Source organism: Sciurus carolinensis, chromosome 17 (genome assembly GCF_902686445.1).
Source record: "Sciurus carolinensis chromosome 17, mSciCar1.2, whole genome shotgun sequence".
Lineage (NCBI taxonomy): Eukaryota > Metazoa > Chordata > Mammalia > Rodentia > Sciuridae > Sciurus > Sciurus carolinensis.
In genome coordinates, this window is record NC_062229.1 from 57,025,904 (window position 1) to 57,311,959 (window position 286,056).

The 286,056-nt window shown below is 43.8% G+C and overlaps 8 protein-coding genes and 1 pseudogene across 32 annotated transcripts in view; 5 read left to right on the forward strand and 4 right to left on the reverse strand.

The window, feature by feature from the left end:
- Positions 1-9,090: 9,090 nt before the first annotated feature.
- Abhd6 (abhydrolase domain containing 6, acylglycerol lipase) lies at positions 9,091-53,958 on the forward strand. 2 transcript variants are annotated; one of them, XM_047532643.1, is made up of 10 exons: positions 9,091-9,191; positions 20,515-20,579; positions 29,066-29,218; positions 38,023-38,179; positions 39,771-39,884; positions 41,326-41,458; positions 43,751-43,908; positions 46,219-46,273; positions 46,799-46,899; positions 52,691-53,956. In XM_047532643.1, exons 3-10 carry the CDS (start codon positions 29,100-29,102, stop codon positions 52,865-52,867), a joined length of 1,014 nt encoding a protein of 337 aa, XP_047388599.1. In that variant the 5' UTR covers positions 9,091-9,191; positions 20,515-20,579; positions 29,066-29,099; the 3' UTR covers positions 52,868-53,956. The 2 variants fall into 2 exon arrangements, with proteins under 2 accessions (XP_047388599.1, XP_047388600.1); XM_047532644.1 differs by lacking the exons at positions 9,091-9,191; positions 20,515-20,579 and having other exon boundaries at positions 29,082-29,218; positions 38,023-38,207; positions 52,691-53,958.
- Positions 53,959-62,823: 8,865 nt separating this feature from the next.
- Rpp14 (ribonuclease P/MRP subunit p14) lies at positions 62,824-70,442 on the forward strand. Of its 2 annotated transcripts, none has more exons than XM_047531943.1 (6): positions 62,824-62,997; positions 65,373-65,470; positions 65,566-65,650; positions 68,914-68,990; positions 69,623-69,701; positions 70,308-70,442. In XM_047531943.1, exons 2-6 carry the CDS (start codon positions 65,394-65,396, stop codon positions 70,362-70,364), a joined length of 375 nt encoding a protein of 124 aa, XP_047387899.1. In that variant the 5' UTR covers positions 62,824-62,997; positions 65,373-65,393; the 3' UTR covers positions 70,365-70,442. The 2 variants fall into 2 exon arrangements, with proteins under 2 accessions (XP_047387899.1, XP_047387900.1); XM_047531944.1 differs by lacking the exon at positions 62,824-62,997 and adding an exon at positions 63,113-63,481.
- Positions 70,443-70,470: 28 nt separating this feature from the next.
- Positions 70,471-73,333, forward strand: Htd2 (hydroxyacyl-thioester dehydratase type 2). The gene is given in 4 exon segments (XM_053743315.1): positions 70,471-70,657; positions 70,660-70,908; positions 70,911-70,934; positions 70,937-73,333. Coding segments are annotated over 4 exon segments (519 nt in total). The 3' UTR covers positions 70,996-73,333.
- Positions 73,334-79,165: 5,832 nt separating this feature from the next.
- On the forward strand, positions 79,166-153,856 carry Pxk (PX domain containing serine/threonine kinase like). Of its 16 annotated transcripts, none has more exons than XM_047532663.1 (19): positions 79,166-79,371; positions 107,883-107,933; positions 110,192-110,239; positions 117,387-117,573; positions 124,155-124,232; positions 125,105-125,178; positions 125,984-126,058; positions 129,250-129,354; positions 129,873-129,974; positions 131,608-131,769; positions 132,171-132,288; positions 133,458-133,536; positions 135,932-135,980; positions 138,620-138,697; positions 139,538-139,624; positions 140,042-140,111; positions 143,140-143,202; positions 151,131-151,164; positions 152,586-152,772. In XM_047532663.1, exons 1-19 carry the CDS (start codon positions 79,279-79,281, stop codon positions 152,770-152,772), a joined length of 1,740 nt encoding a protein of 579 aa, XP_047388619.1. In that variant the 5' UTR covers positions 79,166-79,278. The 16 variants fall into 16 exon arrangements, with proteins under 16 accessions (XP_047388619.1, XP_047388620.1, XP_047388609.1 ...); XM_047532664.1 differs by having other exon boundaries at positions 143,143-143,202; XM_047532654.1 differs by lacking the exon at positions 151,131-151,164 and adding an exon at positions 148,349-148,381 and having other exon boundaries at positions 79,167-79,371; positions 152,586-152,710.
- A 1,082-nt stretch (positions 153,857-154,938) lies between these two features.
- Pdhb (pyruvate dehydrogenase E1 subunit beta) lies at positions 154,939-160,626 on the reverse strand. The gene is made up of 10 exons (XM_047532666.1): positions 160,524-160,626; positions 160,380-160,433; positions 158,832-158,939; positions 158,685-158,747; positions 158,546-158,581; positions 158,136-158,421; positions 157,112-157,222; positions 156,562-156,653; positions 155,770-155,911; positions 154,939-155,475 (listed from the first exon to the last, which is right to left on the reverse strand). The coding sequence occupies exons 1-10, from the start codon at positions 160,563-160,565 to the stop codon at positions 155,330-155,332; spliced, it is 1,080 nt and encodes a 359-aa protein (XP_047388622.1). The 5' UTR covers positions 160,566-160,626; the 3' UTR covers positions 154,939-155,329.
- A 32,596-nt stretch (positions 160,627-193,222) lies between these two features.
- On the forward strand, positions 193,223-209,805 carry Kctd6 (potassium channel tetramerization domain containing 6). Of its 4 annotated transcripts, none has more exons than XM_047531631.1 (3): positions 193,223-193,335; positions 207,267-207,336; positions 209,072-209,805. In XM_047531631.1, exons 2-3 carry the CDS (start codon positions 207,310-207,312, stop codon positions 209,756-209,758), a joined length of 714 nt encoding a protein of 237 aa, XP_047387587.1. In that variant the 5' UTR covers positions 193,223-193,335; positions 207,267-207,309; the 3' UTR covers positions 209,759-209,805. The 4 variants fall into 4 exon arrangements, with proteins under 4 accessions (XP_047387587.1, XP_047387584.1, XP_047387585.1 ...); XM_047531628.1 differs by lacking the exon at positions 193,223-193,335 and adding an exon at positions 199,558-199,692; XM_047531629.1 differs by lacking the exon at positions 193,223-193,335 and adding an exon at positions 199,759-201,922.
- Positions 209,806-212,486: 2,681 nt separating this feature from the next.
- Positions 212,487-240,600, reverse strand: Acox2 (acyl-CoA oxidase 2). Of its 2 annotated transcripts, none has more exons than XM_047532498.1 (14): positions 240,394-240,600; positions 239,490-239,652; positions 239,129-239,280; positions 238,650-238,757; positions 236,980-237,099; positions 236,540-236,655; positions 235,729-235,901; positions 233,341-233,503; positions 231,602-231,792; positions 229,337-229,516; positions 227,539-227,644; positions 223,101-223,318; positions 216,371-216,503; positions 212,487-212,861 (listed from the first exon to the last, which is right to left on the reverse strand). In XM_047532498.1, exons 1-14 carry the CDS (start codon positions 240,518-240,520, stop codon positions 212,799-212,801), a joined length of 2,013 nt encoding a protein of 670 aa, XP_047388454.1. In that variant the 5' UTR covers positions 240,521-240,600; the 3' UTR covers positions 212,487-212,798. The 2 variants fall into 2 exon arrangements, with proteins under 2 accessions (XP_047388454.1, XP_047388453.1); XM_047532497.1 differs by having other exon boundaries at positions 240,361-240,600.
- An 18,146-nt stretch (positions 240,601-258,746) lies between these two features.
- On the reverse strand, positions 258,747-260,603 carry LOC124968282 (40S ribosomal protein S6-like; annotated as a pseudogene).
- A 6,669-nt stretch (positions 260,604-267,272) lies between these two features.
- Positions 267,273-286,056, reverse strand: part of Fam107a (family with sequence similarity 107 member A) — a 23,606-nt gene continuing 4,822 nt past the window's right edge. Inside the window, exons 1-4 of one of the 4 annotated variants that reach the window (XM_047531426.1) lie at positions 279,133-279,290; positions 273,160-273,334; positions 270,939-271,095; positions 267,274-270,487 (exon numbers count right to left, since the gene is read on the reverse strand). In XM_047531426.1, coding sequence (XP_047387382.1) covers positions 270,380-270,487; positions 270,939-271,095; positions 273,160-273,329 — 435 coding nt within the window. In that variant the 5' untranslated portion in view covers positions 273,330-273,334; positions 279,133-279,290 and the 3' untranslated portion in view covers positions 267,274-270,379. Of the gene's footprint in view, positions 270,488-270,938; positions 271,096-273,159; positions 273,335-279,020; positions 279,291-286,056 lie in introns of those variants that run through there. The other 3 variants (XM_047531425.1, XM_047531424.1, XM_047531423.1) reach the window with 3 other exon arrangements.

Below are 286,056 nucleotides of genomic sequence, written 5' to 3' on the forward strand. Positions count from 1 at the left end.
CCTTATCTTCTTAGATAACCCCAGTTGAAATTTTGATTACTACTGTCCTGTTTCTGATGTCATTGGAAGCATTATAACTTTTCATTTTATTTCCCTTATAATTGTTCAGAATATTTATTTTAAGTTGTTGGTAGATGCCTTTTATCTGGTTTAGGGAGTTCTATTTTTAGTTTGCTCTGAGTTATTATCATGTGGTTTGTTGAATTTTATCAAAAATTATTTTTGCCAACTATTGAGATGGTCTTATCATTCTTTAATATATTAATGTGATTACTATAGGAATATGTATTTTCTAATGTTAAACTATACCAGCAGTCCTGGGATAAACCCAACTTATGCTTATGATGTAGCATTCTTTTTATATTTTGCTAGAATCTATTTACTAATATTTAAGGATTTTTTTCCCAATTTTATTTTATTTTTTAATTTTTAAAATTTGTTCTAATTAGTTATACATGACAGTAGAATGCATTTTGACACATCATGCAGAATGGGAGTATAACTTCTCATTCTTCTGGTTGTATAAGATGTAAAGTTACACAGGTCATATAATCATATTAACTTAGAAGTTTTACTTCTGGGTTTTTGAGTGATCTTGGTCTGGTCTTGTTTTGATATCGAGTTTGTACAGACATCATGGAGTGAGTTGGGATATGTTCCCTCTTTTTCCATTTTCCAGAAGAGCAATGAGAGCAGAATGACTGATTCCTTGAAAGTTTAGTGCAACTTGCTTCTAGGATCATTTGGGCTTGATATTTTTTCCTTTGGTTCAAACTTTCATCAATTTTCTTGATGATTCTAGAATGCATATTTTCTCCAGTTTAAAACGTTATTTTGCTGGGGAATTGAACTTTTTATCATTAGGTAGTGATCCTCTCCATCTTTAATTTTTTTTTAACCTGTGTTATCTAAAATTAATACATCTACACTGACTTTCTTGTAAGTACTTCATGCTAACCGACTGTGCCTCTGGAACTCCTATGCTGGCTTTCTTTGGTGCGGTGCCTGTTCAGTGCATCATCTCCCCACTCCTCTCCTTTCAACCTGTTCAAATGCCTGTGTTTCAGGAGTGCCTCTTGGAATGATCCCATTAAGAAGAAATGCAATGAAAGCCCAGTGGGACTTGGTAAGTAGAGTGCATCTAAGCACAATTGTCAGTACACAATAATAACAATGACAACGTTAATATAAAATGTGTGGGGTTGGAAGAAGGATGAAATAAAATACCAGACCACAATAAATTAGCAAGGAGGGATTGGAGTTAGCATTCCAATGCCTTTGCAGTTTTGTGGGAAGGGAATGAAGATAACTTTGGCCTTGTTACATATGGGTGGTCAAATGTTCCTGCTTTGGGGCCTTGTGTAGTGAGCTCAAGCAATATCAGTTCTGCTGTGTCTGGCATCTTTCAATAAGCTCATATGTGGCTAATCATGATCTATGAGAATCCTGGGTTCTTCCTTACAGAGCATCCTTCTTTGTACATGCTTGGCTTCAAGGAAGCTATTTTTAAAAATCAAAAAAAAATTTTTTTATTTATTTTGGTACCAGGGATTGGACTCAGTAGCACTAAACCACTGAGCCACATCCCCCACCTTTTTTTTGTATTTTATTTAGAGACAGGATCTCACTGAGTTGCTTAGGGCCTCAATAAATTGCTGAGGTTGGCTTTGGACTCACGATCCTCCTGCCTCAGCCTCCCAAGCTGCTGGGATTAGTGGCTTACCCACTAGTCTCAGGCTTACCCACCTGAGACCACCATAGCTCATTTGTGAGTCTTGGCTAAATATGGGGCTCTCAGGTTCACCTCCTCCAAGTTACAGTTAGCCAAGGTTTAGTCTCTCACGACACTGTTAATAAGTACGATGTCTCAGGACAGCCCTGCATTTCACATTTGTTGCTCACTGGGCCCCATTTTAATTTTGACATGCTTTCAGTCCAATAACACATGGCAAAACCTGTTCTATCCAGGATAGAGGTGTTTTGAAAAGAGTTCATCTGGTCCACCACATGCTGAGATGCAATTTGAATTTTAAAAGCTTAAAGGTGAGACTGTTAAATGCTACCAGAAGGTTTTTAGCATATTCCAAATGTCTGGAACACTTTTGAACTCTAGGATTTTTGGGTTTCTTTTTGTTTGTTTGTTTTTTGTTTTTTGGTGCCAGGGATTGAAGCCAGGGACATTCAACCACTGAGCCACATCCCCAGCCCTTCTTATATTTTATTTTGAGACAGGGTCTCACTAAATTGCTTATAGCCTCACTAAGTTGCTGAGGCTGGTTTTGAATTTGTGATCCTCTTGCCTCAGCCTCCAGAACTACTGGGATTACAGGTGTGTGCCACTACCCCAGTTGAACCTGTTTTCTTCTGAGCTTTGTTTGCTTTAAAATTTGATAAGGGGGGCTCCTGGGGTGGTGGCACCCGCCACTAATCCCAGCAGCTTGGGAGGCTGAGGCAGGAGGATCGTGAGTTCAAAGCCAGCCTCAGCAATTTATTGAGGCCTTAGGCAACTGAGACCTGTCTCTAAATAAAATACAAAAAAAGGTGGGGGATGTGACTCAGTGGTTAAGTGCTCCTGGGTTCAATCCCTGGTACCAAAATAAATAAATAAATAAAAAATTTTTAAAAATTCGATGAAGGGGTTGGGAATAGAACTTAGTGATTGAGAATGTGCTTAGCATGCACAAGACCCTGGGTTTAAACCCCCAGCATCAAGTAAATCAATTAAATAAAACCTAGGAGACATTCGGATCTATGTTCATCCAAATTCTTTTTTTAAAATTTCAGGGACAGGGGTTGTTGTTCAGTGGTAGAGTACTTGCCTAGCACATGTGAGGCACTGGGTTCGATCCTCAGCACCACATAAAATAAATAAACAAAATAAAGGTATTGTGTACATCTACAACTAAAATTTTAAAAAAATATATATGTCTGGGACAGAGAACTGGGGCATACATTAGAAAATTGTTTCCGGCCTGAACTTGTTGGTTTAAATAAAACTGAATCACCGTTGTTCAGCCTTCTAAGAATCCACCAAATTGTGATATTTAGCAGACTAGATGTCTTCATTTTGTCCAGAAACGGATCATAAAATGCTTTGTCCAAAGCCTGTCTAAAGTCAAGTTTTGGTATGCAAACCTTGTTTTGCTTTATCCTACAAAAGCTTCTAAGATCTACTCTTAGGTGTGATAAAGTATTCTGGTGGTGTGATTATTCACAGGAAACAACATTAGCTCTTGGTACTCACCTCTTTTGCTTGAGTTTAATAATCAGGTGTGGAACTTTGCTGGAAATAAACACCAGACCTCTCGATTTCTGGAACTGTGCATCAGTCTTTCTCCCCTCTTTGAAATGGGAGCCTCACACCTCATTCCATCATTCTCAAAGATCACAGTGTACATCCCAGCGACTCATGAGGCTGAGGTAGGAGGATTGTGAGTTCAAAGCCAGCCTCAGCAACTTAGCAAGACTCTAAGCAACTCAGTGAGACCCTGTCTCTACACAAAATACAAAAATGGGCTGGGGATGTGGCTCAGTGGTTAAGAGCCCCTGGGTTCAATCCCTGGTACAAAATAAAACAAAACAGTGTACAATTCTTAGGTGCTTTTGATACTCTGGTAATTTCTCTTAACCTGGAAACTTGGATCAATTTGAATTTCTGAGTGCTTTTTCCCCATCTTTCTTCTTATCCGGAACTCAAGTTCTCTCTTCGTAATGTTCTAACCTCACCAAATGGAAGCTCTTTCTCTGTGAAGAAGATGAAATAAAATAGGAAAATGTGAGTCTTGCTTTCCTTCTGCTGCCTGTTAACATACCATATGCTCAAATCCCTTTTTGTTCATCTTGATCCAAATCTGGGTTTAAATTGACCTTTTTCTGTCTCCGGCATTTGAGTCCCAACCATTCTGAATCTCAGTCTCCTTTGCTTCTCCCTAACGGTTCAGGTTAATCTTCTGGAAAATTTCCATCACCTTCCAACTTCCATGCAGGTGCTTGGTAAATCTGAGTTTGAGTGCTACCTGTGCACTCCGTCACTCAATGTCCTTCCTCAAAGTCCTCCCTATCCCTCCCATGCAGGACACTCTCTAACCCAGGGCTGGGCACAAATGGCATTTTCGACAAGTGGATCAATACAGTTAAGACTCCAAAGTTCAGAAGTTCCTTATTTAGTCTTTTGTGATCATATACTTCATTGTGACATATGTTGACTTGTGATATATTCCTTCCTTTCTTTTCTTTTCTTTTTTGGAACTAGGATTGAATACAGGGATGCTTAACCACTGAGCCACATCCCCAACCTCTCTTTATATTTTATGTAGAGATAGCCTTTCACTGACTTGCTTAGGGCTGGCTTTGAACTCACGATCCTCCTACCTCAGCCTCCCCAGCTGCTGGGATTATAGGCGTGCGCCACTGCACCTGGTGTGATATATTCTTATTACTCAACTCTTGCATTGATGTTATTTTTTTTCATGTGTATGTAAGTCATCCTATAATTTAGAATGTTCTCCTTTGTAGGAAGAAGTTCAAATTTTATCTTCTCTAGCTTGAGTTCTAGGCATAACTAGATGCTTGCTAAACATTTAATTCACAAATAAATGAAGCAGCAGTATTTTGAATCATTTGGAGAGTTATTATTTTTTTGGCCTAAAGTGTTAATAATTCATAGATTTCTGGGTACAAACTCTTTTAAGGTGCAACTTCCTCGTAACTTGCATATTTAATTCTGTTACTTGCTATGATAGCAGGAAGTTTAGTGATAAGGATATAGATTCTGTGTTTAGATATACAGAACTTTGTTTGGATTCTGGCAGTATCACTGATGAGACGTGAGACCTCAGGTAGGTTATTTAGCCTCTCTGAGCCTCAAAAATTTCCTCATCTGTAAAATGGGACTAAGAGCACCCACCTTGTAGAGTTGTTGAGAGGCTTCAATGAGATGATGGACATAAAGCATGGAGCACAAGGTGAACCACAACAGGAAAAGCTAGTTGAAATTTGCCTGTCTGTGCCCCTCATCATCATCCTGTTCCCCGGGGTGATAGAAGTGGGAAAGGAGTTCATAGCCTGGTAGAGTCAAGAACCACCCAAATGAACAAATGCGCCATGCTGTACCATGCGCTGTAGGGCTACGGGTGATGGAACGATTAATATTGCCTAGATTGTTAGGGAAGGTGGCCGCAAGGCGGTGACATTGAGTTGCAGATTGGGCAGAGGGCTCAGCGGCTGGCTTAGAGTTGTCCTGCAGGCTCTGCTTGGGGAATGGATAGTGCACATGGCTTCTAAGCCCAGAGGAGCTGTCCAGTGGCCATCTGTGACAGCTCCTTTTTCTCTTGCACACCTTTTCATGTGCTGACATGGCCTATGTATGATTCCATCACAGTGTGTGTGGGATTCCCTGATCAAATAGTATCTAATATTTTCTTCTCATAAACAGACTCTAAAGCTGGGTGTGGTGACCCATGTCTGCAATCCCAGCAGCTCAGGAGGCTGAGGCAGGAGATCATGAGTTCAAAGCCAGCCTCAGCAACTTAGTGAGGCCCTAAGCAACTCAGTAAGACTCTGTCTCTAAATAAAATATAAAACAGGGCTGGGGATGTGACTCAGTGTTTAGGCACTCCTGGGTTCAATCCCAGGTACCTCCCTCCAAAAAAAAGACTCTAAGTCTTTTGGGGCAAGAAATGTGTCTTTGTTCACCCAGACAGTACCAAGCATGTATAGGTTCTCAGTAACGTTTGGTGAATGAATGAATGAATGAAAGAACGAGTGAATGAATACCTCTGATGGCTAGCTCCACCACATGCTGGCTGTGAGATCAGTTGGTCAACCCTCTGTGCTTCTGTGCTTCTGTCTGTAACGTGGGTTAGTCTGTGCCATGGGTAGGACTAAGTGATGGCCAGTGCCTGTAGTAACAAGTACACATTCGATAGTGGCCTCTGTAGGCACCATTCAGGTCCGGCTGATGTGTTGAGTCTGGGAGATACCTACAGACTTGGGGCAGAATGAAACCTAGACATTGTGCTGCAACTGCTCATGGGAGAGGTTTCAGAACTCTGCCAAGGCTTGCTTGGGACCTGTCAGCTGATAAGGAGTTTCTATTTGATAACTAAAGGTGTCAGAAAGGAGGGGGTGCGTGGGATGGTTCCCTGGCCTCCCACCTATCTCAGGGGTGTCACTGACTCAAGGAGGGCTGGAGGCGAATTCCCCATCTCCTCCTGCCTCCTTGGCTACACTGTGAAACTGGAGCTAATTAAAACTTCTTTCTTGTCATCCATTTGGGTGGAGAAGAGTCACCCAGAATGTGATTCATCCCTGGAGATCACCTAAGTATGTCTAAATAATAAAACGGTGACAGAGAAAAACCCCATCTGAATAAAGAAATTCCAGGCCTTCAGAGTCCTGGGGGATGGGGGTGCAGCCTGTGAATTACAAGAAAGAATGAACTGCTGGGTGCAGTGGCACACACCTGTAATCCCAGCAGCTCAGGAGGCTGAGGCAGGAGGACCACGAGTTCAGAGTCAGCCTCAGCAATTTAGTGAGGTCCTAAGCAACTCAACAAGACCCTGTCTCAAAATAAAATATAAAAAGGGTTGGGAATATGGGTCAGTGGTTAACCCCCCCTAGGTTCAATCCCGAGTACCAAAAAACCAAACCAAACCAAAACAAAACTGCTCTTTCCCCCCACCCGCCCTTTGGTTGGTCTAGGGTTGGAACCCAGGGCCTCATGCATGCTGGACAAGTTCTCGACCACTGAGCTACACTCCAGTTCCCTTTTTAAGGTTTGGAAGAGAGAACAATTTAAAACTTAAATGATAACTGTTTTCAAATGCACCAGGTAAAGTCTCTGACTGGCTTTCAGACTGGGTTCTTCCAGAAAGCCATTTGTTAATTTCATTCCTTTATTCATTTATTCACCTGGTGAATATTGAACAGTTCACGTGTTTTAGTCAGTTTTTTTGCTGCTATGTCCAAAAGACCTGACAAGAACAATTATCAAGGAGGAAAAGTTTATTTGGCACTCATGGCCTGAGAGTTCTCAATCCATAGACAGCTGACTCTATGAGGCAGAACATCCTGGTGGAAGGCTGTAGTGGAGGCAAGTAGCTCAGAACAAGACAACCAGGAAGCAAAGAGAGAGGTCTGCTTACCAGCAACAAAATATATACTCCCAAAGGCACACACCCAGCGACCCACCTCCTCCAGCAAACCCTACCTGCCTAACCCAGGGAATCCATGTCAGTGGATTAATGCACTGATTAGCTTAAGGCTTTCATAACCCAATCATTTCACCTCTAAACTTTCTTGCATTGTCTCACACGTGAACTTTTGGAGGATACTTCATGTCTAAACCATAATGCCACGATTGCAGGACCAATATGTGGCCAATGGAGAAGAAAGGGCAACTCAGTTTTATTTCTTGTTGCCTCTCTGGTTCTCTCTGTGGCGGATAACTGGCTTGAAAAGGCGCAAGTTTAGCAGTGAGGAGGCATAAGACCAGAGAGGCAGGGCTAAGTAACACAAGCTTTGAGGAGTAGATTGTCATGGAGACTAGGAATTGAAACTTGAAGCATGAGTGACAAGTTGGCCAAGAACTTGGAGGAAGATGCTTCAGCCCAAACCAGATAGAGTGGCCCAAAGCCAGCATAGATTCCAGCAGCCTGGATAGAGTGAGCTTTACAGGCATGAGAGTTCACCATTGACCTCAGAGATGCCCCCCTGCTACATCTCTAAGGCTTCCTGCCTATGTCCCACTCTTAAAACCCAAGTCCTGCCCAATCAACCAGGATCCACCTGCCTGGAGGGGTTGGAGGGCACATATCTGGAAGTTGCCTTTGTGGTGGATTTAAGTGGTCCAGAGTCTGCTGGGCACTGGTCCCACCAATGTCTGGAGTGGAGAGGCAGAACTCAGTGCAGCTGGAAGACCCGGGTGAGGTCCACACACAGCATGAACTTACTACATATTTGTTAACTGAATGAATAAATGCTTTGATGGAAGAAACCCCACCGTGCAATGTGAGCCCAAAGTGAACTTAGGAAGACTTCCACATAGAAGTGACATCTGGGGCTGGGGAGATAGCCCAGTCAGTAGAGTGCTTGCCTTGCAAGCACAAGGCCCTGGGTTCGATCCCCAACACCGCATAAAAAAAAAAAAAAAAAAAAAAAAAAGTGACATCTAAGTTGAGACATGGAGAACAGGAAGGAACAGCCAGACTAAGCTGAGATTTAAATGTTCCTAAAAGAAAGGACCATAGTGGGGATTTAACCAGTGGTGTCTAAAGGCCTTTCCAGATGTCCCCTAGCTTTGGAGTCAGGCGGTTCTGAATTGGAATTCCCTATTCTGTCCTTCCCAGGCAGAGCCCCTGGGCAAGCCCTCATGTCCCCGAGCTTTGGCTTCTTCTGAGAAAGGAAGTCTGTCGCAGTGTCTGTCGCAGTGTCTGTTTCAGAGGATGACATAGGACAACTTATGTAGGGTTGCTCTGCTTGCCTGTGAACCCATATCAGTCCCTTTCTTTTGGAGCCCTCTCTGGACAGAGCTCCTGGCTGAGTCTTTTTGGTGAGCGCAACACCTAGCAGCAACAGGCAAACAGTAGATGCTCAATAAACACTGCCCCATGATTTCTGGCCTCACCTTGTGGAATCCCTACTCCTGAAGTTGCAATGCCTTCTGACTTCTTATGCCTCCTCACTGTTAAACTTCTGAGGTCTTATGCCTCCTCACCGCTAAACTCGCGCCTTTTCAAGCCAGTTATCCGCCACAGAGAGAACCAGAGAGGCAACAAGAAATGCCTTCCCACCGTGCACACGTTAGGGGCGGAATGATCCGTTTCTGACGTCCGGAGCATAGTAGGTGCTTGTGCTGTAACTTGGCTTTGGGTCTTTGGAGAGAGGTTGTTGGGGTCGGGTGGTGTAGGATACTAACTCGCTCTCTGCGTTTAACGTTTTGAGCCGGGGACGCCGAAAAGCTGGGGTTAGCACCCGGGAATCCCCTATGCAGGGACCAGGGCAGAACGCAGTTGGGAGGCAGGGCCGGCTTTTCTGTCGGAGGACGCGGGCAGATGCGATGCGCCTTTAAGGAGTCGATCCGGGCGGGGCCGGAGTGAGAGCGGCGCAAGTGCGAGCGTGGCAAGGCCGAGCCGGGGTCTGGGGACCGAGGGCCGCGCCGGACGGCGGGACCAGACGACTGAGGCGGTCAGGTGAGCGGAGCGGGGTGGTGGAGTGAGCACCCAGGAAAGGGAAGAGGGCGCCCCAGTGGCCTCGTGACCTGCCCCCACTTTCCGAGTCTAGGCTGACCCCATCCTGCGGCGCGCTGGGTACAAACGGGTCCTGGACCCGCACCTCCCTTTCTGGTCCATTTTCCCGCTGTGGCATCAGCCCCCTTTCTTGATGCCTGGAATGGTTTGAGATTTCCGAACCCAGGTGGGCCTCCATCAGCACGCTTCCCGGGCCGAGCTGCCACCCTCTTGAAGCCCAGGGACAGAGTGACCTGCCACTCCACCTCCCCACCTCCCGCGCCCGCTCCAGCCCGGATCCCCCAGTGCCTGGAAGGTTTGGGTCCTGGAACCCCCGTTGCCTCCACTGCCAGGAGAAAGGTCAGAAGTCGCCTTTCCAGACAACATCATGTTCCATGTCACCTCCCCCGTGTCGCCCCTGATGTCCATACCCCCCAAGATCTCTCTCCGCGAGCACCTCTCCCCAGCAGCCTTTCAGCAACCCTTACCCCAACCTGCCCCAGCTCCCTCGCCCTCTCGCGGGGCCTCCCCGAAACCCAGTATTCAGGGTGCAGGTCCACCCAGACAGCCTGGTGCCCGCGGGCTTCCCTGGCATCCCGCCTACGCGGACCCGGGCTTCCTGGCTGCCTTAGAGATGCGGGTTGTGTAACGCCGGCTGCAGGGCAGAGCGCGTGCAGATTTGCGTCCCAAGCCTGCAGCCGCATGGGGAAGCCACATTAACAGTGAGGTATGGGGGAGGAAGAGGGTGGTAGAGGATCCGGAGGCTGTGCGTCCAGGGGGGACATGTATTTTGAGGCTTTTTTATGTCCTGGAGGCTGGGTAGTGAAGAAGAGGCAGTAAGAAGAAGGTTTTGCCCAAGCTGAGACCTGGAGGCCAGCATTCGTTTCACCCTCTTACCTGCTCAGAAATCCCTAATGGCTGGCTGCACCTGGCTTGCCAGTTAAAACTAGTTTATAATTAGTGGGTGCAGTGGCCCAGCCTCTAATCCAAGCAACTCCAGAGGCTGAGGCAGGAGGATGCAAGCTGAAAGCCAGCCTGGGCAACTTATGGAGACTCTCACACATGCTCACAAGAACTGAGCATGTAACTCAGTGGTACAGCACCCCTGAATTCAATCACCACACACACACACACAAAAAGGAAAATGAAAAAGGTTATAATTAATAATTGCTGACATAGAAGAATAAACAAGTATTGGGTGCTGGGTGGTAATCCCCTTTAAAAGATTACAGGCCTTACTCCCTTTAGCAGCACCCTGAATTGGGTGCCACTTTTAGTCCCACTTGGCAGGGGGAATATATGAAGCTTCCAGAGGTGATCTTTTTCTAGGACACAGTGAGTGACCTCAGTTCCTCACTCTAAACCACTAAACTTTTTACCCAATATTAACGATTCTTATCAACATTTTTCTCTTTATTATTTATTCATTTATTTATATATTTTTATTTTTTGGTACCAGGGATTGAACCCAGGGGCACTTAACCACTGAGCCACATCCCCAGCCCTTTTTTGTATTTTATTTAAAGACAGGGTTGCATTGAGTTGCTTAGGGCCTTGCTGAGGCTGACTTTGAACTCTCCATCCTCCTGCCTTAGCCTCCTAAGCTGCTGGGATTTCAGGTGTGTGCCACCATGCCCTGCTTATTTTTTATTTATTCATTTTTTTTTTCATACCCAGGGCTTTGTGCATTATCGGTATTTTTAAAATATAGGAAATTAGAAATAATTTGTGTTCTTAGCACGAATTTATTTTTTGAAAATTGGGTCTGGGGCTGGGGAATGTAGCTCAGTGGTCAAGTACTTGCCTAATAGGTGTGAGACTGTGGGTTTGATCGATCCCCAGCACCACAAAAATAAATAAATTAGTTAATTAGCTAATTTTTCAGACCACCAAGGGATCTTTGATGCCCTCTTCTGGGACACTGTGACCTAAAGAAGAGAAGGGACTTGCTTGAGGCCACACAACTGGAAAGTGCCAGGGCAGGGGTGCAGATGGGGTCCTGAGGTGGTTAATGGGTTGCTTCCTGGGCACCCTCTACTGCTCCAGTCCCTTCGCCTGGGCCCTTGAAGACCATTTCCTCCCTCCCTGCTTCCTTTGCTGTACCCCAGGCAGGTGAACACACTTCTTCTCCATGGGCTGCCTTTGCCTAGGCCCTTCCTCCTCAGGGATGTCCTCCCAGAAATCTCTGATGCCTAACTCTTACTGCCCTCTAGGGTGCAGCTCAGCAGCTCTGCAGATCCCTCCAGGAACACTTCCCTGATTTCTCTCCTCCCCAGCTGAAAGTGTTTCCTGCCTCCCACCCTCATGGTGGCATTTGGAAAGTTCCACTGTGTGCATCTGTCTTGTCCCCTTGGGTGCAGTTGTGCTGACAGTACCCAAAGGGCTCCCCAAGGCCCTTCTCTCTACCTGTCTGTTCAAGCCCTAGGACTGAAAGAGGGGGAGAGAGAAGGGGCACGGGGAGGACCATGGCAGGTGGAATGGTTCCTGAAGTAAAAAATAGACCCAGGATTTCTGAATCCTGCATCACTAGCCCCTCTCACTGAGTTTCAGTCTGATCTCAGGGAGAATTATTTTGCCTGGTACCTACCATTGTAACATTGCATGTTTGCTTTTGTTTATAACTCAAGGGATTTCCACTGCAAAATCAGGCAGGCTGGGCCCAGATCTCCCCTTTACCACTTGCTCTACTGTGTATCCCTGGACAAGTTACTTAACTTCTCTGAGCCTCAGCTTTTGGAAACAGTACCTGCTTCAGAGGGCAGTGGTAATCCTTAGCTAAAATAATGCACAGGGCTCAGTGTGTGGTAGACAGTCAATCGATGCCAGCCAGCTATTATGAAGAATAGCAGTAGTTGACCGCTACTTTGAATCATAAGAGCTAGATTAAATCATTAATAAATGGCTCACATTGACTGTACTTAGGAGGCAGGCAAGGGAGTACAGGCCAAGCAGAAGTAACCATTTTGTGGGGTGCAGTAAGGCCATGGGAAAGCTGCTGAATGATGGGGTTAAATTCCTTTTTTTTTTGGTACCTGGAATTGAACCCAGGGGTGCTTAACCACTGAGCCACATCCCCAACCCTTTTTTGTATTTTATTTAGAGACAGGGTCTCACTGAGTTGCTTAGGGCCTCCCTGAGTGACTGGGGCTGGCTTTGAACTCTCAATCCTCCTGCCTCAGCCTCCTGAGCTACTGGGATTGCATGCCTGGCTTTTAAGTTCCATTCTTCCTGACCAGAAACAGTCATCAGGACTGGGGAGGTGAATAAGACCCTCTTTGCCTCACTGGCCTTTATCACTGCCAGAGTCAGAGGACAGGGAGAGGAGAGGAGTCAAATGAAATGTCCCAGGGTGGTGCTTTTCCATCCTAGCTGCACATTAGAACCACCTAGGGACATTAAAAAAAAAAAAAATACCCCTGTCCTGGCTCTGCCCCAGACTAGCTGAATCTGATCTCTGGGGCTAGGCCCAGGGATTAGAATTTTGTAAAAGCTCCCCACGGGATTCAAGTGGGTTAAGAACTGCCTTAAGACCCTGAATTTAAACAAAAATCCTGTGGCCTGCATAAAGGAGTTTCAGAGTAGATTGAGTGGCCTCAGTGTTCCTCGCATTTACTGCAGTGATGAGACTAGGGTTGGAGTGGAGCAATTTTGTTTCTTCTAGAAGAGTCAGTGTCTGGAGGTCTGGAGACTTTTTTTTTTTTTTTTTTTTTTTGTATTGCGGATTGAACTCAGGGGTGCTTGACCACTGAGCCACATTCCCAGCCCTATTGTGTGTTTTATGTAGAGACAGGGTCTCACTAAGTTGCTGAGGCTGGCTTTGAACTTTCAATCCTCCTGCCTCAGCCTCCCGAGGTGCTGGGATTACAGGCGTGGGCCACCGTGCCGACTGGAGACATTTTTGATTGTCCTGACTGTAGGTAGAGGCATCAGTAGGTAGAGGCCAATCATGCTGCTAAGTATCCTACAATGCACAGGACAGCCCCACAACAATTATTGCCCCCATCGTCACTTGTGCCATAGTAGAGCAACCTATGCCGCACATGGTTTTCACAGCATCAGAGTCCTTTCTGACCTTGCATGTAGTTGCCTCTTCACAGAAGATGAAAGTATTCTCCCAGATCAAGCCCTGAGAAGCCCTCTGGACCAGTTCAACCTTCCCTGTCCCAGAGCCCAGATGGCTGTCGCTGCCTGTGGCTGGATGCACTTGGGTTTGTCCTAGGCTTCAGTGGCTCTCTGGAGCCGTGCCCAGCAAACTGCTGATTCAGGGGAGCAGACAGTGCTCAGGGAAGTGTGGGCCAAGGTCCTGATCTGCTGCAGGCTGGGATCCTTGTCTTGTTAAGTCATTACCTAAAGTAACAGCAGCCTTCGTCTGAGGCAGTTTCCAGAAGCTTTGGCTGTTTGACTGTTGGCATGGGATGATGTACCCAGACTTGGATGCCAACCCTATGCATGATGACATCTGGGGACTGAGTGACAGGCAAGACTCCTGATTATGGAGACAGTGGCCTAAATGCTGCCCACAGAGCTCTCAAGCATCTGGACAGCCCCTGAGCAGGTCAAGGCAGGGGACTGCGGTGTGGCAGGGCTGCCTAACTGCCAGGAGGGCAGGCAGGATCTTCCCAGCTGAGCAGAGGGAGCTCAAAACGCACCAGTCACCGCTCTGAATCGGTTGCTTGTACCATCTCATTATCTCAGTTTGTCCCCACACTGATGTTCTAAGAGGTTCAAGTTCTCATGGCTGGCCAGTTGCAGAGCAGAGAGTGAACCCAGGTTTTCCAAGTACAAAACCAAATCCTCAGAGAAGCATTTGCAGATGGCAAAAGCATGTTAACATCCAGGACTGGTAGATACTCGGAGTTCACCTGGTGAGAGGGGAATCCATGCATTGGAGGTGTGGAAGGGCAGAGTGTGTCTGGGGTTGCAGATCTGTCCAGGAAAGAGGTGTGGGGAGTTGGGGAGTGACAGAAGAAAATGATGTTTGCGAGATGGTCAGGCACCAAATCCTACGTGGCCTTGCACCTCATGGTGAGGGCCACAGCAAACCACTGGGTGAATTGGGGCAGAGGAGGAGAAAGTTGTGTGATGTTGGGTAGCTTGCTTCACCTCTCTGGGTCCCAGCTCCCCATCTGGACTGGAGCCTCTAGCCATGCTGCTCTGATGACTCTTCATGGTGTCAGTTGCTGTAAGAACAGAACAGCCCACGTTGACACTGGCCGGGAAGCGTGTTGATTTATGACTTGTTTCCTCTCTGAGCAGCTGGTGGTATTTTGACTTTCCATCCTGTTGTTTGGTATTTATCAAATACCACCAAGTGCAAGACCCTGTGGATGTTGAGGACTGTGGAGATCCAATGATGTGGTCAGACTTAACTTGGAGGAGTTGGCATCCTGTGGAGGGTATAGCCGGTGTTCCTACCACAAGGGACAAGCCACAGATGTCATGAGATTTGCACACACCCTGGGCAGGAGGATGAGGGGGCAGTTGTTCGGTGCCCAGGAAAGGCTAAGGGAGCCAACTGCTCTGCCAGAAGAGTTTTAAAGGAGTAGATGGGGTAGGGAGAGGGTGTCTTGCTGGTCGAGAGAGTGGGGACAGTGGAGGAGAGCAGAAAGTCCATCCAGGACATTCACAAGAGTGTCCGATCATCAGTGTGTCTAGTACTGATTCCCCAAGTTTCCAGGTTGTAGATGGGAAACAGATTTCACACCAGGGAGACGTTCACTTATGTACTTGCGTGTACAATGTTAGGTCCCATTCTGTCTGTTCTCCACCTTGGGACCAGCCAGGCCCCAGGAGCATCTGTATCTTGTTCATCTAGTTTCCCCAAGTCATAGGATTTTTTAAAAAATTTTTCAGTTGTAAATGGACACAATACCTTTATTTTATCTATTTATTTATTTTTATGTAGTGCTGAGGATTGAACCCAGGGTCTCACACATGCTAGGTAAATGCTCTACCACTGAGCCACAACCCCAGCCCCCATAGGATGTTTTGTAAGTGTAAGACAGACAGTGAAAAGTGAGATTGAAACTCTTGCAAAAGACAAGATTTTGCTAAGAGCAAGCAATGCTAGAGGATCACCTGAAGGACGTCAAAGCAGATAGTTGACAGGTCTCACACCTGGCAGTGTGAGACCTGTCAACCATCGAGGAAGGGAAGGGACAGAGACTTAGAAGCCAGAAGCCTGAGAGGCCCCTGAGAAACCAATGAAGCCATGAGATAGGTTTGCAAAAGGGACCTCTTTCTTTCTGATAGTGCCACGATAGCCAGATTGAACTTGGAAGGATTTTTCATACAGTGAAGGAATCTACATGAAGCTAATTCTTTGTCCTAAGAATTAGCCCGGGATGATAATTACCACCTGATGTGGGTTTAATATAGCTATTGAAATGGTGATTTTTGAATTTGATCTTTTTCATTTGGATAAAGTTCCAAACAAAACAGTGTTTCACTCCTAACCATGAGGTTTCGAGTGTGACTTCACCAAGTCTCTTTCATTTTCCTGGGTAACGGAGACCGCCTCCTGGGTCCGGGGAGGAATTCTGGCTAGAAAGAAGGTGGGGGAGCCAACTCACAGTGGGCCCCCAATGCTAGACTTTTTGCAGGAAGCCAGAAATCTTGCCCTAAACCTCGCCACCTTGTATTAACGGGACCCTGTTTTCGTTTAACACCAGCTTTGCTTCTATAGCTAGAAAATGCTGCAGGCCAGCTCCATCTTTAGAGATGACTCCTGATCTCCTAGTTTTTCCTTTATTTAGGAGAGTAGGTTTAGTCAATGGGAGAATGTCTGTGGGTGCCCAGGTTCTAGTTTAGGCCTCTGCTCTAACCCATGCACATACAGGGCTATTTTAATTCCTTTTAGTCATGGGGAACATAGTGGCTTACATGATGGTGTTTCTAGTATTTTACTTTGAGGGGGATGAAGGCTCGTTGTGGGCTCCTCTACAGCCTGAAGACATTAGGGTCCTTGGAAATAAAGGGTCAAGTGACTTTGACTTCTGTTTTAACCAGCAGCAGACTGGCTTACATTTCAGTAGTGCTGTCTTGTTTAAAACAAAATTTCAAGTAGGTGGTTCTTTCAGACTGTCATAACCCACACATCTTGGCCCAAGAGTCTTGAGGTTTTTGAGGTACTAGGCTAGGCCAGGACATATAGTGTGTTTCATTGTCTTGCTTCGTGGCCAATAAGACTTATATTTTTGTTACCAGGAATTAAATCCAGGGGACACTTTACCACTGAGTCACATCTCCAGCCCTTTTTTGTATTTTTATTTAGAGATAGGGCCTCACTGAGTTGCTTAGGGCCTGGCTAAGTTGTGGAGTTGACTTTGAACTTGAGATCCACCTGCCTTAGCCTCCCAAGTGGTGGGATGGATTACAGGCATGTGCCACTGTGCCCAGCTTTAATATGACTTTTAAAAAGCTGTGCCACAGGATAGACCAGCCTTCTACCTTCCAAATAAGCCCCTGATTACTCTGCCTTTTCCCTCCTCTGGCTGTGACTTCTCCAGAGGACTGGGTAGCAGGACTTTCTGATCTTTTCTGATCTTCCACCCACAGGCCCAGCCTGGCTGGGCTGCTTCTCTTGTCTAGTGCTGCCCTGGTGGCAGAAGCAGGAAGGCAACTATGGGCCAGCTGGTTCTTGAGCAAGGACCCCAAGGAGAACCTGTTGCTGGTACTTTGTAAAGTAGGACAGTGATTCCTCTCGTCAGTCCCTCTCCACCACAAAGAAGATAGGAATTTATGGCCGTTCATGGTTGTGTAATTCCAGGTCATGTAGTTCCAAAATCGAAGATTCTTATCATTTTCTATCTTAGAGTGCTGAACTTTGATCCTTAAAGTGTAAAGTTCTTGCCAGGCAGACTTAACCTCTGGACAGTGGCATAGGACAGGAGTCCCCTAGCCTCAGGCCTCCCAACCCATATGCAGACATGATGGATTTTTTTCACTGTAACAACATTCAAATTTGTGTTTCTCCTCTCATGAGAAATTATTAAGGCTTGGCTGCTGTCTCTCATGGGCCTTTTGAACTAGTATAAAGTTCAGGACTGAGCTGAGTGTGGTGACACAGGCCTGAAATCCTAGTAGCTCAGGAGGCTGAGGTAGGAGGATTGTGAGTTCAAAGCCAGCATCAGCAACTTCTCAAGGCCCTTAGCAGCTCTGTGATACCCTGTCCCTAAATAAAATACAAAAACGGGCTGGGGATGTCTCTCAGTGGTTAAGCGCCCTTGGGTTCAATCCCCAGTACCAAAAAAAGAAAAGAAGTTCAGGACTGACCAGTAGGACTTTTGGTGATAATTAAAATGGTCTGTATTTTCATTTTCCAGTATGATAACCACAAAACCACCTGTGGCTATTAAGCATTTGACATGTGACTGGTACAGCTAAGGAGCTGAATTTTAAATTTTATTTAATTTTAATGAACTTAAATAGCCACATGTGATTAATGGCTACTGTGTTGAACAATACAGTACAGACTTTTTAAAAACAGTACTGGGAATTGAAACCAATGACAGTCAAGCGTGGCACCACTAAGTTACATCCCCAGCCCTTTTAAACATTATTTTGAAATAAAATCTCACTAACTTGTCCAGGCTGGCTTGTGATCCTCCTGCTTCAGGCTTCTGAGTAGCTGGGGTTACAGGTGCACACCTCCATGCCTGGCTTCAAGATAGACCATTTTATTTGAGTTTATATTGTATTTTGTTGTTGTTGTTGTTGTTACTAAGGATTGAACCCAGGGGTGCTTAACCACTGAGCCAACATCCCCAACCCTTTTTTTTTTTAGAAAAAATATTTTTTAGTCGTCAATGGATTTTTATTTTATTTATTTATATCCGTGCAGTGCTGAGAATTGAACCCAGTTCCTCACACATGCAAGGCAAGCACTCTACCACTGAGACACAACACCATCCCTTCTTTATATTTTATTTAGAGATGGGGTCTCACTGAGTTGCTTAGGGCCTCACTAAATTACTGAGGCTGACTTTGAACTCTTGATTCTCCTGCTTCAACCTCCCGAGCCACTGGGATTACAAGCGTGCACCACTGTGCTCGGCTATATTGTATCTCTTAATTATTAGGGAAAAAAAAACTCCTTAATACCTGTACACAGTAGCAATTCAAAATTTACAAAAAGAGTATCAGTGAAAAATTTTACTCTCATCTCTGCCTCCAGAACCCCATTTCCCTTCCCAGAGCTGGCAATAGTCCCAGTTTCTTTCTTGTGTATCCATGCAGAATCATTTCATACATATGTAATCATAGCATATACATTCTCTCTCACTCTTTTTTTAAAAAATACAAATGGTGTTATTCTATCTTCTGTCTTCTGTTCCTTACTTTTTTGTGTTAACAATGTATCTTGGAGGGCATTACCTATGGGGAAAAATTGAACTCCCTTATATTTAGTTTTTATTTGTTTTTGATGCTTGTATGTAATATTTTTTTGTAAAGGTATACCATCCTTTACTTACCAGGTTGTCCTGTAAGTGGACATGTGAATTATTTCCAATCTTTTATTATGGTATAAATGATACTGCAATGAATAATCTTGCACAAATGTATTCTTACATATGTTGAGATATAAATATAGGTAAATTCCTAGAAGAAAAAAGTTTTCTTAGGTCAAAGGCAGGTGAATTTCCCATGGCCACAGATTTGCCATAGATGAACTTTGTTGAAGGGTGTGTACAAACCGAGGAGTGCTTAACCACTGAGCCACATCCTCAGCCCTTTTTTATTTTTTATTTAGAGACAGGGTCTCACTGAGTTGCTCAGGACCTTGCTAAGTTGCTGAGGCTGGCTTTGAACTTGAGATCCTCCTGCCTCAGCCTCCTGAGCTGCTGGGATTACAGGCGTGCACCAGTGCACCTGGCTGAGAGTGTAGATATGTATGTGATATGAGAGCATCGGTTCTACAATGGCCTCAGGCATACAGTCTGTTACTAAACTTTTTGTCCTTTGTCAGATAAAGACCACCACAAACCTGTAGACCTAATTAGCCTCTTTTAAATGGGATTGAGAATCTTCTAAGTTTAGGGGTCATTCCAATTTCCTTTCTGGTATGTTATTAAGGCAGATTATTTGCTCATCTTGTTTTGCTAGATTTTGTTCTTCTTGATTTGTAGGAGCATTTTATACATTAAGGAAATTAGTCTCTTGCCTTCGATATGTGTTGACATATTTTAATCTTGTTTATGGTATCACTTTTGAGTGGATGTTTAAAAAGCAGCTTTAACCAGTTGCAGTAATGCACACTTGTAATCTCAGCTGCTTAGGAAGCCGAGGCAGGAGGATTGCAAGTTTGAGGTCAGCCAGAGCAGCTGAGACCCTGTTTCAAAATGAAATGAGAAGGGCTGGGCATATAGCTCAGCGGTAGAGCGCTTGGCGGAGTGGGCCTCAGTGATTCAATGCTTTGGCATCTTTTTTCATATGATTCCCTGAATCTGATGCAGCAGGCCTTGGGTTCAATTCCTAGAAGCGTAAAACAAACAGTTTTATGTCATCAGCTTCTTACTCTTTTGTAATGATAATAACAATGTAAAAGATATTTTGTAATAGTGATGTTTTGTTATGGCTTCTGGTTTTCATGCTTCTCTTAGAAAAGCCTTCCCCATGGAGGCATTGTAAAACAGTTCTCATGATTTCTTCTAGACGTTTCATGGTTAACACTGACCTATTTGAAACAGTCCTGGGGTTCTGTGGCTTTATTTTCCCTTGCCCATGGCCTCACACTCCTGTCACGGAGCCTTTGCCAGTTTCTCTGTGCTTCTGGCCAGCCCTGTGCGCGTAGCACTGTTCCCCCCCATCCGTATCACACCAATAACCCTATGGCCCTTTGGTTCCCACCCTTCCTCCATAACTTCCTGAATACAATGTTTAGGGAAGCCCTGGTCTCAAGGGGAAGGAGAGTTCTCTGTCTTTATTTGAGGTTCTTTGTTACGCTTGTAGGCCTAGAGCCAAGTACAGCTGGTCTCCTCATTATTGTTTCCCACCCTGGGAACCCGGCTGTCCTGCGGTACATTCCCTGTTTGACTCCACCTGCTTTTTTCTTTGCCCTGCAGCCCTTTCCTAGGCCTGACTCATTATCAGAGATGCCTCGCCCTCTGTGCACTTTTGCCTAATTGGGGAGGTGGCCTGAGTCAGGGGCAGACTATAAGGCCACAGGATGTTTGCACCTGCCTCGCAGCTTTGATCTATTCAGCCAGCCATTTGGCTGCTCCTAGCAATCTGTTCATATTCCCTAAGATGATTTAATGCTTTGTCATCTTATTTCTTGTGATTCCAGAATCTCATTTTTAGCTCCTGCCAAAGCCAGTAGCAGTTTGGAAAGAAAGCTGCACTCTTTGAAGAGTAAGTATAAATTTTTCCCCCCCTTTGGTACTGGGGATTGAACCTGTGGTGCTTTACCACTGAGCCACATCCCCAGCTCTTCCTTATATTTATTTAGAGACAGGGTCTCACTGAGTTGCTCAGGCCCTCACTAAGTTGCTGAGTCTGGCCTCAAACTCATGATGCTCCTGCCTCAGCCTCCCCAGCCACTAGGATTACAGGTGTGTGCCACCGCACCCAGAAAATACGGATTTTTAACACCACAGACAACAAAGTACCCCTTCCTGAGGCTGGGCTGCCTCTGAGCTCCCTCCACCCTATGCAGGCCACCTGTATAGGTGGTTCTCTGGGACTGATGGGAAGGGACTGGGCTCCTGGAGTCTTTCAAAACTTCAAAATCCACCACCACCCCTATAAAGAGTTCTCTGAGACTGAGCCAGGAGCAGAACTCTGATGTGAAGGGATTCTAGAAGGCCTATACTTAGGCCATGGTGCTGGAATATGGTACTGGAACTGGCTCTGGAGACACAAAAAAAGTTCATCAGGTAGCCAGGATGGCAGGGTGCTCCACTGACCAGAGGCTGTGTGGGGCTGGCGTGGGGCAGAGAGCTGGTTAGTTGGTGCAGGCAGAAATGGGGGGTCAGAACTGGGAAGTGGGCCTGGGACCCTATGGGGTGGTTCACATGTTATTTGGTAGACATTTGACCAGTGCAGCCCAATCCCTGGTGTAAATGAGCGATTCCTCCTGGAGCTGGTGGTGGAAGAATACAAGATGTGAAAGAATAGTTTGTGTCGGAATGGGAGTTCAGCAGAGGGAGTGTGTCTGATTGACAGGAAGTCCTACACCTGATGGGGAATGAGAACTGAATTTCAGATTTAATTGAATTTAATTAATTTTAACTTAAATGGCAACTTGTGTAGATTCAGATGAGTTGGCTTCAGAGATAGCACCTCTCTGCTATTGCATAGCTGGAGTGATGAGGGGAAGCGATGGGAAGAGTGGAAGATGCCTTGGCGTCTAGGAGGCAAGGCCAGTGGGGGTACAGATATCAGTGAGTCGGGAGAAGTGCGGAGAGATGTGCATGAGGCATTGCAGGACCGTTGGATCATTGGTGCGTCATCGGTGTGGTCAAGCAGGCATTTGGAAAAGTCTGGAAGGAAGTCCCATTGGGTATGTTGATTTTTCAAACTCCTTGCAGAGGAGAGCACTGGAAGATGGAAGTTAGGAGGGAGCAAGGAGAGCATTATGGGACTATCCAGGGGAGAGAGTGAAGGAGCCTCGTGGTACCCTCGCCAGGCATATTCAGCCTTGGCTTGCTTCAGTAGCCATTGATGGAACAGCAGATTACAGAGAAATGGATTCAGCGTTCCGTTCAGATGGGGAGACAGTAAGAAGAGGGCAGAGGTGAGCACCCATGGGCAGTAATCCTGGGGGCTTTGCCATACTTTCAGTCATAACTGGTGCAAGCCAACTTGCTCGTTTGGAAATTTCAGTGGATTTTCTTCTGTGATAGAGAAGATGCATATGACAAGGAACTAGAATAGTCCATTTCTCAAGTTACTTTGTTGCATGAATTCTGGGGCTTCCACACAAGATAATCTTCACTGCGTCTTTTCTATTTTTTTATTTTTATTTTTTATTTTTGGTGGTGCTGGGGATTGAACCCAGGGACTTGTATATGCTACGTAAGCACTCTACCAACTGAGCTATGTCCCCAGTCCTACTGCATCTTTTTAGCTGGTGATCTTTAGGGATAGTTTTGAGGACTTCGTTTTTCTTTCCAAGAACTTGTTCCAGAGATCAGTGTGGGTAGATGCAGCACTATTTAACAGCTGGGGACTGAAACTCATTTCAAGAACATAGTGTTTTTCTAGTGGAAAACATTGTGGGGAGAATTCTTTAATATTGCACAATTAAAGAAAAAAAATCATAAGCAGCACCCAATAGTTTTAAAAACACCAGCAAGGACAGGGAGCACGCCAACTGGCAATTTGTAAAGTTGTTAACATGCTCATTGCTGTTGGAACAGGTCTAAGGAAGTACAGAGAATGCCCGTGGGGACATCAAACTCTGCGCCTTGTGCATAACTGATGCACAACAAATATCTGCTACAGCAAGCTGTGCAAAGGCAAAGGTAGCATGAACTAGGGAGATCCACTGGAGAGGGTTAAAATGCAGGCCATAGCACTTACCAACTGGGAGACTTGGGGCATTTGTTAACTTCTTAAAGCCTCAGTTTTTCCATCTTTAAAGTGGGAAAATTATGTGAGCCTGTTCCTGAGACCAAGCACAGAATCATCAGTAGATGGAGGTCGATGCTCTTATGTCTTTGCTGAGGGTCACGGTTATTGTTTTTGTTGTTGTCATGGCAACCATTGTTATTTGGGAGGGAGCAAAACTTTAGTTTGTCAAATTTGATGAACTGTACGTAGACATCTAGAGAAAGGCAGGATTCTAAGAAGGTGCTTTACATTCTGTTTATTCTTGGATTTTGCTTTAGACTCTGAAGATTAAGGGACTGTAGCTTAAGAACTCCAGTTTTCAAACTCAGAACATTGAAAGAGAACAGTGAAATGTTGTGCCTGACTTCTAACCCCAGAATATCTCCCTTTCCCTCATGCTGTGTTTTATCAGGATCCACTAACATCTCTTGTTCAATTAATCTTTGTTCCTGTGTTCAAAGATACAGGTCCCAGATGCACAGCTTGGGTGTTAACAGGTGGCAGAGGAGGTTGAGTGGCAGGCTCTGGCATGGGATGTGACAGTGTGTTTCCCTCCCATGATGGCCAGCTTGACATTACCTCACTTCACACACCCCTGGGTGCCTCACCTTATACAACAGCCATGTAAAAAGAGTGTTTTTCTTTTTCAGTTTATTAAATCAGGCATGAACATTATTTAAGCACCAGATGTCTGCTAGCTACTGTTTTAGCTTCTGGGAAAATATAGGGGACAAGATTCTGGAGAGGACAAGCCAGCTTCTACTCTTTAATTGCCTGGCATAATTTCAGAAATGTTGAAGTTACCAGAGTAGGAAAGAACAGACAAGATGATTTGGTTGAATGTTCTCACTTTATAGATGAGGAAAACAAGGTCTTGCAGCTGATGTGTGGAAGAACCCAGTAGGAGACAGCTGGCTAGAACAATCCCCAGCCCAGTGCTATGGGTCCCATGCATCTGCCCCTCAGCTGCAGCCTTGTGTACGCCATGTCATGGTTTTCTCGTATCCATGTGTCACCTAGTTAGCATTTATTTTTTAAATTAATTTCTTTTTACTTAAATTTCTTTTTCTTCTCCTTCCTTCCTTCCTTCCTTCCTTCCTTCCTTCCTTCCTTCCTTCCTTCCTTCCTTCCTCCCTCCCTCCCTCCCTTCCTCCCTCCCTCCTTTTTTTTGGTACTGGGGATTGAACCACTCAGCTGCATCCCAGCCCTTTTTATTTTATTTAGAGACAGGGTCTCGCTAAGTTGTTTAGGGCCTCACTAAGTTGCTGAGGCTGGCTTTGAACTTTTGATCCTCGTGCCTCAGCCTCCTGAGCTCCTGGGATCATAGGCATATGCCATGGTGCCTGGCTTAAATTTCTCTTTGATATTAATTTGCATCCCTACCATAACTGGAAAATATCCATAAAAATAAATAAAATGGAACAGTTTTACTGACTAGCTGAATACCTCCAAGAGGCCCGAGGGTCAGATCCTGAGAGTTGATCTTTGACCTAAACAGGACCTGAACTGAAAAGCGCCTATAATGCTAGCTACAGGAGGCTGAGGCAGAAGATTGCAAGTTCCAAACCAGCCTCAGCAACTTAGCGAGGCCCTAAGCAACTTAGTGAGACCTTGTTTCAACACAAAAAAATAAAAAGGACTGGGGATTTGGTTCAGGGGTTAAGTGCCCCTGGGTTCAATCTCTGGTACCACAAAATAAAATAAAAAAGAAGTGACTCTCTTAAAATGTATATCAGTGTAGCTGATGCTGTGTACCCTGGGGCATTACTTTATGTGCCCCCACTCCCTAAAATCATCTCACAAGCCATCAGTTGTGTGGGACCCATGGTTTGGCAAACTCTGTTACACCCTTTAGTTGGTTTTCTGCTTTTTCAGTCATGGGTAGTTCCTGGATCACAAGGAACTAGGCCTCTTTCTGTCTTCAGCCTTCCCCTGGGGTCACTTTCATTTATTAATAGAATAAAGCATTCTATTAATAAATACCTGCAGGCAGAGTAACTGCCCTTTTAAAGAAATGCTGGGTCAAGTCTTTTGTAAAATGAAGGGTGTTGCTGAGATAAGAATAATTGTCTGCTCCTTATCTCTTTAAAAGCATTGCCATCAGGAAGCATTCTGGTCTTTTTAGCGAGGGCCTGGCTTTATTTGACCTCATCAGACAAAGTGCACAGTTCTCTGTAAGAAATCCAAACCTTGCTACATGGATCATGCTCCACCCGATACTTTATTTTCCTATTGAATGAAATGGAGCCTGGTGGAGCTTCCCTTGGAACTGAGGGTGACATCCATGGCAGGTACCCACAAAGCAGGGAGGTTTCTTTTTTCCTCAAACTTACTGGCTGTTCAGTGTTGCCACTTCCAGTTTCAGAGCCTGTGGACTGAAATGCTTGAATTCCTAGTCCAAAGGTACACGGTATAATAACTTCCTGCAGCTCGGGAGTCAGAATTCACACTAGCCCTCAGCACATTTTAAGGACTTTCTGAGATGTGGAAGAGTCTTGGAAAAGCTGACACTTTCCCATATTCATCAGTTTATGTGAGATCTGTGATGTTCAGATTTGTTCGAATCCCTTTCACTCTGTGGTGACTTTGCTTACCCCTTGATGGCAAGTCCTCTGAGCAGCACAAATTGTGCCCAGCAGTTCCTTCTTCCTGTTCAGTGCTGAGGATCCAACCCAGGGCTTTGCACATGCTAGTAAGTGCTCTACCACTGAGCCACACTCCCAGCTCTTGTACCCAGAATTTACCAGGAAATTCCTCAGGCAATTTTGTAGTTATTGAAAAAGATAAAACATCAGTGCCGGGCACAGTGGTGCATGCCTGTAATCCTAGTGGCTCAGGAGGCTGAGGCAGAAGGATCGAGATTTCAAAGCGAGCCTCAGCAACTTAGTGAGGCCCTAAGCAACTCAGTGAGACCCTGTCTCTAAATAAAATACAAAATCAAAGGGCTGGGAATGTAGATCAGTGGTTAAACACCCCTGAGTTCAATCCCTGGTACGAAGAAAACAAAAACAAACAAACAAACGAAAAAACCTATCAGATCTTGCACTGTCAATGGGAATAGTTGTCCCTACAAGAAATCAAACGGGATGCAGCCCATTTTGTAAATTTGTTTTGCATTAATCCATTTGTACTTTATGTGTGTCCTGTGCCATGCTAGATACTGAGAAAGAGCATATAAGATTGTCCCCACCATCACAGATCTCTGCCTCTAGAAGAAACAGGCCAACAATTTAAGCATGCTGGGAAAATTGCAAATAATGAGTAAGAAACCCAGAAGGTAGCTGAATGAGAAGCAGAGTCAGTGCTTGCACCCTGGGAAGGAGGCAGCTTTCATCATGACCCGGACAGAAAGTGTGTGAGACTGAGAAGGACCACCTAGCCCACCTACCCATGCATCTGTCACAGGTGTCTCTTAGCTCTTCAGGAGGATGTTGGGAAACTACCTGATGGGCTTGTTTCCCCAAACTTCTTATTATGTATTATTTGTTTTTTAATAGGTTATATATCTATGTAATACAAAAGATTTAAAAAGTGAAAGACAAATCTCACGTTTATCCTGGACACAAGAGGGGCTTGTGGGTCCAAACCTGTCAGGCCTCACTAAGTTACTGAGGCTGACTTTGAACTCGCAATCCTCCTGCCTCAGCCTCCTGAGCTGCTGGAATTGCAGGCATGGGCCTGGTGAGTGTAGTTTCTTACCAGCAAAGGGGTTACAAAGATGGCAGAAAGACCATTTAAAAAAAAAAAAAAAATTAAGTAGACCTCGGTGCAAAAGGAATGTGCCAAAGTTCAAAACCTGTTTTGTGATCCTGAGCCTACCAACTGGATGACCTTTGGCAGGTTACTTAACCTATGGTGTCTCAATTTCCCTAACCTATAAAATGGGATAAAACACCCACCTCGCCTCTTTGACAGGGTTGGTGTGCTTTATCAAGGGTTGGCAAATTACAGCCTGCAGGCCAAATGCAGTCTACAGCCTAATTGTATAAATAAAATTTTATTGGAACACAGTCATACGCATTGATTACACAGCATCTACTGCTGCTTTCTCACTCCGATGGCAGGCTGAGTAGTGTGGCAGAGTCCATGGCCCACAGTGCTAATGTAGGCACCATTTGGCCCTTTATGGAAAACGTTTACCAACCCTTGTGCTCAGTGGTTGTGAGGTCAGTGTATTCATTATAAAATTGAAATAAATATCACTTGACAGAGGTGTATGGGAGAAATCTCTTTACAGGAAACATAAGGAAAGCCATGATATGGTAGGTCTTAATGCTTTTTCTTGGAGCAGTAGGTTCTGGGGAATACATATGGCTTTGGCATAAAATGCTCTAATCACTGGTCCAAAGTTACATGGTGTAATTAACTTCCTGCAACTCAGGATTCAAAATTCACAATGGCCTTCAGCACTTTCTAAGGGCTTTCTGACTTAACATTGGTAGCTGGATGTCATAGCAGGACATCACACCTGGCTTGTAGGTCCTTGCAGGAGTTGTATTCTGTGTTAGGGAAGATAATGGGATTTGTAATATTTTTCATTCTGTGCCAGAATGAACCATGTTATGAGTTCATGAGACAGGACTAGACAGGGACTTCTGATTCAACTGCAATTTTGAAAGGTTCTTTTATATGTCTGGCCTTAGTCTCAGTGCTGGGGACATTGTCCCTGCCTCATGGACCCGCCACATGCTAGCCCTCAGTTGTGTCTGATGAAGCTCTTTTTTTTTTTTAAATCAGGGATTGAACCCAGGCGTGCTTAACCACTGAGTCACATCTCCAGCCCTTTTTATTTAAAAAAAAATTTTTTTAGATATTGATAGACCTTTATTTTATTCATTTATTTGTATGTGGTGCTGAGAATCCAGTGCCTTACACATGCTAGGCAAGCGCTGCACCATGGAGCCACAACCCCCATTCTTTTTATATTTTATTTAGAGACAGGGTCTCACTGAGCTGCTTAGGGCCTTGCTAAGTTGCTTTGAACTCTGTTTTCCTGCCTCAGCCTCGCAAGCTCCACTGTACCCAGCTTGATGAAGGTCTTTAGGAAGACATTAGGAAACTACCTTTTTGACTTGTTTTCCCCAACTTCTTATGGTGTCTTATTTGTTTTTTAATAGATTACGGATATGATAATTCAAAAGATTTAAAAAGCGAAACACAAATCTCACATCTCTCCCTGATGTGCAGCTGTGTAGTTCTCCACCTTCAATGTAACCACTGTTGCCTGTTTCTTTTATACCCATCCAGTGATATGCTGTGTGTACAATCACGCGTGTCTGTGTATATTCCATTTATTTAAGGTTCTGTGTGCTCTTTTTATTTATTATTATTATTATCATTATCATTATTATCATTATTTCAGCATCAGGGATTGAACCCAAGGGTGCTTATCCACTGAGCCACATCCTAAGCCCTTTTGATTTTTTATTTAGAGACAGGGTCTCACTGAGTTGCTCAGGGCCTTGCTAAGTTGCTGAGGCTGGCTTTGAACTCACAGTTCTGCCTCAGCCTCCCAAGCTGCTGGGATTAGAGACATGTGCCACCATGCCTGACTCCTCTTTTTATTTTTTAAAATTGCAAGTGTGTTGAGAAGTTGAAGGAGTAATAAATACCATACTATCCACCTGGATTCCCTAGTGGTTAATATTTCCCTGTATTTGCTCTATTTCTTTCACTCCCTTCCCACATATACTTACATTACCTTTTCTCTCCTGAACTTTTAAAAGTGAGGAGCAGATACCATCATATGCCACCTAAAACTTCAGCAGGCACTTCCTAAGAACAAGGTCATTCTGCAACGCACATACATAGCCACAGTTTCATTATCACACTCAAGAACTATAGCATTAGCCAGGTGGTGGTGCACACCTGTCATCCCGGTGACTCCGGAGGCTGAGGCAGAAGGATTGCAAATTCAAGGCTAGCCTCAGCAACTTAGTGAGACCTTGTCTCAAAATAAAAAGAACTGGGGATGTAGCTCAGTGGAAGAGCACCCCTGGGTTCAATGCCTGGTAGCACACACAGAACTGTAGCACTGATAGAATACTATTATCTAATACTTAGTCCTTGCTCAGATTTTCTCACTTATCCCAACAAGGTGCCTTATAGTTTTGATTTTCCTCTCCTTAATATGCAAGACCCTCTCAAGGATGCCTCACTAGCTTTGGTTGTCATGTCTGTTGGGTTGTTTTAAGCACTTGCCTGCTTTGCTTCCTCCTGATCTATAACCCTCCTTGTGGGTCTTTCCTCTCCCGAGAAGGTTTCAGAACCATTGCTCTCTCCAGCCCCTGCAGGTGTCGGCCAACCCTGAAGAGCAGGATGGATCTCGACGTGGTGAACATGTTTGTGATCGCGGGTGGGACCCTGGCCATCCCCATCTTGGCGTTTGTCGCCTCCTTTCTCCTGTGGCCTTCAGCACTGATAAGAATCTATTATTGGTAAGTTAATTATGTAATCGATGTTTTCAAAGTGTCACGATGACTGGGGAGATAACTCAGTTCGTAGAGTGCTTGCCTGTTAAGCACAAGGTCCTGGGTTCAATTCCCAGCACCGCAAGAAAAAAAAAAAAGTGTCACGATATAGTCACCTCTGCTTGTTGGCCGTTTTATCATTAAATATTTCAAACATGAAGAAAAGTTGGAATGTATGTATCTTCCTGCATTCTAGAAGAGTTTGAGAAGAATTGGTAGTTGCTCTTCACCAGGTAAATTCTTTCCGGTTTTTGGTAACACTTTGCTCTTGAGGCCACCACACCCCAGAGCCCCTGACTGTATAAGCAGGGATTGTGCACATCTATAGGGCTCCTTTGGTGTTTTCTCATCTCTGCACTCTGACCCAGCAGTGTCCAGACAGGTGCAGTGATGTGACTGAAAAATGAACTACAGCCAGGCATGGTGGCTCCCATCTGTCATCCCAGCAGTTAGGGAGGCTGAGGCAGGAGGATTGCAAGTTCAAAACCAGCCTCAGCAACTTAGGTCCTAAGCAACTCAGGAGACCCTGTCTCTAAATAAAATATAAAAAAGTGCTGGGGTTGTGGCTCAGTGGTTAAGCACCCCTGGGTTCAATCCCTGGTGCCAAAAATGAATGAATGAATGGATAAATAAACAAAAATAACTAGAAGCACCAGGACAGTGAGAGGCATATGTAGGACAGAATGCCTCGGAGTTGCTCTAAATCATAAAGTGACAGAAAAAAAAGACATTTCAAAGATGTCTGTCATTCTTGTTCCATCTTTCTTCTTGTCCTATCTGTATACCACCTGTGCTTTTCTTTTGTATTTTCTTTAGAGTGAGTTACTTTTTTTTTAAAACCTCAAATGTATTTATTTAAAAAGTGACGTGCCAGGCATGGTGGCATAAGTCTGTAATCCCAGCCCCTCGGGAGGCTGAAGCAGGAGGATCGCAAGTTCGAGGACAGCCTCAGCAACATAGCGAAACCCTGTCTCCAAATTAAAAATCAAAAGGCAAAAGGGCTGGGAATGTGACTCAGTGGGTTCACCCCTGGGTTTAATCCCCAGTACCAAAAAAAAAAAAAAAGTGATATAAATATCACCACTGTAAGTGGCAAGCTTGCTAAATGTACCATAAATAGAAAGTTAGTATAAAAAAGTAAACAGAGGCTGGGCACAGTGGTGCATGCCTATAATCCTACACTCTGTCTCCAAATAAAAAATATTAAAAAGGGATGGGGATGTGGCTCAGAGATTAAGTGCCCCTTGGTTCAATCCCCAGTACCAAAACCAAACACACAAAAACAGCGACATTAAAGAACCATGTCAAGTTCAACCCCTCTACTGCTGCCTGCTGAAGGCTCTGAGCCTCTTTTCTCCTTGGTGCCTCCTATGAGAGGCAGGACAGGCGGGGTTGCCCTGCATCAAGCCTTTGTCCTTGGGGACATGGGGTTAGCACTTGGGAAGGAAGTGACTTCCTCATGATTCTTCCCTTCGTGCCTATTTATCAAATAAACCCACCCCTCCTGCCCCCATGGTGAAGTGGCTACTGAAATAGAGGCAGTTCTGTGCTGGGTGAGCCCATTGGGATTTGACTGGGACTTGGGGAAGACGGAGGAGCTTTGGTAACTCCTGTACCCAGAAGATTGCTGTTGACCGGCCCTTCTTTCTGGCTCCCCTTGGTTAGAGTGTGGAATTTTCCACCTGCCATCAGACTCTGATCCTGGAAAAGAAGCTAACTGAACGGAAGGCGGCTTGTCATCTTCTACTCTCTCACTGTCTTTTAGGGTGGGTGAGGAGTGGTGATCTCTCCAGAGGGTCATCTAGAACCTCCTCTGCATGGGCAAAGCCTTCAGCTGCTTAAATGCCAGTGCTGTTGTGACGCTGGTAGCAGGATTTTTGGGGAGGCCAAGGATGTGCTACCTTCTGGCCGTGCTGAGGCACTGGGGGCTTCCACACACAAATGCCATTTTTTTGATAAATCACAATTGGAGCTGAGAATACAACTCACTGATGTGGATGGTAACCATGGGTATGGCTGCACACAGAGGTGTGATTATAAAAGGCTAATTCTAACTCACTTTGTGGGAGGCCAGCCTCCATGCCGCCTTGGTCTCCCAACCCCCAGGTTCTCCAGGCTGTCGAGGAGAAGGCTGTCAGAGTCAGGGTGTCAGAGCAATTTTGATTTTTAAAGGGGAAAAATAAACTCATAGCAAATATTTCATCTTTCTGTTGAGTTCAAATTTAAATAATATAAAATTCACCATGTTAAAGTATATATAGTTCAGTGGTTTTAATACATTCCCAGTGTTGATAATTGTTGCTACTAATATAATTCTAAAACTTTTCCATCTCCCCAAAGGAACCTGCTGTCCTGTTAGCAGTCACTCTCAGGTGCTTTCTTCCCCCATCTCCTGGCAATCTCTAATTTTTGTCTCTTTGGATTTGCCTGTTATGGACATTTCATATAAATGGAGTCATACGGACATATCGGTCATACAGTCTTTCTGTCTGGCTTCTTTTGCTTAGCAAGGTATTTTTAAGGTTCATCCATGTTGTGTACTTCATCCCTTGTTATAGCTGAATAACGTCCCGTTGTCTGTGCTATGGTTTGTGTCCTCCACAACTTACGTTGAGATTTGATTCCCACTGTAACAGCTTTGTGAGTGACGGAGCCTTTAAGAGGTGATTAGGCCATTAACAAGGATTAGTGCAGTTCTAGCAGAGCTGGATTAGCTATTGCATGAGAGTGGGTTCTTATAAAGCAAGGCGGATCCTCATGATTTGTCTTTTCTGCACATGCCCACTTGCCCTTCTGCTTTTTGCCAAGCTGAAGCAGACAGAACCCTCACCAGAAGCTGAGCAGAGGCCAGTACTATAGTCTTGGACTTTCCAGCCTCCAGAACCATGAACCACAGACACAAAAAAACCCTTTTACCTTTATAAATTACCCAGTCTCGGGTATTTTGTTATAACAAAGAAAACAGACTAAGACAGTATGGTTATACTACACTTTGTTTATCTGTTTAACTGTTAATGACACTTTAGATTGTTTCCACTTTTTGTCTATTATAAATAATACTGCATAGCAAAAAGTTCATTTTTATTGAGCCCAGGGGCAGCACCACGGAGCTACATCTCCAGCCCTTTTCATTTTTTATTTTGAGACAGGCTGACCTTGAACTTGCAATTCTCCTGCCTCGACCTCCCAAGTCAGTGGTAGAATAGGCATCTACCTGGCTCAATGTGATTGTAAAGCCTGCCCATGCTGGTTACCCAGATCAGTGGCCCAGAGACAAACACAATGCTCCTTATTTTGTGAACTCAAACACATAGGCCAAGAAGACCCAGCTGGGTTGAGAAGGATGGAAAAAAAAAAATCCTGGAAAACCTTTCAGATCATGCCAGATGGCATTGTGACATGGAGATTATGATTATAGTAATAGGGCCCATGATGCCATTGCAGAGAGCTGTCAGAAATCCTGGGAGTGGCTTCCTCTGCTGCCTGTTTGCGCCAAAGGGACTCACTACAGGTGACATTTACGCAGTGATTGTCACAGAATGAGCAGCTTTACCATGAGTCACTTGTATCCCTCAATCACAACTACTCCAAAGGCCTTCTTTTGCTCAACTGCCCAAAATAACCCAGCAGACCTGGGTGAGTCAGGTTAAGTTTCAAGATTGCCACACAAACAGGAACAGCAGGCAGTAGAGGTGGCTCCGCACCAGCCTCCCGGCCCTGCTGCCCGCCCAACACAGGGCTCGGTGAGATCATCACCGCACGCACTCCTGACTCCCTCTGGGATGTGGGGGTGTAGGGACAGGTGTCCCCGGTAGGCCACAGTCAGGCTTAAGAGCGACTCTCTTTGGGTTAAATCGTCCCTAGAGCATGGCCCCCTCATTTCCATAGTGATGGGAATCGTGGTTGCTCCTGCAGAAGGTGCCAGATGCTTTGCCGTGAGTTGACAGAGAAGCACAACTGAGGGTTCTGTAGCTACTGTGGGTGAGCAGTTCCCTCTCCATCAGAGGCATAATGAAAATATTGAGACCTCCCACGGTAAAAAGACAGATCAGCTAAGTTTTTTTGCTTGCCCAAAGAAACTTGGATGAAAATAAGGATAAGAAATCATAGCAAATAATTTGCCTGTATACATATAAGAGAGAAAAATGGATAAGGGTTGGAAATGAAGAAATAAAACCGACACTGTTTGCAGATGGCAGGCTTGTGGGCACAGAAAGTCGAAAAATAACTATAGATAATTTTTTGGAATTAATAGGTAGAATTGGCTAGGTTGCTGAATACAAGAACCACAACCCAAAATCAGTTGTATTCCCATATGCCAGCAACAAACAGAGAATGAGAAGGTTTATGATACCATTTACTATAGTACCCACAATTATAAGATATTGAGACTACATCTAGAGAACAATATGGAAGACTTCTACACAGAATACAAAGGATTCATGAGATAAAGTAAAAAGACCTAAATGAATAGAAGGATAGACTGTATTTGTATTGTAGGGATGTCAGATTTCCCTACAGTGATCTGTAGACTTAGTGTACATGCATTTGAAATTCCAACAGATTTTTTTTTTGCATAGAATTTAATAAGCTGATTCTTAAATTCACAAGGAAAAGCAAAGGGTTAATTAAGCAAGATGATGTTGAAGGAGAACAAAGCTAGATGATTTATATTACTAACTCTCAAGACTAATTATAAAGTTACAATAAATCAAGTTCAGTGTGAAATTGGCCTGGGAGCAGATAGACCCAGAGAGTATAGTAATAGATGCACAGAGATATGGGGTTTTTATTTTTATTTATTTATTTTTTGCATAGCAGATTAAACCCAGGGCCTTGCTAGACAAGTGCTCTCCCACTGAGTTGCCCCAGCCCTGTCTCTTTCTGCTTTTTTTGGTACCAGGGATTGAACCTAGGGGTGCTAAACCACTGAGTCACATCTCCAGAGCTTTTATATATATATATATATATATTATTTAGAGACAGGGTCTTGCTAAGTTGCTTAGGGCCTTGCTAAGTTGCTGAGGCTGAATTTGAACTCTTGATCCTCCTGTCTCAGCCTCCTGAGAAGGATTGCGAGTTCAAAGTCAGTCTCAGCAACTTAGCGAGGCCCTAAGCAACTCAGCAAGACTCTGTATCTAAATAAAATATAAAAAGGGCTGGGGATATGGCTCAGTGGTAAAGCACCTCTGAGTTCAATTCCCAGTTACCCCCCCCCCAATAAAAGAGAGAGAGATGGAAATAACCCAAATGTCCAATGTCCATCAATGAATGGATATACAGGAAAGTCTTGAGTACTTATGCCAAGCGAAATAAGCCAGACACTGAACAAATATTGTATGAATCCTTATACAGCTTACTTAGACAGACAGTTTCATAGAGACAAAAAGTAGAATAGAGCTTCCCAGGGTTTGTGGGGAGAGGGAATCAAGAATTATTGTTTAGTGGACAGAATTTCTATTTAGGATGAGGAGAAATTTCTGGAAATGGGTGGTGGTGATAGTTGTACAAAATTTTAAATGAACCTCTCTCAAAGATGAACCTGAGGAGATTCCTCTTTGGGGATTTCTTTCCTTCCTTCTTTTTTCCTTTCCCTTTCCCTTTCTTTAGTATCCAACCTAGGAGTGCACAACCACTGAGCCACATCCCTAGTCCTTTTTATATTTTATTTAGATACAGGATCTCACTGAGTTGCTTAGGGCTCACCAAGTTGTTGAAACTGACTTTGAACTGGTGATCCTCCTGCCTCAGCCTCCTGAGCTACTGGAATTATAGGTGTGCACCACTGCACCTGTCTTGGGCTTCTTGACTTAGGTCAAGAGTCTTCAAAGACTTCTGTCCCTGAAACAGGAGCAGTTTGGCTTCTTTACGAAATCTGTCTGTAAAAGAACTTGATCCTGAGACATGTATTCATCCCAACTTAATTCTTCTGGTTGCTTCTGTTCTGTCAGGTTGTAGCTAAGTCTAATCTCCAGCTTGAGAAATTAGAAGTTACTATGACCAGTCCACCAAAGAAGTTGTGCCATGTGTTTTTCCTCCGGGGCCATTGGTATAATTTTTTAGCTGCCCTAACAGCTTAGAGTCCTTTTCCTACTCTTTCAGTGAGGGGGTAATTTTAAGTTAGTGAAAATATTTGTCCTCTAGCTCCTTGTTTCTGGAGCCATGGGCCAGGTTTTCCAGGGATGTACTGGGTAATTGACAACTACTGAGCAGTTCCGAAGGTCCTCCCTTGCCAGGCCCGTCTTGCTTCACGCTGGGTTCAGTTGTGCCTGGCCGTCCCCCACACACTTACCTCTGCTGTTTTACACCTTTCTCAATGTCTTCAGTTAAGACTTGTTGAATATCCAGTAGCCTGCTCAGGTCTCACCCTTTCCAGAAGGTCCTTCCAGATCCTCTTTGATCTGTAGGAGGGTTCTAGAGAATTTGAAGACTATAAAAAGGTAACCAAGAGGGCTGGGTTGTGGCTCAGTTGTAGTGCGCTTACCTAGCATGTGTGAGGCACTGGGTTCAATTCTTGGCACTGCATAAAAATAAATAAAAATCCACCAACAACTAAAAATATATATATTAAAAAAAGAAGGGTAACAAAGAAAATACCCCATTAACCCCTTGAATCATTTTCTTTAATACCTCTGAGTGCCTCTCTCCCCTCACCTTATCAGTGTATCATTAAAAATGTTTTAGCAGAATCAGAATCCATAGTATAAGAAATGGGGTCCTGTTTTTTCACTTGAAATGATGTCAGAGATATTTTTCCATGTTACTGAATATTCTTTGAAAACCTCTTGAAATAACAAAAGATGACATTGTCTAGATATATTGTGATTTATGTAATACATTTTCTTTTAATGGACACTAAGTTTAGTTTTGACTTTTTTTCTAATTTTATTTATCCTCCCCTTTATTTATTTTTTCATACTAGAGCTGGAACGCAGGAGCACTTTATCACTGAGCAACATTCCCAGACTTTTTTTATTTTTAAAGACAGGGTCTCACTAAGTTACAAAGGATCTTCACTAAGTTGCTGAGGCTGGCCTCCAACTTGCAATCCTCATGCCTCAGTCTCCTGAATAGCTGGGATTACAGTCCTGTGCTACCATATCTGACTTCTTTTTCTAATTTTAATAACACTGTTTTGGACATGTTAAAAAAGTTATTTTTCTCAAGGCTTCTGCTTATTTTCTTAAGACATTTCCTTCCTCATTCCTGGAAGAACAATTACTAAGTCAAAGAGCATGAGGGCTGTTTGTTTTGGTGGTGCTGAGGATCAGACCCAAGGCCTTGTACATGCTAGGAAAGTGCTCTACCACTGAGCTACACCTGAGCCCATGACGTTTTAAAGACTCCTGATGGCTAATGCCAGAATGCTTCCTAGAAAAGTTGGTTATGATTGGAAAAAAAAAAAAAAAAAAAAGCTTTTCTAATTTGCAAGTCCATAAAAGGGTATACCTTGTTGGGACAGGTTCTTGCTAAGTTGCTGAGGCTGGCTTTGGACTTGGGATCCTCCTGCCTTAGCCTCCTGAGCCCCTGTGATTATAGGTGTCCACTTCCGTACCCAGTGGGTTTTTCTCTCTTAACTTTTCCCATATCCTTAGCAGAATGCAACATTTCTCCATGGGGTTTATGAGGAAATTGAGGTTCAAAATCATATAGTTAAAACCAGGTGTGGTGATGCACACCTGTAATCTCAGCAGTTTGGAAGGCGGAGGCAGGAGGATCACAGCTTTGAAGCCAGCCTCAGCAATTTAGTATTTAACTGCAAGCAACTTAGTGAGATGCTGTCTCAAAAAAATTAAAAAGGGCTGGGACTGTGACTCAGTGGTTAAACACCCATGAATTCAATCTCTGGAACAAAAAGAAAAAAAAATGAAAAAGAAAAAAGTATCATATAGTTAGTAAATGAATGAGCAGGGATATGAGTGAATGAAAAAACGTTATGGTGCCATGATTTAGAATTTTGATATATGCTGGCTTCCTGAAAAGGAGAGCTTTTAAGCAAGCCAACTTTATTGCATTTTTAATGTTTTGAATAGGCAATGCGCAGTCATTGAAAAGTACTAAGAGAACACAGGGTCTCCCTCCCACCTCTGTTCTGGCTCTATTTACTCCTCCCCTCGTCCTCCCCCTCAGCTCCAGATCCTCGTCTGCATTATGTTCCCGTGCTTTTGTGTGCAGAGACAAGTGAATAGGAATCTCTATCCTTATTTCCCTCTCCCCTTATTTTTGCACAAAGGGTTCAGGCCAGTGGGCTGATGTTATTTGCTTTTACATGACTTTGCTTCTTTTTTAGTGCAAAGTACATCACAAAGTGAATCTCTGATTGAATTAATTATCTTCGATCTTGGAGAGCTTCTTTATGTAGAGAGTTCAGTTTGTTTCTCTGGTAATTTCATATTGAAATCAATTTAGGGCCAAACTGCACCACTGCCAAGTCTTATGTAACGAACAGAAGCCAAGCCTCAGCCAGCCGCCATATGTTGTGAGGATCAGAGCCAGAGGACCGGTGCTCACGGTTCTCAGGAAAGAAGTGAGCCCTCTCGACTCTCCAGAAATGTATTGTAGCAAGAGGTTACTCTGTGTGACATGCTTCTTAAGAAAACACCTCTTTCCCCCTCTTAGTGCCCCTTGAGGGTGGAGTCTGGGGTGTCTCCAGATAGCCAGAGCTGGGAGAGATTTGTATCGCCATTAAAGAGGACATTTGGCAGAACCTGTCCCCCTCCTGAAGCCACTTACCAGAGCATGCTGCCTTCTGTGTCCCTTGTCTCCCCTAGGTACTGGCGGAGGACGTTGGGCATGCAGGTCCGCTACGTGCACCATGAGGACTATCAGTTCTGTTACTCCTTCCGGGGCCGGCCTGGACACAGGCCGTCTATCCTCATGCTCCACGGATTCTCTGCGCACAAGGACATGTGGCTCAGCGTGGTCAAGGTGCAGTTCCAGAGCCTTCTCTCCTCAGGTGGACAGGGTTTCCACTTGCATGTGGCGGCATGGGCGATGGTGGAATGCAAAGGGACCACAGTTCAGGGCAGTCTGAAAACCAACACAGGGCACTATTCAAAATCTTTTGTCAGAAGGAATCGATTGAGTTGAATATTATTCGTGAAACTTTAGAAAGCTTTTAACCTTGTGAATATTTGTTTAGGGAAGGTTTCTGACCCAAGCTGGGCTTTTAAAAAACATTTATTCTTTTTTTTAGGTGGGGTGGTACTGGGGATTGAACTCAGGGGCACTCAACCACTGAGCCACATCCCTACCCCCTTTTTTTTTTAATATTCTATTAGAGACAGGGTCTCACTGAGTTGCTTAGGGCCTCACTTTTGCTGAGGCTGTCTTTGAACTTGCAATCCTCCTGCCTCAGCCTCCTGAGCTACTGGGATTAGCGACATGGCCATTTATTTTTTGTTGTTGTTGTTGTTTTGTTTTTTTGCAGTACTGGGAATTGAACCCAGGGCCTTGTGCATGCGAGGCAAGCACTCTACCAACTGAACTATATCCCCAACCCCCATTTATTTTTTTATTCGTCAGGATTCTTCTCCCCACACCCATGCTTGTTTTGCTCCTTCCTCCCTTCCCCCACTTCTTCTACTGCTTCTTCTTCTTCTTTTTTTTTTTTCTTGGCCATTCAGAGAAACCCTCTTGATCTGGCAGCTTTCTGGAATAGTTTTGCAAATCACTTTTTGCCCCGGTTTATTTGGTGTGGCACCATGCTGTACTTGGTAAGAGTGACCAGCTGGTGAAGGTTGGAGCTGGCAGAAGTCACAGCGAGGGCAGTGGCATCCCAGGCTCCCTCCTGAAGCGGGTGTTACCGGACCGGCACCAGGAGGAAAAGCTTCACACAGCTTCTAGTTACCTTCTAGTTCCAAACACCACGATGAGGACAGCCTCACTTCCTGTCTGCACCTCAGATAAATATCTCTGTGACTGGATGTTTGTTGGCTGATAACTAACGTTTCTCAGTTTCCTGTTTAAAAGCGGAAGAGGTGGTTTAGGGTAATCAGAGTCCTAAGAATTAGACTTTAATGCCCAGGGGAATTAAAAAAAAAAAAAAAAAAGTTGAAACCAGCATCAGGGTGACCAGACGTGATTTGGGGGAAGGCATTGCTCCCCTTGGCTCCGGAGATGGCCAGAACTCTGGGAACACACAGCCATCCTTTCTGTTTCCTTCCATTTCCTTCAAAGTCAGTGGCTGTACAGCTGGAACTGTGAAGGGAGAGGAAAGGAGGAAGATGTGGTGTCTGCTAAGCAGGGTCAAGAAAGAGCAGGAGACTTAGCATGCTGACCTGATTTTTATCTCCTCTTCCCATGTATCCCCTGAGCCCCTTTCCACCTATGTCTTAGTCTTTGGGGGCCTCTGCTCCCTGTGAGACTAACTGGCCATACTTATTCACAGTAGTAGGGTACACCAGGCCCAGGAATGGCCGTTCAGGTCTTGGCAAGAGGGGAGAATCCCCTCCCCAGAAAAGTGAGCAGACGTGTTTTGCGTACTCCACACTGATTCTCTGGGTCTCCGTATCCTTAGTTCCTTCCAAAGAACCTGCACTTGGTCTGCGTGGACATGCCAGGACACGAGGGTACCACTCGCTCCTCCCTGGATGACCTGTCCATAGATGGGCAAGTCAAGAGGATACATCAGGTAAGCAAGAGGCTCCCCCAAAATTGCCCAGACTGGGTCTTGCCCATCATCTCATATCCAACCCTTAAGAGAAGGCAAGAGAGTTCCACACTGACTCATGACCTCTCCAGAACATTCTGTCTGCAAGTGATCGCAGACCAAAGGGCAGGCAGATGAGGTCATGATCACCTGTGGAGGGTTTAGGCTAATTATGTGCTGTTCTCCTCTAAGCCGACTGCACTTGTCTGTGAAGAAATACATTCTGGGCATTTTCTCAGCTCTTTGAAAAGGGAGTTTGGAATTCTTCAGTTCCATTTCCCTGTTTGGAGGTCTGTTTTTCTGCTCACCAGCTGCATGATAACAACCATAGTGCTTCTGCCTAGCATCTGTCTCTAGCTCTCTCCCTCTGGGCTTTCAAGGTCCTAAGTCCTTAGGAGCCATTTCAGAATTGTGTAGCCCATAAGTTTCAGGTTAACATTAGGTATTTTCCCCAGATGAGGATATTGATTTAATAATGTCTGTCTCCTCTATTAAACCATGTGTTGTTGTTGTTATTATTATTATTTGCAGTGCTGGGGATCAAACCCAGAGCCTTGTGCATGCTAGGCAAGCTCTCTGTCACTGAGCTACATCCCCAGCCCCTAAGCTATTTATTTTTATAAGATCAAGAACCTTATCTCTTAGACTTTTTCCTGTATCCTCAGCAGCTCACCCTAGTTCCTTGTACATAATAGATATCCAATAAATATTTTTTTAGACAGTAGATAGGTGGGTGGTTGGTTGGATAGAACAGGCTTTAAATTAGGGTGGCAATTTTTTTTTTCTCCCCTGGGAATTAAACCCAGAGGCACTCGACCACTGAGCCCCAGCCCCAACCCTTTTTATATATTTTATTTAGAGACAGGGTCTCACTAGGTTGCTTATAGCCTTGCTAAGTTGCTGAGGCTGGCTTTTGAACTTGGATCCTCCCGCCTCAGCCTCCTTAGCTGCTGGGATTACAGGTGTGCACCACCACGCCTGGCCAAGGACTGACCACAATTTTTGTAAGCAAAGTTTAACTGGAACACAGCCTTGCTCATTTACTTGGGTCTTGTCGCTGACTGCTTTTGCGATACAGCCGCAGACCTGAATACTTGCAACAGACTCCAAGTCCTGTGAAGCAGAAAACAGTTATTCTTTTGACCTGTATAGAAAAGCTTACTGGCTTATTAATTACGGGAATGCTTGTGGATTTATACCCAGATGATCACTTGTGCCAGGTAAAGAGAAGTACATTCATGCTGCCAGGCTTGTCTCAGTTATGGATCCAGTAGGGTCTCAGACCGTCTCTCATCCACGAGATCGATCAATGGCTGTTTCCGCTCTTCGCAGTTGAGTTCAGTTGCACAGGGACCTCTGCAATGTGATATCCTTTATCACTGTCTCAGCTGTGTAACCACCTCCCTCTCATTTCCCTTCCTAGTTTGTAGAATGCCTTAAGCTGAACAAAAAACCCTTCCACCTGGTAGGCACCTCCATGGGCGGCCACGTGGCCGGAGTGTATGCTGCTTACTACCCATCGGACGTCTCCAGCCTGTGTCTCGTGTGCCCTGCTGGTGAGTTGTGAGGCTCCAACGTCCCTGTAAGTGACGGGAGCAGAGGGGTGGATCTCTGACCATCTTTTTTTTTTTTGGTAGTAGGGATTGAACCCAGAGACACTTAATCACTGAGCCACATCCCCAGCCCTTTTTATTTTTGAGATAGAGTCTTGCTAAGCTGCTGAGGGTCTTGCTAAATTGTAATCCTCCTGTCTTAGCCTTCCATGTTGCTAGGATTACATTTGTGAGCCACCATACCTGGCAACAAGTCAGTGTTGAACAGGATTGTACCTGGGTAATTTTTTTTTTATTATTTATTTATATTTTAAATTTTTTACAGACTGTATTTTGATTCCATGTACACAAATGGGGTCCATCATTTCATTTCTGTGGCTGTGCACGATGTAGATTCATACCATTTGTGTTATCATACATGTGCATAGGGTCATGATGTCTGTCTCATTCCACCATTTTTCGTACGCCCCCCTCCCTCTCATTTCCTTTGACATAAGCTGAAGTTCCTCCATTCTTCTCTCACTCCCCACCCCCATTATGTATCATCAGTATCTGGATAATTTCGAGCATGCTGTAGGATTACTTTTTCTTTCTTTTTTAAAATTCTGCCATATGATCTTCTCAGGATTCACACCCTACTCCCCAGGTACTGAGATTTGAACTCAGAGCTTCAAGCATGCTAGGCAAGTGCCCTACTAACTGAGCTACATCCCTAGCTCCTTAGATTACTTTTAAAAAGGGTGGAAATAGATAACGTAATCTTCTCTATGGTCTTGTAAAAACCATGACTGTGTTAGGTGTAGAGCGGTTGCTCGGTATCGATTATTATAAAGTGTGGGTTTCTGCAGCATGACCAATATTATTGTTGCTACTGCCTTTCTTTCTGAAACATAGCTCTTCAAATAAGATGAATGTCTAGAAATTTTCTCAGTGTTGGAAGTGAAGATAGTGTTGCCCTTATTTTTTTTATTTTTATTTTTATTTTTTTCAGTGCCAGGGATTAAACCCAGGGGTGCTTAACCACTGAGCCACATCCCTGGCCCTTTTTATTTTTTATTTGAGACAGGGTCTAACTCAGGTTGCTCTGGGCCTCACTAAGTTGCTAAGGCTGGCTTTGAACTTGCGATCCTCCTGATTCAGCCTCCTGAGCCACTGGGGTTACAGGCCTGCGCCACCAGGCCTGGCTTAAGTGTTGCCCTCTGTGTAATGTCAGTCACTGTGGACTCTCTTGTCCACACTTCAGGGTTATAGGAAACAATGGGCAACCTCAAAGGGAATCCATCTCAGCAGTTACCTCATGCTCTTCTGCAGAGGGCCTGTGTTCTGCTCCAACCCAGGGACAGTTCAGGAGAAGATTCACATATTCCCTATGCTTGTGTATTGATCCCATGTAAGAGAGGACCAAGGGGGTCCAGGGCAAGGGAAGAAGGAACAGCCAGTCACTCCAGCCTGGGTTTTCCTGCCAACCTGTGGTTCCTCACATCACCTCTAAAGAGTACAGGTGTGCAAAGGGTACAGGCAAGATGCCTTCTAGGCTCACACCTCATGCTCTGTCATGTGTATAAGTCCTCTGGCAACTTGTTAAAATGCAGATTCTGATTCAAGAGGCTGAGCCTTCCGCATTTCTTGGGGGATCTGGATGCTCTTAGTCCTTGGATTATAGTGTGAGCCCCTAAATTACCTTAAAGGATTTTTTTTTTTTTCTGTGTTGCTCAGAGTATCATTTTGACTTTAAGCACAAATGGCAGTGCCAATTAAAAAGAAATCTACTCGGGAGACTGAGGCAGGACAATAGCAAGTTTGAAACCAGCCTCAGCAACTTAGTGAGGCCCTAAGCAGCACAGCGAGACCATCTCTAAATAAAATATAAAAACGACTGGGGATGTGGCTCAGTAGTTAAGCACCCCTGGGTTCAATCACTGTACAAAAGAGAGAGAGGGGGGATGAGAGGGGGGAGAGAGAGAAAGAAAGAAAGAAGTTTACTGGTGAAAGAAACTGGAAATGTATTAGCTTTTGGCTGTTATTGAAAGTTCCCTACATAAAATGGGGGTTGGATGAGCTGGACACAGTAGCACACACCTGTAATCCCAGCAACTCAGGAGGCAGAGGCAGGAGGATCGCATGTTCAAGACCAGCCTTAGCAACTCAGCAAAACTCTTGTCTCAAAATGAAAAAAAAAAAAGTACTGGGGCCGGCGATGTAGCTCAGTAGTGTTGTGCCCCGGGGATCAATCTCTAGTACCAAAATGAAAGAAGGCAGATGTATTGTCAAGCTGTTTTGGTTTAAATCCCACAGGTTTGCAGTACTCGACTGATAATCAGTTTGTACAACGACTCAAAGAGTTGCAGGACTCCGCCACCACGCAGAAGATTCCCTTGATCCCGTCTACCCCAGAAGAGATGAGTGAAATGCTCCAACTCTGCTCCTATGTCCGCTTCAAGGTGCCCCAGCAGGTAATGTGCTCTCAGCGTGATGCTCTGGCCCTCTAGCCAGGGCTCTGGTGGCCAGGACCAGCTTCCCTCCTGCATCTGCTCATCCACTCCTTGTCTACTTCCATTTTTTTTGGTACCAGGGATTGAACTTAGGGGTGCTTAACAACTGGGCCACATCCCCAGCCCTTTTTGTTTTTAATTTTGAGACAGGGTCTCACTAGTTTGCTTATAGCCTTGCTAAGTTGCTGAGGCTGTCTTCAAACCTGTGATCCTCCTGCCACTGAGATTACAGGTCAGCACCATGGTGCCCAGAAACTTCTATGTTTTCATTTAGCAAGATTATGTAATGCTGCACACATAAGGCTCTGTGCTGGGTACAGTGGTGAATACGCAAGCTCCCCAGGAAGACACAGTCCAGTGCAGGAGAGAGACATTTAATCAGTAAACCAAAAATGACAAATTGAAATGAGTTTTAGAAAGGAAACGAAGATGGTACAGTGATTAAAAACAGAGGGATGGGGATAGCGTTAATAAGCCTCTGTGAGGAAACCGCTTGTGCAGAAGTGGAAAAGGCATAAACAATTCAAGGCTAGAGAAGGAGAGCAGGTGACTGGAGCCAAGAGGGAAATAATGGGTTGCGATGAGGTTGGAAGGGGAAATGGAGGCTAAATCAGATTCTCAGTTTTTTTGTTTTTAAGTCTGTTATGAGTTGTGAGGGATGGGAAAATAAATGGCAGGGATAAAAGAAAATAAATGGCCTTTCCAAAATCTTTCCTTCCCAGGAGAGCAGGAACACCCAGCACGGCTCACCGTGACATCTTGTGATTTTGTTCACTTGTCTGTGTCTTCTACTCTAAGCTCTTAAGATGAGAGATTTGTCTTAATTGGCTGTTCTGTCCCTAGAACTTAGCACAGTGCTTGCATCAAATAGGTCCTGGGTATAGAGAGGATGGACTGATGCTTCGATAGGAGTCCTTGACAACGTAGCAATGGAGAATGGATGGGTGGGTAGATTTAGGAAGGATGGATGCACAGATCATGCATGTATATATGTCTATTCATGATTATGAATATGCATGCATAGACGATTTAATGGCTAAATGATTGCTTGGATGGGTGGAAGGATGCGTGGATAATGCAGGAATAGAAGATGGATGGATTAGTGAATACAGGATGGGGTAGGCACAGGCATATATGATTCTGGGAGCCAGGATGGATGGATGCAGGATGGTTAGAGGCAGGGGTACAGGATGAATAGCAGAACAAAGAAAACGTCCGATGCCCAGCACAGCATTGTTCGACAAATTTTCGTTGGTCTCACCTCTGCCCTTCTACTTCTAGAACCGTTCAGATTCTAGTCATGCTCCAAGGGGGTTGGTTTAGCACAAAGCAGCCACGAGTGGGTCTTTCCAGCTTTAGTCATGCACAGAACTCCTGAGGATACATGTGAAGGATGAGCCGTGTTCCCAGGTAGATGAGAGGAGTGGCTGCTGCTCATGTGAACCCTGTACTCTCCCTGTGCCTCCTGAGGCAGGAGGAAGTGGAGGATTGTGTTCCTTCTGGTCACAGCCACTTTTTTTTTTTATTTAAATCAGGAATTGAACCCCAGGGAGCTTAACCACTGAGCACATCCCCAGCCCTTTTTTTGTGTTTTATTTAGAGTCAGGGTCTCACTGAGTTGCTTAAGTCCTTGCTAAGTTGCTGAGGCTGGCTTTGAACTCATGATCTTCCTGCCTCTGACTCCTGAGCCGCTGGGATGGCAGGCATGTGCCACTGCACCCAGCTGAATTGTTTTTTAAAAAATAGACTCTGTTTTATATTTGAATATCACTGAGTAATTCCTTGATATTATATTCGTCTTCATTGCATCCTGAGCTAAGCAGAGATTTCTCAAGATAAAGCAGCTGTCAAGCCATCTCAGGTGTCTTTTCTATGCTGCAGGGAACCTTGGCCTTCATAGTATTACCCAAGTTCTTTCCTAATTTAAAATAAAAGCCTTTTAGGATCCCACTTCCCAATTGCATTGTGTAGTACCTCATGAGAATTTGCAGGACTTCTTTGGCAATGCAGTAAATTGCTAAATATTCTTCCCCTTTTATAGTACGAGGGATTGAGCCCAGGATGCATGCTAGGCAAGCGTACTACCACTGAGCTGCATCCCCAGCACTTTGAATTTTATTTTGAGACATAGTCTTGCTAAATTGCCCAGGCTGGCCTTACACTTGCAATTCCCCTGCCTCAGCCTCCCTCATAGCTGAGATTATAGCTGGGAACCCCACACCTGGCTCTGAGTCTTTTCTTGCTGTCTAACTGTGGGTTATTTATCCTCAGATCCTGCAAGGCCTTGTCGATGTCCGCATCCCTCATAACAACTTCTACAGAAAGTGTAAGTAGTCCCAACTTTCAGCTTGGAACATACAAAAAGTGAAGCTTTATGACTGGCTGCCTTTAATTTCTTAAACCTCTGCAACTTTGAATGTTTCCTGGGCCCCTGAGGAGAGGAAGTGGTGTCCCGGACTTGATGATCTCTTAACAACCCAGCTCGCAATTTTTTTAATTGTTTTTTTTTTTTTTTTTTTTTTTTACTTCTTTTTAGTTATACATGACAGTAGAATGTATTTGGACATATCATACATACATGGAATATAACTTCCCATTCTTTTGGTTGTACATGATGTGGAGTTTCACTGGAGTGTATTCACATGTGAACATAGAGAAGTGATGTCCCATTCATTCCACTGTCTTTCCTATTCCCATCTCCCTCCCTTCCCCCCATTCCACTCCGTCCAATCTGGTGAACGCCTCCCATCCCCTTGTGTGAGTCAGTGTCCACATATCAGAAAGCACATTCAGCCTTTGGTTGTTTTGCAACCAGGTACACGCTTAACACCATTTTCCTTTTTTTGACAAGTGTTTTTGGAGATCGTCAGTGAAAAATCCAGATATTCTCTGCATGAGAACATGAACAAGATCAAGGTCCCGACACAGATCATCTGGGGGAAACAAGACCAGGTATGTCCTAGGGGCCTGCGGAAGACTTGCCTTGAGGCAAAGCAGTGAAGTGAGCCTCCGCAGCCTGTTTCTGCTCTCAGGGAGAGGTGGTGTATATCCATGCCAGGTGCCAAGAAGCGCAGTTCTCTGATTCAAGAGCAGTGACATTTGATTTTTAAAATGAAAGGCAGTTTAAAATTACTTTTAAAAATTATGTTTATCACCTCTAGTGCCAGCTGCGTGGGAGGCTGAAGCAGGGGGATCCCTCAAACCTAGGAGTTTGAGGCCAGCCTGGGCAACTTAGCAAGAGCCTGACTTGAAATAAAAAAAGATAAAGGGCTGTGCTGCGGATGTAGCTGTCCCTAAGGTTCAATCCCCACTACTGCAAAAAAATAAAAATAAAAAAAGCAGCGGGGGAGGTAAATAAATTTTAGTAGGTTCTGCCAGTTTGGTAGGGCAGAGTACCATAGCCTTAGTGACTTAAACAACAGAAGCTGATTGTCTCATAGTTCTAGTGGCTAGAAGTTCAAGATCAGGATGTCAGCAAGGTTGGTTCTTTCTGTGGGCTGAGAGGGAGGATCTTTCTATGCCGTCCCCCTTGTTTCTGGGCTTTCTGGCAATCTTTGGCATTCCTTGGCTTATAGATACACTCCCCTCCTTTCTACCTTCATCTTCACATGGGATTCTCTCTGTGGCTGACTGTCTCTCTGTCCAAATTTCCCCTTTTTATAAAAACACCAATAGCTGGGTATGCATGCCTATAAACCCAGCACTTTGGGAGGCTTAGGCAGAAAGATTGCAAGTTCAAAGCCAGCCTCAATAACTTAGTGAGGCCCTAAACAACTCAGTAGCACCCTGTCTCAAAATAAAATTTAAAAAGGTCTGGGGATGTAGCTTAGTGGTTAAGCACCCCTAGGTTCAATCCCTGGCACAAAAAAAAAAACCCACCTGTCATACTGAATTAGGGCCCACTCTGTACCCATGTACTTCATCTTAATTATATCTGTAATGTCCCTATTTCTAAATAGGGTCACATTCTGAGGTACTTGGAGTTAGGGCATCAATATATAGGTTTGTGAGGGGTACAATTCGACTGATTAACAGGTCCTTCAAAGAGATTCTGATTTATACTTCCAGAATCTCCTTTTCTGTTTATAGTATGTTTTTTAGAAATCATATCTTACTGAAAGTTCTTCATGATATGCAAAGCAAGAGGAGGCAATGAGGGGCCTGGAGTTGTAGCTCAGTGGTAGAGTGCTTGCCTGGCATGTGTGAGGCCCTGGGTTCTATACTCAGCACCACAAAAATATCCATTGACAACTAAAAAATATATTTAAAAAAAAGAGGAGGCAATGAGAAATGGAGCCTTTAGAAGATCTGTAATGCAGACAAAGTGATATTGTCTGCTCAAGGGTGTGCGGGAATCTTGAGCTATAAAGTATTATGAGAAAAGGATGTCGAAGTTTTTCCCTGTCCTAGTCAGTTTTCTGATGCTGTAATAAAATGCCTAAAACCAGGGAGTTTATAAAGACTGAAAGTCGATTTGGCTCAGTTCTGAAGGCTGGGAAGTCCACAAGCAGGGTGCCAGCATCTACTCAGTGTCCAGGGAGGGTCTTTTTATTGTTTCATAACATGACAGAGGGCATCACATGGTAGGACAGAGCAAGTATGCTAGACACAGGTCACTTTTATTTAATTTATTTATTTTTATTTTATTTTGAGACAGTTCCTCACTAAGCTGCCCATGCTGGCCTCAAACCTGGAATCCTGCCCTGGTTTCTCAAATAGCTGGGATTTGGGGTGTGTACCACTGTACCTGGCCATAATTCACCTTTAAAACAAAATTCCTCACATGACACTGGACCTACTTCTATGATAGTGATACTAGTTTGTTAATGAGGACAGAGGATAAAGTTTCCAACCCAGCACTTTTGGGGGACACATTGAACCCACAGCAGACTCCAACATGGAAACCATCATTGTGAGCCCTGTCAGAGCTAATGAAAGCAAAGGCAGGAGGTCAGGCTGCAGTCACAGGGGCCCACAAGTGCAGAGATGGTCCGGGCAGAAAATACTGGAAGGAGAAGTCAGCTGTACGCTCACGGCACGCGCGCGGAGGCAGGGGAGTGGTGTCAGGGCAGCCAGGTATGGCCAAGGATGCACAGCACAGCACAGGAGTGGGGCCAGAGAAAGGAGGAGAGTCTCCTGTGCCCCCTTCTGCAGCAGCCAAGGGACTGAAAGGAGCTTTGTGCCTAATGAGAGAAGCAGGATCCAGACTCGGCCAGCAGGGAGTCACTTGATCAGAGACTCAAACCAGAACAATGGAGCCTTTCTTCATTGTGAAAATCTTGAAGGTGAATCAGGGATCTTGGGGGAGAGGCTGTGACCCATGGTCCTACAGAAGCCGAGCGCTGGCCTTGGAGGCACAACGTCTCCATTCCAGCCCTGCCTTTGCTCTTCATTAGCCTGTGACCTTGAGCAAGTCACCTAGCCCCTCCAAATCGAGGGCGTCTCTTCCGCTGCTGGGATAGTCGTGAAGCTTAAACGAGCTAAGGTATGTGAAAGTGGCCCTTCTCCAGTGATCAGAGAACACTCAGTTTATTACACATGTCCTTTGCCTCAACTCATGGTCCTGAATTTTCTCCCAGACTCCGAAATCCTTTATGCTCCAGGGAAAGAGCCAAACGTTCTATGGGTCTGCTACAGATTTGATCAGGTCCTTTATGTTTCATGGACCATCTCAGGACAGAGGCCCAACAGCAGAGGCTACCGGGGCCCTTTGTTTCATGGCTTCTGCTCTGTAGCTCTTTTCTTGCTCTGTCTTTAACGGTCGGTGTCACAGCACCCACCCCCGTTAGGCCAAATTCAGCCTCTCTCTTCTTTGGACCTCTGTGGTCTGCAGCTGTACTGCACAGCTACGGGGGAAGCTGTGTGCACTGTCCTCTATGTGAATGAAGCCTCCTGGATTTGGGCAGTAGACAACATGCACGAGGCAACCTGGCAGCCCTTCCTGAGATGGTTTCTGTACCTCAGTTCAAGCACCTCTCCTCTCTCTTCAGTCCACCAGAGGAGGAGGGCCTTGTGCAGAGAGACAGGGAATTATTCTTTATGTCTCTTCTCCCTGCTGGCACATGCCTGGTTTGGGAGACCCAGAGTACACAGTGAGTGAGCAAGCAAGCAAGAAAGTGGGTGAACAAACTAGCAGAGGGACAAACCCACCAGCTAACTGCCAACACATCCAGGTCAGTTAACAGGTAGTTACTGAGCACCTACTATGTATTCAATACTATATTAGGCCCTGGAGATACAGGAGAGACCAAGACAGGATCCCTGCCCCCTGGCAGCTTATGATCTACCTGCCATGACAGGGCTGGAACATGGGTGAAATGACAGAGGCATCATGCAAGTTCCAGGGTTGAATCCTATCTGTATTTATAATTTTTTGCGGGGGCAGGGGCAGGTGGTGGTAAACACTGAGGGATTGAACCCAGTGGTGCTAAACACTGAGCCACATCCCCAGCCCTTTTTCATATTTTATTGAGAGGCAGGGTCTCGCTGAGTTACTCAGGGTCTCCCTAAGCTGCTGAGGCTGGCTTTGAACTTGCCATTCTCCTGCCTCAGCCTCCTGAGCCGTGGGGTTTACAGGTGTATGCCACCACACCCAGCTTGTATTCATAATTTTGATATTTTGTTCATTGTGCTTTTTGCATTTGTGTTTAATTTATAAAATATTGCATTAAAATATTTTTCATCTTGATTGCTGGGTATTTTGATGCCCATTTCAATTTTCTGCCCCAGCTGAACACCTCATTTGGCTCACCTCATCCTGTCCCTGACCTAGAATGGAATGGAGGCAAGTTTTTGTTTGGACCATTTTTGTGAATAATCTGTTAAAGAAATTGCTGCTCTCACTCCACAAAGGTGCATATCTCATCAGGACCCACTGAGCAATTTCACATGGGTGGCAGCAGAGAATGCTGGCTTTGTAATGCCAACCAGCATAACGGTGCCAAAACCAGAACTCACGTGGGGATTTTGCCTGTGAGTTGTGGTTTCTGATTTCTCTGCAGGGTAGAAGTTTCTGTCTTTTCACCAGTTGATACCATCTGCATTCCCTCTGGGTATTTTTCCATAGTCACTGAGCTTCATTCCTGCTCAAATAGTGACCACACAAGAAATATCCAAGCCCCGGCCAGCTGCTCCCCTCTCCCTGAGCTCTGTATTCCCTGTTCCTTTCCCTGGTTCAGGGTGCTCTACAGGGCTCCCTTCCCTGGCTGAGGCATTCTGCCCACCCCGCTTTGCGGTGGGTAGAAAATCTTCACTTCCAGGCACGGTGGCACACACGGGTAATCCCGGCAACTGAGGAGGCTGAGGCAGGAGGATCGCGAGTTCAAAGCCAGCCTCAGCAATTTAGTGAGGCCCTAAGCAACTCGGCAAGACCCTGTCTCTAAGTAACTTATAAAAAGAGCTGGGGATGTGGCTCAGTGGTTAAGCGTCCCTGGGTTCAATCCCTGGTACCAAAACAAACAAAGAAACAAACAAAACAAAACAAAAACAAACAAACAAACAAAACCCCACTTCATTTAATAACCTGGGTTGATAAGACTAAAGCTGAAAAACAAAAAGCGCTGGAGTAGCTGGGTGCAGTAGCACATGCCTGAAATCCCAGTGGCTGGGGAGGCTGAGGCAGGAGGCACTCATGTTCAAAGCCAACCTTAGCAACTTAGAGAGGTCTTAAACAACTCAGTGAGACCCTGTCTCTAAATAAAATACAAAAAGGGCTGGGGATGTGGCTCAGTGGCTAAGGGCTCCAGGGTTCAATCCCTGGTACCAAAAAAGGAAAACAAGCCAAAAGTGCCAAATTGGGTGGAGTCTTCCGTCTTCCATTAAGGACAGAGAGGAGGTGCCCTCTTGTCCAGGATGAGTTGCAGGTAAAGGCCATCAAGGGGAGTGAGTGCAGATCCTCCGAGAAAGGATGCTCGCGGAGAGAGGAACCAGATTGGCATAATGGTAACAGAGTAAAGGAGTTGTCTGAAAAGGGTCAGCGCTGGAAAAGTGCTGGCTTTCATTGGAAAAACACTCCCTGTTATTCATCAACTTCAGGGTCTGAGTCACAGCCCTGGGCATCTCTGAAAGTCCTTCCAAAGAGGCACCGCCCCCAGCTTGTGATAATAAGCATTCCCCTCCTGCATTTCCCTGTGTACTCTTCCTATAGTTTGGGCTGCTCTACTCCAGCTTTACGGCTGGCTACTCAAGCCACTCCCCTTTACGCAGCCCCTGCCTCCCCTGTCCAACATGGCGGGAGTGGCGGCCTTCTTCCTTCTGCCCCTCCCTCTGCCATGCCCCTCCCTACTCTCTGCATGCTCCTTCTGAGCCACCTTGCTCCTTGCTGACTTCCCACCCTCCTCCCCATCCCATGAAGACTCCTCCTCTGCTCTCCCAGGATTCAGGAAGAATCTTCTCTGCTCCTCCTGAGTGAGCTGTCAGCCTCCAGGATCCTCTCGGAGCAGAGCCCCTATCACATCATTCTGCACTTGTCTCTTGACCTGTCTGGCTCCCCACCAGACCCTAACCTCCTCCCAGAAGGGACTGTGTCCCTTCCACCTAAGAATCACTGGCAGCTAGCCAATTCTTGGTACTGAGTTGCAGAATCAAACAGGAGGCATGCGAGTCCCTTCCACCAAAGTGCCATAAACAGCAACACTGAAGTGACATGGTCCTTCTGTTCACCCCCACAACCTGACCCCTGCCAGGTCTCAGTGGAAATTCTCTCCACGGAGTGTACCATCTCCTTCCCTCTCTTCCCTGGCAGGTGCTCGATGTGTCCGGGGCAGACATGTTGGCCAAGTCGATCACCAACTGCCAGGTGGAGCTGCTGGAAAACTGTGGGCACTCAGTGGTGATGGAGAGACCCAGGAAGACAGCCAAGCTCATTGTCGACTTTTTGGCTTCTGTGCATAATGCAGACAACAACAAGAAACTGGACTGAAGCCCTGACTGCAGCCTGCATTCGGCACACGGCATCTGCTCCCGTCCCCAAAGCCTGACGCGGCCACCACTCTCAGGGATCCTGCCCCCCATGCGGTCAGAGCGCCAGTGTCCCTGAGGAATCCCAGTCCCTCTTCCCCCCGTATCCTTGGTTCCACAGAGCTTCAGGGGCCACAAGGAAATCTCCAAGATCTTTTTCCCAAAATGGAAACTCACATGGAACACAGTAAGAACGCCCAGCCATGCAATCTCCTGAGACGTCTTCAAGTTCTAAGTGGGTGTCTTGGACCATCATCCAGGACGTTTTCTTTAAGATGTTCCTCACACCGGGACTCGAGAGATTTTTGTTGCTTCAGATATATCCCCCTGCATGATCAGTGGCTTCTAGAGGAGAATTAGTCCTCATTCACCAAACCCTCTTGTTTAGGTCTAACTTAAGTTTTGCATAGAGGCCCGTATGTGAACGCAGCCCATGAGCCACAGATCAGGGAGGAAACCGGCATGTGCAGAGGGCCAGAGCTCCTGCTGGCCAGCACTCAGAACCGCCTGAGCGGTTGAAAACACGGGGTGGTTTGTTTGGCACCTGTGAGTCAGGTAAGCAGTGAGTGGACCCTGAAGAGTTGCAGAATGAAGAACACCTGGTGGGGTGGGTTTCCTAGGAATCATTTATTATTTTTAAAAATAGGACTAATAAAGCAATAATGTTCTAAACATCTATCTAAATAATCAGACCCGAGTTCCGCACACAGACAACTTGTGAGCCTCTTTTTCTATTTGCTGTGCTACTGAAAACCCTTGGATGTAAAATACTAGTTTGTTAATGAATTCTGTGAATTCTGTGAACAGTTAACGTGATTGAAAATGAGTCTAAACAGCTGTAAAAGTGACCACAATGATGTGAAATAAATATAAGTAAGTCTAGATCAGCCATTTGCAGGTGGTCTCTGTCTCTAAGCCCCTAATTAAGTGAAATATCAGTGGTTTTTCTGTTCACTTTAGAATGTTTTTTAAATAAGGCTTTAGGGCTAGAGATGTAGCTCAGTGGTGGAGTACTTGCCTAGCATATATGAGGCCCTGGTTTGATCCCCAACACTGGGTAAAAATGATAACAATAAAGTAAGGCTTGTTCTGCAGGCATTGGAAGCCTTTGCTTGGATGATTGCTTAGTTTCATTTTAAGAAATTATGTTTGTAGCCAGGTACAGTGGTACACCCCTGTAATCACAGCCACTTGGGCTGCTGAGGCAGGAGGATTGCAAGTTCAAGAGAAGCCTTGGCAACCTGTCTCATAATAAAAAATGAAAAGGGGGGGGATGCAGCTTAATGGTAGAGCACCTCTGAGTTCAATCCCTAATACCTCAAAAGAAAAGAAAGAAATGATGATTGCAGTTTTTATTCAAGTGAAATTCTACATCAAAAACAGAAATCATCAAACTATTCCTTTTGACTTGCTTCTGTTGCATTTAGAAACCTTAAACTTACCAGGAGCTCTAGTCTTTTTTTTTTTTTTTTTTTTTTTTTGAGGGGGTGCTAGGGATCGAACCCAGGGCCTTGTGAGCTCTAGTCTTTCAAACCTTTTTTATAGAGCATCTACAGCCAAGTAGTTCTGGAAATAAAGCAAGATGAACTTTATAGTTTAAATGAGAATTCAGGAAGTGGTTTGAATATTTTAGTTTTTCAGAGAAGAGTAGAACATAGATCCTAAGAAGACATGAAAATGTGACATCGAACTTGTGGGATGCAGCTGAAGCAGTGCTCAGAGGGAAATTTATAGACCTAAATACATATATTTGAAAAGAAGCAAGGCTGAAAGTTAATAAGTTGGACTTTCATCTGAAGAAGCTAGGAAAGAAATAACAAGTCAATACCAGAGAAAAATGAAGTAAGAGATGAGAACGAAAATCAATAGACTAGAAAAGAAAGTAGATTGTAGATATTCTACTTGTTCTAATCTCCTGTGGTCACCAAGAATTTCACGGGAGAAGGGGTTCATCTTGGTGGGTCTGGATGGTGAGAGACGGTTTCTTCAGGATCACTGAAGAAGCCCAGACTTGGGTCAGCCTCAGATCAGCAGCCTTCCTGGGTGAAGGAATTCTTGTGCTCCAGGTTGAATACCACTGAAGATCTCATCAATAGGAATCTCTAAGCCGGGTGCGGTGGCACACACCTATAATACTAGTGGCTCAGGAGGCTGAGACAGGAGGATGGCAAGTTCAAGGACACCCTCAGCAACTTAGTGAAGCCCTGAGGACTTAGCAAGATCCTGTCTCAAGATAGAAAATAAAAAGGGCTGGGGATGTGCCTCAGTGGTTAAGTGCCCTAGGGTTCAATCCCTGGTACAAAAAGGGGGGAAAAAAGTCTCTGTGCTGTACTTATGGTGGGACCATTCAGCTGGACATGCATGGTCAAGCTCAGCAGGGGAGGACAGCAAGCCCTGTGGTGCATGGCTTTGAGGATAGTCTTGGGAAGAAGAAAGAGGTCATTCATCACAGCCTTCCCTGAAAGACAGCCAGAAACTTCCGAAACAACAATGGAAAGCTCCAGAAATCACAACTGGGCTCTTGGTCCTACTGTCTGGAGTTGGGACCTTCAGGGCTATTGTGGATGGATCCTCCTGGACAGGCGTTGAAGAGGCTGAGGGACAGGCAGTGGTTAGAACTCAGTTTGCCATTAGTGCATCAGTATGGGCTCCACCCCCTCCCCCACCCCCAGTGCTGGTGATTGAACCCGAGGGTGCTTTACGGCTGAGTTACATTCCCAGCTCTTTTTAGAAATTTTATTTTGTGACCGGTTTTGCCAAGTCGCCCAGGCTGGTCTTGAACTTGTAATCCTCGTGCCTCTGCCTCCCAAGTAGCTGAGATTATAGGTGTGCACCACCATGCCCAGCTCAGGATGGGCTTCTTGTCCAGAATGGAGGTGGCACCAGAAGTGGCTGAAGTAACTGGAATCAGTTTGATGGTACATCGGAGTCTGTATCTTCATTTGAGCTCTGGTGAGTATTCTTCATCTCAGAGAACCACACCTGTTGCTTTGCCCAGAGGAAGTTCCCAAAAAATACTCAGGGTTGGAATGTACGTCAGGCCAGGCTGGAGGACCAGATCTTACAGTGACGTCTGTCTCTCCCTCTCTGAGCCACACACAGACACACTCTCCCTTAACAGTTGTAAGCCTGGCTCTTCTGAGACATCATCTTGCATCTCTTTCAACGTCACCCCTTTTGCCACAGGCTGGACTTTCTCATCAGTCATTAAGAGGCAAAAACCAAAACAAAACAAAGCAAAAACCACTGGGCGCCATAGCACATGCCTATGATCCCAGCAACTCGGGAGGCTGAGTCAGAAGGATCATGAGTTCAAAGCCAGCCTCAGCAACTTAGCGAGGCCCTCAGCAACTCAGGCAAGACCCTGTCTCTAAATAAAATATTAAAAAGGGCTGGGGATGTGGCTCAGTGGTTAAGTGCCCCTGGGTTCGATCCCTGGTACCAAAGAAAAAAATGTAGAGATTATTTTGTGTGTGTGTGTGTGTGTGTGTGCGCGTGTGTGTGTGTTTTGGAGGGACATAGTTGAGGCAGTGGTATTGTCCTCAAATTACCTGCCAAGGTTAGGACCAGAGAGCAGTGGTGCAGGGGCTGCTGTTCTGGTATCCCCAGTGGCCCCAGGGCTCTGTGGCCCAGAGTTGCTGCCCTCTGGGTCGGTAATAACCTGGGTGTGGGCCTGGGGTTTCCTGTGCCCCTCGTGGGCACAAGGGTCTTGAGTGGCTATCACTGGCTTCTCTGGGAGGGGGAGAAGATGACTGCCTGCTGGGCTGTCCCTTGAGCAGCAGGGCAGCCCCTTCCCCTTGGCTCTTGGAGCAACTTTCCCTTTATGGGTTCCTGATCTTTGGTCTCCAGACCCTCAGCGCAATGAAGAGGAACTTTAGGCCACATCTAGGGAGCTCCAGCAGGACCTGGAGAATACGGGAGGCTGACATCCCAGTGACCAAGACCAAGCTGGCTGGGGAGGGGTGGGGGCAGATGACTGTCCCTGGAAGACCTAACTCCTGGGAGGGCATCTGCCTAGATATTAACCTGAGCCCAGGTCCACAACCCCTCACCTAGGTTCTCAGGACTAGATGTGAATTGAAGTGTTCCCCTGTTTAGAAATCGCTTGTGATGTGTTAACGCCCTTTATCATGCACCACACACCTCTGTGCATAATCAAATAAACACATCTGTATTTCTGCTAGGTAACATAAGCTTGGCCATGGTAGATGGGACAAGAGCTGTAACAAGCTTCCTCTAAGCACTGGTGCCACATCAAGAGATTTGGTGCCCAGATTTTCTTTTTTTTTTTTTTCCAGGACTGTTGATAAAGGATGGGAGAGTGCTGTCAGGTTCCAGCTGTCCTGAAAAGTGTTCATTCTCAGATCAGCTAGAATGTTTTTTTTTTCCTTGCAGTGCCTGGGAGTGAGCCCAGGGCCTCAAGCATACCAGGCAAGCGCTCTATCACCAAGAAAGGAGCAGCCTGCAGGTAGTGTGCACCATATCTCCCTCTTGTGCCTCTCTCTAGCTGGTCCTGATACTTTACATAATAATTTTTAGTGTCAGTAAAATGATGTTTCTATCCCTTTAAAGTAAAACAATATAGCCAGGTGGCTGGTGACTCAGGAGGCAGGAGGATTATCCATTCAAGGCCAGCCTGGGCAACTTAGTAAGACCCTGTCTCAAAATGAAAAATAAAAAGGGCTGGGGATGTAGAGTGCCCTGGGTTCAATGCCCAGTACTGCCAAATGCATACGCACACACATGCATACTGTGAACAGACAGGTCCTCTGGGTGGTTGAGTGGATTTTTTTTTTTTTTTTTAACATAAATGGGGTCATGGAGGCCATTCCTGTTGCCTGCCCACCCTGCTCTTTTCACTTCTGTGCTTTAAGGTTTTTCTAGATCCAACTCACAGATTCCTAAGCTCCTGTAAGGGGCATGCAGAGCCCTCCCAAGAAAGCGCAGGGACCCCTCTGGACACCTGGGAGAGGACCTCTGAATTTTAAGAAAGGATCCAAGGCGCCACCAGAAACCATCTGCTTAATTCCAGGATGGTTATCGTCTCCCCAGATTCTCCTTTTCTGGACTTTATTTGAAAGTGTCAGATACTTCTAAGGGTAGTCTCTGTCACCTAAGTGCATTTCGGAGATGCAAGGTTAAAGCGCCTGGCTCCGGTTCCGGCACCCACACAGCAAGGAAATGGCTCTGACAGGGCAAAGACATTCTCAGATGGCAGGGGACCCAGGGGAGGGTGCTGACACAGGAACCGGTGTCCCACTGCCGCCCTGGATGACGCAGGTGGTTTGGACCTGACTAAGTTGGAGCCTCTAGTCTGTTTTACTGTTGTCCGGCGAGCTGTCCCAGAATCTCCGCTTACATGGGCTGCTGCTCTTGTCCTTCCAGGTCCTCTTTACTGACTGCTGCCCTCTGCTGTGTGTGCGGGGAGCTATGCCCAAACTTCTTGGGAAAGCCAGTAAAATTTTTATTTCAGATGATCAATAAGTACATTTTTAGTATAAGGATGTCTTGTTGATTGCTGATTTAACTGGGCACCCTGGGTTTTCATTTGCTGCATCTGGCCAGTCAGTGACAGAGGAGGAATAGGAAGGACTGGCCCCCGTGCCTTCAAGACTGTGTGTCTTCCGGCATCATGTATGCACCAGGGCTCCGCATGGGTTCCAGCTGGGGCTGGACTTCAGCCACCCTCACCTATGGCTCAGCTTCCTCTCTGGCAGCATCTTGCTCCTCTCTACGCTGGTCTCATGGGTTTCACGTGAGAGCTGGTCTCCCGGAAGCAGGGGAGTGCTTTTCAGTGCTTCTGGTTTGGAGAGGATGCTCAGGGAAACCTCAGAGGAGCCACTCCCAGCCTAGCTGTGCACACGGGAGGACATGGAATACTGCCTTTTAGCCACCAGAGCGTGGCAGGGCTTAGATGGATGACCTAACCTTCATGTTTCAATTTCTTTGGTTGTGAAAGATGGTTGGGACAGTGACAATGCAGTCGATGGGATAATGTGAGCAAAAGCTGTCCATCAACCTGGCAGTTCTCCCTGAGCAGAAGCAATGGCTGCAATTCCATAGCTTTTAGCTTCTGATCATTTTCACTTCCTTTGTCTTATCTGGACAAAATCTGCTGACACACAGGGCACAATTTCCTTTGGATGGATGGATGGATGGATGGATGGATGGACGGACGGACAGCGGTAGAACTGGAATTCCTCTTGGACTCCTTTCTTGCCTTTTCTTCCTCAAGTTGAGAAAGCTGCTCCACTTTAGCAAAAGCCATTGGCACCAGTTAGCAAAGCAGGGAGGCAGGGTACACAGCAAAGTGGGAGAAGGTGACAGCAAAGTGGGAGGCAGTGTGGCCTTAACTCCTTCTCAGCTACCATATTTTCCAGGAACATCAAATATTACAGATCTGCCCCAACAACTTTGCCCTGAATGACAGACACAGCCCCGAAGACCCAACTGACTTCACCCAATGAAATTCAGGGCAATTCTGTAAAGATTGATGCAGTTTTGTGTGCTTTGATTTGGAGTGATGTTAAGTTGTATCATCAAGAGGGAAAAGTCAGCTGGGCACGATGGCACACACCTGTAATCCCAGCAGCTCAGGAGGCTAATGCAAGAGGATCTCAAGTTCAAGGCCAGAATCAGCAACTTTGGGAGGCCCTAAGCAAGTCAGCGAGACCCTATCTCTATATAAAATGCAAAAAAGGATTGGGATGTGCCTCAGTGGTAAAGAGCCCCTGGGGGGGCGGGGTGGTCAATCCCTGGTACTAAAAGAAAAAGAAAAAAAGAAAAATAAAAGAGAGAGAGAGAGAAAGAGGGAAAAGGCCCCATACCAACCCATACCCAAACCTCTGAGAGGACACTTAAAAAACTCAAACCAGGGCTGGGGAGATAGCTCAGTCGGTAGGGTGCTTGCCTTACAAGCACAAGGCCTTGGGTTTGATCCCCAGCACCGCAAAAAAAAACAAAAAAAAAAACAAAAAAAAAACTCAAACCAGTGGTTGCCCCTGGAGAGAGGATGTACTGGCTGGGGAAGGGGTACGAAGGAGGGTTACTTTGCGTACATATTGCATTTATATCCTGTGAGATGACACACCATAAGCTGACGGCACCCATTCAAAAAATAAAATTTAGTTGAAAAGCACATGTCAACTAACTACATCTTTACCATTCCAAGGTAAACTCTGGATTAACAAGACAGCACTGAAGGAAGTCAAGCGGCTGGGAAGGCATTGCCTTTTCAGGGTTCGGTGCAGAAGGAGTGAAAATTAACAAAGGTTTTCCTGAAGCCCAAAGCACATGAGCTGCTTTATTTTTTTTTGGGGGGGGGGGTGCGGGTAGGAGGATGTGGCACAGGTTGGCAAGATGGGTTTGCAAGGCGGCTGGTTGAGAGAGATTCCCATTGTTCCCTTTTCTTATGCTTTACATGATCAACAATTTTTCTCTTTGTAACTTTGTGGTGTGGAGGCTAATGATCTTTTCATGTGAGATGGTAAAGGATGGATTTGGAGTGGCTTCTGGGAGCTTCCAAGATCCAAGCTTCATTGAGAAAGAAAATGGCAACATCTGAGGTCTCTGTGGATTTCTTCCACCCACTTCCCCATCTGGGAACAAATCAGGTCCCCTGTAAAGAGAGAAGGAAGGCAAGCTGGAGCCACAGAACTGGAGAATGTCGACAAGGGCAAGGACTGAAGTTCCAGGAAACAGTAGACAGTGGCATTTTGAGAACAGAATGAGAAGGAAGGTCCCTGCTCCCTTGGGCATGGGTTTGTTTGGGAAAGGTCACCCTTTGCCCACCATCCGCTCACCAGGCCCAAACAGTACATCCATGTATGAACTGATGCATTCAGTAAATGTGTGGAGTGCCTGCTGGGTGCTGGGGACTGGAATGCAGTGGCAAGCCATCACAGACAAGACCTTGTCCTCACGGGACTTACACTTGAGGTTCCTTTCCCACCTCAGCCCTTCAACTGGTTATAATATTATAACAGAATTAGAAGCTGCCTTTGCTCAAAGCACTGACTTCATTTAGGCCTGCTGATAACCAATGGGTAACTAAAAGCCATAAAATTTGGCGTCTCTGCCTTCATTTCGTATCTGTCTTCAGACTCCTGCTCAGCTTTGCACATAGGTATGTTAGTCATTTAAAGAATGTACATCTAAAAACTGGTAACACAAGGTATTAGCCCTAAATTTACCTAACCTATCTTGACCCTCTTCAAGACGGAGGACATCAAGATAAAAATACCTAAGGTACTTTCAAGATTTGCAGGGACATTTAACTGCCAGGTTTTACAACGTCCTGTTCCAGATCCCTGGAGTCTCCAGTCATTGCCCTGCACCTTTTCAGGAACAATGAAAACTTGCAGAAAGTTTAACCCAGGGTGAAACTTGCTAAGGTTAAATCACTTGTCTAAGACATGCCAGGCTCTGGTGACTAAAAGGCAGTATTTCATGTCTTCCCTCCTGCACCTCTGCAGGAATAAACATCTCATGGAAACCAAATTGCCCCTTTCCATGATCACAGGTCTGATAGATGAACATCCAGAGCAGCAAGTGGAAATTGCCCCCTCAAGTGATAAGAACTTCTTAAGTGATAAGTCACCTTGCAGAACCAGAACTGAGATAATGATAAACCAGACCCTAGTTTGACCAAGATTGCTTAAGTATGTGTATCTCTCAGCCTCTGTCCCAATTCTTCCTCTTTTAAACCTAAAGCTCATGTCAGCACCCAGAATGCAGGGCTGAGACACTTGAACTCACTTGGCCTTTTCGATATGGCAATATTGATTAAAGTTCCTTGACTCCTTTTTGCTATTACTTTTCCCATTTATTGTTTGGGGCAAGTGGCCAGACCAGACTTGTTGGGATCCTGAGTCTGGACCTGACCTTGGACTTTGGTGAACAATGCAGTACAGTGTGGAGAGCACTGGCCAGAATCAGACAGCCTGCTCCATCTCTTATAACTGTGTGATCTTGGGCAAATACCTTAGCCTCTCTCTATGCCTCAGTTCCACCTCTGTAAAATGGGCATGATTATAATAATAGCTACATTAGGATTATATAAGTGTTTCATATAAAAGCATATGTAAAGTCTTTCGTGCAGTGCCTGGCACAAAGTAGGCATTTGATAAATATTAACTGCCATTATTATTATTAAATACACACTATGTTTCATGAGAACAGGGGCCATATCTTCTTATTCTCCTGAGTTTCCAGCACCTAGAATAGAGTCCAGCAAATAACTAGTTCAACAAGTACTTAGTAAATAACTACATAAATGAAATGGCTTACATTTGGAAATAGGACAAACTGGATTCTTCCACGTCAGCCCATACGGAACACCTACTGTATGCTGGGACACACAAGGGACATTGAGAGAGGGTCCGGTCCTTGGAGAGTGCTTGACACAGGAGATGTTCAGAAGAGATGCTAGGACCAGGTGAGCTAGCTCAGTGGAGGAAAAGTTACCTTGCATGCATGAGGCCCTGGTTTTGATCCTCAGCACCGAAACAACCAAGAGATTCTAGATAAATAAATCGGTTGGAGAATGAATGCAGGAAGCCAAGCGCGGTGGCGCATGCTTGTAATCCCAGCAACTGAGGAGGCTGAGGCGGAAGGGTCACAAGTTTGAGGCCAGCCTCTGCAATTTAGCAAGACCTTTTCTCAAAACAAAAAATAAAAAGGTTGGGGATGTGGCTCAGTGGTAGAGCCCCTCTGAGTTCAATCCCCAGAACCAAAAAAAAAAAAAAAACATGAAAAAACAAATAACTATTAAAACATCACCCGCCAAATAAACAGGCCTCCTCTGCAGACAATTGCACTCACTTTTCCCAGAGTGGGCACCAGAGGGCGCTGAACTCCGCGCCCTCACCTCCTGCACGGGATTCACACCAGACTCCACGTGCGGCTCCGCGCGGTGACGTCACATCCGCTTGCCTATCTCACATCCGGGAGGTCAGGGCGCAGCCAAACGTAAACACTCGAGGAGTTCCCCGGACCCAGGCTCTGGCCCCTGCATGGGAGTTCCAAACCTTGGCGAATCCTCGCAGCCAACGGGAGTCAGGGGAGGCGTCAGGCTAGTTCGACGGACAGCGGGTAAGCGGAAGTCCTCAGGAGTGTGGTGGTTTCCGGGAGCGGTTTCAGTCGGCCTCGCTGGTGTCGCCCGTCACGCGCGCCGAGTGCGCATGTGCAGAGCGGGAGCGACCGGGCGGGCTGTGCGGCGAGCCAGAGGTCCCGGTCCGCTGGGATAGAGGACCTCGGTGGGTCTCTGTACCACGCGGCGAGGGGTCACTACCGCAGACGGTGACCTCCAGGCGTGAGTGGCACTGTGCAGGGCGCGCTGCCTGTGCCACGCGCCGAGGAGAGCCCTCAATCAACAGCGGTTGTTAGTTGGAAACAGCCAAGTGCTCAACAGTAGGGGATTGAGCTTTTTGCCCCAGTATTCCAGAAGTTGTGCTTTGAACGTCTGCACTGTGCAACGCACTCTTGTAGGTCTTTGGAAAACAGCAGCGAACCAGACAGACCCCAGACTCGTGGAGTGAACCTACTGGGGAGTAGAGATAAAGAATAAATGAATTAGGTAATTATGTTAAAAAGTAGCAGATGCTGTGAGACAAAAGAGCAGGGTCCGGACACAGCGGGTGGTGCAGAATTAGGATGGGCCCTAGGCTACATTGACTGAGATTGAGCAAAAAACCAGCAAGAAGGCAAGGGAGTGAACCATTTGACTGCTTGAATAAAGTTATTTCCAGTGTGCTGAAAAGCCGAAGCCGGGGACCAGACGGGGGAGAGACTAGTGTATGAGAAAGAACTGGGAGGTGAAGGGGATTGGGTCCAGGGAGAATGGCACGAGGTCAAGAACAGTACAGATCAGGTGGGGTTTTGCAGGCTGCTAAGGACTTTGACCTTGCTCTTGATAAAATAGGAAGCATTGCAGGGTTTGAGCAGGGGAAGGACGTGGCTTGAGTAGATTTTAATAGGTTCACCGGCTGCTGTAGAGACTAGATTGGGGAGGGGAGTAGGAGCGGAAGCTACTGCTCATAGATCTGTTTACCTGCATCCCTGTAGTCACTGAAAAAGCCAAGGTAAAAGCTGCTGATGGCAATGACCACGAGAGCACTTAGGTCTTTCATTGAGCCTGGTGAATGCCAGAGTCCTGCACACATCTCCTTTAAACTCAGAAGAGCCTGCAGATGGCAATGCTGTCATCTCCTCTGAGGACTGGCCTGTGGAGAAGTGACTGCTCAGTAAACATTTGCTCTGTGTGTTGGAGATATAGCTCAGTGGTAGAGTGCTGGTCCAACTTGTGCAAGGCTCTGTGTTCAGTCCCCAGCACTGCACACTTCTAGACAAAAAAAAGTTTCTTATGTCTTAGCATAAAACATACAAAATGTGAAATGTGTTATTTTAGCCATTTTTAAGTGTCCATTTCAGCGTCATTAAGTACGTTTCAGTTGTTCTGCAGCCTTGAATAAGTCCCTTTCCTTGGTTGGACAAAGAAAAGAAGTTAATTTTGGCTTACATTTCTGATCCAAGGTCAAGCACGAGTTTTGAGGGGACAGATCATGTTCACACCATAAGGGTGGCCGTTTCAGGAATTATTCTTCTCAAAAACCTTGCTATTTAAAATGAGAGTAATTGCTGAGTACATTGGCACATTCTTGTATTCCCAGTTTCTTGGACAGCTGAGGCAGGAGGATCCCAAGTTCAAGGCCACCCTGAGCAACTTAGTGAGACCCTATCTCAATTTAGAAAGCTGGGAATGTAGCTCAGTGGTAAAGCTTATCAGCATTGGGAAAAAAAAAATGGGAATAATAATTTTTACATCATAGGATAATTTTGAAGACATAGAAACTAGTGCATGTGATGTATTAAGCACAGAGCTTGGTGCTTAGTACCAAAAAATGTTAGCAGGAATTATGTTAGTAGGATAAATCCTACTACTTAAAAGTGAGAGGACAATGGCCTGGCATATTGAAAACAGGAACTTCCTTTCTATCTCAGTAGGTAACTTTTGACCAGAATTAGTTGTTACTATGTCAATAGGTCTTTTAAAATCAAATGGGCTGAATTCTTATTAAAAATGTGAAAGATTGTCAGGTCTGACTCTATAAGTGGCAACCTCGGTGTTTCTGACCTCTTAGAAAGCAAAATTTGGGCTGGGGATATAGCTCGGTTGGTAGAGTGTTTGCCTCGCAAGCACGAAGTCATGGGTTCAAATCCCCAGCACCACAAAAAATAAATAAATAAAATGTGAAAGATAGCCTCAGGATGATGAGGAAGTAGGATTGCAAGTTCAAGGCCAACCTCGGCAACTTAGCCAGACTTGTCTCAAAATAAAAGGGTGAAGAAATATATATTTCAGTGGTAGAGAACCCCTGAGTTGAATCCCCATTACCATCCCCCACCCCAGAAAAAAAGTGAAAGTTAGCGTGTACCTTTGTAACTACTATCTTCTCGACTTACTGTAGATGTGATCAGCATTGGAAAAGATGCCAGCGCCAGCTACCACGTATGAAAGAATAGTTTACAAAAATCCCTCTGAGCACCACTACATGAAAGTCTGCCTGTAAGTTCAATTTCCTAAGTTGCATTTTAGATTACCTTTTTAAAATGAATCTGAATAGCATAGTCTTTTTTTTAATTTTTAATGTTTTTTTACAGGGAATTTCAAGATCATGGAGTTGGTCTGAATGCTGCACAGTTCAAACAGCTGCTTATTTCTGCCCTAAAGGATCTCTTTGGGGAGGTATGGAATTATTTAATAGACTGAGATGTTAGTAAGAAATTTAGAAAAGGGGCGGAGGGGATGGATATAGCTCAGAGGTAGAGTGCTTGCCAAGCAGGTGCAAGGAAGGCCCTGGATTTGATCTCTACCATAGAAAGGAAAAAGAATTCTAACAGCATTTTTAAACTGTAGATGATGAATTACAATAGGTTTGTTCTAATATGCCTTGTATTTAAAAAAATTTTTTTTTAGTTGTAAATGGACACAATACCTTTATTTCATTTATTTACTTTATGTGGTGCTGAGGATCAAACCCAGTGCCTCACGCATGCAAGGCAAGCACTCTATCACTGAACCACAACAACAGCCCTATTCCTTGTATTTGACAAGGAATTTGTTAGACAAATATTTGTTCATTGCTACTCAGAGTGTGGCCTAGGCTGGCTACCTGCAAACTGTTGTTTTGCCGGTCTTGAAGAGATGGGGTTCATGTTAGAACAAGCATACCACTTCCTTTAGTGAAAAGGTCTCCTTATAAAACACTGTGAGGGCCGGGGGTGCAGCTCAGGGGTAAAGCATTTGCCTAGAGTGTACAAGGTCCTGTTCTGTGAGCTGGACAAAAGAGTGCTAAGCTGGGTGCAGTGGTGTGTGCGTGTAATCCCAGGAGCTCTGTAGGCTGAGGCAGGAGAATCTTGAGTTCAAAGCCAGCCTCAGCAACTCAGCGAGGCTCTCAGCAATTCAGTGAGACCCTGCCTCTAAATAAAACCTAATAAAGGGCTGGGGATGTGGCTCAGTGGTTAAGCGCCCCTGGTTCAATCCCTAATACCAAAAAAAAAAAAAAAATTGTTCTTAGTGATATTGTTGCTTTGCATCCTAATGCAGCTCCTTGTCTTATCACAGACCAATACTTTGCATTTCTTTGTCCTAACACTGAATTGAGAACAAAGGAGAGCTTTGAAAGTTGAGAGGAAAAGCAAAGACGATTCTCAGGAAATTATTTCCTGATTCATGTATTCAATCAAGGCAAAATCTGCCAACTACCTTGTCAAAATTAAAAACTTTTACTCAGCAAAAGACTGTTAGACTGTTAAGAGGGTGAAAAGGTCAGTTACAGACTGGGGGATAGTATTTGCAAACTAAGTAATCTGACAAAGAACTAATATCTAAATATATAAAAAGAACTCTCTCTCTTTTTTGTTTCATTTTTGCAGTACCCAGGATAGAACCCAGTGCCTTGCACATGGTAGGCATTTGTTCTACCACTGAGCTACATCTTTAATCCTTTTTATTTTGAGACGGGGTCTCACTAAGTTGCCAAAGCTGACCTTGAACTTGAAATTCTTCTGCCTTAACCTCCCAAATAGCTGGGATAATGGGGGTGCTCCACTGTGCCTGTCTAAAATATATAAAGATTTCTCAAAACCCAAACAGCCCATTCAGAAAATGGACAAAAACATGTACAGACATTTTACCAAAGAGGATGTGTAATTGGCAAAGAAATACATGAAAAGATGTTCAACAGAATTAGACATTAGGGAAACATCATGAATGATTCATTCAGATAGCAGTATGTACAGAACAGAATGAATGAAACAAAAAGTGATAACACTAAATACTGGCAAGAATGTGGAGAAATTGGATCACTCATACATTGGTTGTGGGAATGTTAAGTGGTGCAGGGACTCTGCAGCATAAACAACACATACTTGCTAAGTGACCCAGCAAGTGGCACTCCTGGGAATTTGTCCCAGAGAAATGAAAACTTATATTCAAATTCAAAGTAGCTAAGCTATGGAATCAACCTAGGTCATGAGGTGAATGGATAAAGAAAATGTGATATATACACAATGGGATATTACTCAGCCGCAAAGAAGAGTGAAATTATAGCATTTGTGGGTGAATGGATGGAACTGGGGACTATCATCCCAAAAAACCAAAAGCTGAATGTTCTCTCTTATATGCGAATGCTAACACACAATAAGGGTGCGTGTGTGGTGGCGGTAGAATAGAAGTTTATTGGCTTAGACAAAGGAGATTGAAGGGAAGGGAGAGGGATGGGAATAAGAAAGACAGTAGAATGAACGGGACATAACTTTCCTGTGTTCATATATGAACACAACCAGTGAAACTCCACATCATGTACAACCACAAAAATGGGATCCTAATTAGAATATGTTATACTCCATGTATGTATGACATGTCAAAATACATTTTATTGTCATGTATATCTAAAAAGAACAAATAGGAAAAGTTTTAAAACCTTAATAGTTACATAAAACCTATATACAAATGTTCATAGTGGTTTCATTTGTAATAACCCCAAAATGGAAACATCCCACTTGTCCTTCAGTACAATGAAAAGGAATGAACTGTTGATATTCACAATGACTAAATGAATTTCCAGAGTATTAGGCCAAATGAAAAAAAAGCAGTCTCCTGATATGATTCTATATCTGTAATACTTTTGAAATAACATAATTAAATAATCTAGGAGGAGGAGTGGTATAAAGGGGTAGAGTGAGGGACTCTTGTGACCGTACAGTTTTTTATCTTGGTTGTGACAATAGTTACATGAAGCTACTTAAGTGGTAAAATTACATAGAATGTGCACACATACAGATACATGTACAAATATGAGTATATGTATAACTGGTAAAATCTGAATAAACTCCAAATTGTACTGATACTGATTACCTAGTTTTGATTCTCTACCATATTAATGAAAGATGTTGGCATTGGGGGAGTCTGAGTGAAGGGTGCGTGGAACCTCCCTATAGCTTGCTTTGCAATCTCTTCTTGTCTAGATGCTTTAAATAAAAAGTTAAAAAAAAAACAAAAAAAAAACCCCAAAACTGCACATTCTACGTGTCAGGTATAAATCCTGGGTTTTGGGAATGTAAAGAGACACAGCCTCTTTCTCGTAGACTCATGGTTTTGATCCTTTAAACAGGAATATTTGTTAATTAGTGAAAAGATGAGAATTATGAGAGAGGAAGTTTGGCATCCTGTATGGAGAGAGCAGAGCAAGCAGATCAAGATTGATCTTGAGAATCAGGGAAGGAACAATTCAAACAAGGACTCGAGGCGTGAGGAGGGATCAGCAGCATGAAGATGTATAGGAACCTTCCAGGCAAGGGAAGCCATGAGCAGGCACCTGAGAGCACCAGCACCATTAAGGGAGGAGAAACTCAAAAACAAGGAGTTGACAGGATCTCATTAGAACTCATTAATGAGGTCAAGGGTAATGATGAGAAGAGCCTGCTAATACATTGTTCCATACGTAGGTTGGTGCTGCCTTGCCTTTGGATGTCCTGAGCTATGAAGAGAAGACCTTGTCAGCCATCTTGAGAATATGTAGCAGGTATGATGAATAGGTACGTTGTAGAATAACGGGGAAGAGAGACTGATGGAGAAGTAGCAAAAATGCTTTCTTCTAGAATGAGAAGAGTTTGGAGATTATGAACTCTGGGCAACTTTTGGAAATTTAAGCTGAGATGAATCTGAATATTCATCCATCAGGGGCCTATGTGCTAGAAAGAACAAAGCTTGTGATTTGACTACAGCTAGAATTTCCCAGTTGATGGCCATGGTTAGACAGCCAGTAATATATATTTCAGAAATATTCCTAGGTTCATTTTATTCTTGCCTATGATATACTATGCTTTTACTCTTAGTTTTTGTTGTTGTTGTTGTTTATTTTCATTTAAATAAAGGTTTTCTGGTAAAAAACACTCTCTGGACTATAACAAACAAAAGTACTAAGGAGATATTCAGGGACGAATCTTTATTTGCTTTCTTTTTTTTAAATTTTTTTAATTTTTAAAACTGTTTTATATCCAAACATGTATATAAAACATTTGTACAGATAAATTAGTGTTAAGAATTTTAAAATGCACAGTAAAATCTACAACTGTCCTTTCTATGTTCTGAAATCTTAGAAATGTTTTCAACATTGGAAGCCTCAATTTATTTGTTTTCTTGATCTTTCGGCAGTGGTCTGGTCAAATTGTGGAGCTCTTTGACCCTGTTAGGATCCTACAAAGGCAAAAAATGTGCTTTCAGAGTGATTCAGGTAAAGTCTGTTCCTTCACTTGTTCCAAATGAGACTGTGTATGGACTAACTGCTTTTTAATCTGTTTGAATGAAGGTCTTCCATTTAATATCAGCTACCAAGGGGTTAAAATCTAAGATTTCATTGCTTCTGAAAATGTGGACAAAGTATTTAGATTTTAGATTGTATGGGAGATGTTTGGGGGTCAAAGTTGGAGCTCTTGTGATAGTCTTTTCATTTAAAGCTTACATCTAGTGTGTTATGTATTGATACACTCATGCAGAGCCTTTGACTACTTGTTTAAGACCACTTTTTAAAATGCTAGTGCAGCCACACAGCAGCTCAGGAAACTGAGACTGGAGGATGACAAGTTCAAGGCTAGCCTGGACAACTTAGTGAGACCTGACTCAAAAAAATAAAAAGGGTGGGGGTATAGCTCAATGATTAGAGCACTTGCCTAGCATGTGTGAGGCCCTGGCTTCCCTCTCCAGTCCTGCAGATAATAAATAATAAAGTGCTGGTGCACCACTTTGTTCATTCTGTAAAACTGGGCATGTTTCTGATTTCCCTTGTGGCAGTGCATTTTCCTCCCGTGGTACTGCATTAACCTTTTTCATTGTCTTGTAGGTTTCTCCATTTCTCCTCGCATTATCTGGTAATAGTAGGGAACTGGTACTGGATTGAGTAGTCTTCAATTTCAGAAACTTACCTCAGTTCTCAAAGTACTTTTTGGTGCCTGCATAGTTGAATACAGAAGCAGGCCAGAAGCTCCTATGGATGAAATTTGAGGATGCTGAAGATGTTCCCAGTAATATCCAGCTATTGCCTTCGATGGGGTGGACTTCAGAGGAGATTCTGCCTGAATCAACCAGTGCAGAGTAGACAGCCCCTGCAGCATGTGCACGTGAGGGTTGGAGACCGGGCTGAGCTCAGCAGAGCCTTCACACACAGGGATGTGGCTGCCTTCTCACAATTAACAGAGATGTCAATCCTTTGCATTTAAATGAAGATTTTGCCAAACACACCAAGTTTGGAAGGACAATTGTACATGGAGTTTTGATCAATGGACTTATCTCAGCTCTCTTGGGTACTAAAATGCCAGGACCAGGCTGTGTATTTCTCTCGCAGGAAATTAACTTTCCAGCTCCTTTATATATTGGAGAAGTGGTTTTAGCTTCTGCAGAAGTGAAAAAGCTGAAGCCGGTTTGTTGCTTTTATGCGGTGTCATGTGTGTAATAGAAAGTAAAAAGACTGTTATGAAGGCTGGGTCAAGGTTATGGTTCCAGAAGCTTCCAACCCTGAAATAGGTGTTTAAAGTTACAAGTTCAAACACAGTTTGATTGCTAATAACAGCATCTGGGGAAATGGGCTACATGCTATTCATCACCAAGGAAAGGCCGATAGACTCAGAAGCCACATTAGAGAAGGGGAGCAGGTAGAGGGGTGAGCAAATGTCCACTTTCCCAATTTGAACTTAGACTTCACCAAGAGCTGAGTAGGTACATGACTTCATCATCTGTTAAGGTTTTTTGCTGTTGTGTTTTGGTGTTTTGTTTTTCTAGTACTGGGTATTGAACCCAGGGGTGTTTAACCACTGAACTACATCCCAACCCTTTCCATTTTTTATTTTGAGACAAGGTCTCACTAAGTTGCTGAGGCTGGCTTTGAACTTGAGATCCTCTTGCCTCAGCCTCCCGAGTTGCTGGGATTACAGGTTCACACTTGTAGTATGCCGCCCAACTGTTGAGGTTTTTTTTAAATTGAAAAACTATCAGGATTGTTATTTATCTGAAGGGTCTACTTTCAGAATTTCAAACCTAGTTAGATTTTTGTTTGATAAACACCTATTTATATTGTGTAGAATAAGTCCTGTCACCGAATTTATAACTGTCTAGCATTTACTTGCTGAAGGCAACAGTGGAACTTGGCTCATCTTTGAACACTTACCCTTTACTAGTAAATATTCTTAGATACCCTCTTCGGCCCTTTTTGGGTCAGTTTATTGTAATTTGTACTTACCCCAGCATGGCATCTTGCTCACCTTTCTTTGGGACTTGCCTTTCAGGTCACAGTTAACCAGAGAAGGGCTTATGGGCAGACTCGGACTCAGTTATGTAAACTGTCTCATCTAGAAAATGGTGATAAACATGTACAGGGCAGGAGGATTGTTGGAAATAGAAGATACACAGTTTAAACACAAGGCCCAGCTGTAAACAGTAGCCACTGTTGTGAGTGAGGTTAGGGGTTTTCCTGCATTTAAAGCAGAGTAGCTTACAGTTAAGTAGGCATCCGACCAGTCTTTGAGGCTGTCAGTCTGTATTAGTATTTTAATCCTGGAATAGAATCTTCAGTGCACAGTTTCTGTTTTAAGAATCCAGAATCTTTTCTCCCTTCCTTGAAAATGTGGGTCCACTCCACGTTGTGTAGATACACAAATACACGCTTTTATTGTAAAAATAGAAAAAATAAAACTTATAAGAAGGCCAAGTTCTTAAAAGAGTTTGGAGTATTGACAGGAATGATCATCCCCAACACAGCTCAAACTTATTTTTCCATGACTATGGATTGACTCCAGTGCTTTACCACTGAACCATATCCCCAGTCCTTTTTATTTTTTATTTTGAGATAGGATGTGTCTGAGTTGCTAAAACTGGCCTTGAACTTGTGATTCTCCTACGTGTGCTTCCCTAGTTGCTGGAATTTACAGCACCTGGTCATACAAGTGTTCCACCTGTGCTCTGATAGCTTTAGATGGTAAGTGACCACAGCTTGATGCTTTGATTAAGAGGATACTCAGATCTGGTGGTGGTTCCACCAGATTTCTAGGAAAAGTTTTCCTTGGGCTGGTGGATAAGTAACCAGATTTTAATTATTTATTTTATTTTACATTTTTTAAACAAGAAGATGCAATTGAACAGATTACTAGAAAGAGTTGTTCTAGTCGCTAGAGGGCAGTGTTCTACATCAAATGAGTGTTTCCAAACTTGTACTGTCCTCTGGTTTGTGAAGTTGGGAAGAAAAATACCAAAGTCCATGCCAAAGGAAGCTGTTCTCATGATTCTCAGAATAGGCAGCATTGTGCAGACCGAGATCCAACTAAAGAAGACTCACTTATAGGTGAATCACTTAGACATATTGAAATTTTCTGATCACATCAGAACATAAAGAGCTTGAGATCAAGTCAAACTCATCCCCTGGGACTTGGCAGCAGTCTTAAAGTTTGGGTCCATAAATGGACTGTGAAGTGTTCATTAATATTAGTAGCTGCCATTTTTTAAATTCTTAACTGATTTACTACATTTATTCCAATCCTTGAACTACGTGCAGTTAGGCTAATGTCCTGTTTTATGAGCAAGGGAACAGACTGATGTGAGATGTTATGCCATGTTGTATAGCTAACGTGCAGTAGAGCTGGGATTCAAACTTGAGGCTGCCTGGCTCCAAAGACCCTCCTTTATATGTCCCCTGTAGGTCTTACAGTATGTCCCTGGAGCACTGTCGAATTGCTAGTATTATGTATTGCCATTAAAGTAATTGAATCATTCTAAGGAATGCTTACATTTAGAATGTTCTAGGTCTTATTCTCTGCTACAGTTGTATATTCCCTTTATACTAGGTGGCTTCCATAAATACATTTCTCCAACTTTTTCTAAGTTGCTATTCAGTGATTGTTTTCAGAGCAAGAATTGCTAAAAGGGTTAGTTTGAAGATAAAAAGTTACATGCAGGCCAAGCATGGGTTAGGGGAAGGATGTCAGATGTGGCTGATAATTGCTTTGAACTGTTAACTTGTTTTTTCCCCCCAATACTAGAGATTGAGGTCCGTGGGCGCTGTGACAGAGTTGTATTCCTAGCTCTTTTTATTTAAAAAGATTTTTTTTTTGAGACAGGGCCTGTTAAGTTGCCCAGGCTGACCTCAGACATGTGATCCTCCTCCTCAGCCTCCCTGGTAACTGGGATTACAGGTATGCACCACCGATTTTCAGCTTCACTGTGTAACTTTCAAAAATAGCTTTTCAACGAGAACATTTCACATTTTTAATGCTCCCTAGGAGTTTCTGGTCTTTGATCTCTGTCAATCCATAACAGTTGGAACAAAGTAGGCAAGAAGATATTGATACTTCTCTGTAAATGGTGTCTTATCATTTTCTCCCAGAGCCAAGATCCCGAAACCACTCATGCTTTGTTAAAGCCAGTTATGAAGAAAATTGGTTGGTTTTCTCATTTGGAGCCCCACACAAGCTGCTGAGAAAATAATTATCTTAGAAAGAAAGCTTGGGTGATACTCAAGTTAGGAAATGTGCCCCCAGGTAATTGAGAGGTGCCCTTGACTATACCAGGTAATATGTGGAAGGAAGAACAGAAGTAATGAAGTAGGCCAAATGGTACTAGCACTTTCCACACAGGGGCATTGTAAGACTGCAATTTATGTGATGTTTGATTACTACAGAAATACCCATCTTAAGCAATTTCAGCCTAATGTACTGGAAAATTGCTGAACAGATTTTTATATTCTATTAGAAACATTTTCATATTGGTGAATGCCACTCATTCCTCTCCCCCTAACCCCTCAGCATAGCAAGTGGGGGAAAGCTTCACTACAGCCACCAATTGTCTTATAGACCTGGCTTATGTATTCATCTAGAAAAAAATTGTTAAATGCACACCAGTACCTCTGAGGTAACCACAGGCTTTCCTTTTGCCCTGAACTATTATTTAGTCATTTTTCCCTTATGTTCTTAGAGTACATTTCAGAGACCAATTTGCTCTCCAAAGAAAATTGCTATTAAATGACATCTGTTAAGTTTTTACATTAAAACGTATCCTACCAAGGGTTGTCTGTCACTCTGAGTGACTGTGGCTGTGACTGCCTATGGTGGCATAATGTATTAACTCCCTCCGAACAGAACTGGAGTGCTGCCACATAATGCCACCCAGGAGTACTATCTCCAGGGTTCCAGATGTTTCACTTCTATTGTTCTTATCTTGCCTTCATTTGGGTTGCAAACACAGGAGAGATGTGGATTCTCAACATCTGCAGAGAAATTGGGTTGGAGCAAAATCACCAGCCAGAAGAAACGATTTAAAGTTCAGAATCATAAGAAATCCAAAAATAATGTATACATAAATAGAACAAGATTAATATGTAATATGTAATCTCCTAATTAGAAAGTGGTTTGAATGACCTTCTTATGACCCTGGACAAGAGTCCACACCAGAGTCCTCTCTGATGTGATGGAAAATATCAACTTGTAAGGGAAATAAGGATTAATTGAGAGTTGAATGATGTTTAAAATCCCAGATCATGAATATTTAAAGAAATAAAATTTTAGTTGGAAGGTCATCCTGCTTAGGAAACAGTTTTACATGCTTCTATGACTTGATTTTGCCAGCTCTAGAAGCATCTTCACTAAATTCATATTCAGACAATGAGACCAAATGTCAAATTGTAAGATAATAACCTGTAGGCCATCTAAACATTGGAAACAATTTTTTTTCTTTCTTTTTAAAATTTCCCTATTGGTCCTACGGAGTTGTGTATATGGCAAAGTCAATGGTTCCATTATTCCTCATTGGATTTACCCAGCCTGAGACTGGAAGAAAGTGAATCTATTTAAATCGCTCTGGCCCTGGGAAGGTTCCCACACATTCATCATGAGCCACTTCCAAAAGCCATGTACATACATACATGAGCCCAGCATAGTACATGCTTGTACTGTCAGCTATTTGGGAGACTGAAGCAAGAGGATCATGAGCCCAGGATTCGGGCAACCTGGGCTGTAACAGTAAGATCCTGTCTCAAAAATAAAGAAAGAAAAAAGAAAAACCAAATGGATGTTGAGGTTGTCACCATGTTTGGGGCTTGTCTCCTTTGGATCGTGGGATCTAGTTAAGTCTAGCATTCTTAGGGGGTCGCTGACAAGGCATTGATCAGGGTAGATAAAATTGTAAGGTCTGCCATGGGACAGTATCTATAAGGGCGGTCTTCTAGAAAGAATCTACAGAGGAAGTTCCAGGCAGGATTTGTGTCCCTGGTTTATTCTGTCAAACACATAAGGAAGGTTTAGGAAGCTGGGTTGTATTACCATCTTCAATTCAATTCCTTTCCAGAGAGAAAAGCTCTTGAGTTCCTTTCGGTCCAAACAGCTTCCCTCCCGGTTTGGTTCTGCTGATTTCCTTGCTAATGTAGAGCTGCTGCCTGCTGTGCCTTCTCTCAGCAGGAGCCTCTCTTTCAGGCTATTACCTTCATTAATGCTTGAGTCCTCTCTGTAATCCTGTGGGGGTGGAGCCTGTCTTGATTTCCACTCCACAGGTGAGGAAACTGAGCAAGGTCGTCAGGCTCCAGTAAACCTGTGGAGCAGCATGACCCAAGGAGTAGCTTCAGAGCTGGGACCCATAACCAGTTTCCTCCTCAGGTGTATGAGATCAGTTTTTTGCTGGATTCTGTGTTTGGTTTGGTTTTCGGTTGTGCACTACTGTGGATGAACCCAGTAGTGCTCTCCATTAAGCTATTTCCCCAACCCCTTTTGTTTCCTCTTTTGAGACAGTGTTTCCCTAAGTTGCCCAGGCTGACCTCAAATTTGTGATTCTTCTGCTTCAGCCTCCTGAATAGCTGGGATTACAAACGTGCACCACTTTTACGTGCCCTCTTTTATCCAGTTACTCCATCTAACACTGTGACTTTTTTTTTCCCTCTCATGGCGAACTTTCTCTTACCTTTTATCTCCCCCTACTCCCATACCAATCTCTTCCCTCTTGCTTTCCTCTTTGAAGCAGCACCGCTCAGGTAAGAAGTGTGTATTAGTGGCCACTATAGTCTCAAAGTGACTCCCGTAGACTTAGAGATTCTCAGATCTCTTGAGAATGTTCTTCACTCACTCTTGGAGAAGGTGTGATAGCTTGGAATTCCAACATATGAAGGGCTCCTTTTTCTCTTCTGTTGGGCATCTCCTGCCCAGCCTGTTACACATCCTACTCTCATGCTCCTCCAGTTCACATGGCCCTGCTACTCTCAGAGCTCCCATAAACCCTTGGACTAGCGCGTCTCTGCACATCCATTTTGGTTTTAGTTGTTTATGTGGCTTAGCAGCTTGATTGCAAGTGACATCTATATCGTTCTTTAACTCCCCTGTACCCCTAACACAGTGTCTGGCATGTAATGCATATTCAGCAAGGGGTTTGCTAAAAGAAGGAGTGATGTGATCTTTCCTCCTTAAAGACCCTGCTCATAACCAGGCTTGGTCGCACCACCTATAATCCCAGCAACTCCAGAGGCTGAGGATCGCAATTCAAAGCCAGCTCAGCAACTTAGTGAGGCCCTGTCTCTAAATAAAATATTAAAAAGGCTGGGGATATGGCTCAGTGGTTAAGTGGCCCCTGGTTCAATCCCTGGTACCAAAAAAAAAAAAAAAAAAAAAAAAAAAAGACTGCTCAAAAACCCTTCTCTTCTATGAACTGCTCCACAGTCTCCTCTAGTTGTTAGTACTCTTTGCTCCTTTATTCCCCCATGGTAAACAGGCACTCAATTCCAGTACTCAATGCAGACTGCCTTGGAGTTATTGTTTCTGTAACAAACTTTCCATCCTCCTAAAAAAGTATTAGAGGAAAAGAATTCTGCTTATTTTTCATTTTGTCATCCACAGGCACTCGACACCCAAAGACCCGAAGTAACTTTGACAAAATACATGCCCAGAGTATCATGTCCCAATCATTTAACTCTGAAATTGGAAACATCTCATTTGAAAATTGCAAATGACTTCCTTCAGGCATCTGAAGTTACTCGTAAGTTGTGATCAGTCGGATTTTCTTACAGCAATTGGATTGTGTATTTGTACAGGTTATAGTGCAATGGAGCTTAACCCAGGTGACTAGATTCAGAGGATTCTTACTCTCAGAAATATGTTTTACAGAACCAGTAGTTTCTTGGTACCCTAATCATAAAAATAAAACATTTTCATTAAAGACATTTGAAATAGGGAAAAGTGTTTAGATCGTGATTCTGCTACATAGAGTACACATTTTGGTATGTTTTCCTTTCAGTGTTTTTCCTGTAAATATATTGGGGTCATACAGGTCAATATATTGTTTATTACTTAATATGTGAACAGCACTTCCAAAGATGTTTATTCTTCAATAATCTGATTTTGGGGGTGGGGATGCTGGGGATTGAGCCCAGGGCCTTGTTCACATACTGTCACCGAGCTGCACCCCCAGCCAATAATCTGATTTTAACACTGCAAAAAGTTCAAGAGTATATATTTGTGTATCCTGTATTGGGCGTTAGATATTTGTCCTTGAATACTATATCTTTGCACAAATCTCTGATTTTTTTTTATTTATTTTTTTGTGTGTAACTTCCTAGATGCAGAATACTGAATCACAGAGTGAGAACATTTTTAAAGTCCTTGATAAGCATTATTAAATCCCCAACACTTACTACTGGGCCTATTACATGGTAGAATGGTAGATACTCAGTAAGTAATGGTTGAATGAATGAATGCCTTCCAGAAAGGTTTAACCGATTTATATTCCCACCGGCAGTATGTAAGCAGAGGCTTGTTTTGGTCAGTCCCATCATGATAAGCAAGATTTTGATTCAGTGATTCTGGCAATAATCCATTTGCCTTAAACACAAGAAATGGAAATAAAAAGTTGAGTCCTTCCTAAACAATGTGTGGTTTTGCTTTAATAAACTGCTTTTAAAACACATTGGGTCAGAATTGGAATGTAGGAATAGTTCTCATTATTTTGGTGCTAAATTAGGAAGCCAATCTGTTGTGGCCATTTGGCTACCTAGGTTTGCCCCACAATCTCCTTTAAGTTTGAGATCTAGTGAGGGTATCCTTTAGATATAATCAGGGTTCTTCCTGTCTCCAGGTTCAACAGCCTTTGTAAAAACCTGAATCAGACAGGGTTTGTTTCTTCTGTGGATCTCCAGGGCTCAGATAGGGTTCATTTGAAGGCTCTTTTTCTAGGTCTTGGGGTTCTTGTGTGTGGGTACTGTGAGTGGGAGAGGCCCAGTTCTAAGGGTCTCAAGTCTTGACAGTCCCAGCTTCTGAGAGTCTCATCTGGAAAGCCCAATTCTGCGAGGCTTGGTTTGAACTTCTCTGGACCTGAAGTGTCCTGAATTCTAGGGCTCAGGATAGGGTTGTCTACCTCTGGGGATCCCTGGTGATGCTGGCTTAGGATTTTGTGTTTTCTGGGTTGGAGGGCCGGTAAAAAGAGTACCCGGTCTGACGTGCAGCTGGGAGTCCCGAGCCCAGGGCAACGACAGAGTGCGGTTGACAGCAGTGTCAAGTAAATGAGCCTGCAGACTGGGCCTGCGAACAGCACAGAGTGCAGGCCGGCAACCAATGGAGAGTCGGCGCTAGGACCCCGCGGCTGGCGGCGGCGCGTAGGGCGGCCGGTGTTGACAGCGACCGCGCCGCGGCCGTTCGGCGCTAGGACCCGGGGGCGCGGCGGGAGGCGGCGGCGCGTGGGGCGGCGCGTGTTGACAGCGGCGGCAGTGCAGCGGGGCCGGGCGGCGGGAGTGGCGCCTCCGGTTCCTGCCCCGCGACCCGAGGCGGCGGCGGCGGGGCCCGGCGGCCCGGGATGGCTTCATGGAGAAGCCGCCGGCCGGCAAGGTGCTACTGGACGACACGGTGCCGCTGACAGCAGCCATCGAGGCGAGCCAGAGCCTGCAGTCCCACACGGTGCGCGGCCGCCGGGCGGGCGGGCGGCCCCGGGCCCGGGAGGGAGCGGGCGGGCGGGCGGCGGGCGGCTGCGCGGCCCTGTCCCGGAGGGCTCGGGCGTGGCGGCGGGTCTGCAGGACCCCGGGGGCCCAGGCGAACGCGGAGGCCAGAACGGCCGAAGGCGGGCACCGCAGCGCCGGGGCCGAGGGGTGGGAGGAGTCCGGCGGCGTCGGAGAAGGTCTCGGAGCCGGCGAGGTGTTGGGACCCCGGCCCCCGGGACGACTCGCGGGGTAGTAGTGAAGGGACTGTTCGGGACGCACTCACCCCGCCGCCAGTCTTCTCTTCGGGGCCACTGGGTTTCCACCTTGCAGCCAGGGGTCTGAGTGGTGGGGATGAGGATGTGCCAGCCAAATGGACTTCAGATCCTACTTTTGGGACAGCAGAGAGAAAATGGCTGGGGTCCTCAGCCCCATTTCCAGGTCAGCTGCTTGGCCCTTGGCCAGGGAAATGGTGAGGGAGGCAGTCTGGGGTCCTGCGGAGGCAAGTGTGCCAAAGTGCTCCTTCCTCCTCTAACGTGCTCCGTAGTGGGCAGTGGTAGAATTCACTTGCATTGCAGATGCTCTGGAGAAGCTTGAAAGAGTAATAGGTCCTCGCAGTAAACCCGGAGTTCATTTATGTTACATATACTGTCTTTTATGGGGCTTTAAATCCATGGTTGTTTTATTTGCCCGTGCTTTTTTCTTTTTCTTTTTTTTTTTTTTTTTGAAAGGCATACTATGCGTTATAATTTACAAGAAACCCAGGAACTACCAAAAAAACAAAAAACAAAAAAACGTGGAGTTGCCTGCCTGTGGGACCTTGGGAAATAATGAATGGGGAGAGACAGATTCTATAAATTGTAATGTTTTGTCGGGCCACCAAATCAGATTCCAGCTCAGAGGCTTGTTGTTTACCATTGCAGTGTGTTTAGGGGTTCATCATCTGGAGGCTAAAGCCCCACAATAGCCTTCTGTTTCTCTTTTTGTTCAAGCTCTTCTGGTGTTCAAAGAGACCTTTCATTCTGTGTATTAAAGTGGGACCTTTTTTGAACCTCAGTTTCCTCTTCCGACAGCCATGCTTTGTATTTGTAGGCTTGAATTGTTCAAAGTGTTCATTTCCAGTAGGAAAATGATTGTCATTTTAAAAAGTGCATTTTATTCATTGTGTTATCTTTAAACCTAGTCTAACCACCATGTGGACAGGCACCATATAGGACTGGATTTGTGAAACTTGTAATTTGGTGTAAGGGAGTATTGACGTTTGAAATTTAAAGGTAGAGTCTCAATAATTCTGCTCTTAAATTAGATTTTTTTTTTTTTTTTTTTTTTTTTTTTTTTTGTGGTGCTGGGGATTGAACCCAGGACTTTGTGCTTGCAAGGCAAGCACTCTACCAACTGCTCTATATCTCCAGCCCTTAAATTAGATTTTTGACTTGACTATTGGCGAATAAATCTTATAGCCGCTCAGGGAATAAAGTTGAGTCTTTTTACTAAAGTGAAGAGATAGATGCTTACAAATGCTCACAGACCTCTTCTTCCAGGAAGCATTTCTTTTCTTTTTTTTTTTTTTTTTTTTTGGCACCAGGCATTGAACCCAGGGACACTTAACCACTAAACCACATCCCAGCCCATTTTTTAATTTTATTGAGAGACAGGGTCTCACTGAGTTGCTTAGGGCCTCACTAAGTTGCTGAGGCTGGCTTTGAACTCTTGATCCTCCGCCTCAGTCTTCCAGGCCTCCAGGATTACAGGAATTCACCACCTTGCCCAGTTATGGAAGCATTTCTTGATGGCACTGCCCCAAGATTACCCTACTGTAATCTTGATCACTTTATTTGGTGATTACTGCTTGCTTTTCTTTTCTACCAGACTATAAGAAAAGGGACAATTCTTGTTCACTTTTGGGTCCTCGCCTCTGGTATGTAGATAGGATTTCATGTGTGTTTTTTAATTTTTATTTTTGATGAATAAATAAATGAGTTGCAACCTTACTGTGTGTATTCCTGTTCGTGTAAGTTGCTAATTTTTGAAAAACTGGAAAACATGTCATCTGAGGTACTAACATAAAGGTCAGGTGCTTCAGCCAGGTGTTGAAAGATTTTTTTTCCCCCAGTTTATTGCAGAGTTTTTCCTTTAAAAGACAAAATAATTTAGAGTAGGAAAATGGCAGTTTCTTGTAATTATGACTGAACACAAAAGACAATGACTCACAGGAGACCCATAGAGGCAGATGTGTGGAGTAAAAAAAAAAAAAAATGTAGCATTGTCTTGCATAATTTTTGACTATCCTCTGTTCTTGTCATTTTAGCTGTAAAGTTTGAGACTGAGAAATGTTGCATCAGCCCTAAACTTATTGAGAAAATCATATGCTGATGCAAACTTTTTGGACTATTCATGCTTATGAGTAAGTGCTTTTAAAACAAGAGCAGTTGGAAATTATTGGGAAAGAAGCAGTTGTTAAAAGTGGTATGAAAAAGAGAAGAGAAAAGCAATGCTTTCTATTGGGAAGAGTGAAAATGGCTTTCCAGCTTGTTGGCTGAAGGGAGATATGTCCCAAAGCTCAGAGGTCTAACTTCTCTTTCAAATACTGAATCTCTAGGAAATTGCGCCTTGGACATAGATAGAAATATATCATGGAATACACAGTAGTGAACATTCTTTGGGTTGGAATAGGCAATACCTTAGTACAGGTCTGGGGATCCTGGGATGAGACTTGCTACTCGTGACCTGAAAAGTTTGTTTTTTGTTTGTTTTGTTTGTTTGTTTTGTTTTGTTTTGTTTTGTTTTGTACCAGGGATTGAACCCGGGGGTTACTTACACTGAGCTACATCTCCAGTCATTTTTATTTTTATTTTGAGACAGAGTCTCCCTAAGTTGCTTAGGGCTTCACCAAGTTTCTAAGACTGGCTTTGAACTTGTGATTCTCCTGCCTCAGCCTCCAGAGTCGCTGGGATGATAGGCATGTGCCACTGCACCCAACTCCCCGGAACCTTCTTGATGGTTAGTTTTATCATGAGAGTAATACATGGCTGCCCTGGCTGCCTTTCACGGTTGTTAGGAAGATTAAATGAAATTATCTTTGTGAAGTACTTGTAAAGTGCTTGCCTTCCTTTTTTTCATCTCTTCTTTCTCTGATAAGGTTCATGCAAAGGGTTAAACACTTTAGAGTATATTATTCCTAGTAAGCTCATTTCTGTCCTTAGTTCCTTTCATTTCTCAAGCTTGTTTTGCCTTAGGAAATAATTTCTAACTGAAAATTTTGAGCACATCTGATTTAGGATTTATGAACTTGGGAGGGAAGAATTCTCTGGGAAAATACAGACACCAGAAGGATGAAGGGAACACAAGGTCACTGCCAGAAAAGGCACGTTGGGATGAGCAATCTGACCAAGTGTTGATAGGTGATTCAGTGCCTGAATGATTTTATTTTCTTTTTATGGAGTACAATGAATTTAGCTCTAAGAAATAGACTGGGCCTCTACTGCAAGGAAATGAAGCTTCCATAAAATCAGAAAGGCCAGTGTTTCGGGAGAGGTATGCTTTCAGTCTGGAGTCAGAAGAAAGGGGGAGGTTTTCTAAACAAAGAATTCTGGTTAAAAGCCACACAGGTGAGTTAGGAGAAAGTTTGGGAGAAATAAGAGAAGACAAGGGAACTATGAATTCTTAGCTACACAAAAGGGAAAACTTAAGTCAATAGCCTCAAAAAACTGCTACCCTGCTGAAATAGAAACCAGAGGAAACTGACAGTTCTGGAGAGGATTGTTATCAAATGTGCAGATCGGCTTTTTGCTGGTTGGTGCTGCACAGTGTGGATAGCTTTTCCTCTCAGTTTTCTCCTCTTTAAATATTCTCTGAGGTTCATCTGGATGAGGGCCCATTTACTCTGCATTGGGTGCATTTTGTTCTTGAGAAACAAAAGATAATTTTAGTGATATTGGAGGCATAACAACATTTTTTCAAATCTGTGGGAAAGATAATATTACATGTTAAAAATCTTTACGAAAATGGATCTGTCCTTGAACTTTTGTGGGAAACTATTTCTGCATGGTTTATTTATGCAACAACATTCATTCAATGGCAATGATAGGGCTGTGAAATAGACAGTGCCTGCTTTCATGGAGTTTTTCTCCTATCAGATTTGGAGGGCTTTTGTTTTCTAAGATGTGTCCAAGTCAACCAGGGCCTCTGCCTATCATAACACAGGTGAATTTGGAGTTCTTTTTATGACTTGGTTTATTGCACTTTGGCTTCTTGATTGGCTACCCTTCCTTGAAATTGTCTTTTAAGCTCTTTTCAAATAGCACAAAAATACCTGTTCAAAATTGATGCCAAATTAGATGGCATCATTGTCATCAGATCCTGAAATACTAAGATAATCCAATATCAGAATCTGTGTGGGCTTCCTTTTGGGATGCTATTGGGAAGTTCTTTTAGAATTCCTAGTTATACTGAACACTTCAAAATGTTTTCTTTGAAGATGTTTGCATAGACCACTGCAGACTATATGACAGCTAACTCGACAAAACTTCTACACATTATTATAGGTAATAATAGCAGTTACTTTCTGGTACTCTAATCACTCGTCCACTGGTTATGTATTTTGGCCCATTTGTCCTAGAAACTTGGATGAATGCAGTCAGAAAGCCCTAAAGCTTTTAGAGATTGGTAATTAGTTCATTTCGAGATCATAAGTAATCACTTTCTTTTGAAGAAGTCAGTGTTTTGCAGCCCTGTTTAGGGACTGGTGATACTCAGACCTCATATATCATTTCTTTTGAGGATTATCCCATAACCAAGTTTTCTTATAGAAATACAAATAAGAACCTGGCTGTAGTTACAAGGAGGAAATGTGGGATTCTAGGGCTGGAATTTAAGTAAAAATTTAAGTAAAAAGATAGTTGTGTGCTTTGCCCATCTCCCTGCTGCACAAACAGCCATGCCTTCCATATGGATTGTGATCTTGAGATTGTTCAATATATAGATTGTTGGTTGAAGGTTTAAATGGGTTCATTTGAAGCAAGTAAAACAAGTGCTCAGCTCAAGCTTTGAGAGATTTTTGTGTGGCTTCATGTGAAACGAAGCTATTGATTGATTGATTGACTGATTCATTTATTTATTTGGTACCAAGGATTGAGCCCTTAACCACTGAGTCACATCCCCAGCCCTTTGTATGTTTTATTTTGAGACTGGATTTGCTGAGTTGCTGAATCTGGTTTTGAACTCATGATCCTCCCTGCCTCAGCCTTCTGAGCTGCTGGGATTACAGGGATGTGCCACTGCACCCTTTATGTTACCACTTTTGGGCATCCTGGGAAAGGGGAAGCTGGACCTGAAGGTTGTTGGAAGTCCTGAATGCTTAAGTGTTAGGGGATATGGGAGAGGGAGTAATGAACTCCTCCCATGGTTTTCCCTCTAACCTGGAAGTCATTATTAGTGACTTCTTTTGTGAGCATCAGGCACAAAGTAGGGGAGACTACTGTATGACTTCTCTTCAGTGGAGAGGAAAATGACCCTTCACCTGCCTTTTGAAACTTGACTCAGGACTAAGAGACAAGTGGTTTATCTCAGGGAAATACCTAGACCTTAGCAGGGGAAGCATTTTTGCAGATTAACCATTTAATCTCTGGCTGACCTTGCTGATGACCATTCTTGGGGGAAGTCTGACCACTTCTAGCTGATAATTAAGATATCAAGTATTTCCTCCTGCCTCCTAAAAGAGCACAGTTGAAAGCAAAAGGGAGTGCCTTTGTTGTCTTCAAATAATTGAGTAGTTATTTCTTGGTGGCTAAGAGGGTGCTCTTCCATTTATTGGTATAGTTTGTATGTTAGCTTGGGGAGTGTACTGCAGTGACAGGAGTCTTCTGGGAAAGTTTTTGTTTTGTTTTGTTTTTGTACTAGCTCTCTGATTCACATACCATACAATCCACCCATTGTGTACAATTTAGTGCCTTTTGGGGGGGAGGGGAGTTTTGGGTATTGAACTCAGGGGTCCTCAACCACTGAGCCACATCCTTAGCAGTATTCTGGATTTTATTTAGAGGTAGGGTCTCATTGAATTTCTTAGTGTCTCACTTTTACTGATGCTAGCTTTGAACTCTCAATCTTCCTGCCTCAGCCTCTCGAGCTGCCAGGATTACAGGCTTGTGCCACCATGCCTGGCTCAGTGGCTTTTAATATATTTAACAGAGCTGTGGATCACTCCAATCTTAAAACATTTTCATTATCCCCAAAGAATCCCAGCACCCCTCAGCCATCACCCTGGAAAGTTTTATAACTTTCCAAGATGTTACACTCAAAATACAATCTCAACACAAGTTCTTCAACTCTTTGGGTCCAACTCCTTTAAGAATCTTATCAGAGGAATAACTGCTGTCCATAAACATGCATCTGTCTGTGTAACTTCTCAGAACCTCACCAACCTGTGGATCTTGGGGTAAGCATCAGTGTTAGAAATTTTTAAAAAAACTGTGAACTTGGAGAATGAACTTATTTTAGTTGGTGAGATGCTAACTACCATTGTATCCTACTTTAAGAAGATGGGCTAGGGCTGGGGAGTGCTAGGGATATAGCTCAGTGATAGAGTGCTTTTCTAGCTTGTGTGAGGCCCTGAATTCAATCCCCAGCACTGAAAAAAAGAAGAAAAAGACAGAAAGAAAGAGAGAAAGAGGGAAAAAAAAAAAAAGAAAAGAAAACCATCTGGACAGAGTGGCAGGTGCCTGTAATCCCAATTGCTTGGGAGACTGGAGTAGGTGTATTGCAAGTTTGAGGCCAATCTCAACAATTTAGCAAGACCCTATCTCAAAAAAAAAAAAAAAAAAAAAAAAATAGGAATGGGGTAGAGCACCCCAGGTTCAATTTCTAAATTTCCAGTACCACCAAAAAAAAAAAAAAAAAGGAAAAAAGAAAACCACCATATACTTAGAACGATAGATGGATTATGTCCTATTGGCAAAAACCAAATTGCTTTAGGTTGCAGCCTGCCCGGTTCATTTCTGGTGATTCCTACAGTGGCCTGGGAGAGGGCAAAGGGCTCTGGACTGGAAAGCAGGGTGTGAGAGCCCTCGCCATGGCTCCACGTGCTTGTCATAGCACCTCTGTTTATAAAATATAAACAAGTCTGCCCACATTTCTTTGACATGGCTCATCAGTAACAGGTCATTTCTACTTATTTATTCATTTGAGGCTTTCTTCTGGTGGTAGGGGAGGGAATGAATGGAGTATTGGTTATGGGAGAATCCCGGATCTCAAAATGTCTAAGAAGCACTTATAGAGCTGGGCACGGTGGTGCAAGCCTGTAATCCCACAGGCTTGGGAGGCTGGGGCCAGAGGATAGAGGATTGCAAGTTTAAAGCCAGCTTCAGCAAATTAAGCAACTCAGTGAGACCCTGTCTCTAAAAAAAAAAAAAAAAAATACTAAAAGGGGCTGGGGATGTGGCTCAGTGGTTAAGCAATCCCCGTACCAAAGGAAAAAAATGCTTATAGAGGTGAAAGGAAAAGCAATCTTGTTCATTCAGGGCCTTCTTCCTCTTGAGTCTGCCCTCCCCCCAGGGGACACATTGCATTTGAGCCCTGCACACTTTTCCTCTTTGCCCAAGCCGAGGGAAGTGAAGCTGCAAGTGGGCCTGCTCACTCTGACCTCTAGTGTCAGGCCTGGGGTCTGGCCAGTGGACAGCAGCTCATTGGCCTCCAGAGAACCTGGAGTGGCTGGTGCCCTCCAAGCCCCTTGCCAGGCCCCAAGCATCTCCAATGTGACCCTGCAGATCACCACATTCACTAGCTGTGCTCTTCTATTTTGCAGACACTTCTTAAGCTCCTGCTCTCTGATGGCGCTGGGGTTGGCTATAGGCATGCAGTGGTGAAGGGTCCCTGCTCTAGGGGCTCTGAGGCTGCCGGGGGTGGAGAGGTGCCTCTGGAGGGCTCCTCTCTGTCCTTTCCCCTGGGAAGGGGCACGGGCAGCTCGTTCTGCCTTTCTCCATGTTTTTTGTCTTTAAGGTTTTTTTTTTTTTTTTTTTTTTTTTAACTCCCAAGTCCAGTCTTTCTTGTTTACATATTGCTATTTTGATTTTAATTTTAAACTAGAACAGTCCTTGGCACATGGATAATAAACATCCAAACAAATATTTGTGAAATAAATGAAGTCGTTGAACGAATGCAGTTCTTCAAGGTACAACTCAGGACACCCTTCCTGTATATTACTACTTAACCTCCTAACCTAACAAGTCACACATAATTTTCCTTCCTCAAATTCCCTCTCTGTAGAAGGTATCTGCCCCAAAGGCACATGCATTTTATATACCTATTATTTCTTCCTACCCTGTTTTCTATTTATGCCCCCTTCCATAGGTACAAACTGGTGTAAATAAATTGAGGAGAGAGGCAGAATGACTTTGGACATATTGCTTAATCCCACCAACCTCAGTTTGTTCATCTGTAAAGTGGGGATGGTAAGAGTACGTTAGGGTTGCTGGTTAACTAGGCTCCTACAGCTGGAACATTCCAAACAGAACCTAGCCCACGTCCACAGTTTTGTTATTACCTCTGTATATGTCAGCACACTAGCCCAGTGCCTTGTGCATTTTGGCACTCAAGTATGTTGAGTGAAAAAGGGGAAGTTATTTATTTAAAAGTTTCTCTTACTGTCACTTGTGACTACTTTGCTAGTAAATGACAAAAAAGATCAGTGACATCTCAAAGAACAAGTACCCCCCGCTCCCCACATACACACTTGCCTTTACCTTTTTACCCTGCCAGAACACATTCTGACAGCCAGGCTCCTGGACATGTAGCACAAGGTCTCCTTACCGATCTGCTTGGTGGCAGAGCTGGCTGTCAGTGTTCAGAGGTGGTGGAAGGGGCAAGTGGGTGGGCTATGAGGTTCCAGAGGCCTGACCTGAAGCAAGGCAGCTCCTAGCAAATGCCCATTTCAGCTCTTCCTCCTCCTGGCCTTTACTCACCCTTGGAGGGGTTCCAACATGGGTGCGTAGACATTTGACCTCCGGAATGTTAACAAAAACTTAGAATCTTCTGGGTGCCGGGCACTGTGCTATGTATTAACATAAAAAGATGAATGAGGCAGGAGGCTTACATCCTGGCAGAGGTAGCAGATACAAACCAAAGGCGAAGTAAGACACTGAAAGGGCCACTCTACCTGGGAGAGTGAGGGTGGGCACACCGGAAAGGGAGAAGGGGGTCAGGTTCTCCCAGGGCTTAGGAAACTAGGAAAGGCTAAGAGAGCCAGCATTTCAGAGAAGACACCAGTCCTGAAACATCTAGCAAAGTCTCTACTCGTTCACCCTGTTCTAAACTTTAAAGTTTGACTTTAGACATTTTGAATGATACTGAAAAAGGAGTGGTACTTGTCATCTTTCACTAACTCACCTGAAGGATCTCAGTGTAAAAACACTAGTGACTTGTTCTTTGTAGCCAAGGTTGTATTTGCAGACTTCAGGAGTTCATTAGTTCCTTCAGCAGATACTGCTGTATAGGGATCCAGCTTGACAGGACTACAGTCATCTTGGTTTTAACTGCCATTTTGCCTGCCAGGTAACACTGGCACACATCCCAAATCCAATAGGACAAAGTTATTGAGATAGCCAAGGTGACGGATCACTGACTCACAGATTTTCTTAACTGACCTTGGACTTGTTAGTAGTTTTTTTTTTGGGGGGGGGGGGTGCGGTGCTGGGGTTGTGGCTCAGTGTTAGAGCACTTGCCTAGGTATGTGTGAGGCATTGGGTTTGATTCTCAGCACCACATATAAATAAATAAAGGTTCAACAACTAAAAACATATATACATATATTTTTAAAAAAATTTTTTACAGTGCTGGGAATCAAGCCCAGGACCTTGTGCAAGCTAAGGTAAGCTCTTTACCACTGATCCACATTCCCAGCCCTGTTAATAGTTTCTTTTCTTTTCTTTCTTTCTTTCTTTCTTTTTTTTTTTTTTTTTATGTGGTATCAGGAATTGAACCCAGGGGTGTTCTACCACTGAGCTATATCCCTAGGTTTTTTTTTTTTTTTTTTTTTTTTTTTAATATTGAGAGAGGGTCTTGCTCTATTGCCTAGGCTGGCCTTGAACTTGTAGTCCTGCCTCAGCCTCCTGAGTCACTGGGATCACAGCTTTTTAATAGTTTTTGAGAAAGGCCAGGTACCTTCCAGTTGGCCACAGCCCACCTTCATCTAGCTTCATGTATAAGCACCTCCTTCCTGCCTTGGGTTTGGGGATCCTCCTGTCTTGCTGCTACCAAAGACATACTTCTGCCCACAAGTCCCTAATAAATTATACTTCATGCAATCTTAGCTCTGTCTGCCTCTTTCTTCGGTCTCTTGCTTCTTGTTTCCTTCCACGTTTGGCTGGTTCTCATGGAGTAGAACTGGGTTTTTCCAGAGCATGCTGGGAGTATGCCTCATGTTCTCGGCACTTGGCACTTGGGATGCAGGTCTAAACAGGACAGACTTGGTCCCTGCCTGTGTTTGTTCATTCCTTTTAAAAGGGTTTATTTTGGAAGATTCTAGTATAGGGTAAAAGATGGAAAGGGGCAACTACAGCCAATTATGGGCCTCTTGGATGCCAGGCTAAGGGGACCTGAACAGCAATGAGGTGTCTTAAGCAGGTGTGTAGCGTGTGAAAGTGGAGTCTTAGTCAGCTGTTTGTTGCTAGTGTGTAGGATGTGGTTAAGAAGGGTGAAGGAAGGGAAGAAGAGTGTCCCTGCCGATAATGGAGCACTGGATTTAAAACCACATCTCAGTCCCATGGCAAGAGGTAGAGAAGGAAGGAAGAGAAGAAAAATGTGCCAGGTAGAGACTGAGGGGCACAGAGGCACTGAAAGTTTAACAGGTCTTGCTAGGAACATAGTGAGTCTAAGTTTGACTTTAAACATTTTGAATGATACTGAAAAAGGAGTGCTACTTGTCATAACAGCTGACATTATTTAAGCACTTACTAGTGTGCCAAGCCGTATACTGAGTACTTTATATTAGTCTAATTTTCTCTGTCTTTCTCTCTTTTGGGTCATTGAAGTATGTTACGGTTTGAATCTGGAATGTTCCCCAGAGTCTGACGTGTTGCAGGCTTGGTCCCCAGTGTAGCAATGTTCAGGGGTGGGGCTTTTGGGAAGTGATTGGATCATGAGGGTTCTGACCTCATCAGTGGATTAGTCCATGGATGGATTAATAATTTTATAGCATTATTATGAGGTGATGGAAACTATAGGAGGTAAGGCCTAATTGGAGGAAGTAGGTCACTAGAGTCATACAGTGGAAAGGTGTATCTTATCCCTGGCCCCCTCTTCCTTCTCTGTCTCTCTCTCTGATCTCCTGGCTACCATGAGGGGAGCTGCTTTCTTCTGTCACATCCTTCTTCCATGAGGGTCTACCCCACCTCAGATCCAAAATAATGGAGCCAGCCGAACATAGCCTGAAACCTCTGAAATCATGAGGCAAAAAGATCTTTCCTCCTTTAAGTTGTTTTTCCCAGGTGTTTTTTTCATAGCAATTCAAAGCTGACTAATACAAAGTATAATTTACGTATAATAAAATTCATTATTTTTAGTATACAATTGGATAAATTTTAATAAATAGATACACCTATTGTGTAACATTTTGCTCAACTGCACATATTTTCTTGGTTTCACTTTGCAGTCAGTACCTTCCCTCTGGTCCTTGGCATCTGTCACTCTGCTTTTTATTACTATTGTTTCATCTTTGCTAGAATGTCATCTATAATTGAAATCTTATGGGATGTAGTCATTAATGTCTGGCTTATTTTACTTAGCATAAAACTATGGGATTTTTCCATGGTATCTCGCATGTTTATTTGATTGATTGATTTGGAGACAGAGTCCCGCTGTGTTGCCCAGTCTTGCCCTGACCTCCCAGACTCAAGCCATCTTCAGCTTCTGCCTCCCTAGTAGCTGGACCCCTGCGCCTAGCTCCATGTTTCTTTGTATTGCTGAGTAATATTCCACTATTTGGATGGACCACAGCTTATTATCCATTCACCCATTGGTAGACATTTGGGTTGTTTCTATTTGGGGGCAATTATGAGTAGAGCTGCTATGAACATTTGGGTAAAGTCTTCGTATGGATTTCTCCCAAGTAAACATTTAGGAATGTAATTTAGGGGTGACATGCTAAGTACATGTTTAACTTGATAAGAAATTGTCAGACTTTACTATATTTGCAGTTGATCCTCATACCAATTCTGCGTTGGGTTTTGTATTATCCCTGTTTTTCAGTTGAAGAAAATAAAGTAGAGAAAGAAAGGACAACTTGCTCCAGACCTTAGGGTTGGGAGTGGCAGAATGGAGGTTTACATGATACCAGTGAACTTTGAATCAAAATACGAGTTGGGAACCATCCAAGCTGGTCTGTTATCAGGGTCTGCAGAATGGGAACCTGTTTGGTGTCTCCACGATGCCTCCTCCCAGGAGAGGACAAGGTGGAGGTGCTCCTGACTCAGTCAGACAATGGTTTGTGTGGCTGCCTTCTAAATTCTCCCAGTGCGACTGCATAAGAATGGAGTTCATTCATCACACACAGTGGAGGCCGTAGAGAATCACTGTCCAGTGAAGATGTCATGTGAACCATATATGTAATTGTGCATTTTCTAGTAGTCACATTCAAAAGGTAAAAAGAAACAAGTAAAATTAATTCAATATATTCTGTATAATTCAGTGTATCCAAAATATTTCAATGTGAAATCAATATAAAATTGATACTATATTTATGTTCAAAGTTTTAAAATCTAGTGTGTATTTTATAATTACAGTATATCTCAACTAGAAGTAATCACATTTCAGGTACTCAATAACTATGTATTGCTTGTGGCTGCTATACTGGATAGCACAGATATAGGCATTAAAAATAACAATCTTCAAAAGCATTAATTTGGCACGAGAGCCATGTAATATATTAAGTGGGGAAAAAAAGCCAGTCATAACACACTATGTTTAGTATGCATTCATTTTCATAAATATCTGTATGTACCTGCAAACAGGCTAAACTGCATTGCCTAGTATTGTAGCCACTAGGCTACTTTAAAATAAATAAAAATTAAAAATTCAGTTCCTTTTACTAGCTACATTTCAAGAGCTCAGTGGTCCCCTGGCCATAGAGGCTACCCTGTTTAATGGCAAATTAGATCACTGCAGTCTTCAAACAGCTGAACTGGTGGAGGAGGAGTGAGAGGCTGAGGCCTTCCAGCTGTGTGACCAGCAAGTTGGTGAGCATTGTGTCCTCGAGCCTTTGTGTTTGTTTATGTGCTTGTTTGTGGTACTGGGGATTGAACTCAGGGCCTCGCCAGGCTAGCCAAATGCTCTACTACTGAACTATACCTCAAGCCCTTCTTATTTTGAGACAGGTTCTTGCTAAGTTGTCCAGTCTGACCTAGAGCTTGCAACCCAGCCTTCCGAGTAGCTGGGATTATAGGCATGCACTACCATGCCCACAGTCTCCATGGTTTTTAACAGTAAAGCACAGGAAGGAAACCCCTTGAGGTGCAGCCACTGTTGGTACCTTGGGGAGTTCAATAGGAACATGGTGTGGAAGCAACACAGTCTCCTCAAGGACCCTGTTCCACTTTTGTACAACTGAAATTAACTGCCATTCAAATTGCTGAATTCCTCATAAACCTGATGTCCACTTATGGCATATTCATATAAAAATGCTCCTTTCTGCTGCTTGTTCATGCATGGCAGGGCTTGCTTAACATTAGCAAGGAAGTCATTTTATCATTTGTACACAGTTTCTGTGTGGTACCTGGCTTCTAGTCAACCCCAGCAGTTTGTGTTCGTGGAGAAGGAGCTGGACTGCAAAGTTTGGGGATATCAAAGTTAGGAGACTGTGATCAGGTGGTGTTCAGAGAGCTCTGTCCCTAGGCTAACTCCTATACCCAGGCCTGGCTGCTTGTCCTTACTCTGCTCTTCATCCTCAGCTTCTCCTGACTTGATAGACCAGTTCCGCCTGCCCGGATGACCCCCATTCATCAAAACAGGACTGTATATAATGTGAAAGCATTCTGCCCGAGGCTGAAGAATGTAGGAACTGCTGTACTCCTGTGTCAGGCAGGCCTGTAGACCTGGAGTCCATTCTTACCACATACAAGTTGTGTAACCTTGAGGCATCTACCCTCTGTGAGCCTTGGGCTTTTGTTGGGAGATGAAAGAAGCTGAGGGACCAAAGGCAAAGTAAGTACTCTACAAGTGTAGCAGTTGTACCTTCGAGGAGGTATATGGCTGCAGGCGTGTGCAGTGTGTGGTCATCTACATGGTTGGTTATGAAATTGGAACTAGTGACTTAGGACACTGACTGGTGAGACTCGGTCGAATTGACTTAGGTAAAATCAATTCTGTTATCCTTTGGGATGGTGGCCATTATTAAAACCAACAGGGACTTCTTTAGCTTGACTTCCACCCAGAATTTCAAACTTTGTTCCCACCAAATGTTTTACCAGCCGTGATACAAACAGAAGAGTTCATTGACTTACTTTTATCTTTTGTTTTCCTAGTCTTCCCAAGACAGTAAAAGTGCTGATGGGCAGTAAAAGAACCAAAAGGTTCCTTACCAAAGGAAAAGGGGTGATTGATTGCACATATCATTGATAACATATCAGGCTCTTATTTAAGCTCAGATAATCTCTATCTTTATCTTATCACTCAGGATTCCTTCAAGTGGCATGTTTCAAATTATACTTGTAGCAAACCAACAAACTTTTTTTTTTTTTTTTTTTTTTTTTTGGTGATGCTGGGGATTGATCCAGGGCTTCATGCATGCTAGGCAATGCTTACCACTGAGCTACACCTGCAGCCTGGAAATTAACACTAAAAATTGTCTTTTCTTATCATATAGTAATATACGTTCATTGAGTATAACCAGAAAAATGTAGGGAGGGAAAAAAGCCCAAAATGAGCAAGAACCTGGGACAACAGGCTGGGACTGAAGTAATAACTCTAGAAATCAAAGACTGAGGAAATTATTTCCCATGTTTAAAAAGAATGACTTTTTGTTTTTTATATGTAGTGCTTCCTCACTTACAAGTGTTGCTGATATCTCCTGTGCTTGCTAATTAAAACCACGGTGCATTCACTTGCAGAAAGCTGCGTTTGACCTGATATGGCAGTATACTCCTATAATCCCAGTGGCTTGGGAGTCTGAGGCAGGAGGATCGAGAGTTCAAAGCCAACCTCAGAATTTAGCAAGGCCCTAAGCAACTTAGTGAGACCCTGTCTCAAAAGAAAATATAAAAAGGGCTGGGGATTTGGCTCAGTGATTAAGTGCCCTGGGTTCAATCCCTGGTACCAAAACAAAGCTTGTGTTCGCTGTTTTCTTAGTTAGGAAGAAATCTAACAGTGAACAAAGCTGGCCATTATGCTGGCTGCTCTAAATATGCGATCTCATCGAATATTTATCACAATCCTATTGGGAAGGAATGATTTTGCAGATGAATAAATTGAGGCCCAGAGAAGTTAAGCCAGGAAACTAATATGTGGCAGTGGACCTTGAGTCTCTGTGAATGGAAAGCTTTTGTCCTTTTCCCCTGGGGACCTGTGGCTGTGATGTGGAGGAGGGGTGACACATTGTGGCTAATCATTACACAGTACCAGCTTCTCCTTCCAGACCCAGAAGAACTCCCAGGTGGCCCCTCAGTACCAGCTAAGGGTGTGAGGGAATTGGCCACTATAGGTACCAGAGCCCACCTAAAAATCATTGCCAACAGAGCAGAGATTTTATGTTTGATAGTCTTTTCTAGCTAAATATAGTGGGTGGTACTTTGATCATTATTCACACTGCATCCGTTTCTACAGTTTAAAGGCATATGAGGATTGTTGAACAAGGAAATAAAATCTTTATTTTGTTTCAATTGAGGCTTTTTGAATTTTTCCCCCCTTTGCTGTGGGTTCACATTTTAGCAAATTAGGTGATTTGCTTTGGCATTTCTCAAGGGTCATTGTACCATAGAATGCTGCAGGATCTGGCTATTTAAGATGCCTTTTCCATTCTGTAATCATGTCTGAGGTCAAGGGAGTTTGGAGCACTTCTTTGCAGTATTTCTCTTAACTGGATCATCAGCTTTCTTTGAAGTCAGCATGGAGACCAGCTCTCCTGCTGGGAGACCATCCCACAGAGGAGATCTTGGACTTCAAAAGACCTGAGAGGGGAGAAGCATGCATGACCGTAGTTGCTCATCTCACTGCAGGGATCAAAGTGTGTTTGTGATATGTTCCTTGTCTATTCTGTGAGCAAAGAAGAAACTGGGAGATTTGCCTTGCATAAAATTAGAGCACACATTTCTGTGATCCGGTCGGTTAGATCTTTAAAGGAAATTCATTTCACATGGTGGGAAAGGAGATGCACTTGACTTCACTCATCTGCCAGAATTTATTTTTTAAGATTAGTGGTGATACTTCGGGTACCTTTAAAAACTCAATGATTTCATTTGTTTGGGGGCAGTTTTTACACATTCTGGGGTTGCACAGCAATGTCTATAGAACGAAGGTTGGTCCTAGCACTGAAAATCTGCAGGTGAAACAGTGATAAATAATGAATATGTAGCAAAGCAAGGAGTATTCATTAATTCTAAGTGAAATATTAAAGACTGTAAGCCACAGGCAGGTGGCCAGCGAGCTGGGCGGAAGTTCTGTAATCTGATTCTATTATGAGAATTTCTTCAGAAACCTTGCTGTCCTTTGGGGTGATACAAACTTCTGCTTGTGAGGTGCAGCTGTTGTGCTGTGTGACACTGATTTTGAACGTGAATTCTATTTTTATTTTTAAAAAATTTTTGGCGGTGCTGGGGATTGAACTCAGGGCCTCGTGCACATGTGCTAAGCAAGCACTTTAACACTGAGCTACATCCCCAGCCCTGAACACTATTTCTTATAAAGGAATAGTAAGTCTGAAGCTTGGGAGAGCCCATGGGAATTTTCTCGAGTGCCATTTGACTCTACCTGTTGTAGGTATACAGTCTTCTTCCTCCTGAAAAGTGTAAGCCATCAGTCAGCTAATACCCATCAGCAGGTATTTGCTGTGCTTCTGCCATTGGCCTGACGTTGTGCTCAGAGCTGTTTAGAACAGAAAGAAATGTGTGATTCTAACCCTTTAAAAATTTAATTCAGCTGGAAAGATACCCCTGCCCAAATATAGATAGACACAGGACAAAATAGCAGTAACATTTAAAAAGCTGAACTTAGGGCTGGGGAGATAGCTCAGTCGGTAGAGTGCTTGCCTTGCAAGCATAAGACCCTGGGTTCAATCCCCAGTACCACACACACACACACACAAAAAATAAATAAATAAATAAAAATAAAAGGCTGAACTTCCAGGTTTTGAATAAGTAGACCAGCAAAGCAAGGGGAGTAAAAATATTTATATTCTGAAGAGTCTGATAGTGGAGGGTTGAATAGGAAGAAAGGGTTAGGTCAGTTTGATCAGGAGGTGGAAGAATGTGGAAGCTAGGTAAGGAGTTTGGGTTTGTCCTATGGCCAGTGGAGGCTGTGGAAGATTCTGGAGCAGAGAAGTGGCATGGTGCTGGATATCCAGTGAGGTCTCTTGTTTTTAGCATTTTTTTTTTTAATACCAGGGATTTAACCCGGGGGGTGCTTAACCACTGAGCCACATCCCCAGCTCTTTTTATATTTCATTTAGAGACGGGTCTTGTCAAGTTGCTAAGGACCTCACTAAGTTGCTGAGGCTGGCTTTGAACTTTTGATCCTCCTGCCTCAGCCTTCAGAGCTGCTGGGATTACAGGTGTGTGCTACCATGCCCAACTTGCTTTTAGCATTCTTGGGGGCTTTTCTTATGAAGGGAAGGTGCCAGGAGGCAAGCAGGTTTGGGAGTAACTCCAGAGGAGTGGTGTGGCTGGTGGGCACTAAAGACTGCCTCCTGTCCCAGATCTACCACTTTCTAGTCAAGGCAGCCATCCTTTGAAACTCTGTTCCCCCAGCTGCCAAACGAGAGTAACTATTCTTCCTTGCTCACCTCAAAGAACATTGGCAGATGTTCTAAGTGTTACTGTGGGAGCCACCACTATGGGGTCAAGTGTGAGGAATCTGCGCAAGCTCGGATTGGGTGCATACTGTACCCAAGAAGACCAGAGCTGAGCCCTGTGAGAGTCAGGGGGGGAAGGGGGCGAAGGGTGGAGGGGACTGAGGTTTGGTGAGTACTTGGTTCACTTTTTTCCATTCCTTCTGTGCAAGAGTTTGTATTTCTGTGGTGTGGAGCTGCTTCCGATTTCTTCAAGGAGTTTTAAAACACTTGTTCTCATCCCCAGCTGCACATCAGAATCACCTGGGGAACTTTTAAGACCTATTAATGCCTGTGCCCTATCTCAGACAAATTAAATCTGCATCTCTGGGAGACAGGGCCCAAGCATAGGGGATTTTTAAATTTTTTTTAGTTGTCTGGGTGCCTGCAGAATGCCGCAGAGTTGAGATGCCCTGCTTAGGTAGAGGCGGGCACACTGAGAGTGATCTGTAAAACATCTCGGAACAGCCATGCCATGTCTTTCTGTATTTTGAGTCTCCAGGTAAGTCTGATAGCTGTGCCAAAAGGAAAGAGAGAAGAATTGTGTGGTTTAGGCTGATTTGTAGGTTTACATATTATGTAATCTTGGCACTAGCTCCTTTAACACCTTTCTTTCCAAGTGGTCTGTGTGGGGCTCAGTGGTAGAGCATTTGCCTAGCATGTGTGAGGCCCTGGGTTTGATCCCCAGCAAAACACACCCACACCCACACACCCCCCCACACACACACATGTGGACACAGTCAAAGGGATCTGTGTTTGTAAATTCACTAAAATACTCGGGGACAGATAAATTGAAATTAAACTTTTCTAAAAATGTCATCAAACCAAGGCATCTTTGAGCAACTAGACAGTGAAATCCTAAATACCCTTTTGGAAACTCAGTAAACACAAAATGCTCATGGGGATGCTTACTTGGAAAATGGCTTGTGTTGGAAGCATTTATCATCAGTTGTGGAAATGCCAGCCCCACCCCTGCACCCTCAGGTAAGTCCATAGGTTTGTAGCATGATGGGTGAGCCAGCCAAGTTCCATGCACCAGTGTGGACCCCTGGCTTTTAGGACTGCAGAAAGAGACTGACCTCACAATTACCTAGGTCATGGGGGTCACCAGCTGTGTTTGGAAGGTCGGAGGGTCTTGGGAGTCAACAGGACTTGGGTTCCAGTTTCCAATCAGCTGCTTCTTTAGCTGTACAACATTGGACAGCTCACTGTATCTTGCTAAGCAGAGATCTGCCCACTTGAGTGGTTGCCGAGAGGGTTTGAATAAGAAGCGGAAGGATCAAATAAGAAGCATTTGGTTAGATGCTTTGCAGAGTTCCTAGCACGTGGTTAGTGCTCCTTTTTCGTTATTTCTCCCTTCTCTTTCTTTCTGTAAGCCAGAAATCATGTGATGCTAGTGCAGGTCCAATTTGAAAAACTTCAGTATCAGATCACAATGACTTGTCAAAACACCCACGTGCATAGGCCTCCCTGACATGCCAAGATCAAGGATGTGGTGTCAGGAAGGCCCTTTGGGGAAGTGGCATCATGGGACAGGGTTGGTGACGGCAGCCTAGTTCTGTCTGACTCAGGACTACCTGTGGGGCTGACGGCTCCCCTTTCTTGTCTCAAGGGCCTTGGTGGTTTATGTCCTCTTGTGTATGCATCTTAGGTTCTGCTCCACATCAAAGAGGGTGGGAAAGATGGGCAAGGTTCACTGGAGGATTCTGGGCTGCTAACTCCAGTTTGCGAGATGGAGGCCTGACTTCAAATGTTGGGTTTTAGTGATCTCTAGGCTTTCTTAAGACTTGTATCTGCTTGCAAGCAGTTAGACAGACATGCTGTTTTCTTTAGTTTAAATTAGCAGAGATTTGAGGTGAAAGTATTTCCTTTTGGCCAGTATGAATGGTGGTATCAAGCAATCTTAAAAAATCAAATGTTTTTATTACTAGGATCAACTTGCCCCTTTGAAGTGGAATAAAAATATATCTGAGTAACCGGGCAGCCCCGTGGTTTGGGAGACTGAGGCAGGAGGATCTCAGGGTCTAAGCCAGGCTTATCAATTTAGAGAGACCCTAAGCAACTCAGCAAGACCCTGTCTCTAAATAAAAATTTTAAAAAGGGCTAGGGATATGGCTCAGTGGTTGAGTGCCCCTGGGTTCCATCCTCACTCCAAAAAAAAAAAAAGTATCTTGCTTCCCATTCTCTTTCTATAATTGTAACCCCAGGGCAGATGGGATGTCAGGACTGCAACAGAGCCTACTTTTTAAATTTTTTTTTTGGTTTATTGGGTTCTTTATCAAGTATGTCTAATTAATTTTGTTGGTCTTTTTTTAATTTAATTTTTTTTTTTTTAAGCTCTTGTGTGTGTGGTGCTGGGGAATCAAACCCACATGCTCCACCACTTAGTTCCTTAATTTAATATGTAACTAACAAATAACATTGTAAGTATTTATGGGATACAATGTAATATCATGATATATACTCTGTGGAAAAATCAAACTAATTAATATATCTATCACCTCACATACTGGTCATTTCTTTGTGGTGAGAATGTTTAAAATCTCTTTTAGAAATTCATAATTTTACATTATCATTAACTGTCATCATCACATGGTGCAATTGATCACTAAAATATATTCTTCCTGTCTAACTGAAAGTGCGTACCCTTGGACCAACATCTTTTTCTGTGCAGTTCTACCCTCATCCTCTGGTATCCTCCATTCTACAGTTTCTGAAGCCTCATTCTTTATGTACCTTCACAGGGGATGCACAGTGGATGACATCTTGTGGCCCCAGTAGCTAAGTGCATCCCGTAGGTAGATGTGAACATGCTACGGACAGTGTTGCCTGTGGAGTATTATTGGGACTATGAAACAAGGGCAGTCAATGACAGAAGTAACTCCTAACATCATCCTGTATCCTAGGCCTCCATAGACCGGGTCACCTGTTGTATTCATCTGGTCCTGGGTACTTTGGACCTTGGCACTTTGACATTTGGGGTAACAGTTCTTTGTTATGGTGTCTGTCCTGTTCTTTGCTTGGCAGCATTCCTGGCCTCAGCTTACATTGCTCTTCCCCACCATGATAAATCATGATAATCATAAATGTCTCCAGATGCCAGGTGTGGTGATGTGCACATCTGTAATCCCAGTGACTCGGGAGACTGAGGCAGGAGGATTGCAAGTTGGAGGCCAGTCTTAGCAATTTAGTGGGGCCCTAAGCAACTCTGTGAGACCCTGCCTCAAAATAAGAAATAAAAAGGGCTGGGGATCTGGCTCAGCAGTTCAATCCCCAGTACCAAAAAAAAAAAAAAAAGTCTCCAAATGTCACCTGGGAGCAGAATCACTTTTTTTTTTTTTTTTTTTTTTTTTTTTTTTTGAGAACACTGACATAAACATAGAGTCTCTTGGCAGCAACAGTAACTAGAATGTCATTTTGGGATGTCATAGCCTAACATCAGGACCCACACACTGTCTGTAGCTACTGCTTCACTTCTGCCAAATATTGTCTCAATCATTTTTGGGGGCTGCATTGAAGCCAAGTGTATTTTTTTAAAAAAACCTAAACTACATGTGTAGAGAGGAAAGGAGCAGAGTGCAGCGCCTTCCTAGTCGGACGGCACCTTTCTTGATGAGAGTTAAGTCTCTAGCATGAACGAAGCTCAGACTGAACATGAAGGGTACTTGATTCATGTTCACAGGTGGTAGCAACATCTTATAAAACTCACGTCCAAACTTCAAACTGAAAAGTAGGTAATGCAAGCCAGCGATGCCTAGCTAACATCTACTAACTGCCTAACACTGAGCTGAAATTTAAAATTGAACATATTCCTCTGATTGAAGCAATGAATGCTCAAACTAATTGAGATTTAATATTTCCTTTCTTCCTTTCCTTTCCTTTTCCTTTTCCTTTCCTCCCTTCCCCTCCCCTCCCCTCCCTTCCCCTCCTCTCCTCTGCTTTCCTTCTGTACTGGAGATCAAACCCAGAGGCGCTCAACCACTGAGCCACATCCCCAGCCCTATTTTGTATTTTACTTAGAGACAGGGCCTTGCTGAGTTCCTTAGCACCTTGCTTTTGCTGAGACTGGCTTTGAAAGCACTTGAGATCCTCCTGCCTCAGCCTCCCGAGCTGTTGGGATTATAGGCATGCACCACTGCACCCAGCAACCCAGCCCTTTTTATTTTTTATTTTTTACTTTGAGACAGGGTCTTGATAAGTTGCTCAGGTCTTCACTAAGTTGCTGGAGCTGGCTTTGAACTTGTGAGTCTCCTCCCTCAGCCTCATGAGCAGCTGGGATTATAGGTGTGCACCTACTTCAGACATAAAAAAAAAAAAAAATTATGTGTAGTTGTTTTGAATTACCCAGTTACACATGCTAATTTAGATCTTTACTTATTAGAATATAAAAGGTCAGAAAATTTGGCAGTGTTACAGCGCAGGGCAGAGAACAGTTCAAAGCCAAAGAACTGATTCCCCAATGTAAGACTGTCAGATATTTTAAGCATTTTGTTTTTATGTATTCAGAAGTAATTGCATTAGTATATTGCTTAAGATTTACCTAAGACACAAATCAGTTGAATATTGATTTTATAACTCCATATGAAGCTCACTAAGCATGGCACCAAGTACATCGTTGTTTCACTCATAATGATTGAGTGTATGTTGTTGAATATACCTTTTTTTTTCTTTAGTACCAGGCTTTGAACCTAGGGGTACTTAACTGCTGGGCAACATCCCCAGCTCTTTTTATGTTTTATTTTGAGACAGGGTCTCGCTAAGTTGCTTAGGGCTTCACTAAGTTGCTGAGGCTGCCTTTGACTTGCAATCCTCCTACTTCAGCCTCCCTACTCACTAAAATTGCCTTTGCACCTGGCTGTACTATCCATATTAACATATTCCAGAGGAGGCAGAAGTTTCTACTTGTGTGGATTTTATCAGCCTTTGCTAAATAAACAGCATGGAAATGAATGATAGTGTAATAAGGTCAGTTTTAAAATCCAATTGCCAGGTTAACAATGCTTCTTTGGTTTTATTTTCTAAATAACCTACTTAAGTCAGTGGGATTAATTCAGTAGAAAAGATTTGTTGGGTACTGTGTTAAACATTTGTTGAGTAGTGACTCTAAGTAATGCCTAAATCATTCCACCCAACATTAGTATAACAGTTCTGAACATTTGAAGAAAAAAATGTCAACATTCTTTTTATGATTTAATCCATTCCTTGTCAAATCCTTGTTTGCCTATGCAGGAGGCTGTAACTGGGTCTGGGTTTCTTGCTTATTTATTAATAAGAATTGCCTGGGGAGGCTATTAAAATTTTGAATACCTAGGTTTTGTGTTTTGTTTTGTTTTTCTCCTAGAGATTCTGATCTAACAGGTTTGGTGCAGGCCTGGGAATGTATTCTGATACACTGCCCTGCCTGGCTAGGTGATTTTGATGATCAGGCAGGTTGGAAGGTCAGGAGATTTGTTTTCTTTGGGAAATGGCCTTGGAGCCTATCTATTAATCTATTACATTTTTTTAGTTGTTAATCATAGTCTTTCATAGCTGATGGCATATGAAATGTATACTTTGAACACTAAAAATCATGGATCTTAGTCTTCTGACAGATAGAACATGTAGTTTTGAATGTCTACATTTTGCTTAGTTCTTTTTTTTTTTTGCTTAGTTTTTAATTAAACTTTTTGAGATAATTATAGATTCATGTGCAGCTATAAGAAATAATGCAGAGAGAGTCATATACCCTATCCTCAATTTCCCCCAATGGTAACATCTTCCAAACACTATAGTATAATACCACAATCAGGATATCCACATTGAGGTAGTTAAGATAGAGAACAGGGCTGGGGTTGTAGCTCAGTGGTAGAGCACTTGCCTAGCACATGTGATGTGATGAGTGATTCTCAGCACTAAATAAATAAATAAATAAATAAATAAATAAATAAATAAAGGTATTGTGTCCATCTATAAACAAAAAATTTTTAAAAATGAAAAAAAAAATAGAGAACATTTCCATCAATACAAACATCCCTCACTTGCCCTTCTACAGACACACCCACTTCCCTTTCAAACCTAGCCCCTATCCTCACCCGAACTCCTGGCAACTACTACTCTGTTCTCCATCTCTGTAATTTTGTGATTTCAAGAATATTACATAAATGGAATCATTCAGTATATAATCTTGTGGGATTGACTTTCTTCACTCAGCATAATTCTCTGGAGCATCCAAGTTGTGTGTTTCAATATTTCATTCCTCTGTGTGTGTAGGATTCCATGGTGTGGATAGAGCAGAATTTAACCACCTATTAAAGGACATCTGCCTTGTTTCCACTGGGGGGCTATTAGTAGTAAAGCTGCTATGAATATAGATATACAATTGATATTCATATATTTAATTTTTTTGGGGGGGGTGCCAGGAAATTAACCCAGAGACACTTAACCACTGAGCCACATCCCCAGCCCTTTTTATTTTTTATTTTGAGAGGGTCTCACTAAATTGCTTAGGGCCTCACTAAATTTCTGAGACTGGCCTTGAACTCGCAATCCTCCTGCCTCAGCCTCCTGAGGCACTGGGATTGTAAGCATGCCACCACACCCAGCAAAGGATTTTTGTACCCTGATCCTTGTTAAAATTAATTATTAGTTCGAGGAGTGTTGTTTTTTTTTTTTGGTAGATTCCTTGGGTTTTTCTATGTAAATTATCATGTCATCTGCAAATAGAATCTGTTTTATTTCTTCTGTTTGATCTGTATGCTTTTATTTCTTCTCCTAGTCTTATTGCACTAACTAGGCTTTCTGGGACTGTGTTGAATGAGAACAGTGAGCACAGGCATCTTGCCTTGTTCCTATCTTGGGGGGAAATGTTGTCTTTCACCATTAAGTGTGTTAGCTCTAGGATATTTGTAGAAGCTTTTTAAAAAATTAGGGAAGTTATCCTCTATTCCTGTTTGTCTGAAAGTTTTTATCACGAAAGTGTGTTAATTTTGTCGAACTGTTTTCCTGCATCTTTTTTTTTCTTTTTCTTTTCTGTCACCAGGGATTGAACCCAGGGGTGTGTAACCCCTGAGCCACATCCCTGCCCTTTTTATATTTTATTTTGATACAGGGTCTCTCTGAATTGCTTAGGATCTTGCTAAATTGCTGAAACTGACCTCCAACTTGCATTCCTCCTGCCTCAGCCTCCCAAGTTGCTGGTCTTATAGGCTTGTGCCACCATGCCCAGCTTCTGCATCATTTTATGTGATCATGTGATTTTTTTTCCCTATAACTCATTATGGCAGATTATATTGATTGATTTCTGAATAATGAATCAGTTTTACATCCCTGGAATAAACTCTCATAATATATGTGTGTCTACAAATACACATATATTTTCTTTTCATGCTATTAAGTGCTCTACCACTGAACTTCTCCAGCCCTCTTTTTATATATTGTTAAATTCTGTTTGCTAATATTCTGGTAAGGACTTTTGAGCCCATGTTCATCAATGATATTGTAGTTCTGTGGTTCTTTTTTTGTAGTGTCTTTGGTTTGGGTTAGGTTAATACTAGCTTCATCAAATAAATTGGGAACTGTTCTTTCTCATCTGTTTTCTAGAAGAGTGTGTATAGAATTGCTGTTAATCCTTTAAATATTTGCAGAATTCTCCCATGAAACCATCAAGTCCAGAAAATTCTTTTGGGGGGAGTTTTTATATTATGAGTTCCATTTTCTTATTAGTTGTAAAGATAGTAAATGAATCTATTTCATATTGGGTGAGTTGTGATACTTAGTGGTTTTTGAGGAAGTGGTCTGTTATATCTAAATTGTCAAATTTCTGTGGGTAGATTTGTTCATGTCACCCTCTTATCCTTTGGGAGTCTGTAGTCTGAGTGATATCCTGTTTCAGTCCTGATATTAGTGATTTATGTCTTAGTCTTTCTTTTCTTGTCAACTTTGCTAGAGGTTTGTTAAGTTTTTGGTTTCGTCAAAGAATCATTTTTTCATTTCACTGGTTTTCTCTTTTCAAATTTCATCAATTTCTGTTCTTATCTGTATTTATTTCCTTCCTTCTACTTGCTTCAAGTTTATTATGATCCTTTTCTAGGCTTTTGAGGTAGAACTTGTATTGATTTGATACTTCTCTCTTTTCTTATAAAAGCATTTAGTGCTTAAATTTCCCTTTCAGCACTACTTGAGCGTGTCTCAGAAATTTGCTAGGATAGGAAAAGTTTCTTCATCTCTCCTAGGGTTCCTGACTGTATCTGAAGAAACTGACAAAGATGGATTAACAGGAAAAAGCATAACAAATTGTTTTAATCAAAGTTTTTACATGACACAGGAACCTTCAGAAATGAAAACCCAAAGTCTCAAGGAAAACTCCTCATACCCCCAGGACTGGGAATTGAACCAGATGCTTTACCACTGAGCTACAGCCCCAGCCCTTTTTAAAATTTTTTAAAACTTTTGAGACAAAGTCTTGCTAAGTCACTGAGGCTGGCCTCAAATTCACGATCCTCCTGCCTCAGTCTCCAGTCACTGGGATTACAGGCACAGGCCAAGGTGCCTTTCAGAACTATTTTTATGATTAGATTCAATGAAAAATGGACAGCCATTTAGACATGTGATTGGACATAGTTCTTATGGTAAAAGACTGAATGGGAAGCCCCACGAGGCCTAGTTCAGATTCCTCTTGGCCTTTCTATGTGGCGTTCTTCCTGCCCAGGTATAGAGCAGAACCCTGTCTGAAATGAGGGTCAGACAAGGTAGATGGAAGAATTTCTTTATAGCCACAGAAAATGAGGGGAAGGGTGGAGTAATATTTTTAGGTTTTATGACTGGCTTTTAGGGAGAGGGTTTCTAGTTTCCACGGCCTCTCGTGGGGTAGGAAAAGGACAGGAGACAGAAAGATTTCACTTCTGATCCTTTCCCTCGGTTCAAGATATTTAGCACAGTAAGGCACCATAATTTGGGATATCATGTTCTGAGCCCAAACATTGTGTTACTTTTCAGTTCAGTGGTTTTTTTTGTTTTTCTCTGGAGATTTCATCTTTGACCCATGGATTATTTAGAAGTATGTGATTTAGTTTTAAACTGTTTGGAGAGTTTTTCTTTTATCTTTGTTATTGGTTCTAGTTTGTATAAATTCAGTTACTTTAAGCTTGGTGAGGTTTTTTTTTTAATGGCTCAGGATGTGGTCTATATTGGTTATGCTGCATGGTCACTTGAAAAGAATGTGTATTCTTCTGTTATTGGATGGAGTGTACTATAAATGCTAATTAAATCCAGTTGGTTGATGGTATTCTTCAGATTTTCTATATCCTAACTGGTTTTCCATTTAGTTGTTGTTGTTCTTTTTTTCTTGTACCAGGGATTGATCCCAGGAACATTTAACCACTAAGCCACATCCCCAGCCATTTTTTTAAATTTTATTTAGAGACAGGGTCTCACTGAGTTGCTTAGTGCCTCTCTTTTGCTGAGGCTGACTTTGAACTTGAGATTCTCCTGCCTCAGCCCCCCAAGCCACTGGGATTACAGGCACACGCCACTGCGCCTGTCTCTGTGTAGTTGTTCTATCAGCAGTTGAGAGAGGTGTGTCGAAATCTCGATTATAATCATGAATTTGTCTCTATTTTCTTAAGTCCTATCAGCTTGTGCCTCACATATTTTACAGTTCTGTTATTTGGTGCATACACATTTAGGATTACTATCTTCCTGGTAGATTCCCTTTGTCTTTATGTAATGTCCCTGTTTGTTTCTGGTACAGGTTGAATGCCCCTCATCCAAAAGGCTTGGGATCAGAAGATTCAGGGTTTGCTATATTTTAGGCTATTTGCATAGACTCTACCCCTGAGCCTCCCAAATCTGAAAATTTGTAGTGTAGTGCTTCAAAAAATATGAAACTTTCTCCCTCTCTCCTTTTTTTTTGTACCAGGGATTGAACCCAAGGGTGCTTAACCACTGAGCTACATCCCCAATCCTTTATTAATATTATTATTATGATTTTTTTTTTTTTTTGTGGTGCTGGGGATTGAACCCCAGAGCTTTGTGCACATGAGGCAAGCACTCTAGCAACTGAGCTATATCCCCAGCCCATTATTTTTTATTTTGAGATAGGGTCTCACTAGGTCACTTACAGCCTCACTAAGCCTCTGAGGCTGGCTTTGAACCTGTGATCCTCCTGCGTCAGCCTCCTGAACCATTGGGATTATAGGCCTGCACTACTGTCTCTTTTTCAATGTTGGGGATTGAACTTTGGATCTTGCACATGCTAGGCCCGCTCTGTACCACTGAACTACATCTCCTGTCCAATAATCTGAAGATTTTGAACATCATGGTGATGCTCAAAAGTTTCCTATTTTGGAGGATATTGGATTTTGGATTTTGGATTTTCAGGCAATAGCTCAACTTGTTATTTTCTTTGCTCTTAAGTATACTTTATTTGATATTTTTACTAATTTCTGAGTCTATGGTTTTATAACTGAGGCTCTTTCTCCCCCACCCATCTATAGGAATATATCATTCGGGTGCAAAGAGGAATTTCTGCAGAAAATAGCTGGCAGGTAAGCACTTTTTATCAACTAGAAAAATGTTTGAACTTGTCACCAGAACCCTGACGTGGGCCATCCAAAAATGGGAAAAATCAGAACATTGATAAATACAAATCGTATTTCTTTTAGCTATAAACCTTTAACTTTTCTTCATTTAATTTTTTTTTATTGCTACATTTTAATTATACAGATTAGTGAGTTTCATTGTGGAGTATTCATATATGCATAAAATATAATTGATCAGTTTTGCTCCCCAGCACTTCCTCTTACCCTCCCATGCTCCCTCCTAGATCCTTTTCTTATACCCTAATGTAACCTATAACTTTAAGACAAGGATCATAAAAGGATTTTCTGTTCCGGTTGTTTTGTTAAATTGTATACAGTGTAACCAGAAAGAGTATCTAGGAATTTGTTTTCTGGCTTAGTCCCGAACCTACAGCCATGGATCAGGTGGGTGAGTTTAGAATTTAGTCCACCAGAAAGGTGAGTCATTGTCCTGGCTATTGTACAGTCCAGGTCACTGCATTTCATGGATGCCCAAGTCCACTCCCAGGCCACTCCAAGTGCTAGCTCCCTCACTGTCCCTAAGGGAGGGTCTTCTTGGAGTCCCAGGATCTGCTGTTCTCAGTGGTGGCTTCAGAGAGAAAACACTTCCTAGACAGACCTAGAGGTCTTCCCCATTCCAGTTGACTTGTCATTCTGAAGGTGGCCATTTCTTTCCTGTTTGCTTTTGTCTTGGTTTTGCAGTGTTAGGGTTTGGACACACTAGGCAATTGCTCTACCTCTGAGCTACGTCTCCAGCCTCTACTGTTCTAGTAGTTATGTTTGCTATTCCACCTCCTTCCAAAAATGTTACCTTGTCCTTCACAGCTCAGCTTGAACTTGATCTTCCACCTTATGCAGTTTCTTGTCTCCCCCAAGTCATGCAGTCTGACCACAGTGGCCACCCTCAATCTTGCCTTTGCCTAGAATTTCAAATTGCTGTTTGTTTGAATAATTATTTCATTTAACATCTATCAAGCATTTATTAAGTATTCAGCACTGCTTCAAGTGCATTAATTCTCTTAACCCTTTAAAACCAGTCCTGTGTGGTAGAATTACCCCTATTTTATATTTGAGAGGTAAGTAACTTGTCCAAGATCAGATGTTTGGCAGAACAGGCTTGAAATTTGCATAATCAATGTGGGTAACCACTGTACTATCTTTTGCTTTTTTGCTCTTATTAGAGATGGCCTTAAATTTAACTTTTTCTTTTATTGGGGGAGTACTGGGGTATGAACTCAGGGGCACTCAACCACAGAGCCACATCCCCAACCCTATTTTGTATTTTATTTAGAGCCGGTCTCACCGAGTTGCTTAGCTCCTCCCTCTTGCTGAGGCTGGCTTTGAACTCGTGATCCTCCCGTCTCAGCCTCCTGAGCCACTGGGATTACAGGTGTGCTGCCATGGTGCCCAGCTAAATTCAGCTTTTTCATGTGGATTCAGCAAGTAGTACCAACAGCAAGGTCCTACCAGAAAAATCAAGTCTTGGTGCAGTTTTCTAGATCCACTGCATTAGCAACCTGGGAGTGCCTGACAAAAATGGACTCTTAGGCCCTCCCTACACCTACTCAATTAGATTCTCTGTGGGTGGGGTTCTAGATGATTTTCAGGCAATTCTTCTGCACACTAACATTTGACAACCCCAATAAAGGCTGAAGTTAAACTATTCAAAAGCAGGACCCAGATCCATGGACTGATTAATGACATCATCGCAACTAAGAAAGAATATAGACAATGGAAGGTGGACTGTCTGCCAAGAAGGGAGGCTTGAGAAATCAGGGTGAGAGGTGGCAGCCCTTCCTGGAGATGTAAGCCAGTCTCCAGAGTGATGGGAGATCATCTTGGGGGACGTTTAATCCAGGGGAAGAAGAACATGGACTCAGACCTGTCCACTCCCTTTTTTTAAATTTATTTATTTATTTATTTATTTTGAGCCTATGCTTAGTAAAACTTCATTCCTTTATTATTTGGTAAATCATTAATTCATCTACTTGTTAATGTCTTGTAAGTTTGTCTGGCATTAACCAGTTTCCCTTGGCCCAGCCAAATCTAGAGCTCTGCTAGGTCTGTTTTATCAGCTCGTCAAGTTAAACAGAGGAAGCCCCAGAAAGCCCTCCTCCTCCTCTTAGCATAAGTGTCTCAGCTCTAGAATACCAGTAAATAGTACATTAGGAAATGGAAAGGGATGTTTTTGCAGAATCAAAACACTATTATCTCCTCTCTTACAGATTGTTAGAAGATACAGTGACTTTGATTTACTGAACAACAGCTTGCAGGTAAATGTTTTGAAACTCCAGTGACACACATTGCTTGGGGTATCTTAGAAACTGGTTGGAAATGGTGTGTTTGTCAGCTTTCCAGCATTATAACAAAATACCTAAGACAATCAATTTATAAAGAGGAAAGGTTTATGTTAGCTCACGGTTTGGGGGATTTCAGTTCATGATCAGTTGGCCCTATTGCTTTGACCTGTCTTATTGCCAGGAAACAAAAGAGAACATGAAATGGGAGCAGTGTCCCGTAATCCCTTTCAAAGGCACACCCTCAGGGACCTAAAGACCTCCTATTAGGTCCCACCTCCTAAAAGGTCTACCACCTCCCAGCAGTGCAACCCTGGGGACAAGTCTTTAACACATAGGCCTTTTGGGGACATTCATGATCCAACTACAGCAAATAGCAGTATGAGGAACAAGAAGTTAACAAATTTCCCTGACAAAGGAAATCATTCATACTTTAAACAGATGATGTGTGACTCTAAAAATACACTTTTGAGAAGGGACTTGTGATTTATAATTAATAGTCACTTTGCAAGTGAGTCTCTGTGCTAGATCATATCTTTAACACAACATAGGTACTGACACGAATCCCCATTTCACAGATCAGGACTGATTATTTGGGTTGCTGGAGATGTCCATGTAGATGGAGCTGGGACCCTCAGACTCTCCACTGAACCGGGCTGTATAGTTAGCATCACAGATCTACCCTGAACAGTAACTGCAGAGACAACCTTTTTCAGTTTGACTTTTTTCTCTTAAATATATATTTCCAAATCCTTTTGATGTAGATGTTCTCACCAGTGGCCAAAATGGAAAGAAGGATGAGCTGGACAGTCTTTGTCTGGAAATGGCCAGTGCCAGTAATGGTTGCAGGGTCCTAGAGGGGCTTTAGCATCATAGAAGCACCAGCAATACCAGCTGTGTGATCCTGAGCAGGATGGTCTTTAAGCGCAGTGGGTTACTGAAGACCACTGGGCCTGGGTCATTCCTCAGCTTTGGGTGGTTACATAAGCCACTTTCAACTTGAACCAGAGAGCTTGGCTTATGACCAGCTCAGCCATGAGGCAAAGGACTGCTGCCTTCGTGGGTGAGCTAGCCATCAGCCTGTATTCTGAGTGACCTCTGATGCAGTCCTCGAAGGTCACGAGGACGGCTGGCTGCGAGGGAGCATGATGCTTCTTTGCTTCCAAAGGCCACCTTTTATTGATTAGACTTCAGAAAATAGCATTTTTAAGAGCCCGAACTTTACCATTATTTATAATACTTACTGACGAAAGCATGCGTGCCTTATTTTCCTTCTGATAGAATTGGCCCAGGTATCTGCAGACTGTGAGCAATTGCCATATTTGTCATACATTTGACCCCTCTTTTTTGGGGGTGAAGGGTACTGAGGATCAAACCAGCACCTTGGGCCTGCTAGGCAAGCTCTCTACCACAGAGCTATATCCCCAGCCCCTCTCTTTTTAATTTTAATTTTAGTATGGTCAATTTAAATCCCCGGATAGCATATTGGCAGAGATTGAATTCTCCTCGTTAATGGGCTTAATTGGTTTCCTTTGTGCTTAGACAAAAGCTAAGCCTGTGGTGTCTTTGCAGATAAGACATCGAGGTGCAGTTTATTCCAGTGGCAGTTTTTCCCCTCAAGTTCCCCCCACTGCGCAGCCGCACAGTCAAGTGAGCATTTTTGGCAGTTGACTTGAGTCCTACCGTGTGTTTCCATCTTTATGCATAAATGAATCTTTGGGCAAAGATTCAGGAGAAATATTTCCACAAATTGAAATTGACTAGACCCAGCCTCTGAGAATGGGGGTGGAAAGGAGGGTTTTTATGTCTTATTTCTCTTACTTTGGGGAGATATGTTTGAATCTCTATGATAGTCAATTGCAGCCTTTTTAATGGAGCAGAATTTTATTTTTGCTCCAGTGTAATTTTCTCTTTTAAAATGGGCACTTTCAATATGCATCTTATTTCAAATGCAAATATCCACATGTATTGATGTTGGCTTGTGTTGCACAGAATACGGCCAGACATCCTTTCAGTGGGAGGTTTTTCTTGATCCAAGTAAACAAACAGAAGAAAGTACATACACTTCTTGGCAGCAAGATAATTTCAAAACAACCTCCAGAACACAGACCAAAAAGACACCAGAACCACACGATGAAAGTGTGACCAGGATTTTCAGTCTCCAGTTACTCATTCGACAGACAAATGAGTTCCTGCTGAAGAAAGAGAAATATAATATATGTGTAGAGTCCAACGAGAACATTCGTTGGTGAAAATAACAAAGCAGAATTATATGTGTCATGAAATATAATTACCTGAAAAGTTTAGAGAAAAGGTTGGAAGGAAATACACCAAAATGTTAACAATGGTGACCTCCAGAAGGTGGGATTATGAGTTATGTTCTCTTCTGCTTATTTATATTTTTCTGTACTTCCCAAGTTCTGTACAAGCATGCTCACGTAGGCTGTAATGAGGAAAAATAGAAGAAGTTTCCATTTTCCAAAAATTCTGTAAGTGAGCATATTTTGTGGTAACAATGAAGATAAATCACTTTATTTTAAATAAATGCAAATAAACATCAAATCAACTACCATCTAGGGAAATAGCATAAAACAGAAAAACAAAGGAACAGGTGGTTGAGATGATGGAACTGGGCAAAGAAGGAAGGAACACAGTCTTCGTCCCTTAGTCTTGGGGAGGAACCCAGACTCTGCCCTTTACTAGCATTGAGACCTCAGGTCCCTCATTTCTTCTCTTAGCCTCATTTTTTCCATCTGAAATGAAAGAGTTGTTCTCAGTGACTTCTGAGGTCTCACAGCACAAATGTTTTGTGATTTGAATATTCTTGCCCATCATGGACCTTGGAGAGACTTTACTGTGAACTGGGAGGAAACTGGGATAAATTAAGAGTCCGCGGAGAGCTTAGAACTCCCTAGAATACTAACTAGATGATTGGCAGATCATTAAGGACTGATGATAGAAGTGAGAGAGGAGAGACGAACAGTTAATGTTGGAAGGTTTTTTCCTCCAGATCCAAGTTTTCTTGACACTGTGAGATAATTTGTTGGGTAACTTAGAGGTTTCCACTAGGCTAGCAGAGGTCAGATTGTGGGCTCTGGCCCCTCACTCTGCATTGATGTGAATGGAACTCAGGACTCCTCCTCTTGGCTTTCCTGTCTCCTTCGCTTCAGAAAGGAACTCAAGGGAATCCATAGCACTAGTTAAAGGGGAAGGCAGTGAAGGAGAGGCAATGAGGTGTCCCAGCTAGAAGGTGGCACTGTGGAGATGTCTAGGAAATCAGAGGCTCAGTGATTTTATCACTCTATGTGCTACTGTTATTTTCCCCTCCCTTCTCGTCACTGACATTTTTAAATTTTATATTCTGTGATTGGGAAGTATTTTAGAAAGTCTGAGAGAAAGCTGAAAGAGAAAATAAATGTCTCTTGAATGGTAATCTTTGGTAAAAGGCAATATTTTATTTTATCTTTTTCTGGTACTAGAGATTGAACCCGGGGTGCTCTGCCACTGTACTACATCCCCAGCCCTTCTTATTTTTAATTTTGAGACAGTCTCACTAAGTTGCCCAGGCTCGCCTCCAACTTGTAATCCTCCTGCCTCAGCCTCCCAAGTAGTAGGAATGATAGGCCTGCGTCACCATACCAGGCCAAAAGCATTTAAAAATAACCCACGTTGCATAGTTTTGTACTTCTAGGAATATTTACCTGAGGTCTTCATCTAGGGCAGAAAAACCACCTCCAGCCTTTCTGACATAGTAGGGACACTGTAATTGCACTAATGGCAAAAAAACTCTGATGATTTTGAAGAACTGATGGGATGTTTAGGCAGATCAATACATTTTTCCAGAGTAAAGTGAAGCTTGGAAAAATAGACTGGTTGAAGCTTGGAACCCTAACAATTCAAGACAGCTGTTTTATCAAATTCATCCCCACATCCCCACCATGAATGAAAAATAGGGAAAATATTGGTGTTTGAACCTGATGACATTAGATATATATCCATTCTGGGTGTGGTGGGATGCAGCTGGTGCTGGCATGGGGTAGTGCCAGTCAGTAGTTAATTCTGGTTAGTGGTAATTTTTTTTTAATTTTTATTTATTTATTTTTATGTGGTGCTAAGGATCGAAGGTTCCAGTGCCTCACACGTGCCAGGGCTCTACCATTGAGCCAAACCCCAGCCCAATGGTAATTTTTAAAAATGTTTGCTTCCTATAGAATCAGTTTGAGAAGCAAAAGGGATTTTCTTTGTTATTTAATTGAAAAAAAGCAGTGAATGAACATTATAAACAAATAAAAATTAAGACTGCTACAGAAATCTGATTGGATGGGCAGCCACTTCTTTTTTTTTTTTTTTTTTTTTTTTTTTGGGACCAAAAAATTTTATTTTTTGGTCTTTTTTTTGGATTGACCCAGAGGTGCTTAACCACTGAGCTACATTCCTGACCCTTTCAATATTTTTTATTTAGAGACTGGGTCTCACTAACTTGGTTAGGGCCTTGCTAAGTTGCTGAGGCTGACCTCAAACTTGTGAGCCTCCTGTCTCAGCCTCTCAAGCAGCTGGGATTACAGGAGTGCACCACCATGCCCATATGCAGCCACCTCTTTCTGCCTTCTTGCGTCTTCCCGGGTCGGACCACATGAAGGAGGACAAAGTGGAGGCCGAGAAGCAACAGCAATGGAAAAAAGAGGTACAATTCACATTGAGGACATGAAGCTCTTAGCCAGGAGGAGTAATTCACTGCTGAAGTGCATCAAGAGAAAAACGATGAGATTGCTCAGTTTAACCTAGAAAAAAAAGGCAAAGGAAAAAAAAAAAAAAAAGACGTCAAGAAGCCAGCAGAAGTTGAAGTAGTGGACAGAGGATTGAGCTCTCTCCACTTAGAAAGGCAGTCCTCAGCAGGTGGAGCCTCCTACAAGTGTTTGTTGCCACAAAGGGAATTTTGAAGGGATAAGTAGAGAGTTGGAAGAAAAAGAGACTTGGCAGCTTTTTGTGCTGGATTCTCCAAGTCATTAACTGCAAAAGCTAGTTTAAAAAAGATCCAGAAAGTCCATGTCTTCCTGAAGCACAAAAAGAAGACTCGTGTATGCATGGTGTATCCTGGGACTTCTGTGTACTGCGGCTAATAAAATTGGATTAGCAAGTAAACACGATTGACTTTTTCAGGCAAAAATCATAGTTAAAATTTTATTGTTTTATATAATTTTCTTAGCCAAAAGACAATCTCTGAAAAATGAATAAAGCTGTATTTATGTAGCTATCTGAAAAAAAAAATTAACTTGTTCCAAGAGGTAGCTATTGTTAAGCAGTGGTGTGTGTTCTTTCAGTCTATTTTTTGTGCCTATATAAACTTATCTCTGGGCTTACACACACACACACACACACACACACACACACACACACACACTCTTACTCAAAGTAAGATTATATTCTACAATTTCATCAATAGCTATATAAGGGGACACATCTGCTATGTTTTAGCTTATATATTACCCTTGGTTAATACTTCATGCCCTGAACAAAAATAAAATAAAGCGATTAGCCTGGATGCTTGGTAGCTGGATGAGGATGCATTTTTTATTTAGCTAACAAAGAAACCGTCATTAGATAAAGGCTAATTGTATGACAGAGGAAACCAGTCTGAAATTGAAGTGTGTTCTCTGGCAATAAATTATGCCAAAATAGAAAATTCTCTCTAATTGTACTCTGACATATTTTCAAAATTACATTAAAGAAATAGGCAATTTAGAATCGTCAGTGAGCCTTTTCATCTGGTCCAGTATCAACTTTAGCATCTTCATCTGGCTGCATCATTGTTTGAAAAATGTAGAGTGGCCAGTCCCAGTTAGGTTGGCCCACAGAGTGGTCCAGATGACTTCCTTTTCTGAGTTCAGGATGCCCTCCTCTTCAGACCTGACCCTCCATCAATACCCACACCACTTGCACGGCCACTCTTTGAAAGTGACTTTGCTCCCCACATTAAAATGCCAATTTGATGCTTTGTTTTTTAAAGCTTGAAAAATAGACTCAACATTTTAAATGATCTGGAAAATGATAGTGGATTGAGCACCTGCATTTGCTTTTCTTTCCTCCCCAAACCAGTCTGGACAATAGTAAATTGACTTTATAAACACACACACACACACACACACACACACTCACACACACACACACACTCACACATACACTCACACACTCACACACACACACACACACACACACACACACATACATACACACACCCTCAAGGACAAATATAATCGCAGAGGAGGAAACCACAACAAAATTAAGCCAAAAATCCAGTAGCTGAGAGCTCACTCATGAAGCAGATATGGGAAGGTAGAATTTTGAGAAGGGAAGCAGATAATTTGATAAGGTCTCAATTTACATCACAGAACCCCCCAAAAAGGTTTAGCAGTTGTTATGAATATAACAATTATGAATATAACTTACCTAGTGTAAATATGATAATGCACTAAAATTGTAATATAACAATATATGCAGATGGGGATTTGATGTGTGTGGAGTAAGGTCAGAATTGTGAAAAAGAACTTAATCTTCATCTTCCATAATGGAAAATTATAGATATTTCCCAAAAATGAGAAGTCAAGACATAGCAATATGAGCATTCCCCACTGCCAGAAGATACATGGAAAGAATTGAATGTGGCTATTTCAGGATAGGGGAGAAGAGATGTCACCTGGTGGTAGAGAGAGTGGTGGACAGAGTACTGTGGGACTATCAGCAATAATTTTTTTATAAAATTATTTGTTCTTGGCAGTATGTTCATGCGTAGCTTTGGTTAAAAAATTTTAATGAATGAATGAATTTATTTATTGTGCTGGAGATTGAAGCTAGGGCCTCACACATGTTAGGCAAGCACTCTAGACTGAACTTCATCCTCAGCTCTTTAAATAAAATTTTAAAGTTACTGTACTTCATACAGAATGTTATCAATTCCAAAAGGCATAGTTTTTTTTTTCACATTTTTATAATATTACTAAAATTAGGATGCATCTTAAAATCTATGTTGTCTGAAATTTAATGAACTATGATAGTTTAGGACCCTGATAGTAAATCTTATTAGTGGATGACATAAGTATAATATCTTTTTATTTTATTTTTTAAGATTGCAGGATTAAGTCTACCTCTTCCTCCCAAAAAATTGATTGGAAACATGGATCGTGAATTCATAGCTGAGAGGCAGAAAGGTCTTCAGAACTATCTCAATGTTATCACCACAAATCATATTTTGTCTAATTGTGAACTGGTTAAGAAGTTTCTAGATCCAAACAACTATTCTGCAAACTACACTGGTAAGCAAAGGGGTCTGTCAGCTTTGGTCACTTCGGGCACTGTCCTTAGCAGGAGGTAATCTACTTCCAGATAGGGAAATGTGCACATTTGTAATAAGGTGTTATTTATTTACAAAGACTTACTTGATTATAATTTACTCTAGATTTATAAGAACTTAATTTACTTCTAAAATGTTTACAATGTTTGCACAGAAAAATATGGAAGAGAAATTATGTCTAGAACTTACAATCTTTGTCTTTATTATCTTTTCTGACAGAGCAGAGAGTATGTAATTTACAGTGGTATATATAGTAATCTCAATTTGTTTTGTATTTGGCTCTGATTTTTTTTATTTGTTGAACCCAGGGGCGCTTAACCACTGAGCCACATCTCCAGGCCTTTTTTTATCTTATTTAGAGACAGAGTCTCACTAGTTGCTTAGGGCCTCTGTAAGTTGCAGAGGCTGGCTTTGAACTCTCGATCCTCCTGCCTCAGCCTCCTGAGCTACTGGGATTACAGGCACGTACCACCTCACACAGTTTGGCTTTGTTTTGGTATTTACAATATATAGTGTGTCTGTTTCTTCTGGGGATTTACTTTAAATACAGCAATGATTCAGAAGGGTCCTTTCTTTTTTCCCATGCTCCTGAGACCCTCTTGTGCAAAGCACAGAGGGTACCTCTTACAGAGTTTCCCTGAATCAGGGTGCTGCCAAGGGTCCAAGTTGAAATGACTTCTCTTCCAATACTGATTACACACAAAGCAGCATCGGTAGCCTAAGCCTGATGTCAGTGGAAGGAAGAACAAAATATTAAATACACTCCTGTGTGAACTTAAAGGGACCAGCAGAAACCATTGTGAACCTGAACCCAGGAGCAAAATTCAACTCATTGGTTAAAGCCAAGCCCTGCTTAGCGACTTTCTGTGTGGAACTCTGGGTATTGTACATTTTCTTGCTAAGAGAATGGATTTTTGTCAGATTATTGGTTCTTGAAAACATTGCTTTAAAAATAATTAGAGGGAGGTCCTTTTATTCCTGTTTCAGAGAGAGGGAAATTGAGGCTTATTTCCTGGGCACCAAACTCTTCTGCATAGTGGAATCACTGGGGGCTTTAAAAGTCCCAGCACCCAGGCTGCATGCATGCAGATGAAATCACAGTCTCTATAGGTAGGGCTCGTAGTTTATAGAGCTGCCTGAGTGATTCCAGTACACAGCCTAGCTTGAAAGCCACAGCCCTTGATGCTGCCTGCTCATGGTGTGGTTCTCTGACCTCTGACCGCATTGGCATCATGACAGCTTGTCAGAAGTGCAGGATTCAGGCCCCAGCCCAGACCTGCTGATTCAGGATCTGCCTTGAGCAGGTCCCCAGGTGCACTGCATTAAAGTGGGAGACGTCTTGCTCTAGAAAGGGCTTGCTGTCTTCCAGTTGAAGTGCTATACACCGCTAAGGAAAATGCCTTTCAGAACAGCCAAGAGTAGGGAAGTTTATTTCAAAATCACATTTATTATAAATTATAAAATTGTACTTTGAGCTGTTAGAAGGATTCCATTCTTCTCCCACTTGCTTTTTGGTTCACAAAGGAAAAAGACATCACAAGTAGGACTGGGGCTCTCAGGACAGCTCCAATTCTGTCAGAGTAGCATCTTTGGTGGCTTTCGTTTCTCCATGCTGCACCTGATTGTTCCAGACATTGTCAGCAGGTCACCTAGACTGACTTATCAAATCAGCCCCAACTCAGTCCTATTCATGTTCGTCTGCATCACTTCCTGAGTGTCTGTGGCTCTTCTCCTGCAAGCAGGCATCAAGATGTAATGTGCATATAATGAAGCCATTCACTCCACAAGCATCCACTGAGTGTTGGGGATGCAGGCGTGACATGGGTGTGAAGCAGATGCACTCTGCTCTCAGGGAGCTTGTACCACAAGTACCTTGAGTCACAGGGGGTCTGCACTAGAAGGTATCTTGGAGCTATTGTACCAAGACTAACCTTTTCACTTTATAGATGAGGAAAATTAAGGTCTCCAGAGAGGAATGGCCTGATCCAGCCTTGTACATTTGTGTGCCTAAGTCTGTTCTGAATTTTTTCAAGTTAAAATTCTATTTAGCTTCTGGAAGGTTGTTTGATCTCTGTTTCTCCTTGTACTGCACCTCCCCCGCATGCTGTTACTGTTCTTGATCTTTCCCTACCTCACAGCATAGTAGATGGTTCAAAGCAGATGTGGGCAGGGGTATAAAAGGTCACCAGAAACTCCTACCGGAATCCAGACGCTCAAGACTCCAGCTGCTGTGTAGAGGGCGGAGTCCTATAATGACACAAGAGGTGAGGGGTGCTGTTTTCAGAAAGATGCTGATGTATTTCCCCCTTGGAATGAAATGTCAGAACTTGCTCTAGACTGACTCACCAACTGCATCAGGAAAAGGAAGCCCAGGCCGCCTCCTCCTCACCAGCTCCACTCAGTCATTCCAGAAATGCACTGACATCGTTCCCAGAGGGCACTGTGCACAGCTCCCAACTGGCCCTTCTGTAATCTGGGCCTCTTCTCCCACTGAGTGTGGATAATGTCTGCCTCTCCTCAGTTTCCTGGTGGTCTGTGGTCACCACCCAGCTTCAGCAGGATTTGAGGGATATGTCCAGGTGGTGGCAAGATCCTCACAGCCACTTTTCCTGCTCAGTGCTCTGACTGGAGTTGAGGAGGGCCTTGTTAGAGGGGGACTGTGCTGCCAATCCAGCGCCCCAGGAACAGGTCACCAGGAGGTCTCAGGATATCAGCAGCTGCTTCCTGTCCTCCTGGAGTCCTTAGCCTGGGATTACTGGGCCATTCTTTCTTTTTCTGGCTTTCTCCAAATGACCACATCCACAGAAGGTCAATGTTGACCTTTGGTCCTCCATGCGGGGGTTGTCAGGTGCTTGGGCCAAATATTGTACAAGGGCAAGAGGTGTCTCCCAGTCAAGAGGAGTTTGTATTGAGAACACATGCAATCGTATTCATCTTATTGACAAGCCCCTTCTGTCATTTAGAAGCCTCCGTGCTGTAACCACCGTCCCACCTCAAACCTGCACATCTCCTCAGAGTATGAAGCTTTTTCTTTTTTTTTAATGGTGCTGGAGATTGAGCTCAGAGCCTTGTGCATGCTCGGCAAGTGCTGTATCACTGAGCTACATCCTCAGCCCACAAAGAAGGTTTTAATGACCACACAAGAGTCATTTGAACCAGAAATCAGGAGGCCTGTTCCCTGGTTCTGACTTCGCTGTTGGCAGCATTTCCCGTCTGTGGCTCTGGGTCCTGACCTACAAAGCTGCAGGTGTGGGGAGGGCAGGCAGCGTTGAAGTCCTTCTAGTCCTAAGACCCCAGGAATCCCTTGAATAGGAGGATAAAAGGAGGGAATGCTGGGGTACAATGTTCAGATCAAAAGCAGGATGTCTGGGAGAAGTTGCAGGCTCCTCTGAGACATGCCCACGTGCCTGTGGTAGATTTGGAGCCCAGCTGCAGGGCTAGAGGACTGGTGTTTGTTCCCTGCAGTCACCCCATGGGGTTGGGATCTAAGAGTTCAGAGACTGCACACAGTGGGGCGCCTGGTATATCCAAGCCTCCTGGGAAGCACAGGACAGACTCAGCGGTCTGGCTCTGAATCTCTTATCTTGGACTTGTTCATCAGCACTCACTGAGCGTGAGGCTTCCCACTTGTCAATGCTAAAGAAATAGAGGGCAGATGTCTTCCTTTCCATGGGTTTCTTGTCCTAATGAGAGGTTCCACATCTATCGACCATGTAATGAACCCTTAGTTCTTATGTCATCAAATTTTGAGCACCTATCTATATATGACAGGGGCTAAGTATACAGCAAGGAGAAAGGAATAGTCCCTCCATCCCACTCACCCCCAAACCCAAGGCCCTTAAATAGGGAGATTGTCAGGTGACAGCCTTGACAGGTGAACACTTGGCAGCACCTTGAAAGGGGTGGGGTGAGGGTAGGGAAGGGCGGACGGTCCAGACCTGGAGTTGGAAGGGGGCTCTCCAGAACAGGTGTTACCACAGTGAGACCTGAGGGCCACGGCTAGTAGCAAGGCTGAGAGGCAGGGGCCACTGCTTCCAGCAGAGCCATCCGAGCGGGAGAGAAATATTTTCAAATGACTCTGGATTTTTCCAGGTTAAGAGGTCCTTCCAGCCAGTTTACAGTCTGGTGGAAGAGAGTCGTCCTAATACAGGACAAGCCATGGATAATTCCATAAGAGCGGGACAGAGAGAGCTCTGAGGCCACGGAGAAAAGTCCTGGCTAGGGATGGCAAAGCTGAGTTGAGCCTGGAGGGATAGAAAATGGTGAGGCACTGGGGAAGGCCAGCCTTTGGGAGGTCAGGCTGAGTGCAGAGTGGGAAACCCTAAACATTTGTGGTAGAAAAGACCAGGACGATGAGTTAAGCCAGAGGTAGGTTGAACACCGTGTTTAGCAGCACGGACTAGATTTGATAAGGAAGTGGGGGCCAGTAAAGGCTTCTAAGCAGAAGAGTAATATTTAGTATTGAAACATGTTGCCTGAATCTGGGGCGAGAAGGCATTAAGATTGGGAGCATCATAGCCTGTGATTTATTTGACATCATACATCATAGTTCAGTGGAAAGAAAATGTCCTTTTTGCAATTCTCTGACCCCTAAGGTAAAAAGAGAATCTATTCTCTAGTCCTCAATTTATCATTAACAAATCCAGCATGTTCTATTTGTTCCTGGCTATTTCCCCATTCCTTAAACAACATATGGTATGCAGTAGCATAAATAAATATTGTTGACTAATGATTTTGTAGGGAATTATGAGTCACTGTTAGCTTTGAACAACTATCCTTTACAGTCTTTGAAATGACATGGTACTGTGTTAGAAAACTGTTTTTCATGATTCTTCTCAAAGTTGTTATGAATAATTTTCACTTAATTTCCTTTTAAGTTTGTTTATTTCTAAGTTATTTTGGAAATACTAAAAGTGCTTTATAGCAATGTTAATTATAGAGAAGGGGCGAGGTTCCCAGAGTTGATAATAAAAATTTATATGCTTCTGCTTATAAATGGTTCGTTGCGCATTGGGGTAATTACAACAAATGTAAGTGGAGCCAATTTTGTATTTGGGTATCCTGTGTTTTCTTCTGAGTGGATACCATTGACACTTAACATATTGAGTCAGTAAACAAGTAGCTAGGAAGTTATTTTCTTTCCTGTCTTGGTTAACGCATAATGTACTGTAAAACATATCAGAATGAAACTGTTTGCCAAGCTCTCTGCATGGTAATTGGAGGCGAGGTCATTTTGACATATGGAGAGCATTTCTGGCAAATCCCTCATGCCTCACCAGTCTCCTTGGAATGTAGCTAGTGCTTGTGCTTGGCAGAGGTGGAATTCCACAGTGCATTTAGATGGTGGCTGTTTGCTTTCAGGGATCTGAACTGGTTTCATTTACTCGCTGCATTGAGAGGAAATGGCAGCTTACAGATGTTGCTTTTTTCCAGGAAATGTAAAAAGTAGTTATTCTGATGGTTTCTTAATACAGTGTACTTTAAAGAACTTCCTGTTCTCATTGTCTTCTTCAAGGGGGGAAGCATTCTCATGATAAATGAACACCGAGGGTAGGAGTGGATTTTTTTTTTTTTCCAGTAAATAGGCACTCAGTGACTTCCCACAATAGAACCATGTTGTTACTGAACATAGATGTTTTTCTAAAACACTGGCTATTATTTCCAGTATTTATTCAAGGCTAATCACTTCTTTGTTGGTGAAAGCTATAATTCTATGAGGAATGAAGATGGGATAAATACCACTTGGAACAATATTCAATGCTTTTCCAGTCTGTCCTTAGAATGTGTTTTGAATCCTGAGCTTTGGTTGTGGCCTGGGGTATATATGAAATTCATGGCTTAGGCTAGCTCGTTTACATGTTTTGGATTTTCCAGTTTAAAAAAATATATATATACATGTATATACAGGCATATATTTTTTCGTGTCACTAATAATTACATTTTTTTGCTCTTTGATAAACTTTTAATTTTGGAATGAGTTTAGATTTACAGAAATGTTGCAATGGTATTGCAAAGAGTTTCCATATATACCTATCCCCCACTGTTAATATCTTATGACACACTTGTCAAGAGAAATTAGTATCATATTACTTTTTTTTTTTTTTTGTACTGGGGATCTAATCCAGGGGTGCTTAACCACTGAGCCACACCCCCAGCCCTTTCCCATTTATTTTTTATTTTGAGACAGAGCCTCACTAAGTTTCTGAGACTGGCCTTGAATTTGCGATCTTCTTGCCTCAGCCTCCTGAGTTGTGGGGATTACAGGCGTGCTCCACCGAGCCCAGCTATCATATTGCTGTTAAAAACATGCTTTATTCAGATTTCACCAGTATTTCCCCTAATGGGCTTTGTCTGTTTCAGGGTCCAATCTAAAATCCCACATTGTTTGTAGGTGTTATAGTCTTCTTCCTCCTGCTCCTCCTCCTCCTCCCCTTCTTCTTCTTCATATTCTTTCTGTCATTTTTTCATTTGTGAGAATAATATCTGAAGCAGATGGCCCTTTCCTAATACATCTAACTAATGAGTTTCTAAATGTCTTTACAGAAATTGCCTTACAACAGGTTTCCATGTTCTTCCGATCTGAGCCAAAGTGGGAGGTGGTGGAGCCGCTGAAAGACATAGGTGAGAAATTGGCCTGCTCAGTCCATTAAGGAGACAGGTGGCACACCTGCGTTCTTGGTCCTACTTTGTGATACATATCCCAAGGAAGCCCTTAAGTTGTGGTGACTTCTTTTTCTTTTTGCCTCCCTACTGCTTGAGGATGCAGTCCTTAACTTTTAACATTTAATGAATCTTGGTTAAAGCCCCCTTAGGATTTGGATGGTAGTAACTTTTAGCACCCACCATTTTTTTTTTTTCTTAGTTGTAGATGGACACAATACCTTCATTTTATTTATTATTTTTATGTGGTGCTGAGGATCGAACCCCGTGCCTCACACGTGCCAGGCAAGCGCTCTACCACTGAGCCCCAGCCCCAGCCCCCACAACACCCCACCATTCATTCTTCATCCATCTTTTTCATTTAATCCAAATTGAGTGCTGTTTTCTTACTACTTCCATGAATAATTTCTTTGTTTCCTTCTCTCTCTCTCTCTTTTTTTTTTTTTGTATTAAGGATTAAACTCAGAGGCACTCAACCACCGAGCCACATCCCCAGCCCTATTTTGTATTTTATTTAGAGAAAGAGTTCCACTGAGTTGCTTAGGGCCTCACCACGTTGCTGAGGCTGCCTTTGAACTCACAATCCTTCTGCCTCAGCCTCCTAAACTGTTGCCTTCCTTTCCTTCTTCCTTCCTCCTCCCCAGCATCTTGCTTGCTTGCTCTCTGGTATACCCTTTACCATGTGAACATAATCAAATGGCTCTTTTACTGGTGCTTACATAGCTAGGGATAATTTTGCCAAACTTAATTTTGATCAATTACCTTTAGCCAATGAAACTTACAGCAATTGTAAAAATGATGCAGCTCTAAACACATTTCTGCTTTAATGACAGGCTGGAGGATAAGAAAGAAATATTTTTTGATGAAGATTAAAAATCAACCAAAGGAACGACTAGTCTTAAGCTGGGTGAGCTAAATTTTTTGCTTCAGATTTTTTTTTTCCTTTTTATTATTTTTATTGCTTCAGTTTTATTTCAGGAAATTTAGATAGGTTTCTGAAAGCAGATTTGACAAGAGAATTACAAAATCTTACTCCACTATTAAGTGATGATGTCAGGGCTTCTGCAGTCCCACATCAAAGGAGAGTCATTTTAAGTTCACTTTGCTGTGTATTTGGTTATATTGGTGTAATTATATTTAGTTGCCTAGTAAACATTTGGAAAGAAATAGGTACACCTTAAAATAATTCTTTGGGATCTCTTTATCTCTTTAGGGTTGATAGTTTTGGAATTTACTGCCAAAGAAAATTTCTTTACTTACTTGCTTACTTTATTTACTTATTTCCTAAAATACTGGGCATTGAACCCAGAACTGAGGGCTTTACCACTGAACTATATCCCTAATGCTTTCATTTTTTTTAATTTTTAATTTTTAGTTTTGAGACAGTCTTGCTAACTTGATGAGACTGTCCTCAAGCCTGTGGACTTCCTTCCTCAGCCTCCCAACACCTGTCTACTTAAAATCTCTCACTTTGGGGTTTCTAGTGTTACATTTGGTCAGTAGAATTAGATCCAATCACAGTTAAACCCTGGTATTTGTAGGTTTACACACTATCTTGCCAGAAGGGCCTTGAGGCAACAAGAGTTAGCGGGTTGTCATCTTTGATTTACAGCCATTTATTTGGACAAATAAAATTAAAGGGAAAGACTTTTAAGGAATTTTTCTTTTGATGACCAGGACAGTACCCTGATATTTCCTCCCATTTTTTTCAGGCTGACCTTGGCCCGGACAAGTACTTGTCAGATAAAGATTTTCAGTGTCTAATCAAACTTCTGCCTTCCTGTTTGGTAAGTACACATCCTTCTGTCTCTCTCAGTGTTGAGTGTGAGAACATGACCACAAGAGTGAAAATACTCTGTAGGCTCAAGAATGGAGAGAGACGGTGGATTTCAGTCCAGACTGAAACTGTGCAGGGCTCCTCCCATGGATCCAAGGCCATTTGAAATGACCCTCATGACATCTGCACAACCCATGGAATGTAATCATTTAAATATAAATTTAAAATATATTTAAATTGCGTTTTGTTTTTCGTAGTACTAGGGATCGGACCCAGGCTCCATGCATGGGAAGCAAGCATTTTATCACTGAGTTACATCCTGAGTCCTTTTTACTTTATTTTGAGAGAGGCCCTCACTAAGTTGCTGAGGCTGGCCTTGAACTTATGATCATCCTGCCTTAGTCTCCCAGGTGGCTGGGATTACAGGTATGCACTACCATACTCAGGTTAGCCTTTGTATTTTATGCAGATATCAGATTAGGAAAGGAACCACTCTTCTGAGTCTCCTTTTCTGGTGAGGGTATGTATATCAGTGGAATTGGAAGATCTGCTTCTAGTCCAAAAGACAGAACTACTAAGGATTTAGATAAACTGGGTGAAGAAAAAGCAAAATATCCATTTTGCTGCCAGTGACTACTCTCACAGGCTTACTAGTTGACCTTCATTAGCATTACTTACACTAATGCACAAGTTTAATTCAAGGCCTTTGTTGGAAAGGATCACAATGTTATATTTCAAAATAGGTGGAGAATGTCTTCAGCAAAGACTAATCTGGCCAGAAAATTGAGTAAACGTTGATGTGCTTTATCTCTTGTCTGCATGAGGATGTAGGACTCTAAAATGAGTTCCTTGCAGGCTGAGCACAATTATGCTGACTTGTCCGCTTGCGTTAGCAAGTTCACTTTTGAAGATAGAGTGGCTTGTCATGCTATAAAACCAATCTTTTAACGAGGTATGATGTGTGACCAAGAAAAATGGCGTGGCCTTGAGTTTGACAGGTATGGTATGCAGTCTACATACAGTTTTAAGTTTCTTTTCATGGGTGTGCTTTTTCTTTTTTAAAGTAGTGCACACAAGAGGTACACATTAATTGTAGAGAAGCCAGAAGACACAGATGAGCAGAAGTAAAAAAATAAAACTCACTTGTAATCCCAACTAACTAGAAGTAGGAACCAAAATGTTCAGTTGTTAATTTTTTAGAATTTTATTTGATTTTTTAAAAATTTTATACATATTGCTTTTTTTGTTTTGTTTTGTTTTTGGTACTGGGGATTGAACCCAGGGGCGCTATACCACTGGGCAACATCCCCAGTCCTTTATATTTTTTATTTTGAAACAGAGTCTCATTAAGTTGCCCAGGATGGCCTTGACTTTGAGATCCTCCTTCCTCAGCCTCTTGAGTCACTAGAGTTACTGATATGCATCACTGTACCAGCTACAATATTGCTTTAAAACTTTTCCTTTAGTAGTGTACCAGATCTTCTTTAGTTGACAATAAATACAGTACATCATCATTAGTGACTGCATGGAATTTTCCTTGGCTAGTTTACTCAACTAATCAGACATGTAGGTGTTTAGTTTTTTTCTCATTAGATTAAAAAAATAGAAAAGAAATCACAATGAACAACTTGATCTAAACATTTGTGCCCATCTTAAGATAAAGTGTATAATTAATTACTAAATAATGTATTGGGAGATATTTTGAGATGATATTAATATCCTGTTCTTTACCAAATCTACCAGTTTTAGCATTCTGATTTTATTATTTCTTTTGATTTATTAGACCATAGGAAGAGCTTTCCTTCTTTTTTCCTTTTTATCTTTCTGTGCTAGGAATCAAACCCAGGGCTTCATGCATGCTAGGCAAGCACTCTACTGCTGAGCTATATCCCCATTCCCTTTATTTATATCAGTATGGACTGAAGAATTTTTATTTTACTCATCAAATGTCTTTTTTTTTTTTTTTTTTTTTTTACTTTCAGTAATTTTTATTCAGAAACAAGTTACTTAAGTTTGTATTGGTTTTTTATTTATTCTTTTTAGATATGCTTGGCAGTACAGTGTATTTTGACATATTCTACATACATGGAGTATAACTTTTTCTAATTAGGATCCCATTCTTGTGGTTGGACATGATGTGGAGTCTCACTGGTCGTGTGTTTATGTATGAACATAGCAAAATTATGACTGATTCACACTACCATCTTTCCTATTCCCATTGCCCCTCCCTTCCCTTCATTCCCCTTTGTCTATCTCATTGAATTTCTTTTTGGGATGATGAACAGGTCCTGTAATTAGATTGTGATATCTTACCACCGAATATGTTGAACCCTATTGAATTGAATAGTCAGGGTCAATTGTAATGACGTGGATTGTGTATCAGTAAAGCTATTAAAAAGTCAGCAGCCACCCTTCTGATGTGATGATCGGGATACACTTCATTTCTGTATGTTCCTGGGCATACCCTTCCACCCTCCCCAAAGCTGCGGCACCCCCACGTCCCTGCGCAGTTCAGCTCGTACTGGGTTAGATTTTCATCGCATTCCTTTGAGCTCTTGGGCATTGTCGTACCAGTCTGGAGCCAGTTTGTTCGTGTAACCAAAATTTGAGGTTATTTGAGGACTTTCCTCTCAATCATTAAATAATTTGTCTTTTCCCCACCCTGCTTGGTTGACGTCAGTGTCCCCATCTGAGGAGGACACTGTGAATCATCATATTGCAAATGTCTGTGGGAGGGCAGGGTGACCTATGCTAGCCGCTTTGGAAAGGGGTGAAGATGCCAACCTTCAAGCAAAGGTGCATTTATCCTGGTCCCACTCTGTTGTTCTGAGACTTGACTGTATTCTTTGTCCGATTACAGAGGCAGAATATCAAAACCATATTCCCCAAACTCAGGCATTTCCTCCCTTCCACCACACTTTTGCCTGAACTGAGAGTGCACACATCAAAGCAGACACCGCCACAGTGGAGCTTACCATGTCAGTTATCCACTTCCTTTTGTCACTAACATCTATGTCCCTTCCCTTATCTGGAGGAGGAAGACCTAGTTGATAATCTAAACAACTTAAAACTGCCACTGTTCAGGAATATCCTCATATTTGTGTGCAACTGAACCACCAAGGTGGCTCTTGACCCTGTATAACCAGACCCTGAACCTGATCTCCCTGCAAATCATTGTGAATTCCTTTTTTGTTTTGGCAGCACCCTTATATCTATCGGGTTACCTTTGCCACTGCTAATGAATCGTCTGCATTGCTCATCAGGACATTTAATGAAAAAGGAACTTTGAAGGATCTGATTTACAAGGTAAATGTACATGTCCATGGTTACAAAGTTCTTGAGTTCCTTTAAAACCTGTTATTAATACTTGCTACCTAAGGTTCCAGAAGCTAGGCCCTGAGGATTTTATTTTAATTTTTCATTTATTTGGAAAGAATACCCAGTCTGGTTAAAGAGCATTTATTTTCTCACATGAGGGAAGATAGGACATTTCATGATTGTGTTCATTTCATTGTAGGCTTGGGTCAATTTTAAAGTTGGTATTACATGTAACAAAGCAGAACTGAGGAATTTGGACAGTATGCAGGGTTCTGGGAACTGCCAAGCCAAGACTAGGCACATCATCCCTGGGAAAGAGAAGGGACAGAACCCAGGTCACCCTCTTTTTATCCACTACACAGACTCTTGTGTTTTTAAACCCACATCCTGTGGGCTAGCCATCTCTGGAACCTCCAGTGTCTGTGGACTGTCTCCTGTTCAGGATGCTCAGTACAGATATAGGCTCCTCTGCCACTTTCTAATGTGCTCTTTGTTCTTTTCCAAAGGCAAAACCAAAGGACCCATTCTTAAAAAAGTACTGCAACCCTAAGAAAATTCAGGGCCTTGAACTCCAGCAAATAAAAACATATGGACGACAGATTTTAGAGGTAAGAGGTATTTAATTTTTGTTTAAGTTGCACTGGAGTTTTGTCCACAATTATGTTTTTTTTTTTTTTTAATGGAAAAGTTTTCAGGCAATATCCAAAATTGCTGACATAGTCTGATTATTTATAAGTGGATGGCATTGTCATATTTTACCCCAATAAGCAAATATTTCAGATGAAGATAGCAGTAATTTACACCTATAAAATTCCAAAACTTTGATGTCTGATTTTTAAGAACTTTGGTATGGTTTTCTGTTTGGTTGGTCTTTATCTCTGTACCAAGACTTACGTTTTGTTATATAGGATATAAACGCATATGGTTCCCTTACAGAAATATAATCAGTATTGAAGCCTTTTTCATTGGGGCTGGAGGTATAGCTCAGTGGTAGAGTGCATGCTTAGCACCCCAAGACCTGGAGTTCAATCCCTAGCACCAAAAAAAAAAAAAAAAAAAAAAAAAAAAAAAGAAAAGAAAATAAAAAGAAAAGGAAAGCCCTTTTCTATATTACCCTCTAAATCATATTTTCTAGACTTCCTGACCTGTGCAGCTCTATCAATAAAAAAGACTTAAACATGAACCTCCATTATGTGTATTTAACTATATATTGCATACATGTACTACTTCTAATATATTTTGCACACTGTAAGTTAAAAAAACCCAAAAATTTAAAAATCAACAGTAGGGAAGTTGTGATGTTTCCTTTCAGTCCTCAGTGGACTGTCCTGGGCATCCTTCCTTTGACTGTGGCTGCTCTGTCTTGCTGCTCTGTCCTGCAGGGCCATATTGAGGTTTCTTTATTACAAGGTGATCCACTAAATATAAATGGCAGCTGAAAAGTTTGCATCTTTTGATGGGAGCCTGTAGTATGTTTCTGTTAATAAACAGTCACATAGATCCTGAGCAGAGATTGGACTAAAGACATTTTCAAACTCAGTCCCTTTTCTGGGGTACCTGTCAAAAGCACTGATATGACAGCTTATTCATTAATGCAGGAGGATTAAGACTGCCTTGAAGAGAGCTGGCCTGTTGGGATCAGAAAGTGCTTAAATCATAGCTTTTTGACTTCAAAGCTATGCACTCCAAACTCCTCTTTTTTTGGTGTGGGAGATACTGGGGATTGAACCCAGGGTGCTTAACCACTGAGCCACATCCCCAGTCCTTTTTATATTTTATTTAGAGCCAGGGTCTCGCTAAGTTGCTGAGGCTGGCTTTGAACTAGTGATTCTCCTGCCTCAGCCAGTTGCTGTAATTGCTGGGATTACAGGCCTGCACCACTGTGCCCAGCCCTTCTCTATTTTTGGAAAAAGGACCTTGGTGTTGCATCTCAGACTCATAGCCTGAGAGCAGTCAGCATCACCCCAAAGGAACAGACAGAGGTGGCATTTTTCTTTAGGAATCGCCCCAGTGACCTGTTTGATTTTGTTTCAAAATACATTGACTTTAAAAGAAAAAACAGTTTTTTTGTTTTTTTCAGTGCTGGGGATTGAACCGAGGACCTCCTGCATATTAAGCATGTGCTCTACCACTAAGCTACACCCCCAACCAAAAAGAAAAACACACATACACACAAAGTTTAACTTATCTTATATCCAAGTGAGTTGGGAGAAAATGTGACCTATACTTATTTTTTAATAGGTATTGAAGTTTCTACATGACAAGGGATTCCCTTATGGGCACCTTCATGCCTCCAACGTGATGCTAGATGGGGACACTTGCCGACTCCTAGACCTCGAGAATTCCTTGCTGGGCCTGCCTTCCTTCTACCGATCCTACTTCACACAATTCAGGAAAATCAATGTAAGTCGCTAAAGTAATGAAGCAGTAGTTTCATTTCTAGGTCTAAATTATCCCCACAGCGGGACCCCTGTGGGAAATGTGTGCTCAGTGGGGAAAGGTACTACTGGCTGGGTTGGGCCTTAAGGGTTGACTGTTTCTCCCAGGGAACTTTGCTGGATCTTGAATGGTGGGTGGGGCAAGGAAGGAGGTGAAATCATTGATTGGAAAACCATGGAGGTAGGACCATGACAGTTGGTCACAATGATGCCTCGGGAGGCTTTACAAAAGGCTTTGGAATGTGTTTTTACTACCAACTGGGAGTAGGGCTGCCCCTGGGCCTGGTTTCTCAGTGGAGGCTTTGGGCAGGAGCAGCAGGGGTCAAAGTGAAGGATGAACAGGGCACTGCTCTCTTTCTTCCACAGACATTGGAAAGTGTGGATGTCCACTGCTTTGGCCACTTACTGTACGAAATGACTTATGGACGACCTCCAGACTCAGTGCCTGTGGATTCCTTTCCTCCTGCGCCGTCCATGGCTGTGGGTCAGTATAGGGTTTGGAGGGATCTCCCAGGCTCAGACAGAGCCTCTGGTTTCCAGAGTCCAGGAAAGACCCAGAGAAAGTTACCATCCTCCACAGTCAGAAATACACTTCAGCAAATACTCAGATGACTTGTCCATTTGTGGGGCTGTCTGAAACCTTCAGGAAACTTTTTGCAAAATGCATTAGCATTTTGAAAGCAGAGGGACATAAAGAGAAGTACAGTCAGTATGAGTCTTAATCAGAAGCAGAAGCCAGGGCCTGGCAACTTGAAGCTAATCTTGAGGACACTGGCAGGTGGCCGGAGTCAGACCAAGGCTGGGGTGGGACTTGGACAGAACATGAGAGCCATGACCAGAAGCCTGGTAGAGAAGAGCCCAGCAGGCCCAGCCAGGGTGCAGATTCCCAAACATACTGGATCCAGGGGCTCTTCCAGCATTACCTGAGAGGACCCGGGAGGGGCGGAGGATGGGGGCGTTACCTTCTATAGGAACTGAAGCAGACTCATCCAGGACCCTCCTTTGTCTCCACAGCCAGCTCAGAACTCAGCTAGAGCAGAGGGAGGAGAACAGGGTGACTCTTGGACCGCTGTGCTGGGAGTATGCCAGTCAACACTCCACTGAGTGTCACTGTCAAATGAGACAGGTCAAGAGAACAGGCCCCCAAGACTATTTTGTGTTAAGTTTGAACAGCCAAAACTGAACAGTGACCTTGGGGTGGAAAGTCTCTGCTGTTTTTTATGCCATCCAAGGTGTTGGATAACGAGGCATCAACGACTGGCATTTTGTGTGCTGGTTTTGATTTAAATCAGGCAAGCAGCAAGATGTCTTTCAAGTTCCGAGCTGTGCTTCTGTGTAGGGTTTACTTCTCCTCTGAGAGAACAAACACTTTTATGAATGATGTCTTAAGTTCTGGCCCCAATTATCTTTGGAGTACACTTGGCTTTCTGTCAGCGTGTGGTTCCTGAGGCATTTCTTTTGAGTCATTGGGAACACCGGTGTTGCCAGCATTCCCCCTCCCCCATGTATGCCATCTGTCTGTGTGTGAGGAGTTTTGACACTGTCCTGATCAGCCTGCAGACAGTTGTTACAAAGCGGTGTCAAACTTTTCATCACCAAGTGGATTTGCCAGCATGTTCTGTGGAACTAAAATGTGTATCTGTTCATTTCAAGTGGCCGTGTTGGAGTCTACGCTGTCTTGTGACGCCTGTAAAAATGGCATGCCTACCGTCTCCCGGCTCTTACAGATGCCGTAAGTCAATTATATGCCTTGCTTGTAACCTTGATAACTGTCGGACACCAGACCGCTGTGCCTGGTGCTGTAGTAAAGACTGAATTGTGGTCCCAGCAGAGTTGAAGTGACCTGCTTGCTGACAGTCACTTGCAGCATGATACCATGATCTCCCTGCTCTCTCCTGTTCTCCTTGAACAACAGTGTCCTTCTATGTGTGTCTCTCCTCTGTCAACATTAGCACCGTGCGTGTGTGTGTGTGTGTGTGTGTACATGTGAAGCCCCAAACTTAGGAAATGCCAAAGAAGGGCCTCCTCAAGCCCCTCTCCTTGCTAACCTGTTCAGCACACCAGTTGGCACCCAGCTGTGGGTAGTTCACAAGCACAGGGCCTTGGGAGGTCTGCCCTTTAGGAGGAGGCAATATATTTCTGGGCTTTTGTTTGCTCATTTCCTCACTGGGTACTGTTTGTTAAACTTCTAGCTATACCAGGCACTGTGCTAGGGGCTTTGCATTCAGAAGACATTCTCCCTTAAGCAGAGTTAAGAATACCCTTTTATTTTTTTGTACAGGGGATTGAACCCAGGGGCACTTAACCACTGAGTCATATCCCTGACCCTTTTTTTGTATTTTATTTAGAGACAGAGTCTCTCTGAGTTGCTTAGAGTCTTGCTAAGTTGCTGAGGCTGGCTTTGAACTTGAGTTCCTTCCGCCTCAGCCTCCTGAGAGATTACTTCAACTTCGGTTGATATAGTGCTCCAGGGCCTTTCCTTTAAATATATTTTCTATTCCTTTATGGAGAAGGAGCTGAGCTAAGGTTAAGAGGGAGGTGGCTGGAGTCAGACAAACCTGAGGTGGATCCCAGCTTTACCACTTCCACCTGGGAATCTCTGGGAGTGGAGTTTCCTAGACCCATTGCTTTGTCTGTAGCAGCTGGTTGTGTAACAGACTCAGAAAAAATAACAGTGGCAAAGGAGGCAGGGGACAGCTTGAAGATTGTACAGCAGAGTTCAGAGGAGGTGGATACCTTCAGATTCCTTATTGATTCTTCTCATGAGCATTTAGAGAGCACCTGCTGTAGGCCAGGGGCTGTCCTGGTTCCTGTGGAGACTGATGAACAGTGGAAATAAACCCTGCCCTGTGGATATGACATTCGAATGTTCCACAGACCTGGGAGCATCTATGTCCAAACCCACAGCCATTAATAACAATGGCATGCATATGGAACAATAGATGCAGTTGAGAAAGCAAAGTAATTTCCACCTGGGCATGGTGGCACATGCCTGTAATCCCAGTGACTCAGGAGGCTGTGACAGGAGGATCCCAAGTTTGGGGCCAGCCTCTTGCAACTTAACAAGATCCTGTCTCAAAAAGTAGAAGACTGGGCTGTAGCTCAGTGGTAAAGTACCCCTGGGTTCAATCTCCAGTATCAAAAACAAAACAAACAAAAAACCCAAGTAATTTCCACCCAAACTTTTATAACAAAATGCATTTGTAGTTAGGAAACAGCCTGTTCATTTACTTGATTTTGCATTTGCACTCTCTTCTCCAAAGCCCTTCCATTTTCCTCCCAGGCTTCCAGTTCTAAAGTGAAGCCAAATATATTTTTCTTCCCCTAAGTCTCCATCCTGTGGACTTCAACTTGACAAGAGCAAAGGGCGAGATGTGGTTTAATGTGTTGTTTGGAAGTCAGTAGAGGCCTGGCAGTGGAGGTCAGGAGGCTGGAGAGCACTCTGAGGAAAAGTCAGCCCTGTCACTTCTGATTGGGATAAATTTCCTGTCTTTACAAAGTGGAGAACAGCCAAGAAAGACTCAAGTGGGCACTATCCAAGCAGTTCAGAATTCCTCATGCTATTGTTTTTTAATAATATCCTTTCGAAGAGAGAATTGCTATACATCAAAAGCTGCTGTTTTTTTAAAATGAAGCATGAGAAACACTTGGAAGAAAATTATTTTTCTCTTGGATTCCAATCAGAGCAATTCTTTTCTACTTCCTCTTTATTTTACTAAGCTCTAGAATAAATTTTATCCTTTTCTGAGGCATAAATAAATAAATAAAAAGGAATAATGGTTATTCTGTTTTGAAATAGCTACTGCATATATTATTTGTCATGTTTTTGCAAAAAACAATATTTTTCAAATACTATATTGCCCCTTGGTGGGGAAACAATCTCCCCCACACAGCTGGCCCAGTGCTGCCTAACTCCCCTGAGCCATTGGGGAGGGAGTTCCCAAGGTCACCCTGAGTGGCCTGTTAACTGCTTTGTGGGTAAACTTGGAGTGGCGGCTTGGCTGGGGCTGGGTATGTGGTGGGAGCAGACGGACCTCAGGGCCTACAGGTGTCTTAAAATGCTTTGATCCTAGTCTGGGAATATACCTAGTTGAAAAAAGATTTTTGTTTCTTTCTTTTCTTTATAGATTATTCAGTGATGTTTTACTAACCACTTCTGAAAAGCCACAGTTTAAGGTAAAGTAAATTCTCTTTCTTTCTTTTTTTGTTTGTTTGTAACACAAATAATTTGACTTTGAAAGTTACCTTTTATTTGTTCAGTCATATAAGAAAAGGTATACAATAGGGGAAATTTGAAAGTAATCTCAATACCCTATAATTAGGGTCTAGTTTTATCATCTATGGTACATTTATTTGAGAAAAATAGCTTATCCAATAAAAGTGAAATTTATTAAGGCATTGTAATATATGTAAAACGATTATGATCAGGGCTAAGGTTTTTTTTTTTTGTTTTTGTTTTGTTTTTTTTATTTAAGCTAGATATGAAATACACTGTGTGAGACCACATATCTGTGTCTAGAGAAAAGTCTGGAGGGAAGTCGTGGGGGATGCGGTGGTGTGGTATCATGCCAAGAGCATGACACGCCAGAGTGATGCTTTCCCTGTAGGACACCAGCCATTGCCCGCAATGGGCCTCTCAGCCGTAGCATTTGATTTGGGGGATGGATAATTCCTGTATCGGGAGCTGCTGGCCCGTGCGCTGCAGGCTGTGAAGCAGTGGCCCTTCCCTCATTGTGGCAGCTGGAAATGTCTCCAGGCAAGAACACTTGCCTGGCATGTGCAGGACCCTGGGTTTGATCCCCAGCACCACACGCACTCGCGCACGCGCGCGCGCACACACACACACACACACACACACACACACACACACACAGTGAGTGTCTCCAGCCATTCCAGGTGGAGGATCTGCAGAACTGCACCCAGTTGAGAGCCACTGTTAAGTACTTAATCTTCCAGTTACTGTCTACTTGTGTGTCACATGGGGAGTAATTCCAGTCTGTTGTCATTGATCAACTGAGACTATCTTCCCGCACTCCTGGTTCAGGTCTCAGTCTCACCCGTGTGCAGATTTAGGTGGGAAGCTGACGTGTGATTCTGTCTTCTCTCTGTATTCCAAAAGAACATGTTGTGCTATTATGATGAAAAGAAAACTAGGAAACAAAACAAAGCAAATAAAAAAAAGAAAAAAAAACAAGGTGAGGTTAGAGGATTGTGTAAGTGAGAGGTGCTTTCCTCTGCTCTATTTGCTCATCAGAGGAGTTCCAACAATAAAGCTTTCTTTGGATCTGAGGCAGGGTAAAAAATTAAATTAGTTTCCTTCACTGAAATCTCTTAGGAAATGTATTCATGCAACCTTGTCAATAAATATACTGTCCCAACCAGACTTTCCAGTCCCCAGGATTTGGGGATTAGTGTTGGACTTCACTCTCTCTCTAAGCCAGAGCCCTTTCCACAAAACAATATGATTTTTAAAAGCAACACTAATTTCTTGTAGATGTAGTGACTGGGGAGGTTACACAGGAAACTGACACTGGCTGCCCCCATGGGGCACCTTTTTGATTTTGAACCATGTGACACTATTACCTACTCAAAAATTCTTTTTCTTTTAAATTTTAATTTTTGAAAGAATAACACAGACCAAAAAAGTTCAACATGATCTGGGTGCCTCTTTTCCAGGACTGGACTTCTCCTGGTTTGAAAAGCTAATAAATTAAGAAATGATAGGGCTGGGTGTGGTGGCACACGCCTGTAATCCCAGTGGCTTGGGAGGCCGAGGCAGGAGGTTTGCGAGTTCAAAGCCAGCCTCAGCAATTTAGCAAGACTCCTGAGCAACTTAGCAAGACCGTGTCTCTAAATAAAATATAAAAAGGGCTGGGGATGTGACTCAGTGGGAAAATGTCCCTGAATTCAATCCCCAGTACCAGAAAAAGAATCATCGCCAAATCTAATGTCATGAAACTTTTTTCCAGTGTTTTCTTTTAGGAGTTTTATAGTTTTAGGTCTTACATTGAGGTCTTAGATCCATTTGAAATTAGTTTTTATGAATGGGTGTAAGGACTCAGCTTCATTCCTTTGCATGTAGATTTCCAGTTTTCCCAGCACCATTTATTGAAGACAGTTCTTTGCTCATTGTATGTTCTTAGCACCCTTGTCAAAGATCATTTGACCATGTACATGAGGGTTTTTTTTCCCTAGGTTCTCTGTACTGTTCCATTATTCTAGTTGTCTCTCTATGTCAGACGCTTTTTTTTTTCCCCAGTACCAGGGATTGAACCTGGGGGCACTTAACCACTGAGCCACATCCCCATCTCTTTTTTCGTATTTTATTTAGAGTCAGGTTCTCGCTTAGTTGCTTGGTGCCTCACTAAGTTGCCAAGGCTGACTTTAAACCTGAGATCCTCCTGCCTCAGCCTCCCAAGCTGATGGAATTACAGACATGTGCCACTGCATTCAGCAGTACACTGTTTTGATTACTGTAGCTGTGTGATTGTTTTCAGAATCAATATGTGTGGGTTTTCCAACTTTGTTTTTCTTCCTCAAGATTATTTTGGCAGATTGAGATCCCACTTTCATTACTTGAAGTATAGATCATGCTTATGTTTTAGTTTTATGTGTTCATTGCTAAAAAATCCCCAAGGCAGTGAGTGTGTTAGGGATACTAAATGTGTCTGGAATAGCATTTGATTGGAGGGCTTGAACTGGTTTTATTCCAGAGAGCCTCCTTCTGGGTAATCAGCTACTCCTCATTGACTCCAAGATTCAGGAGAATCTCCAGCCCCTTCATTCAGTAGATGATGTACTTTTTCTTCTTTCAGATTCCCACAAAGTTAAAAGAGGCATTGAGAATTGCCAAAGAATGTATAGAAAAGAGACTAATTGAAGAGCAGAAACAGGTAAGTTGGTAATAGTTCTTCATCGTCTTTTGATCTTTAGTGTCTCAGTCCTCTGCCATGGTATTCGCAGTGGTGGAGTTTTAACCAATTGCTCACATCCTAAACATTTTGTGCATACATGCTCTTAACCAGATTCCAGGCTGGCTGCTGGGACACGGGGCCAAATACTTCACAATCCTGCCCTCCAGCAGCTCAGTCTATGGGGAAAGAACACATGCACAAAGGGTGGTCATCCTTTGTGATCACAGCATGCTAGGGGTTGGCAGTACAAGTGATCCAAGCCCTAAAGATACCAGGGACAGACCAGTTGTGATGGCACATACTGGTAATCTCAGCACCTAGGGAGGCTGAGGCAGGAGGATCACAAGTTTGAGGCTGGCCTCAGCAACTTACCGAAGCCCTGTTTCAAAATAAAATGAAAAGGGTTGTGGATGTGGTTCGGTGTTTGCCTAGCATGCATGAAGCCCTGAATTCAATCCCTAGTACCACCAAATAAATAAATAGATAGATAGTGAAGCCCTGAATTCAATCCCCAGAACCACCAGATAGATAGATAGATAGATAGATAGATAGATAGATAGATAGATAGATAGATAGATAAAATTAAGCTTCAGGGAGGAATCCAAGGTGTGAGAAGGTCTGCTTCCCCTGGCTTACTCTCCTCCAGACATTCAGACCTGAACCAGGAGGCACACAAACTGAATCCAAAAAAAAAAAAAAAAAAAAAAGTTTCTTTTTTCTGAATAATTTGATTTAGCAAAGCATGTTGGAGAAATTTTCATTAGGAAATGCCTTAGGTAGGATGTGCTTACATTTGTGGTGGATTGTGATCTTTTACAGATTCACCAGCATCGAAGACTAACAAGAGCTCAATCACATCACGGATCAGAAGAAGAAAGAAAAAAGAGAAAGATTTTAGCTCGGAAGGTAAGCCTGGCATCTCTGAGTTCTCAGCAAATTCTTGACTGTGTGTGAGGAAAGTTCTAGGTGAACATTTAATGACTGATTTTGTCCTGTATCTCCTTGAAAGCTGGAAGTATTTCGAGATGACTGGTTTGCAGCTTTTAAAAAAGCCACATAATATCAGCAGGGCAATGGACCATATAGTTTCCTGGCTTACTGGGGTTGTTATGGCAGAATGTAATTGGTGGAAATGATTGGCCTGAGATAGTGAAGTCAGCATTCTTGGTTTTATTTCCCTCTTTAGTTTTGGCTTGTGGCTTCTTCTTCACTGTACTAAGTTGTGAGGCCAAATATGACCTTGTATGCCTGGAAGACTTTTTATTCTAACTCTCAGCTTCAACATGTTTATTCTTTGCTCCCCTCTTTCTTTTAATTTTAAAGAAGTCGAAACGATCTGCCATTGAAAATAGTGAAGAGTATTCAGCAAAGTACAGCAACTCCAATAATTCAGGTAACTGATTATAGATTGTGTGGGGCCCAAGATTCAGAGGTCACAATCAGGTATCTGGTTGATTCAGAGGTTTTGGGTTCTAGTGGGCAGGCTGGACATGAATACCAAAAACAAAAGAACTCTGATCCTGATGAAGGACTGTGACAGCATGCATGCGCTCAGAACTCAAGTGCTGGAGGATCTCAGAAGTTACCAGGTAGCTCTGCCTCTTCATTGTCTGGCTAATCAGCCATCCACACAGGAGCATTTGCCATGGAAATAAGACAGACCCCACTTAAAATGCAGTGACTCCTGTCTTTCTGTAGAGCCTGCATTAACTAAAAGAACCCTCAATCCTGCCCTCTGCTCTGCATCCCACATGGTGGGAAGATGGGCTCCTCTGCATAGATGAAGGAAAGAACTCTGGTGTGGCCATGGCAAGAGCATCATTTCAGAAAGACCAAGATGATTCAAAGGGTTAGACCTTGCTAGGTGTGGAGGTGCACACCTGTAGCCCCAGCAGCTCGGGAGGCTGAGGCAGGAGGATCTCAAGTTCAAAGCCAGCCTCAACAACTTAGTGAGGCCCTAAGCAACTCAGTGAGACCCTGTCTCAAAATAAAATATAAAAAGGACTGGGGATGTGGTTCAGTGGTTAAGCACCCTGGGTTCAATCACCAGTACCAAAAAACAAAAACAAAAAAAAAAAACAAAAAAAGTGATAGTTCTTGCTGAAACTCCCAATGCCCCTCACCAACCAGCCCCACTGGCATTGGGCCTTAAATGTACCCATCTTTGGAAATCAGGGCCTGATTGAATGCTCCCTGAGGGCTTCCAGTTCTTTAGTTTATGAATCTGTGAAGTCCAGTTCAACATAGAGAAGGGAGGGTTTTGCTCTAACTCAGGCAGTAGGTTCAGCCCTTGGGGATCATGGGAAGGGGAAATTTGGGGGCAGCAAGTTTATTATACTTTAGCTTATTATACTTTTAGGCCCAAAAGTATACCTACTTTTAGGGAGGAGAAGGACCTAGATATGAGGGAGAGAGAGAGAGAGAGAGAGAGAGAAAGAAAGAGAAAGAGAGAAAGAAGCTGAAGATGTCAGAGGAGAGCATTGGAACAGCCAGAGGGCCACAGGGTTAGCATGGAGCATTTCTGTCTGAGCTGTGGAGGAAGCCCATCCATCTCTTCCTGCAGGCAGGAGTGGGGAGGCACCCTGGAAGAGGCAGAGGTATTCAGGAGTGGAAGGGCTGGGTGCAGTGGCTTGTGCCTACAGTCCTAGGTAGTCAGGAGGCTGAGGCAGGAGGATCACTCAAGCCCAGGAGTTAAAGACCTGCCTGAGCAAACAGTGAGACCCCATCTCCAAAAAATAGAATTAAAAATAGTGGAAAAGTCTGTGCAGTGGTGTGTGCCTATAATCTCAAGGGCTTGGGAGGGGAGGCAGGAGGATCACAAGTGCAGAGCCAGCCTCTGCAACTTAGCAAAGTCCTAAGCAACTCAGTGAGACCCTGCCTCTAAGTAAAATACAAAAAAGAGCTGGGAAAAACCTTATTAAAACAACATTTATCTTCCATTTATTTCCCCCATATATTTCTGAGCCACTTTTCTCTTGGTGTGCCACCTCTACAAGTCCAAATCCCTTTCCATTGTCTAAACACTTTTCCACATTTTATTACCCTTTGTTGAAATGGTATATAAGTCCCCAGTCTAAGGGCTTCCTTGGGCTTTTCGTTTATTTTCTATGGAATCTTCATTCCACTTAAAAGTATCAACATCAAATAAAATTGATATGCTTTTCTCCTGAAGAAAAAAAAAAAAAAAAGAGGTGGGGGGCTGGGGATGTGGCTCAGTGGTTGAGCACCCTGGGTTCAATCCCCAGTTCCAAACAAAAAAAATTAGTGGAGGACAGTGAAGATCTTTACAGGTCATGCCTCATTCTCCTCGGTGAAGTCACCAGGAGGAAGTCTGCTTGGGGCTGGAGGGCAAACTGAGAGGAAAGTGAAGTAGGGGTTGATGGAAATGTACAGATTACTGGAAGACACTACTGGAACCACAAGTTCAGTCTTCTCCCCGTTAAAGTCTGTCAGCACTAGTAGGAAAGTAGCACATGTTGAGTTTCACCTCCTTTTTTCAGTAGAAATCTGTTTTATAGGAGCTGAAGGAATATTGCAAATAAAGGAAACCACAGGAAGGCAGGGCTTATTTAGGACATCTCTCAGCATGCACAGTGCCCACGAGGGAGGGAACTGGGCCTGTCCTGATGACTGTGAGCCTAACCACAACAGCAAGTGGTGACAGCCTTCCCTTTTAGGGTGTGTGCCTGGCAGCCCTGGCATCTCTTGGTTAGGACCTCCATGTGCAAGGAGGCTTCATATCTTTATAGAGGAGGCTTATGTAAGACATAAGACATCTGCTTCAGGTCCATCCAGTAGGATATTTTCTAGGGATTTCTAAGGTACAGAGAGATGCTGAGAACTTGGGAGTGTTTGAAATATAACAGGGCTACTAGATCCAGAAAAAGCATGCAATGTGTGGAATTTTGCACATTGGTTTACATTAAATACTGTTTTACTGAATGTCATGTAAGAAAAGACCTGGAAAATCCACAGATTGCAGGACTGACCCTGTCTAATTGAATGTACCTGCTGATAAAGTAGAACTTCTGCAGAAAGCCATGCTGGGTGGATTCTGTGAGGAGCTCTTGTTTTCCTTGGAAAAGCGCCTATCAGGCTGTTCTGCACCTCTCTGTTCCTTGTATGACTGTGACCACTGTCATTGGTCATTACCTGGGGATGGTATGAAGTTGGTTTAAAACCAGGCAAGCTGCTGGGGGCAGTGGGACTCAACCAGCCTTTAGTGGCCTGAAGGAAGCAGACCTAGGACTGGACAAAAGCCTCAGTCCAGTTCTGAATTTTCTGTCATTTATCACATTGTTCCACAAGGCCCACACGCTATGGCAAGGGAGAATTCTCAGACAGTGATGGGTTTCTGCTTGCTCCAAATTCCACATGTCTTTTTTTGGTCCCCATGAGGGTTTCCCTGTGTTTTATCTCAGCAGGATCTGGGGCCAGCTCACCTCTCACATCCCCGTCATCGCCAACTCCACCCTCTACAGCAGGTGAGTAATGGGGTAAGGTGATGTGACTCCCTCCTCTCTGCCAGTGGGAGGAGCGGGGCTCTTTCTCCTGCCTAGGCCCTGGCATTTCAGATGTTAGGTAGCGTGGCCTTCTCCAGGGAGACCAGTGGGAATGTAAATTAGCTGTGTCTTCTAGGAGGGATTCCATTTCCAAGCTTGAGTTTATAAGGAATGGACTGGTTTCAGGGCCACTCGTCACTCTGGCCAAGTGTAACCAAGCTTGCTCTCTGTCCAGTGCCATGTGTTGCTGGAGCTTTCTCCTTAGGGAGCCCTTTCATGATCTGAGTTTTGTCTTAGAGCAAAAATGGTGAGATGTCTAGGTGAGGAGCAAAATGCCAACCACTGTCTTCTGGTTTCCAGATTACTATTTGCACTCTGTTCTGCTCTGTAATGCATTTAGTTATTCTGATATTTCTCTATCATTAGCCTTTGTTTCACCTTTGTGAATTAAATCAGATGCCATGAATTTTGTTTTAAGAATTGAAGAAGAATTTAGCTTGGGGAGCTGTGGTTGTGGCTCAGTGGTAGAGCGCTTGCCTAACGTGTGAGGCACTGGGTTCCATCCTCAGCACCACATAAAAATAAATTTAAAAAATATATTGTGTCCATCTACAATTAAAAACAGAATGTAGCTTGAGAGCTTACTTACAAAACTGCTCTCTAATTCTGCGGAATGGTCTCATAATACTGTCTCTGCTTCCTTCCTTTTTGAACTAAGATCTATGTAAGCATTTTGCATGCCCTGTAAAACCACACTGGAACAGCATATCTCCTTTCACCTCTTGAATGAACCAGATGTTCTAGATGCCTGAGGAACTGGTTCTTCACTCAGAGCTCATCAGCTATTCTTGGAAAGGTTCCTGCAGCTTTCCGAAAGAAGGTTAATACAGGATATGAATATGATAGCATATTCATTAACGTTTATGGTGGTGCCCAGGAGCTACCAAGAGCATTTTCCAGTTGTTCTCAAATACTTCTTTCTGACCCCCCTGAGGAAGTGACAATAAGCAAATGCAAGGGAGCTAATTTGAACCCCCTGCTTCTGGCTGATATGTCCCTCCCTGCTGACTGAGAGTCGTTACCAGAGACTTACGCAGAATGTTCTGGGGCCAGCACCAGTCTTGAGTAACAAAGTGCCTGGCTCATGGCACAATATTCTCATCTCTGTCTTTGTCAGCAGATTTTTTTTTAAAGAAACTCTCAAATATGGATCCAGATGAACCTGTCTTTTATAGAGATGCCCTGTTTAGGTTGATCACAGATTTCTGGAGATCCACTGTCCAGACCATGTTGAGCTATTTTTCTAAAAATTAGAATATGAATTTTATACCACTTGGACATATTAAGAAAATGGAAGAAAATTAACTTGGAGACTCTATAAGCTCTTCTTTAACAAGTGAGGTGTCTCTTTACTGTACCTCACCATGTATATTAGACATGTCTGGACAATTCATTGCTAATTCTTATCTTTAAATGACATGAAAGATGTGCAATCTGTTTGGATTTGGGGGATGAATTATCTGATTTACCTCTGCTTTAAATGGGAGCTGTCTTACTTGGTAGCAAGTTTGCATGAGATGTGGTAACTTTTAGAATGCGAGAAAAAAAAGGGGAATCTTGTAATTAGGGCCAGTACTAGGAAAACTTCATCTGAGGTGAGTGGGAATAGCAGGAGGCCATATTGTGAATTTGATAGTAACTACCCTGAAGGGAAATCTTGAGGATTTAGAGGGAAAACATATTGTGGTCTAAGCGCAATGACTGATGGAGAAGTCCCTGGCAAGTAGGGACTCCATTTCTTCAGTGTTGATGAAATTATGGACTCCACCCCAAATCCAGTACTCTGACCTCTGCTGGGCATTTCTTGTAATGCATCTCATAAAAATAATATTTAGCATTTGCCTAGCAACCTAGCATTGCAGGCCCCAAATGGGGTACCCACAGGGAGTTTATTAATTCAAGATGCATTTTAGGGAGTGTATGATTTCCCAGGGACTGTGTGTGGCCCTGTGTGACAGAGACAGACAGACAAGGTCCCAGCCCTCATGGAGTCACCTTTTCAGCATCTCAGGAGCTCCAAAATGGCAGATAGAGGTCAAGCAAACGCGTTCCTCCTTTCACTGCTAGTTACCAAGGCCTGGAATGAGTCAGTTTCCACTGTTGGGTTTTGGTTACCTCCTTGGTAAAGGGCAGAAAAGCAGAAGTTAGAGTAGACCTTGTCACACTTCCTTCTAGTCCAGAGTACTCTAAACCCGGTGTGGACTCTGCCCTCTGGCGCTTCTCTCAGCAGTAGATCAACAGCAATAGGTCAGTTTAGGTGAGCTGGGGGTGGGGGTGGGGCAGCAGTGCTTTTCTTCCAGAAAGCATCAGTTTTCCGTACATCTACAGTAGCCAAGTGTGGCCTTACTCTGTTACTTTCTGGATGGGGCAGATGTTTCTAAATGGAGAGGGTTCCTCCCTTTTCTCTCTGAAGCTCTCGCCCTTGGGGTCTATTGAGGTCCTTAACAAATTGGTGGGAGGAATATAATTTCCCTAAGGCTGGCAGTTCCATTGGGCAGGGTGGCATTCTCTAATACTTTGACTATGAACCTATTTTTTTTTTTCCAGGAAGAACACTCCTAACACTTATTTTTTCCTACCAAAGATTTTTTTTTTTTTTTTTTGCCTTAGGAAGGTCAGTCTTTCAAGAACTTTTAAAATTCTTTATCCTAATTTGTGTCATGGTGAATGTCAACAACTAGTGTTTATATACTGTTTTCATAGAGCCAAGTGGCTTAAAAGGTCCCAGTTTTCTCTCTCTCTCTCTCTCTCTCTCTCCCTCCCTCTCTCTCCCTCTCTCTCCCTCTCTCCCTCCCCCCCCCCCCCCCCCCCCCCTCTCTCTCTCTGTCACACACACGCACAAATATTCACTTCCACCCCACTTAGGGAGCAGAAAGTTCTGTTGCTTTGCTATCATTTTTTTCTATGAAGTAGATTTGTAAAAGAGTGTTTTAAGAAACCTAAATAAGCAGGAGACTCTAAGCTGTTATTTTTAATAATCTCAGCTAACATATTTTGGGCACTTATTTTGTGCCTGGTCCTATTCTAAATGATTCATACTCACTGTTTCATTTAATCTCCACAAATGCTTTCCTATCCAATGAGAGTTGATTCCAGTTGTGTTCCATTTTACAGAGAAGAAACTGAGGCTCTCCTAGGTCTAAAAGAACTTGGATAAGGTCAGACAGTGGGGGATGCTAGAGTCAGGATTTGAGCTTGGTTCAGCCTTTGTTCATTTGTCCCATTAACTTATTGAGTACCTGCTTTTTTCAGGGTGCACTGCTGGGCCTGTGCAGTTAAACACTGCTCGGCTTGTATGGAAGGAACCCTGAGCCAGGCACAGAGGTGCACGCCTGTGATCCCAGCCACTCAGGAGAGTGAGACAGGAGGATCCAAAGTTTGAAGGCCAGCCTAGGCAACTTAGCCAAGACCCTTATCAAAATAAAAAATAAAAAGGACTCTGGGGATGTAGCTCAGTGGTAGAACACTCCTGTGTGATTGATAAATAAATAAGAACCCCATATATAGAGTCAAGAAACCTGAACTGAGCCCTAGCTCTATAACTTGCCTGCTGTGACCTTGGACAAATAATTTCCACTCTTTGATGCTGACTTTTTTTTGTATCAGGGATTGAACCCAGGGTCGCTTTACTGGCTGAACCATGTCCCCAGCCCTTTCATTATATATTTTTGATTTAGAGACAGGGTCTTGCTGAGTTGCTTAGGGCCTTACTAAGTTGCTGAGGCTGGCTTTGAATTTGCAATCTTCCTGCCTCAGCCTCTCGAACCACTGGGATGACAGGCATGTGTCACCACGCCTGGTTTCAACTCCAGAAAACTGGAGGAAGAAAAGCAGAGCCTCATGAGCACAATCAATCACTAGGAGCTTAAAGAACAGGAAGGAAGGTGAAGGATTAATGAGAAGGAAAAGAAGACTTAAGGTACAAAGAAAGAGATGAGTTTATTTACAATGTTGGAGCTTCCAGAATTTACCTAGTCAAATCAAAGTCTAAGACCCATTATGGGCTCAAACTTGCTGTGTCTGGCCATAAGAATGACCTTTCTTGGTCTCTCAGAAACCACACATATACAAAGCTGTACTCTGGGATGAGCACAGCTGTCCTGCAGCAAAGCTCTGAAGCATGTGTTGACTCTGCTGCCCTGCCCATTGCTGCCACCTGCCTTGTCCACTCTCAGCTCTCCTCCTCACCCAAGAATAGCTCCAAGAATAGGACCTCCTCCCCAGAGTCCTCTCCTAGAAGGAGGAGAGGCAGCAGGTGTTCCAGCATCCTTTCTGCCTTCCAGACCTGTCCTGGTGTGAGAGGTCAGCTGCACTGCCCAGGGGTGCTAGTTCCGGGTCCACTTCCAGGGAGGGGATTTTTCCTCCCATCAGTGTACAGAATTTGTTCCTTAGAAACTCTGTGATTCACTGTCTGGGAAATCATTATCCTTCACATTTAACCTGGAATCTTATCAGTTGAAAAGAAGACAAGAAAAACATTTGCCTTTTTTTTTCTTTCTTTCTTTTTAAATGACCTCGCGTACACTTTACTAGGGGAAGGTGGCCCATATCTCTGCCTGGGAGGCCTCCTGCCCAGGAGATCCACCTTGGACCTGTCCTATGCTTTTGCTTTCCCAACTTTAAAAAGTCTGTAACTACAAGTCTTGCTTGCAAAAAAGTGGTGAGTTCTCCTTTTCTCCCTCTGTCCTTCTTTGGAAGTTGAGTGAAGTACACTGCTGATGCTTTTCAGGGGAGGGAAAGCCTCCCTGGGCCTTTTGAAGTGAGCAGTGTGCTTATAAAGAAATAAAAATAGCACCTAACTGGCTCAGGAAAGAAAGAATGTGAAGAGGAAAGTGACTCGTGGGTTGCCCTATTACTACATTTCCATGTCCTAAAAGGCTCACAATAGTGTTTATAAACCAGGGCATTTTGTGGTTCATTTAAGTATCTCCTAGTTTTGCAGTGAGAATAATTAGCACATGATTCAGACTGTCTGATTTTACTGTCTGTTACTATTTGATTAAATGACACTAAAATCTGAATAATGACTTGTGTCCTCTCTCTCTTTCTTTCTCTTTGCTGTTTTCAGTAGAGCATGCGCCATTTTGAACGTGAATTTTCGGTAAAGTAAGCTATGCTGATTTCTCTAACTTTAAAGATGCTCTGTTTCTATATGTGACTAGGACCAAAAGCGTCTAGATCACTAAGGTGATGAACATGTGGGAAAGCAGATTTGAGACTATGTCCTCATTGGAACATTTCAATGAAATACAGCATCTTTAAAAAGCACCAAGTGACTTCATCTATATTCATTTCATTTCCATCACAACCTTCAGAAGTCTTCATTTTTCACTCTGATTTTCGTTTTAAAATACAGCTCTAAAACCTGCTGATCAACTGCATGGCATTTTGGTGTATTTTAATTTTGGAAACCATGACTCTCAAAGTCCTGTTGCTACAAAGATGTTGGTCCCTAGTCACTCTGATGTAGAGGAAAAGGTATTAAGACTATAGGGTTTTTGGTTCCAGGGAGACAGCTTTACTGGCTTGCATAACTCATGATGGTCGGAAACAGTTCTTTTTTTAAGCATCCTTAAAAATTCTCTAAGACATGGGTACAGCTTCCTCCTATGCCTAAGATCCTCAAAGTGAAGGTTGGAGCTGGGGTTGTGGCTCAGTGGTAGAGCACTTGCCTAGCATGTGTGGGGCACTTAGTTCTATTCTCAGCACCATATAAATAAAATAAAGGTCCATCAATACACACACACACACACACACACACACACACACACACATATATATATATATATATATATATATATTTTTTTTTTTTTTTTTTTTTTAAGTAAAGGTGGTCACCAAGAGCTAGGGACTGCTGTGTCCAGGGGTCTGGGCTCTCCATTCTCTCCTGAGAGTGGTGGGTAGGCCTGGTGTGGGTCTAGTGTGGTCTGGTGGCCACTTGGCTTCCTGCCTACATGTGTGGACCAGAAAGAAGCTCAGAGCTACAGAGACCTATAAATTGCCCACTTACTATTATTGGTCTAAGGACAGAGGACTCTTACATGTCTTTCCCATGAGGCTGTCAGGGATGTTTCTAGATTGCCATTCCTCCCTACATCTAACCTCCTATCTTGCGGCAGCAGCCTATGCCCTCTTCCAGGACCTCCACCAGATTGCCAGGTTCCCACTGAGTTTGGTGGAAGGGATTTTCAGGAAGGGTGGAGTAGCTGGTCTTAGAGATTTTGTCTGAGAGAAAATAAGGTGGGAGAGATCAGGACTGACCTGGTTGTAATTTAGATATTTTGAAGCATCTCCCATCCTGGATGGGAAGTCACATACCATGAGTCCAGCAGGGAATTAGTCCACTCTGTGACCTGGGGATAGGGCTATCTGGGGCCTTTTGACAGTTTTTGCATTTGAGGCGTGGAGCACACATCAGGCATTTGTTCCTAGGTTTGTCACAGGCCTCATAGCCAGCTTTGGCCCTGATCCCCCATCCACACCCCACCCCTGCCATTGTTACCAGTGTATTACAGCTTAAACCCCAACAGACCTTTAAAGGAAACTTGTGACCATAAAACAGGCAAGAAGAAAAGGCCAAAGACAATAGATGGAGCTTGTTGTCAGGAGACTAAATCCCTGGAGTATGTACTTGCCTCCTCCAGTTTTGACCTCTCACTCCCAGGCCTCCCCCAACCCTGTGCAGAGGGGTTCTGAACTGGTAATTTGGGCTTTGGCCTTCCTTGACCCTGACTATATATATCAAGATCTGCCATAGTTCTTGCAGGTCCAGTGAGGAAAAGGGGCCCTTTGGTGCTGGTCTGACCCTCTGTGAGCAGACATCAGGATGGGTGGGTGGCTGTCCCGTCACACACCCTTAATTAGCACTGTTTCCTGCAGGCACAGATCACCCCACAGCACTTTGGACAGCCTGTTTATTTCCAATATCTACCTTTTCACCAAAGTGATTAAAATGGCGAGTTTCTGCCTCTCCTGGGAAAATGAAGATATATTTCCTGAATCCCACCCCCAACTCCCAAACTCTGTGGTAGTATATTTGCGCTTTTAATATCAAGTGCTTGACAGTGAGGCCAAAGTCAGGGGTTGGTTCCCTGTGAGGCCAAGCACTTCTGTTCTGTGCCACAATGGCCAGCCATACGTATAAGCCCAGCCCTCAAGGCCTGTCTTTAGCCTCCCAGAATCCTGGGCTTCAGGAAAAACCCTGGCTGGCCAGTTCTGAGCCTTCAGTAGGACCCCCAAGTGCTGCCAGAGCCTGTCTTCTTATTCTTAATCCTGTAGAGATTCTTCTGCCAGGGGTCAGAGCGCAAAGCTGAGAGGAAGAAACCCTGGAGCTCCTTCTGTACATGTTGGCCCAGAATGTCAGTCCAGAGTCTGCTGCTCTCTTCTGGCCACTGGGTGAGAGTGTCTGGTAGGGGGCACTGGCACCCAAGTGGGCAGAGCTCCTTTCTCCCAGCCCTCTTGGTGCCAGTCAAGAGATCCTGAGTTCTAAGAGCATCAGCGGAGAGCTCCCTTCTAGCATTTCACCAGTCACTTCCCAGAAGTCCTCTTCAGAGGAACGTGTACATCACACACTCATCCCACTTGGGTTTCTCACCTCAACAGTCACTTGGGGTTTAAAGCTCTTTTTGTGAAAGGGCTGTGACATAAAGCCTGGAACATCTTCCCACAGTCAACACCAGCACAGAACATACTTGTGCTTCATGCATTAGTTGTTATTCAATAGAATCAATGACAGTTACATTTTGTTCATTTGTCTGTATTTAATCTTTATTTGTATTGCTATATTATCATTGAGAATTCCAAGGCTGCAGAGCATGGGTGTATGTATTTGTGTGATTCTTCAATTTTAGCTGCCTTAGGTTGGGGTAAAAGATATAAAGGAAGGTAAGTGGTTTTCTGTGAATTACAAGACTTCAGCTGTTGCCTTTCACAGTTGGTGGAAAGGATGTACTTACTGAATATTTTCTGGGTCACCCCAAGCCATTCATCCTTACCAATTCAGTGGTGTTAGGTGTCTTTCCTATTATCACAATAGCTCACTACAGTGTGGGGAACCACCCAGCAGAATGTCTCCGGGCTGTAGTCCTCGGAGGGATAGAGGACAGTGCAGCAATAAATAGTAGAGTTCCAGGGAGCCACAGGTTCACAGGAGGTAGACCAGCTAACCCTGTGGCATAGAAAAGTTCTTAAGGTAGTGCTGTTTCTGCGCTCAGTATTTAATGGGTACCGAGAGAACAATTCACTCATCCATTCAAAACTATAAAATTCAAGTTGCAAATGCCCATGCGTCTGAGAGCTGGGAATGTTTTACATACCTGTCCAGTTTCCCCTCCTAGCCCAGTAGAGCTCAGCATCGCAGTCCCTCCTGATGCTCCAGCAGAGAGGCATGTTCAGTCCAGTTCCATTCAGTTCCTCAGTTGGACCACAGCAGAAAGAACAGTACTTGACAAGACTTCTCCCTAAGAATGTCATTGCCAAGGAGAGACCCCTCTGAGTGCCTGCTCTGCACAGCACCATCATTAGTGTTTTATAGTTCTTTAACCCAACCTGATAGAAAATGATCCTTCCAGACAGACTCCTTTGGGGAATGCATAACCCAGCAGGCACTGGTTCCTTGCCAAGAATCCTCAGTGGTTTTCATTTTATTTTAAATCATATTTGTCAAATATGGACTGTGTTGGAGCAGCTCAAGAACTGTTTTGAGTAACTGGCCTTCAGGCAGCTCAGTGCTGTGCATGAAGATGTCTGCCTCACACATCCAGCATCAGAAATGGGTGGAGCTCCCCAGGACCTGGCTAAAGTGGCTGATGGAACTCTTCTTTTGGGACCATTACTTAAATTTGGAAAATGAGGTCAGAACCTTATTTATGTGGAGAAAAAGTCACTGTGGCCTTGGCACGGTGGCAGGTGCCTGTAATTCCAGCAACTCAGGAGGCTGAGGCAGGAGGACTGAAACTCTGAGGCCAGCCTTGGCAATTTAGTGAGACCCTTAGCAACTTACCAAGACCCAGTCTCAAATTAAAAAAAAAAAAAAAAAATGTCATTGTGTATGGTGTCATGTAGTCTGTGATATTGCTTCCAACAGTCTTTTCTCATCTGATATTTGAGGCAAATGACAACCTTCAATTAATTCCCCTTTGATGCTTCTAGCTTTTCTGTTCCATGTTTTAAAGAGTACTGGGTATCTTGGTCCCTCTGAGGAGGACATTTGCAGTCTCCCCCCAGTCCTTTCCGCCCAGGTCTGAGCAGCAGCAGTGCCCAGGGCGGGGGTTGAGTGGATACTGACTGTCCCCTTGCCTCCACAGGGCCATCTGCATTACCTCCACCTCCTCCACCTCCGCCTCCACCGCCAGCAGCTCCCTTGCCTCCTGTGAGCACAGAGGTGCCTGCGCAGCTCTCATCCCAGGCTGTGAATGGTGTGAGCCGAGGGGCCTTGCTCAGCTCCATCCAGAATTTCCAAAAGGGAACTTTGAGAAAAACCGAAACCTGTGATCACAGTGCTCCTAAGATTGGCTGAGCTTCCTGTTTACACTGGGAGGGAAGAATTCTTTTTCTGCCCCACTCCTACCCCCTAAAGATCCTTCTTCCTGGATGAGCCCTTGAGGAATCAGTACAGCCCTGCAGTGTTTTGCAGATGCTCGGGTAAGAGGCCAGTTAGGAGGGAAATGTCCTCCAAATAGAATAAAGTGGACTGGCGTTGCTGCCTTAAGAAATGTCTCGTTCCTTTGTCAGCATTGTGAAAGAGTTTGGTCATCCGCTAATGGACATCTTTTGGGGACAGCAGCATATTGGAATCAATATTTTCACCATTTAAAGGAAATGGACAGAAACAAAAGCAATGACAATATTCTGTAACGGTAGTGAATGGCCTTTCTGTTGTGATCCCTCCTACGGCATCAGAAATGTTCCTCTCATAGCTTATTTTTCTGAAGCATTTTCTCATTATTTCTTAGAGAATTCCTATTCCTGCTACTTTTATTTCACCTCAGACGTTAATACTGTAGCCCAAAGCATAGTTACATTGCTGAGTCAGAGAAGCAACTGAGATCATTTTTTTTCTTCCCTCAAATGAAATGGGGGAGAGTTCCTAACTGTCTCAGGCTCCACCAGGAATCTCATTTTGGCTACAGAACTTGGGGCTGTGAGAGCACCTACTCTGGACTCGTAGCTCTTTTTAGTTAGAAATGGACTGAAATAGGAAAAAAAAAAAGCTCTTGCCAGTTAGAGGATCTGTTTAGTCCTCAGCAACGGAGTCAGTTTGGGGTTTGGGTGGGTTATTATTACAACACAAGTAAATTTGGCATCTATATAAATCAATTCTGATTTTTGAAAGACTTATCAAATATATCATCTTTTTAATGTTACTCATTTATTAGAAATCTTTTATCCTATGATTTGCTTAAACCTTTAAATAAATTGCACTTTAAAGGATTATAAATAATCCATTTTAAAATCCAAGTACACACATCAGTGTTGGTTACTATGCAGAGAGAATGTCATTGTGTATAGTTTCATGTAATCTGTGATAAATGTTCAGCTGTATTTTTTATTAAAATAAACCATGTCAAGAAAAACATATTGTCTGAAGCTTGGCTACATGTTTCATATAACTTTTTATACCATCTTTTGTAAACATAAAGAATAGATTCACACAGTATATCATCTAAAGTTTCCTTCCTACCTTCCCTACCTCTATTTTTTTGTCCTATCACCTGTTAATAAGAACTTTATAATTTAGATACCTTAGTATTTAGATAAATTGGACATGCTTAGATATGCTTCACTAACTCATTTAAACCTATCTTTTCCATCCCAACTTCTGAGGGTAATGTATGACTGACTGTAATTTTCCTAGTGGGAAAATTACCTGACATAAATTGTACTTTCATTTTAAAAGGAACCTGTTAGAATTGGGTATTTGAAGAATCTGTGGACAAGTTCCCATTCCGAATGTGGTGTGGTCTAGATGATCTGCTCCTGATGACAGCTGTGGGACCTGGCCCTTCTGAAGTCAGCTTTGCTGTTTTGGATAGTTTCAGATATATGAATAAAAACAAGCAATGTGGGGTTGGGGATGGAACTCAGTGGTATGGCACTTACCTAGTATGCACAAGGACCCAGCACCAGAGAAAACACCACTGCCAACAACAAAAATGATTTTGTATTATCAGATTTGTTTCCATTTGGCATTTAGTTTTCTTGCAGTACTGGGGATTGACACCAGGGGCACTCTTTTATCTGAGCTCCATATGCAGCTCTTTTAATTAATTTTTATTTTGAGACAGAGTCTCATTAAATTTCTTGGGCTGGCCTTGAACTTGTGATCCTCCTGCCCCATCCTCCTGAGTAGCTGGGATTATGGGCATGCACCACTATACCTGTAGCACTGGAGTTTTTTTGGTACTGGGGATTGAACCCAAGGGCACTTTACCACTGAGTTACACCTCCTGCCCTTCTTTTTTTAAATTTTGTGACATGATCTCATAAGTTGCTTAGGGTGCAAGCTGCTGAGGCTGGTCTCAAACTTGCTATCCTCCTGACTCAGCCTCCTGAGTTGATGGGATTATAGGCATGCAATATGCCTGGCTAATTTTGTAAAGAATTTAAAAATTTCTACCCACATTTATTATTTCATGAATATGAAAATGAAAACACAATTACTCAGGAATTCCTTTATTCCTTATCAAAACAATCAAATAGTAGATGTAGATTGTACACTTTATTTATACATATAAGTTATCTTTTTTGGATATAACTTTCATCAGTACTATGCCACATTCATACCTTGTCCTTCTAGCAAAAGAGGTAAAATTTTACATTAATTTATTCAAAGAACAGGGCAACCGTAACAGACAATGAAAGCATGGAGTCTAGGGCAGCAGAGTGGAGACTTTCCCACTCGTACACAATTAAACATCCCACCAGTACAAAAACCCCTGTTGTTGCCTTAGAGATAACTTTATGAATAGTAAGGTCTTGCAGTGCAATCCAAGTGAAGTCCCAGCAAGAATTTTAAGTTAATTTCAGTGACTTGATATTCAAGTCCAAACTAGATATTTAATGTTTTCTTTATTGCAAATATGATGTCCTTGACCTGAGGTACAGAATTGTCTTCTAGAATCTTTGCATAAGGCATAGGGACGTCAGCACCAGTGACTCGAACAGCAGGAGCATCCAGGAAGTTGAATGCAGGGCCTAGGAGAGAAGGAAGGCTTTCCTAAGAGACGCAAGAGAAGCCAGCTGACGACCACCCACTTTAGTACAGAGATGCGATTACCCAGGAAAAGAAAACAAAGAATTTCTGGTTGTGGGGAATTATTTCTGGCTTTGATTTTTAAAACACCCAAAGGAAAAAAATGCCATAATAACAAATTAAATCACCAAGTGACTTGGCCATCCCTAGTTTCTGATCTCTTTATCCAGTGTATATTCAGGTACATAATTTTATTACAGCTTGACAATATTCTAGAACTAGTTTCTCTGAAATACCTTCCATGATCCTGGCACAAATTTCAGCTCCTACTCCAAATTGCGGCCAGCCTCCTTCCACAGTTATGAGATGATTTGTCTTCATTACACTGGCTTCTATGGTGTCAATGTCCATTGGTCTGATGGTACGCATATTTATCACCTAAACAGATAATATAATAAATACGCTTTATAGAAGGCACTGCATCACAAATACAGCCTTGACCTATAATGCCACTTTCTCTTTTCTTTGCTACTGAATGTACAAAATGTAGAAGAAAATGTAATTAAAACAAAAATCTGTCAGCAGCCCTGTTCATATAAATTCATTTATCTCCTTGGCTTTAACTTTTATCTTGGCAAAATAAATAATACCCAACAGCTGAGTACTGAGCGTGTACCTACACTAAGTGTAATTCTTACAGCCACCCCACAATGGAGTAGTATTTATGTCATCCTCATTTTATAGCTGATGAGAATTAACTTGCCCAAGTGCAAATAGTAAGCAGCAGGTCCTACAGAGGTGGTCAGAATCGTTCACTTCTGAGTTTGTGCCTAAGCCCAGCCCCAAGGCTAGGTCTTAACTTGAAAAGGCAAGTACGATTCTAAAAGATCTAGATCCTGAGTGGTAAAAAGCTAAGACAAGTATGTGAAAAGCAAGCTGGGTCTTAGCTCCAAGCAGAGACACAACTGAGTGGCAAAGTGAGATTTTACATCCAGTCAACCTGTTATAGGACTCAAACTCCCATTTCTGGGTCTTATATTTGAAAAGAGGCTTTCTGATTTTTTAAGAACAACTGAATGTCCCCTCACCTCACATTCAATTCCCTCTTTAGATAGCACCGTTGCAGCTTCTAAGCAGTGGCCCACAGGTCTTGAGTGGGAAACCACCGTTATATGTGTCCCTGAAACAGAATGGTCACAGATCAGAGATCAGGTTGAAAGTAAAGGTGCAGTACCAGTCTGCAGTCAGCTGTGGCTCTTGTTCATTTGTCAAGTCTTCCAACTCAATTTCATTCCAGTGAGCCGAGGAATGTGGCAGCCTTCCTAAAAATGAAACACAAATCTACTGGGCTGAGATTTGAGAAGCTAACTGTATGAAAAGTCAAGCCACACAAATCACACTTTTTTTTTCCCCTTTGCAGTAGTGAAGAATGAACCCAGGGCCTTGCATGCTAGGCAAGTGCTAGGCAAATGCTAGGCAAGTACTCTACAACTGAGCTACATTCTTAACCTGAGCTCATCCTTTACTTTGTCAGTCAAACTACAAGGCAATACCATCTAGACTTTATTTGACTTACAAAAATAGAGGGGCTGGATTAAAAATAATGTTTAAATGGATACTAATTGTATATATTCTTACCTTGCCTTTCTACTTTGGCTTTTCCAATAGGAACCAGAAAATCTTTTGATTGAGCTTCTGCAGGAAATTCAAAAGGAACTCCATACATCAATTCATTCTCTAGTACCACCACTGCAAAATACAAAAATTTAAGCAAAAATAACTAACTACATACAGAGTGACTAAAAATGCATGTACAACATCATTTATATTTTATTTTTTAATTTTATTTGTCCTAGTTGTACATGACAGTAGAATGCATTTATACATTTTGATAGATCATACATGGAATGTAATCTCTCATTTTTCTGATTATACATATTGCAGGATCACACTGGTCATGCAGTCATACATGTACAAGGTAATGTTTGTTTCACTTGACTATCATTCCTTCCCCCATACCCCTTCCCCTCCCTTCTAATATATATCTAATATATAAAGTAACTATTCTTCCCTATCCCCTGCCCCTTACTGTGAATTAACATCATTTATCTTGTGAAAAGTTTCAATGTGTTTATTAGGAAGCCTTGTTTCTATTATGTTCAATAACTTAAGAATGGTCTGGGTCCTTACAGTAGTTTGGTCAACATAATTTTATCTGCTGAGGTTAAAACAGTGTTGTTGAGTGTGTGGTAAATGTCTCTTTTATCTAACTGCTAATTGGAAATAAGAAAAACAACCTTCTGTACTATCTTTACTATACCTATAAACCATTAGTATTTGATATGTCTAATCCTAACTAGAAGTCTTTAATGATTCCTTTCATACAAAGATTTCATTTTAGTTTTTCACTTTCTTCGTACTGGAGAATTAACCCAAGGGCACCTTACCACTGAACTACATCCCAACCCTTTTAATTTTTTTATTTTGAAACAGGGCCTTCCTAAGTTGCTAAGGGCTTCACTAAGTCACTGAAGCTAGCTTCCAACTTGCAATCCTCCTGCCTCAGCCTCCCAAGTCATTGGACTTCAGGTGTGCACTACAGCACCAGCTTTCATTTTAGTGTTTTAATGTTCTAGAGAGACCCAGGGGTCATTCTGCTGACCTGGATTGTTATCTCGAATGGCTGATTTGATGAGTCCTTTCGCATCTTCTGAATTCCAGGGGCTGACCACCTTCAAGCCTGGGCAGTGCCCATACCACGCAGCAAAGCACTGTGAGTGCTGGGCAGCTACGCCTGCTGAGGCACCATTGGGCCCCCTGAAGACTATGGGCACAGGCTGGAGGCCCCCTGACATATAGTAGGTTTTAGCAGCTGAGTTTATAACCTGGTCAATGGCTTGCATGGAGAAATTAAAGGTCATAAATTCACAAATGGGCCGCAACCCAGCCTGTCAAATCAAAAACACTGATGTTACAATGACGAGTGGCAAACACCCCCTTCTTCCAACATGCAAACAATATTTTTAAAAGATCATATTAAAAGAAGTCTCTTTGGATAAGTTTAATACATACCATAGCTGCACCAACAGCAATTCCAGCAAAGCCCATCTACAAAACAAAACACAAGCCTAAGCCAAAAATGTAAAAAATCAGAACTTGAAACGCTGACAGACGTGTCCTTCAAAACTCTACTTCCTATTGGAGGGCTTACCTCAGATATGGGAGTATCTATAATCCTCTTGTCTCCGTACTTCTTCCACAGGCCTCGGCTAACCTACAAGAGATGACCCCATTACTTTTAAGCATATGTTGGGGTTAACAGCCACTTCAGTTCTAAACTTTCACTGCTTTTGGTTACCTTGTATGCCCCATCATACTGGGCAACTTCTTCCCCAAGCAGAAATACCTTCTCATCTCTTTCCAGTTCCTCATCCATACCTTGATTTATAGCATCACGAACTGTCATCTGTCACAGGCAGAGGAAAACTGTCAATATACTACAGGATTATTTAAAATATTATTGAGATTCTCTTCCTTTACACTTATCTAGGCTGCCCACAGTGCAAAACATAAAAACTAATGCTAAAACAGGCTTCTCTTTAAAAGTTCCCAAGAATTCTTAAAAGTAATATGGCTGTCATACATAGTCTTAAACTGGATGTGTTAATGATAAGCTTACAGAACCTATTTTTTGCAGTACTGGCAGTTAAATTAAGCTACATCACCAGCTCTTTTATTTTCTGAGACAGGGTCTTGCTAAGTTGCCCAGACTGGCCCCAAACTTGTGATCCTCCTGCCTCAGCTTCCTGAGTGGTTGAGATTACAGGTGTACGCCACTATGCCCAACCTCTACACTTTTCTTGTTGTGCACCCAAGCATAAGAAAACTGTTTGCTGGCCACATCAGCTCACAGGCATATGCTGGGTTGTTTTGTTACCACATTTAAGAAGGATAAGGGCACAGAACTTAAGACTAAGTATTGAGCACTCACTAGGTGCCAGGCACTGCCAAACACTTTGCATTAAGGATATGTAAATTGTTATTTTAACACAAAGAATGTCAGAAACTTCTAGCAAAGAAAAAAAGGGGAGGGGATATTATCATACAGTCTATCAATTCCACTTCCAGGTACATACCCCAAAGAACTTAAAGGAAGACTGAGACATATACCTGCACAACCATGTTCACAGCAGCATCATTCACAAATCCAAAAGGTGGAAACAACTCAAATGTCCACCTTTGCATAAATGAATCAAATATAGTATATACATACAAAAGACAGCATTCAGCTTTTGTAAGGAAACAAATTCTGTCATATACTACAACACGTATGAACCCTGAAGATTCTGTGCTAAGAGAAATAAGCCAGGCACAAAAGGTCAAATGAATTCCACTTATATGAAGTTCTAGAAGTGGCAAACTCATAAAGAGTACAACAGTGGGTGGTGGTTAAGGATTATCAGGTAATGGATGGTGTTTCTAAATGGGACGATGAAAAAAGTTCTGGAAATGTATGATGGTGATGGTTGCATATGATGAGTGTATTTGATGCCACTCAATTATACACTTTTAAAAGAGTAAATATTAAGTTATGCGTATTTTGCCACAATTCAAAAAAAAAAAAAGGAAGAAAGAAAAGGTGGGGGTGCGGTTGATAAGAGGAAGCCATTAGTTTTCCTCGATGGTTCATATGATCCCGACATTCCAGTGTGATTAGCGCCAGGAGGCGATCGAGGTAGCAGAAGTCCCACGCAGGATGCGGCCGTCCGCAGCCCCCAGAGCCTGCGACCGCCCCCTATCTCTGCGACACGGTCCACCCAGAGCGCAGGCGCAACCCCGGCGTTTCCAGACAAGGTCCCAGGACAAGGATTCCCTCCAGGCCCCGAGCACCTTCCGCGCCAGTTACCTGCAGCGCCGCCGGCGCGGTCCGGTGAAAGCGCCTCCTCAGCAGCCCGGAGACCTGGCGGGGAGAGAGAAGGACATTCGGAGACTCGGTCGCTGGGTGGGCAAGGGTCGCGCAGAGTCGCGGGGACCGCGAGCCGCTGCCTACCTGCTGAAGGGGTCTCCGCACCAGCCCAGATACCGCCGCCATCTTGACCGTGTCCTCTAGCCGCCGCCTAATGACAACACAGCGGGGCCGCGGACGAGGCAGGCCCCGCCTCCCCGCCGGCGCGGCCAATGGCAGGGCGCGGCGCCTGCGTGCCCCGCCCCTCCGCCCCCCGGCCGCAGGGCCGAGCGCTTGGCCGAGGTGATGCAGGAGCCGCTTCTCCCTCCGCGGCCAGCTCAACTTTTATCAACCAGAGGCGGCAACGGACACGCGGGGCGCACGCCGGGCACACGCCTCTGACTGCCGGTGCTTGAAGGTGACTGAGAGTCACTTGTGAGGAGCATGATCGCGCGAGGCTGGAGGGACGTTAAGGGGCCGCCCCTTTTGCGGCTGCTGGAATCCTTCGGGCACCTGGTGGTGATGGGGAGCTTCCCGCTGTAAGAGTGAGCCTAGTCTCCTCCGGACAGCGCTTGGGTTCCTTAGCGTGCAGACAATAGCTTTCATTGACGCAGTAAACGCCTAATGTGTGCCAGGTTTTGTAATGTGTGCTTTATAGCTCACTTCGCACAGTAACTCTCAGGTGATTTGTGTCAATATTATTGTCTCCATTTTCAGATGGGTGAACTGCAGCAGAGATTGGTTGAGCCAGCATTTAAATTTAGGACTCTGATTTTATTTTTTATTTTTGCTTATTTCGATACCAAGGATGAAACCCAACGCGGGGCGGGGGCTCCACCACTGATCTAAATCTCCTGCCCGTTTTTTGTTTTTTTTCTTTTAAATTTTAAGACAGGGTCTCACTGTTTTGCCAAGCTGGTCCCAAACTTGAGATCCTCCACTCAGCCTCCTGAATCGCTGGGTTTACAGGCATGTGCCACCATACCTGGCAGGACTGTCTGATTTTAAAGGGTGGTCTGTCCTCAACTGCTTGCTAAAGCAGAAGTTGGCGGTCTTGCCTAAGAGGAGGTGACAACAGCGTGCGTTTATAGAAAAATAATGGGGCCTATAATCCCAGTGGCTTGGGAGACCGAGGCAGGAGGATCCAGAGTTCAAAGCCAGCCTCAGCAATGGCGAGGCCCTAAACCACGCAGTCTCTAAATAAAATATTAAATAGGGTTGGGGATGTACCTCAGGGGTCGAGTGCCCCTGGGTTTAATCCTGGGTGCCCCCTCAAAAAAACAAACAAACAAACTAATGGGTATGTGCCAAAGACCTGAACGAAGAGGACAATCTCTTGAAGCTCATTACTCTGTTTGACCCTTGGGTGGGTGGGAGACCATTTGGGGACTCAGTCACTACCCACCCCCAAGACATTCCAGACATTCCCTTCTGTAGACCAGAGGTTCAGGCTGCCAGTCTGCCATTTCTGAGTTAGGGCTTTGTGAGGAGGAAGCTGTGTTAAATCTAAGAGTTCTGGGAAGCCAGTTGTAGTAGGGAAATCACTAGATGATCAGTAGGGATCAGTGTGGTTCAAGGGAGAATGGGAGATGGGGTAGTGAAGCAGAAACAGAGACTCTGGGAATCTGCAGGAGTCTGAGGAAAGAAACCTGGATTAGGAGAGGAGGGAACAGGACTGAGATCTATTTGGGGCTGGAATCCATAGGATTGCTGTGGAGGTTTTGTTATTGGTTGGATGGAGCAGGGGAGGAGCTTGGGGCAATGCAGTTGTGATGAGGGAGGGAAGTTCATTCTTATATGGCTGACTTTAGATAACACACCCAGTATAGGGATAGGAACCTGGAACCTAAAGACTAGACAGAGTTAGAGAGATAAATTGGGGACAGCCTTTACTCTCCGGGCTATGTCTCATCATCTTTAAAATGGAGAGATGGTCTCCGAAGTATGGAATGGGCACCTTCCAAGTCCATCAGTTCCTGCCAGCAAGGACCAGGAATCCTGAGCACTTCCTTGACAACCACAGCACCCTGTGAAACCCATGAATTTGAGAGGTCAGTCCCCAGGGATTCCTGTATACTGCTCTGAATGAAGACTTGAATCAGTTCTCTTCCTTTCTCCCAGCATTCACCACTGAAAGATTTCAGGATCAGAATTACAAAGCCAAAGGTGACATCCAGGTGAAGGAACAATGACACAAAGAGAAACCAGAATTTGGATGGTTGGGGTCTAGACTAAGGATAGTGTTCTTGGGCCTCATTTGCAGAAATAACCAAAAAAGTCAGGAACACTGAGTCTGTGCAGCCATTCAGGCCAGCTCAGGCCGGAAGGCAGTATGACTCACCAGCCTCAGTGGAGAGATTGCTTTTGAAATAACACTGTGGACATTTGAGACACATTGGTACATTTGCTTTCCTTTCAAACTGGCCTTTTGGAAAGGCTGGACATAATTTTCTGTTTAACAATTAAAAACCCAGAGATGAAAGTACTGGATTCTAAATTCCATAATCTTCTCAAAATCAGACTACAGTCTCATATGCTCACTCGATTTTCCTGAAAGGGGTTGGGAAGTGTAAATTGGTCAACGAGGCCTCTCAGAATTAAATCTGCAGAGTTACAGAGGGAACATTTATCCTCAAGTCGCTCTGGGTTCTTTTGTCACTCCTCAGAAAGTCCTTTATGCAAGTTTTTTTTTTTTTTTTTTTTTTTTTTTTTTTAATGCAAGTTTTTTGTTTCGTTTTTGTTGTTTGATAATGGGGATCAAACCTAGGGCCTGGTGGCAGAAGGTGGTGGTGCACATCTGAAATCCTACCTGTAATCCTACTTTCTCTGAGGCAGGAAGATCACAAGTTCAGGGCCAACCGTGGCACTTTAGTAAGACCCTGTATCAAAATGAAATAAAAAGGGCTGGGGATGTAGTTCAGTAGTAGAGCCCTTGTCTAGCATATGGGAGGCTCTGAGTTCAGTCCCCATTAAGGCAAAAACAAAACCAAACAAAAATATGCACACATACACACACACAAAACAACAACAAAAAACCCAAAACCTGGTATTCTACCACTGAGCCCCATCAGTTTTTTTTTTTGTGTGTGTGTGTGTGTGTGATTGCAAGCAAAATTAATGAGGACTTTTCATTCCTCCCCCTTTCTAGGTATAACTTAATGGAAAAATGCTAAAATAAAACTCCAGACAGTTACTTCATGTCTCCTCCTATCACTCTCCACCCAGCATCTCATAGGGGACCACAAGTCTGGTTTTCTTTCTTTTTTTTTTTTGAGGGGGAGTACCAAGGGTTGAACCCAGGGGTGGCTAAACCACTGAGCCACATCCCCAGCTTTTTAAAATGTTTTATTTAGAGACAGGGTCTCACTGAGTTACTTAGAGCCTTGCTAACTTGCTGAGGCTGGCTTTAAATTTGCAATCCTCCTGCCTCAGCCTCCTGAGCCTCTGGGATTATAGGCATGCACCACTGTGTCCAGTGCACAAATCTGATTTTCAACACCATATTTTAGTTTGTCTCTTTTAGAACTTGGAATAAATGAATTTTACAACAAGTACCCTTTTGTGTCTGACTTCTTAGCAAAGTATTTTCGAGATTCATCCGTGTTGTTAGATAGATCAGTAGTTTACTCTTCACTTTTTTCTTATAACTTGAACGATTTTAAAACTCATAAAAAGTTGCAAGAATAATACAGAGTTTCTGTGTATTTTCCACCTGGCTTTGCCCAATGATAATATCTTCTATAACCATAGTATATTGCCAAACCCAGAAACCAATGTTGGCACAATTATGCTATGATACTTTATTCAGATTTCATCAGTTTCAATATGCATTATTTGTTATGTGTATAAATTCTAAGTATAGAATGTTATCTCATACAGATTCGAACAATCAGCATATAGAATTGTTCCATCATCAAAGAGAAAACACCCTCATGTAACCTCATAGTCACATCTTTACCAACTCCTGGCAACCACTGACTGCTGTGTTCTCGGTCACTTTGACTTGTTATTTCAAGAATATGTTTCAAGCTATGGGGATGTAGCTCAGTTTTAGAGCATGTGCTTAGCATACTTGAAGTGGTGGGTTTTGATCCCTGGCAGCACATACACACACATACACAAATAGTGTGTAAGGGAATCCAATAATACATATATAGCTCTTTGAGATTGACTCTTGTCATTAGCCTGATGTCCTTGAGATTCATTCAAATTGTGTGCCACATTTCTTTCCCTTTTATTACGGAATAGTTTTAAGACTGAATTGGTTTATCCATTCATCCACTGAAGGACATTTGGGTTTTATCCAGTTTTCATTATTACCATAAAGCTCTTACGAACATGTTTTATAGGTTGTTGTGTGAAAATAAGTTTTCAACTCTCCAGGTAAATGCCCAGGATCATGATCACATGGTAAGTGATTTGGTTTTTCGGAAACCGCCAACCTGTTTTTCCAGAGTTGCTATGACATTTTACTTTACCTCCAGCAATGTGTGAATCACCCACTTGTCCTGGATCTTTGCCAGCACCTGGTAATATCAGTCTTTTCATGTTAGCCTTTCTAATAAGTGTGTAGTAGCATTCCTGATTATTTTAATTTGCATTTGTCTAATGGTTAATGATGTTAGTGGTCTTTTCAAGTGCTTACTTGCCATCCACTTTTAGTGAAGTGTTAGGAAAATGATTAACAATAGATTCCATTTAGGAGAAAATATATATATTATATGTATATTATATATCTTATATATTATGTGTGTGTGTATGTGTGTGTATTTCTTATTTTTGGGGTTGTGCCAGAGATTGAACCCAGAGAGCACTTGACCACTGAGCCACATCCCCAGCATGCCCACCCCCACCCTGCTTTTTTTTTTTGTTTTTGGAGTGTTGGGGATTAAATTCAGGGCCTTACATGTGCTAGGCAAATGCTTTACCACTGAGCCACATCCTCCGCCCTTTTTTTATTTTTTATTTATAGACAGGGTCTCACTAAGTTGCTTAGGGCCTCGCTAAGTTGCTGAGGCTGGCTTTGAACTCGCAGGTCTTCTGCCTCAACCTCCTGAGCCCCTGGGATTACAGGTGTGTGCCACCAGGCCTATTTTTAAATTTTCATATATTCCTCCACAATGTATCCATATGCACTATGTTTTATACTTTGTTTTTAGTAGGGATGGGATCAGAGGAGGGGCTGTAGAAGGGAAGGGAAGGGATTGGGGATTGAAGTTCATGGAATTATGTTATACACATGTGCAAATATGCCACAATGAACTCCACTGTTTTTCATAATTAATAAGTACCAATAAGAAAGTTTTTGAATAGGAATTCAGCCCTTTGTAGGAAAATAATTCCAGTAGTACAGAAAGCTGTAAAATAAAGTAAGTGCCTGTATTAAAGTTCTCCAAGGAAATCGAACCAATAAAATAGCTTCAGATTTTAAGTCTAGGTATAGATATAGGTTATGAGAGAGGATTTTTTTGTCAATACTGAGGATTGAACTCAGGGTGCCCTACGACTAAGCTACATCCCAACTCTTTTCATCTTTTATTTTTAAATATTTATTTATTTATTTATTTTTTATTTTGGCAGAGCACTGGGGATTGAACTCAGGGACACTTAACCACTGAGTCACATCCCCAGCCCTATTTTGTATTTTATTTAGAGACAGGGTCTCACTGAGTTGCTTAGCACCTTGTTTTTGCTGAGGCTGGCTTTGAACTCATGATCCTCCTGCCTCAGCCTCCCAAGCTTCTGGAATTACAGGCGAGTGCCACCATGCCCAGCCTCATCTTTTATTTTGAGACAAAGTCTTGCATTTTTGTAGAGGCTGACCTCGAACCTTCGATCCTCCTGCATCAGCCTCCTGAGTCACTGGGATTGCTGGTGTGCACTGTGATGCCTGGCTGCGAGAAGAGGTCTTCTTGGAAAGTTGATTCATTTGGTTTTGAAGGCTGAGAAGTTCCCTGATAGCCTGTCTGCAAACTAAAGAACCAGAGATGCTGATAACATGACTCAGTCCAAGTCTGAAGACCTGAAAACCAGGTTAGCTGCTAGCATGTAAGTTGCACAGTCCGAGGCTAGAGAACCTGTAGTTCTGCTGCCTAAGGGCAGGAGAAGGGTGTCATAACTCCAGAAGACAAAGAGAAGGCCAATTCACCTTTCCTTTCCCTTTTTTGTCCTACCTGGGCCCTCAGCCAATTTCATGGTGCTTACCAACACCAGGTGAGGGAGGAGCTTTGTTACTCAGTCTACTGATTCAAATGCCCATCTTCCTGAAAGACCCTCACAGACATACCCGGAAATGGTGCTTTACCAGCTATCTGGGTATTCCTTTAATCCAGTCAAAGCAACATCTCAAATTAACTATGTCAGTGCCCTCCCTGCCCCGGAACTTCAGTAACTGCTTCCTCTCCCTGCCACAGCCACCCCTGACTCATTTCTTTAGTGTTTATATGAAGAAGGGCTACTTGTGCATAAGCAGATGCATCTGGATCTCTCTTCCATGACACAACTGTTAGCTTTCCAAAATACTTGTGATTTAATAAGATTGGGTGTGTGTGTGTGTATGTGTTTGTATGCAGCTCTGAGTTTTGAAAACTGTAGATTTGGGTCATGACAACCACAATTAGGACACAGAAAAGTTCTGTCACTCCCAAAACTCCCTACTAGTGTCCTTGTGATGCCACACCCTCTACCCCAAATCCCTGATAACCACTTATCTGTGTTGCTGTTGGTCTATAATTGCCTTTTCCATAATGAAAATGAAATTTCACACTATGTTACTTTTCTGACTGATTTCTTTCCCTCAGAATATAGCCTTCGAGATTCATCTAAGTTATCATGGATCTCAATAGTTCATTCCTTTTTTAAAAAATACCTTTTATTGTAGGGATTACCACAGTTCGTTTTATCCATTCACTGTTGAAGGATGTTTGAATTGTTTCCAGTTTTCCTCGGTGATGAATAGAGCAAGTACAAAACTTTTTGTACAGAGTTTTTTAAAAAATATTTTAAAATTGTAGATGGATTCAATATATTTATTCATTTTTTTTAATGTGGTACTGAGGATCAAACCCAATGCCTAATATGTGCAAGACAAGCGCTCTACCACTAAGCCCCAGCTCCAGCCCCTTGTTCAGAGTTTTGTGTGAACGTATTTTTTAATACCACTAGGATGTGGTATTGGCAGTTACTTGGTCATATGGGAAGTGTGTGTTTAACTTTTAAGAAACTGTCAAACTTTGTATTGGCTGTACCATTTTGCATTCTTACCAATAATATACAAGATTTCCAGTTGGAACTTATCAGCACTTGGCATTATCGTTTGTTTTATTTTTTATAATAGGTGTGTAACAATATCTCATTGAGGTTTTGATCTGCATTTCCCTAAATTTCCCTAATGGAAAAATTATATTCAGCATCTCCTCTTATGCTTACTGCCCATGGGTGTGTCATCACTGGATGAAATGTCTATTCAAATCTTTTTCTTCTTTTTTCTTTAATGTGGTGCTGGGATTGAATCTTGTGTCTTGTATATGCTAGCAAGCACTGTACCACTGAGCTACATCCTCAGTTCTTTTGATTTTTTATTTTGAGACAGGATCTCACTAAGTCATCCAGTCTGGGCTGGAACTTGAAATCCTCCTCCCTCAGCCCCTGTGTTGCTCAGGATCACAGTTATACACCACTAGGCTTAGCTTTTCATTCTCAAAACAGTATCTTCTGCAGAGAAGACAGTTCAAAGTTTGATAAAATTGAATTTATCAAAATTTCTTTTACGAATCATGTTTTGATGTCATGTCTAAGACGTCTTTGCCAATACCAGGTTGCAACACTTTATTTATTTATTTATTTATTTATTTATTTATACCAGGGATTGAACCCAGGGGTGCTTAACCACTAAGCCACATCCCCAACCCTTTTTCTTTTTTAAAACGTTTTTATTTGCTGAGGGCCTGGCTAAGTCGCTGAGGCTGGTCTTGAACTTGCAGTTTTCCGGCTTCAGCCTCCAGAGCTGCTGGGATTACATGCGTGCATCACCAGGCCTGGCTTCTTTCATGTTTTTTTTCCTAAAGTTTTATGGTTCTACAATTACATCTATGATTCATTTTTTAGTTTATTTTTTTATAAGGGTGTAAGTTTTAGATCCAAGTGATAACAAAAGCTCAGTCCTTGTCCCCAGTGCCAATTCAATAATGAGGGCAAGGCTTTGAGAAAAGGGCAAGAGAAATTTATTGATCTGCTGGCAAATGAGAAGGCAACAGATTTGTGTCTCGAAGGCTTCCATTCTAAGTGCAGGGGGGAAAAGATGACTTTAAAAAGGGGGATAAAAGGGCTGACTTTCAAATATCATTATCAGTAGATCAAATTAATATTTAACTTATACACTTGACAGAGCTGTTATTCCAGTTTCTGGGTCTGAACTTTCTTTATTCTTGTGCTCAGTGATTGAAAAGACAGATAACTGGCAGGAAGAATGCTTGGCTTTCCCCATAGTTAGGGAGGGGAAGAGGGAGAAGAGGAAGAAAAAAAATTGTCAACTTTAAAATAAGTCACCAGCTGGGGGCAGTGGTGCACACCTGTAATGCCTGCAACTCCTGAGGCTGAGGCAGGAGGATCACTAGTTCAAAGCCAACCTCTGCAACTTAGCCAGGCCCTAAGCAATTCAGCAAGACCCTGTCTCTAAATAAATACTAAAAAGGGCTGGGGATGTGGCTCAGTGGTTAAGTGCCCTTGTTTTCAATCCCTGGTACAAAAACAAAAACATACCATCTGTGGTTGAACAGCAAGATTTATATTCAAAACAGGAACTAGACCCGTTACACGCGATTTTTTGTTTGATATGTGGCTAATTTTTTCAGCATCATTTGATGAAAAGACCATCTTTTCTTCATTGAACCACCTTTGGAGCTTTGTCAAAAATCAATTGGCAGCCGGGCACTGAGGCACACACATGTAATCCTAGGGACTCCGGAAGATTAAGCAAGTGGATCATGAGTTCCAGGCCAGTCTCAGCAACTTATTGTGAGACCCTGTCTTGAAATAAAATATAAAAAGGGGATGTAGCTCAGTGGTAGAGTGCCCCCAGGTTCTGTCCCCAGTACAGAAAAAAATAAGGTTTGAATAAACATTTCACCAACGATGACATACAAATGGTCAGTAAGCATGAGAACAGATGCGTAGTATCATTTTGCCATTAGGGAAATGCAAATCAAAACCATGAGTCTATTTTTGGATCTTTATTCTGTTCCAGTGAGCTGTGTGTTTATATAGCTGTACAGTAATTTTTAAAATCAGGTAGTATGAGCCCTCCAACATTTCTCTTTGAAAATTGTTTTAGAATAAGCTTACCTGCATCTACATAAAAATCTTGATAGAATTTCAATTGGAATAGTGTTAAATCTATAGAACATTTGGGGAGAACTGACATCCTAACTATACTGAATCTTCCACTCCATAAGCACAGCATGATCTTCCATTTGCTTAGGTCTTCTTTGATTTCTTTCATCGGTGTTCTGTAATTTCTAGCATACAGGTCCTGCATACATTTGATTAGATTTGTGTCTGAGTATTCTGGGTTTTATACTATTACAAAGACCACTTGAAAATTTTTTCAGTTTTAACTGGTGTGGTGCATGCCTGTAATCCCAGCAGCTCAGGAGGCTGAGGCTGGAGGATTGCAAGTTCAAAGCCAGCCTCAGAATTTTAGCAAGTTCCTAAGCAACTCAGCAAGAACTTGTCTCTAAATAAAATACAAAAAAGGGCTGGGGATGTGGCTCAGTGGTTAAGAATCTCTGGGTTCAATTCTTAATACCCCCGACAAAAATTTTTCACTTTCTAATAATTTACTGCCAATAGATAGAAGTACAATTGATTTTCATGTGTGGACAGTAAGTCCTGCAACATTGCTAAACTTATTTATTTCTAGGAGACTGTTTTGTAGATTCCATGGGATTGCCTACATGGACAATTATTTTGACTGTGAAAGAAACAATTTTAGCCAGGCATTGTGGTGCATGCCTGTAATTGAAACATTGTTGAATTCTTAGTATAAACACTACTCAGTCATGGTGAAATACACACATATTGCTGTATTTGGTTTGACAGTATTTTGTTGAGGTTATCTTTGATCATGAAAAATAATTGACCTATAGTTTTCTTGTATTATCTTGTCTTATTTTGGTATTTTGGTGTCAGAGTAATGTTGAAACACACAAAAGAAAGCTGGGAAATGTTCTCTTTTATTTTCTGTGTAGAATTTATGTTATTTTTTTCTTTAAATATTTGGCAGAATTTTCAAGTGAAACCATCTGGAGGTTTCTTTGGGGGGGACTTTAAATTACAAAGTGAATTTCTTTAATAGATATAAGACTATTCAGGATATCGGTCTACTTCATCTAACTTGCCAAGTTTATATGTGTTGACTTATTCATAATATTCATTTAGGAGCTTGCTATTTATTTATACCAGGGATTGAACTCAGGGGCGCTTAACCACTGAGCCACATCCCTAGCCCTTTTTTGATATTTTATTTAGAGACAGGGTCTCACTGAGTTGCTCAGGATCTTGCTAAGTTGCTGAGGCTGGCTTTGAACTCTCGATCCTCCTGCCTCAGCCTCCTGAGCCACTAGGATTACAGGCATGCGCCACAGCGCCCAGCTATTTATTGAAGTCTATGGATCTACAGTGATAGTCCCTTTCATTCCTGAATTTAGTAGCTTGTGTCTTTTCTCTCTTTCTTAAATCAGTCTGTCTAGAGAATGATTTCAATCTTAACAGATAATCCAGAAAGTGAGGTTCAGGTCACAAGTTTCAACCTACCTCCTATGGTCTGTGGTTCCTAAACTAGTAATTTTGAAAGCATGCGTAATGCTGTCGGGATCAGCCCCACATGTGCGCCCCCAAATGGTCAGTCAGAGATCTGGCCGGAGGGCTACCTTGTACTGAGTTCATGAAGCCTTTGGTATTGTCTGGGGGTGAGATTTGTACATGCAAGCTCTGGGTGAACACACAAGTGCATACACAACCTTCTAGAATATCTCTCTTCTCTGTCTCTCTGTCTATGTCTCTCTCTCTCTCTCTCTGATTGAAGCTGGGGTCACTTTACCCCTGAGCTAGGCACCAGACATTTTTATTTTTTTATTTTGAGATAGGATCGTCCTAAATTGCAGAGGTTGGCCTCAGCCTCCCAAATCTCTGGGATTACAGGCCTGCATGCTGGGCTATCTCTATTGATCTCCCTCATCTCCACTATACTCCTATGTTTATTCTCTCTCTCTGTTTTTTTGTTTTGTTTTTTTTTTTTTTTTTTTGTGGAGAGTGAGTACTTGGGATTTAACCCAGCAGTGCCTTTCCATTGAGCTAAATCCCCAGCCCTTTTTATATATTTTATTAGAAACGGGGTCTCGCTCAGTTGCTTAGGGACTAAGTTGCTGAGGCTGACTTTGAACTCTCCATCCTCCTGTCTCGGCCTCCCCAGTCACTGGGATTACAGGTGTGCACCACTGTACCTGCCTTTCCCTATACTTTCTGATCAGACTTGCTGTAACTACAGAGTCTCTCAGAAAGCATGCAACAGCTAAGGACCATGAAAAGCAAATGGTAATGTGTGGACAGGAGAAAGAGATCAGATCTCAAAGTTCCACCAAAAGGGTAAGGAGTTCACCACTTTCCCCCACTTCAGTATTGCCCAGCTTAGGCTCAGAGACAGCTGCTCGAAACTCAAGTGTGCATCAGATGCAGACAGACAGAGCTCCAAGAGAAGCCCTTTTTCTTTTTCGGTGCTGGGGATTGAACTCAGGGCCTTGTGCTTGCGAGGCAAGCACTCTACCAGCTGAGCTATCTCCCCAGCCCCCTTTTTCTTTTTCATTTTCTCTACTCCCTTACTCCAACCTGCAGGTCATATCATGGTGTTGGTGGCAGTAATGTGTGAGCAGACACTTAAAACTGAGGAGGACCGGGTGCAATGGTGCAGGCCTATAATCCCAGCGGCTCGGGAGGCTGAGGCAGGAGGATCATGAGTTCAGAGCCAGCCTCAGCAACTTAGCCAGGCCCTAAGCAACTCGGTGAGATGCTGTCTCTAAATATAATACAAAAAAGGGCTGGGAACGTGGCTCAGTGGTTAAGCACCCCTGGGTTCAATCCCCTGTGAGCAACTGAGGAGGGATATTTGTCTCCAACCAGAAGAGCTGTTTTTCCAAGGTCTTGGGAGGTATATCAGCTGATTTTTTTCTCTCTGCCCTCCCTTGGTGTCAGATGTTGACAGTGGGTAGGAAGTACACACAGCAGGGAAGCTGATATCCTGCTATGGGCAGGGTTGTCTCCCCCAAATTCATATATTGATATGAGAACAAATTCAATGTGATCAATATCATCAAATTCATATAGTGATAGAAGGAGAAGTGTGTTTATCTTCTCTGGAATCAGAATCCTGTACTTGGACTCGGATATTAGTTTTTTTGTTTTGTTTTGTTTTGTTTTCCCACTGTGTGCTAGGGATGGAACCCAGGGCCTCAGGCAGCCTAGATAAGCGCTCTACCACTCGGCTACATCCCCAGTCCGGATATTAGTTTTTAAGACACACATATTGCCCTCCGCTTTGTTTTTTCATTAGAAATGCTTCTTGGAGGACTTCACCTATCAGTGCTAGTAAATTTCCCTCATTCGTCTTCTCCTCTAGGAATAGTCACGCTCGGGCAGGGTCAGGCCCTGACGGGTAGCCTTCTGCTGGTGGGGAAGGCACATGTGGCTTTTAGGGACCTTCTTTCATTTGTGCCCGGGGTGGCAACAGCAGAGCCAGGGAAATCAGAAAAACGGGCACCTTGAGGAGCAGGTGAATTCCCATGTTCTCTTTCCCCAAGGACTGGAGTAAGTCTGGCTTTGTGAGCAAGTGGTAGGAAGACCTCAGGCCCCAGAGTCATTTTGGGTGTGGCTAACAGGGCCAGTGGTGACTCAGCTGCTTTGCTTAGGAAAATGAGTTGCAGACCCTGGTTGTGGAAAGAGTTAGTTTGACCAAGTATAATACAATATGTAGTAAAACCCAAGTAGCTAGAGATGGTAACTAGGTTTCTAGATCTACCTATCTATATCCCACAGGACATAGACCATATTATGTGTTTGCTATTGTGTGTTGATGTGTTGCTGTGACTGGATTGTGTCCCCCCCCAAAAGTTCATGTGTTGGAACATTAATTCCTCAATGCAGCAATGCGGGGAGGCGGGGCCTAGTGGGAGATGTTTGGGTCATGAGGGTGGAACTGTCTCCTAGGGGTGAGTTCCCACTCTCAGGATTGGATCTGTAACCGCAAGAACTGTTCATTTTAAAGCAAGGTTGCCCCTTGTTCTCCCTCTCTGCACATGTCTACTTCCTCTTCAGCTTTTGGCATGGGCTGAAACAACATGAGTCTCTCACCAGAAGCAAACAGAAGCCAGCACCTTGGACTTCCTAGCCTCCAGAAATATGAGCCAAAATAAAACTCCCACCATGATGTACTACTGGGCTACAGACCCCAAAACAATGCAGCCAACCAACTCTGGGCTGAAACTTCCAAAACCATGAACCAAAATAAACCTTATCTCTTCATAAGTTGATCATCTCTGGTAATTTGTTCAGTACTGGAAAGCTAATGCAAGTATTATATTGCATATATGTATAGTATTAAATGTGTATAGTATATCTATGTTCAGAGAGCTATTTATTTCTAACTACTTAATTTTTACCACACGGTAAATTATATTTTATATTTCTATTACATCGTCTGATACCAGAAAACAACCAAACTTATTACGAGATAGTCTGCAGGCAAAGGTGGCTATTTGCAGGCATAAAGCAATTTTCTTGGAGCAGCCTGGAACAGGGTAAGAGTCATGGCCACCTTAGGACTCCTACCTATCACTAGCTTGCCTCTCACAGCTCTCTGGAGGTCCTGTCACTTTCCTGCAGGGTGTGATTATCCCTTCTGCTGTAGGCCTGCTGGGAGCCTTGAGGAGTTTCGAGAAGCGCGGGAAAAGTGGAGAAAGGGCTGGATTTGGAAGAGGCCTCTTGCAACCTGGTGGACTCTGAATCACTGAACTTTCTGGAGCCCTATCTATTTCATTTGTGCTGCCTTTATCAAAGTCAGAGTGGCCGGGAAATCAAAGCCACGCCGTTGACTGTGGGAACCTAAACGAAAGAAGGGAAATCTGAGAAGGACCTAGCTAGAATTTATGAGCACCTGTGCCCGGCACCATGCCAGGTATCGTATATATATCTTATTTAATCCAACCTCTCTCTGCTCTTCTCAGGATTATTAATAACAATAAATTTATTGGGAGTTACAATAAATTTATATTGATAAATATAATAAACAATATAATAAATAATATAAAATAAAAGAATATAAAAAATTAAACAATAAATATAATAAGTAATACAATAATATGATTGATGTAATTAATAAATTATAACAATAATTTATAATAAATAATAATTCATAAATAGCATGATAATGATATAATATATTATATAATTTATAATGATGAATTTATAATTTATAATAAATAACAATATTTTAATGAATTTAAATTATGATAAATATATTAATTAAAATAATTTATTGGAATTAAAAGAGTAAAGACTCCACTCTAAATGCAAATCTGAATGAAGTAACTCAGGCAAACTAATATAGAGATAAAGCAAAAATGGCAAATGGTAACACTTGGAGAATCTAGGTAGTGAATACGTGGGAATCCTTGCACTAGGTTCCCCACTCGATTTGTCTGTCTGGAAGCTTTTCCTAATACATACTGTGGGAGGAGAGATGTGAGGCTCCCTTCCCGCCCCCCCCCCCCCCCCCCCCCCCCCCCCCCCGTCTCCTTTCTAGGGTTCCCTCTCCAGGAGGCCGGCACTGACGCAGGTTTTCTATATGTCCTTCTAGAAATGAGCAGAAAATGGGTACACATAGGTCCACGAGTGATTTCTGACACCTCTTTGATAGACTTTTTAAAAAATACAATTTTCCAATGAGTTTTTATTATCAGTTAAGTAGTGATTCAGGGTCCCAGGGAGGCCGAACCCAGGTCCTCTTACCACCCTGCAAGACAGGGAATAGAGGAGAGGTGGGTGGAGCCAGTTCAGGTCTTCCCAGGCTCCGGCTGCCTGGTGCGCATCCCTGGCGCAGAGACCCAGGTGCAGGGCAGAGGCGCCTGTACACAGGCCCCGCCCACAGAGACGTCGCCCCCTTTCACGGCCGTGCCTTCTTGCTGTAGCGAAGTGCAGGTAGTTCTGCCAGTAGTTGCTGGTCTGGTTCTGGTTAGGGAAGTGGCCCTGATTTTCTACCAGGGTGTCTCCTGAAGACACCCTGAAGCAGTGTGCACGTCAATGTCAAATTTTCTACTTGGAAGCTATCGGATTCCCAGATGCTCTTTCTCAGATGAAGGGACTGCAGGTTGAGGATCTCTGATCTGAAATGCTCAGGACCGGCAGTGTTTCAGATTTTGTATTTTTAGATTTTGAAATATTTGCATATGCCTAATGAGATATCTGGGGATGGGATCCAAGTCCAAACCCAAAATTCATGTGTGTTTCATATATACCTTATCCTCAGCCTGAAGGTGGTTTTATTCAGTATTTTTAGTGCCCCTGTGGTTCGGTTGTCACCTATCCCGTGAAGGCCAAGTGTGGAATTTTCCACGTATGGCATCATCAGTGCTCAAAAAGTTTTGGATTTTTTAGCTTTCTGGATTTTGGATTTTCGGATTAAGGATGCTCAACCTCTTTTTCGTTGCCCAGACTCAGCCCTAGGGAGCTCCCTCCTGGTTTGACTGCTACCGGTGGGTGCAGGAACCTCTGTTAGAACCTCTGCCTTGTGACTCATGAGATGAGAGGCCTTCCCAAAGTTTAACACTTATGTTCTTTGGCCTTAGCCACATTTTTTGTGGGCAGCAAAACTCAGACACATTTTGACTTTGCAGCAGCAAAGACTGAAAGAGGGATGCTCCGCCCACACACTGTACTGTGAACTTTTGGAGGATGAATAAAATGTCCATTTCCAGGCACAAAAGAGATGCTTCTTAATATCCCTAACATCCTGATGCTAGAAAAAAAAAAAGAAAAGAAAAGAAAAAAAAAAAAAAAAAAAGAAAGAAAGAAAAAAGAAAATAAAAGAAAAGAAAAAATTTTTGTATTAGAGGAAAGGCATCTTATCTAATACATTAGAACTGATTTTATATCACTGTGGTTGGGAGCTATTTCTCTGAATTAATGATTACAATTAATGATTACACCAGTCTTTCCTATATGTAGTTGTTATATTTAGGGAGAAAAGATCCCTTCACGACATCTTTGGATCTGTGTAAAAATAAGCCACATTAAAATAGTGAGTAGATTCTTTTTTTTTGTACTGGATATTGAACTCAGAAGCACTTTATACCTGAGCTCCATCCCCAGTCCTTGTTATTTCTTATTTTGAGGCACAGTCTAACTAAATTGCTCAGGCTGACCTTGATCTTGTGATCCTCCTGCCTCATTTTCCTGAATTGTTGGGATTACCTGGTGAGTGTCTTTTAAACGTATTTATATCAACACCAATAGATAAATGACTAACTTAAATTTTCCAAATAGAACTATTGTTTTATTAACATTGAATGTGCACAGTAACTTGAAGTAGATTAACTTTTTTTTGCTTAAGACTCTTAAAAATTTTATATGTTGGCTTAGAATACCGCATAAATTAGCAATATACCGTAGCTGTTAAGAGAACTAGTTTTGCCACTTCAAGGACTTTGTGACTACAAACATATTCACAAAAACAAAGGGCAAAGCTAGACATGGTGGGGCAGGCCTATAATCCCAGCTACCTGGGAGGCTGAGGCAAGAGGATCACAAGTTGGAGGTCAGCCTCAGTAACTTAGTGAGACCCAGTCTCAAAATTAAAAATAGAAAGGACTGGGGATGTAGCTCAGCGGTCTAGTGTCCCTGGGTTCAATCCTAAGTACTGAAAAAAAAAAAAAGAAAGAAAGAAAAGACAAAAAAATAATTTATGTATGAGATAATTCATAATTATTTACAATAATAATAATAATAGCAAAAAGAATGGAAATGACCTAAATATTCATGGGTTAGAGTATTTAGAACTAAAATATATGTTACACTTATAAAATGGAAGATTATAAAAATGTAAAAAGAGTAATGAAGATTGTTCTGTTTTTCTTTTTTTCTTTTTGATTGAACCCAGGGGTGTTCTACCACTGAGTTAGATCCCCAGTCTTTTATTTAATTTATTTTATTTTGAGACAGGGTCTTGCTAAGTTGCTGAGGTTCTCACTAAATTGCTGAAGCTGACTTTGAACTTGCAATCCTCCTGCCTCAGCCTCCCAAGTCCCTGGGATTACAGGTGTGGGCCACTGCTCCTGGCAATAAGGAAACTTGTGTGTGACAGGCATCTCCATCTTTCCACTTTATAAGAGTGTTTTAGGGGCTGGGATTGTAGCTCAGTGGTAAAGCACTTGCCTAGCATGTATGAGGCACTGGGTTTGATTCTCAGCACTGCATTTAAATAAATAAATAAAAGTCCATTGAAAACTAAAAAAATTATTTTTAAAAGAGAATGTTTTAGTCAGTTTTAGCTTCACTGTATCCAAATACCCAACAAGAACAACGTAATGAGGGAAAGTGTATTTGGGGTTCACAGTTTCAGAGGTCTCTGTCCATAGACCCCTGACTCATTACTGTGGGCCCAAGGTGAGGCAGTGCATCATGGGGGAAGGACCCAGTAGAGGAAAGCTGTTCAGCTCATGGTGGGGTCAGGAAGCAGGGGGAGTGGAAGGGGCCACAGGGAAGATGCACGCTTCCAGGGCATGTCCCCAGTGACCCACCTCCTCCAGCCATACCCTACCTGCCTACAGTGACCACCCAGTCTGTCCATGGGCTGATCAAACCATGGCTCTCATGATTTAATCATTTCACCTCCAAACATTTCACCTCTGCGTTAACACAGAAACTTAGGTTGAGGGGACACACCTCACAGCCAAACCATAACAAAGAATTTCTGGAAAACGGTTATAAAGAGAAATTTGAGAAATCAGGCGCTACTTTGAACCACAATTTTGTGTTTTTAAAACTTTCTATTAAAATCATTTGAAATATTTGAGGAGATTGCAAAGGTAGTACAGAGAGGTCCCCTGAACACTTTACCTCATTTCCTGCAATGGTTATTATGCAACTATAGTACAAAATCTGGAAGTTGACACTGTTCCAATGTGTAGTTCCATGTTATTTCATCACATGTATGGAACTGGAACTGGCTAACCCCAGCCACACTGAAGATACAGAAGTACTCCATTGCTACAGAGATCTCTCTTGTGCTGCCCCCATGATAGTCACGCCAGCCCTTTCCCCCATCGTCCACCATCCCTGGTAACCATTAATCAGTTATCCATCTCTATTATTTTATCATTTTGAGAATATCGTATGAACAGAATCATACAGTAGGAGATTGGTTTTTCCCACATAGGATAATGCCCTTGACATCCTTGCAAGTTGCTACCCATATCACAAGTTTGAACTGGGCACGTTGGTGCACACCTGTAATCCCAGCAGCTCAGGAGGCTGAGGCAGGAGGATTGCAAGTTCAAAGTCAGCCTCAGCAACTTAGGGAGGCCCTGAGCAACTCAGTGAGACATTGTCTCTAAATAAAAAAAAAAAAAAAAAAAAAAAAAAAAAAAATATATATATATATATATATATATATATATAAATGGGCTAGGGATGTGGCTCAGTGGTTAAGTGCTCCTGGGTTCAATCCTTGGCACCAAAAAAGTTTGATTCTATTTATTGTTGAAAGCTACACATTCCATGGTGTGAATGTACCACAGTTTGTTGAATCACTCACCTATTGTAGGACATTTGGGTTGCTTCCAGTTTGGAGCTATTACAAATCAAACTGCTATGAACAATCATACAGAGGTTTTTTTTGTGTGAACATAAGTTTTCATTTCTCTGGGATAAATGCCCGGGAGTGTTCTTGCTAGGTTGTAGGATAAGTATATGCTTCGTTTTTTTTATTTTTTGAGAAACTGCCACATGATTTTCCATGGTGTGGCACCATTTTACATTCCCAGCCAGTTTTCCTTTTTTAGACAAAATGTTATTGACTACTTGTTAGCACAGTGGCTCTGGGCCAAAGGCACATGAGAATCTGAGACACTTTTATTTTCTAGGGAAAATAAATTTCAAATACATTAGGTGAAGCAAATGGAAGGAGGGAGAAGGGTTGGGGGAGTCAAGTCCATCCTCTTTGCTGGACTTGGAGGTCCCATGGTTAGCTTCTTGGGTTATCAGAAGGAGTCTTCCCTCACCATCAAGCTAACCTTTAGTTGGAAAGCTACAACAGCACATTGCACAGACCACCTAATTGAACCCTTGACCTCTGACCCAGGCTTGCATTCTGTCCTGAGGCTCCCTATCAAACTTGAGCCCATTCTGGAATGTTCTGCCCCCACATTGCCATTTCATTCTAATGAGGTGTGGCTATACCTGCACACCACACCCCACGACCCCCAACACTGAGTCTCACACTGAAATGGTCTTTTAACTCCCCTGTGCCCTAGGGCTTTGCTTCTCAGAGGGTGAGGTCACACTGGCCTGCGTTAGGAGTACAGGATTCCAGGGTCCGTTCTGATATTCATTTCACCAGCAAGTAACAACCCCCAAGCCTGAATTTCCTGGGATTAATTTTTGAATTTTAGATCTTGAACATCAGAGTCAGAAAGGATCTCTTGCTGACAACATGCAACTCTGAAGGGTATTTTAGTAAACTTAAAAAAAAAGTCCTTTACACCGTGTGTGAAGGTTGATATATATTATCACAAGATTCCCACAACAATAGAGAAAATTTCATGGTTTATAAAAGGCAACACATTTCATAAATACTTATTTGGAAATATAAAAGTTAGCAAGGAAAAAGAAAAGCCCTTGGAGGAAATTAATTTTTAAATTCTTAAAAATGCCAAAAAGGGGGCGGGGGTTGTAGTTCAGTGGTGGAGCACTTGCCTGGCACATGTGAGGCACTGGGTTCGATCCTCAGCACCACCTAAAAATAAATAAATAAAATAAAGGTATTGTATCCCTCTACACTAAAAAAGGAAACTACTAAAAAGAAGATGAATTTCTTGCCGAGCGCAGTGGGGCATGACTGTAATCCCTGTGACTCTGGAGGCTGAGGCAGGAGGATCTCAAGTTCTAAGCCAGCCTCAGCAAAAGCGAGGCGCCAAGCAACTCAGCGGGACTGTGTCTCTAAATAAAATACAAAGTAGGGCTGGGGATGTGGCTCAGTGGTTAAGTGCCCCTGAGTTCAATACCTGGTACCCCTCAAAAATTTTTTTAAAAAAGATGGATTTCTTTAAAAAAAATCCAAAAAGGTGGTCAAAATACATATATATTACATATATATGTACATATATAAACATATATATAGGCTGCCATTTATATTATGTACATATATATAATATATATGGTCTGTATATTTGCTGCCATATATATTATATATATGTATATATGTATACATATATATTATATATGCATATACATGTACATATATATTATACATATGCATATATGTATGTGTGTGTGTGTGTGTGTATATATATATATATATATATATATATATATATATATAATCAGCTGAATGAATGCAGAAAACACTAAAAAGAGGTCTGAATTTGAAGCAAACTGTTCACTGTGAAATTGGCCAATAAGAGAATGGGCCACTCGGCAAACTCATCATTAGGATACATATGTGGTTCTGTTCAGAATAGTGGGGCAGAATATGGTAGCCACGGGTAGATTGGGCATTTAGGAAAGGAAAAATATTTTTTTCCCTCAACCCTCATATCTTCTTAGTTGGAACAGACTCCAGTAACAAAAGACAGATTTACAAGAGAACAACAAACACAATTATTAACATAGGTATTTCACATATCCAAGGGAGATATCCAGGAAATGGAATAGTTCTCAAAGAAATGGCTTGGAATCCCAGTTCAACAAAGAAGAGTGCATTTCTAGAGAAGTGACTAAGGGAAAAGACTTAAAGGGCGGCAGCTTGGGGGCAGGCAAATCAATGGCCTATGAAGGCTAATAAGATTGTAAGTGTAGATTCCTCTAGTCTCACCTCCTGGCCAGGAAGAGTCTAAAGTTGTCTTGAGAGTTAACTTTGTTCTCCCTGGTAGAAAAGGGATACAGGGTACCTTTTGTCTTTATAGATTTATATCATGCTTTCAGGCAAATGGGGTGAGGGCAGAGAACTCTCCTGCATCTGCTTCTTGTCAATTGTCTTCGACTCCACCAATCTTAGACTGAGGGATATTTGGGAGCGTCATATTCTGATCTCCCACAGACAATAGGACTCGGTGGCTGTGTCCTATTGGTTGGATGTCGGTCACACTGCTGCTTCCAGGAGGTGGTGAGAGGGAATTTGGGGCCCCTTGGGTATCATGACCCATGCAAACATGGAAGACTCCAACCAGGCGCGGTGGTGCACAGCTGTAATCCCAGAGATTTGGGAGACTGAATCAGGAGGATCACGAGTTCAAAGCCAGCCTCAGCAACTTAGCCAGGCCCTAAGCAACTCAGTGAGACCCTGTCTCTAAATAAAATATTTTGAAAAGCTGGGGATGTGGCTCAGTGGTGAAGGGGCACTGGCTTCAATCCCTGGTACCAAAAAAACAAACAACAACAATAACAACAACAACAACAACAACAAAAACAACAAAAACATGGAGGCCTCCAAATGGTAACCAACAGACGTTCTTTACGGTGAATGAGTAGACCAGAGTCAAGTAACACAGAGTTCAGTCACGGCTCAGTTTGAAGTTTGACCTCCCAGCAGTGTGACTGGACAAGAGCTCCCTAACCTCTCCTCAGCCTGTTTACTCAGGCAGAAAATGCCAGAGTGGACTGAGATGGTAGCCACTGTCCCCATAGCTCTGAGATGTCACTGCTGTCAGAACCCCTCCCTGTTTTGACCTTTCCAACAGACTCCAGGCTAGACTGGAGATAAGAAGTACCATTTTCTTATTAGGCACTTGAAGACAGCCCAGACTTTGTCTATAACAAAGGTTAACATCTGTCATCTCAACGATCCATTTCCCCAGGCTCTGGCTCAGAATGTAAATGTTAGGGTGATAAAAACATGGGAGTCCAGGTTCAGGTTCATCTGAGAACCTCAGCCCTCCTCCAGCACCCCAGGAGCACAGAGCCTCCTATGTGGCCTGAAACTTCATAAACTTGGGTTTAGCCTGTCAGCACCGATTTAAAGAGATTTGCTTTGTTCCATTTGCTTCTGGGGAGGAACTGACATTCACGGCAGGGTTGTGGGGTTAATAGTGAAACCTGAGCTGGCTTCTGTGTGCCCCCTGGAGGGGCAGAGTGAGTCAGATGTTTGCACAAAAAGCTGTGATATCAAATCCACAAATTTTACAGGCTTTTTACTTCACTGCTTTTTTTTTTTTTTTTTTTTTTTTTTTTTTTTTAAGGTACCAGGGATTGAACCCAGGGTGCTTAACCACGGAACCACATCCCCAGCCCTTTTTATTTTTGATTTTGAGACAGGGTCTCCATAAGTTGCTTAGGGCCTCACCAAGTTGCTGAGACTGGTTTCGAACTCACGATCCTCCTGCCTCAGCCTCCTGAGCTGCTGGGATTACAGGTGTGCGCCACCCCGTCAGGCTTGGCCTTCACCACTTTAAACCAGAGAAGTGTAGCTGAATAACAGTCTTAATTGCTAAACCCTAACTACACACTCAAACCTCTGGATTTAATAAGAGTTGGTTGTGCATGGCAGGGAATAGTGGTGGTCTTCTGCCACGTGGGTTTATTCACTTTCTCCTTTGCTTTCTTGTTTGTGCCCAAGCCCCTGCCAGAAGCATCTTGGGCCACGCAGCCTGGATGCTCTCCTCCTGGCCAAGGGCCCATGGTCTCGCCTGCAGTTTGCCTTCTTTCCTGCTCCTCGCTGGATCTGTGGGCCTTTGTATCTGTGCCAGTCTCCTGGGAACAAGCAAACAAGATTTTTTTTTTTTTATACCAGCTGGAACTCGTTTGGATCCCCGTCCGCAATTTGGGTGGACAAGAAATAAAGCTTTCTTTTCTAGAACTCAACTCTGAGCCCAGGCCTCGGTCATGCTGGCCTCAGGTAAAAGCTCTAACTGCAGGCTTTGCTGGACATGTACCCCTCTGTAGCAGCATGTGCAGATGGAGTTTTTCACAGTCCTGGGACTGGGGCAAGGCCAAGGTAAGGGACGGGTGAGTCCCCTCTGGTTTGTTGGTCCACTGGTGGAGGGATGTGTGGGTTCTGTGACATGGCCCCCTCAGTTCCAGGTCCCTCCACTGCTTTCCTGCCACCCTGGGACTCCTTCTGAGGTTGGCCCAGTGGCTAGATTGCACCATGTTCCAGAGTCTTCCACATTCTGGACAGTATCTCCAGAGTTGGCTCTCTTGTTGACTGGGGTGAAGGAGAAAGGAAAACACAGGAAGAATTTAGGGTGTGAATTAACACCACATCCAGCACGATCCAGGCCCAATGGCAGGCCTCCTCTTTATGCCAGTTTGGTGTTTCTAGATGAAAGATTGGAGATCTCTGCTTTTTCAAAAGGAATAATAAAATGATAAAAATCTCTCCTATCTGTTGAGTTCAGACTGAACCTGGCACAAGAAACTTTCAGATGAAGTATTATCATTATTTTCATTTTCTAGATCAGGAAACAGAGGCTCAGAGAGACAAGAAATTAGATTGAGGTCACACAGCAAGTGTTGAGAGCTGGGGTCTGAATCCCAGTCTTCTTGACCCTAGAGTTTCAAGTCCTTAGTTCTAAATAGTTGTCACTGCATTTTAGATACTTCAAAATTGCCAGAGCTGGCCAGGCATGGTGGCGCACACCTGCCATTCCAGTAGCTCAGGAGGCTGAGGTAGGAGGATCGCAAGTTCAAAGCCAGCCTCAGCAACTCAGTGAGGTCCTAAGCAACTCAGTGAGACCCTGTCTCTAAATAAAATATAAAAAGGGCTGGGGATGTGGCTCAGTGGTTAAGTACCCCTGGGTTCAATCCCTGGTACAAAAAAAAAAAAAAAGCTAGAGTTGTAAGACTGTTGGGGTATTTTGAAATTATATCTTTATGGTTATTCTCATTTTTTTCCTGGAGTTTGTACTACAATCCTGCCCTTCTCTCAGTGGAACTAGAAATCACAGCACCTGGGTGGCACTTATCCCAATTGCCAAGCCTGTGTTACAAGTTCAGAAAGTACTTATTGACTGATTGCAAATCTCACAGCAATTTTGCACTTTCAAATATTATTGTGTGTGGATCAAATGTGGCAGAAAAAGTAAGAGGCTGCTAATGGCATTGTCTTCTCTGAAAAATAGGAAAAATTCTAGTTCTGCTTTTTTTTTTTTTTTTTTTTTTTCCCTTTAATTGCCTGTTGAGATTCTTTCAACCCTCTGTGTTGACTTCCCATATCCTTCCTAACCAATTCCCTCAGGGTTTTGGCAAGACAAACAGACCTGGGGTTTCTTTTTTTTAAAAATTTATTTATTTATTTATTTATTTATTATTTATTTATTTATTTATTTAGTGTGTGTGTGTGTGTGTGTGTGTGTGTGTGTGTGGTACTGGGGATTGAAACCAGGGGCACTCTACCACTGAGTTGTATTACCAGTCATTTAAATTTTTTAAATTTTTTTATTTTGACAGAGGTCCTCACTAAGTTGCCCAGGCTGGCCGGGAACTTGGGATCCTCCTGCCTCAACCTTCCAAGTCACTGGGATTACAGGCCTATAGTACCACGCTAGGCCAGACTTGGGTTTTAAATCCTGACTCTGACATTTGCTGTCTGTGTGACCTGAACTGATCACCTCTCTTGAGCCTGTTTCCTCCTCTATAAAACAGAAACAATAATAGGACCCACCTCAGGCATATATACATGCACACAGTAGGCACTCAATGACTTGTTCCAGGCTGTTTATTAAATCAACCTCACCAGAAATTTTATCGATTTGAACTTTAAACTTAGGTCATTCTATACATTCTTGAAGAATGCCATCCCTTTGGAGGCAATTAGGGAATATAGTTCAAAGCTAATGTATCTACAAAATGTTTTCATTTGCCAGGAGAAGCTAATTCTGACTCCAAACAGCGTAAACAATAAGAAAACATATGATCTGAAGGCGTGAGGATTATTTTGGTGGCTCAGTGGTGGCAGTAAAGGCCTAAGTTTTTTCCAACTCTTTTCCAGCTGCCTCTTGAGTAGCTATATCCACTCGTGGCCACAGGTTAACTGGAATACCAGGTGAAAATAGCAATGATGAGTCCCCCTTACCCATGGGGACTATGTTCCAAGATCCCCTTTGGATGCCTAAAACCATACACAGCCCTGAATCCCATATATACCGTTTCCCCTGCACACACATACCTATGAAAAGTCTAATTTGTAAATTGGACACAGTAAGAGATCAACAATAATAGATAACAAAATAGAACGATTATAATAATGTCCTATAATCAAAATTATGTGAATGTGGTCTTTCTCTTTCAAAATATCTTACTGATCTTAGTAACTCGACAGGTGGTCTTTTTTTTTTTTTCTTTCCCTGTAGTTGAGCACTTTCACCTTTTAAAGGTTTAAGGTTTTCTTTGGTATATCTGAATTTGCAAGCATCACTAGTGATGACCCCCTGTGCTTTGGGGTCATTGTTAAATAAAATAAGGGTTACTTGATCACAAGCACTTTGATGCCATGATGTTCAATCTGATAACAGAGATGGTTACTAAATGACCCTTGGGCAGGTGGCCTATACACTGGACAATGGTGTTATGGTTTGGAATGGAGGTGTCCCCCCGAAAGCTCTTGTGCTAATGCAGGAGTATTCAGAGGTGAAAAGATTGGATCTTGAGAGCTGTAACCTAATTAGTCCATCCTGGTTTAAATGGATGAGTTGGTAGGTGTAAGTAGGTAGAGTTGGCTGGAGGAGATGGGTCACTCGGGGTGTGCCCTGGGAGGGTTCATCTTCCCTCCCTTTCCCCCTCTCTGCTTCCTGGCTGCCATAAAAGGAGCAGCACTCCTCCGCCATGATGTTCTGCCTTACCTCAGGCCCAGAGCAGTGGATCGGCTCACCATGGACTGAACCTCTGAAACCATGAACCAAAATAACCTTTTCCTCCTCTAAATTGTTCTTGTCAGGTACTTTTGTCACAGCAATGTAAAACTAACTATTACAAATGCAATGAATGATTCATGACCAGGCAGGTTGGAGGAGGGTGGCCCCAAGATTTTATGACACTACTCAAAATGGTGGCAATTTAAAACGTTTAAGTTATTTTCTTCTGCAGTTTTCCATTTCTTTCTTTTTTTTTTTTTTTTTTTTTTTTTCCTTCTCTGTGGTTGACTGCAGGTAGCTGAACTGGTAGAAAGTGAAACTGGCAGAAAGTGGGTACTATTATACAGAGATAGAACAGGGGCCCTTTATTTCAGTGTCCCCCTCTCAGGAACCAGATGTCTTTCTCAGAAACCTCCCATCAGATCTGAGTCACATGCTAGAGTTTAATGGGATCAGTTAGATGGAATTATACCAATTAGGATTTATCTCTGAAGCAGAGATGATTCGACCATTTCCTGAATCATGTTGGGGAAGATGGCTCCTTGAACAGAATCCAGGTTCTATTAGTGAAGAAAAATGGAGAGGATTACCTTGATTGTGTCCTCTTCACCCCATTAGGGAGAAAGGGACCCTACCTAGGGTTATTGGGGTGACTATGCACACAACATCTGACATTGCAGAGGTGCAATTGATGGACATTTATTAGTCACATATACTCCAGCACCACATGGGGATTGTGCTCTGGAATGGAGTGAACAACCAGGACCTGGTAGTTTTGAGAGGAAGTGATTGGCTTGTTGGAATAATTCTGTGGGTTTCACATTTGAGAGGCATAGCCCACTACTCAGGGATACACAGGAACCATGCCTGCTCCCTATGACAAGAAGGATTAACAAAGGGCCTTAACTGAGGGGCACGGTAGGAAGGGGTCTTATAGTTAGCTCATGTGAGGCCTTCCCAATTCAAGGTCGCACATAATATTGAGTTTTAATTTTAGGCATTACAATTCAGGGACAGATGTGGGATACATACATACAAATTCCCTTCCTGCTTTCTATCATCCATTCATCATCCATCCATCATCCAGCCATCCATCCATCCATCTATCCATTCATCCAGTGTCCATCAATCCATCATCCATTCATCTGCCTACCCAAACATTCATCTGTCCATCCCTCCCTTTATCCATCATTCATCTCTCTGTCCATTCATCCATGCATCCATCCATCCATTCATCTGTCCATCCATCTATCCTTCATCCATCCATCCACTCTTTTATCTATGCTCTATCCATTCCACAAAGAATTGAGGCCATGTAAGAGTTCCGGCTGTATCTCTCATTTTTATGGTGCTCGGTTCATATTTTTTTGTGAGTTGTCAACATTGGAATCAATCCTTCTAGTCTTGTCACCAGCTCCACTAGTTAGTAGGTCAGCTCATTGACCTTGGAATGTGCTTTCCTCTGTTCTGCTTTTGATTTTGCTAAAACCATCCACCCCTTCTTTGCCTGTCTATATTCAGTTTTCCCTTGAGTCAAATTTTTCCTCATCCAAACACACTTTCTCTCACCTCCCTGAACTCTGGCTTCTCTTGTGAGCCCAAAGCCTCTGTGGCAGCTGCTGCATGTGATGCATAACCACGCTTTCCTGGGTATTGCTGTGTCCCCTGGGGACTGTTCTTTCATGCTTTACTGTTCACCACTCATCTTATTTTGTATCTTTTCTCACCAAACACATCCTTCAACAGGGTTAACCTTGAACAAGGGAATTTTTTGGAGCCATGCAAGGATTCTAAAACTGGATGGTAATGATGGTTGCGAAATTGTATACATTCAGAAAAAAATAACCAAACTGTTTAGTGTTAGTCAGCTTTCTATCTCTATAACATATACCTGCAACAATCATCTTATAAAGAGAAAAGGTTTATTTTGGGATCATGGTTTTGTAGGTTTCAGTCCATGACTGATTGACCCTGTTGCTTTTGGGCCTTGGGCAACATATTATGGCAGCAAAGAACTATCCACCTCAGGACCAGGATGCAAAGGGGAGGATGAAGAAGGGGCTGGGGGTCCCCCTTTCCTCTTCAAGGGATCAATTACCTCTATAAAGACCTTCCACTAATCCCCACCTCTTAAAACTTCCATCACCTCCTGATAAGACCATGCTTTTAACATATGGGCCTTTGAGAGACATCCCAGATTTAAAGTGTAGGATATACATTTATAATTGATATGTTTTATGGCTTGTAAATTATATCTCAAAGAGGAAAGAAGAGGAGAAGGAGGAGAAAAGGGAAAGGAAAAAAAAAAAAGGGGAAAATTAGCCAGGAAGAAGCTTCTAGAATACTGGTAATATTTTATTTCTCAACCTGCATGTTGGTTGCAAGGGTACAGTCACTCTGTAAAAATTTATCAAGCTGGTCATTTATGCTTTTAGCATATTTCTATATGAACATGTTACCCCAGTAACAACATTTACTAAAAAAAAAAAAAAAAATTAGCCAAAATGGAGATGTCATTTCTTCCCAGTTATTAAGTATTTAATGAAACTTAAGAGTTATGACTTTCCTGCTTATTGCTTTGTTCAGTTACTTCACTCTGCCAACTTAGTTTTATGGTGTTAAGAGTTTAGGTTTTGTGTGACTCAGTACAGACAGGGTTATAAAAAGGTATATTTAGCTAATCACGCAAGTGCCATAGAACGTCAGTAGAGCTGTTGTCCCTTAATTATTCATAGCGGTCATCAACATGGACAATATTTAATATGCAACCAAAATAAATGGATGTTTTAAGAGGCCTTGTTGGAACAATCAAATCATCAGTCTCAAAAAGTTCCCCCCTCTCAACCCAGCTCTCCTGCTGCCTGAGAGTTTCCATTCTATATTTATCTTTTCAAATCAGCAGCACAGCAATTAGTTATTATAATAAGGGCTACCAATTTATTGTGTGCCGACGTCATGCCAGGCGCTGCATTATCAAAGTTTTCCGTACTTTGTCTCCTTTCATTGTCAACACAACCTTGAAAAGGAGTTGCTTATTCCATTTTACAGCTGGGGAAGCTGAGGCTGAGAGGTTGAAGCCAGGGGTGCTGGTGACAGAGTCCGAGAGCAAGCGGGGTTCCCACCCAGTCACCGCAGACCTGATGTCAGTATCAGAAATGAGTGACATGCATGAGGTGATCGTGGATCCCAGAATATGGCTCTTCACACGGTCACCATAGTAACCACACTACAGGAATCCTTTTTTGCTGAGATGACAATGGACCCACAGTTAGCCATGGAGGTCTTGGGCCCCCCATTATCATCACCAATCCTGAGGGACATTTTAATAGGTTTAAAAAAGTCTTCTTGCCTTGTAATCATTGCTTTTATTTCATAAGCTCTTGGAACATCTACAGATCCCCTACTATGGTAGCTTCACAAATAGTACCAATGGCACCTTGTGTAAAATACAGGAGCTCTACGAGGTAACGATGAGAGAGGAAACTGTCTCTTTCCTTCCTGGGTAGCAAAAGACAAATTAATAAGGAAAAAAAAAACACAAATTTGTTTCACGTATTACGTGAAGTGCAAACCTTCATGAGGAAACAGATCCTGGAAGAAGCAGTTAAACCTGAGTGGTTTTTACACTAGGTTTGATGAAGAGTGGGTACTTTGGGAAAATGTGATAGGACCAAAGGGTGTAAAGGACAAAAGTTAGTTAGTGGGAGAAGGCTACCAACCCCTGAGGCCAGTATTATGGTTTGGATGTGGGGTGTCCCCCAAAAGCTCACATGTGAGACAGTGCAGGAAGGTTCAGAGGAGAAATGATTGGGTTGTGAGAGTCTTAACCGAATCAGTGAATGAATCCCTGATGGGATTAATTGAAGTGGTGGAGGAGATTGGAATTGGGGTGTGGTTTGGGGGTATATGTTTTGTATCTGGAGAGTACAGACTCTCTCTCTCTCTCTCTGCTTCCTGATGATGTGAGCTACTTCCCTCTGCCATACTCTCCCTCCATGATGTTCTGCCTCACCTCGAGTCCTGAAGAATGGATCTGGCCTTCTATGGACTAAGACCTCTGAAACCTGAGCCCTCAAATAAACCTTTTCTCCTCTACGATTGTAAACGATTGGTCAGATCATTTAGTCACAGCAGTGAAATAGCTGACTAAAACAGCTGGCTCCTTCAGATTCCTCTCAGCGTCCCTCCATCTTTGGGTATAGAGAGGACATCCCTTCTCAAGTCAGGGGCTCTTTGACCTACGACAGGGGAAGGCCAGAGAGTCCCTCCTGCACCTGCTGTCTCTTAAATTCCTTCAGTCTAAAACATTCAACATCCAAGTTGCCATGTTTTGGGGTAGCATGTGCTGAACCCCATCATAACCTAATCGTGTTTCAGACAGTCATGTAGAACTCCTGACAAAGCAAGACATTTGAGGTGGGGGCAGTTCCTGGGTTCCCTCACTGGGTTGAGGAAGGGGATGGGCATCCAGGCAGGAAGAAGTGTGGAAAGGGAGGCCCTGGGACCCGGAGAGATGCAGCCTGGGAAGGACTGCACAGAACAGGCAGGGCTTTGAGCTCTTGTTGAGCAGGGCAAGTGGTCTGGGTTAAGAAGGGGGCAGGAGGGCAACCCAAGCCTGAGATACCTTATTTTCTAAAATTTTAATTTATTTTTGGTACTGGAGATTGAACCCAGGGGGGCTTAACCACTGAGCCACACCCCCTTTCCCTTTTATATGTTTTATTTTGAGACAGGGTCTCCCTGAGTTGCTTAGGGTTTTGCTAAGTTGCTGGGGCTGGCTTTGATCTCCTGATCCTCCTGCCCCAGTCTCCTGAGTTCCTGGGATTACTGGCGTGCACCACCACTTGAAATTCATTGCTGACAAGTGTAGGGGGCACTGAGCAGTCAGGGAAGATGAGAACTCAGAATGTGGAGTTGTTACCAGCCTCTGCAGGCCAGATGGCCATACTGTAACCAGGCAGCTTTATTCCCAAGTGACAGGTAAACTTTTCCAAGGTGAGAGACGCATGGAGATACTCTTGGGACTAAGGATGGAAATCAGGGCTCCCTGAGTCCTCAGCCAATATAAGAACCATTCTCTATAATTACAGGGAGTCATAATGGTGAAGAGGATGGTGATGTCCAAGGACAACCACAGGCCTTTCTCTCAACACTGGTGAGAACCAGACTCCTTCCCCTGGTTCCACAGCTTCCAGCAGAGTTCTGGAAGCTGATTAAAGAGGAGGTCAGAAACAGTAGGTAATTAGAAACCTTATAAAAAAGAAGACTCTTGTCTAACTTCCTTAAGCATCTCCGTGACTGGAAGTGGGGGAAGGGCTGGAAACGGCTGGCTACACGGGTCACCTCTGCCAGAGAGGTGGCCTGGAGGCTGGGACAAGTGTGATGAGGGACAGGGCTCTCCCCAGGGACAAGGAGGGGGAAGGAGGTGCTTAGGAATTTAGTTCTGAGTTGGGGCAGCTGGTGAGTGGGAGGTCATTTACCAGTGGCACAAAGACCAAAAGAGACTTAGAGAGGGACCCCCCCGACACACACACACACAGAACCACCATAAAAAGGGGCAGAATGGAGTGGATTTTCCCACTGACCAGTTCCATGGCTGCTGTCCTTGATGGGTAGGTAGTTGGAAGGAGCTCAGCAGTCTTGGGTCCAAATAACCCATGCAGCCGGGGAACGGTGGCAGATGCTTGTAATCCCAGTGGCTCGGGAGGCTGAGGCAGGAGGATCGTGAATTCAAAGCCAGCCTCAGAAACTTAGTGAGACCCTGAGCAACTCAGTGAGACCCTGTCCCTAAATAAAATACAAAATAGGGCTGGGGATGTGGCTCAGTGGTTGAGAGCGCCCCTGAGTTCAATCTCCAGTACCAAAAGCAAACAAACAAAAAACAAAAACAAAAACAAATAACCCATGTAATTGACAGTTATTTGTAGTTCCCAGGGATTACACCCCAACTTGGGAGGGCATGGGTGGGTTGCATGCAAGTGTGAGCCCCACCCCCCAATCTTTGGGGTCACCTCCCTCCGTGGGACATTCTCATCATTTCTATCTCTGGCCCAACACAGAGCCCCCCATTTATAGTGCTCAAGTGGCTTTTTGTTTTCTTTTTTCTTTTTTGTCTTTGTACTGGGGATGGAACCCAGGGTGCTTAACCACTGAGTCATGTCCCCAGCTCTTTTTATATTTTATTTTATTTAGAGAGAGGGTCTTGCTGAGTTGCTTAGGGCCTGACTAAGTTGCTGAGGTTGGCTTTGAACTTGCAATCCTCCTGCCTCAGTCACCCCAGCCACTATGATTATAGGTGGGCACCACCTTGCCTGGCTTCAAGTGACTGTTTTGGAAAACCCCCAGAATGACCCAGACTGTTTTCTTTTGCATTCCTGTTCCACCGTATCCTGATGCACCTGTGGCTGGGGTGGGGAGAGAACTCGGGTGTGGGGTGTGCTGTACCTGACCGAGGCAAGGTTGCTGGGGTGGGGGGTGGGAAGGAAGCTGCCCGCTCGCTGCAGACTGTCATGGGAGACACTCAGCCCCTTTCTCGCTCCCTGGCCGCATTTCATTTGCCAGCTCCTTTTCCCACCTTGTTGACTTTTTCCTCTTCAATGCTTTTCCATTTCTCTGCTCTGTAAACATCACCACCTCCCAGGTGCCAGGGTTGTTCCAGGTGAAAGAGGCTCCAGATGAAGACGGAGGAGACACAGTCCTCTCTGTCAGATCACCGTCTGGTTGGTGACGGACCATTTCAAAGCAGAGTGAGTGTTGTGCTCCCTGGGGGCTGACGAGGAGGCTGAACAGGGAGCCTGGGGAGGCAGGTGAGGAGGGCTAAGGGGGTGGGGGTGCATGCTAGGATTCGCCTCTCTTACCCCTTCATCTCAGCTACCATTGTGTTGGGCTGATTCACCAACTTAGGGGTGATGGTTCCTGATGGGTTGCCAGATAAAATACAGGACAACCACAGGCCTTTGTGGATTTATGTATGTGTGTATGTTTGTATTTATTTATTTATTTATGGGACCAGGGACTGAACCCGGGGGTGCTTAACCACGAAGCCACATCCCCCAACCCTTTTTATTTTTGATTTTGAGACAAGGTCTCACTAAGTTGCTGAGACTGGTCTTAAACCTTCCATCCTCCTGCCTTAGCCTCCCAAGCAGCTGGGATTCACAGGCGTGCACCCCCACACCCAGGTAGATGCTTGTATTTGATACAATATTTGGGACAGACCTATATGAAAGCATTATTCATTGTTTAGCTGAATTCCAAATTTAACTGAGCATCCTGCCTTCTTTTGCTAAATCTGGCAGCCCCAGTTGCTGATGAATGAACAGAAGTTAGCTGAGTGAACAGAGGGAAGGGTGTGCCTGCAGAGGGAACAGCATCTTCAAAGACCTGGAGTTGAGCGGTCCTGGAATTCATCTCAGGAACTGAACACTGTCCCTCTGGCTTGAGTGTGGAGTGCAAGGGGGAAGGGAGGTGGTGGAGAAAAGGCCACAAACTGTCATGTGGTTGTTGAGTATAGTCAGGCACTGTGGTGAATGCCTGTAATCCCAGTGGTTCAGGAGGCTGAGGCAGGAGGATCGTGAGTTCAAAGCCAGCCTCAGCAAGTTAGCAAGGCCCTAAGCAACTCAGCGAGACCCTGTCTCTAAATAAAATATCAAAAAGGGCTGGGGAAGTGGCTCAGTGGTTAAGCGGCCCTGAGTGCAATCTCACATATCAAAAAAAAAAAGTTAAAATAGAAACAAATAGTTGTTGAGTATGTAATACGCGTCAGGCACTGTACAATTCTGTTCTTACTATAGGGTGCTGTTCCAAGCCACAGATGCAGCCTATGCCTTTAGGAAGCTCACAGTGCAGTTGAGAGGCAGGGAGGTGGGGAGAGGAAAGGGCAGGCCCTGTGCAAGTTATAGCTGGGGGACCTCAGCCTCTCTGAGAGGTTAGCAAAGTCCTCCCTGAAAAGGTAACCATATGCTGAAAGAAGAAGAGAGAGATAGGCATCCAAGAGCTGGGGGAAGAGCGTTCTAGGCACAGGGAACGGAATCATGGAAGGCCCCAAAGTGAAAAAAATGAGAGATTGGTCCCAGAAACTGAAAAGTGGCCAAAGTAACTGAGGCCCAGAAAGAGGTAAGAGGGCCAGGGGAGGAGGCTGGACATTTGGGCAGAGATGGAGCACACCAGAGCGAGTTTGGATTCAATCCTGAAGGCAAGGGGAACCACTGCAGGGGCATAAGGCAGGCACAACCCAAGTTGTGTTCTTGAAGGTGACTCAGGCTGGAGAGAGGAAGACAGATGGGAGGCGTGGGGAGGCAGAGGGAACGAGGAAGACCAGTGAGGGAGCTACTGCAGATGTCCAGGATGGACACATTGGTGGCTTGGCCTGGCGCAGTGGTGGTGGAGATAAAGAGGGGGAAGGAGAAATGGATCCAGGCTGCGCTGAGGGGGAAGACTTGGCAGGCTGGGTTCTCTGGCACTGGGAAGTGAGGGGGAGGCAGGAGCAGGCATGACTCAAAACTTCTGGTTTGGGCAGATGGAAGGACGGTGGCATCATTTGCTGAGCTGAGCTGGGGACTTGGGAGGTTCGGGGGTGGTGGAAGAGAGTTGTGGTTTGCATACATGATGGATGAGGAGGCCGGTGGTGGACCATAGTGCGGTGGACTGTGAGGGAGGAGAAGACCACGTGGAACCAGGTGGAGCTGTGTTCCACTCTCCCCTCCCACACGGCTGCGTGGCCTTGACCAGTGACTTCACCTCTCCTTGCTTAGTTTTCTCATCTGTGCCGTGGGATGGTGAGGCTGATCTGCTCTCAGAGTTGTGGCAAGGGTGTGGTGGCAGCCTCCAAAATAAGCCCCGTTGACCTCTCCTGCCAGTGTTCACGCCCTCCCACACTAGGAGGGCCGGTCTGCAAGACCAAAATAATACGGGTATGTCACTCTCCAGGCTGAGTTATAAAAGACATGGTGGCTTCTGCCTTTTTCTCGCTTAGATCACTTGCTCTGGCGATGTCAGCTGCCATTTGTCAGGGGAGGCTCATGTGACAAAGAAATAATGCCTTGTGTTAAAAGCCACATGAGTGATATTGGAAGCCAGTGCTCTGGTTGGCTGAGGACTGTAGCTCTGGTAACAGTTGGATTGCAAGCTCATGACAGACGGCGCTGCTTCCAAATTCTTGACCCACAGAAACTGTGAGATGATAAATGTATGTGGTTATAAGCTTCTACATTTTGAGATGATTTGTTACAGGCAATAGATAACGGATACAGAGGGTAAAAGCACTTAGCCCAGGGCTTGGCTTACAGGTTGGGGCTGTAGAATATGCAGGATCTGCAGCTCTGGAGTTCAGGCGAGAGGGCTGGGCTGGAGATATGGATCTGGGAACCTCTGGCTTAGTTTTAGTAATGGAATCTATGGAGGTGGCTGAGCCAGTGCATCAGGGAAGGGTAGACAAAGAGAGAGGATGGCATTCAACAGAAGCTTGGGCATAGCTGGGCCTGGTGGCACGTGTCTGTAATCACAGTGACTTGAAAAAATGAAGTGGGAGGATTGCAAATGCGAGGCCACCACAGGCAACTTAGTAAGACTCTGTTTCAAAATTTTAAAAAAGGGCTGGGGATGGGGCTCAGTGGTAGAGTGCCCCTGCGTTCAATCCCCAGTACTTTGGGCAGGGGGTGGGGGGAAGGAGAGAAAGAAAGAAACTTAGCCACTTGGGAGGCTGAGGCAGGAGGATCACAAGTTCAAAACCAGCCTCAGCAACTCAGCGAGACCCTAAGCAACTTAGTGAGACCCTGTCTCTAAATAAAAAATAAAAAGGGCTGGGGATGTGGTTCAATGATTAAGTGCCCCTAGGTTCAATCCCTGGTACCAAAAAAAAACCCACAAAAAAACAAAAACAAAAACAGTAATAAATAAATAAATAAATTATTAAATAGAACCCAGCAGCCTATTGGAAAAACTATACATCACAAATTTATTCCAGGAATGCATGGATGGTTTAATAAAATCCATGATTGTGATTTACTTTATTAGGGGGAAAATTCCACATTTGATAAAATTCAGTACCCATTCATAGTAAAGCAGAATAATGCTTCCTTACCCTAAAAAAGGTTTATCAAAATCTATGACAAACACCATACTTAATGGTGACACATTAGAAGCAGTAAAGAAATACTATTACCTCTGCTACACTGTGCAAGGGAAGTTAGCACAGAAAAGCAAGGAAAAGGAAATAAAATAAAGCTTGGATAGGAGATGCAAACTGTCTCTACTTGCAGACTCTATGATCATTTACACAGAAAATTCAAGAGAAACTTCAGACTTATTAGAACAAAACAGTTCCTTCAATTTGTTGAATAAAAATGATTTAACAACCAATTGTATCTCAATAACCATAAATGAATGATGAAATATAAATATAAATGCAAATATAATTTATAATTGCTATCAAGCCTTTAAGATATGAAGGAACTGATCAGACCAAAAACAGAACACACACACCCAAACAAAACCACTGACAGAGTTAATCCTTGTCAGTCTTTATTTGGGAAAACAGAAGACTTGAGAGACTGTTAAGTTAGAAGCACATTTGAATTTTCAGGGACACTGAATCCAAGAGATCTAAGTCTTAGGTAATTTCTGTTTTGTCTTCTTGTAAAAAATTAAACTCATTGTCAGGCTGTGGGTGTATAGCTTGGTGGTAGAGTCGGTATGGCTTGCAAGGCCGTGGGTTCTATCTGCAGCACCACAAAAACAAACACAATGTTATGGTTTAGATGTGAGGTGTCCCCCAAAGCTCAAGTGTGAGACAATGCAGGAAGGTTCAGAGGTGAAATGATTGGGTTATGAGGCCCTTAACCCAATCAGCGAATGAATCCCTTGATGGGGATTAACCAAGTGGTCACTGAAGGGCAGGTAGGGTGTGACTGGAGGAGGTGGGCATCCAGGGGCCTACCTTTGGGGGATGTATTTTGCATTTGTCTAGTGGAGTCTCTCTTTCTCTGCTTCCTGGAGCCATGCTCCCAGTTGCTTTCTTCTACCATACCCTTCCACCATGATGTTCTGCCTCACCTCTTGGAGTGCAGCCAGCTGTCTATGGACAGATCTCTGAAACCGTGAACTCCAAATAAAATTTTCCTCCTCTAAAATTGTTCAGGTCAGGTCTTTTAGTCACAGTAGTGAAAAAGCTGACGAAAACACACCCTCTACTACTAAACTCATTGTATTTTTCTGATTAGAAATTCAATATCTATATATTCTAGACAATAAATAAAATTCAGAAAAACATTAAGAAGTCGTAAGTCAGTAACATTTGCATCCTATTACCTGCAACACTATGATTAATGGTGTGGTGTTTTTCTTTTAAAATAACTATGTTTATTTGTTTATTTATTTATTTTTGGTACTGGGATTGAACCCAGGGGTGCTTGGCTGAGCTGCATCCCCAACCCCTTTTTTTATTTTTATTTTTTTTGAGACAGGGTTTTAGAAAGTTGCTTATGGCCTACTTAGACTGCTGAGAGTGAGCTGAGGGTGATTTTTGAATTGTGATTCTCCTGTCTCAACATGCTGAGTGGCTGGGATTACAGACGTCTTCCATGGTGCCCAGCATATATGTTTTTAAAAACAAAATTAGGATTATACTGTGTATACTATTTTGTTTTCACAAACACTTCCCTGTATCCTCACCTCGTTTTTGTGAATGTTAATGTATTCAGTGATGTTGATGAAACATGTTATTTATTTAGCCTATCGATTTGAGTTTTTGGAGAAAACCCAAATATCATATATGACTGTGACGATCATATTGATTGAGAGTTCAATTTTGAGCCAGGCATGGTGGTGCACATCTGTAATCCCAGCTGCTCAGGAGGCTGAGGCAGGAAGTTCAAAGCCATCCTCAGTGACTTAGGAAGGCTCTAAGCAACTTAGAGACCCTGTCTCTAAATAAAATACAAAAAGGGCTGCGGATGCAGCTCAGTGGTTGAGTTCAATCTGGGTTCAATCTGGTACCCTCCCCCTAAATGTTCAACTTTGAGAATCTCCTCTCACACGTGAAGAAATGATGAAATCCAGGTGAGGTTAGTGGTTCCCCTGGAGAAGGGAAACCGGCAAAACCAATGTCATATAACTGGTCCTACCTAGAAAGCAACGTTGTGAAAAGCATTCGGAGGGGTTGTGCACCGAGATCAATTAACTCTGAGGCTTTAGGTATTCCACACCTTGGCCTTTCGACATGGGAACCTCCACCAGCCTCATCTAGGGCAGAACTTGTAGACTCCAAGCCATTGCACAGGTCATTTCGGTTGTTGAAGTTGGCTCTGTACTTCTCTCAATCTGGCTGCCCTTGGCTGCCACCAGGTCGGAATAGGTGGCCCCTGGGGGTTCCTTACAGTCCTTTTTATAGGGCGGCCTTCCTAACGCTGGACGAGGCCAGGAGGGGCTCTGGTCACAGGCCGGGCGTCCAGGTCTTCATTGCCCACTGCATCTGAAGCAGGGGTCCTCTTCCCTCATTTCCACCTAAGTCTTCTAGTCATGCCCCTCCCAACACTTACAATCTTATTTTGTCAACTAGCTTTTTCCTTGAGTCTTGGGACCCGCCGCGATTTTGGTGGCCGCTGTGCTCCCCAGGCTTGGCACGTGGTGGGAGGGATTCACACAAGTTAGCGAAATGAATGAGGAGAAACACCTGTGGAGACACTAGCGCAGAGGGCAGAGTGCAGGGAGAGAACCGGGTTTGAGGGCACCGGGTTGGGACTGCAGGCGGAGGCAGGGAGCGAGGGCGTGCCCTGGGTGGGGCTTAGCCGGGGCGGAGTCTTGGGCGGGGCTGGTGCTTTGGGGCGGGGCTTCGGGGCTGCGATACAGCGCGTCTGATGACCCAGCCCTGGCTGTGCGGGTTGAATTCCCCCGGCGGTCCGGCTCACTAGTCTCTCTGACCTCCCGCCCGCGCCACCGTTAGGGGGCGCCCGCGCTCGTGGCGCCGCAGCTCTGCTGGGAAGGCGCCGCCCGCGCTGGGCAGCTGGAACCGCAACTCCGGGCGCCGGCTCAGTCGTCCCTTCTGCCGCCGCCGCCGCCGCAGCCGCCGCCGCCGCCGCCTCAGGGCGCGGGCTTGCTCGTCCCCGCGCTCGCGCTCTCCGGCCGCCGGCATCTCCCGGCCGGGCCGCCGCCGCCGCTGTCGCGCTGTGAGTGGGGCGGGCGCAGGGCTTTCGGGGCCCGGGCTCGGGAGGGCCGGGGATAAGGAGAAGCCGGTGCCCGGTGGCTAGGGGAGCGGAGCTGAGAGGATTGGGCAGGGGCGCCTGGAGCCGGGAGGTGGCGGGCCGCGCTGAGGGGACCGCGGGGAGCTCGGGCCGCGCGTCCCGGGGCTGGCACGAGCCTGCGGCGGGGCTGCCCTCGGCCGGGCCTGGGCGGGGATTCCGGGGCCCGCCCGGCAGGGACGCGCGGCCCCGAGGGCCGAGGTTCGGGGCTCCGGTGCGCGCCCCTCACCCGGGCCGGGAGCATCGCCCGCTCCGCGCCGGGGCCGGGTCGGGTTCGCGGGCTTCGCTGGCCGGGCGACGGCGGAGCGGGGCCCGGACGGGAACAGTCCGGGTTTGCTCGAAAACGATGTGTTTTTGGGGGATGGCGCTTCCTAGCTAGCGCTTGCCCCAGTTGAAAGCGTACGGAAGGGCTTCTGAGCACTGCCTTTGGGATTTTCTGGTCCGAAGAGACACACAGATTGCAGCCGAGTTCGTGGCTCAGATGCTCAGATTTGTATATGTCGTGGCATTTCTGATGCTTGATGTCAGAGGTGATAAATGACCGTGGTAATGGGGAGCCCCTGCAGCACCTGCTGGACTGACGGTGCTGGAGGCTGTGTCTGGGGGTGGGACCGGGAAATGAAACGTGACCGAGATCCTGTTTGGATATTCTGCTGAAGTTATCATGTTTCTGTTCAAGTATACCAGTTCTGGAACAAGTTGATAAATCCAGTTTTGAGACTTTGTTGATAGAAGAGATTTGGGTGGCAAATAGACCTGGGATGACCCTTTTTGGCCAAGAATGTTTGGGGTAGCCCAAGTATCTTCTTCTTTCCCATATGGCATGTTCATCTTCTTCGCTGTCACAAATGCCCTAGGATCAGAATGATCCTGGAATAAGAAGCTGAGATAGCACAGGCCTGAGCCCCAGATTGAGATGTTTTCAAGTGAACAAATGTGTAGCTAGGAAAAGAATGTTTTTATGAGCAGGGTTGGTAACTTTCGAGAACTTGCTCTTTGATTGAACACCATCAGTTGATAAGGAGATTTTTTTTTGTAATGTCTTACGTATCAAGGATGGCGGGTCAGGATAACCATAGATGCCATTGCTAAGTTTTGTGATATAAATATTCATAAATCATATTTTAACCAAAGCATTTACCACATAAAGGAGTCCTAGGTGAATGCTGTGACTCCCTCGTGTGTTTTGGATTTTGATATTTGAGGGCTATTTAAAATGAAGTTCACGTATGTATTTGCATTCAGCTTTACCTTGGAGATAATCCTGAGTCATGCTTTAGAGAAGTTCCTTCTCAGATCAGACACTCAGATGTCTGTGGTCTCTGTAAACGTTGGACTCTGCCCTTTACCTGTACTGTACTTGTCTGGAACTCTGGGGAAATGTGGACTTGAGGACACTGGAGGCATATTAAGAGGCCATCACCACCCTTTTGCCCTCTCTGCATGCCTGTGCTCTAAATTACTTTGCTCACATTCTCAAATTTCTCTCTTTCTCATAGAAATTTTGTTGATCCTACTGCCACAAGTGAAAATACTTTCACATTTGTATAATACTTGTTTTATATTCATGATCTTGTTTATTTTATCCATTTCCTCAAGGAGGAAGCTGGGCATATGAGTGATTTACTCAGGGTCTCATAACAGTAATGAAGCAGAATTGGGGCTCTGGTCCTTCCTTCCCGGTAGTCAGTTTTCTTTCCTTTGCACTTGCCTGCATGTGACTTCAGAACCCTACTCCTGGATTGTTGCCCTATAGGCCAGTTTTTACTTTCATGTAGTGTTGAAATGGTCTAATTAGTTTTGAGGGAGGTGATATTATCTCATGAGGGTAAGATGAATTTTATGATTTTGTGACTCTGTGACAGTTCTTTAGCAATAAGGTCACTTTTCAATCTAGAGCTCTTCTGTTCTAGACCACATGGTTGAGAGAGGAGAAAAGAATTAAGAAAAGATCCATTTCTGTATTGGTTGAGTTAGGGCTAATCTAACATTATAAGCGCATTATCCTTGTATGCCTGGCTACTTGTGCTGACTTGTATGTGGATGTTAACCCAAAAGACTCCTTTAGATGTCGCTGAACTAGTTACTATAAAAAGTATTTCACTTTCAAACTCCCACGTTTCAAGAACAGAAACTCAGTACAAAGGCAATTTTGAAGGTGAGTATAGACGGAGAGACTTTATTGAGTCCTCTCTTCCGAATGCCAGACACAAAGGTTTCAGTAGAAAAGCACTTTAAAGGGCTACCTGGAAACTCTGAGAAGACAGTAGTCAAGAGAGTCTTCTTTTTTCTTTTTGGGGTCCCAGGGATTGAACTCAGGGGCACTCGACCACTGAGCCACATCCTTAGCCCTTCTTTGTATTTTATTTAGAGACAGGGTCTCACTGAGTTGCTTAGGGCCTTACTTTTGCTGAGCCTGGCTTTCTACTCTGGATCCTCCTGCCTCTGCCTCCCAAGCCACTGGGATTTACAGGCGTGTGCCACCACGCCTGGCCAAGATTTTTTTTACTACTTGATCAAACTTGGAGGTTTCTATTGCAGAGTATAGAGTGATATATAGGAGGAGGACTTTTGCCCTGGGGGATTCTTAGTCTGTAGCAGAAAAGAGCAACCCAGAATATTTGTGTTAAATTTAGTTCATCATAATCCACGAGCCTGTAAATGCAATTCTACTGTGGTAAGGAGAATGGCATTTAGGGGTTAGGTTATTTTGCAAATTACTAATTTATTGGATTGTGTGTTCTTCAGATACGCTACCTTGAAAAATCTGTAATTTATTTTTTAAAAATATTTTTAGTTGTAGACAGTCACAATTCCTTTATTTTTATTTATTATTATGTGGTGTAGAGGATCGAATCCAGTGCCTTCCACGTGCTAGGCCAGCACTCTACCTCTGAGCTTCAACCCCAGCCCTGTAATCTCTTTTAAAGCTTCTATAAGTTTTTCAGCACGTGTTTTCCTTAACTGAACTACCTGCTAACATTACACCATCAGAATTTATACATTAGTCATGATAACCTTTTAAGATTAAATCTAGGCAAATTTTCAGTGCTGCCTTATAGACTTTGAGACAAGAATTTATTTGGATCAAAGGTTAGATCTTTTCAGATGAATTGATTTTTACCAGGCCAGGAAGTGTTGTGTTTTGAATTTTATAATTGTGCTTGGTTGCTTTCACTTTTGGGGGGATGGGTACCAAGGATTGAATTCAGGTGCACTCGACCACTGAATCACACCCCCAGCCCCTTTTTTTAGAATTTTATTTAGAGTCAGGGTCTCACTGAGTTGCTTAACTCCTGGCTTCTGCTGAGGCTGGCTTTGATCCTCCTGCCTCAGCCTCCCAAGTTGCTGGGTTTATAGGCATGTGCCACCACATCCAGGTTTTTCACTGCCATTTTTTTTTTTTTTTCTTCTTTGCAGTACTGGGGATTGAACCTAGGGCCTTGGGCTTTCAAGGCAAGAAATCTACCAGCTGAGCTATATCTCCAGCTCTCACTGTCATTTAAAACAATCTTTAGTATGGAAAGTCACTGGAAAAAAATTTTTTTGTTACCCTTATAATCTCTGTTCGTCACAAATTTTCTGAAATATTAGATATTTCTTTACCTTATCAAATAACACAGACCCATTTGATGCCTACTTCAGGGTCTTCCTTTTGCTGCTTGTCTTGTGGTCATTTAACTTCTCATTAAGCCCTTAAGGGGAGTCTGTACCAGAAGAGAGAAAAGATGAAAAGCAAATGAATCATTTTCTAATTGTTAACAGCTCTGGAAAATGATTTAGTAGAAGAGATTGAAGCTATTCCGGAAATTCTTTTGGATTTTGTTTTATTTCATCCATCTGCATTGCCCTGATATGTTCTGAATAATAGTCATTAATTCAGAATCCAGTATTGGGTAAGCAGGAATCAGGAATCTTCCTGGCTTTTTTCTTTTTCTTTTTTTGGTTTCTTGCTGTATCTAAACATCTCTACAGAGGACATTTAGAAACAAGGAGTAGAGGTAAAATTTAGTACTTTTTCCCCCTTTGAGCTCTTTAGTGACCAATTTGACATTTTTAGAGTTTCGTCATTGTTATTGGAAGTGACTAACCCTGACTTTGCTTCAGTTTATTTTGATGAATCTTATACACAAGTATAGAAAGACTTTTGGGTGCTTTTTAAGAAACATGGGCTCATGTAGATTTCCATAATTGCTTTCCTGAATTATTAAGTTTGAGGTTTTTTACATCTTTGTACAGAATCTTGGCTTTCGAAAGCTGTAGAACAGATTCAGGGGCATCATTGCATTTTCTTTTTATGACTGCTCAAGACATTACCGTTTTGATTTAGTCGTAAAAAAGAACTAGAAATAGACCTTGCCTAACAGTTATAACATCAATGTCTATTGGTATTCCATTTGTCATTTAGTAATTTAGATATTCATGGATTGGAGTTCTTTATGTCACTTAAGGCAGAGAACGTTAGCCATTATTCACACTAGTGAGTGGTTTCTACCTTTTTAAAATTTAGACTTGGGAATTTTTTTGTCGGGTGTACTGGGATTGAACTCAGGAACACTCAACCACTTGAGCCACATCCCTAGCGCTATTTTGTATTTTGTTTAGAGACAGAATCTCACTGAGTTGCTTATGGCCTTGCTTTTGCTGAGCCTGTCTTTGAACTCATGATCCTTCTGCCTCGGCCTCCCAAGCTGCTGGGATTATAGGCTATGGTGCCTGTGGACTCCGGGGAATTTTTACAAATCCGTTACGACTGCTTAGTTAGGGTGAGTTACTGTAAAATTTTAAATAAAACCCTAGTAGGTGGATAGGTTAGTAGGTAACTATAGAGAGTCTAAAATTAATCCTTTTCAATTTCTTGGTTTTGGGGATTCTCTTCTCTCAATATCTATCCTAGGAGGGTGTTTATGGAAAGATCTAGACCAGGAGTCAGAAAACTCAAGTGCTTACTCAGTTACTTCCCAACTGTGGGCCTTGAACAAGCCACTTAATCTGCTTGGTTTCTCTATTTTGCATCTCTAAAATGGGGGCAGTAATTTGAGTTTGGATTATTTTATCAGCAGTGTTGGGGAGCAGGGGTTGGGGGGGGAAGATGTACATATCCCTGCCTATTTAAATTGCTTCTTCTTTCTGGAATCCCATCTCAGGTTGTGAAAATTTTCTTTGTTCCATTGAGTGAGCTCTTCATTTTCCAGTTTGGACTCTTGGTCTTCCTCCTGCAGGTTCTGCCAGTCCATCCGTGTACACTTTGGAATTCTGTACTTCAGTTGCGTGTTGCCTTCTTTTGTAGAGCGAAGGCTCCATGAGGGCAAGGGTTGACCTTTTTCTCTTTCTGTGTATCTGCATTGCATATATCCTCCCTCCCCGTAATTGATCTAAAATAATGTTGGTTGAATGATCAGTTATTGAGGTCATCAGGAAATACCAAAGGGTGACAGGGAATACCAAAGAATTTACCAGAACTTTCTAATGACTGGCCTTTTAAATTGCATGGTTACTGATTCGTTGTTATCAGTAGCTGCATGAGATGCTGGCAAGACGAGTTGGTAAAGTTCACTTCTTGGTTCTGTTTATTTCAGACACTGTTTATGAAGCAAGTCAGAGGAATACAGATTTGTCCCAACAGCCCTGAATTTGACATTTGTTCCATTTCTCATCCTGTAGCATGTGGAGGCCTGTCTGTATCCAACTGTGGAGTGTAAAGAGTAAAAAACTGTACATCCTCTGGTCCACATTTTAGCTTGTTTGCTTTGAAGAATTTGCAAGGTGGAGAAATAGATGCTTCAGGCTCTGATTTCAGCCCCTGCTGTGCTATGCAAATGTTCTCTACATGCCTGAGTGACCTTTTGAGAAAGAGCCTTTGTGATCTTTTGTAGCCAGAGCTTGTTCTGGGAATTGTGTGCCAGATTCCTCTAAAAGTGGGAAAAGTGGATCTGTTCAAAGACCGCACAAAAAAAGCCGATGCTTTTCCTGGGTGAATATGGAGAGGTCCATGTTTCTTACCATCTCTTGCCAGCGCTTTTGAAATTTGCTCTACAGTTTGCTTTGCAGGTTGATTTGGGGAATGAAGTGTGTGAGAGGGAACTGACTAAGGCAATTCAGTAGCTGGGGAAGTGTTTAAGTGCTCTTGAATTGTAGATAAAAATAAATTCAAACTGGCATCATTAGCATATGGGTGTTTATTAGTGTCCTAAGACTGGCTCTCTAGAGTGCTGACTGACAACTCTGAGCCAGATCAGGACGGTTCTTTATGCCCCAAATTGTGCTCTAACAGTTTGTCACTTAAATTGCTTTCTATTTGTTTTGATTATTGCATGAAGAGAAATACCTCATTATTTAAAGTATCTTTTTTATTATACAATAAATACTATTCTGATGTATTTCTGTGGAAAGTGATACTTGTATCTTGGGAAATTTATTTTTAATGTGTTTAGTGAGATGTTTAATTTATTTAAAAAATTTTTTTAGTTGTTGATGGACTGTTTATTTTATTCATGTATTTATGTGCAGTGCTGAGAATAGAACCCAGTGCCTCACACATGCTAGGCAAGCGCTCTATTACTGAAGCCACAACCCTAGCCCCAAGATGTTTAATTTATATAGCTGAAATGCTGATGAATAGAAGTTTTTCCTTCCTTTTTTTACCTTTCCTACTGTTTTTCAGTACTGGGGATTGAACTCAGGGGCCCTTTACCACTGAGCCGCATCCCAGGTCTTTTTATTTTTTATTCTGAGACAGGGTCTGAGTAAATTGCTCAGAGTGACCTCAGTCTTGCAATCTTCCCACTGAGGCCTCTGGAGTTGCAGGGATTACAGACACTGCCGCTGTGCCTGGCTTTCCTTTCTCTTTCTCTTTTTGATACTGGAAATTGAACCTAGGGGTGCTTTTTACCACTGAGCTACATCCCCAGGCCTTTTAAAATTTTTTTGATTTTTGAGACAGGGTCTTGCTCAGTTGCCCAGGCTGACCTTTAACTTGTAATCCTCCTGCCTTTTTCTTTTTTTTTTTTTTTTTTTTAATTTTTAAAAAATTTGTTCTAATTAGTTATACATGACATTATAATGCACTTTGACACATCCTATATAATGGAGTATAATTTCTCATTCTTCTGTTTATATATGATGTAACCTCCTGCCTTTTTCCTTAATGACCTTTCTGAGAAAGACCATCATAGGTTTGTACCAATATAAGGTTGAAGAGTTAGCCATAATATTCTTTTATGGAAATCCTAAAAACTGGACTTGTAGAGAAGAGAAAGAATTTGAATGGCTGGTTTACTTCTAGGCTCCTCCTCTTACTCCAAGTGTAGGATAGTTCTCTCTTCTGGACAGGCTCTCAAGATACCCATAGAGCACCCTGCCAGGTCTTTGCCCTGTAGTAGGCTTTAGATGAACAAAGATGAGTCATTTTTTGGTGTTCTGCTCTGTTAGGTGGGAGAACCTTTGTTCTCTATTTTCATACTTGCTTGTGCTATCATATGTCCTTTTTTCTCTTCCCAAAGTTTTCCTGGAAGCTGGGCTCCTGAAAACGCAGCACTGGAGCAGATGGATAATGGAGACTGGGGCTATATGGTGAGTGGTTCTTGGCAGCTGCACTTTAAAGACTGGAAAATTATTTTTGTACCTTTTTTCCCCTTAGTCTTAGACATAATATATCTTACAAGGATGCAAATTAGGAACTTGTGCAACCCCTTTCCCCTTCAATTCGTTTAGATGTGTTTTTCGGGGGTGTATGTTGTTTTGTTTGGTATTTTAATGTAAGCAGACTTAGTATGGACTCTTGAAGTAACTTTTTATAATCACTTATTTGAGAGAGACCATCACTTTTTGGTCTTTGAAGTATGTTACTCTTAAAACTGCTTGTGGAGTGGTGATACTAAAGGGTCTAATATGTAATGGAGTAGAGAACATTTTCTTGTGACTGGGGAGATGACAGTTGAGAATGTGCCTCTTCTCCTTTTTGTGTGTTCCTGTGTCTCCCTCTTTTTCTCCTCCTCTGATAAGAAATATTTTACTTTCCTCATATCTGAACATTACCCATGTCTTTACTTTTTCTTAAATATGGTTTCTAAAATGAAAGATGTGTTATTTAGAAGGTTTTGTTTCTCAAAATTAAAGGTCAGATTGCAACATTAATGTTACAAATGTGAATACACTATCAATTTATGAAATTTTAAAACTACTAATAGCTTTTGAGTCTGTGATGTTTTTGTGGCTAGGTTGTGTTGATCCAGCTGTATATTTTAACTTAGTGTTTGAAACTACTATTTCCATAAAAAAGTTATAAAGATTAGGTAGGCACAGGGTTTTATTTATTTATTTAAAAAAATTTTTTTTGGTTGTCAGTGGACCTTTATTCTACTTATTTATATGTGGTGCTGAGAATCAAACCCAGTGCCTCACACATGCTACACAAGCGTTCCACAACTGAGCTACAACCCCAACCCACAAAATTTTAGTTTTAAAGATTTCATGACTTGTTCTTTTTTGAGTGGGGAAACTCCAAAGAAGTATTAAAAGTAAATATCTTTACATTATCAGATCATTTTTATTCTATTGTATGTTAAACAGTTAAAAAAAAAAACTGAAGATCTTTAAAAAAAAATCAGAAAAAAATGAGTATATTTTAGCTTGAGGTTTTCCTTCCTGTGACCCAAACACTCTCAAATACTGGTCTGAAACTGTAGGGCTCTGGAAGTCATGCCCTCAATTTTTTTTTTTTTTTTTTTTTTTTTAGTTGTGGATGAACACAATACCTTTATTTTATTTATTTATTTTTATATGGTGCTAAGAATCGAACCCAGTGCCTCACACACGCTAGGCAAACACTCTACCACCACAACCCCAGCCCCATGCCCTTGATTCTTAAGTCTTTAAAGGACTGAATATATTCTTCTTTCCTTTCTTTTTCTTTCCTTTTGTTTTTTGGTACTGGGGATTGAACTGAAGGGAGCATTACCACTGAGCTGCATTCCTGGTCCTTTTTATTTTTGAGACAGGGTCTCATGAAATTACTATGGCTGCCCTTGAACTTGGGATCCTCTTACCTCAGCCTCCTAAGTCTCTGAGATCATAGGCATGTGCTACCTTGCCCAGTTCCTTCTTTCTTTTTTATTGAAGCAAATGTTAGATCCCTTAATCTGGGTGAGCTTGTCACTCTTTCGTAAAGCCATTTGCATTATGTATGTGCCAAATGTTATAATTTAAAGGAATCTAGTGCTTTGCTTGTTACTATTAATTTTCTTAATTTGTCAAAGTTAGGATTTATAAAATTTCAGGTGACTGATTATCTTTTAAAAAATTTCAGATGACTGACCCAGTCACGTTAAATGTAGGTGGACACTTGTACACGACGTCTCTCACCACGTTGACGCGTTATCCAGATTCCATGCTTGGAGCTATGTTTGGGGGGGACTTCCCCACAGCTCGAGACCCTCAAGGCAATTACTTCATTGATCGAGATGGACCTCTTTTCCGATATGTCCTCAACTTCTTAAGAACTTCAGAATTGACCTTACCCCTGGATTTTAAGGAATTTGATCTGCTTCGGAAAGAAGCAGATTTTTACCAGATCGAGCCCTTGATTCAATGTCTCAACGACCCAAAGCCTTTGTATCCTATGGATACTTTTGAAGAGGTTGTGGAGCTCTCTAGTACCCGGAAGCTTTCTAAGTACTCCAATCCAGTGGCTGTTATCATAACTCAATTAACCATCACCACCAAGGTCCATTCCTTACTAGAAGGCATCTCAAATTATTTTACCAAGTGGAATAAGCACATGATGGACACCAGAGACTGCCAGGTTTCTTTTACTTTTGGACCCTGTGATTATCACCAGGAAGTTTCTCTGCGGGTCCACCTCATGGAATACATTACAAAACAAGGTTTCACGATCCGCAACACTCGCGTGCATCACATGAGTGAGCGGGCCAATGAGAACACAGTGGAGCACAACTGGACTTTCTGTAGACTGGCCCGGAAGACGGATGACTGATCTCCAGCGCTGGGAGAAGTTCCTGGAAACTGACTCTCCAGAAAATGGAAGAGACTTTTTTTTTTTTTTAATCACAGTGTGGTTTTTTTTTTTTTTTTTTTTTTTTTTTTAATGTTTGTATTTATTTGAAGGCATTGAGAACCAGAGGGAAGTTTTGTGCTTTAGCAGACTCTTCTGTGTTTTGTTTCCTTTACCCTCAGTATGCATGTGCCTGTTCTGAGTCTCCAGATACCTTTTTTATAAAAAGAAGTCTGAAAATCATTATGGTATATAATCTACCCTTAACAAAGCTTTTTTTTATTACAGTGCTAAAATGATTTCTGATAAAATGGTCCCTAACTTAACTAGAAGGCTAAAAATACAGGAATGAAAGAGTACTCATGATGCCTTTGAAAAAATCAAATATCATGTAGGGTGACCTAGTTTCCAAACCAATAAGCAGTATTATAATATTAAAGGAAAACTGTTCCAATCATTTAAAGGTACTTATTAAGTACTGCTTTTCACAGTTATGACAACTGTTTCTTTCTATGCATATAAATCAAGCAACCAAATATCTGTAGCCATGGAAATGTCTGACTAGAAATATTTATATTGGATTCTGAATACAAAATGTCCCTGTGGTAGAAATCTTCTTATGCCTGGTACAGTATAATTCCCAAGTGTACTGTCTACCAGGAAAAAGAAAAAAAAAAAAAAACAAAAAAAAAACCTAATAAAAAATGAAATAAGAAAATTAGATTTGTATTTATTGGTGGTTGTTATTACTTAAAGGAGAAAATCATATTCATTGTCTAAAGTATGCATTGTTTATGTCCTACTCTTTGATTTGAGAGGACTCAATGGAACCTTAGATTGTAGTTTTTAAGAACTCTGTTGTGTCATTAAAGCAGGGATGGATAGAATTTTGTCTGGATGTCTAAAAGATTGCATATTTGAATGGTGAACATGCAGTTTGACAAAGTTTCCAATGGGACTTATATTAAAGATTACAGATTGTTCTTCAGTTGTCATAGTGCTGAATATGACTCATTATTTCAATTTCGTCCTAAGCATGGGAACAAGAATGACTCTAGCTATTTTACTCTCATATATTGTGGTTACCCACAATTATATGTTATTATCAAAGCTAAGTTTATTTCTGAAGAGAAGAAATAAACTACTATAAATGAAGAAGAATCTGGAATAGTTGGGGAAATGTATGTAATTTTATTTCATTGTAGTCTTTTCTTTCTTTCTTTTTTTTTTAAGTACCGGAGATTGAGTCCAGGCCTCAGACATGCTCAAAACTACATTCCCATCCCATTTTATTTTATTTTGAAACAGGCTCCTGCTAAGTTGTCCAGGTTGGCCTTCAATTGGGATCCAGTTGCCTTTGCCTCCCAAGTAGCTGGGATTACAGGGATGCACCATGCCACCACCCTGGCCTACTTCTAGTCTTATTTTGCATTTGATTCTATTTCTTGAAAGTTACAGGAAGAATTATGTTAATTATAGTGAGACTTCCTGGTTTGCTAGAACACCTTATAAAAGGAAGGCATGTAACTTCTGCCCTGTTTTCTAAGGGAAGAGTAGAACTCAGACTCTGCCCTGGGGCAGGCAGGTCACTCTTTCTCCTCCTCTCTGTGAGACTATTCCAAGACTCTGTCTCTGAAAAGATAACAACATTTACTTCGTCCACTTTGCGCACGTCTTCCTGAAAATTTATTTTAAGATTTGATAAGTTACCCATAAGCAGAAACCTGTAATTACCCCATTTTCACCATCTTCAGACTAAGATTCCTAAATGTTTTTGATAGGTTGCTCTGGTTTTGGTAACTAGTTCAAGGCTACCATTTTAGAAAATTGGCTCTCATTTCAAGTTGGTTGATGGTTACAAAAAAAATAAAAATACAAATCCCCAACTGGTTAGTTGAACTCACTGAGATCAATACGTAGTAAAATGATTAGAATTGAAAATAGTGTGGAAATAGGAATAATACTAGTTGCTCCAAGTTTATGAAAGTGAAAGACTTACGAATTCTCTTCCCTAACCAACTTATTGGAGATAAGTTTACTTTGGATAAATTTTCTCAGGTTTACTAATTATTAATAACTAAATGATTGCTTATATGAGTAAATTGGGAAAAATTGCTGCAGAAATTTTTTTTTTTTCGATTTGTCAGTTGATATTTGAATGCTTTATCTAGTTGGGTAATTGGAAATGATATGGAAAAATGTACCTTGATTATATTGGGGTAATTTGAAATTATTATGTCTGTTTCTATGAAATTTTTATCATTTTCCCTTCAAAAGTGTTTTTTTGTTTTTGTTTTTTTCTGTGCTGGGAATTGAACCCAGGGCCTCTACAACTCATGTTAGGCAGGTACTTTACCATTGTGCTACATTCCCAGCCCCAGAGAGTTGATTTTTAAAAAGTTGATACTTAGATGTATTTTTAGGGCTCTGTATTTTATTTCAGTTACACCAAGCATAGGCACTTCTGGAGGATAGTGTGTTAGAATGTGTGTGTCCTTTTAAACCTGAGGACAAATACTAAATGTAGCTTAGTAGTAGAGTACTCACTTAACAGCTTAACATTTCATGACGTCTTGGGTTTGATCTCCAGCAACCCAAAAAAAGGAAAAGAGAGAGAGAGAGAAGTAGGAACTGATGAGTTTATTGGTTTTTGACTTTGCTATATCTAAAACAAAGTTATGGTGTTTAATCAAATAAATGCTACAGATAGTGGTCCTTATTTATTTATTTTTTCTTTTTTTTATTGTGGGAAATTTCAAACATCCAACGGTAGAGAGAGTAGTGTAATGAACACCTAAATACCTACCCAGTGACCAAATTTAACAGCTCTTCACTCCCCCTTTTCACAGACTGTTTTATAGAAGTAAATCACAAATAATATCTCACAGATGCTACTTCAGACAATGTCTAAAAGATGACTCTTACATATATGTATGTGTATATATGTATATCAATTTTAATTTTATATATATGCCATAGAAACATTGTGGTGCTGCTTGTTCCTTGATTACTGTTGGTTGTTTCACAGCTTGGATCTCCAACTTTGTAATAGTGGTCGGATATATTTCTCATAGGCAGGGTTCTCCTGTTTTTAGAAAAAAGTGCATTATTAAGACAATATTTCTGCCAGGATTAATGATTTTTAACTTTCAAATTAAATGTTTAGCTTCAGAAAAGTAACATTACATAAGATTCTTAATTTCTCCAATTATTTTTTAAATTCATTTTGTGTGAGCATATGGAGAAACATTTTTCCAAAGGGCACCCTTCCTTTCTTATGCAGCTTTTAAATTGTGGATGCAGGTGGCCGATTTAAAAAAAAAAAAAAAAAAAAAGGCTTATCTTTGCTTTTGGAATTTAATACAAATAAAAGGCTTGATTTTTTGAGGCTTTTTGAAATTGAACATGAACCACAAAATAAGGAACCAGAAAGCCAAATCTGGTAAGCAGTATTCTGTGTCAGAAAGGTTTTCCCATTGTTCTCTAATGCAAGTCTGAATTCTTTCCTTTAGAGTTCTAACCTCATCTTTTATAAAATTTACTTGTTTATTTACGCTAAAACCGGAAGTTCGAGGGTCTGCTTTTGTGTGTGTGTGTGCCAGGGGTTGAACCCAGGGCACATCTCCAGCCCCTTTTACTTATTTTGAGACAGAGTCTTGCTAAATCGCTTAGGGCCTCGCTAAATTGCTGAGGCTGGACTTGAACTTGCAAGCCTCCTGCCTCAGCGTCCCAAGCTGCTGGGATTACTGGCTATCGCACTCTGCTCCACTGTATTTTTAATACCTAGAAGTTTCTGGCACCATAGTGTAAACTCAATAGATACTTCTTGGATGTACAAATGAATGAATCAATAGATGTGTTTAACACATCTACATCTAGGGCAGATTAACACATCTAACTACTTCTAGGGCAGATTTTTACAGTGGAATGATCAGGGGATAATAGGATTCATGATTTGAAATTGTCCCCAGTGGTTCCTTCACTTCTTGCATCCATACGGAAATCTCTTAGATGTGAGTTCATGTAGGGAGGGGGAACTGTTTGCATTTTTCCTTGGAGAAACTGGCTTGAAATAGCATCCAGGTTGGGCAGAAAACCAAAAAGCAGATACCATGGCTAGAGTAAACCTAGAGAGAGCACATCGTGCTACCTAGGGAGAAAGCTTAACACAGTCTGCCCCACACAAAAAAGACTCTTCTCTGATTCTAAGATATTTAACTCAGCATAGCACTTTCGGTAGAAAAACCACTGAAATATATTCCCAGTTGTACTTTTTTTGTCGACATGGCATATTTTAATATAGCTGCTGTTTTTAATTTATTTAAAATACCTGTAATGTGCCTTTTTTTTTTTTAACCTCTGCAAATGAGGGAAAATATGTCTTTACTACATCTTCAAAATTACCTATATTAGGTTAGAAAAATACACTTTAAAAGTTGTGGTGGTTTCTATAGGAATCAGAAATGTATTGTAAAATCACGTGGCAGTATATTAGCAGTCAATTGATTGTTGTTCTGATTAGCTGGAAACAAGGTGATTTGTAACCTCATATTCCTAAACTGCTATGCATGAAAGAGCCATATTGCTGTACCTGTCACCTTTTTACAAGGTAATGCAAGGTAGGATGATGAGAGTCTGCTGCATTTGTTTGCAATGGGCTCCTTTGTCTGGGTAGGTCATAAAACCATGCTCATTTATCCCTTAAATGTGTCTACTCCATGGTAAATTCTGGAGTTAGGCAGGGGAAGGTTCCATCCTCACTCCCCATCAAGCAGATGAAGTGAATGGCATGAAGTGCATCAGCATTTTTCCAAATCTGTTGAACGCCTTGGATCAGTCATGCCTCATTTAGAAAAGCCTGCTCTCATGTGGTATCCAGATTAAAGTCTTTAAAGGTGAAAAACAAGAACGCCCCCTCCATTCTTCAGTGACCATGAGAAATCTGGAGAACTGGAATGTTTCCTGTGTTTTCAGTAAAACTGGTCTGAGCGCTGTAGGTCAGCATTTCCTGTCAGGTACACAGCAGGGCAGGTTCTTTGGAGCACCAAAGGGCATGTGTATATCTTTGGACCACAAGAACTGGGCTGGGCTAGGCAGACTGCTTTATTTTTATGCCAAGCTTTAAATGTTAGAAAGGAGAGATCGCTGTAAAAGAAACACTCCAGAAGTAGGCAGACTGTACTAAGCTAAGCAGTAAATATTTTCTTGTGGTAAATTGTTTATATTTCCTTGTTGATTTCAAAGATCGCCTTTCTGGTGATGGGGGTTGACCGAATGGATTGGCCATCTGACAGCTGTTCTGGGGTAACTGGTTGTGCTATAACTTGAGATAATCATGTTAAATTAAGCTATGAGGTATGACAGCACAAATTGTCAAGAGCAAGTCTAACACTGTGCCAAGTGTGAATGAAAGCCTGAGAACTGCCAATTTGATGAGCTGTTAAGACACCTTTTTTTCTGAAATTGGACTGAAGAGATAGAAAAGCAAAGTGTTACCATGTGAACAACATATTTGCATTATACATCTTTTTTTTTTTTTTTCTTTCTTAGTACTGGGGATCGAACCCAGAGGTGCTCTACCACTTAGCTACATCTTCAGCCCTGTTTTTTTTTTTTTTTTTTTTTTTTTAGTTTTGAGACAAGATCTTGCCAAGTTGCCCAGGCTGGCCTTGAACTTGCGGTCCTCTTTCCTTGGCTTCAGAGTTCTGGGGCTGGTATAATAGGAGTGTGCCATCATACCCGACTCTACATAATTAATCTTTAAATACCCAGGACTGCAAAAACAAAAGATCTGTGTATACCTATAGACTTTGTTTTGACCATCTGTCAGGTCTGCTGTTAAACATTGGTTTCCCACATTCTTAACTACAGGATTTATTTCCTAGTTCCATCTAATGTATCCATTGGTATTTGCAACTAATCTCAGCGAGGCTGAGCAGAGGCTGGGACCCTGACCTTAAATAGTTGGGATTTTATGAGTCTTTCCTCTCTTCCACCCATTAATGAGGTAGAGTTCTGGTGTTCTCTCCCAGGAGAGCTGGGGATCTTGTTGCCATAACCTTTGTAATTGTCATTTTTGTGACTCTGCTGACTACCATGGCATTGAAGCCACCTTCTATGCTTCTGAGATTGCCAAGAAGAGGCATCTCTAGCAGGCAGTCAGGTCTGAGTGAGACACCCCTCAAGCTTCCTGTCACCTCTGAATGCCCACTTTTATCTCCAGAACATCGAGAGTTAAAAAGACTGAATATAAGATGGTTAAATCACTGCTGTGATTTATCTTCTTGTTACTTAAAAGCCAGTTTGCCGTTGTGTATATATGCTCTTAGGTATGTCAAGCCATGATTTAGAGCTTGGGCCTCTCTCCTAATTCCCTTTACTAAGTCCTGAGCAATGCATTTGTTGATATACTTCCTGCCAGGCCACACCCCTACTCCTGGTGTCTTTTATGTATTCTCTAAAAATATTTTAAACAGACATTCTATATCAAGCGATTTCCAACCTAATGGAAATCAATTAAAATAGGAAAACAGGTGTATTTACTGCTTGTTCTCTGCTCTCTTACATAATTTATAATGTGTTCCACTCGACTACCTGAGTATTGCTTGGTGACTCCCGAGCCCACTGGAACAGACGTCCATAGACATTTCCATCATAACAGCCAAGTGCTGAATTTAAACACTGGTCGGTGAAGTCAAAGGCATCAGTTAACAAGATAGCATCCTTCCTGAGAGAGGAAACAAGACTGTGAGTATTTTGGATCGTTCTTATGAATCTAATTAATCTGGAGTGACAATTAACAACACCTAATTAGAGCTTGTATCAGAATTCACTTTTTGAACAATTCAGCTTTTTTTTTTTTTTTTTTTTTTCCCATCAGTTATACATGCGCAGTATGAAGAGTCAAAGAGTTCCTTAAGGCTTGTTATTTTAAAAGCAGCACATCCTGGTCTCTTTCTAAGAGGCAGTTTCAAGAAGCTGATATTTTGGTGTTTCACTGAATGTTTCTAAATACCTGGTTTGTATTACTAGCAACTTTAAAAATTTTTTAATTTGTTCTTTTTAGTTATATGTGACAGTAGAGTGTATTTTGACATATCCTACATACATGGAGTATGACTTCCCATTCTTGTGGCTGTACATGGTGTGGAGTTTCACTGGTCATGTATTCATATATGAACACAGGAAAGTGATGTCCCATTCATCCTACTATCTTTCCTATTCCCATCCCCGCTCCCTGCTAGCAACTTCTTGATGTTACATGTTGACTTCCCATTACAAAACACAAGGATTAACTTAGAGCATCCCTTCTCTTTATCCCTTCTTCCCCTGATCCCCATCACCCTTCTTCCCCTTGGCTTTCCTCCTAATAAAGTTGTGATTTTGGCGGGACCAAATTCAGTGTTGACATTCTGATGACTGTATGTCATCCAAGCATTTGAGGTAGCCAGATGCTGTCCTTAATCTCTCTTTGATGATTCCTCATTGTTAGGACCTCCCCACCCCCATCTATTTAAAGTCTCTTATGCCCCTCTTGATCTCACTTCCCTCCTTAGGTAGCTGAAATTCCATTTACCCTCTCAAAAATAGATTCATCAGTTTGTTTCTTTTTTTTTGCTTTGCCATACTAGTTTAGCAAAACCCATGCCTTGTTATCTCCAGCTTTCCACCAACTTCCTGCCAACACTTTTGTAGTTGTATAGGGCTAGGAAAAGCAGCCTAAGGATTCAAGGGTTCAAGTGTGCCTGGTTGCTATTTAGCAGTCATATTACATTGTTCTAGTTCTTTCTCTTTTACCTCTTTGGTGATTATTTCTTAATTATCTTCCATCCTCAAATCTACATTACTCTCCTCCCCATATTTCTTTCTTTCTTTCTTTTTTTTTTTTGGTTCCAGAGATTGAACCCAGGGACGCTTAACTACTGAGCCACATCTCCAGTCCCCCCTTTTTTTTAACAAAGAATCTGATTTTATTTTATTTATTTATATATGGTGTTGAGGATTGAACCCAGTGCCTGATGCGTGTGAGTCAAGAGCTGCACCACTGAGCCACAGTCCCAGCCCTTTAAAAAATTTTTTTGAGACAGGTTCTCACTAACTTGCTTAGGGCCTTGCTAAGTTGCTGAGACTGGCTTTGAATTTGTGATCCTCCTGCCTCAGCCTCCCAAGCTGCTGGGATTACAGGCACACACCACCGTGCCTGGCTTACCTCCCCATTTTTCTTGCAGGAATGACTTTGCATCCTCTTTCACTGATAAAGTGGAAGGAGTAAGATAATTTCCACAGTTCCCATCCCTTCATTTATACATAGTGCCCCCTGTCCTCATGCAGGTCACCTGTCTAGGTTCCCAGCTCTGACCAGTCAGTTCCTCCTGTCTACTAGCTGCCTTCTGCTCTTGCCTATTAGAGAATGATCCAGAAATTCTCTTGTTTTTCCCCTATAGTGTCAAAACTCCCCTCTCTGCTGGATCATTTCCTTTAATATACAGACATGCTGTCTTCTCTCTCATCTTAAAAACAAACTTTTTGCTTAGTTGCTCTATCTTAACTCCATTTGTTGTCTCCCTCTATGACAAAACTTGCAAGTATTTTGCTGTCGCTGTTGGCCATAACTCCAGTGTTCCAGAGAGAACTGGATTTGTTCATGTTCTCACCTCCACCACTGCACTGTCAAGGTCACCTCTTCCTGAGACTTAGTACGTGGACCTCTCCCCATGCTCTCACTTCCTGTGGTATCATCTCTCTCATGGCTTTAAATATCAGCCATATGCCAGTGACTTCCAAATTTATCCCTCCTGTGTCACATCTGTATTTGGATTTCAAATAGGCTTTTCAAACAGAACATGTCCAAAACCAAACTCCTAATCTTTTCCTGTCCATCCTGCCCAAACCTGGCTCTCCTGTAGGCCTCCTCAATTATAATAAACAGCCTTGATTCTTCAGTCTCACCCCACATCTATCTAATCTCTTAGTACATCCTGTTCTACTTTCAAAATATAAAACTTTGACCACTTCCCCCCACTCCAGTTCTCCCACTCAGGTCCAGGCCTTGATCATCTCTCACCTGGATTATTATGTTTGCTTTCCCAGCTGGTCTCCCCACTGCTTTCTATTCCCCCCACCCCAGGTGGGGATTGAACCCAGGGCCTCACATATGCTAAGCAAGGGATCAACGGCTAAGATAGCTCTCAGCCCCTGCTTTTCTTTTTTCTTTTTATTTTTTGGTACTGGGAATTGAACCCAGGGGTGCTTTACCACTGAGCCACATGCCCAGTCCTTTTTAAAAATTTTATTTAGAGACAGGGTCTTGCTGAGTTGCTTCAGCCCCTGCTTTTTATTCGTAATTCTTAGTATAGCAGCTGGAGCGATCCTTTAAAAACAGACATCGGATTATTTCCCATTGTGACTGTCCTATGCTCAAAGCCCTCCTACTGTCATACAGAGTAAAAGCACTGACCTCCAACATTTGTACCTGTCTATACCTGGAATCCCCCCCGCCCCCTCCACCATAGGGCAGCCAGATGGCACCCCCCCAGGTCTTTTCCTCAAACGTCACCTTCTCAGAGACCTCTCCCTCTCCCTCACTGCCCGTTCCTTATCCCCCTCCCCTGCTTTCCTTCCCTTCATAGCACTTATTAACACTTCACACCGTGTGCTTGACAACGTGTGCACGGCATGTCTGTCTCCTCTTTATAGGCACTGTGGCCCTTTTTCAATCTGAAATTTGAATTGCCTCTTTCCATTTTCTCTCCCTCTCTCCCTCTTTTTTTTTTTTTCCTAGACTTGCTTTTTTGAAGATGAATCATTTTCTCTTCCAGTCCTTAAATTAAGTTTTTATTCTACTATTTTTAAAAAAATTTCAAAGAGTTAGTTTTCCTCTTTTCTCTGAATATTACATTTTAAATAATTTCATTCTGATCCTTATTTCATAGTTGTGGTATCTCTTCTTAAGTCTTTGAGGATATTACTATGTTATTTTATTTTTAAAGTTTTCTACTCACTACAGATTCTCGGCGTCCTTTGAGTTGCCTTGTTCTTCTTTGTTTTGGTCTCCATCTTTTATGTTAGGGGCATATAGCGTGTCTGGTCATAGCTAAGAGTGGGGCATGAACTAGCCCAGTAGAGGTGTGTGTGTTGATTGTTAATGGGGCTCGCTATGGACTGTAGTGGGACCCTGGCCTCAGTCCTTAGCTTCTTTTCCCTGGGATGATCAGATTCTCCAGAGAAGGATCGCCTTGCCATTTTCCTGCAGGATACTGGCCTGACTGTCAGTCTTCCAAGACCCAGCAGTTAATGAGCACTGGGGGAGGGAAGTGTTAGTATGTGGCCTGTGAAACCCCTGCTTTCTGCAGGGTAGCCTCATCCTCTACTGTGCCTGATGTCCCCATTCCCCTTGGCCCCATCAAGCAGGGGCAAGGCAAGTCACAGGGAGGAGGGGAAGTGAGGTTTCAGTTCCCTCTGAACTGAACTTCCAACCCCTCCTGTCAGTCCCACTCTCATCCCCGTTGCCTGAGGTGCACAGTGCCTCTCCTCCTTGGGATTCTCTGCTGTGACTTGTCTGCCAAGTCACTGTATGTCCGTCTACCCAACTTTCATTTTTCCTCTCCTGTTCTCTTTGTAGGCTGATGCCTTTAACAATTTTCTAATTCTCTTGCTGTTGTTTAAAGAGTGCTTGCCTAGCATGTGCAAGGCCTTGGGCTCAATTGCTAGTGCCAAGTTAAAACAAAACAAAACACTGTTGAAAATATATCTGAAATAATTATGCCTGAGGTAGGAAACTTTCCCTAATCTTGGGAATTCAGTGGCAGAAACCATTAAGAGCATAATTAAGTACAGCACAATTCAAGCCCAGATGTGTCTTTAGGAAGGAACAAAATGAAATGCATTTGTTCAGTCTGCCATCCTTACCTGAGATTTACCCCAGTCTGCCATCTTTACCCCAGCTGAGATTTTACTAACACGTTTTTAAACAACTAAAACCCTTTGGGTCTATTCACTAACATGACACAGAGAGCTGGTTTTTGGTGTCATTCAGAATAGTGTGCTGCCTTTCATTTGTCATCTCAGAAGTCTGAGGGAGATAATGACTAATCAAGGCAGGGAACTGTGACACCAGAACCGTTAAAAGCACGGACTCTGTTACATACCTAATTACCCTGCAGTATAAGGTTACTTAGGAACCATAATGTAAGTAAATCAATTTGTGGGTTTGATGCTTGCGTGAGTTGGCAGCTTGCGTCAGGGCTGTCTTGTCTTGAATTGTAAGTCTCTGGAGCCAAGGCAAGCACTTAGAAATGCTGTTCGCAGATAAAAACAAAAGTCAAAACCCCCCATGCTTGTAAGGAGTTAAGGTGATCTTTCATATTTTATCATCAGCACCAAGCGGGGCCAGAACATTATTTTCCTCATGTACTTTTAAAGTGCCAAGTGTTTCAGAGACACATTTGGGCTTGAATTGTGCTATACTTAATATGCTCTTATTGTGGCTTCCCTAGATTAGGGAAAGTTTAATATCTGGGTCATCATTGTGTCATAAATATATAGATCTCTATATATCTATCAATCAATCATCTATCATTTATCTATTTTTTTTTTTTTTTTGGTACCAGGGATTGAACCCAGGGGTGCTTAACCACTGAGCCACATTGTATATTATTTAGAGACAGAAGGGTCTCTGAGTTGCTGAGGCCGGCTCTGAACTCTCAATTCTCCTGTCCAGCCTCCTGAGCCACTGGGATTACAGGCATGTGCTCCCATGCCTGGCAGTCAGATATATTTTTGAGAGTTTATTTTTATCATTTGGCACTAAGGATTGAATCCAGGGCCTCATGCATGCTAGGCAGGCACTCTACCACTGAGCCCCATGTAAATCCCAAGTTCATAATCTTACTGTATGTACATGTATGTGTGTATGTATATGTTCTATTTATTTATTTATTTTGGCTTTATTCCTAACAGTATAAAATAACCTCACAGTGTAAGAATTTTTTAAATCATTAAATATTTTTCATGGACCCAGTTTGTTTTTTTTTTTTCAGTACTGAACCCAGGGGCTCTCATTGAGCTATATCCCTAACCCTTTTTGACAATTTGTGGTGATTTAAACATTCACTAGTTACCAGCTAGCTAAGTACTTAAGTTTAGTCATACATAGCGTGTAAAATATTATATATTGTTAGAAATAAAAAGAGTTTTGTTTATTTCCTTTACCTCTGTCATGGAAATTTTATTTTACAAAAATTTTAAATTTGTAAAATTTTCTTAGTGTTGCTGGTAACGAGAACTATCAGAGGATGTAGGGGTTTAAAGGCCAATGTACAAAAGGTATCATGTTTTCTGCCCAGTGAGGGCTCACAAAGGGCATATTCTCAAGTGATCCCATTAAAAAAAAAAATCTTATTGACAGTGGTAAATAATTTGTATTGTTTTAATTTGTTTCTTCTAGAATCCTGGTCAGGTTGGTCTTTGGTTTTGATATGTTTTTAAAGCAATTATTTTAGATTATGTGAAATGACCGGATGAAATCATTGGATTAGTATTTCATGACTCCAGATTGCATGAGGCCTACATATAAAAAACTATTTGTATTATTGTTTTATAAATCAATATATGAATTACTTGAGTTTAAAAAAAAAATTCATCTTGGCACCAAGGCAGTAAGGTTAAGTTTAGTCAACTTGGTAAGAATTTGCCCATGCACATTCAACAAAGGAATATGCCTGAAATAGTACCTCAACCTTCACCCACAGGTTAAGGGTTCATGCTCAGGCGTCAGAGAGGCCTGAGATTGTACCAGATCTTCTCTGGCTAATTATGTGACGTTGAGCAGTTTAACTCCCATAAGCCTGAATTTCCTCCGCTGTAAAATTCAGAGATTAAGTTCATTTCAAAGGACTCTGAGGATTAGCTGAGATGATGTATATAAAAGCTTTTGGTACAGTGCCTGGCACATAAGTACCCTTTAAATGTTAGGTATGATTCAGACTATTACTATTAACAGATTCACATGTGGCATGCTTTATTTTATTCATATGCCTTTGACACTGTTCCTGCTTCCTTGACAATGTTGAAGAGGTCAGTTGAGGTAGCTAACTTATTTTTAAGCATTTTTATTTCTAATTATTCTCCACTTATTTCTTTCATGAAGCCTTAATGCTTTATGTTGGTGTCATAATGCTGGGGTGCCAACCTCCACCAGGCCCTTGCCGTTTTTTCCAGACAAAACCCAGTTAGCAAAATCTTGGAGTCTGAGGTGACCTGTGAACTAGAGTGTAGGGCTTTTCTCCAAAGGCTGATGTCATGGTTTGAGGACCCTGCCACTTACCTGATCAGGAGGAGCAGGTCCAGGTAAGCTTTTCTTGCCATGTCTACTTGGGCCCCAGACAGAAAGCCATCGTGGAGAAAGTCACCTGAGTTTGTCAAGATACTGTGTAAAGCAAAGAGGTCACAGAGGCGTTGGAGCACTTGCTGAATCGCTGGTTCCTTGTCTAGTTTCTCCAGAGCTTCTGTAAAGCTCTTCACAGTGAAATAGTAGCAGTGTGCCTACAAAGACAAAGATGTACCAGACACTGATTGATGATTTCCAACTCCAGAAGTCACCCTGGATACTTGGCAAGACAAGACGAGTACACTGCCACAGCTGTATGTTTGCCAGTGGGCTGACAGCAGCCCCGCTCCCCGCCAGCTGACTCAGGGTCTCACTGAGCCTTTTTGGTGCTGTGTGTATCTGTACATGTACACACGTGTGTGTCAGGGGCTGGTGGGCTCAGAAACTTGGCCTTTGGTATCCCCATTTTGCTTGGAGCAGCTTCAAGTAGAGTTGACAGTAGAGAGAGTGTACAGGTGTGCTGGTGGCTGGCTGCGGGGACTCGGAGGGTGGCACACAGGTGGAAAAGTGAGGGTCCAAGATGTATAGGAAGCGTGTCCTAGCCGGAGCGTAAGCTCCTGGAGCTGGGCAGTGCTGTCATCAACCCACAGGCGATGGTCTTGCTCTCAGTTGTTAAGATCATCATTTGGTACTAGCTGGTAGTGACCACTGCCGTCAACCTAGTGAGAGCCCCCTCTGCCAGATGGACTCCTTCCCTTGGACCCCTTTCTCCCCACAGCCCAGCAACTAAAGGATTAATGCCTGACTCAGCAGGAATCTTTAGGACTCCTTTTCTTCTGCCCTATTGGTCATTAAATATTTTGAATATTCCCCCTCTCTCCAAGGCAAGGGGGCACATAATTATCTCATCAGGCATGAGGAAGAGGGGACAAACAGTGCTTCTCAAATTCGTATGTGCTTGCAGAGCACCTGGACGTCTTGTCAGAACACAGATTCCAGCCGGCTGCAGTGGTGCGCACCTGTAATCCCAGAGGCTCAGGAAGAGGCAAGTTCAAAGCCAGCCTCAGCAACTTATTGAGACCCTAAGCCACTTAGTGAGACCCTGTCTCTAAATAAAAAATCAAAAGGACTGGGGATGGGGCTTAGTGGTTCAGCACCCCTGGGTTCAATCCCTGGCACAAAAAAAATAAAAAATTAAAAAATGCAGAGTTCAAGGTAGGGCCTGAGACTGCATCTCTAACCAGCTCTCTTGTGATTCCTATGCTGCCTTTAGTAAGTTGAAGTAGCAAGGTTTAAAGTGTCTGGGGGTTCACAAGGGTTCCCCCTGGGGATGAGGGTTAGGGGCAAGGCCATTAGAGGCAAGGAGAACTTTATGTGCAAAGGCTATACTTTCAGGAAGCTGAAGGTAATTTTCCTGAGGCTGAAGCACTGGCATTTAATGAGGCAATGATGGGCACTTTGTAAGTTTGGGTGGACCTGCACCTGGGCCCACATCAGTGAGGAGCTGTGGTCAGGGTTTTATTCTGTAGGGGTCAGGGAGTCACCAGAGTTTTCAGCAGGGCAATGAGTGGTCAGATTTCCCATTTGGAAAGAACCTGCCTTCCTCACACAGGTGCTGACAACTCCTCTTAGCCAAACAGCCCCCACCTCACCACCAGGCTGGGTTTGCAGCATTTGGAGCTGGAAGACATCAGGTGGGCACCGCTGCCCTGCTGGCCCTACAGCCTTGGGTACTCAATCTGCGTCTAGATTGACGACACTGGAAACTTTGTCACTGAAGCCCCGCTTTCCCACACCTGCAGATCCTCAAGGCTCTGCTTGAGGAGTAGAGTGACAGTGAGCTGCCTCAGGGCCTGTCTTGGAAAGCAGGATGAAGATCAGAAAGAGAAGGCGGCCTTTAGGCCATAGGGAAAAAGTACGTCCTCATCGCTGGGTATCTCTTAAATTTTACCTGTGTTAGCTCAATTTTCATGATAATCCTGCAGAGTAGGTACTGTTATTAGCTGTGTTTTGCATGAAGAGACAGGCTCTGAGAGACTTAAATCCTTTGCCCAACGTCATATGGCTGGTAAGTGGTGGCAACAAGAGCCAAACCAGGGCTGTACTTGTAACTGCTCCCTGTGCTGCCAAAGCCACCAGGGACCGAGGCTGGGTTATACCAAGCACCAGCATTTGCTCCAGGGGTCCTGGGAACTGACATCTCTCTTGGACAGAGTCTGACCTCAGAGGACCAAAGCCTGTCAGAGCACCCTTGTTTTACAGACCAGAAAGGTAAATCCCAGAGAGGGAGGGAGTGCTTGAGGTCACATGGCATGTCAAACACAGGGCTGGGAGACCAGAACTTAGCTCATGGTTTTTCCTTGTCTACCCCCTGACAATTTTGTCCCTTCCCCCAGGTTGTAGTCATTTTCTGCCTGCACATTTCTGGCTTCCAGATGGGGCCTGGTTGGGTGCTTAAGGTAAAGTAGTGGACCCCACAAAGCACAGGAAGGACAGAACCGCCTTCCCAGCTTGGGACTCAGCTTGGCCACCATCTCCCCAGGAAGCCTTTTGGACTCACTCTTCTCTCCCAGGCTGGCTGAGCTTCCCACCTTAGTGCCCTGGAGCTTGAGGAGCCCTGAGGACACAGCTTGCCTCTGGTGTGTGGAAAAGGAAGCCTTTTTTTTTTTTTAATTTTTTAGATGTAGATGGACACATTGCCTTTATTTTATTTATTTATTTTTATGTGGTGCTGAGGGTCAAACCTAGTGCCTCACGCATGCTAGGCAAGCGCTCTGCCACTGAGCCACAACCCCAGCCCAAAGGAAGCCATCTTGATTCAGCCATTTCCTATTTCTGGGACTTCACTCCTCTGAGTTCTCTTTTGTCACCCGTGGAGGGGAGATTTTGTCTCCAGCACAGGCTCATTCATGCTAAATGAAGGAACCCTGGCGAGCAGTGTCCGGCCTGTTTGAAGGCAGGGCTTAGGTTTGGAAAATGAACAAATGAATAATGGGTGACTGTGGTTCCTTTTTTGGTCATCCTATGAGTGTGCAGCCTAGACTCGCCCTCCGTGTTGACAGGGCATTTAGCACCGCAGGGAGTGCCCCTGTGGCGGACTGACTGGAGCTGAGGGCTGCGGCTGCTGCCAGCGCCCACAAGTGTGGTGGAGGTGTTGGGTCACCAGGTGTTGGGCCATTAGGTGGCACTCATGCACAGCCTGCCCGACTAGTCCTGCCTGACCAGTCCTGCCCAACCAGGGCTTCTGCAGACCTTCAGGGCTCTCCTATTCTTTGGTCACCATTTTTGAGGGCCTGAAGCCTGATGATCTGAGTGGTCACTTTCGTTTTCAGTTGTTGGCATGGCCAGAGTTCCAGTGACCTAAGCTCAAGAGGCATTCTTATCTCTTTCCCACCCTGTGACTCTTGAGGCCTGTTCCTTCCTTCTACCCGCTTAATGTCCCTGCATTTCCCCACTTGTCTCCATGGCCTCTGCCAAGTTCATCGTGGGGGCTGGTCCAGACTGCAGCAGTCTGACTGACTTCTGATTGACTTCCAGCCTCCAGTCTCTTCTCCCCCTGCAGCTTGCACCATCCTTCTAGAATGAAACTCTGATCACTTCATTTCCCCGGATGCAAACTCAGCCGTGGCTTCCCATTGCAATGGAAACAAAACCCAGGCTTCTCACACTGCAAAAGGCTTTATCTCTCTCCTCCCTTTCCTCCCTGCCTCCCCTCCCCTCTGTGTTTTAGTCTTCCTCCTTTAGCTCCTCCTTGGGAAGATTTGCATTTCCTCCCCAGCACCAGGACTTTTCTAGTCTCTTCTTGTACCTGCCGCTCCCTTTGCTTGGAAACCTTTCTCAGCAAAGCTGCTACCCTATCCTTCAACCAGCTAATTTCAGCTTATCCTTGAAGCCTCAGCCTGTGTGCCACTCTTTCTGGGAAGCCTCATGGTGAGTAGAGATGCACCTGCCCCAGAATCCCATAGCAGCCTGTATTTCCCCATCCGGGACTTTCATGATAGGTATGGGCAGAAGCTTCCCTGTTAGAGCACCCAGCCCAATGCTCTGCAGAGTGGGTGCTCAAATATTTGCCGACTGACTGTGAATTATGCACAAACACAAAACAGTGGAAATTGAATCAGACATCCAAGGATTGCCTATGGGGCTAAGGGGAAGCTTGACCTGCTTTTCTATCTGGGAGGAAATATTTGAACAACCTGAAGCAAATCCAATAACACTGCCTCATTACCTTTCCCCCTAAGAGCTGCCAGCAAGATTGCTTTGGAGTTAAGTCCTTTAATTAAAATACCCTGGACTAAAGCCTTAGAAATGAAATGAGGGCAGCCACTGCGGAGCAGGCTTGGGGAATAATGGCACAGCCTGGGTTTTCCCAGCAGGGTAGCCAGCTTGGAAAGACAAGTGGGTCCCTTGCAGCTTCAGCTGATAGGCAGCTCACCTTAGCAGCCTGGACTTGTATGACAGCAGTCTGGTTCCAAGCCTCCTGCTGGTCAGCCCCAGATTGCGTGAGGGTCTGTAGATGATGCACTGCGTCCCCTGTGAGCCTGAAAATGGAAAAAGGGTCAACTTCCTGACTGAGTGGGAAAGAAAACTGGTGGGCTACGGGGGCCCTCAGAAATAAAAATTCAGTTTATGACTACTCATGTGTCAAAGTTAAATGCTTGGTCAACATTCTCTAAAGTCATGCATTTCCCATTTACAGTGGGGAAAGACTGAGTGTCAAAGAGGTTAACTAAATTGTCCAGGGTAACACAGCTAGTAAGTAAGGAGTAGAGTCAGAATTTAGATTTGTTTGTTTGTTTGTTTTTTTTTTGGTACCAGGGATTGAACCCAGGAGACTTAACTGAGCCACATCCCCAGCCCTTATGTAGAGACAGGGTCTCGCTGAGTTGCTAAGGGCCTTGCTAAGTTGCTGAGGTAGCTTTGAACTCACGATCCTCCTGCCTTAGCCTTCTGAGCCACTGGGATTACCCCTCCATACCCCGCTTGGATTTGTTCTTAACCACCATGTTTTAAAGCCTCAGGGACTCAGGCCAGGAGCTTTCCCCACTTTTTCATGCACATTCCACCCCAATAGCAGTGTTTTCCGGCCATTCCACTGGCTGGCTTCCTATGGTCCAAGCAAGAAAAATCATTTTTTTTTAAAGGTTAGTGAGGCCTGTTGGTCACCCAGCCTGCTGCCAGGAACCAAAAAAAAACAAAACAAAACTTACTCTTGTCCTCCAAGACACTAATAAATTAGTCATTTGCCATTACATTAACCTTTAATCCCCTTTTATTGTCTGTTTCCTGCATGTCCATCCATGACCCTTGAAACTTGTGTATAAAGCAAACTATTAAGCAATATTTATTTTGCTTTGTCAGGGAGTACATAAGCAGATGTCACTTTGAGTTCCAAGTGAAGAGAAATACAATGGTATTTTAATTATCCAGCAGTCTTCTTATCCCCCCAACCCCACTCCTCCAAGTAAAAATTTAGCTCTTTGAGGTCTGAGGGTTTTATTAGTTTACTGGTAGATCCCTGTTTCTTAGAACAGTGCCTCGTGTATTGTGGGCACTTAATAAATATTTGTGGAATGAATGAATGAATGTCCCAAGTTGCTTGTGATCTCAAAATAACTATTAATCATTCCCGAAGATTTTTTTTCCTTTTTTTTTTTTGTTGGCATTTTAGTGTGGGGCAGGGTTAGAAGCTTTTTCTTTTTAGGTAATTAAATCGTTCCATCTTTCTGTGATGGTGTCTATGCTTGGCTAGGTCCTCCATTCCAAGTCCCTAGCATATTTGGTCATTCCTGACACATAGTAGATACCTGGCAATATTGGTTGAGTTACAGAATGGACGAGCCCTTGGTTTTGTCTGTGTTCTCTGGAGCCTACTAGATGCCGGAATGGAACAGATTCTGTCCTGTGATATAGTCATGTTTTAGAAAACCATTTTTAGATTATGGGCTATTTTCAACTTAGAAGGGTTGCTTTATTTATGGTTGTTGGTTTGCATATCGATACATTTGTAGTATTTACTTATGGGTACATTTGTTGAATTGTGAGTTATCCCAGGGACTGAAAGATTTTTAAAATTTCTCTCATGGCAAGAAGAGTCGAGAGGCCTGGGAAGGCTAGGGATGGGAGTAGTCTCAGAGGCTATCCCCGAACGTGCCCCTGAACGTGCACCCAACCAATCCTGAAGACCCTAACGGGAGGAGGAGCCTACCCCGTGGGCTCTCAGTGACTCTCACCTGGCTGCTGCGTGTGCCCAGGCTGCAGTGTAGAGCTCTGGGCAGAGGAAGTCGGCTGCCTTCTGTGCTGGGCACCTGGCCAGGACAGGCGTGGCAAGATATGCGACAGACTGAGGCAGGGGCTTCTGTGGTGTGGAGCCTGGGGACGCCTGGGCTTGCAGGTAGCTCTTTACCAGAAACCTGGAGGGTGGAAGAGGGTGGGCACAGGTGGGACGGTGTGGGGCCCTGTGGGGGCGCCCGGCTGCCCTAACTCCCAGAGATGTGCGTTCTTAGACTGGGCTCCATTCTTCCTGTGGAAGAACCTGGGGCCCAGGCCTCCTCCCAGCCGCCCTCTGGAGGGTTACTCCTCACTCCAGAGTCCCCTCCTGCCATCCTGCTGTGGGGCCTTTTGTGAGGTGCACCCCACGGCTTCAACAATGAAATGGGTCTGCATACCTGGGGCAGATCCCTTCAGATCTGGATCATAAACTCTTTTGAGATTCTGTGCGAACTGAATCTTTTTGTGGAAATCTTGTGATTTGGGGATTTATGATGATTTGTACAGTGACTATGGGAATTACATTTTCTAAGCTGAGAAAAGGAGAATAGGTGACTCTCAGCGGCTGCATACGTCAATCCAGTGGTTATAGGTTCTGGCCTCAGGCAACCCTGGACTCTCAGCGGCACCCCTGAGGCCTGCGTGATGCTCAGGAATTGGTTCACCTCCCTAAGTCCCGGTTTCTCCATCTCTAGATGGGGATGGTCATACTCAACCTGATTGGGAGGTGGTTTGTGAAACAGAAAGATAATATTTGTGAAGTGCTTAGCACAAAGCTGGGCACAGAATGCCCAATACATACTACTGTGTTCCTTTGGTAATTTGAAAACGCAAACCCATAACTGTTATATATTGAAAGTATTCCTTGTCACATTTACCTTTCTCCATGTCTATGGGAATATTTGTCCCATTCAGTCCTCTGAGAATAAGTGAGTATGAGAGGCTTTGTCAGCCTCAAAGAGAGCTGAAAAGAAACCACTTGGAGCTGGGCATGGTGGCACATGCCCATAATTCCAGTGGCTTGGGAGGCTGAGGCAGGAGGATCACGAGTTCAAAGCCAGCCTCAGCAAAAGCAAGGTGTAAGCAACTCCGTGAGACCCTGTCTCTAAAAATAAAATATGAAATCGGGCTGGGGATGCTGTTCAGTGGATAAGTGCCCTTGAGTTCAATCCCTGGTACCCCCCCACGCCCCAAAAAAGGAAACCATGTGAAGGAGGCTAACTTGGCCATTGGATCCTACCTCTCAAGTTGGGGCCTCTTAAAACGGTATGCCTCTACATCATGTACAAACAGAGAAACAAGATGTATCCCTTTTGTTTACAATAAAAATGAACTAAAAAAAAAAAAAAAAGTTGGGGCCTCTTATGTGAGCTTGACACTAAGCCTGGGATCCTGCGTTGAGCCAGGCAGGTGTAATCCCTGCCCTTAAGGAGCTCCCAGTCTAGTTGGGGACCAGAGCTAAAAAAGTAAACAACAAAAAAATATAGACAATTATAGACTGTGTTCCAAAGGAAATAGTCAATGTTGGGTGGCAGAGAAGTGCAACGGCCCTGTGGAAAGAAGCGTGTGACTGACAGAAGTGACCTTCTGAGGCACGAGGTTCCCAGTGCAGGATGGATAGGGAGGTAGGAACCAGGTCATGACAGCCTTGTGGGCCACAATGTAGAATTTTCCTTCCGGCAGCCCATAGCATAAAATAACTAGCATGGGAAACCAGAGAACACCTTTTTTTTTTTAAATTGCAATGCTGGGGATTGATCCCAGGGCCTTGCACATGCTAGGTGGGTGCTCTGCCGCTGAGTTACATCCCCACTCCTTTTAAATTTTATTTTGAGACAGGGTCTGACTAAGTTGCTGAGGCTGGCTTTGAAGTTGTGCTCCTCCTGCCTCAGCCTCCCAAGTAGCTTTGAGCCACTGTACCTGACTGCGTGAGCACTTTTAAGCACGAGAAAGATGTGATTTTCCATAGGCTTTGAAAAGATCCCTCTTGGATGCCCATAGAGAAGTGGGGCCTGGTAGAAGCAGGAGATCTGGGTCTAGGTGAGAGAAGGTGGCAGCCTGGCTAAGAACAGTGGATCTGGGGACAGGTGGATTAGAGACCTGTTGTGGGATTTGGACAGCCTCCAAATGGTGCTTCCTAAGCCTGTCCCCTCCCTCTGTGGGCATCAGACAGAAACCTCAACCTGAGCAGAAGCTTGGACAGAGGCCTGGGCCAGTCTGGTCCTTACCTGGCCACCTGCAAGTAGAGCACTGTATTCTCACCCTCGAAGGTGCAGGAGGCTGTCACTTGGGTGACCAATGATGGCAGACCACTCAGCTTTGAGTAGCCATGTCCCCCGCAGGCCCTACGACACACCTCGGCCCCCTGGGTACACAAGTCAGACATCATGGCCTTCATACCTGTGCTCAGTGCATGGAGCTGTAAGAACAGGAAGAGGGGTCAGGTGGGATTAGGGGATCCCATACCTCCCATTACTGAGCATTTATGGCAGGCTGAGCACAACTCCGTGAGGTAAGAAGTGTTTCCCTAACTCACAGCTTTATGAATGAGAAGGCTGAGACCCTGGCTCTGACTCACCCAGAGTCACGCAGTCAGGCCGTGTAGCCTTGGGGCAGTATGAACTAAGGAAAACCTTCCTGGCCATTGTCTCTAGGATCTCTGGAAGAGGGTGCTGCCTGGACTGGGCGCACTATCCCTCAGAACTTACAAAGTTTGGAAAACTGACCTGTGAGGATGAGTGGGGTGCAATGATCTGAATGCGTCTGCTCCAAATTCATGTGTTGAAACCCTAACTTTCAAGGTGATAGTATTAGGGGGTGGGGCTTCTGGGAAACGATAATGTCATGGGGGTAAAACCTTCATGAATAGGATTAATGACTGCCATTGTTTGCATTTCTCCTCCAAAACTCAATTTGAAATACATTTTAATCATATTAGGAGATGGGACCTTCTTGAGGTGATTGGGTCATCAGTGCTCTGCCATTATGAATGGATTAATGTGGTTGCCATGAGTGTGGCTTGGTTATAAAAAAGCGCTCTGCCCCCCAACTCTCTTCCAGAGGATCCCTTGCCATGTGGTGCCCTCCAACGTGGAACATTCAGCACAGGAAGAGCGCCCTTAATAGATGGTGGCAACTTGATGGCAGCTAGGAAGTCTCCAGAACTATGAGAAACAAATTTATAAGCCACCTAGTTTATGGTATTTTGTTATAGCAGCCAAAACAGCCTAAGACAGAGGGGTTGCTAGACAGCAAGCCTGGTTAGAGTTTTTGGTTCTTAAAAGGTCCAATCTTTCTTTCATATGTTCAAGTCCTTGTAAGGAAAGTCATGTCTTACTCTTTTATTGTTTCTGTTTCTTCATCTGCAAAATGTGGATATAAATTTTGTCTGCTATACAGTTGGAAAAATTAATGAAGCAATGCTTACAAAGCACAGTGCCTGAGCAGACTGAATCTTAATGAATATGTGAGTTCACCATGATTTATCTGAGACCTATGGGCCAGATGTGCTTTAGAATCAGAATAATTTTTGGATTTTAGAAAGGCAGAGCAGGGTGTTTAAGGTATATTATATGTAATACCCACAATGAGCTTTGGGGAAGCCTTCATAATTGAACACATTAATTAATTTTTGCTTATTCATGTTAGAATAAATCAAGTCAAACCGTACTATCAAACGAGTTCCAGCTTTTGGTTTTCAGAGCTTTGTGGGATTCAAAGCACATCAGGGATTGTGATGTGTGTTCTTTGTACTGTGTGTGAGTATTTCATTTAACATTTTTGGAGCTCTCTGGGGACCAGGTGTGGGTGGATTTATATGTCAGGGTCCAGTGCACCTTGATGCCCTGGGATGTTGGAAGGGTGTGGGAACCGGGGAGAGCCTGCGGAAGCAGGGCTGAGACGGCTCCTCGGTGGCTGGAAGAGCCTGTGCCACCCTCTAGCAGATTCCCCAGCAGACAGCAGGTACCTCAGGGAGGAGGCTGAAATCTTTGCTCAGAATCTCATCGTAGGAGCGGTGGAAGAATTCCAAGAGGCTGACTGCTGTGAAATGGAAGGCATAACTCATAGCCAGCTGAGGAAGGAGTTTCTGCTGCTGCGTCTGGTAGTCCAGAATTTTTGCCTCTGGCTCACTGTGGGGAAAAGAAGCAAAAGATGGAGATGATAGCTACACGGCACGTCCACCTTCCTTAAGATCACATCCCCAACGCCACGGAAGCCTTCAAAACAGACAGTTCTTCACACGCTCATTGCAGAACTAACACGAGACTATTATCATCTTCTAAGGTCTCATCTCACGTGAACATTCACATATTTCCCTGCACTCCTGCTCATAGGGACTGCCTCTTGTGGAGGGAGGGTCACACAATTCTTGTGTGCACACCACCAGATCCTAAGATGTGAAAAGTTCTGAACTGTGAGGCATCTGCTCCCAGGGATTGGGTGGACTGTGGCCCTGCACTGATGATGATTTAAACCTGTGATCTTTCACTGCCCATGTGCACTTGCTGTGTGCTAGGAAATGCGTTGAGCCTAAACAGCAACTCTTTGGACATGAACTTGAGCCCAGTGGAACCCAAGGAGTGGCCTGGATCTTCCTTGTCCATTGCTATGTCCTCAGTGCACAGGAAAGAGGGGTGGTTGTCCCAGAGCTGACAGGAACCTGGGGCCCCACCCAACAAGTAGTTCTTCTCATCCCTGGGGCGTCTCTACAACCCAGTGCAGACAAGCAGTGCTGTCTTCCAGTGCAGACACCCTCTGCCTGGGGTTCTGGTGCCCAGGCTGCCAAGGGTGCTGTGGGTTTGCCAGAGGCCCACCCTGCCTTCCTGCATGGCACCCTCAACACCACCCCGAAAAATGACTCCTGTCCACCTCGCATCCAATCCTTGGTCCATTTTGTGTCAGACTATTCTGGACCTTGGAGCCCACAGCATGAAATAACACCAGATCCGAGGGCTGAATGTCCCCAAGTTCCAGTTCAGGAGACCTCATTCTTTTTTTTTTCTTTTTCTTTTTCTTTTTTCTTTTTTTTTTTTTTTTGAGATGAGGTCTCACTATGTTGCCAGGTTGGTCTCAAGAGACCCTCCCACCTCAGCCATCTGAGTAGTTGGGACCATAGGCACCCACCACATGCCTGTGTGGTGATCTTACTGGTTTTTTTTTTTTTTTGGTACCAGACATTGAACTCAGGGGCCCTATTTTGTATTTTATTTTGAGGCAGGGTCTCACTAAGTTGCTTAGTGCCTCGTTTTTGCATCACCACCATACCAAGATAGTTGCTCTGTGCCATCCCAAGCTTGACGTAGGTGCCATGTGGCAAGACCTGTGTGAAACAAGGACAGACACTGGACCAGAGCCTACTGACGCTGGACAGCCCCCCAGCCTGCCGACTGCCATGACCATGGACCTCCACACCCCAGGGGTACCATGTGCTACTGGCCATCTGGATTACAGGTGTAATCCCATGCCCAGCATGATATTACTCATGATAGGTAGAAAATAAGACCTAGAGAGCGTCAAGGATTTGCCCAGGGTCAGTCAGCAGAGCTGGGATGATGAACACTGTCAAGTTGAAACCCGTCCTCAGCACCACGGATTTAGTCTTGCTGTGACCAACTCTGACCTCTATTCCTCTTCTCACTCCATTTTGCCACATCCTGGGTGTGTGTGTCCATTTGGGACAGATCAACTCTTTGAAACTATTTGTTATTTAACTAAAATTCAAATGGGTGTCCTGTATCTGGAGACTGTGTGTGTGTGTGTGTGTGTGTGTGTGTGCGTGCGCGCGCGCGCGCGCGCAGGCACGTGCACTTGCACACAGATTAAAACAGATGGAATGGAGTAGCCCTTGCCATTCTGTGCCATGGAGTATTGGGACTAGTAGCCAGACGCAACCAGCCATGAGGAAAGGGATCCAGACCTAGACATACCACAGCCGGATGCTGACAGTCACAGCCAGACAGAACACCATCATCCACACAGTCTGATAAGACCGCTGGGCTTTGCCAGACAGAACAGTCAACCATGGTCAGATGCAACCTGGTGACGGGCCAACCCAGACTCACTAGCCAGTCACAGCTGAGTAGAACACAGATTTGGACAGACGCAGACTAACATCAGATGCTGATAGATATAGGTTGGGCCGGCAGGTCAGGCAGGGTTAGAGGGGGCCAGAGAGACCCCGCCAACACGTCAGACTTGTATGTGTGTATGAGAGAGAGAGAGAGAGAGAGAGAGAGAGAGAGAGAGAGAGATGCCTGCACCCGGCCCTGGCAGAGAGGTATTGCCAGGGAGCAGGCACAGTGGGACGCAGGTCAGCCCTGCCTCCTGGGGTCAACCTCTGGGCTCCTCCCCTTGCCTGGTCCGGAGCCGGGATTGGCGGCGGATGACTGAGTAGCGCAGAGCAATGACACAGGCCTTCTGCAGGTCGGGTAAGATCCCAGTCAACAGCACGCGCACCCTCATCACCACCATGCCAAGATAGTTGCTCTGTGCCGTCCCAAGCTTGATGTAGGTGCCATCTGGCAAGACCTGTGTGAAACAAGGACAGACGCTGGGCCAGAGCCACGGCCCCCCAACCTGCTGACTCCCATGACCATGGGCCTCCACACCCCTTGAGTACCATGGTGCTCCTGGCCATCTGGACCACAATGATCATTGAGATACAGAAACGTTTCCCTGCTTGTTCCTAACTAGCCACTTCCCCATGTGCCCCGTGTATGGCTGCTCTGTGGGGACACCCTTGGCCTCCCCATGATCCACAACTAAAGGGGCAAAGCCTGACAAAGCGGGGACCTCCAGGTCTCTGTCAGCACTCTGGTTAGTTGTGTCCAGGCCTCACTGTGGGAAAATATTAGCACATCACTCTGGGCCCCTTTTCTTCTTTCCCTGGGGTTGCCTTGCCACCCCACTCCATGATGGCTCTGCCACCCAGTGTGGACAGCATTTCCACATGAGGAGTCCGAGGCTCAGAGAGGCAAAGTGACTTGCCCAAGATCACGCTCTTTCTAAGCTGGGGCTTTACCCCAGTCTGTGGGACAACAGAGTCTCTCTGGGGGATCGTGGCCTAAACAGTTCTAGGGAGGAGGACCCAGACCCAGTGACAGCAAGTGCAAAATGCAGGTCCCCTGCCTAGGTAGTACAGGTCCACAGCCTCCCTGGCCCCCGACCTGTGCAAAGCGACTCAACATGTTCTCCCTGGGGACCCGCACATGGTCTAGAAGCAGGAAGCCATTGTCTACATTTTCCAAGTCCATCTTTGGCCCAATGTCCCCAACAGTGATTCCTAGAGGGGGACAGAGATGAGAATGTCCGTCATTTCAGTGTGTGCTATGTGCCAGGTACCACGTTCCCATTCCAACTCACAGCAGCCTGTGACCCTGGGGTTATGGTGCCCACGTTGCAGGTAAGCAAGCTGAGGTCAGACAGATGCTGAATTTTGCTCAGGGTCACCCCGCCAGTCAGTACCAGGTCTGTCCAACTGGACCCCTCCTGGACCAAGGGAGAGCAGTCCCAGCTTCTCCCATAGATTTCTTGGGCCCTGGGGACAAGGGAAGCTTGATGGGAACTCCTTCTGGAAGGGGTCCTGGAGGGAGCAGTATGGGGTTACCTGGCAGCGGGGTGTGGTCCTGGAGGCTCCGGATGGGCACGATGAAGGCGTGCATTCCCCGCCGGGCTCCTGAGCAGATCAGCTGGGCCAAGACCAGGGCATGGGTGGCCGACCGTCCCACTGAGGGCAGAAAGATGAGCAGCCCATCACAGGGAGACCTGGACATTGCTGTCCTCCAGCTTATCCTCCTGGGCTTGGGTTGCTCATGGACATCTCTGAGGCCTCAAAAAGTCATTGATAATAGAGAAGATTTGTCCCCAGAGAACCAAACAGGACTAGCAGTGACTTGACAGAAGAACTGAAATGAATGAGCTCTTAATAAAATCTTGCTATCCCCCCACAAAAAAATTATTAATGGCTCCCTCTGTCATCAACCTCATAATAATGAATACAGATGCTTATCAAAATCCAGGTGGCATCTGACCCTGTACTGAAGTTTTCTAGTTCTTACAGGGCAGGTACCATGAGTCTCATTTTCCAAGATAAGGAAACTGAGGCTCAGAGAGCAGAGTGACATGCCAAAAGTCACTGGCTGGGGCCGGGGGCTGGAATTTGAACCCTGGTCTGCCTGAGGGGGGGGAAATATATATATATATAAACACATATAATATTATATAAAATAAAAATATATTTTATATAATATTATATAAATATGTGTTTATATATATATATATATATATATATATATTTTTTTTTTTTTTTTTTTTTTTTTTGGTACCAGGGATTGAACTCAGGGGCATCTTTCCACTGAGCCATATCCCCGGCCCCTTTCATGTATTTTATTTAGAGACAGGGTCTCACTCAGTTGCCTAGGGCCCGAGTTGCTGAGGCTGGCTTTGAGCTCAAGATCCTCTTGCCTCAGCCCCCACAGCCACTGGGATTAAAGGCATGTGCCATCACACCAGGTGGTCTGCCCAATCTTAAAGGCAGGTTTCTTCTCTGTGGTTTTGATCTTGTTCATTCTCTTGCTCTGTCGCCCCTCTGCTCGTCTCTCTCACCTTTGCCATTTTTCTGCTTTAGTTGAACTCCCGGCATTTGTTTTATTCATTTTCCACTCCAGGCATTTACTGTCTGAGTCCCCAAATGCTACAGATATGTCCTCAGAGCTGAATTCTCAAGCTCAAGGAAGGGGGCCTTGGTGGGACCCTTAGAGCTTGACAGATCAACCTCTGAGATGCTGGGCATGGCAGCCACCTGGTGGCCATCTGATTCGAGCTGGTGGTAGCACAGGGTAGCACACAGTGTCTGGGGCAGGGGCAGGGGCAGGGGCAGGGGCAGGGGCAGGGAGGGTGTTTTTCCCCCTAACTGTCCTCACAGGGCCTGTGCTCAGACTGGGGACAAGCTTAATCATCAACTCAGGAGACAGAGCAACTGGGGCTAGGCCAAGTGTGCATGTGTGTTGTGTACATGCACACCCATGGGGCGGGGGCAGTGTGTGCGTGTGTGACCTTGTCTCGTCTACTTAAAGTCCCCCAGGAGCCTGTCAGCTGCTCGCTAATGAAAGTCTTAGCAGCCCCGCTACTTCAGGGAGGTGAATTGACTCTCCCAAGGTGACCAGCTTAGGAGAGGAAATCAGCCTGCAGTCTTCTGGACATCAAAGCCAGTGCCGCTCTGCCCTCTGACTTTGTTCTCCTTGGGAAGGGACAGGGCAGGGGAGGATGGATACTCACTGTCCCCAGACCACCACTTGGCGGCAGTCATGGTAGGGCTGTGTATCACAAACTCCTGGGTGGCTGTGTCATAGGTGGCTTCGGTCTCCAGGCCTTGAAGATATGTCCCTTGGGACCAAGGAGGGGAGTCAGACATTCAGCCAAGGTGGGGTTCTTACCTGGGGAGCAGCCTCTGGGCGGGCCTGGACCCTGAGGAACCAGCCAGAGTGGAGGAGGGCCGGCTCCCTCTGTACTTGCAGGTGTTTTCCCCATTCATCTGTGGGCTGTGTGGGGACGCACAGAGGTGGGTGCTGATGCTTCTAAAAGGAATGACTTGTCCGGCTGATAGTTCATATAATACAGGTATACAAATTAGAAAAAGCCACTCCTTCCTCAAGACCCTTGACTGCCATCTGCTGGAGTGTTTTCAAATTAAATATGCAAATCTATGAGATGCAAGGGGCCCTCTGTGGTCCTACAGTGCACAACCCCTGGCTCACCATGTCCCAGTTCTGTCTGGGCATATGTTGTGATGATCTGGAAGTTTTTGCAGAGTGGGCTCCATTTAGCAATCTGTTCCTCTGAACCCAGGCTCCTGAGGGCATTCATGAAGACACCACTTAAAGATAAGGCCACGTCTCCAGAAAGGGCCCTGTGGGGTAGAGACGTTGTGGTTCAGTAGCCTATCGAAGACAGGGGCCCAGGTACCCTCAGCCAGGGCGCAAGAGGGAAGGGACACCTGGAATCCTGGTTTCCCAGTAAGTACTGCCTTTGTTGGGGAAAAAGGCTCACGGGGCTGGGAGGTTTACACGTGACCCCAGGTAGAGTCCTCTCTGGTGAGGCCGCACCAGGGGAGAGCACCTGTAAGCGTAGGTCAGTTCACTACCATCTGGCAGCCAGCCCAGGCGCTGTGCTATCATCTGTATGTGGAATCTCTTCCGCAGGGCGTTCTCATAACGCTCATTCTGGGTCATGAAATAATTGTTCTTAAGGCTGAACACTGGGTTCTTATGGATGATGCTCTCTGCAAGGGATGGAGAAAGAGGGCTTAGGGACTTGGTGAAGTTTCTGGCATCGGATTGTTCCACCCACTTGCCTCATGGATCTGGAAAGGAAGTCACTTACTACTTTACAGATGAGAAAACTGAGGCCCATAGGTGGGAACTATGACCTGTCCAAGGTCACAAAAGCAAGGCAGTGGCAGAATTAGGACTAGCTTTCAGGTCTCCCCTGCCTGGGACTCTTCTGTCAGTTAGATGGGCTCAGGGAATACTGGCGTGTTGGTAGGGCCTTCACAATCCAAAGGAATGACTCTGACAATGGCATTTCAAGGGCAAATTTGCCTTTAATTTTTTTTGGGCGGGGGTACTGGGGATTGAACCCAGGGACACTCAACCACTGAGCCACATCCCTAGCCCTTTTTTGATATTTTATTTAGAGACAGGGTCTCGCTGAGTTGCTCAGGATCTTGCTAAGTTGCTGAGGCTGGCTTTGAACTCATGATCCTCCTGCCTCAGCCTCCCAAGCCACAGGCATGTGCCACCAGGCCTGAGTGCAAATGTGTTATGTACAGACAGGACTTTGACTACTATCCCATTCTCTCAGGAAAGCACATGGGTATAAATATTATGCACTAATGAAAAAACAGAGTAATCCTGATAAAGTAGAAAAGAAAAGAGAGCAAAGCAAAGCAGGGTACAAAGCAGGTACTCCATTCCCAGCCTCCTCTCACCAACTTCCCTCCGGAGCACAGTGTTCTGGGCACCTCTGTCCAGGATGTTGGTGAGTCGTTCCACGTTGAAGGACCGCACACGCCTCTCACTTTCTATGTCAGGGTGCTCTCGCCTGCTCCAGGTGTCTCCCAAGGACACTCGGTGCACTGGGCTACCCATCCTCCTCTGCCGTCGGAGGAGAGACACTTCTGGCCTGGCTGCTCTGAAGGCCTGTTCAGGGTGTCAGGTGACTCCAAGAACCTGGGTACAAGAGGAATCACCTAAGGCTGCATGTCAACAAGTCCCGGGGTCCTGCTGCACTCTGAGGTTCATACAGGTTTTGACTACAAAGCTCCTGCTCCATCCTCTGTGGCTTGGTAATGAGCAACATCCTCATGAAGAGCTGGTGATGGTCACTCGAACAAAATAATCTTAGGTTAGAAGTGGCCCCTAGTGACACTGCTGGAGGTGACCAGGAATCGATGGGATCTGACCACAAAGCATGTTCATCATCCATGCACCCTGGGAACTCACTGTGGGACTTTGTGGTTCCAATCACCTGTTCCCAAGTTCCAGGCTCATTCAACCCCATTTCTTGGGCTCTGAAGGGTACTGCGATGCTGCGGGGAGGAAGCTTGCCCTCTGCCTGGGAAGTGTTCCCCTGGAACCCCAGCAAGTCTCCCATGGCCAGGGTGGGCCCTGCCTCCTTCATGCCAAACCCTTGGGCTCTTAGAAGCTTCCATTCCTCTACAGTGAGGCAACCACCAGGTATAGTCCATCCTACTTCCCAAGTTGCTTGTATCCCACTGCTCCTTGGCTACCACCCAGCCACCATCACATCTTTCCTGGCCTCTGTGTCTTTTTTTTGCGGAGGGGACTAGGGCATTGAACCCAAGGATGCTTAACCACTGAGCCACATCCCCCACCCTTTTTTGTATTTTATTTAGAAACAGGGTCTCACTAAGTTGCTTAGGGCCTCACTAAGTTGCTTAGACCTCAAACTTGTGATCCTCCTGCCTCAGCCTCCCAAACCATGGGATTACAGGTGGGTGCCATCACACCTGGCCCAGGTGAGCTCTTAAGTGCAAGTCACCTTATGTTTCTCCCTGCTTGTGGAATGGAGTCCCTGTCACGTCCATCTGCCTCCCACCCCACTTGTCCCTCTCCTGCATCAAGTTACCTCCCCATCTGGGGCTTCCTCTCACTCTTCTGCCCTTTGCCCCTGATGGTCCCTCTGGGCAAGGTTCAGCTTCCTGGTATTCCTAGCGAGTTCCAACTCCAGGGACCTCAACTCTATAAAGCCCTGGGAGAACTGAATCTCTACGGGCAGTTATTGGTATTGGGGACAAGTTCCTATTTACTCACGTGTCCCGGTCCCAAGGCAGTGAGCATTGGGCCATAGGGCAGGGTGAGGTGCGCTGCATTTGTTTGGGTCCCCAGGCCTGGCTCACGGGAGGTAAGCCGTGAACCTTTCCTGCAGGTTGCCCCACTTTGGGTTCCCTGTATCCCTCCCCTCAACCCTAGAATGGGTTATGGTTGCTACCATTTCATAAAGAAGGCAGGGGCCTCAGAAAGAAAGCGACTTTGTCAACTCATAACCAGAGGTAGCGAGTGGGATTCTTTTTTTCTTTTTCTTTTTTTAATTTAAGTTTTTTGAGTTCATCCCTGGATTGAACCCAGGGATGCTTTTTGCACGGAGCTACATCCCCAGCCCTTTTTATTTTTTGTATTGAGATGGGGGTCTCACTGAGTTGCTGAGACTGACTTTGAACTTGCCACCTTCCTGCCTCAGCCTCCCAAATTGCTGGGGTTACAGGTGTGCATGTGACTGCATTATTATCATTATTATTATCATCATTATTATCAGCAGTGCTGGGGATGGAACCCAGGGCTTTGTGCATGCTAGGCAAACATTCTACCACTGAGTTATATCCCCAGCCCAGCAAGTGGGATTCTTATGCAGGCCTCCTGGAGCAGGGCTGTGGGTGCTGAGAAGCAGCCTAGTATGCCCAAGGAGTCTCCATCGGCCGCCTCTGGGATTCCTGCAAAGCCACCCAGCCCAGCTCCTCCCTTCCTATTCCACCTCTCCTCTGCCCTCACTCCAAATCCCCCTGCCTCCTGGCTGTCTCCCACCTCTCCAGAACTCTCCCTCCCGTCAGCCTTTGCCAGGGCCGTACCCCTTATAATATAAAGCTGCCCCCCGCCCTTTATGCAGAAGCCACTTCTCCCCCTCCCATCTCACATCCTGGATCGTCAGTCTGTGCACATCCTAGCTAGATGTCGGTCCACTAGTCAGCCTGCAAGTCCCCTTCTCAGTCACTGGTCCCTTGTTAGCCCATGAAATTCCACTACTTAGGAGAAGCTCCTGCACCATTCTCTCTCTCTTTCTTTCTTTCCCAGCCCCAGGAGCAGACGCTCTGGTTGTCCGTCTAATAAAATCTCTGGTGTGAGTTCCCATGTCCGGAGTGGCTTTCTGGATGCTGTCGCTGGACCGTGACTCAGACCGGGCACCCCAGAGTGCCTGCTCCCCTGGATTTAAGGGTCTGAGCTGCCTTGGGACCCGAGCTGAGCCACATTTTTCTTACACCTCTGACCAGAACACCCTGTCTTCAGGTGTCACCATGGCTCCCTCTATTTTACCTTAATGTCACCTCGCAGAGAGGCCCACCTGACCACCCTCTTTAAGATCCCAAGCCCCCTGGCACCTTTTCCTGTCCCCACTCTGCTTTGTGTCTTTTCTGTTTACCGACCACCTTCTGACCTGTCAGTCGTTCTTGTGTATCCCTGTCTGTGGCCACCCTGCCCTCATGGAAGTGAGCAGGAATCTTGTCAAGTTCATGCTCTGGCAGCGTGGAGCCAGAGCCTGCCGGCAGGAGTGCCTGCTGAGTAGGTGTGAAAGAAAGAAGGCGGTGCTCCCAGTCGCCAGGAGCTGCCCAGGCTTATTGTGGGGCTGGCCCCTCCTCGGGGTCTCCCAGTCCTTTCCTGCCTTGCCCTGGGTCCCTGACTCACCTCTGTCTCGGGTCTGCACTGGAGGCTGGCTGCAGATCTGAGCCTTTTAAAGACAAAGGTGAGCGACTCAGCCCCTTTCTCCTCCCCCTGAGGAGAACACAGCCCGGAGGCTCTGGCACTGGCTCCCGGCCTTCTGAGTCCCCGGCCTTCTGAGTCCCCGCCCCCGTGCCCCTGGGTGGCTGTGACATGTACCTGCCCTGGGTGCCAGGCGCAGGGGCTGCTTGGGAGCTTGCAGCCCCCTCCAGTCTCAAAGCTGGGGATTCCTCTGAAAGTACTTGTACTAAGAACTGTGTACCCCAGCTGTGTCTCCAAAGTGAAACCCCTGATCTGTCCTGATGGCTTCCTCTCTCCTGCCATCAGGAACTCAAGCTGATCGCCTCAGCAGCTTAACAGTCTCCCCCGCAGGTCGTCCTTGTGTGAAAGGGTTGCTCTGTAAGACGAATGATTTTTTTTTTCTTTCTCTCTCTCCATGTCTGCTATAAAATTTGGCTTGCTTTATGGTGAGCATTAGTATTCACGTACTTGCCCCAGGTTTCCCGGATGGATCCTTGTGGAACACTTGTAGTTTGTTGGGCACGGTGCTGGGTGGGATGGGATGCTCAGAAGGTCCCACACTTCCACTCTTAAAACCCTGGAAGGAACTCACAATAAGTTGGGTGGGAGTGGGGGGCGGGGGGAGAAGTTCACTGGATTAGACAAAGGGGAACTAAGGGAAGGGAGGGGGATGGGAGAAGGAAAGACAGTAGAATGAATGGGACATTGGTTTCCTGTGTTCATACATGAACACACGACCAGTGAAACTCCACATCATGTCCAACCACAAGAATGGGATCCTAATTAGAGTAAGTTATACTCCATGTGTGTATGATATGTCAAAATACACTCTACTATCATGTATAACTAAAAAGGACAACAAAATGGATACATTTGACTACATTAAAGTTTTAAACCAGTGTATGACAAAGAAGGTCTTCAATAAAGGTAAAAAAAAAAAAATGCACCACAGATTGGGAAGAAATACTACAGTGCATCTAACTGACAAAAGATTACTATGAAAAATATCTTAAGAACTCCCACAAGTCAAAGAAAATGAACCAATAGAAAAAGTGGCAAAAGATGTTAACAAATAATTCTGTCAAGAGGAAACCTAATGGCTAATACAAACATATGAAAAGATAATAAACTATGATATCAATGAGGAAAAGGAAATTCAAGTAAGATTCCCACATGTCAGCAAGATTTTAAATCTTGATGTTACTGGGTATGAGTGAGGAGCAGAGATAGAATTCTCATACACTTCCCATGGAATGTTAAATTGATATGACTCTTTGGAGAATGTGACTGTCTAGTAAGTTAAAAAATGTTAGGCCTTGCACCCCAGCAATTCTGCTTGTGCTTATTTATGGACCCCTACAATGCAAAACTAAGATGATCTCTAATATACACCAAGAAATAGAAATGCTTAAATATGCTGGATGTCGTCAGATTTTTCAGCTAAACCAATGTACCATTATACTAGCAAAATCATTTGCATTTTCCAGTTTCCCTATGACCTTTTATGCCATCTACAACAGATAGAAAACAATTTCATTTTTTTTTTAGTCATTTATGTAAGTTATGAGTGAGGCTGTATGTCTCTTCAAACTTTTATTGTACATTGGCAATCCTTTTTTCTGGACAGGCCCTATTTATACCCTTTTCCCTATTTTCTCTTTTGGTCTTTGTTACAGTTTGGATATGATATGTCCTCCACAAGTCCCAGTCTTAATGCAGGAATGTTTAGAGGTGAATTTCTGAGTGTAGTACAAAGCTGCTCCCCACCCTTTCTGTTGCATCACAACCTAGCTTGTCAGTCTGAAAGCTGCTCTCCCTGCCCTTTCCGGTGCAGCCTTTTGCCCCGCCTCTCAACCACTTGTCAGTCTGTGAACATGCTAGCCAGCTATTGGTTCATCAGTCAGCTTGCAAGTATCCTTCTCCATTATTGGTCCCCTGTTAGCTCAGCGGAATTCAACTGCTTAAGGGTAGCTACCCCGCCATCTTTTCTCTCTCCTACTCACTTGCTTTCTTTCTCCTCCTTGCTTTTCCACTCTCTCTAGCGCGTGCCCTTTCTTTTCCTCTCATTTTTTTCTCTTACCCTGCGGGGAGACACTCTGTTTGCTTAATAAACCCTCTTATGTGATTTCCCATGTCCGGCGTGGTTTTCGTGGGTTTTCTTACATTGGTGCCGTGACTTGGGATGGGTCCTTCCACTGCCTCTTAGGCAAGTGGAACCCCATCCAATGCCCCAGTGCCCCCTGGACATAGCCTTACCTTCCATTCTGCCCAGATGCTCTGCTCTGCATCCATCACTGGACTTCAGATTGGTGAGTCCTCTAGACCGCTTCCCCTAGGCCGATTTATCCGGGACCCTCAAGGCAGCTGAGGAGTGGGGAAAGCCCCAGCCACAACCCCCAGTCACAATAGTTACAGCTGGCCACCTTGGTCTTATCTGCTGGGTGGATTCCTGATTTATGGTGGAGATTCTCTCTCAGGGTTGAGGCTCATCTCGTGCTCACGCGCTCATACTCAAAAACCCTGACATCAGGTCCTCAACCCTTCTTGGCTTTTGCCTGGCCCCACATTGATGCTTGTGTGACGACACCATCTATGTGCTGCCTTCTCGTCTCCAGTGGATACTCTGGCCTCAGGACGCCCTGGTCACAGACTCCGCTGTTTCAGTCTCCACCATGGGATCTGGGTCCTCCATTCTGGCAGATTCACACCTGGGAACCCTTCACCTGACCGTTCATCAAAACTTAAGGATATTTGGCCACAGAACCCTTTAGATAGTCAATCCAAAATGGCCGTGTAATGGCACACAGCTTCCATGAACAAGCGGGCAGATGGAAAGGGATTCCTTATCTTCAAGTCTCTTCTTTCTTGTGCTTCTATGCTCTTCCTGCAAACTCAAAAGCCTCCTTCTTCTTCCCCTCTTAATCCCTCCTCCTCCTCGAACTTCGACTTAGCTGTTTCTGCTTCCATTTCCTGGCCCAGCCCACCTAGTCCTCCTACCATGAGGTCCCACATACACTACTGTGGAGGGAGTAACCAGTCCAACCATCAGTGGCATGTCCCAGTAAGGAGTATGATATAGCAGCCCCATTCCCCACAAGCAGTGGAAGATATTGTTTCACAATTTTCCTGCATTCAAACCTGAAAAGGGTTAAAATGCCCTAGGCATCAAGTTTCTGCTAGAACATTTTAGCCCCTTTCAGATCCAGATCTCAGTCAAGGTTTACATTGAAATGTAAATGGAGGAAGCCAAAATGCTCAGTGGGAGACCAGTCTCAAATCCAAGGAAAAAAAGTGTCCATGTAAAATTTCTCCAGGGCTGCAACACAACACTTTATCTCTCCCTTTTACCTCTTCTCTCTGCCCTTCTCCTTCTCACCCTTCTCTTTCCCATTTCCTCATGCTATAATTAATGGCCATTATCATTTTTCTTCTAGGACTTTTGTTTTTCTTAAATGCTATATTTTTGAGTTCACAATTTTGATCCTATATACCTAGGTTAATGATTTTTGATCAGTTCTTTTTATCCAACTCTAGAGTTATTTTTGAACATCCGTTACATTGCAATGGAGATATATATTACAAGGCCTTTGCTTTTGTGTTAAATATAAGCACACATAAAAATTAAAATTAAAAAAAAATGGATCCAAATACTTTTAATTCGTGTGATTTAAAAAGGTTCAATTTAAATTGGGTAAACTAATAGAAGTAAAATGTCTTTAAAATTAACTCACAAGTCTCCAGGTGGTCAAACTAATAAAATGTTGATGTTTATAAAATGTCTAACATCAATTTTTCTAGGACTTTTCTTCAACAGGAAAGAGATGGAAAATACTGTTGGTACACTTGTCTGATATCTTGGGTTTTTTGCACTTGTTTGATATCTTGTTTTTTTTTTTTTTTTTTACAAAAAGATGAGTGAATTAGAGTTGACATGTATGGGATTACTCAAACGTGTTTGTTAGAGACATCTGATTAATTTACAGTTATTCCATGGAGTAACATACTTAAAAACATTATTCTTTGTATATTAAATGTGTTCATATTTTCCAGACATACAAGCCTTTAAAGCAGAAAATTTATCAAGCTGCTATTCTCCAAATTAAACTTGTCTGTAATGGTAATTTTAAGCTCATCATTTAATGTTCTATTATAGGACCTGTCATCAATAGGGTATATGTAAAATTTGTTACACTGAGATAAAATAAATTTAAATGTAAATGTATTTCTAAATGTTAGTGAAAGCCTGATTTGCTTAAAGGTTAATATCGTGAAAGCATTTTGACCCTTTGCCACACAAAAGGAAAGTTAAAAGCTCTTTCAGCCTTTCTTTAATTCATGATTTAGATTAAATGTTAAATTGTGTTAACTAATGTTCATATAGACTCAGGAGTCAATATATGTAAACTTCTTTAAATGACATTTAAGAAAGGATGTAATATGCAGTAGCAAAAATGGGACAACAGTGATTGAGATTGGGGTCTCTGATCTCATGACTGTGGCACACCTGATGCTTGGGAGTGCTCCTGGGCAGGGGCACAAGGTGCCTAACTGCTGTGGCAGTACCTTCCCTGGGGAGGCTCTGTACAGGAGTCCTATCAGCTCTGACATTGATCTCAGGCACACAGCTCTTGGGCAGGAAGGAATTCTTTTGCTAGATAACCAGTGCTTCATCAGCTCCCTTCTCTGGTTCCCGCCCACCTTACAGTAACTTTGGACGGTGGACTTCATTGAGAGCTACACAGAGCTCCTACGTTAATGTCCTAGTCTCTAACTTTCCTGAAAACAAAGAATAATGTTGCACTTTAGAATGGCTTCAAAGTAAACCAGACTTTAACTCATTTAAAATTGTGTTCAAAAGTTTGATGTTTGTTGTAACGATTACTGTGATCTCAAACAGGGGATATAAAGAATAACTCAGTCAAAATTCAAGATAGCTATTGCACAAACTGAATGTTTTACTGTTGGTGATTCTATTTTGTATTTTCCTTGTAAACTCTAACTGTTGCCTGATTAATATTTTGCAGAAGTACACCATAGATTAACTTGAAATAAATAGTAAGCCATCACCTATAGGACAGATAATGTAGACCCCATTTAGATAAAAGGGGGTAAATAACTGTAAAGTTATAGATATTGAAGTTAAAGCTCAGTACTCTTGCTTTATGACTGATGAGACTGGCGTGCTTGATGGTTAAGATCAAACTTAGAGATTGAGATTAAATACAGAGGTCAAGAAAAGTCCATAATGGGTCTTGCCCTCAGTCAGCCTGAATCCAGGGAACAAGAGGACTTCTCTAAGGAGGTTTGAAACTGGGTCACACAACCTCCTGATCAAGGAGATTGATGAGGCCACTAGAGGATGAAAAGCCACTCAGTACACCTGCTGCAGAGGAGTGTCAAGGAAAAAGGGAGACATCCCTGGTGCTTTCAAGGGAAGCCACCTCATCGAGGAGACATTGCCTAATGGACAGCACTAAAGCTAAGGCTCTCAAGTTCTCTATGAGTGACCCCTGTGGGAACTCAGCTGACTCTTTAACAGACAGGAACAGGTTACTTTGACCAGCTTGATTTTAAACACCTAGAAAAACAGATAAAACCAAAATATAGCCATTCTTGGACATTTAAAAGAAATAATAGTTAAATGTAACTTAAGATGTACACTTGTGTTAGTCCACTAGAATAAAGACTAAAAGCTACAAAAGAGAGATTCTTAGGCAAACGTGCCTGATAACTATCAAGAGAAACTGCCAGAGTCAGAAATTTTTAGTCAGTTTAAGGCCTACAGACCTTCCTAAGCTACACAGGTAGGCTTAATCTATATTTGCTAGGATGATTATCTAGCCCTAAGTAACAGAAGTATAGAGATCTCTACTAAATGTTGTGTTTACATTCCTGATAACCTGGACAATGTTAAAGTTCTCAAATAAAGGCCTTGTCCTCTCCAGCCTTTGCTAGGCCTTGTTATGGGAACAACTTCTCAGTTCTTCCACCCCCTGGTGAGGATATTCATTGGCATGTTCCAGATTCTGCAACATTTATCTTGTACTAATCTCATTTCAGTACTCATGTCTGCAGGTAAGACACTCTGTTTGCTTAATAAACCCTCTTATGTGATTTCCCGTGTCTGGCGTGGTTTTTGTGGGTTTTCTTACACTGAGATTATGAGAACTTCCACCTAATTGGTCCATCCTAGTTTGAATGGACGGACCAAAATGGGTAACCATAGGCAGGTGTGGCATGGCTGGAGGAGGTGGGTCAAGAGCACGTGTCCTGGAAGGATGCCTCTTCCCTGTGGCCCTTTCTCCCTCCCTCCCTCTCTCTGCTTCCAGGCCCCACCTTGACATAAGCAGATTTCCCCTGCTGGGCTCTTCTACCCTGATACCTGCCTCACCTTGGGCCCAGAGCAATGGACTAGGCCATCTGTGGACTGAAACCTCTGAATCCATGAGTCAAAATAAAATTGTCCTCCTCTTAAAACCAAACCAAACCAAACCCCAGAAAGTAGGGTGCAGTTCCCCATTTTGCCAGTAAGGAACCAGTCTCAGATAGGTGATGTCCTCAGCCCCAGTTCGTACAATAGCTAGATTCCTGACAAATTAATAGAGCTGGAATTTGAACCAGGTCCCTGAGGAAAAGGATTAATTATTGACCCATTTGGGCAAGATTGAGAAAGAAAGACTGGCACTCTTGTCCTGACAGGATGTCTGAGCTTTGGCACTCTGGGCAGTTTTCCTCCGTCCTGGACCTCAGCCTCCCCTGTCTGTGTTTGGGGTGTCTGTGCACCTAAGGGGCTCACATTTCCCTCCTGTATTCCCCAAGTAGCATCAAGCTTGTGTCTGCTGGAGGAGGCAGGCCCTGTGACCCAAGCTTTAAGGTCCTGCTGGGACTGTAGGACTGTGGCAGTCCCTATTACTATTGGCAGTGGTTTCCACACAGGGTGATGACTTCAGGTTAGGTGGCCTTTATCCCAGTTCTTGGAGATGAAAGTCCTGGCTTCAATCTGGCCTCTGCCAAGGATTTGCACACTCTCTCCCCATGGAAAATTGCTTCATCGATCTCTCTTATTGCTTCCACATCTTTGTAAGCTCCTTCTTTTCAATTATTTCTTCATCAGCTTGGGCCCTGCTTTGTAGGTTTTGAATGGGATAATTTTGATTTGTTGTGTCAGTCTATTGCATTATCTAGGGTAAAAAAAAAAAAAAAAAGATTTAGTTCTTTTTATTTTATTATGAAATATTTCAAACCTGTAGAAAAGTGAATAGAACAACACAAGGAACCCACATGTACCCAACACCTAGCTTTAATGATAATAATCTAATTGTCTTCCTTGTTTTTAATTTTTAATTTTGAAATAACTCTAGATGTTGAGAAATTTGCAAAAAATATTACAGAGTTCTCATATACCCTTCCCTGAGCTTCCTCAAACTTTAACCATGGTATAGTTAGGGAACCAAGAAATTAACATTGATGCAACAAACTGATCTTGAGAATTTATTTGAGGCTTTCAGAGGGTCCCCAAGATCAACCTCAGGTGCAGCGATGTGCTGAAAAGAACTCACTTGTGGTTTATTAGTAAAAGGATACAGATTTAAATCAGCAAGGAAGAATGTGGAAGAGTAGAGCAGAGGAAAGCAGCTCAGGATAGGACAGCCAGAAACAGAGAGTTACATGTCTATTTTAATTCAAATACCATGCTGTTTAAAGTACTGTTGCATTGCAGTATAATTAAAATTAGGTAGTTTTTTTCCCCCACTGGAAACACTTCTTTTCTTTATTTTTAATGTTTTGCACATTTTGTATCCAGACAAAATATAATATGTCTAGCTTTTTAAGTTAGTCTGACAATATCTGCATTTTGATTTGAATATTTAGTTGAACAATAGAAATAACATAATATAAAATAACATAATATGTAACATTTTCAAAAATAATAATATGTAACATTTTCAAAAATAAAATAATTGCTGGCTTCCGTGCAGAGTGACTCACCTCCCGGAATATGCTAGTCCTGCTGGGTTGACCCACTAGTGCGAATGGCTTCCTTAACTCCATCCCTGTCCTGTTGCTCACTGAAGCAGCTCCTCCTGGTCCCCCTTTCCCTGTACGACTATCATAAAGGGAAGGTGGGCTCCCCATCTTTGTTAGAGTCAGATCTTAGCATGGCTCAATCTGTCACACCCCATTTGATTTAGAAAAGATAATTGTTTCCTGTGGTTATTCTATTAAATAAGTTTCTTACTGATTAATCTACAGCCGGCTCATCCCTCATCCGACAGAAACCCTTTCCCTTGCCCACGCTGGACATGGAAATAACTTGACAATCCAGAGTTCAAAGCCAGCCTTAGCAACTTAGTGAGGCCCTAAGCAACTCAGTGAGACCCTGCTCTAAATAAAGTATGTACTGGGGATGTGGCTCAGTGGTTGGCAGCTCTGGGTTCAATCCCTGGTAACAAAGAAAATACATAAATAAAATACTTAGGGATGAATTTTAAAAACAGGTACAAATTCTATGTAGTAAGAACTACAAGCTGTAGCACAGGAAAATATGTAAACACTCAACTAAATAGAGAAATATACCATGTACATGTACTGCAGTTCAACCGAAATCAGGGGCGTGTGCACAAGTGTACGTTTGTGTGCTTAAAACAAACAATTAAAAAAATTTCTTCTAAACCTCATATAAGCAATTTCCCCACTGTCTCACATAGCTTGTATGTGGTAGGTTTGTAATCTTTTTTTTTTTTAATTGTAAACAAATGGGATACATGTTGTTTCTCTCTCTGTACATGGCGTAAAGGCATACCATTTGTGTAATCATAAATTTACATACGGTAATGTTGTTTGATTCATTCTGTTATTTTTTCCCTTCTCCCCCACCCCTCCCACCCCTCTTTTCCCTCTATACAGTCCTTCCTTCCTCCATTCTTGCCCCACTCCCTAACCCTAACTCTAACCCTAACACTAACCCCTCCCACCCCCCATTATGTGTCATCATCCACTTATTAGCGATATCATTCGTCCTTTGGTTTTTTGAGATTGGCTTATCTCACTTAGCATGATATTCTCCAGTTTCATCCATTTGCCTGCAAATGCCATAATTTTATCATTCTTTATGGCTGAGTAATATTCCATTGTATATATATACCACATTTTCTTTATCCATTCATCAATTGAAGGACATCTAGGTTGGTTCCACAATCTGGCTATTGTGAATTGAGCAGCTATGAACATTGATGTGGCTGTATCTCTGTAATATGCTGATTTTAAGTCCTTTGGGTATAGGCCAAGGAGTGGGATAGCTGGGTCAAATGGTGGTTCCATTCCAAGTTTTCTAAGGAGTCTCCACACTGCTTTCCAGAGTGGCTGCACTAATTTGAAGCCCCACCAGCAATGTATGAGTGTACCTTTCTCCCCACATCCTCGCCAACACCTGTTGTTGCTTGTATTCTTGATAATCGCCATTCTAATTGGGGTGAGATGGAATCTTAGGGTGGTTTTGATTTGCATTTCTCTTATTACTAGAGATGTGGAACATTTTTCCATATGTTTGTTGATTGCTTGTAGATCTTTTTCTGTGAAGTGTCTATTCATTTCCTTAGCCCATTTGTCGATTGGATTATTTGCATTCTTGGTGTAGAGTTTTTTGAGTTCTTTATAGATTCTGGAGATTAGTGCTCTATCTGAAGTATGATTGGCAAAGATTTTCTCCCACTCTGTAGGCTCTTTCTTCGCATTGCTGATAGTTTCCTTTGCTGAGAGAAAGCTTTTTAGTTTGAATCTATCCCAGTTATTGATTCTTGCTTTTATTTCTTGTGCTATGGGAGTCCTGTTGAGGAAGTCTGGTCCTAAGCCGACATGTTGAAGCTCTGGACCTACTTTTTCTTCTATAAGATGCAAGGTCTCTGGTCTGATTCCGAGATCCTTAATCCATTTTGAGTTTAGTTTTGTGCATGGTGAGAGATATAGGTTTAGTTTCATTCTGTTGCATATGGATTTCCAATTCTCCCAGCACCATTTGTTGAAGAGGCTATCTTTTCTCCATTGCATATTTTTGGCCCCTTTGTCTAGTATGAGAAAATTGTATTTATTTGGGTTTGTGTCCATGTCCTCTATTCTGTACCATTGACCCACCTTTCTATTTTGGTACCAATACCATGCTGTTTTTGTTACTATTGCTTTGTAGTAGAGTTGAAGATCTGGTATTGCGATACCCCCTGCTTCACTCTTTCTGCCAAGGATTGCTTTAGCTATTCTAGGTTTTTTATTCTTCCAGATGAATTTTATAATTTCTTGCTCTATTTCTGTAAGGTACATCATTGGAATTTTAATTGGAATTGCATTAAATCTGTATAGAACTTTTGGTAGTATGACCATTTTGACAATATTAATTCTTCCTATCCAAGAACATGGGAGATCTTTCCATCTTCTAAGGTTTTCTTTAATTTCTTTCTTTAGTGTTCTGTAGTTCTCATTGTAGAGGTCTTTCACCTCTTTTGTGAGATTGATTCCCAAGTATTTTATTTTTTTCGAAGCTATTGTGAATGGGGTAGTTTTCCTAATTTCTCTTTCTGAAGATTCATCGCTTATGTATAAAAATGCCTTAGGTTTATGTGCATTGATCATATATCCCGCTACTTTACTGAATTCACTTATGAGATTTAAAAGTTTTCTGGTGGAATTTCCTGGTTCCTCTAAGTATACAATCGTATCATCAGCAAATAGGGATAGTTTGAGTTCTTCTTTTCCTATTCGTATCCCTTTAATTTCTTTGGTCTGTCTAATTGCTCTGGCTAGAGTTTCAAGGACGATATGGAAAAGAAGTGGTGAAAGAGGGCATCCCTGCCTTGTTCCAGTTTTTAGGGGGAATGCTTTCAGTTTTTCACCATTTAGAATGATACTAGCCATGGGCTTAGCGTAGATGGCCTTTACAATGTTAAGGAATGTTCCCTATATCCCTATTTTTTCTAGTGTTTTGAGCATGAAGGGGTGCTGTATTTTATCAAATGCTTTCTCTGCATCTATTGAAATAATCATGTGATTCTTGACTTTAAGTCTATTAATATGGTGAATTACATTTATTGATTTCCTGATGTTGAACCAACCTTGCATCCCTGGGATGAAACCCACTTGATCATGGTGCACTATCTTTTTAATATGTTTTTGTATGCGATTTGCTAAAATTTTGTTGAGAATTTTTGCGTCGATGTTCATTAAGGATATTGGTCTGAAATTTTCTTTCCTCGATGTGTCTCTGTCTGGTTTAGGTATCAGGGTAATATTGGCTTCATAGAATGAGTTTGGGAGGGTTCCCTCCTCTTCTATTTTCTAGAATACTTGGAGAAGTATTGGAATGAGCTCTTCTTTAAAGGTTTTGTAGAACTCGGCTGAGAACCCATCTGGTCCTGGACTTTTCTTTGTTGGTAGGCTTTTGATGACTTCTTCTATTTCATTACTTGAAATTGGTCTATTTAAATTGTGTATGTCCTCCTCGTTCAGTTTAGGCAATTCATATGTCTCTAGAAACCTGTTGATGTCTTCAAAATTTTCTATTTTGTTGGAGTATAGATTTTCAAAATAGCTTCTAATTATGTTTTGTATTTCAGTCGTGTCTGTTGTGATATTTCCTTGTTCATTCCAAATTTTAGTGATTTGGGTTTTCTCTCGTCTTCTCTTTGTTAGTGTGGCTAAAGGTTTATCAATTTTGTTTATTTTTTCGAAGAACCAACTATTTATTTTGTCAATTTTTTGTATTGTTTCTTTTGTTTCAATTTCGTTGATTTCAGCTCTGAGTTTAACTACTTCCTGTCTTCTACTACTTTTGGTGTTGGTCTGTTCTTCTTTTTCTAGGACTTTGAGCTGTAGTGTTAGGTCGTTTATTTGTTGAGTTTTACTTCTTTTATTAAATGTGCTCCATGAAATAAATTTTCCTCTAAGTACTGCTTTCATAGTGTCCCAGAGATTTTGATATGATGTTTCTTTGTTCTCATTTCCCTCTAAGAATTTTTTAATTTACTTCTGTTATCCATTCATCATATAATAGCATATTGTTTAATCTCCAGGTGTTGGAGTAATTTCTGTTTTTTACTCTTTCATTTATTTCTAACTTCAATCCATTATGATCTGATAGAATACAAGGTAGTGTCTCTATCTTCTTGTATTTGCTGACATTAACTTTGTGGCATAATATATGGTCTATTTTAGAGAAGGATCCATGTGCTGCTGAGAAGAAAGTGTATTCGCTCTTGGTTGGATGGTATATTCTATAAATGTTAAGTCTAAATTATTGATTGTATTATTGTGATCTATGGTTTCTTTGTTCAATTTTTGTTTGGAAGATCTGTCCAGTGGTGAGAGAGGCGTGTTAAAATCACCTAGTATTATTGTGTTATGGTCTATTTGGTTTCTAAAATTGAGAAGGATTTGTTTAACATACATGGATGAGGCACTGTTTGGGGCATAGATGTTTATGATTGTTATATCTTGCTGATTTATGCTTCCCTTAAGCAGTATGAAATGTCCTTCTTTATCCCTTCTGACTAACATTGGCTTGAAGTCCACATTATCTGAAATGAGGATGGATACTCCAGCTTTTTTGCTGAGTCCATGTGCATGGTATGTTTTTCCCCATCCTTTCACCTTTAGTCTATGGGTATCTCTTTCTATGAGGTGAGTCTCTTGCAGGCAACATATTGTTGGATCTTTCTTTTTAATCCAATCCGCCAGTCTATGTCTTTTGATTGATGAATTCAGGCCATTAACATTCAGGGTTATTATTGAGATATGATTTGTATTCCCAGTCATTTGGTTCATATTTAAAATTTTATTTATTTATTTATTTATTTTTTGACACATCTTGGTTCCTCCTTTATTTGACAGTTCCTTTAGGATAATTCCTCCCTTTGCTGATTTGTTTCTTTGTTTTTTATCTCTTCCTCATGAAATATTTTGCTGAGAATGTTCTGTAATGCTGGCTTTCTTTTTGTAAATTCTTTTACCTTTTGTTTATCATGGAAGGATTTTATTTCATCGTCAAATTTGAAGGTAAGTTTTGCTGGGTATAAGATTCTTGGTTGGCATCCATTTTCTTTCAGAGCTTGAAAAATGTTGTTCCAGGCCCTTCTAGCTTTTAGGGTCTGGATTGAAAAATCTGCTGATATCTGTATTGGTTTCCCCCGAATGTAATTTGGTTCTTTTCTCTCACAGCCTTTAAAATTCTGTCTTTATTTTGTATGTTAGGTATTTTCATTATAATGTGCCTTGGTGTGGGTCTGTTGTAATTTTGTGTATTTGGAGTCCTATAAGCCTCTTGGACTTGATTTTCCATTTCATTCTTCAGATTTGGGAAATTTTCTGATATTATTTCATTGACTAGATTGTTCATTCCTTTGGTTTGTTTCTCTAAGCCTTCCTCAATCCCAATAATTCTCAAATTTGGCCTTTTCATGATATCCCATAGTTCTTGCAGATTCTGTTCATGATTTCTTACTATCTTCTCTGTTTGTTCAACTTTGTTTTCGAGGTTAAATATTTTGTCTTCAATATCTGAGGTTCTGTCTTCCAGGTGTTCTATCCTATTGGTTATGCTTTCTATGGAGTTCTTAATTTGGTTTATTGTTTCCTTCATTTCAAGGATTTCTGTTTTTTTTTTTTTCAATATCTCTAACTCTTTATTGAAATGTTCTTTTGCTTCCTGAATTTGCTCTGTTAACTGTTGATTGGTGTGATCATTCAGTGCCTGCATTTGCTCTTTCATCTCATCATTCAATGCCTGCATTTGCTCTTTCATCTCATCGTTTGCTTCCCTGATCATTTTAATTATGTACATTCTGAACTCCCTTTCTGTCATTTCTTCTGCCATGCTGTCATTGGATTTTATTGATGTAACATCTAGATTCGTTTGGGGCATTTTCTTCCCTTGTTTTCTCATATTGTTCAGGAATCAGTGGGTCATTAAGATATTGCAGATTTCCTCTATCGACTTATAATGTCCCTGAAGATTGCTAGTATATCCCCTCTTATCCTTCAGTAGCCTGAAGTCTTGGAGGAAGTTGATAATGTGGAGCTCCATGAAGAAGCTGCCTCTCTAGGGTTGGTGACCCTCAGGTGGCGTATATTCCCTGCTAGTGGGCAGAGGTGACTCCACTTGTTGACCAATGGTCACCCAAAGGGGAACTAGGCTGCAGGCTGAGGCAAGGCCTGTTTGAGCCTGTGTCTCTGGTTTTCCCGTCTCGCTGGTCAGTTCCCCTCCTAGAGGTTCCCCTCAATCTATAACTACCGCCTGGGCTGGGCTGTCTTCCTCTGCAACTTTCCCAGGGGCCCAGACCTACCTCCTGGGCCTGGGAGCCTCACCCTTCGCAGACGAGTCTCCTTAGGCTGCTTCTCCTGAGACTCTGCCCGCAGTCCTGGAAACTTCGCTCCGCCCCTAGGCGTGTCTCTGTGCTGCTGTTCCAGCAAGAAGCTGGTCCTGGGACCCTGCTCTGCACCTAATCGCCTGGCTATGCAGCCCCTCCTCTGAGCCACCACCTGGAGCCCCATACAATAGCTCTGAGACCCAGAGACCCGCCAAACACCTCCTCCTCCGGACAGCCACCCGGTGTTCCGACGCAGTCACTAGGAATCCAAGCAACTCACTTTGCGTCTCCTCCTCCCGCCAACCGCCTGTAGCCCTAGGCAGTCACTCCAAGTCCAAGTGACCCGCTGTGTTCCTCCTCCTCCTCCTCGGGGTAGCCCCCCAGGTGTTCAGGGGCGGTGGCTCCAAGACCAAGTGACCCACCGCGCTCCTCCTCCAGGCAGGCCACAGGTGTTCAGGAGCGGTCGCTTTTAGTCCAATCAACTCACCACTCGCCTCCTCCTCTGGCAACCGCCTGTGGCTCTGATGCAGTCACTCCTAGACCAAGCGACCCGCCGCACTTCTCCTCTTCCTTCGGGCAACCCCCCGGTGTTCAGAAGTGGTTGTTCCGAGTCCACATAGCTCGCCACGCAGCTCCTCCTCAGGCAGCCGCCCGGAGCCCCAGTGGTTGCTCCGAGTCCAAGCGCTGTGCTGAGCCGCCTCCTCTACGATGATCCCAGTTGTCCGTGTTTACCGCTCCTGTGGGGGGAGGGGCGTCTCGCCGAGCAACTCCACTTCACAAAGTTCCCTGCGTTCCGGGGCTACCGCCCCATCCAGGACGCCTCCCCAACGGGAGAGACTCACCCGGCTTTGAGTTGGTCCCAAGTCTCTCACTATCTCCTCTTTTGAATCTTGCGTCCTGGAGCAGCGTGAAATGCAGCCGCCCTCTAGGCCGCCATCTTGAAACCCTTTTTTTTTTTTTTTTTTAAGGCAGATCTTATTTATTTGTTACTCTTAAAAATTCTTATTTTTGACTGAACTCAGACAGGACAGCCTGCGTCTCTTGGCAATCTGTTCCTGGTGTTTTTCTTTGGCTCCTTTCATTCCCTTGGCCCTAAGTTTGGCATATTCCTCAGCCTCTTTCTTATTTTTCTTAGTATGCTGTTTCTTTAGAGCAATAAGTGGTGCTTGTGTTGCAAGGCACGTGGAATAACAAGATGCTGAATCTTTGGTGCTTTGGTCCTGGGCTTTTTACCTTCCTTGTTTGAGGGTTTTCTGACAGCATATTGGCGGACATTACCTTCCTTAGAGAGATTGAAAAGTTGGCTTATTGTACTCGCTGTTCTGGTTCCCAATCTACGAGGTACAGTAGTATCTGTAAATCCAGGAATATCCTTCTCTCCTTTTTTCACAATAACCAAGTTGTGAACGTTCAGATTGGCATCCACAATGCAACCTGGAACAGATTGTGCTTTCTTTCTCCAGTTCACCTTGGTCTGAAACAGGTGTTATGGGCGCAACTTAAGAACAGACCAACAGAGAAGTCCAAATTTGAGAGTCTTTATTAAGCCGGCCGGCTGACCGTCTCACACAATGCCCCAAATATGGCTATTGGGAGAACATAGGGTTGTAGGGGTTCTTATACCAAAATCACATCAATCATAAGTTTGTCTGTTGCTGTGATTCAAAATTACAAACTAACATCATGAGATTATCAACAGAGGGGAAAGTGGGTCAAAATGACCCTTACCTAGGTACAAACTAAAAAGAATGGTTACTAACATCCACGTAATCTCCGTTCACATGGTACATTGTTTAGGAGCAATAGGTCAAAAGGGAGCAATTTTTCTTTACATAGGAATTATCATTCTGTATTTTTAAACATGTCACACTAAGTAACTGATGATGGGTACAGAGGCAGGGTGTTCCTATGGGAGAAGCTTATTTCCTACCTAACATGGAGTCTCAGAGCAAAATGGAGTCTGTTTAGTCATTTCGCTTATGGTCTGGCCTATAACATTCTCATGGAGTCAGATCTGTCAGCCTATCACACAGGAATGCCCCTTCCTCAGTAGCAGGTGAACACAGCCGTGGGTCAAGACACCCTGCTTCATGGGGAAACCTTGTTTGTCGTTCCTGCCACTGATTTGGACCACATAACCCTTCCATTCTTCACCCAGAGCATCAGCAGCAACTTCTGTAGCCATACGCTTCTCATCAAGAGTACAAAGTTTGTGTTCATCATCCACTTCAATGAGTTTCTAGCAGCCAGTGGCTGGGAAGGAAACGTTCAACTTCATCTTGGAGCAGCTGATCACCCCCAAGGCAACACGAAAAAGAGGCCTGACTTCCCGGTTTGCAATCTTAACACTGGTTAACACCCATATTCCTCTAGTACATAGTATTACCTTTCTGTATCTTCTTCACATGCTTAAATATTACCTAATTTCTAAGAACATCTAACTCGTTGAACTGGGAGAGAATAATGAACTGGGTCACACAAGAAATTAGGTAGTTTTTTATTTAAAGTACATTTTATCTGATTTAAATATAGTTACTCCTACTCTTTTTGGTTTTCCACTAGCTTGGATGATCTTAATTAAGCCTTTACTTTCAGTATATATATATATATATCTTTAAAGGTGAGGTGAGTTTTTTGCAGGCAGCATATTAGTTGGGTCTTGTTTTTTAAATTCCATTCACTCAGTGTCTTTTTATTGCAGAATTAAAATCCACTTTTAAATTATTAACAGGTAAGGCTTTGCTACTGACTTTGCTAACTGTTTTCTGGTAGTTTTGTAGATCTTTTGTTCCTTTGTTTTTCTCTTGCTGTCTTCCTTTGTGATTAGATGATTTTTGGGGTGTGTGTGTACCAGGGTTTGAACCCAGGGGCACTTAACCACTGAACCACATCTCCAGTCCCTTTTTATATTTTGTGTAGAGACAGGGTCTCACTGAGTTGCTTAGGGCCTCAGTAAGTTGCTGAAGCTGCCCTTTGAACTCGCAATCCTTCTGCCTCAGCCTTGCGAGTCACTGGAATTACAGGCATGTGCCACCACACCCAGTTTAGTTTTTTTTTTTTTTTTTTTTTTTTTTGTAGTGATATGCTTTGATTCCTTCATCTCCTATGTATTTACTATCGTTTTTGTGTGTGGTTACCATGAGACTTACATAAAACACAGTTATAACAGACTGTTTTAGGTTGATTACAACTTAAATTTGTATAAAAGAACTCTGCATTCAACATTTGTTTTGAGGTTGCAATTTGCATCTTTCTGTACAGATGTTTTTCAATTTACAGCAGTGTTATATCCCAATAAACCCATCATAAGTTGAAAATATTCTAAGTTAAAAAAGAGTTTAATATAATTGTTATGGTTTGGAGGTGAGGTGACCCTCAAAAGCTCACATGTGAGACAATGCAGGAAGGTTCAGAGGTTATAATCTGCTAGAGTTGGGTTGCAACAGTCTTAACCCAATCAGTGAATTAATCCCTGATGGGATTAACTGAAGTGGTTGGGTGTGGCTGGAGGAGGTGGGAATGGGGCGTGGCTATAGGGTGTATAATTTGTATCTGGAGAGTGGAGTCTCTCTCTGCTTCCTGATCAAGTGAGCTGCTTCCCTCGGTCACGCTCTTCCGCCATAATGTTCTGCTTCACCTCAAACCCTGAGGAATGGAGCCAGCCTTCTATGGACTAAGACCTCTGAACCCCTGAGCCCTCAAATAAATTTTTCTTCCTCTATAATTGTGTTGGTCAGATCATTTAGTCACAGCAGTGAAAAAACTAAAACAATAATTAATCTACTGAACAACATAGAGTACCAATACAGTCCACTATGGAGTATTGGTTGTTTATCCTCATGATTATGTGACTGATTGGGAGCTGTGGCTGGTGATATTTGTCCAGCATCATGACAGTATTGTACCACATACCAGCCTGGGAAAAGATCAAAATTTAATTCTGAAGTATAGCTTAGACTGGATGCATATTGCTTTGTCACAATCATAAAATTGAAAATTATAAGTCAAAACATGATAAGTTGGAAACTATTTGCATTGTGTATTCATTAAAAGATATTATCGTTATAATTATTTTTAATAGTTTTGCCTTTAAACTTTCATACTAAAACATAGTGATTTGCATACCACCATAACAGAATTAGAATATTCTGAATTTGTTTTCTTACTTTTACCAGTGAGTTTTATACTATGATATGCCTCATGTTACTAATTAGCATTCTTGTCTTTCAACTTGAAGGACTTCTTTTCTCATTTCTTGTGCGATAGATCTAGTGGTGATGAACTCCTTCAGCTTTTGTTTGTCTGGGAAGTCTTCAACTTTCCCTCCTCCTCCTCCTCCTTTTTCTTTGGTACGAGAGATCAAAAACTGGGATGATTTACAGCTAAGCTACCTATTTTTACAGCTAAGCTACATATTTTTAATTTTTGAGACACAGTCTTGCTAAGTTGTCTAGGCTGGCCTTGAACTTGTGATCCTACTGCCTCAGCTTCATGAGTTACTGGGATTACAAGTGTGTGTCATCATACCTGACTCTTTCCTTCATTTCTGAAGGCCAATGCTACCAGGTGAAGTATTCTTGGTTGGAAGTTTTTCCTTCAGCACTTTGAATATATCATCCTGTTCTCTGCTGGATATAAGGGTCCTGCTGAGAAACCTGCTGATAGCTGTATTGGAATTCTCTTCTATGTGATTCGCTTCTTTTCTTTAGCTGCTTTTGGGATCTTCTCTTTGTTTTTTATTTTAATTATAATATGTCTGGGTATAGTCTTATTTAAATTGAATCTTATTGGAGGCCATTGAGACTCCCGTATTTGGATATTTATGTCTCTTCTCAAGTTTGAGAAGTTTTCTGTCATTTCTTTGATTCAATCTTGATTTTATAATCTGCTAGAGTTGGGTTTCTGTCTTTTGTCACCAAATAGTCCTGACTAATACAGGTTGGCTATTTGCCAATCTTTGGATATCTTCTGGGACCTTAAACTCTCCTTAGATTAATAGGTTGACTTTATAATATCAGTTCATCTTTCCAACCAAAAGGTATTTCTACCTGCATCTTTCCCTATAGCATCTTTTATTCTCATCTTAATTAAATCACTTATTTTGAGTTAAATTAGCATTAATGCCATTTGTTTACTTGCTTAAAGCATTATGTCAAACATTGCCCTTTTTTATAGCTATGCACACCACAATAGGCAGTCCATAGATTTTGGTGATTTTAACTTGTACCCTGCTGCATTAGGCAGAATGGGCCAGGCTGCAGGAATGAAGCTCCCCCAAATCTGAGGGGCTAAACACAAGTTTATATCTCCTTTATTCCACATCCACGGTTGGCCTGAGAACCATTCAGGTGACCCTCTCCATGGTGACCCAGTGAGTCAGGCTGCTTTGATTTTGAGGCTCCTCCACCTTGACTGTAAACCCTGGATTTGCCACCAAGGGGAAGAGAAAGAATTGAGGGTTCCCTGGGGCTTCTCATTGCCTCAGCCCAAAGGTGACCCTTGTCATGCTTTGATTTCATCCACAAGAACTAGTCACAGGATCCTGCATAAGGGTGTGGGAAAAAATAGTTCTTTTATTGCCCAGGGAGGAGAGAGGAGAACCACACGCCACACACTTGGCTTCCTGGGTTTTGGGTTAGTGAATTAAAACAGAAGAGAAATGCTCAGGAATTGTTTTAAGACAGCAGAAGAATGTTAGGTAACATGGGGGCTCAGAGCTGGCCTGAGAAGGTGTTCCCAAAAATGAAGACAGGGAAGAGAACACAGTGGGATTCTCTTGTTTGGTTTTGGGTTGTGTGTGTGTGTGTGTGTGTGTGTGTGTGTGTTGCTGAGGATCAAAACCAGAGCCTCACCTGTGCCAAGCGCTCCACCATGGAGCCGCATGCCCTACCTGGGCACAGTGTCTTGAAGTGGTCTAGCCATGCGTGGGAGGTAGCGGGGATGGGGGCTGGATCAGCTTATGGACAGAGAGAAAAGAATGAGTGGAAACAGGGTTATTTCAGCAAGAAAGAGATGGAGTAAAACTACTAGGAAAAAGGAAGGTGATAATCATTAACTTTTTTGGGGGTACTGGTCACATGCCTGGGGCCTGTCAAGCACTTTTTATTTGTAAATGCAGCCCTCTCCAAAACCCAGGAGGCAAATATGTCGCAACCCCGCTTGACAGATGAAGGACTCAGAGTTAATAAGTAACTTGTTCAGGGTCGCTAAACTTGGGGATGGCGCAGCTGGATCCACCCAACTCCCCCCAGAATTTGAAGTCCATCTCAGAGCCTGAAACCTGGGCTCTTCGAAGTCACACCTGCCACCTGTCAAGATATCCCAAAGGGGAGGGAGGCAGGGAGCAGGGGCTTCTGTCTTCTAGGAAGTGCTTGCTGGGCAAGATGTCAGGAACACAGAGACGCTCACTATGTCTTCTTCCTTCCTGCCACTTCCCTGAACACGGATGTGGACCCCTGTGTCCCATGTGGCCACTGACTTTTCTGTCGTCTGTGAGTAGGATGGGCCTGGGATTCTTGTTTCAAGGACCTGTTACGTCAGACTGACGTGGGTGGCCACCTGCTGTCAGTGGAGGAGGAAGGCCATTCTCAGCATGCTCTCGGAATGTTCTAGGCCAGCTGGGAACACTCTAATGTGGGTGCTTTATAGAACACCCTCCTGAATCCTTCCACAGCAGGTACTGCCAGGGTACGAGAGTCAGGCAAATGTGGGTCCACCTAAAACAGGGCTAATGATAGTCTTGGGGGATTATAAGAGCTAATTCGTATAAAATATTGAGCACACTCCCTGGCACAGACACTGGACGTTCAACCAGAAGAGCTCTTGATTACCACTGTCACGTATGTGGAAAATGGAAAACGAGGCCCCCAAATTGTCCAGGCTTGTGACAAAGAGTAAGTGGCATCCAGGCCTAGTGGTGCACGCCTATAATCCCAGTGGCTCAGGAGACTGAGGCAGCTGAGGCAGGAGGATCACAAGTTCAAAGCCAACCTCTGCAACTTACTGAGGCCCTAAGCAACTTAGCAAGACCTTGTCTCTAAATAAAAAAGGGCTGGGATGTGGTTCAGTGTTAAGTGCTCCAGATTCAATCCCTGTTACCAAAAAAAAAAAAAAAAAAAAGTAAATGGCAGAGCCAGGGCCTAAATCCAGGTCTGAGCCACAGAATTAGCCCTGGCTCCCTGCAGACCCTGGGGGGCTGAAGCTGAGCAGTTCACCTGGGATTTTAGTCGTCCAGAATTGCAAGTGAAGAATCCCTACCTTTTCCATTAAAATTCTGTTTTGAATATAGAATATTAGGCCGTTGATGCTCCTTCTTTTGTCATATCTGAGTGCAGAATCCTCTTGGAATTTTGCATTAAAAAGATTTCTCTTTTCTGACAACCTGGCATGATTGTTAACGGCACTGAAAGGGAGGAAAAAATAAAAATTTCCTCACCTATCAGGATTTATTGATTTTATTCTTGCGGTGCTGGCCTTCCAATCCAGGGTCTCATGCATGCTAGGCAAACATTCTACCACTGAGTTACACCTCCCTGCCTAATCTCTTTTCTTTCTTCTTCCTTTGTGTGTGTGTGTGTGTGTGTGTGTGTGTGTGTGTGTGTGGTGCTGAGGATGGAACCCAGGTCCCTGCACATACTAGGCAAGTGTTCTTCCACTGAGCCACATCCCCAGCTAAATTGGCACTTGGAATAGACCCATGTAACAGAAGACAGATGAAGAAGAAAAAATAAAACAATTTACTAATAAATGCAGCTCATCTCAACTGGGAGAAACCCCAACCAAAAGTAAGTGAAAGTGGTAGTTTATATATCAACTTCAATAAAGAACAATATGTTTATGGAGAAATAACAGGGCAAAAGAAAGAGTTTCAGTTTAGTTTTGTTTTGTTTTTGGTGCAGAGGATTGAACCCAGGGGCTCTTAAACACTGAGCCACATCCCCAGCCTTATTTTGTATTTAGAGACAGGATCTCGCTGAGTTGCTTAGGGCCTCGCTAAGTTGCTGTGGCTGGCTTTGAACTCTTGATCCTCCTGCATCGGCCTCCCAAGTCGCTGCCCTTAGTTCTTATGTGGACGCTGGCTGGTTCTAGGAACCAAATTAATACAAGGCTGATTGAGAAGAGTTTTATTAAATGTACATGTACATGAGGATCTTCACAAGGGTGAAGTCCAAGAAATGATGAAAGCATGATGCTTTTATAGATTTTAGTCATAAAGAACAATAAATTTGTAAAGAAATAATGGAACAAATGGGTCTTAGGACTAGGGTAGTGAATTTCAGGACTGATACCAAGAGATAAATGGGGACACGTGAAAGTGAGTGGAAGATGAGAGTTACCTCAACAAATGTGTGTGTTTCAGGTTCATGATAGCCCCAATTACCAGGCTCTGGTGATCAAAGCTCCTTTCCTGCCTTGGTATGGAGACTCTTTATGGCTTTACAGCAGAAAAGACAAGCCAAATAGCCCTTTCTGAAGTTATCGTTGCTCAAGTGATTATAGTTTAATCTACCAATTTCTCATATTTTGAGACAACAGATCTCTAACTCCTTCAACAGGAAGTGTGTAGATGTTGACATATCATTTTATGTTTTAGTTTTTTTTGGTACCAGATATTGAACCCAGGGGTGCTCTTAACCACTTATCCACCTCCCCAGTCCTTTTTATTTTAAGACAGGTTCTTGATAATTTGCTTAGAGCCTCGCTAAGTTGCTGAGGCTGGCCTTGAACTTGTGATCCTCCTGCCTCAGCCTCCTGGGTTGCTGGAATTACAAGTGTGCACCACATCTGGCAATGTTGACATTTTGCATGGGGCCTTGTTTAGAAGAAGCATCCCCCCACCCAAAAAAAAAAAAAAAAAAAAACTGAGGAGAACGAGTGAGTGGACTGGGGAAGGTTCTGAGGCCCAGGTAGGGCGGCCTGGGGAAGGATCCTCCTGGGCCAGGGAAAGACACTGAGGTGCGATGCACGTGGAGAGCGTGGGGAGCCAGGGCAGCCAGAGCTGCATGAGTGAGGGGGAGAATGGGGGGAAGGTCAGAGGTTAAGAGGGAGCCAGACACACAGGACCTTTGAGATTGCAGGAAGGACTGGATTCTGGTGGATGGCTTTGTGCACAGTGGTTAAGATCTGCCCCAAAGTAAAAGAGGGTCATTTGGCTGCTCTGTGGAGTACAGGCAGTAGGAGGCAACGGATAGCGGTAATCCAGATAAAGGAGAGGCACTTTCTCTCCACTGTGCCCAGCGTGCCCCCAGTGTGCTTCCTGGCACAGAGTGGGCATTCAAAGAACATTTACTGAACCAGTGATATCCAAGTTCCAGCTTTCAGGATGGTGACAGGTAGGCTAAATGAGAAGGTATAGAAAAAGAGACCCCAGCTGGGTGCCTTGGTGCACACCTGTCATCCTAGTGGCTCGGGAGGCTGAGGCAGGAGGATCGTGAGTTCAAAGGCAGCCTCAGCAACTTAGCAAGGCCCTAAGCAACTCAGTGAGACCCTGTCTCTAAATAAAATACAAAAAAGGACGGGGATGTGGCTCAGTGGTTAAATGCCCTGTGTTCCATCCCTGGTATTCTGCCCCCACACCCCCCAAAAAATAGAATAAAAAAGAGAACCAAGGCCTACATAGCTGAGGATCCTGATCCAATAGGTTGCTAAAGGAATTTTATAACTTTTGTACACATAAGAGGTTCATTACTGACCCACATACCCAGCCTGACCCAATAGGTTTCTAATGAGAAAGTGAAATTTGAATTTTAGCATGACCTGCAGGTATTTCTGGGTAGGCAGGGCTGGCCATCTGTATCAGTTAGGAAACACTTCTGATGATGTAACAGAGATTGACTAACAATGACTTAAGCAAACAGGGATTCGTTTTTATTTACAAGAATCTGGAGAAGGACAGCTGCTGGCATTGGCTTGGTCAAATGACGATAGGTTTACATCTCTCTGATTCTCTTGGCCTTTCTTTCATGCAGCAGAAATGGCTGCTGTAGCTCCCGGTATCATAGCCTCAATCAAGGCAGGAAGGAGAGGGGCAAGGGGAGGAATCTGCTATGCCTCTTCCGATCAGAAAAGCATAAGCTTTCCCAGAAGCCCCTGCAGACTTCCATTTAAATGTTATTAGCCATACTTGGTCACAAGGTCACCCCAAGCTGCAAAGAAGACTAGAACAGTGAGAATCTGGATTTAAACATTTGTTGGTGGGAGGTGACTAGAGAGATGGAGTTGGGACTGACCAGTGGAGAGAACAACAAGGGCATCTGCTGTGCTCCCCTGAATGACATGGTACTTGAGGTTCCTTCTGCTTTTGGGGCTTCCTCTTCCAGAAGCACCTCTGGGGACCATGGGGTGGAACCTCAGGCATTCCCTTGGGTGATCCTATTCAATCTTTGCATGTTTGAATAGCATGTAAACCCCTGAGGGTGACTTCTTGGGGGAACTGACGGCCTTATGCAGGAATCGACGCTTGAAATAACTTGACCACATTCTCGTCAAGACAGTCACATTCAGGGACATTTTTAGAGCTTGGCTTATGCACAGGCACGCAAGCAGGCAGCGCAGCTATCCTTACGCCCCTCTGCTGACCTCACCCATAGGAGAAGGACAGCATCTTCAGTCACCTCAAACCATCCAGTTAGGGTTAAGACCCGGATGAGGGGGGAAGGGAGGGGGACGGGAATAGGAAAGACAGTGGGATGAATGGGACGTCACTTTCCCATGTTCATATATGAACACACGACCAGTGAAACTGCACACCATGTACAGCCTCAAGAATGGGGAGTTGTACTCCACATGTGTAGGATGTGTCAGAATGTGTTCTACTGTCCTGCGTAACTAAAAGAACAAATTAAAAAAAGAAAAAAAATAGACCAGGATGAACCCTTTCCTCCCTGGGTCCCACCTTGCTTCCAGCTCTCAGAGGGTGTCCCGAGGCAGCTTTGGGAGGAGGGAGAGGAGGTATTTTCTAACACAGCTCTGTCACTTTAAATGAAGGGCTTAGGAAGCCCGAGGCAGGGATTTTATTCTTTAGGGGGAATGAAACAAGCCTGTGTTTAGTCTCTAAATCTTTAAAACTTCATAGGAACAAAAGGTTGAAATATTTGGGTCTCACGCAGGCAGTGAGAATGGGGGAATTCAGTGGAGCGGCTGCAGCTGGGCGGGTCTCTTCACAGGACGGGCTGGACAGGGACGCTGGACAGGCCAGGCCGTACACGTGGCAGTGGGGTCTTCAAGCTACCGTTTGTGCTTTGACAGGCCTGTTGGGAATCATGGCGTAGCTGCTTTCCACAAGGTCGTAGAATTATGGAAGGTGGAATTATGCTTTTTGGCGAGAACTGGGTAACGGTGTGGTCACACCAGTAAGGAACACAGTTGGCAGTTACATGCAACTCTGGCGAAAACAGCAGTCCCGTGACTAACACGACTGCTCTACCAGGCTTCCAGGGCCAGGAGTCCCAGCAGGTGGGGTGGGTAAGGAACCGAGAGTCCTTGGGCTGCACAGGTGGCACTGGGAACCCCAGGGCAGAGGTCCATGGGAGCTGAATGACATTTCCAATCTGTGCACCCACCACCTCCCTGCACCCTCCAGCGTAGCTCAGGGTGGTCCTTAAACCAGCCGCCGCAGACTCACCTAGGAGCTTGTTATGTATGCAGAATCTCAGCTCCTGCCCCAGATCTACTGAATCAACTGCTTTTTATTTTTTGACGGGGGATTGAACCCAGAGGCACTTAACCACTGAGCCACATCCCCAGCCCTTTTCTGCATTTTATTTAGAGAAAGGGTCTCACTGAGTTGCTGAGGCTGGCTTTGAACTCTTGGATCCTCCCACCTCAGATTCCAGAGCCGCTGGGGATGACAGGCGTGGGCCACCACGCTCAGTCCTGGAAACTGGTTTTTAAGGAGATCCCCAGTGATTAGTACGCACGGCAGTTTGTGAAGCGCTTTTCTAAACTGGGAGCAGGGACCGCTGCATCCCCGCTAGGGTTGGTCCCGAGGCCCAGGCAGGGTGGGCTGGGGAGGGGAGGAAAAGCGCGGGCCTGGGCGGAGCTGGCAAACCCTAAGAGACCGCCTTGGTTGGAACCCTTCCCTGTCACCACACTGACCTCCTGGGGGCTGTCCTGCCCTGCTCATCATGGACTGGATTAGCCTTTCTCTGCTCAGTGGCTTTTCAAACAGGTGTTCCCCAAGCTAAGCTCTGCGTAGCTGCTGCTCACCTGACCTCAGGTAAAACCGCAGGCAGAACTGTTCTACACCTAGAGCAGCTAGGCTGCTCCCCGTGGGGCCTTCGGGTCTCCAGGTGGGAAGTCCTGGGCAGAGTGGAGGACCTGTTAGGACACAGGGGTCCTGTCCTTCCTTTCCAATTTGGCCAGGATGGTTTCCGGTGCGGGGCTCAGACTCAGGGAGGGCTGCCTTGGAGAAGGTTTCCTGGCCGTGGATTCCTCCTGGGGCAGGAGGCAAGGATGCTCAGGATAAGTGTGGGAGCTCGGGGCCCCCAGCTTCCCCGGTGAGCCAGGCCCCTGGGGGGATTCACTTCTATGGGAGCAGGTGTGGCAGCCCCGAGTAGCCAGGTGCAGGGGCTGGAGGAGCGATCTGGGCCAGGCCAGGGGTGCAGGGTGGGCCCAGCCGCCATCTCTACAGTGCCCTCTCGTCACTGCCCAGGGTGGCAATTCTCCGCAGGTTTTCCCGGACTTTGATAAACTCAGGGGCATGCTCCTCTTCCTTTTCTGGCGGCTTCTCCAGCTGAAGGAAACAGAAGTGGTGGTATGAGGTGGGTAGGGTCAGGGACTCCTGTTCTCAACAGTCATGGGGTTTGCGCCAACGGTCCTCTCCACAGAAACAACCTGCGGATTGGTTTTGCCACCAGCCTGGTCATGCGGGGGGCAGCAAGAGATTTATTTCTCCTCGTTAAGGCAGATTCAAATCACTTGCCTCTGGGCCTCCTGTAAATTGGTAATATCACCTGACTCAGAGGGCAGTTTTGATCCTCAGAACTTAGCTTGTAGTATACTGGGCTGACCAAGAGGTTCAGAAAGGGAAGCCATTTATCCAAAGTCACACAGCAAGGTGGCAGAGTGAAGGCTGGGGCCATTGCCAGATTTCTGGTCCAATGTCCTTTCTGCTGACCCTCCTCCCAGGCCCAGGAGACAGCCTTGGAGAAGGCTGGGGCCGGGACTGGGTGCCCCCTACCCACCTGGTTCAGCCTCTGCTGCCGTCTCAGCAGCTCCTGTTCAAAGGGACATTGTAGCCGCTTGGCCTCCAACTCCTCCTTCTTCTTCTTGATGAGCTGGTTCCGGCGGCGATGCTCCAGGACACGCTGCAGCTCCGGTTTACTGTCCACACCGAGGCCCCTGGGGTGGGGGAAGCTGTTAGGAGAACCCCTCTCCTTCCCACGTTCCCCCAGTCTCAAGGGCTACACCTGGTGGTGATACCAATCCCACCATGATCTCCTGCAGTCCTCCTGGCACTGAATGAAGATACCAACACGAGTGGCCGCTCCGAAGGGCCCAAGTGAGGATCTGACCCCGGCCTGTCTGACCGCAGAGCCCAGGTTTGGCATTCTTTCTTATTTTCTTAGGACAAAGTTTCTAAAGGTGGAATACTTGGGTCAGGCTTAAAAGATGGCGGGCACATATTTCCATTTGCCTCTAGAAAGGTTGTCCAGTGTCTGCTTCCATCAAAAGTATCTGAGGGCATCTCTTTCTCCCCACCATCACCAACCAGTCCTTTTCTATTTGAGAATCTGAGACGCACAACATAATATCTGGTTTCATTTGCTTCCTTGATTATTAGTTACATGGAACAGCTTTGGATAGATTTACCAGCCAGCATTTCTCCTTTTGTGAATTAACTGGGCCTATTTTGTTCATCTTTTCCTTGTGGATTATGAGATGTGAAGATATTAGTATTTTTCTGTATATATATATATTTTTTTTTCAATATAACATATTTATATTACAAATATTTTCCCTGGTTTGTTTTTATTCTATTTTTGATTGTGGTGATGTTTGTTGGCATTTAAAGGGGATGATCATGGGCTGAGGTTTTAGCTTGGTGGTAGAGAACTTGTCTAGCATGTGTGAGGTACTGGGTTCAATTCTCAGCACTGCATATAAATAAATAAAAGTCCATCAACAACTAAAAAAATAAAAAAAGGATGATCATTCTAAAAATAAATCATAGAAAAAATTCTCATGTTACAATAATATGCAAAATCAAAACCAGCCTAGTATACAAAAGATTATATTTGCTAGAGTGCACGGTTCCCACAGCTGAAACCCAGAACGGTCATCACGAGCGGCTCCAATACCAGAGCTGGCCAGCAGAGGGAGCTATGAAGGCACTCTTGCCTCGGTTCTGGGACTGGTGAGTCTGGAAGGGTTTCCCAGGCCTCAACGGGAAGCCTCAGTCTCCCTGTCCCCCACATCACATCCTGCCGATTGCTGAGTACCTCCCAACGTACCTCGAGACACTGCATCCTCTGGGCATCGCTGTGGAAGAGCCAATCACCATCCTGTGCCTCGCCACAACATGGGTTCTCCCACCTCATCAGAGGGACCTTTCTGAGGCACTGATCAGACCATGAGACCCCCCCGGATGGTACCGCACCTCACAGTGTCTGCCCCAGCCGCGCTGAGCTACCTGTTTCCTATCAGTATGCACCTGCTGTTCTTTCTGCCATCGCCCAGCTCCTTGACGTCTGTTCCCGCCTGACTTGAGCGGAGGCATCACCTCTTCCACGAAGTTATCTTGGACCCTTCTAAGGTCCCTTCCCTAGGGTCCCAGACCCTCTGCCCCTGTGGAAGCCACATTGCCTGGTTATGTGTCCATCCTCTTCTGCCAGGGCAGGAACTGAGTCCCCTTCCTTCTTGTACCTTAGATCTGGGCACAGCGCCTGGCACACTGTATGTGTTCAGCAAATATATCTGGAGTCCCGGCATGAAGCAGGTGGCTGAGAGGGAAAATGGGGCTTTTCTTTTCTTTTTCTTTTTTTTTTTTTTGGTACGGGATTGAACCCAGGGGCACTTAACCTCTGTGCCACATCCCCAACCCTTTTTTTTTGTATTCTATTTTAGAGACAAGGTCTCACTGAGTTACTTAGGGCCTTGCTAAGTTGCTGAGGCTGGTTTTGAACTTGTGATCCTCCTGCCTCAGCCTCCCATGTTGCTGGGATTATGGGCGTGCACCACCGAGCTTGGTTAGAATGGGGCTTTCGGAGGTTCTTTGCTTCTCAGGGACCCACAGGGTGTTTGGACCTTCACAGTTTCTTCTGGTGATCATGTGAGCAACCCTCAGCCCTCCTCAGCCTCCAGGAGCCCCAGGATGCCTGCTTCCATGAGGGGTACCTCCCAAGGGCCAGCAGGCCTGGGGAGGTGCTTGCTTGCTGGGCGCAGGCAGCCAGGCTCCATCCCCACCTTCTATGGTTCATGAGCAGCTCGCGGTGCAGTTCCTGGTGACTCCGGGAGGCCTTCACAGGGTTCAGCAGCTTCTTGGGCTTGATGAGCTCCGGGTTCCACTCTCTGTACTCTGGCCGGGCCATTAGGCCCCCGATGTCCGCCCGCTCCCTCTGGATCTCTGAGTACATTGAGGCTGTAAGAGATGGACAGAGGAATTGTCAGAGTTGGGTTCATGACCCCCCATCCCTGTGGGGCATAGCCCAAGGGGCAGGATTTTTTCTCAGGTGACTTTCTTTCTCTTTCTCCTTCTTTCTTCCCTCCCTCCCTCCCTCCCTTTTTCCTTCCTTCCTTCCTTCCTTCCTTCCTTCCTTCCTTCCTTCCTTCTTTTTTTTCGAGACCGGGAATGGAACCCAGGGGCACTTAACCACTGAGTCACATCCCCAGTCTTTTTGTATATTTAATTTAGAGACAGGGTCTCACTGAGTTGCTTAGGGCCTCACTAAGTTGCTGAGGCTGGTTTTGAACTCGAAATCCTCCTGCCTCAGTCTCCTGAGCTGCTGGGATTACAGGCCTGCACAGTCATAGGATTTCTCTTCTTTTGATGCCTACTTTTATTACCAAGTTCCACTGATCCTTTAACTGAACTGTTCTCAGCTATACCCTTTCTTCCCCATGTCCTCGGCTCTCCTCATTGGTAAACCACATTCTAATAATTACTCTGACTTCCTGGCTGTTCACCCAGTCCCTCTACGCCCCAGACCCTCCAGAGCTGCGTGCTTCCTCAATCACGCCATCTTTAAAAGAACTAACTGTATGTTGCCAAAGTGATAAGGCAGGAAACAGAAATAAACAGTACAACTTTAGAGAAGGAGATGTCAGAATGAACGTTTGAAAAAAACATACCTTCGTACCTAGCAAAGCATCGGGAGAGGGAATTCAGTCATGTGGCCAGATATGAAATGGGAACACAAAACCAAGAGTTCCTCCATAATAGAACAACCAGTCAGAAAGTGTGTAATAATTAAGAAGTTGTGGATTCCATAAATGTTTGACCTCCTATAATCTTCTGGGTTCTGTGGCAGACACTGGACATGCAGAGGGGCACTGGGCAATCGAGGTCCCCACTCTCACAGAGCCAGCACCCTGAGGGGAACAGCACTCACACGCACACCAATGAGAACCGTTACAGATGCTGAAACAGGCGGGCTCCATAGAGTTCAGTGAAGACTCGTCTCCAGCTAGGTGCAGGGGAGGGCCTCTCTGAGGAGGTGACATTTAAAATCTGACAGTTGAAATGGAAGGAGGCTGTCTGGGGCCTGGTGAATAGTGTGTGTGACTCATGCACCTTGAACAAGCTGGGTCTGTTCAGGGAGCACAAAGACACTGTGTCTGGGGTGTGGTGAGCGCGTGGCAGAGAGTTTGGAGAGAGGGTGGACGGGTGGGTTTAAGTCTGGGAGAAATCGTGCGTCTGATTCGATTTTTAAAAGGTCATTCTGGCTGCTGTGTGGAGAAAACTGTCAGCAGGTTTTGGGGATTTTTTTTTTTTTTATGACTTTGGTCCTTCATTTCCAGTGGGCAGTCTCTGTCCCTCTCTGTCCTCTGACTGGCCATAGGTCACCAGAAGTCAGGGTGGGGTGACTGCTGCAGGATCAGGTCTCAAGCTGGCAGGAAAGCTCAGTGTACGGGGTCGCCCTTCAAGAGGGACCTTGTCAGGAGGATCGTGAGTTCAAAGCCAGCCTCAGCAACTTAGCAGGGCCCTAAGCAACTCAGTGAGACCCTGTCTCTAAATAAAATGTAAAAAAGGGCTGGGGATGTGGCTCAGTGGTTAAGCACTTCTGGGTTTGATCCCCAGTACCAAAAAAAGCGGGAACTTTGTTTGGTCTAGCCTGTTGTTGCTCCCTTGAGATTCCTAAGACATCTCGAACAAGTGGCCCTGCATTTTTATTTGGCACTGGGTCCTGCAAATGATGTGGTCACTCCTACACCCAAGGTCCCATCGGTGGCCATCCCTGGCTCAAGGATCTGCTCCAGACCCTCTCCTCTCTTCAGATTAAATCACTGGTGTGGTAGGTGAGCAGGGGCCCCCAAGGATGTGGCTGGTTCTTTAGCCCAGAGCTGCAGCTGGGGAAATCTGCCTTTGCCTCTCAGGGTGCCGAATTAGGCAAACAAAACGGGGAGAGCTGTGTACACAGCAGTGTCAGGGGTGGGAAGGGGTGTGCTAGGAACCCCTGGGTTTAAGAGCCGCAGAGCCAGCCTTCTCGCCTTTTAATTTAATTAAATAAGACCTCTATGTAAAAGAGCCTTACACAGATCTGTCACTAAAGAGGCCTCTCTCCCAGGAGTTCTTTACCACTGAGCCACATACCCAGCCCTTTCTATATTTTATTATTTAGAAACAGGATCTCAATAAGTTGCTTAGGGCCTCACTAAGTTGCTGAGACTGGTTTTGAACTTGTGATCCTCCTGCCTCAGCCTCCAAACCTTGGGATTATAGGCAAACGCCACCACACCCGGCTAAAAGAGGCTTTCTGGAAAGAAGCCTTGGGGTCGTGCAGTGCACCACCTTGACTTACTGTAAGGGCAGACCTGGGACCAACACCGAGTCCTCATCTCTGTGCTATGTTTTTGCCACGTGCTGTACAAGGACAAAGCACAAGAAAATGTAGACTGTCCTGGGAATCAATTGGGCCTCTTGAGATCTGGGGTCATTCCCAAGGTTGCCGGGGTCTCTGGAGAGATTGGACACCAGGGGGTCAGTAGCATGATGGGGCAAAGGGCTGAGGTCATCTCTAAAGAGCAAAAGGTGAAGGAGCCATTCAGACCCGGGTTGGAATCTCAGCTCTGTCCGTTCTTAGCCTAGGGCAAGTTTACCTACCTACCCTCTGGATCTGCAGTCTGAAAACTATACCCTTTGGCCCAAAACCCACCATCGGGGAACACAGCCACATCCACTCAGCACTTACAGCCAATGGCTGCTTTCCTGCTTCAACAGCAGAGTCAAGGTGGGACAGTTGCTCTGACTTTAATTGACTTGGGGCCAACTTGGCCTTTGAGATTTTTTTTTGGCGGGGGGGGGCGTAATGGGGATTGAATGTAGGGTCACTTGAGCCACATCCCCAACCCTATTTTGTATTTTATTTAGAGACAGAGTCTCACTGAGTTGCATAGCACCTCACTTTTGCTGAGGCTGGCTTTGAACTTGTGATCCTCCTGCCTTAGTCTCCTGAGCCACTGGGATTACAGGTGTGAGCCACCGAGCCGGGTGGCCTTTGAGATTTTTTTTTTTTTAAATCCCCAGGTGATTCCGATAGTCAGCCTTCTTTGCAAATCATGGAATTAGACAAAGAAACCAAAGCAACCAAGCTTCTCCGTGTTGGCCCGAGTCCTTGAGAGCAGGTCTGATGAGAGCACATTTCTGAGCAGTGGTGTGAAATGGTCTGCAGAGGTCTCCAACCTCTGGGGACCGTCCTCTGTAGAATCATGCTGGTTGTACATTGATGAACTCAAGGGCTGGGCAAGGGAGCCAGTAGGTGACAGCTTAATGGAGTGTCTTGCATGACTATAAAATGGGCAAATAATTCTCACTTAACATGCAGAGTGTGCCGCTGACCTCATCTTGGAAGAGGTGGGTGTAATAAGAGGTCGGAGGAGAGACAGGAGCACCTTGCTTGCTTCTTTCCCGGTTCTGCTGATGACCCAAGAGGTCCCCGCAGCTCTTTGCTTGAGGCTCTGCGGTACATCAGCCCTATACCAGGCAGGGCTCATCCAGGAACCCTAACTCCCAGGGAGAGCTCACCAGGCTGCTGGGGTGGGCATGTTAATGTTAGGGTGGCAGCTTTGAAGCCCCACATTGGTGCCCTCCTGGGCACCATTAAAGAGAGGGACAGAAGGGGGTTGTACTGATGGGATTCCAGGTCCTTGAGACCCCAGGCTCTCTAAGGTCTTGCTATCCCCTCTATCTGCCTCTCCTCTCCCCTGATGTTCTGTTATGTGTCTGATGGCATCAGTTACAACAAATGACATATAAACCGGCAAATCAACATGGTTAAAGCAGAAGTTTCAGAAGAGGCAGGTTTGAATCATGCTGGCAAACTTTCCTAGCTGAGTGACCTCAGGCAAATGGCTTCACCTCTCTGGGCCTTTATACAGTGGGGATAATGGCAATACCTACTAACAGGGCTGTTTGGAGGGCGAAATGATTTAACGTGCGTGTTGTGTGTAGCCCAGTGCTTTCCTGAAGGGGTCTTGTGGTGGACATTTAGTTTGGTTCTTATAATCAGCCTGCATTCTAGCTGAGAAAATCAAGGCTCAGTGAGGCAAATAAACGGTGGAGGCAGGATCTTTGGGCTCCAAACTCTGTCTTCCAGGTGCAAAAGATTTTTCAGTTGAGAAAGCAGGTTTGGGTGTAGCCTAAGAAACCCCAATGCAGAAGTAATGTGAGCCCATTTTTTAGATGCTAAGGGAAGGACCATTAGCCCACATGAAATGCAATTTTGGCTGAGGCACATCAGCTGGACCTGGCAGCTTTTGGCTAAAGCCAGAACCCACAGGGAGGAAGGAGATGACCAGCTGGTGGCCTTCCCTCCTCGGGCTGCTGGCCAGTCTTCACTCCTCCCACCCCACACTCAGGACCTTCCTGGCTCAGCATTTAACAGGGTGGCAGGGCAGAAGAGAAGAGAGGTTTTTAAAATAACGGCTGGCAAGGGAAAAAGAAGCATTCAGTCTGAGTGACAAGCGTGGCCACGGGATTTCCTGAGCCTTCTCGCCTCCCCCCTCCCCCCCCACAATGGACCAAGGGACCATTTTTATTTCGTCAGCCAGCAACTGAAGCCCAGTGTATCTGGAGGCACCTCCAGATTTCCTAGCAGCCTCAGGCTGATACCCAGAAGCCGATCACCCCACTTCAGGATCTCTTGTCCATTTGGATGCAATGACTCAAGACAGACTCCAGACAGACTTCCCTTGGCCTCAGTCCATCGTAACTTCCTGATTTGTGAGGAGGTAGTCTGGTGAGCATTGGAATCCATTCTATAGCAGAGTCCTGGGCCAGACAGGGAGGGTTCTGAGTGAGAGTGGTGCGCTGTGTTACTGGGCTGAGCAGGGAACAAGTACCGGCAGACCAGGTGTCCTGTCCTGCTGGCCCCGCAGTGACCAGAGGCCAGCCACTCCACCTGGCAGGGACTTCCCACCTGCAGAGCTAAGAGAGTCACCCAAGATCTAAGCCACCCAGAGACATGGGTGCTGACGCTGCTGCCAGGTCAGAGGCCACCCAGTTGGGTAGCAGTTTCAAAATGTGACATATATACAATCCTCTAGCACCTGACTTCTGGCCCAATCTCAGACTTGCCTTCTACTGCAACACGCTGAAGCCAAATTCACCAGAAAGGCAGGCTGGCACCTAAGTGACCTCGCCACGTGTCCTCCACCGGGCTTGGGCACCTAGCAGCCAGATCTCATGAAATTCCCCTGACAGATGGAGGAGGGGGGATATCATGACTCCTTTGGAGACAAGACACTGGCGCTCAGAGAGGTCATCTGATTTCCCCGCTCACACAGCCAGTGAATAAAAGGAACTAGAATCGGAGCCGAGCTGTCTGATGCCCCAACCTGGGTTCTCTCAGTGCTGGCAACCAGCGCTCAAGCAAATCAGCCCGCATCCCCGCCATTGCCATGCCATGCTCTGTGGTGAGGGATTTAGGTGAGGTCGTCCCGGGCGTTAATTCAGATTCCTCCGAGTATTCAGAAGCAGAAGGTCAACGGGAACACAGTGGCATCTGGGAGTCTATTTGTCTCCTATCCTTTCCCCAAACCCAGAGTGTCCGGAGGCTCCCCCCATGACCCCAAATCATCTCACCCATGTGGGGACCCAGCCCAGGTACCTGAACTCCGAAAGCTCAGCCTCAGGGCCACCGCCGTCTCCACCTCCCTTTCACCTCCTCCCCGGACAGCACCCCACCGGGCAGCAGGGCAAACAGAACAGAAGCCTCTTACTTCTGGCTCCGGGGTCCTTGAGGAGGGAGGTCAGGAGCGGTGTCGCCGGGCTCCGGGCTCCAGGCTCCGCCACCGGGACTGGGGAGGAGGGCCGCCTCCAAAGGGCGGTTCTTAAACCCCTGGGGATGGGAGGCGGCTGAAATGTGCCAACAAGTGAGGCAGCGCCGCATTCCTGTTTATTCTGCTATCAATAAAAAGGAACTGTCGCCGTAGCAACCCGTATTGCACTTGGTGCACGGCCACTTCCAGCGCCACCCGTGTGGAACACCGTGTCCGAGCCACCCGCCGGAGAGGCACAAATAAAGGTCTATTTTGTGGCAGCGACGAGGAATAAGAAACATGCCAAGCTTTGTTCTGAAGAAGGCCGGAGGAATTTCCCATTACCAGGGGGAGGGTCAGGCCCCAGTGGAGTCCAGCTCTTCCGGATGCAAGGGGAAGCCAGGCTTCCTGCAGCCCTGATGGGTTTCTCAGGAGAAAAGGGCCCTGGGGTGTCAGGGGCCGAGGGAGGGGAAAGGACACAGCACTGCGCCAGCGCTTGGTCTCTCACCAAAACTTCATGCACTTTCTTTACTTGAGACCCTGAACTTTTTCCAAACTTCACAGAGGAGCCAGTGGGAGAGTGTGGGGAAGGAGAGATGATAGAGTCTGGGTCCAAGCAGGCTCCTGGGTCAGTCCTGGTAATCAGTGCCCCTGGGCCTTGCGGAGGGGGCGGTCCACGTTTGTCAAAGTGGAGAATCACACAGGGGTTGGGAGATGACAGAGGAGTTGACAGGGGAGGCAGGCAGGCAGCGTTCAGCAAGTGGGACTTCTGCAGAGAGAACTGGACCCTGCACCCTCTGAGGGCAGGGCCCCAGCCTGGAGCTCTGTGCCTGGTGGAATCTGAGCCGTGAGTATTGGCCCAAGGAGAACACGTGAGTGTGAAAGTAAAGCACTACAGCCAGGCACGGTGGCACACACCTGTCATCCCAGCAGCCCAGGAGGCTGAGGCAGGAGGATCGCCAGTTCAAAGCCAGCCTCAGCAACTTAATGAGGCCCTAAGCAACTCAGCGAGACCCTGTCTCTAAATAAAACATAAAAAGGGCTGGGGATGTGGCTCAGTGGTTAAGCATCTGTGAGTTCGATCCCTAGTACCAAAAAAAAAAAAAAAAAGGCACTCTGCAGGACCCAAGTTCAACCTGGGTGCTCACAGATAATGGAGGCCTTCTCATTTCACAATCAGCTTTCACTTGAAAATCTGGAACTTTTCAAGCTTTTGGCACTGTCCTCGGTCCCCCAGTGAGGCAACTGGCATCCACTGGTTAAACTGGGCCTTCACCCCAGCCTTATTTTCTCAATCTTGGTTGGCTGGAAGGCAATGAGGCACAGACACACATCAAACTTGAATAGAGGCATTTGAAATGCAGTTTTGTGTTCTCTCTGGCTTGTATTTTTTGTTTATTTAACGAACACCAAACCCTCTTTTTTTTTTTTTTTTTTTTGGTGCCAGGGATTGAACCCAGGGGTGCTTAACCACTGAACCACATCCTCAGCTCATTTTTGTATTTTATTTAGATACAGGGTCTCGCTGAGTTGCTTAGGGCCTCACTAAGTTGTTGAGGCTGGTTTCGAACTTACAGTTCTCCTGCCTCAGCCTCCCGAGTCCCTGGGGTCACGGGTGTGCACCACTGCTCCAGGCTACCGAACACTCTTGAGTTCCTGCTGTATCCCTGTTACCGTTCCAAGTGCTGGGAATACAGTGTGAAGGAGACAGTCAGTATTCCTCAGGGAACCCACATTCAAGGGGAGACATGGACAATAACCAGAGTCTCTCAAGAAGACTTCCATGGTGACGCATGCTCTGTTGAGAATAACACCAGGTGAGGGAACTGCGGAGGGTGGAGGCTGAGAGAGGCTGCATCACAAGGAGTGAACCACGTGACTGTCACATGGAAGAGCCTTCTAGGGCGTGGGGACAGCTCATGGAAAAGCCCCAGAGTGGAGTGATAGGAGAAGGCCGGTGGCCGCAGTGTTGGGGCAGAGGGGATGGGAGGCCGGGTCGAGGCGGGGAGGGAGGCCATGGCAGGTCATGCCCAGCCGACCATTCTGAGGCCACCGAAACTTAGAGGGTCATAATTCCTCAGGCACAAAACAATGTGTGGTCCTTTATTCTTTCTAAATTCAGCTTTTCTAGAAATCCTTTGACTGACAGGCTCTCCTCACTTACCACCCTGCCCTGGTTTAACTTCACTAAATTCTCGTGGGACTTTCCCTGAGTTGTGCTGCTTTGCAAATCAGTGACTGGGGATTATAGTGGCTTTCCTGAACCAATTCCAGTGCCTTGGACGCTTGGGGAACTCAGAGGGGTCCTGGGGCAGGGGGGACTTCTGATAGCTTCGTGTCACTGCCCAGAGAAGACAGACTCCCATAACCCACCCAGCTCTCTCTAGGGGAGGGCACTCTGAGAGTCCCCATGCCAGCTATGACCTCTGTGTCCAGGACGCTCCTTCCCTTTACTGGAAGATCCTGACAGCAGCCCCCGAATAAGGGAGGGCCAGGGAGATTTGAGCAGGAATCCCCCAGGGCCAGGCGCCGTGTTTCCTAGGCAGATGGAGCTCCTGTACTCCTTCCGCTAAAACTCTTCTCACCATCCAGCTTGGGTGCAAACACATCAGACCTCCCCACCAGACTGCCAGCTCAAGGGCAGGGGCCTCACCTTATCCGTCTTAGAATTCCTGCCCTAGTCCCAAGGTGCTCCATAATTTCTGTTGACCCGGGGACACCAACAACATTGATGTCTCTGAGCCTGTGGGACACCACCCTGCTGCGTGCCTGCAAGCCTGGGTAACAGTAGGGAGATGGCAGTCCATGACCACCCTTCCCAAGCTGCCCCACCGATAAGAGATGTGACAGCATCCCGCGATAGGGCTGTCAATAAGCATGTCTGTTTATTGACTTGAAAGAGATGTCCCCTACATTGGTAGGAGAAAATCAAACTGCCAAATCACAAGTAGTATGATCCCCCGCAACCTTTTTTTCAGTGCCAGGGATTGAACCCTGGGGTGCTCAACCCCTAAGCCGCATCCCCAACCTTTTTATTTTATTTTTTAAAAATTTTATTTGAGACAGGGTCTCACTAAGTTGCTTAGGGCCTCACTAAATTGCTGAGGCTGGTTTTGAACTTGTGATCCCCCTGCCTCAGCCTCCAAAGCTACAGGGATCACAGGCATGCGCCACCACACCTGGTCCCCTTTTTATATAAGACAAAAAATTACTATGTACAAAGAGAACAAATCTAGAGGCATCTGATACTAATCTGTTAGCCGAGGTCAGTTCTAGATTCATGTGTCTCAAATATCATCACTAGATGTCATTAAAGAGGTATGTTAAAAATGGAATTACTGGAGCATGCTCTCAGTCGCCGTATCAGAAGCTTTGAGGAGTGGCCTCGGAATGTGGGTTTTAACATACTCCCCTGGGCACTTGTTGATGTCAAAGAATTTGAGAACAACTCTTCTGTGGCATAAAATCACAGACCCTTATTTGTTACTATATTTCTGAAATGTTTAAGGCTGATCCCCCCACAAGGGTGTATTGCTTTTGTTATGAGAAAGGAGTTATAAAGATTGAAAAATATGAGAAAAAGCAAACTTTCTCCAACAACCTCTAGCTAGTTTCAGATCCCATCTGATTCAGTTATGTCCTTTTTTATTTTTTTAACCAGAAATTGATCCCAGGGGTTCTTAACCACTGAACCACACTCCCAGCCCTTTTTTTGTATTTTATTTAGAGTCAGGGTCTCACTGAGTTGCTTAGGGCCTCGCTAAGTTGCTGAGGCTGGCTTTGAACATATCCTCCTGCCTCAGCCTCCTGAGTTGCTGGGACTACTGTGATGGGCTGACAGATCTGACTCCATGAGAATGTTATAGGCCAGACCATAAGGGAAATGGCTAAACAGACTCCATTTTGCTCTGAGACTCCATGTTAGGTAGGAAATAAGCTTCTCCCATGGGAACACCCCGCCTCTGTACCCATCATCAGTTACTTAGTGTGACATGTTTAACAATACAGAATGACAATTCCTATGAAAAGAAAAATTGCTCTCTTTTGATTCCTATTGCTCCTAAACAATGTAGCATGTGAACAGTGATTGTGTGGATGTTAGTAACCATTCTTTAGTTTGTACCTAGATAAGGGTCATTTTGACCCACTTTCCCCTCTGTCGATGATCTCATGATGTTAATGTGTAATTTCAAATCATAGCAACAAACACTTATGATTGATGTGATTTTTGGTATAAGAACCTCTATAACCCTATGGTCAGGGCTGTTCTCCCAATAGCCATTTTTGGGGCATTGTGTGAGACAGTCAGCCGGCCGGTTTAATAAAGACACTCAAATTTGGACTTCTCAGTGGTGATCAGTCTGTTCTTAAGTTGCGCCCCATAACAATTACAGGTGTGTGCCACCACATCCGGTCAGTTATGTCCATTTACAATATGGGAAAATAGAGGCTTTGGAGAGAATGCGTTCACTCCAGGAAATGACAGAATCCAAGCCCCGGGTGCTGCCTCTTGCCTCTACTTGGCCTTCCCATTCTTCACAAGGAAAGTACAAGGAGCCTGGGATCAGAATCTTGCTCAGCTCATGGTAAGCTGGAGATCCTAGATGACGACATCTTTTCTTGTCCCTTTAAAGTCTGATTTTTCAGGGACCAGGTAGGCCAAAAAGAGGGGGAGAGTGAAAAACAGAAATGTGGATGGACCTTTATTTTATTCATGTATTTATATGTGGTGCTGAGAATCGAACCCAGGGCCTCACTCATGCTAGGCAAGCACTCTACCACTGAGCCACAATCCCAGCCCCATAGGGGGCAATTGTGAGGGGCAGCAGGGACATTTCCGGCATTTAGTGTGGGCTAGGGCTGCATATTGCAGGAAAAATATTCCTTAAATGGCATTTCTTTCCTTTCTGCCCTCTTTTCTCCAAACTGAGAGGCGCTGAGAGCAGCTTATAGGGACCCACCAGCCTCAGACAAGAAGTTTCCATAGCAACTCAAAACTTCCTGTATTCAGTCTAAATGTCCAACGAGGTCTCTGAGAAGCCATCCACAAAACAGAGCCCCTTACCTCCCCCCACTGCCCCAAACATGCTCTGCTGAAAGGACATGGGGGAGAAGAAGTTGTACTGGCAGAAAAACTCGTCATGAGATCCATGGAGAGATTATAAACGGACCTGGAGTTGCCTGTACAACAAGTCTGAACTGGGAAGCATTTAACCCCGGGCAGGGATTTCAAGCGTGAACACAGGAAAGTGGGAGGGGGTTGGGAAGAGCCAAGAGTCCTTTTTCAGAAAGCTAGTTCTCAACCCAGCTGGGATTAGGCACAACTAATTTGATTTCTAAGGAGCAAAAGGACCCTGGGGTGTTCCCCACCCATGTATATTTTAATTTGCTTGTAGCCAGACAGAAACAGGATAGTGGATCTAGGGATAGGCAGAGGGATATGTGTTGGAGCGAGTGCGTGTGTGTAGAGAGGAACCTGGGCCGACCACAGCTTGTCAAACCAAGCAAACTTCCAGAACGCCTGACTGTGGTTACCAGATGTAGCAGATAAAACAGCAATACTCTAGTTAAATCTGAATTTTGGATAAGCAATGAATAATCTTTTAGTATAACTGTTATCCCATGCAATATTTGGAACATACATGAAAACGTTATTCCAACTGGGCATATACCCAAAGGACTTAAAAACAGCATACTACAGTGATACAGTCACATCAATGTTTATAGCAACTTAATTCACAATAGCCAAGCTATGGAACCCACCTGGGTGTCCTTCAACAGAAGAATGGATAAAGAAACACACACACACACACACACACACACTAGAATATTACTCAGTCATAAAAAAGAATAAAATTAGGGCATTTGCCAGTAAATGGATGAAACTGGAGACTATCAGGCTAAGTGAAATAAGTCAATCCCAAAAAACTAAAGGCCAAATATTCTCTCTGATATGTAGAAGCTAACACACAACAAGCGGGTAAGAGGGAAGAATAGAAGTCCATTGGATTAGACAAATGGGAATGAAGGGTAGGAAGGAGGAATGGGAATGGGAAAGAAAGTAGAATAAATGGGACGTCACTTCCTGTGTTCAAATATGAACACACAACAGTGAAACTCCACATCATGGACAACCACACGAAAGGGAAGTTATACTCCATGTCTGTATGAGATGTCAAAATTCACTCTACTGTCAAGTATAACTAAAAAGAATAAATAAAAAATTTTTTAAGAAAAGCAACTAGGAAACATTCATGACAAAAAAAAAGTGTTATTCCAAGATTCAAATTTAATTGGGTGCTCTGTGTCTTATATGACAGCTCCACTGACCGAGGTAGGGCTGGAGACTGTGCCTGTAACGGGCCTCAAAGGAGAGGCGTAGGTACCTGGGGAGGAACCTTCTGGTCCATGGTGCAGAGAGATGCCTTCTTCCCAGCAGGACCCTGGCCTGAGTTCCAGGTGGGATGTAGGTAGCACACCTCAGATGAACTTTTGCTATAAAGGACTGTGTAGCTTTCCAGGCATGACCTCATGCCACAGAGGTGACCCTTCCAGTTCAGTGGTTACGAGCATGGGTCCTGGTGTCAACCCAGGTCCTGGCTCCATGACTGGACGGTTAGGAGACCTTGTTTCTTCATTTCTGAACTGGGGCAGGTGTTCTTTTGAGGAACAACGCAGAGTATGGAAAGCCCTTTGTACCATGCCTGCCCAGGTTCAGGCAGTTATGTTGATAACCCACGTAAGAGCATTAGAGATTTTTGTTCAAGTGAAAAAAAAAAATAGGATTACAGACTAGAGTCCGAACAAGCTGAACAGTGTCCCACAAACATAGGGACAAACGATGATTAGCAAAGAATGGAAGGAGATATCCCCAAATGCCACCCG

Coding starts and splice junctions, on each gene's coding strand:
- Abhd6 (XM_047532643.1), top strand. CDS start 29,100: ATGGATCTCGACGTGGTGAACATGTTTGTGATCGCGGGTGGGACCCTG. Junction 29,219..38,022: donor CTGATAAGAATCTATTATTG/GTAAGTTAATTA, acceptor TGTCTCCCCTAG/GTACTGGCGGAGGACGTTGG. Junction 46,274..46,798: donor TAACAACTTCTACAGAAAGT/GTAAGTAGTCCC, acceptor TTTTTTGACAAG/TGTTTTTGGAGATCGTCAGT.
- Rpp14 (XM_047531943.1), top strand. CDS start 65,394: ATGCCAGCGCCAGCTACCACGTATGAAAGAATAGTTTACAAAAATCCC. Junction 68,991..69,622: donor ATCTTGAGAATATGTAGCAG/GTATGATGAATA, acceptor ATCTTTCGGCAG/TGGTCTGGTCAAATTGTGGA. Junction 69,702..70,307: donor GTGCTTTCAGAGTGATTCAG/GTAAAGTCTGTT, acceptor ATTGTCTTGTAG/GTTTCTCCATTTCTCCTCGC.
- Pxk (XM_047532663.1), top strand. CDS start 79,279: ATGGAGAAGCCGCCGGCCGGCAAGGTGCTACTGGACGACACGGTGCCG. Junction 125,179..125,983: donor AACGACTAGTCTTAAGCTGG/GTGAGCTAAATT, acceptor CATTTTTTTCAG/GCTGACCTTGGCCCGGACAA. Junction 135,981..138,619: donor CTGAAAAGCCACAGTTTAAG/GTAAAGTAAATT, acceptor TTCTTCTTTCAG/ATTCCCACAAAGTTAAAAGA.
- Pdhb (XM_047532666.1), bottom strand. CDS start 160,565: ATGGCGGCGGTATCTGGGCTGGTGCGGAGACCCCTTCAGCAG. Junction 160,434..160,523: donor TGCGGAGACCCCTTCAGCAG/GTAGGCAGCGGC, acceptor TCTCCCCGCCAG/GTCTCCGGGCTGCTGAGGAG. Junction 157,223..158,135: donor CATTCGAGATAACAATCCAG/GTCAGCAGAATG, acceptor TGTATTTTGCAG/TGGTGGTACTAGAGAATGAA.
- Kctd6 (XM_047531631.1), top strand. CDS start 207,310: ATGGATAATGGAGACTGGGGCTATATG. Junction 207,337..209,071: donor ATGGAGACTGGGGCTATATG/GTGAGTGGTTCT, acceptor AAAAAATTTCAG/ATGACTGACCCAGTCACGTT.
- Acox2 (XM_047532497.1), bottom strand. CDS start 240,520: ATGGGTAGCCCAGTGCACCGAGTGTCCTTGGGAGACACCTGGAGCAGG. Junction 237,100..238,649: donor CAAGTGGTGGTCTGGGGACA/GTGAGTATCCAT, acceptor TTCTGCCCTCAG/TGGGACGGTCGGCCACCCAT. Junction 229,517..231,601: donor CTCTACTTGCAGGTGGCCAG/GTAAGGACCAGA, acceptor TCCACCCTCCAG/GTTTCTGGTAAAGAGCTACC.